Source organism: Triturus cristatus, chromosome 7 (assembly GCF_964204655.1).
Source record: "Triturus cristatus chromosome 7, aTriCri1.1, whole genome shotgun sequence".
In the NCBI taxonomy this organism is placed as follows: Eukaryota; Metazoa; Chordata; class Amphibia; order Caudata; family Salamandridae; genus Triturus; species Triturus cristatus.
Genome location: NC_140590.1, coordinates 1845711319 through 1845999676, shown reverse-complemented (window position 1 = coordinate 1845999676; position 288358 = coordinate 1845711319). Strand labels below are relative to the sequence as shown.

General features: G+C 48.3%; 2 protein-coding genes across 7 annotated transcripts; both read right to left on the bottom strand.

Annotated features, from left to right (window-relative positions):
* Positions 1-55307: 55307 nt before the first annotated feature.
* On the bottom strand, positions 55308-129618 carry LOC146813413 (early activation antigen CD69-like). Of its 5 annotated transcripts, none has more exons than XR_014966972.1 (7): positions 129247-129618; positions 102415-102519; positions 92630-92680; positions 88039-88187; positions 86441-86544; positions 56544-56770; positions 55308-55684 (listed from the first exon to the last, which is right to left on the bottom strand). XR_014966972.1 is itself a non-coding variant. In XM_085620188.1 (6 exons), exons 1-6 carry the CDS (start codon positions 129590-129592, stop codon positions 55567-55569), a joined length of 873 nt encoding a protein of 290 aa, XP_085476314.1. In that variant the 5' UTR covers positions 129593-129618; the 3' UTR covers positions 55308-55566. The 5 variants fall into 5 exon arrangements, 3 of the variants coding, with proteins under 3 accessions (XP_085476314.1, XP_085476315.1, XP_085476316.1); XR_014966973.1 differs by having other exon boundaries at positions 56544-56694; XM_085620188.1 differs by lacking the exon at positions 56544-56770.
* Positions 129619-141367: 11749 nt separating this feature from the next.
* Positions 141368-216281, bottom strand: LOC146813412 (C-type lectin domain family 2 member B-like). Of its 2 annotated transcripts, none has more exons than XM_085620187.1 (6): positions 216199-216281; positions 182796-182912; positions 172491-172541; positions 167842-167990; positions 166551-166654; positions 141368-150250 (listed from the first exon to the last, which is right to left on the bottom strand). In XM_085620187.1, the coding sequence occupies exons 1-6, from the start codon at positions 216242-216244 to the stop codon at positions 150133-150135; spliced, it is 585 nt and encodes a 194-aa protein (XP_085476313.1). In that variant the 5' UTR covers positions 216245-216281; the 3' UTR covers positions 141368-150132. The 2 variants fall into 2 exon arrangements, with proteins under 2 accessions (XP_085476313.1, XP_085476312.1); XM_085620186.1 differs by lacking the exon at positions 216199-216281 and adding an exon at positions 188743-189150.
* Positions 216282-288358: the final 72077 nt, after the last annotated feature.

Below are 288358 nucleotides of genomic sequence, written 5' to 3'. Positions count from 1 at the left end.
GGGGCTCCATAATATTAAAACTTACTTTCTGGACACCCCTAGGCATTTTTATTCACACACCCTACACGCACGCAATCACTTACCTCTCGGATCCACCTTTATTGTTGTTTTGCCCACATACCCGCATTCACCTTACGGCTTTTCTCTTTAAAAGACCTCCGATAAAGAGACCCTTCGGGGGACCGTCGGGCATTGCAGCGCCGGCCCGACGAGGAGCAACAACAAGCCCAATGATGAAGCAAGACATCCTTCGGGGTGTGTGAGGGCTAACTAGAGGCTGCATAGAGTCCTCCCCTTCGGGATTGGATCCTTGAGACTGGGGAAATTTCTCTCTGCCTCTTTTCATCTCCCTTCTACCCCCCTCCCTCCCTCTACACTCTCTCTTCTCTTTCTACTTGTGTTGAGCAGGTGATCGCTATTTTTGTTTCACCGCCAACAGGGAACAATGTCCTCATTGATTTAACTGTCAGGACACAGTTTCACATATGGGATCTACTGGTCCGAAGAGTAGGCCGAAGGCGGCAGTTGAGTACATGAACGAGAAAGGACTACAGCTGGCCTGTGTCATGGAGGCCGTGATGGTCTGAGGAGGCTGCCAAATCGCGGGGCTAGGGCTTGGAACTTGCGCCGGCACGTGGTGGACCCTCCTTGACACACGCCGGTGTCGACAGGTGATCAGTGTGGCCTGGCTGCGCAGGGACGGGCCAGACGGTTTCGGGGTCCAGCGGCCTGGGGTACAAAAGGCGCACAGCATCACGGGCAACTCCGCTCACGAAGACGGCGTCGAGATGTGGGTCTTTCCGGAAGAGGACCACGCTCAGGCTTACTTGCTTTTTATCCACACCCCTATGCTGACGTGACGCACGCTGGGCCATCCCACTCCGGTGACGCTTAGGGGGGTGCGTAACAGGAACAATTTCCGCGAGGTCCCCCACTGGCTGGGGTGGCATGGTTGTCTGGTTTCCACTGCACTCCAGACACCAGAGGTGTAGGTCGCTATGGATATGGCCGTGTTCTGCATACTGTGGTCTGTGCAGCACATCTCTGCCACTCTTGGCACGGTGTACCTTCCCAATCATGGTCCTGCTGCATCATTCAGACATGCCTGGTTGCCACCTCTCCCCACATTCGGGTATTATGTGGCTGAGGTGCCATGCCGTTATGGCTCATGTACAGGGCTTGCCCAGGTGACCATTGTAAGTTGTTCTGTGGTGTCTGGTGGGTGGGCATGTTGTTGTGCTTCTGTGACGTGTGCATTGCCAGAATTGTGATTTGCATTTTTGTGGAGTTGAGGTGTGTGGGGTGTTAATTCTGAATTTGCCAAGGGTCTGTGCATTTCCCTTGTTGCCACCCTTGGTATGCTGGTTGGTGATGGACTGTCGGAGGATGAAGGTATCATGCACACTGGCTGTGTATTTGAAGGCGACATTGTTGGAGGTTCCACGGTGTTCTGTTGTTGCCTACACATTGATGTGAGACGTGTGCCTCCTCTTGCAGTGATTGTGTTGTGTGTCACCAGGGGGCACAGGTTTGACATGTGTGCTGTGGATTGCCCCCAACACGTGCGTGCATCCTGTAAGGGAGTATGGTCCTTGCTTGATCTCAAGCGGATCCTGCGCATTGTGTTGTACTTATGGGGCTGGGGTACCAGGCTGATGTTCAGGACAGATGTGGGGGACTTGGATGTGGCTGCCTGTGTGACTCCTCCGACTCAGGCGGTTGTTGTTTGGGGGTACCCGGGGCCAACAGGTGCAGCCAAGCTAGCCGCTTTGTGTGGGGTGGGATGTTGATGGTCCACTGTGTTAGTGCCGTCAGTCTGTTGGGCGATGATGGTCAGGATGCGTAGGATGGTAATCCCTTTCAGCCTGTAGTGGACAGTGACATTGTCTGATGTTGGGTCTGTGCAGTGGGTACGTTTCCTGGGGGTCCGCTGTTTCTGTCTGCGCTGCGTCTGTGGTGGTCGGGGAGAGAGGGGGGGTTTGTGGGTGGGTTGGTGGCAGTGGTTGTTGTGGCCGTCTTGGGTGTCCGGGCCACATGATGAGTGGCTCTTTGACATCTGTTGCACTTCCGATGTGGCCCTGGTCTGGTCTCCCTTTTGTGGTGCTGGCTGCCGCCAGACTTAACACCAGGTCAGAGCAGGTGTAGATTTCCTGGTGCTAACGCGCCTTATCGCCTGTTTTGTGTTTTTATCGCCGATCTGTCTGGTCGTTGAAAATGGTGAGGAGTGGTGTGGTCGCGGCTTTTGGCACGGGAACGCCCACTCTGCATCTGATTAGTGAAAGTTGCGGGGCTCCTCTTTGGCGTCGGTTTTTTGCAGCTGCTATTGCGAGTAAACTGGTGCTGTGGGCTGTTAGCACCAGCTTGTGAATGGGGAGGTACATTTATCACGACTATGGCTGCGATAAAGTGCCATTAATTCGGCGATAGCTCCTTGTGAGTATGCTCCTAGGTGTTTCGAGGAGGTAACGACAAATTTAGGGTCCGGTGCCATTGCACAGTACTACAAGATTCAAATCATGATCCAGTTGTATGCATGGTAACTCCACTAGTGACTGCATGATAAATGCACTAGTGACTTTCGTTTAGTAGGAAAATGTAGGAATAATCTGGATTTACTGGGGTCCCTAGAACTTTTGGCCCCAGTGCCACTGCACCTGCTGCAACATTCAAATCAAGTCCCTTGTAACTGCAATTGTGACTGCCTGCTTAGTAGTCAAATATAACAATATTATGTGTTTAGAGGAGTTCTGACAACCTTTGGGTCCGGTGCTGCTGCACCATTCAAATCATGACCCCGTTGTCTGCAAGGTAACTGCACTTGTGGTTGCCTGTTTAGTAGTAAAATATAGTATAGCTCTTGTATATTAACTTTATATTAGACGCACAATGTTTATTGCAACATTTAGAATTTGGTCACAATGACAAAATAGATTAAGTTGGAAAAAAAACAATCCGACAATGCCTACAAAATGCAAAGAAAAGTACTAAGGCATATATAGGAAACGCCACAAATGTTCTAAGGCTAAAGCATCTGATTTTCACGAATAAGTAATAAAAAACAGGCTTTCCAGCCAAGAGAAGTTAACAAAAAAAGAAGTTCCACACAAAAACAAATGAAGACAGTAATTCGGCCATGGGCACTGATCGGAGCCCCCTTTAAAGATATAAGAAATACAAGAGATTTTACAAGCACAGTGCAAGTGCTGTGCAGGCAAAACCTAAACAAGCATTAGCAATGCAATCGGTCTCGCATTTGTGAGAGTTTAAGTTATTGGCATTGTAAATGACAATTGGGCCAGATGTACGACCCGTTAAAATTGTGCCTTGCAAATTGCAAATCTTTGCGAGTCGCAAATTGAGAGGCGTAATTTCCCATGTACATCAGTGTGTTTAACACTGTTTGCGATTCCCAATAGGGGCGCAAATTGCGAGGCTCATTAATATTAATGAGCCTCTTGCAATTTTCAGACCACCATGTCTGGGACTGCTTATAAATAAAGCAGTTTTTTTTATGCAGCCCATTTTCCTTAAAGGAAAACGGGATGCATTAAAAAAATAAAATAATAATAATAACTTTTTCCCTGGGACCACTGCCTTTTTTTTGGGACCCCTTCCAAATTGCGACTACATTACCACCCTCTTGCGAGTGTTTTGCGACCGCATGGGTTAGAGAGTCGCTATTTGGAAGGGAACACCCTTTCCAAATAGCGAGTCTCTAAACACTTTTTTGCGATTCGCTATTCATTTGTGACTCGCAAACTTGTTATGGTACATAGCCATACCAATTTTAGCATGCGTAAACGGGTTGCTAACCCGTTTGCGCATGCTAAAATTGGTCGTACATCTGACCCAATGCCTTTTATCTATTTTTAAAAGCAAAACATAGATACATAGTTTGTAGGGGGGTGTGGCTTGACGCCGATGTGAGGGGAAGCGGACTCCGGAGCTTCGTCCGTGGTTTCCCCGACTAACAATGATTCTGACCTGCTGAGGTGGCCCCTTACGTCACAACACGACACAGATGACTTGGTGCCCCAGAGGGATCGCTATTGAGGATCACTGGCGCCGCTAAAGAGGTGAAACGGCAGCTGAGTCCCCAATCGGACTCCGAGCACAGCGCACCTAAAATGGCGGCTGGGCACGGAGACTGGGACTCCCGTCGGCTGGGGCATCGAGAGACTTGTGCCCTGCCCGCAAGCGAGTCCACGGCACCTTGGGGCACGGAGTGCAGCGGACTGTGGCGACCACTCAGAAGAGGCGAGCTGAAATAGCGCGATCCCTCGAGCCTCCCGGAGCTGGCCGGTGCACACGAGATGGCGGCTACATTCAATGGTAAGGAGCTCTGGCAGTGATGGTAGCGGAGGGCAGCCTGAAGCGGGGAGGCGCATCTGACGGCTGTGAACACTGGGACGTATGTCCCGCATCCGGACCCCGCAATTGAGCGCGTTGCCAGCGGCTGTCGGGCAGTGGCGCTGAGGACTAGAGCTGTTGGAGGCTCGGGCGGGGGGGAAACGCCCTGCAAAAAGGAAATACGGCAAAACAGACGGCGCTCTTAAGGGAAAAAGAGGGAGGCGGGGCACCGCCAGGCCCTTCATACATTATATTACCGTCCCAAGCTGGTGGATGTGGACCTCGGAACAGAGACCTTCAGCTGCTGCAACAGGCGCATCGCACTAGAATCCATGACGTGGTGAGGGGCGGGGATGACTGTATTGATCCCACCATGCAGAGGCGACTGTGAGGAGGCACTGAGATTGGGAACCGGACGCCACCTGAGGGCTGGGACACTGCTGCCCTATACAGTGCGCTAGATAGTGAGTTCGCAGACGGCGTGGAGCTAAGTCGTCAGCACCGGCGTCCTTTCTGCGGATCCCTTTAACTGGGTTCAAACGATGGCGCAAACGAGGGAATCTCCCTTTCATGATGGACTGGCTGAACCTGCATAATAGAAGGGGAGACATCACAAAAGGGATCGGGGGGGGGGGTTTGGGGGGGGGGGGCTGCATCATCTACTTGCTGCTAGGGGATGAACACCGTGGGGTGAGAAGACAACGGACCCCTACTGCGGCACTTAGGGCCCCTATACCTACTGGGGGGCCTGAAGGAATGCGAATCCCGCAGCCATCTTGAGGGGCAGGTACTCCCATCGTCCACATTTACCTTCTCGGAGGGCCCACGGGTCGCCCCTGAACTTCTTGCCGCGACGCAGAGCGCACTGGCGTAATTATTCGGAAGCACCCCAGGGCTCACGTACCAGTTACTCATGATGGGGAAGAGTGTCCAGGAAGAAAGGGTTCACAGCCCTGCGCGTAGAGGGAGCGGAACACCATACGGATGACGACGAAGAAGTGCCAGAGAGGCAGACAGACAATACTCCTGGGGATCTGACCCTAGCGGACATTATGCAGGCCATCACCTCAAGAGAGGCCCTAGAGACAAAGATAGATGCAATAGGGGCAGACCTTACCCTGTTAAAAGATGATCATCGTAAACTTAAAGAGAAAGTGATACTCAACAAGAAAACTATGAAGGACATCCGGAAGCGGTTTCTACACTACAGTGCGCCCTGGAAACTGTTGAAACCAGGATCAAGGTGCTGGAGCTAAGGGCGTAGGACAGTGAAGGGCGCTCTCGCAGGAATAACCTGCACATAGTAGGGATTCCGTAATGAGAAGAGGGGGCAGATGCTGTGCAGTTCCTAGAGGCTTGGCTTAAGGCGGAGGTGACCCCGAAGGGTCTCTCTCCCTTTTATGCAATTGAACGTGCTCACAGAGTCCCGGCGCGGCCACCCAAACCTGGAGCTCCTCCCCATCCGCTAACAGCGAGACTGCTTCACCTTTGGGATCGCGACCATATACTGCGACAAGCGCGAGAGAAACAATACTTGCAGATTGGAAATAGCAAAGTGAAGATCTTCCCGGATTTCACTAGGGAGGTGCAACGCCAGCGGGCCTCCTACATTTCCGTTAAGGAGAAACTACGCCAGTTGCGGCTCCCTTATGCTATGCTGTTCCCGGCACGCCTCCGGGTGGTTGATAACTCGGAAACGCATTTCTTCACTACCCCGCAGGCGGCTTGGGAGTGGCTGGAGGTCAGACGGAACTCTGGAACTCGTACATAGTCACTGGGCTCGGCCCAGCGGGAGCCAGTCACTCCTCTGCCACTTTCGAGAGCTCTCTCGCCGCAAGGACGGAGACTGGAGCGGGACAGAGCGGTGGACGAAATTAGCCATGGGGCCACTAACTTAAATAGGGATCTCAGCGACCATGGCAAGGACAGATCCGAGGGCTCTCGGACGAGCAGCGTCCATGGAGAGTCGAAAGCTGAACTCCCAGACGTTAAGCCACAAACTGCGGATGGCATAATATGAAGCGTGCACATCAGGTTGTATGAATGAGGGAGATTCCTGTTGTTTGGAGACGACTATTGTTGGGGCCAGCGTCTTCATATGGCAACCTGGGAGCACTGGTATAGAAGTGGGAGCCACCACCTGATCTAAGGGAGTTGGGGGGGGGGGGGGGGGCCTGGGGGAGATCTGGGTTCAACGGGATTAGTTAACGCCCGACACCTTTTGTGAATTATTTTTCACGCGCAGAAGTTTGGATGGGAACCTGCTTGGTTGTACTTGTCCTGGGGAGGGGGATTTGGGGTGTTCTGATTGTAGCAGGGGTTTGGTTTGGGTCCAGGCATGTTGCTATGGGGGGGACTACTACCAGTTCGAACATGGCATGAGCAATGGGACCCACCGTAGGTATCAAATGTATATCCTGGGATGTTAGTGGGATGCACACCATGATCCGACGACAAACTACACACATTCCTGGTTAGGAGAGGGGTACAGATTGCCCTATTGCAGGAAACCCATTTATCACAGGCAGAAGGTGCTGCATTACAGCGACGATGGAGGGGGCAGGTGTTTTATATTACGTACTCGGCCTTTGCCAGGGGCACTTTGATCTGGGTGCGAGCGGGAGTCCCTTTTCAATATATTAGGCAAATAATAGACCCAGAGGGCAGATTCGTGGTGGTCTCGGGGAAGTTGGACGGGTGGGATATAGTGATAGGGAGTATCTGTGCCCCTTACATACATCAACCTGTCTTTTTCGTACATCTTTCACATACGCTAGTATCGGTGCTGACTGGATCGGTGCTACTGGGGGGGGGGGCGGCTTTAACAGTGTTTCTGACGTCAATTTGGACCGTTCCCACCCGCGCTTCCTGACGCTCCCACACACAGAATTGCTGAGGCTAGACACGACTGGCAGCGCCACTGGGGGGTTGATGGACACCTGGAGAGTCCAACACCCGGGAGAGAGAGATTATTCATACTTTCCTGCCCTACACAAATTACACATTTGCTTAAAGTTGATTTTGTGCTCCCCAGATGTTCATGGGGGGGGATCAGTCTGAGTGAATACTTAACTAGGGCAATTTATGATCATAATCCCCTACTAGTGTCCCTGGATTGGGTGCGGATTAGTCCTGCAATCCATAGCTGGGGTTTAAGGCCGGAAGCAATGGATGATCAGGTGTTTCGGGCGACGATAAACACCGCTATAGAGGATTATTTCCTTGTTAACACCAACACAGCGACAAGCCCACTCATCGAATGGGATGCCTTTAAGACCGTGATTAGGGGCTGTTGCATCGGAGAAGTAGTGGGGGTGCGTAGGGTTCTTCTCCGTGACATACAGGGCGTGAAACAACGACTTAGAGACTTAGAAAAGGATAGACCTGGGAGAGAGGATAGGCAGACTGACCTCCTCGCTGCCAGGGAAACATTGGCGACACAAGAAGAAAACTTGTGTGGTTTCGATTATAGAGCCTATATTGCGAGGGCGCACGCTGAGCGAGATAAGTCGGGAGCGTTGCTGGCCTGGCTGGCCAACCCAGCACACCGAGGGACACCGATAAGCGAGATATTAACCTCCAATTCTTGGAGTCTTACACTGATTTATATCAGAGCAGGCTCGATCCAGTGTGGCTAGAAGACGAGGGGTTTCTCGAAGGACTAGAACTTCCTAAGATTGAGGGTGAGGCTGCAGAGATCCTAGGTAGAGAAGTTGAAATTGGGGAAGTTCGGAGCACCATCGAGCATATGGCTAGGAATAAGACACCAGGGACTGATGGGTTCCCGATCGAGTTTTATTCGGCATATGTGGACATACTGGCTTCCCAGCTAGTGGCCCTGCACAATACAGCGAAACGCGACGGCCAGTAATCATTCCGCTTTTAAAGCCTGGCAAATCAGCTTCGGACCGCACTGCGTATCGGTCCCTTGCCATGCTTAACTTGGACTGTAAGATATTGAGGTCGCATATTGGCGAGTCAACTACTAGGCCACATGTCGACTCTCGTACATGTAAAATAGGCGGGCTTTATCCCGAGGAATACAGCAATGAATGTGCGTAGACTTCTCCGAATTTTGGACGCGAACACATACAATAAAGAGGCGGCGTGCATTTTATCAGTCGACATGAGAAGGCTTTTGATAGCCTCGAATGGCCATATCTTTTTAGAGTCCTGAGAGCATTCGGGTTGGGGGACAGCTTCGTGGATTGGACGGCTCTCCTATATAAGGACTCCACCGCTAGAGTTCGGATGGGGGGATTGAACTCGGAGGCCTGCATGGTGGGCAGGGGAACGAGACAGGGTTGTCTGCTATCAACCCTCCTGTTTGTGTTGGCGGTGGAGCCTTTGGCTGTGCATGCCAGATCGGGCCAGCACTACCGGGGACTGGAAGCGATGGGGCAGTCCCAATATATAGCATAATATGCAGACGATCTCTTGATGTTCCTCGCTAACCCTGGAGACGCTTTAAGAGGGGCCAAAGACCTGCTGAGCGGGTTGAGAAGGGAAGCGGGACTAAAGGTTAATTGGACCAAGACGTACCTTTTTCCTACTATTGCGGAGAGGGTTTGCCCACAAGAAGCGGACGGCGTGCTATGGGAAAACAGATGCCTGATGTATCTGAGAGTTAAAATATATCACGATCCGGGTGACTTACTGGAGGGAGAGTGATACGCATCGCCAAAAGTAATTTCGAGTTCTGGGGGTCCCTCCCGCTGTCGGTGGCAGATAGGGTGGCACTAATAAAAATGGTCACACTGCCAAGGGTGCTCTATTATTTTGGATCGCTGCCGCTCTGGATCCCACACAGACTCTTTACCCAATTTAACACCATGGTCACGGGGTTCTTGTGGGGCACAGGAAGGTGAAGAGTAGCGCTTGCCACCATGATGAGGCCCAGGGCAGAGGCGGGATGGGCAGTGCCAGATTTTGTAGCCTATTATCATGCAGCTCAATTGCAGTAGTTCACGAAATGGATGGTGGGACGCCTCTGGAATACAGAGCACCCTGGCAAACCAGACTCGAGTTTACAGCTCATCTCCAGTGTGCTACTGCGCCTTCCCTGAGGGAGCAGTTTCAGAGGGAACGCGAACACTACTTTTTGTAACACTGACAGAGAAACGCATGAGCGAGACAGAAAAACAACCCAACCACGTCTTTGTCGGAATTAAGCCACAACATGCATGTGCGCCTCCAAAACAAATAGAACAAACATGCCTCTGACGCCTGCACGGAAAGAAATCCCTCGGGCAAAAAGCATTCATCGCAAGCTAAACACCATCGGGACATGCGAACATGTCCTGCTAGTTATGCACAAACAGAAGTCCTCACCGAGAAGAAAATATTTAAAGAATATATACTTCAAAGTCTATTACAAACAACAACAATCAATAATAAAAGATCAACTCCACCATATAAATAAAATAACAGAAAAAAGTAGGCGATTGCTTGTCATATTCAGGCATAGATTTAAAACAAGCTACACGAAGGGCATGGATGGGGGAAGGGAGGAGGAACAAAGGAGGAAGCATCGGGAGATTTCTCTAATTAACACAGCGCCCGTTATGCGGCGTCCATGCAGGGGGTGGCAAAAGTTATAGCTGACGCCTAGAAAAGTGAAAGCGAGCATAGAGCGCTGCAAATTCCATTTTTTTTTTAAAAAAGGCCGCCATCGCTCAAGCTGGCTTTCCACCAGTGATCTTTAGACTAATTATGCAAAGAGTTCTCTCTAACTGCTAATGCAAGCAATACTGTAAGGACACACGTAAAAGGTCCAGTCCTGATGGGAGGTTACAAAATAATACAGGGAGGTACTAAGGAGGAACAAATAAGCCGATTAACTAATCAAAAGCCAATATTTATGAAGGACAGTCACAGCAGTCAATTGAAAAGATGGGCGTAGAGTGGGCGGAGCTTCAAGTCCATACCTTAATACAGCATGCCTTGCAGAGCAGCGCATGCGCTGCCCAGACTCGACCTAAAAATGAATCAAACCTTTGCAAAGCGATCTCTGTTATATCTCTGTTTTGTTGACTTCAAGGGCCACATTAGATCGAGTAACGGTTAAAACTTTTTTGTTGGGGCATTCCTCCAGCTTTGCTGAAAGGGATCCTCATACTATACACCAACACTTGGGTGCTTATAAAAATTGGTCATGGGTCTACACTCTCGACAAATATATCGACAAATATACTGAGTCTGGCTTGAAGCAGGGTTGGGCACACTCGTGTTTAACTTATATACTGCTGATCTACCAGCTGAATTGGATAAGGTGCATGTCCATCCCCCAAGGTTGGGAGGAGACCCGCTTTCTTGTCTATTATATGCCGATGACGTTTTATTACTCAGCAAGACTCGGGGGCTCATTATGATGGCGAGCGGACATCAGTCGTGCGGCGGTCCCACCAGTGCAATTAGGATGCGCCCACGATACTGGCGGGCGCATCCTGGCCTTTTAACATTGCGGACTGGCTGCAGCACCGTCCATAATGTCAAAAGAGCAGCATTTCCCTGCACCACGTGGCAGGCACCAACAGTAACAAACAGGCCCAGCAGACCATAAAGCAGGCTCATAAATAGCAACCAAAAAAACCAAACAACACTGACTTGTCAGACAAGCCCGATGGCCCTACAGACCAGCCCAACCTTGATGCCCTGTGACTCCAAGCCACTGTAATCAAATGCTGCCAGTGCCAGCAGCACAAAAGCTGGTGCTAGTACTGATAAAGTCCTTCAATCGCACATCTCTGCCACTGCCCCGGACTCTTACATTGCCGAACCTTGTAGTATTCTAATAGGAGACGAACAATACTATACCAATTCGTGGAAGTGCAAACGAGGATGTAGTGAAAGTATGGCTATGGTGTACACTGCAGGTGCCATTGTGAAGGGAACACAGAAACAACATTCTTCTTCAGGCACACAATTCGTTCTCTGGTGATAGGTCTATCACCAGAGAAAGAATTGTGTACCTGAAGAAGAATGTTGTTTCTGTCCCCCCGTTCACAATTGCACTTGCAGTGTACCCCCCTTATAAGAATACTATAAGGAGCTGCAAGATAGACCTTTGTAGTTGGACACCCACTGCAGTGCCCTTTCCAGCGCAAGCGTTTACTTACTCTTTTACTATTCTTCTGTGGTAAGCGGTGTCTTCCTACCATGCTCCACAATAAAGTTAGCGCCTCAACAAAATTGCCCCAATGCGAACTGGGCTTTCTTTTTGTTATTTTAATGACGAGTGCTCCTGTAGGCCAACATGGTAAGATGGTGCTGTGTAGGACAGCGGTTATGAGGGTATATGAAGAAGATAACAGCGTGCCAACTGCTCCGGCTCACACTTTCCTGTTAACAGACTGCTGATTTAGAGCGTGTTTTTATTGGAGGGGAGTAGAGAAAACGTTTCCGCTTCAGCAAGCTTACAAATGTACTTCCTTCTTTTTAGTTACCACCCCACTGACTTCAGCTGCCCATACACTCACGTCCTTACCGGCAGCATCCCCTGCTCTACTCCCCAGTAGATTGTTCCCTTCCACACAACCCAGTTGCTCAGCAAATATTGCAACTTCCTTGTAACAACTTCCAGTCACGTATCCCACAATGCCCGTTCCTGTAGTTTTTACGTCTAAACCATTGTGCACATCTTGTCTCGTGTTACAGCCAGAGCTACTGTAGTGAACACAGCTGGTAGTTGCTGGTGTGAACCACCGGCAAGTATTTTTCTGCATCAGATATTGACAGGAATAAAGAGAGTGAAACAAGCATTTGCAATGCAATAGGACTCATTTACGTAAGAACTATTGCATTGCAAACAGGAGGGGGGAGGCACGGACAACGGGGGTGCGGGCAGGGGGGAAGAAGACGCGGACAACGGGAGTGGGTGAGAAGGCACGGACAACAAATGCAGGCAGGGGATCGGGCGAGAAAGCACGGACAACGGGAGTGCAGGGGAGGGGGTGAGAAGGCACAGACAACAGGAGGGGGGGGGGGGGGGGAGTAGAGAAGGCCGTAGGAGAACCTCATTAAATAAAATAGTGCTCACAGTCTAAATAACACGTACCGTGCAACACTTGAAGTAAAGGGCCAGTAGCCATGGGAGGGTACAAATGACGACATGGCCGTAATAAGGAGGGACTGTTGTATTTCATATCGTTACCCTAATATAGGTCCAGGGACCATCGAACACTTTCTCTATATCAGCGCCCGTTATTTCATATGAACGAGCCTTATAAGGACAGAATGCCTTATACGGACATAAAGCCTTATAAGGACTGCAGCCTTTTATGGACTAAACCTTTCAACTAGTTCCATGCCGAGGGTGTGTTTTCCCCAATCGATATTGCTAAGACGTCATCCTTAGCGCATATGAATAATTGATGAGTACACTGTCCAGGGGGTACACTTCACCTCTCCCATCGACGCACAATGTTTAATCCCCAACATTATCCTCATACTGAACAATGGGGAACATACACACAGACTGTATAAATACAACACCTCTTGCTATCAAAAGGCAGGAGGGACATGAGACTTCACGGCTGACAAGCGATGCTGCAGCTCCGGCATGCCATTGCTCCAGCTGACAGTGGTCTAACGATCCCTTGCGGGGTGACCAGCTCATGTCCAGGACGAAGTCCCACACTGTTGCTATTCAGGTATGGGGGTTCAACTAAAGCCTAGTGGGATTCTTGGGGCTTAAGCTATATAGCACCTACTCACATGCTAGGTACAATTAGGTACATCTACACAGGCATCTTAGGAGTACGCACTTCAGTTTATAAATGCATTTCTTATTAATGTATATGTTCATGACTATTGAAAAATGGTAGAACAAAACTATTCCTTTTTATTCACTGTACTGCTGGTTCTTTATCTCTGCTACTGTGTTACAGTTGTAACAGCAGACATATTCTACATGTGAAGAACTACAGTACAATAAATTCTTATTGTAATCACGTTAGACTGTTTTTTCTCAGTATTGCTCAGAGAGCAAAAAACAAGCATGCACGAGTGACTGGGTGAAAAGTAATATATTGTTTCCATGGGTCTGAGGTTGTGTTCTGAGGTTGCCAAAAACTAATCTCTCTGATAACAGAGGATTCTAGTAGGCACTGCGAGCTAGCTAATTCGAACCATAGGCTGATATATGAGAGGTATTCTGACCCCAGACCCACAGTATAGGTTATCCGTAATCGTCGTAGGTCCTGCATGACAGGGTATTTTTAGGACTACACTACATGGTGCCCAACGTGGTATAAAAGGCGCACTCACTCAAACAGTAGAATCTGAATAGCCTAGTCGTGCTTGTGCTTATTCTCAGAGATCCTACTTACAACACCCAGACACGTCTGGAGTAAGTGGGGAAAAACTCCGCCACAGCTGAGTAGGTGAGATATCCTATGATTGGTTATTCAAGCTTGAAAGGAAAATTTCCCAAAATTGTGCATAAACACTTTTTATAAAATCCTTAGACAGTCAGATTGTGTTCTGGACACGATGGCTGACGAAGAAGATGTTTTAAACCAAGGACCTAATCAGCCTGGTGAGGTAGATGTGGATGTAATAGAAATTGCACAAAAAGTTAGACAAACTCTGACAGTTAAATTACTCAAACATGGGCTACCACCCAGAGGAGGTGTAGTAATATTTGTGATAGAGGCACACGAAGATTTAAAAAACAGAGGTATTCTACTCTTGGGTTATATTCCCAGCAAAAGATGCTGTAACAAAACGTTTTCATTATTACTTACATGATGACATTCAAGAGGTCTACACTCCTTTTGAGGAGACAGAGATTCTACTTACTTTCCAGGAACATATTTTCTGGTTTAATGGTGCCCTATCCCACATAAGAACAAGAGCCAGGCTTGGTCCTTTAGGGATTCTAGGAGCAACATGGCCGATATTAGCGACCTATGCACCACATCCAGACATTGAAACGATGCCACAGGATGAACTACTTGTTCAACACAAAGAGTTGATAAAACTCTACAGAAACATGACACACTTTGTCTTGAGGACACTTGCAGTCCAACCTACAGTAATTAAACAGGCAGCAGCTCCTACACAGAGCTCAAGGACTAGAATTACTCCACAAACCTTACAATCGGTAATGGGCAAAGTGCCCACAAAACGTGAACAAATTCCTTACTGGGTAGCTCAGAAAATAACCCAGTTAGAAACAGTATTTCCAAATACAACACCATTTGAAATACACAGAATGTTAACAATCTGTTTGCCCATGGGGATAACACCACAATTAGAGGATTGCACCTCTTGGGGTACAGTCTTTGCTGCCATATATATACCAGGACACATGGTATTCCTTCACTAGCAGTAGTGCTAGATGTATTAAGACAGATACAAAACGACTATGGAGCAGAACCTGCCCTGAACTTAGGGATGAAGTTATTAAATAACTACGACCAGGTATCAGCCATAATACCAGCTAACATAAAAGGGGAAGCAGCATCAGTGGCAATCCGCCAACGCCTAAGGGAGTTCTCTCGATTAGAACAGGAGGCTGAACTACCCAAAATAACACTGCATATGCAGAATTAGGCAGGGATAGTTTGGGGGAAAAGCTTTAAAACCTCAACTACAGGGCAGTCCTGAAAAGGACACTTTTAAACAGACACCTACTTCTTCTAAAAAGAAGTGGGATAGCAAAAAAGAAAACTCTAAAGAGAAAAGATCTCAGTCCAGAGGTAGGTCTCCTCAAGAGGAGATCTCTGAAAAGAGGTACAACCTTAGGAACAGGGATAACATTAGAAAACCTGACAGGTATCAGGATACTGATACACGTTCCTCTCGTTCCTTTCAGGGCTCGAAGAAAGGCTCCGAAAGGGAAGGACGGTGAGAACAGAGAGGAGCGCACACAGTCCAGAGACAAGCAGCGCGCTCAAGACTTTATTTCTAAAAAAAGAAGATCAGCAAAATTCAAAATCTCAATTTAAGAAAAAAAGTTGCTGGTCTGAAAATCAGACCTGCCCAGAATTCTGAGGACACTACTTCTGAACGGGGAATGGGCTCTGACAATGCTAGACAGTGTGGCAGAAGTAACAATAGCTCGCATGTACCTGAAGGAATTTCTGGTGACAGCGGAGTTGAATGATTACATCACGGTGGATACACAGACACCAGGGTGAGAGAGTCCCACATAAGTTATATGAAGTAACACTCCGGCTGGAGGGGCACAAACCCAGGAAAGTAAAATCTCTTTTTTGGAGAAACTGGTCGTCTGGTTATGACATCCTGTTAGCAGAACAAAATTGGCCGCCTGCATTTGTTATTGAGTGCCCCAGGGGAGAAAGCATAATTTTTCCTGCATTTTCCGTCAACGTTCCCGTTCACTTAAAACATGCCTATGCACAGGAGAGGGCAGTAGCCCAAGCTCCAGCACTGTACAAAAATCACGCAGGGTGGGATGAGGACTCAACCTACCACGTGATCCCATTAAAAACTTCACCTATTGATCAGAAGCAATACCCAATAAAGCAAGAAGCTAAAAAACAGGTCAGGGAGATCTTAGATCAACTTGAATACCAAGGGGTCATTGAGAAATGTACCTCTCCAATGAACAATCCTTTATTTCCCGTCTCTAAACCTGACAACACATATCGTCTAGTTTTAGATTACAGACATTTAAACTCATGCAAAAAGACATTTGCTTTCCAAAATGTACATAATGCCACATTAATGAATAACATTGTGCGCAAAAAATACAAATCCACTGTTGATATCTCAAATGGATTTTTCTGTTAAAATATAGTGCCTGAAAGCAGGTATCTGACCGCCTTCAGTGCCTTAGGGTCCCAGGGACAATACTGTCGACTCGCCCAAGGTTATAAAAACAGCCCAGGTGTATTTTCAGCAAGAGTAACAGAGTTACATCAAAAATTTGATGAAGAAGCGTTGTCATATGTCGATAACATTTACCTAACTGACGACGATTTGAGTCACTTGACAAGGGTAAGCACCATTACTATGGGATTTGCCGCAGAAGGCTACAAGTTCAACTTTAAAAAGTCAAAAATAGCCCACCTCAATGTCCTTTTTTGGGATATGAGCTGTCTAGTGAAGGTAAAAGTGTGCGCTGCTCCAGCAGAACATACATTTTAGATTACGCACAAAGGGTAAAACCTTTCTATGATTTAATTAAACCTGACTTTTCAACAAAAGATTGGACACAAGAACATACTAATACTCTTCGTTTACTCCAGGAAGACATGATTACTTCAAAACACTTAGACACGCGTAAACGTACGCCACTTAGTGATCCGAATAATTGCGGGTCAATGGGGGTACACATATTTGACCTTTAATGAGGGAGAAACAGTACCAATCGCATACAAATCACATCTGTACACAAATGCAGAAATGCATTTCACTTCAACAGAAAAAATACTGACAGCAGTTCAAACTGCCGTAGCAAGAGAAAGAGCATTGGCTCAGGGGGAAACACATTATTGTCATAACTCCAGTACCGGCTTTAGAAGCCGTTACAAAGGCCAGTGTCCCAAATGCGAAAGCATTACATCCGAGATGGATATAGTGGGCAAATTCTCCAACAGCAACAGACGTAGAGTACAGATTTGATCCAAGTTTAAAAACGCAGGCATTCCTGCAATATGAACAAGAATATGCTCTACCAAATGAAACTTGCCTCTTGATCAATATGAATATATTATTTACACTGATGGATCCGCGTAACCCGCCATAGGGAGTAACAACAATATTTTTCGGCTTTTGCAATCATAAAAGGTTGCATGCATGATGGTAAATTCCATCCTAGTAGTACAAAAACGCAATCTCTAGGAGATGGCAGGGCTCAGTTCGCAGAATTAAAAGCACTAATACTTGCACTCAAAAATACGAATCACGAATTCCCCACACTGATCGTGTGATTCCTTTTACTGTGTAGTCATATAATGAGTACCTACAACATTGGGAACAAAACGGGTACAAAGATGCAAAAGGTGGCGCAATAAAGCACAAAATGCTATGGGAACATGTAGGGGAATTGAAATCCGAACTGCCGAGGACTCACGTGATCCATACACTGAGTCATCAACGTGATGGCGTGCACGTTACAGGGAATTCATTGGCTAATGAAGCCGCAAAAGGGGCTGTTCGCACAGCTTCCGTATCTGCGCTGACTTGTTCGAAAACAAGAAGAGACAGAGATATAATGGTAGCTGTCATTTCATCCCGAAAAGGCAGCACAGCAGTACCTAAAAAAATTCCACTCAAATACTCCTATAAATTAGATGCACAAAACATTCCATATGCTCAGATTCCTGGAGTGGGGGATAGAGTTATACCAAATATGGATTGTAGCCAAGGGTTAATACTACCCGCACACAAGAGTTTGGGCTCTGCGCGCACACAGGCGTTGCTGCAACTATTTCTTTACTGAAACAGCGCTATTGGGGGCCAGGGTTATCCAAGTAGACTAAAGATTGTCTTGAAATGCGACATCTGCCAGCAGATGAAAGGATCCACGGTCGCACGCCCGGCACAGACACCAGTACTAAATTCAGACAAACCTCTAGCATGTGTATACTTGGACCACTGTGGCCCCTTACAAACAGACAGGGCTTACGGGTATATAATGGTTGCAGTGGATTCATGCTCAAGATTCCTATGGGTTTGGACTCAGCGTTCGGCTGACGCTCGAACTGTTATAAAAGATTTGCGAGTCTTTATCGGTACATACGCAGTTAGCACATTACACTCTGACCGCGGCCCTGCGTTTAGCTCTTGGGCTTACAAAGAGGCCATGGAAGAACAAGTTACTTACCTTCGGTAACGATGTATCTGTAAGAAACATTAGTTAGTTAGATTCCTCACCTTAGAATATCCCCAGGCGTCAGACTGGATCCGGAAGATTTTTGTAGCAATACCCCTTGCGCGTCGCTAGGCGTCGTTTGCGGCTCCGCGTCCGTCGTTGGCGTCGTGCGCCGGAATGACGTCGGAGTACTTAGACGCCACCCTCGCGTGCTGACGTCAGTTCTTGTACATAGCTTTCCGCGCCAGGAACGCAGAGCCATGCAAGAGACCGACACTGGTGCCAAAAAAGTCTAGGGGCCTGAAAAGGATAACCTTAACCCTAGATGTCGGTTCGCAGAACGGGGAGGATGGGTGGGTCGGTGAGGAATCTAACTAATGTTTCTTACCGATACATCGTTACCGAAGGTAAGTAACTTGTTCATCTGAAAGAAACACGTTAGTTAGATTCCTCACCTTAGAATAGATACCCAAGCAATACCAACCCCGGTGGTGGGTCTGCGAACCAAGATCACACCAGAAAGTCCTGGAGGACGGAACGGCCAAAGAAGCCATCCCTCCGGACTTGGCTGTCTAGGCAATAATGCCTGGCAAACGTGTGTAGCGAAGCCCACGTTGCCGCCTGACAAATGTCCTGCAACGGGACTCCCCGTCCCAAAGCAGTAGTAGCCGCGGTGGCCCGAGTAGAATGGGCGCGCAGCCCAACAGGAGGGTCCTTTTTTGCCAAGGAATAACAGATTTTTATACACAAAACGACCCACCGTGAGATGGTCCGTTTGTGCACAGCTTTCCCCTTCTCAGCACCCACGTATCCAATGAAAAGTTGGTCGTCCACCCGGAACTGTTTGGTGCGGTCCAAATAAAAGGAGAGCGCACGTTTGGGGTCCAGACGGTGGAGCCTCTCTTCCTCTTTGGAAGGATGCGGAAAGAAGGTGGGCAAGGTGACTGATTGCCCAAGATGAAAGGGGGTCACCACTTTCGGTAGAAAGGAAGGACGAGGTCGAAGGACAACCTTGTCCGGATGAACAGATAGAAAAGGAGGCTTGGATGATAAAGCCTGGAGCTCACTCACCCGTCTAGCCGAGGTGATGGCTACCAGGAAAGCAGTCTTAAGAGTTAGAAGACGAAGAGGATAATTATGAAGAGGCTCAAAAGGAGCACACATTAGAAATGTGAGAACAAGATTCAAGTCCCACTGGGGCATTACGAAAGGAACAGGAGGGAACGTGTGAGTAATGCCTTTCAGAAAGCGAGAAACTACAGGGGACTTGAAAAGAGAAGGCTGATCAGGAAGCCGTAAGAAGGCAGAAATGGCAGCAAGATAACCTTTCAAGGTGCCCAAGGCAGAGCCCTGCTGGGCCAAAGAAAGAAGAAAGAGGAGAACCTCCGAAAGAGGGGCGGAAAGGGGATCCACAGCCTTTGCTGTGCACCATGCCACAAATTTGTTCCACCGGCAGGCATATACAGTCTTTGTGGAGGGACGCCTGGCTGCCAGAATGATATCACAGACTTCAGGAGGCAAGTCAAATGGCATCAACTGCCGCCGCTCAATCTCCACGCATGGAGGTGGAGGCTGGACAGGTTCGGGTGGAGGACCGTCCCCTGCTGCTGCGACAGAAGATCCTCCCGAAGGGGCAGACGTATCGGAGGATCGGTCAACATACTGAGTAGCTTGGGATACCAGTACCTTCGTGCCCAATCCGGAGCCCCCAAGATGACTTGGGCCCGGTCGTGCCTGATCTTCTTTAGCACTCTGGGCAGAAGTGGTATAGGCGGAAAGGCGTACAACAGACCGCAACTCCACTCGCGACGAAAAGCGCAGCCGAGCGAGTGCCGCCTTGGAAATTCCAACGCGCAGAACTGCTGACATTGCACGTTCTCTTCGGTGGCGAATAGATCTAACCAAGGCTCTCCCCACTGCTGAAAGAGACCTTGCGCCACGTCCGAGTGCAGACGCCATTCGTGATCCATCATGCACCGGCGGCTGAGTTAGTCTGCTCTGGCGCTCAGAGAGCCCGCCAGATGTTGAACCACTAGGGTGATGCCCTGGTGTTCCAGCCAAGTCCAGAGGCGCAGAGCCTCCTGACAAAGGGTCCACGACCCCACCCAGCCCCGTTTGTTGCAATACCACATGGCGGTGGTGTTGTCCGTGAACACCTGCACGACACTTCCCCTGACAGAGGGAAGGAAGGCTTTCAGTGCAAGTCGGATCGCTCGCAGCTCCAACAAGTTCATGTGGAGGCGAGACTCCGCCGGAGACCAGAGGCCTCTGATCTCCGCCTCCCCCATATGGCCACCCCATCCCAGGAGGGACGCATCCGTCACTACGACATGCTCCGGTAGGGGTAGGGAGAGGCTCTTGCCCGTGACCCAATCGCGGTCCGTGAGCCACCACTGCAACTGCTGTGCAGTGCCCTCCGAGATCAAGACATGGTCGGACAGGTTGCCGTGATGCTGGGCCCACTGAAACTTCAGGTCCCACTGCAGAGCCCGCATGCGCCGCCTGGCGTGATGCACTAGTAGGATGCAGGAGGCCATCAGCCCCAGAAGCCGCAACACTAGCCTGACCGAAACCCAGGATAGAGGCCGAAAGATGGGAATCAGGGCCTGTATATCCCGGACCCGCTGTTCCGGTGGATAAACCCGGAACTGCGCCGAATCGAGAACCGCTCCGAGGAAGAGGAGCTTCTGAGAGGGGCTCAGGTGTGACTTCGGCACGTTGATGGAAAACCCCAACAAATGGAGGAGATCCGCCGTAGTCTGGAGGTGGGAGACGACTGCCTGGGACGAGCCCGCCTTCAACAACCAGTCGTCGAGATAGGGGAAGACTGGAACCCCAGATCGGCGCAGATGAGCTGCAACCACCGCCATCACTTTCGTGAACACCCGAGGGGAACTGGTAAGGCTGAAGGGGAGCACGGTGAACTGAAAGTGCTCCTGACCCACCGTGAGCCGCAGGTAACGCCGGTGGGCCGGCAGGACGGGGATGTGGAAATATGCGTCCTGCAAGTCCAACGCTACCATCCAGTCTCCAGGGTCTAGGGCAGCTAGAACCTGAGCCAAAGTCAACATTTTGAACCTTTCTTTCCGGAGGAAGGCGTTGACGTTCCGGAGGTCCAAGATAGGGCGTAGGCCCCCTTTGCCCTTCTTGGAAACCAGAAAGTAGTGGGAATAGCAACCACGAACTACTTCTGGGCTCGGAACGCGCTCGACGGCCTCTTTGGCCAAGAGGGCCGAAACTTCCTCTTGCAGAAGATTCAAATGATCCTCCGAGGTACGGTGGTGCTGCGGTGGCATGGCTGGAGGGGTCGTCTCGAAGGGGAGGGAGTAGCCCCTTCGGACGATTTGCAGCACCCACCTGTCCGACGTGATGGTGCGCCAGTGGAGCAGGTGATGGCGAACTCTGCCTCCCACTGGCGACGAATGGGCCTGAAAGTTCAGACTAGGAAGGCTTTGAGGCGGATGCTGCCGGGGTGGATGTGGACTGACCGCGTTGTCCTCCAGTTCCGCCACGGCGGAAACCACGTCCGCGACCGCGTGCAGGTTGGTTCTGCGGACGTGAGGAGGCGCCCCTTCCTTGGCCACGAAAGGAGCGAAAAGCGGAAGTTTGTGGCCGCGGGGCCAAGAGGCCCAAGGACTTGGCCGTAGCCCGGGAGTCCTTAAAGCGAGCCAGCGCACTGTCCGCTTTCTCGCCAAAAAGGCGAGTGCCATCAAAGGGCATGTCCATGAGAGTGCTCTGGACATCCCCTGAAAAGGACGTGGACCGCAGCCAGGCGTGACGTCTAAGCGCCACCGTGGTAGAAATCGCCCTACCCAGCGAGTCCGTAGAGTCAAGCCCACATCGTATGGCATGGCGCGCTGCATCCCTCCCATCGGCCAGAGCCTGGGAAAGGCGTGTCCGGGCCTCCTCCGGACACAGGGGCAGCACGTCCTCCACCGTATCCCACAGAGTGGGAATAACGGTCCAAGAGACAGGCGGTGTTTAAAGACCGCAGGCCCAAGCTGAGCGAGGAGAACAGCTGCTTACCAAACTGTTCAAGTCTCTTGGAGTCCCAGTCCGGAGGAGCGGACGGGAAGGAGGATTGGGAGGTAGAGGCCTGGATGACCAGACTCTCGGGGGTGGGGTGTTGGGACAGAAAGCTGGGGTCGCCCGGAGCAGGGCGGTGGCGCCTGGCGACGTTCCTGTCCACAGGAGAGACTGTGGCGGGCTTGGACCAAGTGCCCTTAAGAACGTCAATGAGGGCCTCATTGAACTGCAGCAGAGGCTCAGTGGAGCTTGCTGCAGTCTGAAGCACCTCGGTGAGGACGTTAGTCCTCACAGCCACGGCAGGCAGCTAGAGCCCAAGGGCTTCCGCCGCCTTGCGCAGCACCACGGAAAAAGCTGCACCTTCCTCCGAAGCCACAGTTGGAAGAGAGATGAACCCAGTGTCCGGTGAGGTATCCAGACCACTGGCCTCCTCCAGCTCATCTGCCCAGTCCTGTGAAAGTTGACCCTGGAGTGTCAGAGGATCCTCAGACCCCTCCCAGTCGCCCCCGTCATCCGATTGCTGGTAAACAGGAGGAACGACCGGAGCCGGACGATAGACAATGTGTGTCCCGAGCGGCGCCGGATGCGGTGTCGATGGACGCCGCACCGGCGCCGGGTCCGGACCGGGGCTGAACCGGGGAACGACGCCGATCGGAGTCGGCGTCAGAGGTGGAACCGGTGTCGGTGCCGGCGGAGGAGGCGTAACGAGGTCGACCGGCGTCGACGGGGGTCCAGGCCTGACCCCTCGGGGTCCTGCGGCGTCGGGGCCGGAGCCTCCGACAGCGCCGGAGCCGCCGGCGTGCAATGACGCCCAGTCGAACCCGCGGGGCCCGAAGGCGCGCGGGCGTCGTCGGCGGGGCCAGGCTCCTCATGGCCGAGAGGAAGGCACTGACCTCCGCCAGCGTCGCGTCAGTCCCAGGGACCGGTGGGTATGGGGACTTGCGCGGCACCTGCGGCTCCAACGGAGCCGCGGGGGTGGAACCACCCGGACTCTCGGCCGAGTCGCGCGACCGGCGAGGGGGGGGGGAGTCCGAAGAGCGATGTCGTCTCTTGGACTTCTTTGATCGCTTGGACTTACCCGAGGAGCCAGACGATCGATGGTGACGACTGCGGCTCCGCGACCGATCCTTGGACCTCCTCCTAGACCGGGATCGAGAGGTGTGCGGAGCAGAGTGGCGGAGCTTGAGAAGCTTACGGGACTGCTCCCGCCTAGCTTTCGAGGTCAGGGCCCTACAATCCGAACACGACTCCACGTCGTGGTCGAGGCCCAAACAATATAGGCACCGGCGGTGATGGTCGGTCACCGACATTAGTCGGTGACAGTCGTCGCAGGCCTTGAAGCCAGGCATCCTACCGGCACCAGGTCGAAGACAAATGACAAAAAGTGTCAAAAAGATTTAGTAAAAAAAAATGACTAAAAGGGGTAGCTCTCCCGGATCGGCGCTTACTGGCGCGGAAAAAAGAAGAACTGACGTCAGCGCGCGAGGGCGGCGTCTAAGTACTCCGACGTCATTCCGGCGCACGACGCCAACGACGGACGCGGAGCCGCAGACGACGCCTAGCGACGCGCAAGGGGTATTGCTACAAAAATCTTCCGGATCCAGTCTGACGCCTGGGGATATTCTAAGGTGAGGAATCTAACTAACGTGTTTCTTTCAGATGGAATGGGCGTAGCATTGCGGTTCTCATCTCCGTATCATCCTGAGGGACATTCTGTTCTGGAGAGAAAAGACCGGGACTTAAAGCAATCTTTAACAGCTAGGGTATTAGGCAAGGGCGGTAGTTGGGTCACACACTTGTATGGGGTTCAGCGGGCATTAAATAACCAGCCAAGAAGCTCTCTTGGGGGAGTCACTCCATATGAGGACCTCTTTGAGACAAGAATGTGGGTACCAGATCTGGATTGCGAAGGCGCAGTGGCGGAAGAAAAACTATTTGATATCCATGATCGTTTGGCTGTTTTACAGGATTTGAATGAATCAAGGACAAAACAAAGCAGTGTTCATTTAAAGCAGACTGCCACTGAAGAAGTCAAGGTAGTCACGGCAAGGCCTGTCTGGATCCCTAAAGTCAGGGATCTTGTCAGAGAGAAAATTGCAGATAAAAAGGAATTTGGACCTTCCTACAGAAAACCTGTACCAGTCCTTGCAGTACACGGAACAAGAACTGTGTTACTCCGGCCTCTTGCTGGAAAAAAGATTTATCTCAATTGACTTCATCAAACCACACTATGTGGCCGATACTAAACCGTAGGCCTAGTGGACTCCGATGTAGCAGACACCCTCCTCTAGGTACAATCCAAGAAGTTCAAACAGAAAGACTCATCCGTTTGAACAGCCACCTGTAAGGAATGAAGGACTATGCAACAATGCTATGGAACTTGTTCCACTTGAACAAAATATTCAAATTCAAAATGAAAATCGAGGTAATTTACAGATTGCAATTAGACCCAATACAGATGTCTACATGAACTTGCCTCAACAAGAGGAAAATAATATTTCTACCAATCCCGATGCAATTCAAACAATTGATCAAATTGCTTCTGGCTATTTCATTAACTTTGATACTTTTTCTGATGATACAAGTGAGCTGGAAACGATGCCAACCAAAACACCGTTCAAGCAACAAGCAAAGAACGTTCTTCTCTTTCTTCAAAAAACATACCTGGTCTCACCATGTTTGAACTGTGGGCAATTTCTGGGATAATGTTTTTTCTTTTCTGGTTACGCTTAGTATTGACTTTTAGTATGCTTATCAATGGACACTATCTTCAACAAGGTTCCACAGCCCAAAAGGTCAACATTCAACTGAAGCCACATCCATCATCACATCAAGAACAAAGAGACTTGCCATCAGTGAACATCACAGCAGTTCCTATACCCGATGGTATAGTATGGGGCAAGGTTGATTTCAACATATTCGGACCGACCAAACTTTTAAAAATGAATCATGTATTTAAAATATCATTGAGTGATTTCATTACCTCCAGTACATTTTCTGATGATTGGGACACTGAAACAGTTAATGTTATCAGATTATGACAAATTGTACTGTTATCAACAATTTGGTCATCATTTCCTGCACAAATCCATTTCACCTAGGAATGTATTTGAGTACAATCAGTGGGAACATTGCCCAACACCACCAAAAAGTAGTTCACAAGCGTTTGCACAAAAAATTGCATACTTTTCAGGGTTTAACACAACAGATCCAGCCTCATTTTTCCATAAGGTTGTACCAAGATCAGCACTGAAAATTATGTTGACAAACACCAAACAGTTTTACTCCGCTTCCTTTTTGGCCCAACTGTCTGATCAGGGTTTCGACCTATGGCAAAACTAAATTGACACAAAATCAGTCTGAGGTTCAAGAGACTGGCAGGTCCAGGGTACAGAGGCACTATTGAGAGCATGCCTCATTCCACAGCAGATGATCTTTTTAAATGAGACTGTGCAACAGACAACCTGTCTTGGAATAGCCAAGATAAAGGAACTGAACACTCCAAAGTTTCCAACACCAAACCATGGGTGGCAGAATTATTCTCTAGAAGAGGGGGGCAACACTTGATGACAAAGAAGTACAAAAGAACAGATCCCAATTGGAAGGAGTGGGCGGTTTGGGCCTTAGACACCAACACTTGTCATACACGGTCCCTGCACCTCACTGAGGGACTTAACATGCATAGGCCTGACCCACGTTATGTACAGAGAGAACATCCAGGGGTAGTGACATCGTATAGTGTTGGGAAGTTGTGCCTACAATGGCTAGAGATCTTAACACTTGCGGAAGCGAAACAACACTTATCTTTACTCTCACAAGACATGGATCTTAGGGACTTTTTACTAGGACCTGGGAAACAACGTCAAAAGCGTTTCATATATGCAGGCATGTATGCTGCCGAGTATATTACAACAAGGCCAATCACAGTTACGTTCGATCATGTTATTGAGCTGGATGCTGCAATCTTTGCGTGCAGGCCTGGTGCCTTGGCGTTTCATAAACAGTACGTCTCTGTTTTCAGAATACAATCTTACTGATGCACAGATAGAAATGGCACAAAGGGGAGCTAAATATACAATGTTGCAAATTGAAAAACTGGACAAATTACTGTTCACAGTAGCTGAATTACCATCAACAGAATGGCTAATACATGGCAAAATCACTCTCCCAGTCACAACCTTTCAGTTTCACTATTGCCTTGACCAACGACAGGCAGGCAGATATGAACAACTGAGTAAAGAATACATCAAGAAATCCTGGGATTTACCATATAAATTTCAGTGCCGGAGTGGGGATCAAGAAGTATTTCTTAGTGGTTCCAACTGCGAGAACGCTTTAAGCGGTTCCCGCATATGCCAAGATATTGTTTTACATGGAGCCTGTAATGGTTCAGTTTGGAATCTGTCTTGCCACATGAAAGGAACACCAGCTGCCGTCATTTTACCAGTGTTTGAGTTACTTTCGAATGGGAGTTACTTGTTGCTGAACGATCAAGGTTGCTGTGGCATGCTTCCAGGCATTGCCTATCTGGTAACCATGAACACCAGGGTTACTTGCTGTATGGAAGTATTGTTTCCTCCGACAAATAGTCAGGGAGGCGCTAGTATAGCCTTCACTGAATGTTTCGTTGATACAGTTTGATGCTTTGAGCTGAATGAAAGCCATGCTTTTACAGCAAACAGTGCCCCTGACCTCCGCACGGGAAACCTTTGAACTTCCAAGTTGCAAGGACCTCGACGGGGATACAGGCGCTAATTCGAATGAATTGCCCCCTACATTTCGTAGAAATGGTGGGTCGTATCAACATGTCTGATACGAGTGGCATTATTCACATATTTAAGACCATAGGGTCTGGATTCCTTAGCACATTCCAGACTGTCCTCGGAGTTATTCCCAACTTTTGGAAGCATTTTTGGGGGCCTACCTCGGATATTGCTCGCTGTAGCTGGAATCCTGATTATCGTCTACCTGCTGCGCAATGGACGGACCATCCGCCAGCGAGATTGCGAAAGTTCTACTGGAAAGACATTACCGTGAGCGCATGATACAGCATTTCAGTGCACCTCGCCTACGAAAACCAAGTTCTTCTTGGTTCTTATCCTTCAGACCAGTCTTTGAGGACTGCATCGTACCTGCCTTCTGATGCCTGTTCTGCGGAAGCGAATGCGAGTTAGACATCTGTCTGACACCTCTGACGGAGACGCCAGCGGACTTGGAATCCAGGCTGGAGCCCTTGTGGTCCCATGCACGGCTCTGTCCCCAGCGTATTCCCATCTTGACGTATGCATTCCTTGAGGAGCCGCAGGTGCCTCTCACGACTGAATTAAATTTCAGCTCCAGCATTGACACCGAGGTTCTGAATCCGGTATCGGAAGCGTACACACCAGCTACTGGCAACGAGGAGTTACATCTATGCACACTTGATGTGTTCTAATCTGAATCTGGCTCCGTGTGCTGGGAACTATTTTTCCACTTATGAACAATAACTTTTGCAAATTGACACTTCCTATCTCGAAGCATGGCCTTATAAGTAAGCTTACTGTAGTTCAGCTTGTATGACCAAACTCGTTTAGAACTGTGATTTGCGGAACTTTACGACTATATCAACCATTACCAAAGAAAATTTTTCCTCGTTTTTTAAACTGTTTTTTAAGAAAATGTTAAAGATTTTTTAGAAGCTTTTTTAAATGACTACTTGATAATTTTATACACTATCGTTTTTAGGACTGTGGTTCAAGACTGTGTATTATTATTGTTAATATAAGGAGGAGTGGGTGTTATATTTCATATTGTTACCCTAATATAGGTCCAGGGAACATCGTACACTTTCCCTATATCGGCGCCCGTTATTTCATATGAACGAGACTTATAAGGACTGAACTCCAAATAAGGACAGAATGCCTTATACGGACATAATGCCTTATAAGGACTGCAGCCTTTAATGGACTAAACCTTTCACCTAGTTCCATGCCGAGGGTGGGTTTTCCCAATCGATATTGCTAAGACGTCATCCTTAGCACATATGAATAATTGAGGAGTACACTGTCCAGGGGGTACACTTCACCTCTCCCATCGACGCACAAGGTTTAATTTCCAACATCATCCTCATACTGAACAATGGGGAACATGTGCACATAGACTATAAATACAGCACCTCTTGCTATCAAAAGGCAGGAGAGACCCGAGACTTCACGACCGACACACTGACCAGAGACGCTGCAGCTGCGGCATGCCATCGCTCCAGCTGACAGTGGTCTAACGATCCCTTGCAGGGTGTCCAGCTCAAGTCCAGGCCGAAGTCCCACTTTCGTTATTCAGGTATGGGGGTTTGACTAAAAACCTAGTGGGATTCTTGGCTCTTAGGCTTAGGCTATATAGCACCTACTCACATGCTAGGTACAATTAGGTACATCTACACAGGCATCTTAGGAGTACACACTTCAGTTTATAAATGCATTTCTTATTCATGTATATGTTCATGACTATTGAAAAATGGTAGAACAAAACTATTCCTTTTTTTTCACTGTACTGCTGGTTCTTTATCTCTGCTACTGTGTTACAGTTGTAACAACAGACATTCTACATGTGAAGAACTACAGTACAATAAATTCTTATTGTAATCATGTTAGACTGTTTCTTCTCCGTATCGCTCAGAGAGCAAAAAACAAGCATGCACGAGTGACTGGGTGAAAAGTGATATATTGTTTCCACGAGTCTGAGGTTATTGTGTTCTGAGGTTGCCAAATCTAATCTCTGCGATAACAGGGGATTCTAGTAGGCACTGCGAGCTAGCTAATGTGAACCATAGGCTGATGTATGCGGCGGGGGTGTACAGAGGTATTCTGCCACCAGACCCACAGTATATGTTATCCGTAATCGTCGTAGGTCATGCATGACAGGGTATTATTAGGACTACACTACAGGACTAACAAGCCTGAATCCGAAGGCAGCATTTACGAAAGACAAAGACACAACACAATGCAAAATATAGGCGGGGCTTCCCTCGCGTAGTGAACTACCACAGATCATCCCCAGAGCAGCGTTTGCGCGCTGGTTCAGGGTTCAACCTAAAAAGAGTCACGTTTAAATAACAGCAGTTTGCTGCATTTCATTGCCACCTAGTGGTCACTGGAAAATACTACAGCAGAAATGTGGACGCATCAGCATCATCTGGACAAACATCGAAGGCTGCTCATAAACATGCGTTGGCAATGCCAATCCATCTTGCTTGTACATAAAGGTAAGTGTTACAGTGGGCAAAGTGGGCGGGATCGGCAGGGCACGGCGTGCCCCTACTTCTTTAATTTCATAGAGTCCGTTCCCCTACTTTCTTATTTTAAACATGCCTCCCGGATGGAAGAAATCCCCAAGGCCGATGGTTAAGGGTCGGCTTTTGGGGATGGGCAGAAAAGGACTCTGTCTTTTCTTTCGTGCCCAAAAAAGACAAGGACATTGTCCAGTTCCCCTGCAGCTGACCCCCCCCCCTTTTTGTTCCCCCTCTTCCCTCTCTGTCTCGCTCCTCCTCATGTAGTGGAAACAGATACTTCAAGAAACAGGTATTCCCTTCTCTTTCCTCCTTTTGTTTATTTGCTCCCCTGTGAAATGGATCAAAAAAAGAAAACACTTGCTGGAAACGTCGTCTTTTTCCGACATTTTTCAATTTCTAAGTTCAGCCTCGGGGTGGAGAGAAATAAAACATTCAAAATGTGAAAACTAACTAACTGAATAAAGCAAGACAGAGCGGTTGCAAGTTGGTCAGATTTATTTATTCACACCTAAACACATTAGCGCTACTTAACAGTGTTTGCCAGTGAAGCGCTATTTTTGTTTTCTCGTCGCTCTTTGAACAACATGGTTTTCCCTGGGTGGGAAAGGGCACTATTTCTGGAGGTACTGAAATACCTGCTTGATGGGCGAATTGGAAAACAACAGCTGTGTGTTCATGAATGGGGTCTTTTTAAACCTTAGTGCTTACGTTTTGTAAGGATATAAGTAGTGGGCACTGAAGCGGGTCCCTTCTGGGCCGTGTAGTCATGGACTTAACTTTTCAGGCAAAAGCACTCACTAATTTCTGAATAATGTGTATAAAAAGAAAAAGGTAACCATGTTGTTCCTGCTTACATTTCACATGCTTTACTTAATCTTGCATTCCCTATGAGTGTTTGCTTTTTCTAGGATGTTAATTTATTTTTAGGTAGCATATTGCTCTTGTCTAGTGCGTAATTTGAATTGAGTCACATCCAGGTGTTTATAGCGGGTCAGTGCAGTGCAAGTTTCTCTCAGTGGAGCAGTATGGTGTTCAGTGGGGGAAAGGATGTGGCACTATGGTAAGAGCTGCTGAATTTGGAACTGGGGAACCAGGTTCAGCCTTCATGACCAGTCCACCAGACCACTCCCCCTGAGGGAGCACATTGCCATGCTAAACCTTAGAAGCCCCGCAAGATCTTAAAAGCCCTGGTGTCGTAGCACCAGCAGGTGGACCCTAGCAGTGGCAAGTGTAGGTTAACCTTGAAGGCCTGTCCGCCACAATTCATTCAGAAGTTCACCTCCAGTCTTGCAGGCAGGCCTATGAAGCAGCACACCATAGAGTGACAGTGACTGTCACTGAGGTCACAGGACCCTTGAGCTGGGTGGCTCGAGGGCAGTGCGACTGAACCAGGTGCTGACTAGCCGTGGTCCGTGCAGGTAACAGCAGTGGGGCAGAGAGGTCGGATAAGGGAGTATTGCGAGGGAAGATGCAGAGGGAAAATTAAATAAATAATTAATTTCCCCTCTGCATCGTCCCTCAAAATCCCTCCTTACCCGGCCCCACCGCTGTTACCTGCATGGACCGCGGTTGGCGCTGACTTTAGGTGGGGGCGTCGTATTTGCAAGTATAAAATAGTTTTAAAAGCCCTTGCTGCCTCTTTCCTGGCCTCCCAACAATTTTCGGCAAGAAAAAAAAAGGTCATACTAACTCCAGTGATTAATGTTCTTAGTAGAGAGATGGTGTTTTGTCTAGTGGACGTTTTGACTCATGGAAAGGAAGCGCAGAGTGTTAATGTGCCTGCTGCTAAGAACATGTACCATGCAGATCACAAAGTGCACATAATATAAATAGGTCAGTGGGTTACTGCTTTTGTCCGAGAGACCCTATTGTTACTTGCAGTTAATAAGTTAAAATCCTAACATAGAACCGTGAGCTATTAACTGTCGTCTAAGAGCTGCATGCATACTGCAAGGTATAAATTAGAGCGTTATGTTTTATTCCCCAGTCTTCGATTATCCTAATGTTGCAGAAAATGGGTTCATTTGGGTAGAAATCATTTCGGATTATTAAAGAGAACCACCAACATGGTATTACGTTTGAATTCTGAGTTTGTGTTTCTCCAGACCAATCACTATTAAGCTATGCTGCCTACTAGTATGGTTGTCATGAGACTCCTACATCTTGTAGTCCTTTGCCTTATGTAACATTTCCTATACAGTGATTTACACACGTATGATTGTGTCTGTGTAATATGTGTGATGTAAAATGCTCTGACACCCTACACTGGTATTCGTGGTGCTGTAAATTTTCTGATACTTTATTATTTTGTCATTTTTACACAAGCTAACAGTCTCTGCAAAGCTTTTTCCTCATTATACCAGAGGAACATACAAATGCAGCAGTGAGAAAGGTGACCAGTCAACCTTTGCAAATGGCCCTGCATTTCACAGCAGCACAAGTCACATTTTTTAGGAACTTTTGATCCGTTTGAGCAACAAACAATTTACTAGTTAAAATCGTCAGATTATGCAGCAGATGGAGTCGTTTCTTTTCTGTAACTCCAGTTCTGTAGTAGGGGTATCTCTGTTATAGTCATAACCTAGTGAATAGTCCCGCCCATGTGCGTGGACCCCGGAGCAATAAAAATAATCTCTTAAGTTGTCAAGCCATGCAGACCTGCATCTACACTTAAGAGAGGATTCAAAGACAGATAATGCAGCCTATATCCACAGGCTACACTGTCCAGTACTTCAACTAGAAAATTCCACCAACATCCACCAACAGCACTGCCTGCCCAGCATTTTCCACAGAGAAAAACCTGCCTCTACCAGCAAAAGCCTCTGAAATGATAGAGAGGGAGGAATGGACAGACAAGCCCCATAGGCTGCCATTATGTGGCTCAGAACAGGATACTGTGCCTTTAAGAAAACTTTCCAGAACTTTTCCAGTATCCCAGAATGCACAGCAGATCCCTTTTACTTTCAGTTCTTTTTGAAGGCGTAACACGCCAGACCTGTAGCATTCCTTACATGAATATTCATCTCTCCACCGGGGAGGAGGGCGGGCGCTTATGACTATAACAGAGATACCCCTACTACAGAACTGGAGTTACAGAAAAGAAACTACTCCTTCTGTAGTAGGGGATCTCTGTGTATAGTCATAATCTAGTGAATAGAATGGCAAGCCCATCCCCACACCAAAACGGCGGTGGAGAAGAATACAAAATAATACCACTACTGTGAGAACAAATTTCGCAGCGAAGCCTGCCCAACCTGAGCATCTGCCCTGGCATCCGAGTCCAGACAGTAATGCTTAGCAAAGGTATGGACCGACCTCCAAGTGGCCGCCTTGCAGATTTCTGCAATCGGAACATTACGCAGCAAAGCAGACGCGGCAGCTTTGCCCCTGGTGGAATGAGCCGTAGGTTTACCCCCTAAGGTCTTGTTAGCCTTTTGGTAACACAATTGTATACAGGACACAATCCACCGAGAGATGGACTGTTTGGAGGTAGCAAGAGCGGTCCTGACTGATCTATAATTGATAAACAATTGGTCTGACCTACGAATATCTTTGGTCTTATCCAGATAAAACTTCAACACCCTCCTAACGTCCAGGGAATGTAGAGACCTTTCCTCTGGAGAAGAGGGATTCTGAAAAAACGTAGGCAAAGTTATGGTCTGGTTGACATGAAAATCAGATATAACCTTAGGAAGAAATTTAGGGCGAGTACGCATAAAAACCTTAGCAGCATGAAATACAGTATAAGGTTCTTGGCAACACAACGCCTGAAGTTCACTCACCCTGCGGGCCGATGTAATGGCCACTAGGAACGCTGCCTTCCAGGACAGGTGCTGCAACGAAGCCTTGTGAATAGGTTTAAAAGGCTCCTTCATCAATCTGGACAGCACCACATTCAATTCCCAGGAAGGCGAGGGAAGTCTGACAGGAGGAAACACTTTCTTCAAGCCTTCCAAAAAATCCTTGATCACAGGGATCTGAAAGAAGGAAGTCTGTGAAGGGCATTTCCTGTAAGCAGTCAAAGCAGCGAGATGGACCTTAATGGAATGGAAATTAAGGCCAGACTGCGCCAAATGCAAAAGGTACGAAAGGATGACATCTTCCTTACATGTCGTCGGGTCAAAGTTCTTGGACTTGCACCAGATGCAGAATCTCTTCCACTTGTAAGCATATGACGTCCTAGTGGAAGGTCGCTTAGCCTCCTTCAGTATATCCATACAATCTTCTGGTAGATTCAAATGGCCATATTGCACTATCTCAGGAGCCATGCCGCCAAACTCAAAGACAAGAGGTTGGGGTGCACCATCTGCCCCCCGAACTTCGTGAGAAGGTCCGGCCTGCACGGCAGCCGTATGTGAGGAAGGAGAGACCGGTAAAGCAGGTCCGTGAACCACCACTGTCTGGGCCATTCCGGGGCAATCAGGATCATCCGCGCCCCGGACTGGGACAGCTTGATGAGCACCGCCGGAATCAGGGGAATGGGTGGAAAAGCGTACTGAAAGCTGTTCGACCAGTCGATCCATAGCGCATTCCCCAGCGTCCCCCGCGGGTAGTACCTGGATGCGAAGTCTCGGCATTTGCTGTTTTCGGCGGTAGCAAACAGATCTACGTCTGGAGTCCCCCACCTTGCGAAGACTTCTCCTAGTACTTCGTCGTTTATGACCCATTCGTGGTTTTCCTGAATCAGTCTGCTCAGTGCGTCCGCCTGAACATTCTGCACCCCTGGCAGATGCGTGGCCGTAATTGTCAGTCCTCGGGCCAGAAGCCAGTGCCAGATCGACTGCGCCTCCTGCGACAGAGTGCGTGATGTCGACCCCCCCCTGCTTGTTGAGGTAATACATCCTGGTTGTATTGTCCGTCTGTATCAGCAGCGAGTTGGTCTGGAAGGACGGATGGAAGGCCTTCAATGCCAAGTAAACGGCTCTGAGTGCCAGGAAATTGATGTGGTACGTCGACACTTTCCTTGTATCTGTAAGTCTCCGGAGTGCGCTCCCAAGCCTTGGAGAGACGCATCCATCACGATACTCTTCGGGGGAATGTCCTTGTGGAAGGGAACCCCCCTGAGGAGATTTTCCGCCGAACACCACCACTTCAGAGACTGAAGAGCACGCAGAGACAGCCGTATCTTGTTGTCCCAAGAACCCGTCCTCTGATCCCACTGATCCTCCAAGCACTCCTGCAGTGGTCTCATGTGCAGCCGTGCGTGAGGCGTGAGGAAGATTCAGGAGGCCATCGATCCCAGCAGCGAAGACACCTTCCTCGCGGTCGTCGATGGAGCGGTCATAAGAGCCTGAGCCTTCCGAAGGAGTGATAACTGTCTCTCCTCCGAAGGAGACACGCTTGCTGACAGCGTATTGATGGAGGCCCCCAAGTACTGTATGCACTGGACCGGAGTCGGGACAGACTTGGACATGTTGACGTGCAACCCCAGCTTGTTCAAGAGAACGCACGTCCTCTGGAAGTGCGCTTGTGCTTCCGAGAAGGATGAGGCCTTGATCAACCAATCGTCCAGGTATGGGTAGACAAACACCTTGTTCCTCTGCAGGTGTGCAGCTACCACTGCCATGCACTTCGAGAAGGACCTGGGCGCAGACTTTAGCCCGAATGGCAGTACTGTGTATTGCTAATGATTGGCGCCGACTTGGAATCGCAGGAACTTCCTGTGCTTCTGTGCAATGGGCACATGGAAGTACGCATCCTGTAGGTCTATGGCACATAGCCAGTCTCCCCGTTGCAGCTGAGGGCAAATCTGATGCAACGATAGTATGCGAAATATCTCTCTGCGAATCCATTTGTTCGCTTGCCGCAAATCCAGAATGGGCCTGAACTCGTTCTTGTCCTTCTTGCGAACCAGGAAGAACCGAGAGTACAGACCTCTTCCCCTTTGAGACAGAGGTACGTCTTCCACCGCCTTTTTCCTCAACAGGATGTCTGCCTCCGCCGGGAGCTCTCGCAGTTGATACTGTGAGCTTACCGGCGGAATCGCTAGAGGAGGTCTGATGAACCGAAGACTATATCCATTGCAAACAATATTCAGCACCCACTTGTCCGGAGTAATTTTTCTCCACTCTGCCAGAAAAAATGTAACGCTTCCCCCCGCTGGAGTGGGTAACGGTTGCAGGGGAAGTAATCACTCAGGGCCGAGACCCAGCCAGGCCCTTGGTCGCTGTAGCGGACTGCTGGCCTCCTCTACCCTTCTGGCGCTTCTGGAAGGGTTTCCGGAACTGCTGCTGCTGTCCCGAGGCCTGCCCACGCCCTCTGCCAGCAGACCCGAACCGTCTCTGGAACGGGCGCTTTTTCTTCTCAGGCTTCTCTAACCCGACAGCCGTCAGGGTCTCTGCCTCCGTCTTCATGCGGGCCATTTCGTCGTCTGCATGCTTGCCAAACAGGGTTTCCCCCGAGAAAGGCAGGTTGGCCACTCTTTGTTGTGCCTCCGGCTTGAGTGAGGTAAGGCGAAGCCAAGCGTGACGCCGTTGGTTGATGCCATGACAATATCCATGTGCCGCTAGCAGAGACACATCACCCGCCGCGCTGATAATCTGATTTGACACCAGCATCCCCTCACGCAAAGTCTCTAGACAGTCCTCCTTCTTGTCGCGAGGCAGTAGCTCAGCGTACTGCTGGAGAGACTCCCATAGGGCACGGTCGTAGCGCCCCAACAGAGCCCCGGCACTTGCCGCCTTCATGGTGGTAGAAGCCGTCCCACAGACCTTTCTGCCCGCCGAGTCTAGCCAATGTCTATCCTTATCAGGCGGTACTGTAGAGGAAGGAGTGGTAGCATGCTGCTTCCTTGCCGCCGTCACAATGACAGAGTCCGGTTTCGGGTCCATCCTCAGAAAGGTCGGGTCCGATTCCGGCGCCCGATACTTCTTCAGAAGCCTTGAGGGGGCTGGTTTCGTCACCGCCGGAGTGAGGTACAACTCCGTAGCGGGCTCTACCAATCCCGGCACTAGTGGCAGCAGGGGACGAGACAGGTGCTTCTTGTGCAGCGTCTCGAAGATCACAGACGTCGTAGGTGTTGGCACCGTCACCGTGATCCCTAGCTTGGCCGCACCCCTCAGTAGCACCTCCTGGAAGGAGACTATATCGTCGACAGGCGATACCCTCGTCCCTGGCGAGTCCGACAGCGTCGGAGAGTAGTCCCTGGCAGACGATTGTGTGCGGGATCTGGATCTGCGCCTCCTGCGGCGTCGCCCAGATGTCGATGACTATCGTCCACGGCTCTGTGATCTTCCTCTCCGTCCGGAGCTGGAGCGCGATCTTTTTGGCTTCGGCCGTTCAGCCGGCCTCGCAGGTGGCGGAACCTGGTGCCACGGCCTCGAAGTCTCCTTCGGCGGTGTCGGATACCTAGGCAACGACACCGACCGTGGCGGGGCCACAGGAGGGCCCGACGGTGTGTGAGGCGGAATGGTATGAGGAGGAGGAGGTGGAGGCGTAGGGATCGGTGGTGGGGGCTCCCTTGGCAAAGGAGGAAAGGGTGGCGACCTAGGCTTAGTAGGTGTATACACCACTGAGTACACCGAGCCCGGTGACTCCGTTCTCTTCCTTTGCGACCCCGCGGGACTCCTGGCGTCAGGACTCCCCTTGCGCTGCCTCGGTGTCGATGAGCGCCTCCTCGACGGCGACCGCCTCCTCGACGGCGAACGCCTGTGACGGGTCCTCGACGTCGGGGATCCCCTCGACGGTGACCGTCTCTTTGCCGACGGCGAAAGGCGCCCTAGCCTCGACGGCGAGCGCCTACGCCGGGCCTGTTCTCGACGTCGATGACTCGGAGAAGTCGACGGCGTCAACGAAGATGATGATGATGTCGTCGACGGCGGTCTGCTCAGCTCCCTCGACGTCGAGCGTCGACGCCGTTTCTCCCCAGAGCGCTGGGGAGACGGTGAACAGACTGCAGTCATTCCCCTCGACGCCGTAGTCGACGTCGTCGGAGAATGGGGACGTTTGCTGGGCTTCCTGCCCCTGGGGAGCCCCCCAGGGGCCTCAGCATGGGCAGAATCAGCCCGTCCTGACCCACCTTGTGCCCTCAGCCTTCTGTCCTCCAGGCCTTGGAGCCTGATCTTCCTCCTTTCTCTCAGGGTCCTGGCTGAGAAAGATTGGCAAATGTCACACTCCTCTGGAACATGGGACTGGGGAAGGCAGACTATGCACACCCTGTGTGGGTCCAACTTAGCCTTCTTTCTCTCGCACTCTGGGCACTTGTCAAACAAGCCAGGCATGTTGACAACCCAGAGCACACACCAGAAGGAAGGCACTTGAAAAGTGAAAGAAAATCACCAAATAAACCCTTGAAAAGGGAGAGCTCAATGCTCCAGGGTCCTGCAAGCAGGAGCCGGAAAAAAGAACTGAAAGTAAAAGGGACCTGCTGTGCATTCTGGGATATTGGAAAAGTTCTGGAAAGTTTTCTTAAAGGCACAGGATCCTGTTCTGAGCCACATAATGGCAGCCTATGGGGCGTGTCTGTCCATTCCTCCCTCTCTATCATTCCAGAGGCTTTTGCTGGTAGAGGCAGGTTTTTCTCTGTGGAAAAAGCTGGGCAGGCAGTGCTGTTTGTGGATGTTGGTGGAATTTTCGAGTTGAAGTACTGGACAGTGTAGCCTGTGGATATAGGCTGCATTATCGGTCTTTGAATCCTCTCTTAAGTGTAGATGCAGGTCTGCATGGCTTGACAACTTAAGAGATTGAATTCAATTCAATTCAATTTCAGCTTTACTTCGACTTATTTTGTCATAAAAGCAACATACATAGATATTAAAAAAAGCATATATAATACACAGTCCAAATTCCAGGCAATAAAGATGGAGATCAATCACATTAAATTCTATCACAGCTATGCTAAAAACATATAAGTTAATTAAAAGCCAGATAATGTTTAAAAAAATATTATAATACATTTTGAAAGGGGAAAGGAATAAAATTCATATTGTCTGACCAAGCAAGAAGGTTATCTAACCAGCCTTTAAATATTATAGCTTACATCCTTTCTGATTCCTTATGAGATATACATTGAATAGGAATCTACTTAAGCTGAAAACTATTAGTTGTGAAGTATTTGCTTTGAGTGTACGTTCTGCCTCTTTGAAAAACCTAAACCCCATTTTTATACACAAGGGTTTAATCCATCGAACTCTTGGCTTTTTATAAACTGGGCAGAAAAACAGTACGTGGGCATCATTTTCTTTTGCTTTTTGTGAACAAAGGGTACACAATCCACTATCATCTTCATTGCCCCTCCAACTACTAGTATTTGCAGCAATCTGTAAGACCCCATACCTAAATTGTAAATAGTGTTTTAGCTAGTGGTGGTCTTATCTCGTCCATGAATTGTTCGAATACAGGAGTATCCTTAACGGACAAGAATTTCTGTGTCAGTATACCTAGTGTGGAGCTAGTGGATACTTCATTCTTTACGTATACCCAAAAAGCAGATTTCAAAAGTTTTTTTGAGATTGGTAACATGTTCTGGGGGTTTTCCCAAAAATGGGAAAACCCAAGCTTTTTAAACCACTGGGAAATATGTTTTAACCAGGGAATACTTTTATATTCATCAATCCTAATTATTTCTAACAGTCCATTCTTATAGTCGCTCAGCTCAGGGGTTGTCCATAATCTAATCCAATAGAGTAGTGGCCTTAATGTGGCTTGATGATCAGTTCTTTTAAGGTTGATGTCCATAAACACTGGAGTTATCGGTGTTCTTACTGGTATTTTAAGTAGCCTGCGTATGAAGATATTCTCTTCCTTCCTAAAAGTGTTGTTGCAGGAGTAACCCCAGACCTCAGCGCCGTAAAGTGCTGCCGATTGGGCCTTTGCTTTGAATAATTCTAGTGCCGGCGTAATTGATTTAGATTGGCTACTGCCGTGCACCTTTAGGATAGGCATTAGATTTTGTTTTAAAATTAAGTTACTTTTTTCCAGTTGCCCTTTGCAATTGGGCATACTATCCAGCATAATACCCAGGTAATTAAAACTCTCCACATATTCCAATTTCTGGTTATTTAAGGCCAGATTCTTTCTAAAGGATTTCTGAGGGTTTATGGACATATATTTTTTTTTTGGATGAGTTAATTTCTAGCCCCTTTTCCACACAGTAATTGTTAAAAGTGTTTACTAGGTTTTGTAAGCCATGCGGGGTTTGCGAGATGAGAATTGTGTCATCAGCAAAGAGCAATGCGGTGACCGCCTCATCTGCTAGTTTCGGGGAGTCATGTTTACAGTCTTTTAGATAAATAGGTATATTATTGACATATAAAGAGAAGAGTGTGGGCGCCAGCACACACCCTTGGCGGACGCCCCGATCCACAGGGATATCCTTCGAAATTTCTCCTCCCTTGCCCCATCTAACTCTAGCATAATTTCCTGTGTGGAGTCTAATTATTTCCTTGAGTAGCTCACTGGGGACTGCCATATCATTAAGGGTGGACCATAGTAATTTACGGGGTACAAGGTCAAATGCAGCCCTTAGATCGATGAATGCTACGTACAAGCTTCCCTTTCATATATTAATATATTTCCAGCAAATACACATGAATCTAAATACTTGATCCACTGTGCTGGTTTTTAACCTGAATCCTGCTTGGTATTTAGTTAAAATCTGTTCCCCTTTTATCCACATTAAAAGTCTATTTAAAATATGTCTGGCGAAAGTTTTTTGTAAAAGGTCAATTAAACTTATCGGGCGGTAGTTTGCTGGATCATAACGATCCCCTTTCTTAAAAATAGTATTGATTTCAGCCCCTTTCCATGATTCGGGAATTGGTGTCCCAGCCACTATAGAATTACATAAGAAGTTAATGTAGGGTCCCCAGATTCCTACATCATGCTTTAGCAAGTCACCGGGAATTTTGTCGGGGCCTGGTGCTTTGCCCGTTTTAATAGCCTGTAGAGGCTCAACAGTTTCTTCTAAACTAAAATGTAGACGGGTGTTAGACCTGGCACCTTGGCGTGAGTTTCCCTTCCACTTTTTGATGGTGTGCCTCGATTGTTTTGCTGGTGTTGTCCGCTCAGGGCACTGCGCCACGGCTAATCCGTGCCGCAGTGCAAGTGCTCCCTAAGTAAAGTGTACCTGTAATTGATGTTCCTGATTGGTTTATTGGATTCACTGTCAGTCCCCAGTAAAGTGCACCAGGGGTGCCAGGGCTTGTGAATGCCAATGCTGCTGGTGGGCTTGCAGCGCTGGTTGCGCCACCCACGGAAGCGGCCTTGTAAAGTATGTCTAGGGTCTGCCACCGCAGACCCTGTGCGCGGTCCGGGACCGTCGCGCTGACTGCGCAAGTGCCCCCACTTGCCAGTCCCTAAACCTTCCCTTACCTACATATTAGCCACCCCTCTGGTAGGCCCGAGGGCAGGGTGCATTGTAGACATAAGGTAGGACATGCCCTGATGTGTGTGGCATGTCTTAGTAGTGAATTACAGCCCTTGTCGTTTTTCACTATTGAAGGCTACCTGCTCTCCATAGGCCAGAATGGGCTGCTGGGATCCCGCCAACGCTGTGACCCCAGTAGACTCAGAGAGCATGGTAGAAGTGTCAAGTTTGGTATGCCTGAACTCAGAATAATAAAATACTTCTTGTAGTCAAGTTTATTTTAATATCCTGGGTTTGTAAATACTACTTTTAGAAAGTTAGTATTTACTGACCTGACCATCTCAGTCCGCCTCTGCTGTGTGTGTGTGTTCTGCCCAGCAACAGTAAGGAGCAGGGTTGGGGAATCCCCAGAGACAGGTTGGCTGCCAGGTGGTGGGTAGAGAGATTACACCTGGATGGGTGGGAGGAGTACACCTTGACTCTTGAATAGACCTGTGCTCTGCCACCACAAAGCCGGCGCCACCCCCTGTGGGGCGGCTGATGTCTCTGCCCTGCTGCTGAAAGGAAAGAGCAGAGTCACCATAACAAAGTGCTCCAGAACTGGACTGAGCCAGGCCTAGGCCCCCTGGCGCTAAAGAACAAAAGAATCATGGTATAAAAGTAGGAGCCTGGCTCCTAAGAAATCAGAATCCTGTTTACCACAAAGGACCTCTGCCCGACTAGAAGGAGAAGAAGACGCCGGAGGAGCTGGCCTGCTGCTTGCCTTGCTGAGAGAGGAGAGGAAGAGACTTACTGAAAAGACTTTGCTACTTTGTGCTTGAACATTCTCCAAGGGCTTGATCTGAGCTTGCCCCCTGAACTGAACCCCAGGAACAGTGGGTTCTTTGTGCTTCTTGCTCGTCCTCCAATTCGAGCCGTGTGTGCATCCCGCTGGAAAAGAGACTGCGCCCCTCATCGCCCCTCCTAGGGCCGTGACACTCAGAAGCTCGCCGGCCTCCAACCCGTGAGAGCCCCGCTCCGTCCCGAGCCGCTCTCTGTCCCCGGGCCAGGCCGCCTGCATCCCTGTCACCGCCTGCTACTGGAGCGCGCTGACCGCGCTATCACCCCTCCTGCCGGAAGCCGTCCGACGACTGTGATCTACGCCGGGTCACCCAGCTGCACTGACTGTGCCCTGTGGCCCCGCTTCGCTATCCTCGGACATCTCAGGCCGCGCCGCCCCCGCTGTGGAGACCCTCCTGCACCGCCGTGCTAAAGGGTCGCGGGCCGCGCCTGCCTACTTGCCCACACCTGCTGATTGAGGACCCAAGAACACTTCCCAAGCTGAGAGTCGCACCGACCTGTGCCGACTCTCCACATCACGAAAGAAGTTCCAGTATCGGGCTCGGGGCCCGCAACGCCTTATTTCCCCGTTCGCAGGAGCCGATCCCTGTGAGTACTGGAACTACAAGTAAAGAGACTACAAAGTATCCATTTGAAACAACGAACCAAGAACATTTGCCTGCTGTATAACCTGGTGGCCTAGCGAAAACGTTATTGGTCTTGTGATAAGTCTGTTGAGATATATATACCTTATTTTTACATAAAGAATCGTATTTTTATATATATCCAAGTCTGGTGTCCGTTTCTGGGGGGATTGATGTATTTACTGTATGTACGATTGTGAGTGCTTAACCAACAACGCCTGAGGAATCGCCTTGGCTGCTCACGCCACGCACCTAGAGGGTGAGCAAGGGTCATTCGCGAGGGGTTATCCTGCGCCCTGACGTGGAGGAGAGGGTTCCTGCTTGACCCAAGGGCAACCTTGCGCCAACCAGAGATCCCCGACTCTAACATTGTTGGCAGCGGGTGGGATTTCGGATTTGCACTTATAATTTGCATACAGTGAATTATTAATCACCAGATAGTGAGAGCAGACCAAATAACACAGCCACAGGTTTTAATTGTTGAACTTTGTTGAGACATCTGCCATTACTGCAACCATGCCTGGCTCGCTCTCTGCTGGAAGAGCGCTTTCCGTGATTTCTGGAATCGATGAGGTGGATTGGGAGAGACTGGAAGGCTACACGATGGAGCAATTGAAAGGCTACAGTGTACAATTCAGAGTCCCCCATGCTGGATGCAAGAGGAAGACCCAGTACACCAAGGCGTTGAGAGCCTGGAAGGAGTCACGAGACCTACGGAATGCGGGGGACATCGTTCCACCCGACAACCTTGAGGAGCCCAGCAGAGTCCGGTCGCCAGAGGAGCTGGCAGACAGGGCAGCAGACAGGGCGCATGCAATGGAGATGGCAAAGTTGGCAGGACAAATGGAAATGGAAAAACAGAAGTTGGCCCTGGAGGCACAACAACGCCAAATGGATCATGATATCAGATTGAAGGAGTTGGAGCTGAAGGCGAAAAGTTTGGACACCGCTCCTTCTGGTGGCAGCACTCCACCAGCGCAGGTAGAGTCCAAGGTGTACATCCCCAAAGATGTAGTAAAGGAGTATTTCAGAAAGGATGACATAGGGCAGTGGTTTAGGGCCTACGAGGTGGCCATGTCCTCACACCGGGTCCCTGAGAAAGACTGGGGAGCGGGGTTGTGGGGAAGGTTCCTTGCTGAAGGGCGTGACACCCTGTTAGATTTACCCTTAGATCTCCAAACCTCATACCCCCATATGAAGGAAGCTTTAATGACCAGGTATGGGTTAACTCCGGAGCTATATCGACAGAGGTTCAGGGAGACCAAGAAGATCCCTGAGAGTACGTATGTGGAATATGTGACCTTTTTCTACAGAGCGCTGGATGGTTGGGTGAAGGGTAGCAAAGTGAATGATTATCAAGGGCTGCTTGACTTAATTGCATGGGAGCACTTGTCCAGTCAATGTTTTCCTGAGCTACGCCAGCACCTGATTGATAGCAAGTTGTCCAACCCGAGGAAGCTTGCTGAGGAGGCGGACCGCTGGCTCAGCACCAGGGTCCACAAGGGTCAAGTGGGAGACTCCGCCAAAGGTGGGCAGGGTCCCCAGCAGAAGAGTGGGGGGGACAAGGGTAAACAGAAGGGGTTCCAAAAAGGCCCCCAAAGTAATTCCCAAGGGAACCAGCAGAAGGGTTCTCAGCCTCCCCCAACCCCGCAGCAGAACGGGGCCCCGACAGGTAGACCTGTTCCAAAGGGGCCCTTCAATTGTTATAAGTGTGGTGATCCGGGTCACATTGCCTCTGATCCTAAGTGTCGCCTGTTTGGTAAGACCGCACCCACTGGTGCTCCACCCCGGCAAGTAGCTAGTGTTAACTTTGGGGAGGAAGTAGCAGTCCAGGAGGGTGGGGGTCCCGGGCAGATGACCCTAGTCTCGCTAGGAGACAGTGAGATGGTCCCTGTAACCTACCTGCCCTCTAACACTAAGAAATATGGGCAGGTGGTGACCATCAATGGAAAGAAGGTGGAGGCTCTTAGAGATACAGGAGCCAGCGTGACCTCGGTGAGGCAACACCTGGTGTCTCCAGAGCAAATTGTACCCAATGCCTACTGTAGGGTTGTCAATGCTGACAACGTAGAGAGTCGTTGTCCAATGGCTCAAGTTCCCTTTGAGTGGGGGGAGGTCTCTGGTACTCTACAAGTCGCTGTGAGAACTGACATGCCTGTAGATTGTCTGCTAGGGAACGACCTGGAGAGTTCCCCTTGGGAAAAGGTGGAGAAGACCACGCATCTGAGGATGGTGGGTCTACCCGACTGGGCGTGCGTGACCACCCGGTCCATGGCAGCCAGTAGGGGTGTTGAGAGGGTCCTGGAGCCTGAGGGAGAGGTCCAGGAACCGGCCTTAGGGAGAAGGCGCAGGAGGCGCGGGAAACCGGCCCCCGAAGTTCCCACGGCCCAGGAGGAAGTAGACCCTGAGGGGGATGCTCTGGAGCCTACCGGGGAACAGATTGCCGAACTGGGAGATCTGCCTGAGCTGACCCATTGGCAGCAAGAAGGAGGTCCCTCCAGGGAGGAATTCTGCAGGGAGCAGAAAGAATGCCCTTCTCTCGTGGGTATGCGGCAACAGGCTGCAGACCAGGCCAATGGTGTTCAGGCCAAAACACACTACGTGTACTGGGAGAGTGACCTCCTGTATTCCGAGCCTAAGGCTGCTGAACCTGGGTCAGCCCGTGTGCTGGTGGTACCCCAGAAGTTCAGAACCTTCCTACTGGGGCTGGCTCATGATGTGCCGTTAGCAGGACATTTGGGGATGGACAAGACCTATGACAGGCTTGTCACCCACTTTTACTGGCCCCAAATGCATAAGAATTCCGATTCCTACTGCAGAACCTGTCAGACTTGCCAGGCAAGTGGTAAGAGCGGAGGGAAGCACAAGGCTCCTCTGCAACCTTTCCCTGTGGTCGGTACGCCATTCCAACGAGTGGGTATTGATATTGTGGGGCCTCTGGATCCCAAGACAGCCCTGGGCAACAGGTTCATCCTGGTCTTGGTGGACCATGCCACCCGGTACCCTGAAGCCATCCCTCTGAGGACAGTGACGGCCCCCGTGGTGGGACGGGCACTGATGGGAATTTTCTCCCGAGTGGGATTCCCTCTAGAGGTGGTGAGCGACAGGGGGACCAATTTCATATCCACGTATATGAAATCCCTGTGGAAGGAGTGTGGGGTAACGTACAAGTTCACCACTCCTTACCATCCCCAAGGAAATGGGTTGGTTGAGAGATTCAACCGAACCCTCAAAGGCATGATCATGGGCCTGGACGGTCCAATGAGGCGTAAGTGGGACGTCCTCTTGCCATGCCTGCTCTTCGCTTACCGAGAGGTGCCACAGAAGTCTCTAGGATTCAGCCCCTTTGAGCTTCTGTATGGTCACCCGGTAAGAGGACCTCTGAGTTTGGTAAAGGAAGGCTGGGAGCAATCTCCCAGGAAACCTCCCCAGAATGTATATAGTTACATGCTGGCCTTCCGAAACCAAACTCGGCGTTTCAGGCAACTTGCTGAGGCAAATCTGGAAGCCAGCCAGGAGGAGATGAAGCGGTGGTACGACCGGAATGCCACTCTGGTAGAGCTTCAACCTGGACAAAAGGTGTGGGTCTTGGCCCCAGTGGAGCCGTGTGCACTTCAGGATAAGTGGACAGGTCCATTTGAGGTTGTGGAGCGCAAAAGTCCTATCACCTACTTGGTGGACATGCAGACTCCCAGGAACCCTTTGAGGGTCCTACATGTTAACCGCCTTAAGCCCCACTTAGAGAGGACCGAAGTGGGCATGCTGCTAGCCACTGATGATGGAATGGAAGAGGAGACCGAGCCTCTTCCTGACCTCTTAGTGGCCTCTGAGAAAGATGGGTCAGTGGATGGAGTTAACCTCTCACCCACCCTGACGCCCGAACAACAGGAAGACTGCCGCCACTTGCTGGGACAATTTTCCGACCGATTCTCCCTGGTTCCTGGTGTCACAGATTGGTGCGTCCATGATGTGGACACAGGAGACAGCTTACCTGTGAAGCACAAGGCTTACAGGGTAACTGACAGGGTCAGAGCTTGCATTAAGGAGGAGGTCTCCAAAATGCTTGCGCTAGGGGTGATTGAGTCCTCCAGCAGTCCTTGGTCCAGCCCCGTGGTCTTGGTCCCCAAAGCTGCTGCGCCGGGAGCCACACCTGAACTCCGGTTCTGTGTGGACTACAGAGGACTCAATTCAGTCACGAAGACTGACGCGCACCCCATCCCCAGAGCTGATGAGCTCATTGATCGGCTGGGGGCTGCCCGGTTCCTCAGTACGTTTGATTTAACGTCTGGGTACTGGCAGATCGCCTTGACCGATGGGGCCAAAGAGAGGTCAGCATTCTCTACACCAGATGGGCACTTCCAGTTCCGAGTCATGCCATTTGGAATGAAGAATGCCCCTGCCACCTTTCAGAGGTTGGTCAACCAGGTACTGGTTGGGCTGGATGCGTTCAGTGCCGCCTACCTGGATGACATCGCAGTGTTCAGTGCCACCTGGCCTGAACACCTGCGCCACCTCTGGGAAGTGTTGATGGCGCTGCGCCGAGCAGGCCTCACGATCAAGGCAAGCAAGTGCCAGATCGGGCAGGGTTCCGTGGTGTACTTGGGACACCAAGTGGGGAGTGGCAAGGTGGCACCCTTGCAACCCAAAATTGAGACCATCCTGGCTTGGGAACCCCCCAAGACGCAGACCGCAGTGAGGGCCTTCTTGGGGCTCACTGGGTACTACAGGAGGTTTGTCAAGGGCTATGGAACGATCGTTGCCCACTTGACAGAGCTGACTTCGAAGAAGCAGCCCGGGAACGTGATTTGGACTGACACCTGTCAGAAAGCTTTCGACACCCTGAAGACTGCCATGTGCACGGCGCCCGTGCTCTTGGCCCCTGACTTCTCCAAGGAATTCCTAGTCCAGACAGACGCTTCAGAGCATGGTGTAGGGGCTGTTCTTTCACAGATGACTGAGGAGGGCTGGGACCAACCCGTAGCCTTCATCAGTAGGAGGTTACTTCCACGGGAAAGTAGGTGGAGTGCAATTGAGCGAGAAGCGTTTGCTGTGGTCTGGGCGCTGAAGAAGCTAAGACCCTACTTGTTTGGGTCTCACTTCCGGGTTCAGACGGACCACAGGCCCCTCAGATGGTTGATGCAAATGAGGGGTGAAAACCCGAAGCTGTTGAGGTGGTCCATCTCCCTACAGGGGATGGACTTTACGGTGGAACACCGGCCTGGTACAGATCACGCCAACGCTGACGGTCTGTCCAGGTATTTCCGCCTTAGTGACGAGGAACCCCCTGGGCAAGGGTAGTTCTCCCCACATTTCAGCTGGAGGGGACACGTGTTAGACCTGGCACCTTGGCGTGAGTTTCCCTTCCACTTTTTGATGGTGTGCCTCGATTGTTTTGCTGGTGTTGTCCGCTCAGGGCACTGCGCCACGGCTAATCCGTGCCGCAGTGCAAGTGCTCCCTAAGTAAAGTGTACCTGTAATTGATGTTCCTGATTGGTTTATTGGATTCACTGTCAGTCCCCAGTAAAGTGCACCAGGGGTGCCAGGGCTTGTGAATGCCAATGCTGCTGGTGGGCTTGCAGCGCTGGTTGCGCCACCCACGGAAGCGGCCTTGTAAAGTATGTCTAGGGTCTGCCACCGCAGACCCTGTGCGCGGTCCGGGACCGTCGCGCTGACTGCGCAAGTGCCCCCACTTGCCAGTCCCTAAACCTTCCCTTACCTACATATTAGCCACCCCTCTGGTAGGCCCGAGGGCAGGGTGCATTGTAGACATAAGGTAGGACATGCCCTGATGTGTGTGGCATGTCTTAGTAGTGAATTACAGCCCTTGTCGTTTTTCACTATTGAAGGCTACCTGCTCTCCATAGGCCAGAATGGGCTGCTGGGATCCCGCCAACGCTGTGACCCCAGTAGACTCAGAGAGCATGGTAGAAGTGTCAAGTTTGGTATGCCTGAACTCAGAATAATAAAATACTTCTTGTAGTCAAGTTTATTTTAATATCCTGGGTTTGTAAATACTACTTTTAGAAAGTTAGTATTTACTGACCTGACCATCTCAGTCCGCCTCTGCTGTGTGTGTGTGTTCTGCCCAGCAACAGTAAGGAGCAGGGTTGGGGAATCCCCAGAGACAGGTTGGCTGCCAGGTGGTGGGTAGAGAGATTACACCTGGATGGGTGGGAGGAGTACACCTTGACTCTTGAATAGACCTGTGCTCTGCCACCACAAAGCCGGCGCCACCCCCTGTGGGGCGGCTGATGTCTCTGCCCTGCTGCTGAAAGGAAAGAGCAGAGTCACCATAACAAAGTGCTCCAGAACTGGACTGAGCCAGGCCTAGGCCCCCTGGCGCTAAAGAACAAAAGAATCATGGTATAAAAGTAGGAGCCTGGCTCCTAAGAAATCAGAATCCTGTTTACCACAAAGGACCTCTGCCCGACTAGAAGGAGAAGAAGACGCCGGAGGAGCTGGCCTGCTGCTTGCCTTGCTGAGAGAGGAGAGGAAGAGACTTACTGAAAAGACTTTGCTACTTTGTGCTTGAACATTCTCCAAGGGCTTGATCTGAGCTTGCCCCCTGAACTGAACCCCAGGAACAGTGGGTTCTTTGTGCTTCTTGCTCGTCCTCCAATTCGAGCCGTGTGTGCATCCCGCTGGAAAAGAGACTGCGCCCCTCATCGCCCCTCCTAGGGCCGTGACACTCAGAAGCTCGCCGGCCTCCAACCCGTGAGAGCCCCGCTCCGTCCCGAGCCGCTCTCTGTCCCCGGGCCAGGCCGCCTGCATCCCTGTCACCGCCTGCTACTGGAGCGCGCTGACCGCGCTATCACCCCTCCTGCCGGAAGCCGTCCGACGACTGTGATCTACGCCGGGTCACCCAGCTGCACTGACTGTGCCCTGTGGCCCCGCTTCGCTATCCTCGGACATCTCAGGCCGCGCCGCCCCCGCTGTGGAGACCCTCCTGCACCGCCGTGCTAAAGGGTCGCGGGCCGCGCCTGCCTACTTGCCCACACCTGCTGATTGAGGACCCAAGAACACTTCCCAAGCTGAGAGTCGCACCGACCTGTGCCGACTCTCCACATCACGAAAGAAGTTCCAGTATCGGGCTCGGGGCCCGCAACGCCTTATTTCCCCGTTCGCAGGAGCCGATCCCTGTGAGTACTGGAACTACAAGTAAAGAGACTACAAAGTATCCATTTGAAACAACGAACCAAGAACATTTGCCTGCTGTATAACCTGGTGGCCTAGCGAAAACGTTATTGGTCTTGTGATAAGTCTGTTGAGATATATATACCTTATTTTTACATAAAGAATCGTATTTTTATATATATCCAAGTCTGGTGTCCGTTTCTGGGGGGATTGATGTATTTACTGTATGTACGATTGTGAGTGCTTAACCAACAACGCCTGAGGAATCGCCTTGGCTGCTCACGCCACGCACCTAGAGGGTGAGCAAGGGTCATTCGCGAGGGGTTATCCTGCGCCCTGACGTGGAGGAGAGGGTTCCTGCTTGACCCAAGGGCAACCTTGCGCCAACCAGAGATCCCCGACTCTAACAACGGGTATTATTATCAAGTAATCTATTAATCTCTTGGTCCTCCGTGGCCATCTCCTCATTGGTGTTACAATATAATTTAGAGAAGTGATTGCACCAGGTTTTTTCATCAAGGTATATGTCCCTGGATGATCTGCCTTTTTTGTTTCCCTTGGAGATTAGATTCCAGAATGTGGCCTGGTCTTTCTGGTGGGCTGCATTTAAAAGGTCATCCCAGAGAGCATCGTCCCAGGCTTTTTTTGCTTGGGCCAATGTCTTTTTATATGTTAATCTACTATCTTTGATTCCCTGGAAGTCCTTTAATTTTGCAGCCTGAATCAGGTCAGTTTTAGCATTACGACAATCTTTGTTGTACCATTGGTTTGTTGTCGCTGACTGGTTACCTTTCTGGCTCGAATCCTTTTTATAGATTTTACTTAAGTGGGGAGTCAGTGCGTCTACTAGTTTGTAATGTAAATCTAGGACATCCTGAGTACCTAGAGCAGGCATTTGGCTTCCCTCCAATATATCGGCAAAGGAATTGTATATGTTTGTCATCGTTTCATCCTTGGCCAGAATATAGGGCCACTTAATAGCACGCCTATTATTTGAGACCTGATGTTCTCCTACAGGGCTATTTAGCATGGCTATCATGTTTGTTTTAGGTGCGAAAGGTTCTGAATGTAACCATAGTTGGAGGGGGAAGTGGTCACTCTCTGTTCTATGGTCTATTTTAAAATCTATTATTAGATACCATAGACTCATGGAGACCATTAGAAAATCTATGTGAGACCTGTAATTTCCCCTACCAAAAGTTGGAGCCGCTGGTCTATCAGACTGAAAGCGGCCATTACACGCCCTTAAATCGTGATTTACTGAAGTTTGTAAAATCTGCATTGCTGCTCTAGAATTTACCATATTATTGGACTCTAAGGGAAGGACATTATTAGCTATGTCCTGTTCTTCAAATAAAGTATCCAAGCCCAATATTGGCTCATATTGGCAGTTAAAATCTCCTCCAACAATTACCTGCTTACTTGGACTTAAAGTATTTAAAAAAGAATCAAGGAGGACTATCACCTGTGAATCTTTACTATGGGGATGCGGTCTATTATATACATTTAATAAGTATATAATTTCTTTTCCCATAGTTACCATTTTTAATCCCATTATATCAGGGGAATCAATCGACAGTGATGTGATATCTACCTCCATAGTAACCCTTACCCAGATCACCAGACCCCCAGATGCTCTTCCTCTCACTGACGACACTGCGCCACGACTGAAAGTTCTGTAACCCAGTCTATCAGGTATATCTATAGCCCAGGTCTCCTGCAGGAGAATGATGTCAAAATTCTCAATGTAAGAACACCAAACCTCGTCCTGCATGTTCCTAGATACCCCTGCTATATTCCATGTTATTAATCTAACAGATGGGAATTCAGCTGCGCCATCCGCAATAATGTGTGGGACAGTATTTTCATGCGAAGGTGGGTTTGCGGTAGTTAGCCCCCCAATCTTAATATGCTTGGTACCACATTGTCTATTCTCACCCAAGCTAGCAGTAGTTAACCTTGAATTTATATAGGTCTCCGTAGTTGTCCTAGGATAGGGTGTCTGAGTATCATGTGCAATTACTGGGGACTCCAACCTTATTTGAACGGTTTCAACATTAGGTTCCACTGTGGTCGGAGTCCTGTCTCCACCTTGAGTTGCTAACTTAGTCTCCACATCTGTCACATAGGCTGGGGTTAGTCAGTCATTCAGATCCAAGGTGCTTAGTGCCAAGTACCTATTGTTTGTATTGGTCTGAAAAGGTGGACCTTGGATATTGTTTTGGGATATACTTAAAGTATTAATCTGTTTATCCCTAGCTAAATGCTGATAAAAGTAGCCTAAAGGATGTACACCCACACTATTCTCTCTCAATGCCAATGATGCTGCTCTAAGTAGTACAGTCGCCACGTGTTGAGGGTGTTTAAAATTAACAATTATGCAATCACCTTTGCAAGTTTTCCTGGCACTCCCGATCCAGGGGACCCGTCTAGTTGATAGTATCTGATCTGAATAATTGACGGGGAACCCACAATTGTGGTTTAGCCAGGAGACTGTTTTCCGTTTAAGGGAATCATGCGATTCATTTTGTACATTAGACTGCATATTGTCTAGGGGTGGCACATTTGTAAGTACTATAACATATGGTTTCACACTGTGGGGGTAAATTAGTAGAGCGAGTTTTCTTGGCTTGAACCGTTGTCCAACCTGTAGAAAGTGGTTCTGCATTTGGGGCATTAGTTTTATCCAACGTCTGGTTGTTTGGTATGGGATTACGTGGAAGGGTATTCTCCTTAATCGGGGCTTGTACATTTCTTCCCTCTTGCTCCATTATCCCACCTTGTGATTTGTTCTGAGTATCAATTAATGTAGAAAGAGAGCCACCTAGTCTAAGCACTTCTGCTGATAGTATATCTATTTTCTCAACTAGTGGTTTAACCACATCCACTAGTTTGTCCTCAAAGGCCTTAATAATACAGGACATAGTATTTGTCGTCGAAAATATATCAGTGCCACAGTTTTTGGTCATAGTTCCCTTTTGGCAGAAGGAATTTTTGGGAGTAGCTTCACAATTCGATTTGTGCTGTGCCCCACCTCGCTTTGGTATCGTTTTTCTACATTCCCTTACAGCCCTTTTTTTTGGGGAGCATGCTAAATGATGATCAGTTCTAGGTTCGTCCGACAGATTCAAAGGTGTAGCGTTAGAGTCTGCAGACGTAAGTAGAGGACATTCTGAGACTACAGGAGACTCAGGTAGCGCCATAAACTCTGTTAGCAAACATTCAGCGGCTAAGACATTAGGTGCCACAGTATTTATATTAGTATTAACAACATTACTCAGAGAACCTAAGTCAGTAGTAGTAATATTTTCGCGGCCCAATGATTTCCTTCTCTCTTTATTAATTTGACTTGCTACTTTCACAAGGTAGTTATCCATAGTGGAATTGTTTTTTACCATGGATTAACAATATGGGGCACAGTTTGGTTCAAAAGCCCGATTACTAACTATCTGTGATCACCCTAATTGCCCTGATCTTAGGGATATGTTACTTAAAATATTTCGAGCACCACATTTGCAACACAATAAAATATAAATTATAAGCTGGGATACACACAAGAAAGGGAATAACGGCTATCCTCTTATTTTGGTTATAAGTTATGTATCTTGAATCAAAATGGTAACTGGGAGCTCTATCTAATTCTATTTGCTGTTAGTGAATCAAAGCGGATCAGGAGCTTCTGGCAGCAAGGGATAGTAAGAACACGGAGCAAGCCAGCAACCAATTAGTCACAGTTTAGTATTTGTCCAATATTGGGGGGGGGAAGGCCCTTCTAACGAACTCGTAAGCCAGCCTTCTAGTTAGTGCAAGTCACAATCTTACATGCATAGGTAACTGAAGTGCAGCAGGTGATATGCTACGGGATATATCCGAACTTGCAATGTTCGCTTGCCTTAGAGAGGTGGCCCTGCCCTGCCTCCTCCTGCCCCGGACGGCCACAGACGGCCCGCCCTCTGCCCGGGCTCAGCCCGGCGTCGCCCGCGCGCGTCCCGCGATGCGGAGGGAGCCTCTGTATTCATAGCGCCTCCGGGCGCGGAACAAGCCGGAAGGAAGTCCTGGCCGGTGCTAGGTATGCCGGGAGCTGTAGTTCCCCCCCACTGCGGCCAGCGTTCACGAGTGGCGGCGAGGGGAACCAACAGCGTGTGCGTCCCGTCCCTGGTGGTCCAGCGGTGTCAGCAAAGAAGGTAAGTCCCCCACTCCACCGAGGGAGCCTCTGTATTTATAGCGCCTCCGGGCGCGGAACAAGCCGGAAGGAAGTCCTGGCCGGTGCTAGGTATGCCGGGAGCTGTAGTTCCCCCCCACTGCGGCCAGCGTTCACGAGTGGCGGCGAGGGGAACCAACAGCGTGTGTGTCCCGTCCCTGGTGGTCCAGCGGTGTCAGCAAAGAAGGTAAGTCCCCCACTCCACCTAGGGAGCCTCTGTATTTATAGCGCCTCCGGGCGCGGAACAAGCCGGAAGGAAGTCCTGGCCGGTGCTAGGTATGCCGGGAGCTGTAGTTCCCCCCCCACTGCGGCCAGCGTTCACGAGTGGCGGCGAGGGGAACCAACAGCGTGTGCGTCCCGTCCCTGGTGGTCCAGCGGTGTCAGCAAAGAAGGTAAGTCCCCCACTCCACCGAGGGAGCCTCTGTATTTATAGCGCCTCCGGGCGCGGAACAAGCCGGAAGGAAGTCCTGGCCGGTGCTAGGTATGCCGGGAGCTGTAGTTCCCCCCCACTGCGGCCAGCGTTCACGAGTGGCGGCGAGGGGAACCAACAGCGTGTGCGTCCCGTCCCTGGTGGTCCAGCGGTGTCAGCAAAGAAGGTAAGTCCCCCACTCCACCGAGGGAGCCTCTGTATTTATAGCGCCTCCGGGCGCAGAACAAGCCGGAAGGAAGTCCTGGCCGGTGCTAGGTATGCCGGGAGCTGTAGTTCCCCCCCCACTGCGGCCAGCGTTCACGAGTGGCGGCGAGGGGAACCAACAGCGTGTGCGTCCCGTCCCTGGTGGTCCAGCGGTGTCAGCAAAGAAGGTAAGTGTAGATGCAGGTCTGCATGGCTTGACAATTTAAGAGATTATTTTTATTGCTCCGGGGTCCACGCACATGGGGGGACTATTCACTAGATTATGACTATACACAGAGATCCCCTACTACAGAAGATGTATTATGTGGCAAATATGGCAGAGCCATAATTATGTGGGAAACATTTGCAAACTAGGATATTTTGCCATTCATGTTTGAACTGTTCTTGTGCAAAAAGGGAGGAGAAGTGCTGATGACAGAAACTCCATGGATGGGAGACAAATGGTTTGTGATTCCACTTTTAAGGATATTTGGGACATTCTGTGATTGGAAACGTATCACGCTTTGTAAATGTATTTTAATGTCAATAACTCATATTAAACCTTAAATAAACATGTGTATCCATTGGTTAAATTAAATATCATAATAAGCTGTAACCGGTTAGTGAAATGGGAAACAAATACTAAAAATTGGATATTTTGCTCTTTCTGTCACACCTCTGACTCCACCCAAAGACCCAATCCACGGGTTATTCCCACCCTCTGATTCTCCGCCCACAGTTCCCCTACTTTTTTCCCCCTACTTCAACCACGGAGTGTGACCGACTAGCATTGCCAATACTTGTTAGAAACTTTGATTAAAGGTAATTCAATACTAAGTGCTTTGCTCCACTACATCATTCAAATGGTGTGAGACATAAGAGAACAGTGTCCTCATTCCTGTCTTGTTGGAGAACCTGAAAACCTGTTTTTTCTAGCAACATCTTCTCTATGTATGACCTCCCTGGGGTGGGGGACAGTTTCAAACACCCTATACCTGTCGATGTGTATTCTCTTCCTCTGTGTGCCCCACCTGCAGCACTTCTCCCCGCCTGCACCCCTTCATGCACTCACTGGCTCCTCCCATGTCTGGACCCTGCTCCATTTGTTTGCAGCTAGGTTTGCACTCTATAAATACCCCTACACAGGAGGCTGGGAAGTATGTTCGGCCTATACATGGTGTATATTTATTTTGGTAAAGGCAGAAAACAAATATAAAATAATCAAACTCAAATAAGATAAATATGAAGTACAAAAATATTTATAAAATATAACTCTTAGATGACATCACTGGCATAGGCCCACTTCAGGAGTAGCTAAAGGATGCAATCTCTGTTCCTTGGAAGCGATTTCCTTTTCTGCTGGGAAAATGCATACAAAGGTGGCTGAACTGATGGGTGTACATGTGCTGCTGGGCTGTAGTTTAGTGTCCCTCTTTTGTGCAGATCCAGTGCCTTGAAGTCGCGCAGTCCAGCGCGCCAAGCCTTGCAACATTTAAGTAGGCGCAGTCCAGGCCGGGGCCGCTGTTCTTTAACTGGATACTGAGGAAAGAACAGAAACACATCAGGGTTTGTTCTGAACCTTTGGTCACTCATTGAAGAAAGACGGATTTTAGATATTTCTGCTTGTTTCATTGTGTAAAATGTTCAGCGTGTTCGGGATACACAGGACAGCAGGACTAGAGCGAGAGAGAGCGAGAGCGAGAGCGAGAGAACACGCATACGCATGCATGTGTAAATGGATGAATGAATATGATTATAAGTAACTGCAGAGAATTCTGGGGCCAGGATGCTGGAGCTTGCTACAACTCTCTAGGTGGGTCCACCCCACCACCACTGCTGCTCACCCCCTCAGCCATCCATGTGCCCAGTCATTCACTCCTTCATCCTTCCATGCACTCAGACACTCGTCCCTGTTTAGGTCTCGCCTTGGCAGCGCATGCTAAAGTAATCTGCATATTGGCTTAAACTTTATGTAATCTGTTTTCCTGCTTGCTATTGGCTTACTTGTGGTATTTCTGTTGTTATCTCCCTTTCTGTTCGCCATTTGCTAACTTCAGTGTAGTCCAGATTCAGCGGCGCCTAACTACAGTTTTAGTCCGCTCTGCTTGCACTTCTTTTAATTGCCTGCAGTGTGCCATCTGTTTTTAACACTGTAGCCTATGTCTCACCCCCTCCCACTCCCCCTTAATGCTTCTGGCGCCCGGCCTCAGGCATGTCAAATCTGCCTGGAGACACCGCTGGTTTATGGTCGATTTCTCTTTGTACTGCATGTGCGGCTAGATAAGGAAGTGTTTTGAACACAGTGGTGCCTCAAGGAATTGAACAGAGTGATAAAACGCACAGCTATTAACAGAGAGTGAAAGGAAGGGAATAGAACGGACTTAATAGCATTGCTTACGATCATTTTCAATACTCGCTTGTTTTTTGTTGTTGATTTGGTCCCACGCCATAGACAGCAGACATTGGAGGCAGAAGGGGGAGAGTGGGCAGCTTACACCAGCTGGCTCTGGCTCGCTGTTCTCCGCACCTTAACTTTCAGCCGGATCGATCTGGTGAAACATCAGAGCTAAGTCGGTAGGCGACATCAACCGGTACACACACGTTGAGCAGCGCAAACGTTGACCACTGAAATTGATTTAACGAAACTCACAGTAATAATGATTCTGTCATTAAAAGGAGCTATCTAGCTTTTCCATTTTTCCAAATGTGTTTGTCAGGAAAAATAAACATCATAGTGTCAGCTACGCGACTTGAAAATGGGGCATGTTTAATGTCTTAAATCTGTGCCTATTTTATTCGAAGGACTTCGGTTCCGACAAAAAAACATATTTTCCCTAAAGTCTCGCCCTGCCCACCCCTCTCTATTTAAATGAAGATGCTCCTATTTTCCTCATCTGGAATCAAGTCAGTTCCATGACAACACGATGACGGCTTAAGAGGGAAGGAGAGAAAATGTTTTACCTTGATAAATACCAATGATGTAGGAAAGCTAAAAACAAAGATATCAAACAACATTATTAGAGCATGCCGGCCGCGGCTGTGTGACCGCATTATACACAAGCATCTGTCATTGTAGCATTGGCTTTTCTCCTCAGTAATAAACTACATAGTTTTGCTCATTGTATCATCTCTGCCATCGCGCTTTTTAAAAACGGATTTGTTGCTACTGAAAAAGTCCTGCATTATTGGATGCAGAAGGGCATAACGCTTAGCGGCATGTAGCACCTTAATACTAGATATAACACGCAGGTGCTATAAAATGTCCACGGACAGAGGACTTGGGTGAAAAGCGTGACTGGCACATGAACGGCGGTTATTAAAAGGTGCTCGTGCAGCAGATGGGGAGATGCGATCTGTTTGGAGCCGGACTAAGGAGAGGAAGGCTTTTGACAGGCACGCTCTACTACTTAACTTACAGCCGGATCGATCTGGTGAAACATCAGAGCTAAGTCGGTAGGCGACATCAAGCCGTACACACATGTTGAGCAGCGCAAACGTTGACCACTGAAATCGATTTAACGAAACTCACAGTAATAATGATTCTATAATTAAAACAAGCATTTACAATGCAATGGTCTCGGCATTGGTAAAGTTAGAGCTATTGGCATTGCTCATGACATTATTTTTGTTTATGTTTTTTGTTTTTAAAACATTTAAAGAAACGGCATTGTCATGAGAAATGGCAATAGCTCTAACTTTAACAATGCCGAGACCGTTGCATTGTAAATGCTTGTTGCCTTCTGCTACTGAAACCATGTTATGTTGCCCAAAGGACTCTGTGCACTTTACCCCTGCTAACCAGGGTTAAGATTTTTGAATGCCTATTCTCACCAGTTACCAAAGAGGCACTTTCATTTAAAAGCCACACCTACTAGCATGGATGATGCTTATTTTTCATTAACATCCTAAAATGTGAGTCCACGCAACCAACTGCATATGTTTCTAATCAATGCAAAGTGTGGAATAGGGACAGGGTTAGTGAATGGGTATGGAGGGCAGGGCTCTTTAGCCACGCGGCACCCTGCCTCCATGCATTCAAAGTTTCGGTACTGCGATGTATCTGATCTCATCTGTGATGTCATAATGTTACTCGAAATGTCATCGATTATGTTATTTGATAGGACATAAATCCTAACATATGGGAGATCCCAGCAGTACATGGTAGAGGCAGGAGTTACCATTGTCAGCTTAATATTATCAGTTTGAAAGCATTCTGGTGCTTGTAGTTGTAAATTGTGTTTATTTAGCGCTTGCTCCTATAATTCCATTTTAAATTCAAACCTACATGTCCCCGAATTTAAATGATAAACAAGACTCAGCCTCTGCACCACAGTTTTGCTTGGACAAACTGTCACTAAGAGTCACACGTGAGTATCAGGCGTCACATGCAGGCAGACTGCACACTGAGACCTGTCACACACATGCCAACAGCAGACTTGGCCGCTCTGCTGGTGACGTTCAGGGGGCCCCCACCCTCGGTACTGCCCTCACTCTCAGCGGCACGGCCTCCCCCAGCCCCCTGCCCCGTACCTGAAGTCCTTGTCGCTGGAGCCCATCTTCTCCAGGAGCCCACAGAGCTGATAGGACGTGCCGCTCATGTTGAGGCCGGAACGGGGAACCGAGGCGCGGGCCTGGGGGCTGGGACGTAGCGGCCGCTTCAATCGGAGCCTCGCACCGCCGGGTTACATGTAGGGCAGGCGCCCGTCACCAGCGACCCTGTCCTGCAGGAAGATGCGCATGCGCGCCACAGACACTGGCGCCACCACGCGGCGGCCCCGACCGCGCGCACCCAGGAGGCCTGCCAAGCGCCGTTAATTAACATTTTTAGATGATTCGTTAGTGAGAGTTTATGTCCTTGTATAGGGCAAGCTAGCTGCAGCTGTCACTAGCGCACATCTGGTTCTCTCATACATGATGTGCGTTACAATACGATACTTCTTCGTTGGCATGACTAATAAGGTAGTGTTCCGCTATGTTATTTAGTTAATACATAGCGAGGCATTCACCTGAGAAAAACGACGTTATACGTGTGTGCGCGGGAGCAACGCCGGGGCACCACCGCCTTTCTCCGAGGCACAGCAGAAAATGCCTCGGAGAAAGGGAGTGTCCTTTTCGGATTGGGGGGCGTGTTTTGCTGTTGTCTCCTCCCTGAGACTTCTCGCAAAAAACACGCCCCCCGATCCGAAAAGGACGGGGCAGAATCAGAGTGACGGGACCTCTTCTCCAATGGCTGGCCAGCATTTACTAGGCCAGCCAATGGAGAACAGGGAAGAAGAGGGGCGGGTTCAAGCCCCTCTTCACCCAAGTCATTATGTCTCGCGAGCGAGACTGCGCAAGCGCAGCCATCGCTAGCCGAGACCTAAAGAGCTATCTGCGCTTCCTAATGGCAGTGTGTATTCGCCTATTGAAACAGAAGTAGGCCAGAATAATACAACGCAGCGGGGTGCTGGCTTCATTAGGGTCAGGCATTAGAGTCTGCCGTGAGCTTACATACAAACCAACATTTGTAGTGCTTGCAAACAAACTAAACTCAGAACAAGTTTGTATATATTTGCGCTCTTTAGTATATATATTACATCCATTCTCTTCCAGACGTGCCTTTTATGCCCATCCATATGTACCCCCAATGGCCATATATGCTTTGTATATTCTTTTACATTCCCCTCTCACTCTGCGCCTTTTACTACCCACACAATAAACCTGTGCCTAGCCATCTGCAGTTCCTTATTGCTTCTTGTCTGGGAGTTAATGTACGTAAAAACCTAAGACAATCAGCACCCGCGTTTATTTTAATTGTAAAGGCAACTTCCCACACAATGCACGTGTACCCAGCCAGCTGCAGTTCCTGGTTTGTGGCTTAGCTACAAATACATATCTAATATTGGCTTGGTAACAGCCGCTTTCCCAGTGCTTAATTTGTGACAAAAGAGTTGCCGGGGCTACGATTATGCGGCAGCTTTTTATAAAATGTTTTTGGTGTTTGCCTGCTTAACAAAGAGCACAGTATGTGTCTTACAACTTATATATCTATATTCTTATACATGTACTTTTTACGCCGATCCATTTATCAATGCCCATATGTACTTTCTATATTCTTTTACATTTTCCGCTCAATAAACACCTTTTACTTATATACACACACATATGTCTATATAGGAGCACATATATAAAATACCTACATCTTCAGTATACAAAAAATTAAGCTATTGCAATTTTGTAAATCGCAATACGTTTTATTTATGTTTTAAAAACAGGAAAAAAAATACAATGCATAGTTACTTGCAATACCAATAGCTCAAACTTGCATAATTGCGAAACCTATTGCATTGAAAATGCTTGTTCCTTCAATGCACTCACTCACCCCTTCATACATGGATGTACGCAGACACCTTTTCATCCACCTGTGGACTCCGACACTCACCCTTTTATCCATTCATCCACTGACACATTTTCTCATTAACGCATTCCTGTGTTCGCTCATCCACGCAAGCACGCACACATACCTGTGAACCAATGAAAAAGCAGTCCCGGAGCTTAAAAGAAGCTAGATGAGTTAGCTATGACAATGCTTGTTTAATAAAGTGGTGCCAGATCCAGGCGGATGTCGCGATTGAAATGTTGAAATCAGCAGTTTTGTAAACAGGCCACACTTTATACAAAACGGCAGAGAAAGTTGGAAAATGCGATCTGATATATATATATTTTTTGTTGTTGTTGACGAGTCTGACAAAGGGTCGTGAAAACATAATTAACAGATATTTTCGCCTCACAATTCCCAACTTTTTGGAAATTAGGATATCTTGTGGTCATCTTCTGGGTGTACACCGACACAAATCGAGGCTGGGCACCCGGCTGGCAATGCTGTTCCAGGTACGGAATCCCTAGAGGACTAGCTGGTGGTCGGGGTGGGGGGCATAGTTCTAAATAAACTAGTGCCAAGAGCTAGAGGAGCCATCAGCCACACAAAAGGTCCATATCCCAGCAAAGCATGAAGAAGGGATTTTAGACCAGTGGTTCCCTGTTGACACTGTAGTGTCCAGCTGGATACGTTCTAGTGTTCCACCGAGGAAGTAACCCACACTATACACCCACCCACCACAGGCGTCACCAGTCAGGTGACCCTGTCAATAAAAGGGGCCGGGCGCACGTGCTCGGGCCCAGTTACTGCACCAGACTACCTTGTGTCAGTGTCCGTTATTCCCCAGTATGTGGGCCTGAGACCCAACACCACAATGGCGACGAGTGGGTCTTATCCCACGCGTGAGAAGGCGGCTGAGTCACAGCCCCCTGTGGGGGAAAAGGGTAGCTTGCACACCTGCACTAGGAGCACAGCCGGCTGCTGAGCGTCTGCAGCACCGGTCCTGTCGTACGCCGGGACACGCGCCCTCCTGTCCGCGCCGCATCTGACTGCATGCTGACCTAGTAGCAGCCCATCGCACTGAACTTCCTAGCACCAGGCTGGGGGTAACCGCATGTGCTGCGACCAGCACTTGGGGTGAGACTCTACCCCGCACCATCATCGCTGCGTGAGGTGAGCAAGCTGCGCCAACTCTAAAGCAAATGGAGTATCCGCAGTGCCCCGCACCCGGCAGGAGCTCCGCCAGCCTGCACGAGTTGTGACAGGGGGAGAGAAGCAGGGTTAAGTGCCGCCACACTGTCGAGTGACCCCCTCCCCCCCCCCGCTGATGCCTGCGGAGGTGACAAGACTGCAGCCAGCCGCCAGCCACGGGACGCCTGCGTCCATAAGCCTGCCACCGGCCTATGCAGCATTCACAAGTTGCTCCGCGCTGCTGTCTGATGATTCGGATGCCCCAGCCCATGTGAGCGGGCTGCAACCCAAGGCAGGCAGCCTCGGCGAGGCTGCCGGGCTCCTGGCCCTGTCGCACAGCGGAGCCAAGCCGGCTATGCTCCAGACTGCCCTTCATGCAGACTCACCGACCAGCCGGTAGGCGCGATGGGAGGACCAGACATGCCAGCCTGTTGACGGTGAGGCGCCTATCCGATCCTCCAGAGTCCAGCCCGCTGCTGCCAAACCTTGAGGTCGCACCGGCAGCTTCGTACAGAGCGTGCATGATCTGGTAAGCCTGCAGCCTCAGGCAGTGTGTCATGGCTGAGGCACCACCCAGCGGCTGCACTGTTCAACGCAAGCGCAAGTACCCTGATTGCGGGACTAATCCTCCATGAGTCTGCCCAGCCCAGCGAGGAGGAAATAAAGCCGCAACTCTTTTGCAACACAAGCATCCAGCACAGGGGCCTGCGTGGCCGGGATTACAAATGAAGCTGCCGCAGTGGAAAACAAATGGCATTGATGGCGTATGCAGTGCCACCTAGTGGCCATTGCAGTTACTGTGCATGATGCGCGCCAAAATAGAAGTCGACCTGGCAGACGGTCGCAACGAAGCACTGCTGGAGGGAGATCCCCCTACATCTCCCCTGCCTCAGCGAAGCCCCGCAGTGGGCCGAAGGAAACACAGTGTCCTCCCTTGCACTGTCTCAAGACGGAGTCGGCAGGGACCCAAGACAGGCAAGAGAGGAGTTGCACACTCCATGTGGCAGGCTGCCACAGCAACAGGTGATCCGACAGCACAGCGACACGTGACCGGACGTCACTGCACACAGCAACAGAGGAGCCTGTCACGCAGAGTGACCAGTCCGGACGAGCGCACCGGAAGAAAGGAAGTAGCAGCCGCCAAGATGGCACAGCCTCGAGGCGCAAGCACGACTCCCTTGAGTGAAGAGAAGAGTGACCCCGTGAAATCCCTGAGGAGGGGATGGTGCCAACGGAAGTCCCCAAGAAGCACATGCCAGTCCTACAGACAGGACAGACCTGCTACAGATCCGCAAAAGGAAAGGAAAGACTGTCCCAGGAGAGAGGCGACTAGTGAGATGTTCGTGTGAAGCAAACATGAGACAGGTGGCAGGATGCCACATCCAAGGAAAAACCTGGTCAGAAGAAGAGCGTGGCACAACGCCACTCCGCAAAGGAGGAAAGAACAGTGGCATGACGCCGCAGGGCAGACAACCACCACAGGTGCGCAAGATGGAACAGAGAAGAGCGACAGGGCCAAGGACTCGCACCAGCACGGAGGATGGTGTTCATCCCCACAAGCCAGCCACCGGGGTGCAGAGACGTCACTGGAGACAGCTCCGCGGGAGGACCTACCGTAAGCCGCTAGCAGCGCAATCTGCGTCCTGGCCCCACGCTTCGCAGTTCAACCATCCTCTCACCGGCTGCTTGGTATCGATAGCACCACACCTCGCAGTACACCTGCCTGCAGACAACGGAGCGGTGCCACGAAGTCCATCAAGTCCTTCTCACTCCCTAGGGTCACCCCGACAGAAGATGACCGCCTGCCTGCCCACTGAAGAAAACTAACATCCTTTTACCATCTTCCAGGTGCATCATTATCAAGGAGCATTGCACCACCGAGTGAATCCACACACGCCCCGAACAACCGGAGTGCAAGGAGGCGAATCACCCAGGAACAGTCTGTGCACCCCAGTCAACCTACAGCCTGCCGAAGTCGAGCACACCCGGCCATTGGAAGATCCGCCCTTGGGAACTACACAAGACTTGGCCGTGGCCCTGTTTGGAGTTCCGCAGCGACCACTACACGCGGCCTACGCAAAGGCCCGTACAGCCCACGCAGTCACGTGGCAGTTCAGGGGACAAGGGCCTCATCGGAATTCCTGCGCGAAGGGAGTCCGAGTAGGAGAGATGTGTCGGCCGCGGCTCCACGTCAGGCGCAGGAAACCCGAAAGTCACGGCTGAAGACTGGTCACCCACAAGATCGCCAGAGGAAGGCGCATAATCCGACTCCAGACGGCGAGGATGCCCAGATGAAGACACCACCATCAGAGGCTACATGAGCGACTTGGCTGTGAGTCCGTTGGCAGTGCCTCAGCGACGCCTTTGCGCAGCTCACACGAAGCCCCGCACGGTCCACATGGTCCCATGGCAGCCAACAGGAAAGCCCTCCAAGATGCTCCAGTGAGAGAGGAGTCCGGGCGAGAGAGGCAAGTCGGACGTCGCTCAGCAGTCAGGGGTAAAGAAGGCCATCGAGCACGCCACCTCCAAAGGAAGGCCTCACTCACAGAGATCGTCTCCAACAGCTGCAAGTTCTGTCATCCACCGAGGCCTGAGAGACCCTCCAGAGTGGATTCCACCTCCGCTCCAGATGCACCAGCACTGAAACTCTATACATAGACTTCAACACCGTGAGACCAGGCCGGTCTAAAGAACATTGCCAAGGCAGATGAAGGCATCCAGACCGTGCGGTCCGAAGCTCCAGCGCTGCCTGGCTGACGGCCTGAAGAGACTCATTGGTGCTATTGTTGTTTAAGGTTGAACTGTTGTTTTTTTTTGTTTTAAAGTTTGGGAGGGATGTAGTATCCAGCTGGATACGTTCTAGTGTTCCACCGAGGATGTAACCCACACTATTCACCCACCCACCACAGGCGTCACCAGTCAGGTGACCCTGTCAATAGAAGCAGCCGGGCGCACGTGCCCGGGGCCCAGTTACTGCACCAGACTACCTTGTGTCAGTGTCCTTATTTCCCAGATGCCATGCCTCACGGATGTGGGATGCAGCGGTGCCCCGGCAGGGGTGCACACATGGGCGCTAGGACATCCCAGGGACACATACGGCCCCTCCCACGAGGTTGGGATTGGAGCTGTGCTTCCGTAGAGCTGCAGGTTGTTCAAACATGCCCATTTCAAAGTGCAATGCTCTGGAAAAACAGGTCCCATCGATTCAAGGCTGAAAAGGAATGATTACAAGCAAAATAAAATGCCACAATAATGCCGCCAAATTTTTCATTTCTGTGCCGTAAAATTCCTATGTTTGTGCCGCAAAACGTGAAAATCCATGCCGCAGTATCCTGGGGGCTCGGGTTGTCTAACGATGCACGCCATCTACTCGCATACATTTGTATGTGGGAGCACTATTTAAAGGTCGGAAATATTTGTCAGATGGTCCCAAGTGCTAAAAATAGGAGACTGATTAAACTACTTTGACACCAATCACTCAAGAGGGCCAGGTCCCACCCCGTGTAGTTTTTAAAATCAGATATTGAAACCGGTCCCTATACTCATGTTCTTAATTTTCATGGCCAATTCACGGATTGATTTCATGAACAATGAAAGTAAAATACGATTCGGTAATAATCCATGTCAGTGATGTAGCTCCTGTATACATTTCGCATGTTTTACTCAATCTTATTCCCAGGATGTTGTGTTTCTGTATTTGTTTTTTTCCATACAGTTTATTAATCCTGTACCGCGCATGCTTTGAACTGAGTCACCTCCAGGTGTTTATAACGGGAGTTGAGATAAAGGCACAGCGACTTTCCCACAGTGCCTTCAGTGGGTCGGGAAAGTGTGCAGAATACTTGCTCATCCAATCCTTGGCCTCTCTGTGGAGAGCACAGAGAAAAATGAATGATTTCCAGTTGTAATTGTGATTCCGTGCAAATTTGTGTGAAGGAGATACACAGTTGTCACAATATTGACAAGGGAAAAAAAATGCCGTGCTCACGGGTGGGTGGTGTGTTTGGGACGGGTGAAATAAAAGAGATGCGAGGAGGTATATTCAGGGGAGAGTGAAAAGAGGGTGCTGCAGAGGAAAGAGATGAGGTGTGAGATATGCAGCTAGACGAGACGTGGAGAGAAAAGGACGTACATGGCGTGAATATACGGGAGTGATTGAGAGACTCCGAAGACCACGACCCCTGCCACAGGCCTCAGTTATGTTTTGCAGTCTTGCAATTCCAGAACTGTAACATTTTAAATATTATGTATTCACAACAAAAACATTGTTGGTACTCATTCATTTTAAACATCTAACAACCATTGACAAAGACATTCATCCTGGCTGGTTTTAGGTGTATGTCAGTTGTTGTGGAATAAATCTGGATGCAATAACAGAAAATTTAGAAAGAAACTAAGATACCGGTCGGGTGGCACACTATAGGAAGTCACAGAAATGCAGTTTACATGTTTGAGCCACACCCTTAATACCAGAGGCCAAACCCCTTTTACAGACCCCCACCCCCTCCACACACACACACACACACACACACACACACACACACACACACACCCTTTTCATGGTAATAGCCCCGTTTGTCACAATTTACTTACTGCCAAGAAGTGCCCGCTCAGCCTCGTTTAAAATATACCAGGGCTGCAGAGAAACGCTGCAACTGCCCCAGTAAAAGCACAGCAGACTTGCAAAGAGGTGGCTACCTGTCCTATTAAAGGTACGGCAGATCTGCAGAGGAGTAGTGCCAGGGCTGTCCCAATGAACATGCACCACCTCTGCGGCAAAATGATAGTGCAGCCAATCATAAGAGTGGCAGCCTTCCTGAAAAGTGCAAGTAATGTCCCACTTTAAGTGTTCTTCGCTCCACTGTGAAGTGCTGGTACTGTTCATTCTTCATGTAACAGCTCTGCTGAGAAGTGCTGGTTGCATGCATGAATAATAGCAGACCAGGTTAGAAGTGCTGCACCTGTGCAGTTCAAAGATATCCGTTTTAATGAGAAGTGCAGGTACAATGTATGATCAATATAGCAAACCTGGGCAAAAGTGCTAGTACTGTACATTAGAAGGATAGCAGCCCTGCTGAGAAGTGCTGGTAGTATGCGTGATTAATACAGCATACTTGGTCTGAAGTGCTGCTACTGTGCATTATAAGGATCTTAGCCCTGCTGAGAAGTGCTGGTAGTATGCGTGATTAGTATACCATACTTGGTCTGAAGTGCTGCTACTGTGCATTATAAGGATCTTAGCCCTGCTGAGAAGTGCTGGTAGTATGCGTGATTAGTATACCATACTTGGTCTGAAGTGCTGCTACTGTGCATTAGAAGGATAGTAGCCCTGCTGAGACGTGCTGGTAGTATGCGTGATTAATACAGCATACTTGGTCTGAAGTGCTGCTACTGTGCATTATAAGGATCTTAGCCCTGCTGAGAAGTGCTGGTAGTATGCGTGATTAGTATACCATACTTGGTCTGAAGTGCTGCTACTGTGCATTAGAAGGATAGTAGCCCTGCTGAGACGTGCTGGTAGTATGCGTGATTAATACAGCATACTTGGACTGAAGTGCGGCTACTGTGCATTATAAGGATCTTAGCCCTGCTGAGAAGTGCTGGTAGTATGCGTGATTAGTATACCATACTTGGACTGAAGTGCGGCTACTGTGCATTATAAGGATCTTAGCCCTGCTGAGAAGTGCTGGTAGTATGCGTGATTAGTATACCATACTTGGACTGAAGTGCTGCTACTGTGCAGTACAAAGATATCCATTCTGCTGAGAAGAGCTGGCATGTAAGATCAATATAGCAAACCTGGTCTAAGTGCGGGTCCTATGCATTATACGGATAGTAGCCCTGCTGAGAAGTGCTGGTAGTATGTTTGATTAATACAGCATACTTGGTCAGAAGTGCTGCTACTGTGCAATGCAAGAATATTTGTTCGGTTGAGAAGTGCTGGTATAATGCATGATTAATATAGCAAATCTGGCCGGAAGTGTCCTTGCATTATAAGGACAGCATCCCTGCTGAGAAGTGCTGGTAGGATGCGTGATTAAAGTAGCAAAGTTAGTCTGAAGTGCTGGTACTGTGCAGTACAAAGATATCCGTTCTTCTGAGAAGAGCTGGTATATAACTTTCGAGAACCAAATACGGAGTCCACTCCTGAGAAGGAGTGATCTCGCACACTCAATATGAAATACTTTAGACTGGCCCTCAGAAAGCGTTCACAACACTTGCCCCAGTCCGCGCCCTTCCAAACACGTGGGCAAACATACAGTGTTGTAACAAAATGATGGGGGCCCCCATCAGAATATGACGAGGGCCCCAATCAGAATATGACGAGGGGCCACGGAGTCTCCCATATCTCACAGGTATACATTGGCCTTGGGCTGAATGGGGGCCCTCAAGGGTTGGAGGACCCTTGAGATTTGGGGGCTCCTGCGCCGCTGGAGCCTGCGTTATGTCCCTGCAAACATGAAAAGTTGATCTGACATACTTTCCTCAGCAATAATCAATATGTGGCACCAATGAAATACTGAGCAAACACAAGGAGATGATGGACGGAGCGCTGAAACTTTTCAGACACTCACCCCCAGTCAAAGATCTGGGTTGAATCCATCATCATTCTTTAGCTCACTTCACCACCTCAGTTCAGACCCAGCTATATGCAAATCAGTCTTCACCCTGCGCCCAATGGGAACCGTCCAGCCCGAACTGCCAGGCCATGTCCTTCCTGGACTGGAAACAAGCATTCTAGGACCGGTTTCAGCTCACATCACCCAGGATAGCTTGACTCCAGTGGCATGGAGTGACTGGGGGCGGGAGTCTGAAAAGTATCAGCGCTCCGGACATTCACCATCTCCTCGTGTTTGCTTTGGTCGCCCAAAGTTGGCAGGGTATGCTCAGACATGTGTCCCTTGCTCACTTTATGACTGGATTCAAGCTAGCCTGGCTGATGATGGCTGTTAGCCCAAAACCGGTCCCAGGATGCTTGTTTCCGGTCCAGGGATGACCTGGCTTGGCAGTTCGGGCGTTGATTTCGCTTTCCTAGGGACAGATGTATCCGAAACACTTCACCCACAACCAATCCTGTCCTCAACTTCCACAATTAATTTGTTCATTGCATGAAGAGTGCGGTTCTCTGCTGTGGGGCGCCTTGCCGAGAGTTAGCGGCTGGGACGGAGACTACGTCAGCTAGGCCTGATAACTTATCCGGCGCCTTATGTTTACCCATGTTTTTTTAAGGTGGCTCAGATAGTAAACATTTATTTGGTACGGGCCAAATATAGCAGACAAGCAGGTAATCTAACGAGTAGGAGGGGGGGGGGGGGGGGGGTTCTGGCACAGCTCGAGCTACAGGAGTTCCCTCAGCGCTTTAAAGCATGAATTGATGCAGGCCAGCAGCTATAGAAGCGTAGGGCCTCCCCTTTAGCCCTGCTGCAGTGTGGGACTCGTGGTCCCCAGCATTGTTGCCAGCATCAGTTTGTTTGGCATTCTGGGACTTGTAGTCCTGTTCATCCCATTAAAAATTCAGCACTGCTACGCCCTAAATGCAAACGAAAAACCCGAACTGGAAGTTATAATCACACATGGAATTGGGAGTTTTTTGTGTTTTTTTTTACTTATTTATACAGCGCGAATTCAACCCGAAGGTATTGGAGCTATTTACATGAGCACCAGTTACGATACACAAGGACACCTTCCTTTTTTTTTTTGGTAGGCACAGGAAGATTAAGAGCCTCATTTAGGAGGCCCTACTGGCACTTTTGCGCCACTGGTACGTCACTTTGACGTTACGGTGGCACAATGTGCAACAGTATATTTTTAACGCCACTTTACATGGCTTTTCATGGCCTTATAAATACGCGCCCCTTTCACGCAGAAAACTGCATGAAAGGGGTGTTCGACGGTGTTGCTGTGGGTGTTCCCATGCAACACTTATGGAACCTGACACATTTCCAGATTTACGAGAAATCATAAACCTGGGAATACGTCAGAACCCAACGCCACCTCAGGGGTGGCATTAGTGAGACACAACAAGGAGAAATCTTTTTATTTCTCCTCGTGGTTTCCTTTTGTCTATGTGTGCTGCATTCTGCAGCACTCATCGAGAAAGGAAATCCCCCTTGTGATTGATTTTGTGCGGGAAGGTGTTCCTTCCTGCACAGAATCGATCAGCCCCGCAACGCAGGCAACCTTGCACCATGGTGCAAGGCTGCCTGTTTTGGGGCATGGCAGCCCATGGTGTGCCGGTGCTGGAGAAAAGGAGAGGAATGCACTATATCACATTGATACGGCGCATTCTTGCCCTTGTTTTGGCATAGGGCAGCACAGCAAGATTCCTTGCGGCGCTGTCCTATGTCAAAACCTCATAAATGAGGCCCTTAGTGATTTGTGCAGAATCACAGGATGCTGAGCCGAGGCTCCAGCCTGGTTCCCTAGCTCCAAAGTCAGCAGCTCTAGCCGTACGGCCACATCCTCTCCTTGAGTTCAGTTGGCATCAATGCCCACAATTGAAGCCCACCCACTGCAGCCCTGTTCTTTCCACCTATGCCCATCTTCTCTACTCTCAGATCTGTGGGGCCATACCTTATCTCTGAATGGGGGCCACATTGCAGGGCTAATAGGGCTCGGAGGGGAGAGGCAGAGTCTGCATTGGGATGGGCCAAGCTGTTAGGAAAGGGGAGGATGATAAACACCCTTCATGATGGCGGACACTCCCAACCCGAAGGCCTGTCCTAAGAGGTGGTACGGAATGTGAATGCAACTTCCGACAAAGCAACAGCTGGTGGGGGCTGACTGTGTATTGTTTATAGGTTTTCATTATTCAAGACATAAGCTCTGGTAGACATCTAAAGTGGTCGTTGCATCAGACCTTACAAGCATTGGCAAAGGCAATAGTTATAGCATTGACTGCAAGCCTTTTAGTTTTGTAAGTACTTGTCTTAGTTTGTCATAAAAAAACATAAAATATTGGTTAAAAGCAACCAAAAAAGGGCAGAATGCAGTCACTCACAGTGAAGTTGACTAAATGCTGAAAATGAGCAGACCTACTCATTCATGCTGTTGTGGATGAAAGAAAAATGTGAATGACAGCAGACCAGAGGATGAAGAGGGCTGACTGAAAGCTGATTTAAGTAATTATATATTATCTACTGGCGGTCGCCAGTAGATAGTTATAGTTAGGACCTATTTTCCATAGGAAATCCGCAACATTCTATTGGGAATATCTTTGGCGCCGGTTGACGAATCTTTGCGAAATTCTCCAAACTTTTGGCCAGCTCCGCTCCTACCCTGAAAGTTTCGTGGCGATTCGTCAAGCGAGGGCTGAGAAAAAAGGGGGGTCCCAAAACGCGTTTTCCCCATGCAATTTCCCATAGGATCTGTTGTCGCAGCTACAGCCCGAACCGCTGAACGGAATGACACCAAATTTGGCAAAGAGGTAGTCCTCAGTTCGGACTCGTGCCTTTTGCATATTTGGTGTGAATCTGTTCAGTAGTTCCTGAGAAAATTAGGGTAAAAAAAGTTAGTGATATCTATGGCCGGGGAGGATCCGCAGACTCTACCCGCACCGTAAGCGCACCCTCCTCGAAACGACGCGCACCCTCCCGATCGCGCGCTGAATGCTAATTGGCTGTCGAGCGTCTCTCTACATTCTAAACCAGGAACTGTTGGCGGCCATTTTCTGCCTCGGCAGAAGCAAGGCTGAAGAAGCAAGGGGAATAAGTGTGTAAAACAGCGAAATGCGCGCACGGTGCGCGCATCCTAACGCGTTGGATGCACGGATTCTCTCGCGGTGGGTTCACGGATCCACGGAATTTGTTTTTTGAAAAAAGACAAGAAATCATTGGTTGTATGACTACTTTCTACACTGAGAGGTAGGGTGTATATTTCTGTTTTTTAAAGGTATAATTCTTATTGGTTGACAAAAACAGATTGTAAGGAACATTATATATGAAAAGCTGATATGTTGAAAAGTCAAGCACACTTCCTGTCTTGTTTAGCAACATTGTGTGCTCAGTGCAGTGTTCCATGACCTATTTCTATGGTAATAGGCAGAAGGCAGATTGGGGGAAGGGTTGAAATGTATTTCAGTTGGAAAGGGTTGAAATGTTTAACCAATAGAAACGTGTGTTTGCTTTTGAGTTTATGTGTGAAGGATTGTGATTTGATGTTTACATGTATATGTGTGGAAAATGAAAGGGAAACTTTTCCATTCTTTGTTTTTGCTGAGAGGTGCACAGTGCAGAGATTCTGTAAAAGAAAATATGGTGAGTGACTGATATACTTCTTAATCTACAAAAGAACTTGAAAGATTAGTTATTTAATTGTGAGGGGATGTATGTAGACTATTTTGATTTTAATCAGAGGAATGCATTTCTCCTGCTAAAGTGTAGGGAGTACTTTTTTTCTCTACAATCTTATTGACAGTGTGTGTGCATGTAGAAACCATTCTGTGATAAGCATTTGTGTTTTTCATGTGTTTGCAGACAGATAACTGTGCTGATTTTATATTTTGGTAGAATTAGAAAGCAGTCATTGTTTATGAATTTGTGAAATGAGTTATGTTTCTATATTAAAATGTAGTACTCCTTGTAGAAGAAATGTGTTTTGGTATAGTGCAAGGGATAGTGTTGTTTGTCTGGAATCACACAGTGAGTCTGTGTGCATTTGGGAGTCACTGTGAGAGAAGCATTTGGTAACATTGTGTATTTGCTGACAGATAACTGTTTTAAAACCGGTCATGTTGTCAAGTTTTAGTAGCATTAGAAGCCAGTCTTTGCTTATGCTTGGATTAAATGAGTCAGGCATTCACACAAAAGTGCAGTCCTGAAATATGAAGATTGTGTGCAGTTGCCTTACCATTTGCACTGTAGTGAATGAGTTTTGGTAAACTCCTAGGGATAGTGGTGCTTGTCTAGAATCACACTGAGTCTGTGTGCATTTGGGAAACACTGTGAGAGAAGTGTTTGGTAACGTGTATTTGCTGACGGATAACTGTTTTAAAACATGTCATGTTGTCAAGTTTTAGTAGCATTAGAAGATAGTTATGGCTTATGCTTTCATTAAATGAGTCAGGCATGGACACTAAAGTGCTGTCGTGAAATATGTAGATTGTGTGCAGTTCCCTTACCACTTGCACTGTAGTGAATACGTTTTGGTAAACTCCTAGGGATAGTGGTGCTTGTCTAGAATCACACTGTGAGTTAGTGTGTATCTGGGATCACTGTGAGAGAAGCATTTGGTAACATCATGTATTTGCTGACAGATAACTGTTTTAAAACCGGTCATGTTGTGAAGTTTTAGTAGCATTAGAATCCAGTCTTTGCTTATGCGTTGATTAAACGAGTCAGGCTTTGACACTGATGTGCTGTACTTAAATATGTAGATTGTGTGCAGTATCATTAACTCTTCCAGACTACTGAATGAGTTTTGGTAAACTCCTAGGATAGTGTTGCTTGTCTAAAAATCACACTGAGTCTGTGTGCATTTGGGTAAGGATTGTGAGAGAAGCATTTGGTAACATCGTGTATTTGCTGACAGATAACGGATTTGAAACCGGTCATGTTGTCAAGTTTTAGTCGCATTAGAAGCCAGTCTTTGCTTATGGTTTGATTAAATGAGTCAGGCTTTGACACAAAAGTGCAGTCCTGAAATATGAAGATTGTGTGCAGTTCCCTTACCACTTCCACAGTAGTGAATGATTTTTTGGTAAACTCTTAGGTAAAGTGGTTGTTGTCTAGAATCACACTGAGTCTGTGTGCATTTGGGAAGCACTGTGAGAGAAGCATTTGGTAACATTGTGTATTTTTTAGCAGATAACTCTTTTAAAATCTGTCATGTTGTCAAGTTTTAGTGGCATTAGAAGCTAGTCTTTGCTTATGCATTGATAAAATGAGTCAGGGTTTGACACTAAGGTGCAGTACCATGTACTATTCTCTTCACTGTGGCAGAACTGAAAATGTAAAAGTGTTACCTAAGCACTGTCCTAGAAGTAGTGTGATTATTTAGTCAGTTTCTAAGTACCAAATAGATTGCTTCAAATGTCTATGCAGTATGCATGTAGTGTTCTAACATACTATAGACTTGTCTTTTACACCTTCAATTCCCTAGTCAGTATCCATACACTTCCAGGAAACATCCTGTCACTTCATTTGCAGTCCTCTAGAGACCCATTCAACAGCATGTACTAATCCATTCACTGTGCCAAAACCCAAACACTTATAAATTCACCAAGACACTCTCTTTCCAGTACTCTAATGATTCAGTCACTGCGTAAGTATTCATGCACTGAGCCAGGTCTTAGCACATGGAGTTCTTCAAACCCCTATCCACTATGCATGCAGTTCTCTAACCACCTACACACTTGTCTTTCACACCTTCAATTCCCTAGTCAGTATCCATACACTTCCAGGAAACACACTGTCACTCCCTTTGCAGTCTTCTAGTGACCTATTCAGCATCATGTACTAATCCATTCACTGTGCCAAAACCCAAACATTCATAAATTCACCAAGACACTCTCTTTGCAGTACTCTAATCATTCAGTCAGTGCTTAAGTATTCATGCACCGAGTCAGGCCTTAGCACATGGACTGCTTCAAACCCCTATCCACTATGTATGCAGTCTTCTAACCACCTAGACACTTGTCTTTCACACTTTCAATTTCCTAGTCAGTATGCATACAGTCCAGCAAACATCTTGTCACTGCCTTTGCACTCCTCTAGTGACCCATTTAGTACCAAGTACTAATCCATTCCCTGTGCGAAAAGCCTAGCACTTATAAATTCACCTAGGCACTCTCCTTGCTGTACTCTAATCATTCAGTCAGTACCCAAGTACTCATGCAGTGAGCCAGGCCTTAGCACATGGACTGCTTTAAATGCCTATGCAGTATGGATGCAGTCCTCTAATCACCTACACAGTTGTGTTTCACACCTTCAATTTCCTAGTTAGTATTCATACTCTTCTAGCAAACACCCTGTCACTCACCCAGTGTGTCTCCTTATAGTACTGTAATCATTTAGTCAGTTAGCATGTAGAGTTTTAGTGAGGTAGGCTTTAGGGCATGAACTGCTTCAAAGTAGCATGCATTATGCATTTAGTGTTTTAACCATTGTCATACTTGTGGTTCAGGGACATAGTTTCTTAGTCAGTATTTATATAAAATGTGTTTGTACAGTAATGGAATAGTAAAATTTTGAAAGTTATTAATATACATTTATTTGTGATTCTTTTTTACAGATACAGAACAGGAGTGTTTCTCATCTGTTTGCACTCTTCTCGTGCAAGATTGTTCGGATGAAGGGTCCTTGGGTGTTTCATCATACTTGCCGTGCCGTACGAGTATATTTTGTTAGGATCCCGTCTTGACAGAACTCTTTTGCAAATCTTGTACGTGATCAAGGTGGCATTGGTCTTTGTTTGCCCCTTGGGGAAAAAAAAACATCCTCACCACTGATGAAAAACGTTGTGGGCGTGGTGCCTTCTGCAAAAAAAATTCCTCACATTCGGTAAATATTTTAAAGCGGCAACATTTACAGTTTTTGTAAGTTAAACTTATAAAATTTTGTTAGCTGTATGCATTTTATATATCTGTGATTTGTTTCTTGTGGTATTTTGTTGAGAATAGCATGTTGTTGTTTTTTTAACAATCTTTCTAATTTTCCAGGTCTGTCGTCGACATCCATGGTCCCCACAGGAGTGTTCTGCCTTGTTGTTTTGTATTATTGTTGTCACAGTTTGTTTATTAGTTTATCGTTTATATATTTGTTATTATAAAAAATAAAGTTTGAATAAAAAATAAATAACGTTTTTGGTTGTTCTCTTAACTGCTGTGTGACTCTTTCTTGTTCTTATTGCTGTTATTTGATGGAGTCCACCATGGTGTTAAATTTTGGGGCACTTATCGCTGGAATACTGGTGATATCTGCAGTTTGCACCTATTTCTGAATAGTGTGTTAGATTTATCTCAACTTTACTTCCGTTAAAGTGCTGATAATGAAATGGAGACTAGCCGTTCCTGTGCAAAAAGACACGAGGTGCACCTTTCCGATTTATTCTAAATACTAAAATCTTGTATTGAATTGCACCGAGGTATTGGCTGCACTTACAGTGTACACACAAAATCTATTAAGAAATCTCATTGTATTTATATTGATTGGTAATAGTGCATCAGGTGCTGGATCTTGACGAGATACACTGCTGAGTTCGTATATTGTTCAGCACACGAAAAAAATCACATCACAACTTTCACACTAATTGCAATGCAAAACAAATTCTGGTAAGACTCGTTAGCACCAGGGATTTTACACCTGCTTTCTGCTGGTGTTAAGCAGGACAACTACCTGCACCATGAAAGGGAACACAGCCAAGAGCCACACCAGAACACCCACAGGTGCCATAGAGTCAATGAGCATGATACAGGGATACCCATGAGGGCCAAAAGACTCATCTCAACAACTCCAGGACCGACAATGCCCCCCAAACCCACATCTTAGCAAGTGTGTCCCTGTGGTCATTGTCTTAGCATGATAGGCACAAGCCCTGCAACATCACAGTGTGCTGTCACCTCAGCGTTGGCAGTGAGCTTGAATGTGTAGCTACACACGCATCCTCCTGCATGCACAACTGGCGTGTGGTGGTCTGGGATTCACAGGTCAGTGCAGGGGTGTGCCTATCCGGCAAGGGGAACAGGGTATCATGGACATGTCCGTGTACAGGAAGTGCGGTAAGTGTGTGTCTGTGTTCTGGTGTGGCCTGCTACAAGAGCCGCAGCAGTTGATGTTGTAAAGTGGCATGCACCACCTCCAAACGGCACTGTGATGTTGTAGTTGGAATGTAGCAGGACATGCGCAAATAGGCATTACAATGGTGTGCCGTACGAGTGCACGAGATACAACAGCGCACCGTACAAAAGTGTGTGGTCTCGTGGGAGGGAGGAGCAGCCGTTTGGCGACATAACACACAGTGAACTCGACCATGTGCCACATGCTGGGCATCTCATCTATGATGACCACGGTCGCAGACATCTCACAACACCAATGACTGGCCTTTGTACACATCCTGTATGAATGCAGCGTGGTTTTCACTTCTATGCTCGTTCAGTGGTATGATGTAAACACAACCTCATCATGCAGACCACTTTGCGTTGAAAGGGTGTTCTATAAGTGTTGTTGTGCATGATTGCACTTAATACTCATAGAACAAGACACATGTCTAGATCTATCAGAAATCATAAATCTCGATATGTGTGTGAATGGTGCACCATTCTAAAATTGGTGTAGGAAAGCACAACAAGGAGAATTGTTTTCATTTCTACACATTTATATATCTTCAATGCATGCTGAAATGTTCAGCATACATTGAAGGTGAAAAATAAAGAGTACATGATACAGATATCCTTGCACTATGGTGCAAGGGGTGCCTGTGTCACCACATGGCTGCAGTTTAAGCAGCCGTGCAGAGAGAAGCATAGATGTGCAACATATTTATGTACATATGTTGCACCCCTGTGCTTCGGAAGTACTACAGCACACTGCAGCTAAAGAGGTTACTGTGTGATGCTGCAGCACTTCCTCATAGTTCTGCACTTATACATTCACCATACGCTACTAATGCATTCATTCAGTCAATTACGTACTAAACATACATTCATCTAAAGTTTCACACAGTAACAAAGAAATTTAGCTATTTCTTTAAACCAGGAAAGTTAGTTCTTACAAGAACTTTTTTTTTTCTTCTTTCTTTTATAATTTTTTTGTGGTTTTCTGAACAATTTTGTGATTTTTTTGGTTTTTCTGAAAAAAAACCAACAAGAAACAAAACAGGAGAAACCAAACAATGAACTTCAGGGAACAGTAAAAAAAAAAAAAAACTAGCAAATATGACTTTCCTGCCGGCGGCAGATCAGATCGATCGACTGCTCACCATAGCACAAAGTCTTATTGCAGTTAGTGCAGAGCACTTTTAAAGATTTAAATTGAGGACGGATGTCCAAGGTTTGGGCCGATGGATGCACTCCTGATGTGCTCGGCTGCGATGAGGTGGATGGCGCAGGAGCAGGAGTGTTTCTCATCCGTCGGCACTCTTCTTGTGCAAGATTGTTCGGATGAAGGGTCCTCATGTGCTTCATCATACTTGCCGTGACGTAAGAGTATTTCTTGTTAGGATCCCCTCTCGATAAGACTCTTTTGCAAATCTTACATGTGACCAAGGTGGCATTGGTCTTATTCTGTCCTTCGGGAAAAGCAAAAAATTTCCACACCACTGAAGAAAAACGTTTTTTGGGTGGTGCCTCCGGCAAAACTTCATCCTCAGAGGTTTGAGGTGATGCAGGTGATGCCTGCAGCCCTGAAGCCATTTTTGGTTGCAAAAAGTGAGAACTAAGTGTATACTTAGTCTAAAAAAATCTTCTTCTCTCCAAAGAGATGGTTCTCCAAAGAAGCTCAAAGAAGAATGATTGAAATGGGTGGGGTCTTTCAGTAGTTAGAACAGGAAGTGTAATGAACCAATCAAATCTCTTTTTTTGCAGGTCACATGGGATCCGCGCACCCTGCGCATACGCAGCACGCACCCAGCGCGCATCCGATTAGATGTATTAGATGTACAAATGTATTAGTTTTAAGACTAATTTACAGTTTCGTCTTAAATTAATATGCACATAAAATACATATATATATGTTTTTTTAAATGTTAAATATTTCGCGGGATTCGCGCACCTACCGCGTCATGGACGCATATGACGCATCGCGTAAACGTCGCGTTACGTACATCGAACGTATCGCGTATAGGCTGGGAGTTACGTACCGGTCGCATAGCGATAGCGCACTAAACACGTACCCAACGCATACCATGCGCGGATGCTATCGCGTATGGATCGTGAACGGTGCGCGGATCCAAAAACATTGAAAAAAAAATATCTTAAAATAAAGTTTTGCACATTTAGTTAAAAAAATATTTTGAAAAATATTAAAAAATATGTTTGAAAAACCCATTAAGTTCAAATAATATTTTTTAATTTTTAAAAGGATTAATTGAAAAAATATGTTTAAAAAATGGTGATAAAAAAGTACTTAAAAAAAAAAAAATTAATGAAATTGACACTGAATTTGAAAAATATAGAAAACCAATCAAAATCATTAAACATGATATCTTTAGAGACAAGTTATAGATAGGAATTAGCATTTAAAAAACCTTTGAAATTCACTGAAAAAACCACAGGTTTCATGCACGTTATAGTTAGGAATTGGCATTTAAAAAACCTTTGAAATTCACTGAAAAAAACAAAGGTTTCAGGGGCGTTCTAGTTAGGAATTGGCATTTAAAAAACCTTTGAAATTCACTGAAAAAACCATAAGTTTCATGCATGTTATAGTTAGGAATTGGCATTTATAAAACCTTTGAAATTCACTGAAAAAAACATAGGTTTCAGGGGCGTTATAGTTAGCTGGACATTTCCCTCGTACAAAACCCTAGAAATTCCCCCGTTATAGTTAGTTCAGCAAACTATAACTCGCGCCCCCGCAATGCACTGCTGATGACATCACATATTACATCACTCATGACATGGTCAGTGACATCACTGATGACATCTCAAATGACATCACTGATCACGTCATCTATGTGATAAATTAGTACACCTTCTCACACCCTAATATAACTTTTGATACACCAACTCAAAATTTCAGACGGCCATTTTGAAAACCATAGATACTCCAATACCAATAAATACATACCAACTCATTGACTCTTAGATCTACATGCACCTCCACTCACTCACCTGTACAGTCACTCATACTTACAGTCACTCCGTACAAGACTATCATATGCATTTATACACATATATAGACACTCACACACTACCAATCATCCATTGAGGTACTGACACGCCTAGTCAGTTGTGAAAATAATTAAACACAGTCCAATTGACTCACCTACACAGTTAAACACACTCAAGTTCACTTACTCATAAAAATACACAAAAATGTTGACACTCTTATTCAATTTCTAGTACAAGCACACACTCATCCATACAGCCAGTCCCGCAATCACACACTCTCACATATAAATAGTTATATAGTTTTATACACATATACACTGTTTCACATATGTAGTTACTGTCACATGTACAACTGAGATATACATTCAATCACTAACACACCCTTACATACACTCACCCAACCATACAGTCCATCACAGTTGCACTCTTAAAACCATGCACCCATAGAATCACCCACTCACATCTATGCAGAGTCACACACACCCCACCCACACAAACACCCATACAGATACTCAGACAACCAATCAATAACCTATATAGACACTCATATAGCTATTCACAAAACCATGCAGCCACTTATACACAAACACACATATATAATGACATTAAAAGGTCTTGACTAATCAGACATAAAAATGTCTGCCATATTTAATGAATCTACTGGGCTATATTTACTAAAAGTTCACGTAATGTAGGGCAGCAAGATAAGCTCCTTTGCTTCACTGCATGAACAGGAGAGCGCTGAACTGCACCACATCTCCTGAGATATGGCGCTCTTCAGCTCTTTACCCAAGTTGCAATTTCCATGCATGATGTAGAATGCATCAAACACAGAATAAGGAAGTAATGAGGAGAAATAAACAAATGTCTCCTTGTTACACTTTTCTGTGGTAGACGCTCCATTTTGGTGCACTCTCCGGTTCACTACTTTTAATAAATCTGGGATTACGCCAAATTGCATGGGTGGATGCATGGGAACGCTCACGATCCACCCATGGGACGCCTACCACAACGAAATGTAATGCAACGCAGCGGAAGCCACTGTGTTGCATTACATTTCTTTCCGAAGTCATGCAGTGCAAGTAGTCCTTTGCACGGTTTTCTAATTCCTAGCTAAACACTTGTGTTGCCTTGAGATTTGCATCACTAAAGGACAACACAAGTCCTTATTGAATCTGTGCCTTAATCTCTGAGCCTGGAGTCATAGATCTGTTTCTGGGGCGGTTCCAATATAAGCGGCCTTAAACCGTGGCACAGTCCTGCATGAGCAGTGGAGACATACAGGGGAAGGGGTCAGCTGTGTGTTTACACTGATGGATGTGGGCGGGAGATGTCGTAGCACAGACATGCAATACTGTGATGATGAGGCATGCTAGTAAAGTCTTTATGTGCTGTGTGTGCTGAACAAGCTAGCTTGGTCTAGGTGGCGATAAGTCCTGACACGCAGTGCAGCCACCATACATCAGCAGCTGACCAGTGCTTGAGGCTACTGGGTATTCATTCCATTGTCAGTTTGCCACTGACTGCTCACAGTTCCTTCCCTGTTGTCTCTCACCAGTAATGTGCTTCCTACCCAGCATGCTCCTTTGAACAAAAAAGAGATGTAAGGGTCTAGCATGGACGAGAGCTGCCCATCAACTGATGCCGGCTTTACTTTCTACCTAGGATTGGGGCTCTTCAGTCGGGTGTGGGTTGGTGCAGTGGCACAGTGAGCGTGGGACTCATGCCTGGGCCTATCCATTCCACTTAGGGCATTACATGGAACATAAAAACGTATTCCACACCTAACCTTCACTCCTCTGTCGCGAGCAAAGTTTAAAATCCAGTATTAGCCTCTAAGCTATGTCAGGAGCAATGACGCCATACTAGAGTCAGCAAGAGCCTCCGGTGCGACTGTGGGGGAACCGCGTTTACCAAAGAAAAGAGCTGGGGAACCACCCCGGGACCCCCAATCTACTTTTGGATTTTCAAAAAATTTGGGCCAGATTTGCAAACCTTCCGCGCTGGATTTGCATCACTTGCGCAAAATGTTTTTTTGTTGGATTTACTTATCAGCGCAAATCGGGTTTTGCTCTGGAAAGTTAATAAAAGTACAATCAAACTACCCTGTCCAAACTCATACATGAGGTGGAATATATCCCCTTTATCTGAGATAATCATTCCCCATATTTGACCCAACTATTAATGTAAACATCAGACACAGATCATATATATATGTATAAAAGAAGCAGAGAACTCTGGGTAGTTCTCAAGTTTAGGTGGAAAGCAGCTCCTGCATAGAGCACTCTCAACACCAGCGACACTCTAGATCTGCTCACCTCAAATGTCTGCTTTTCTATCAAAGTCTTTAAGCATAGGATTAGCACAGAGCCACCCACACCGAGATAGAAAGGGACAAAGTCTTTTGCCATTTCTACAGCAAATTCTATAAGCATAGGACTAGCACAGTGCTGTTCTTGCCGAGCTGTAAAACGACAAAAGCCAATTACCACTCCAGGCACAGTATTACAGATTTGAATGAGTAAAATACCAACCAAGCCAACCTGAAATGAGTAAAAGCAACCCCTGACACAGTGTTTCACTCTCATTAGAGCTCTTCAGAGAAGTATAGCTTTGTCCAGACACAAGGGAGCACCCAGTATATATATATATATATATATATATATATATATATATATATATATATATATATATATATATATATATATATATATATATATATATATATAATTCGACTTGCTTGTGTATTTAGTGTTAATCAAAAAATACATAAATTATTATATATAGTTCACAGTTTTTCAACGCAACAAACAATGGTCAAAGAAAAGAAAAAATAATAAATATAAGTTTCACAACCCCCCCCCCCCCCACCCAACAGTCAAAAAGATCCTTATTAAAATATCTCTACAGACGCTCCACTCATACCTCTATCATCCAACACACCAAAATGAATATACAAAAGGATTACAGCAACAAGAAACAACAGGCAGCTCATTGAATTTAAGCATCTAATAGTTCAAATGCCGGAGTACGCATATTCCATAATCTGAAAAGCAAGTTCTTCACATATATGTACAAAGCAGAGGTCACATCACATTCAATGCAATACATAGTGCAAAGCTACTAAATAGCGGTCAACAGATCTTGCTTTCCCCCATTATATATCTTAAGAAGATTTTTTTTTTAAAGATAATCTAATCATAATCTCCTAGTGGTCCTGCTGTAGTCAGCTCTGACGTGCGTTTCAGTAACACCTTCTTCAGGGCGCTAAAATCTTATATTCTCCACTTCAACAGGGCTGGCAATGGGGGGGGGGGGGGGGGGGGAGTATGGGGAAAATAGCACACAATCGTGTATCTCTTTCCGAGAGGGTTAAACATCAAAATGCCTGCACAATTGCAAGTAAGCTAAATGGGAATCCAGGGAGGCACCTGCTCAAACAAAGGCCACTCAATCCTCAAAATATAATCACACTAGGTCCAGTTTATAGATCCTTCTCGGCACTCGCTAGGGTTCGAAATCCAACCAGAATGTACTCCTAGTTGTGAAACTCTGCTAGGCATCAAGGAATAAATCCTCTCAAACGATGCGTCAAGCGAGTCAACATTCTGCGCCCAGCTCTATCCGAAGCACAGTCAATGAAGCTCGATTACTCTGGAAAGTTCCCTAAAAGTAACCAAGACAGCGCAAAGCATTGCATTGAGTGACTCTGTGACAGAGGGGTGGTACATGGGCATTCCCGTGCTGCCACCCATGCTTTTTGATGCAAAACCCTTTCTTCTAACAGTAGTAGTAGTTGCACGAAAAGATTTACGCCAATTCAAAACCGGCGTTAAAAAGAGAAATACTTTCATTTCGCCTTTCTTTCCCAACATTACAATGTAAGAAACGTTCTAAGGTTAGTCCTAGCATTGTATTTTGTAATGGAAATGAACCCTTCCAGTACAACACCTATGCTAGACTCACATGCACACCCTTGCACTACGGTGCAAAGGTGTGTGCGTGACGCACAGCTGCCCGATGCCGGCGCTAGAGAGAGGGGAGGAGAGTGGCGTATCTGAGTATATATTACGCTTTCCGCTGTTCTCCCTGTAACGCTGCGAGGTGCCACAACTTGAGGTGAGGCCGCGATACCCGGCATGTTTGTAAATATGGCCCTTCATCTCCAAAGCCCACTGAGGGTTCTGACTGATCGCCTGGGTCACAGGAATTATGCGATTGTGTGGCCGCATTAATTTCTGCATAATTGTAGATTTGCCACATTTGCCATATAATCCATCATCTGCCTCAATCTGCAGATTTTAACAACAAAAAATTGTTTTTGGCTCAAATGATTCAAAAGTTACTAAAACGGTGTTGCTGTGCAGTGAAAGGCCCTTTGCAAAGCTGGACTGGTGTCCTTTCTGTTACTTATTGCCATATTTGGATGTTAAACTGGTACTAATGAGGTTCAACCATGCCCAGAGAGTGTTACCAAGTTTAAAAATGATGAAATAAGGAAGCAATACTATTACAAAATGTGCCGCATTCTGCCGCATAATTTGCCCTTTCTGGCCGCTGCCCCCCCCCCCCCCCGTCTCTTCCTATTATTCACTCTCTTTCTGTCTTGCTCCTCACTTACTGAAAACCGTAACTTGAAGAAACAGTTCACAACCTCTTTCCTTCTTTCATTTAGTTGCTTCCCTGTGAAATGGATCCAAAAAAGAAACACTCTTGCGGGAAATGCCCTTTTTCTGACATTTTTCTATTCCAAAGTGCAGCGGGATGGAGAGAAATAGAAGGTTTTAAATATGAAGAATAAATACATAACTAAATAAAGCAAGACAGAGTGGTTGCAAAGCGGCCAGATTGGTTTTATTCACATCCAAACACATCAGCCTCACTTTACAGAGTTTGCCAGCGAAGCGCTACTTTTGTTTTCTCGTCTTTCTTTGAACAGCATTGTTGTCCCCAGGTGGGGAAGTGCACCGTTCCTGGAGGTACTGCAATACCTGGTTGATGGGTGGATTGGAAAACACAATGCGTACCATGGCTCTGTTTATGGATGTGGTCTTTTTAAACCATACTGCTTACGTTTATTAAGGATATAAGCAATGGACATTGAAACGGTTCCCTTCAGGGCCCTGTAGTCACGTCCTTAACTTTTCAGGTAAAACCACTCGCTCATTTCTGAATAGTGAGTGAGAGATCGTTAAGGTAACCATGTTGTTTCTGCTTACATTTCACATGCTTTACTTAATCTTGCATTCCCTATGAGTGTTTGCTTTAACTTTTTTTTTTTAGGCAGCACATTACTCTTATCAAGTGCATAATTTGTTTTGAGCCACATCCAAGTGTTTATAGTAGGCATAATAAGGTTGTAGCTGAAGGCAGTGCGAGTTTCTCTCAGTGGGGCAGTATGGTGTTCAGTGGGGGAGAGGATGTGGCACTATGGCCAGAGCGGTCGAATTTGGAACTGGGGAACTGGGTTCAGCCTTCATGACCAGTCCACCAGACCCCTCTACTGAGGGAGCACATTCCCATGCTAGACCGTACTAGGCCCCACTGGACCTTAGAAGGCTTGATGTCTTAGCACAAGCAGGTGTACCCTAGTGGTGTCAATTGTGGGTTAACCTTGAAGGCCTGTCCACCACAATCCATACTGAAGTTCATCTCCAGTCTTGCGGGCAGGCCTACGAAGCAGCACACCCTAGAGCAAAAGTGATCCAGTCACTGTGACTGTCACTGAGGTCACATGAACCTTGAGCAGGTTAGGGCGGTGCGAACGGTGTGACCGCACTGGGTACCTATTTCGGGTGGGTGCGTAGTGTTTGCAAGTATATTATGGTTTTTAAAAAACGTGCTGCCTCTTTCCTGGCCTCCAGCAATTTTCAGAAACAATAAAAATGTCATGATAACTTCGGGGATTAATATTCTTCCTAGAGAGAAATCAGAGTTTTGTCTAGTGGAAGGGTGGACTCCTGGAAAGGTAGCACAGAGGGTTAATGCGCCTGCTGCAAAGAACATGTACCATGCAGATCACAAAGTGCACTGCTTTAATGGGGGGACCATGATGAATGGTCATTTAATGTCAGCTGTAGATGATGGATCCCTGAACAGTGTCATGTATGTGCATGTTTGCATTGTGCTGAGGGGATTGCCAGGTAATTGTTCACGCAGCTCTCTGATGGATGTCACATGCGGTTTTTCTGAGTCCCCAGATAGATCATGCAGTCTGGTGTGTTCTCTTTTGTACTGCCAGTCACTACCAGTCACCGGTGTATTCAACTGTGTAGGCTTGGACCGTGTCATGTATGTGCATGTAACTTGCATGATCGAGGCAATTATTAGCGGCGATACTACATGTCTCTCGGTCCTCTTTCAAGTGCTTGCCGTCCTTTTTCCCCTGCAATCCCCCCCCCAGGGGCGGCAATCTGAGGGATAGCCCCGGGCGTCACAAGCTCTAGCTACGCCTCTGCCCTTTCTTGTGCAATTTGGACCTCTGCAGCCACATAATTCCAGTGGCCCTGCCTATGTCCTAGTTGGACTGTATTCAGGTTCTACATCCACATAATGAGCGTCTATGTAAATTGCTGCACTTTCCAGAAAGGGTGGAGTGCTGAGACCGGCAGGTGGTTAAGGACAAGTCGGGCTAGTTGAGCGCAGGCCATTGGCCAAGGAGGTATAGTGACCGGGAGAGGACTACAAAGGCTACTTTTGACAGCTTAACAGGAAACATGAAGATTCCATATCCTGAGCAACAAGAGTTGGTAATGAACTCTAATTCCTCACGATATTGAACCTTAATGTTTTGTACATGTGTAGACTGCGGTCCACATAGTTGGCAACGCTGGGTGGTCATTACCCAATATCCTTGGAGCATTTTCATCTGAAGATACAATGTTTGCTGTATGACTTTCATGACTTTAGTGCACACCATACCCATCCACCCGCATTTTTGCTTTCTAGCTTTACAGGAAAGATCAATAAGGCATCTTACATGTCGGGCCTTAAAGGAGAGCCGTCCGGCCATCTCCATTCCCCGTCCTTATTCCGGAGTCCAACCCAGTAATCTTTGGAGTCTTTGAAGCGGGTGATGATGGCCTGCAACCAAAGATCAGACTGGTTAATGACGGTGGTTACTCAACACAAAGGCAGCAGAACCGAGTATTGATACAGCCACTGGCCTTGACAGGAGGGAGATACAGGTCTTAAAATCACAAGAAAATCTCCCTGTTCAATACAGATATAGAGGGGCGATACTTTCTAGGACCATGAGGTCACCATGTAAATACTCCTTCCAGGGCATCCTTAGATGGTCTCAACAGTGTTTAGAGTCTGAAGACGCCGCCTCCAGAGGGGTGAGACGCCGCCTCCAGAGGGGTGAGACGCCGCCTCCAGAGGGGTGAGACGCCGCCTCCAGAGGGGTGAGACGCCGCCTCCAGCCACCTGTACTGCCTCCTGCACAACCAAGAAATGTTTTATCACATACGGGCCCATGTGTTTTTCATCTGCTGCAGCTTTAACAATCTTTGTAGGACCATGAAGTCACCATGTAAATACTCCTTCCAGGGCATCCTCAGATGGTCTCAACAGTGTTTAGAGTCTGGAGACGCCGCCTCCAGAGGGGTGAGAAGCCGCCTCCAGAGGGGTGAGACGCCGCCTCCAGAGGGGCGAGATGCCGCCTCCAGAGGGGCGAGACGCCGCCTCCAGAGGGGCGAGACGCCGCCTCCAGAGGGGCGAGATGCCGCCTCCAGAGGGGCGAGATGCCGCCTCCAGAGGGGCGAGACGCCGCCTCCAGAGGGGTGAGACGCCGCCTCCAGCCACCTGTACTGCCTCCTGCACAACCAAGAAATGTTTTATCACATACGGGCCCATGTGTTTTTCATCTGCTGCAGCTTTAACAATCTTTGTAACATTTTGAGAGTTCAAGGGTCAATTATTTTCATTTTTATCATCTTGGATGTTTTCTCTTTTTTTTGCAAGTATTCTTTTGACAGTACCATGTTTTCTGATACAGGGAGTCAAAAACCAGCACTACAGTTTCATAGTACGGAGAGGCAAAAAGGCTTAAAAGCACTAATTCTTTTCTACCAGGAAATGTCCAGAGACACCCACATGAGTGATGATGTGTCAATGTTTACTCAGGCCTTGTGGGATGATAAAAGGCACCACATACATTCGTCAATATCACTCGTTTTTGGGTAAGTAATGTTCAATGGTTTATTTTTGTGGGCTGATTCAAAGGACATTTGCAGGAGTAAGTTCAATTTAGAGGGAAAATTCACTTTTCCAATTTACATAAAGAGACTTGACACAATTACAGAGATGCACTCATGCCCAATATCATCCCGGAATATTGAATGTGTAAATGCACGCCCAGAGGAGGTTGTGGGTACTAAAACATGTCATCAAAACCCAGTCCTGTCTTGAAAACAACCAGATATTAACTCTGTCAAGGACAGAAGTAAATCCATTTCCAGGGTGGGAATGGGAAGAGAAGAAGCCTATATAAGTGCAGTGCTGCCGGGGACGGGGTTTCCCCAAGGGAACATACATATCTTACTGCCACAACGCTGACATCCATCATCGTCCTACCTTGTCCTGTAGAGTTGCTATCGTAGACATGTTTGCATTTTGCGAAGTGCAGAACGCGTGACTTGCATCCCAGGACTTGGTCTCGTTGGAAAACAGGTAGCACCTTCCTTCGTACCACATCCACTGACGCGGGCAGGGGGGGTCCAGGCCTCAGAGGGGACAGAAAGTAGATGATTAGGACATGAAAGATGGTGCTTTCTTCTCAGTCATGAAACTGTGGAAACCTTGATGTAGGAAACCCTCTTCTGTGGACCATTTCCTTACAGAGAGATGGGACTGAGGAGCCTGGGGCTCAGTGGAAAAGTGCATTGTGGGTAGGCCTGTGGACAGGGAGCTGCAGCTCTTCAGAGGAGCTATAATGAGGGGTAATAGTAAAGTTCTCTTCTTTTAAAACTATAAGCAGTAGGAAGGAAGCCGTCTTTACCAAGGTCCACCCGGATCATTTTTTCCCCTCCTAAATTGATACTTTTCATTACCTGTTTGTTTGCAAAAATTACAAATAGTATGATATTTTCACATGACCCCTCAAAGGAGGAAGGGCTCAAAATAATCAATAAACACATTTTATTGTTATTTGTTTAAATGTCTATTCTGAAAGATGTTTCTTGTAGTTCAGGAAGAAGGGGGCAATCTCTACACAACCATAGTAAATTTAGATTTGGTTTGCGTAGGTATCGAGTATCCGTAGACAGTATATTTGTATGAAGTGGGCGTTTGGTAGCACAACATAAGTAGCGGTGGGCGGTTAACTTCGCTCCTTACCAACTCCGCGTTCCATTGGGAACACAGAGTTCAGGCAAAAACTGCTCCTGCACCCACATCCCTGTGGTAAAACAACTTTACCGTTACATGCTAAAAAGCATATAGGCAATTCACAAAAGTGAACTTTGAAACATTTCAGGCAGTGAGAGGTGATGATTTTGCAGTCCCCCCTAACCTGGGAGGGGGAGTGGGGACCAAGCAGAGGCCTTGAACACAAAGAACACATCATGCTGAACGACTCGGTGGTGGTCCCATCCTCCTAGGACCACCCCAAGCAAAGTTATGGGAAAAAATACAATCCCAACCCAAGGCCCCGTAAAGCATTATGGGGCGAGATTCTAGAGTGCAGTGAATATTATAGTATCGGCTCGCTGAGCCGGCAGAGCTGCTGAAGGAATGGTTTCCTCCAAGTCTGGTGGGTCTGATGGAGGTGCCCATCCCACCGGGCACCTCAACAGTGATTCTTGGTGGAGGGCAGCTCGGGGAGCCCACCCCGGCTGTCGTCGCCAGCTCCCTGCCCCAGCAGCACCCATGCGTGCTGTCTCAGTCAGGAGCTGGTAACAGCGGGCAGACGGCAGCCCTCTGAGGTCGCCTCCTGATCCCTTCAGACACCAGCACGGAGGAAACACACAAAGCGGAATAGGGTCCCGAGGACGCAAGGAGGAGGGCAGCCCATCGCCAGAGAAGGCCCCAAGCTGCCCTCCACCAAGGATCACTGTTGAGGTGCCCGGTGGAATGGGCACCTCCATCAGACCCACCAGATTTGGAGGAAACCATTCCTCAAGCAGCAGAGGCTCTCCCCGGCTCAGTGGGAGAGCCGATACTATAATATTCACTGCATTCTAGAATCTCGTACCATAATGCTTTACGGGGCCTTTGGTTGAGATTGTATTTTTGCCCATAACTGTGCTTGGGGTGGTCCTAGGAGGATGGGACCACCACCTTATCGTTCAGCATGATGTGCTCTTTGTGTTCAAGGCATCTGCTTGGTCCTCTCCCTAGGTTAGGTGGAACACCAAAATCACCTCTCTCACTGCTTGTATATTTCACTTTTGTGAGATAACCATCTGCTCTTTAGCATGTAATGGTAGAGTTGTTTGTTATTTTACCAAAGGTGTGTGAGGCTTCTGTTTTATTAATTAGGGTGGAGCAGACTTTTTACGCGGAATTCCACGTAGTATTACTCCGCCAACTCCGCCCACCCTTAAACATAAGCTGGTAGCCAGACAGCATTGCACAGCGCTAGGGGAAACAAAAATATTGATTTCTGTACATCAGTCAGGCATGTACACATTTAAATTGCACAATGGCATTATAGGTTCACAATTTTACTGTTACTTTTGTGACATATTTACAATGTATGTGTAGTTAGTTAAGCGATTTGCCCAGAATCACAAGGCTTTCAGTGAAGTGCTGGAGCCAGGACTGGAATTGCAAGCCACGAGGTTCCAAAGTCAACAGCTCAGCCACTAGACGACACGTCTGCCTTGGTAATGTACATCAGTTATTTAGGGATTTGCTTGCATTTGAGAGAATCTACGTAATTATTCAATTAATTTTAAAGTTTCTTTCAGAGAATAGATCATGTAAAGGCACCAGAGCTGTACACAACTAGATTTCAAATAGTAAATCTACCCATAAATATGTGCACTTTCCCCAGTTAAAATCAGGCTGGAGTTCAAATAGTTAATTCAACAACCCGCCAAATATAAGCACTTTCTCTAACATTTGAAGAACTGGTATTAGAATAGTAAATTCTTCCTCATCCAAGAATAGGCAATGTTTGTGGGACTGGAGTTAGAATGTAATATAATCAATGTTTGTGTGGTTGGGTCAGTGTAAGGAATATATATTTTTTAAGTATACTATTTTTTTAATTGTTAATAGTATGTATATGATATGAATACATTTTTGTGTTCCATGTTTGGAAAAGTCAAGATATGTTAAATTAATATACTTACTTTTTTTAAAGATGTTCTTTTCTAAGGAGTTATTTTTCAATATTTACTGGTTTATGTTTGTTAAGGTTTTTAAAATGTTTCTTTGTCCGTTTCATTTAGTCATGCATTTAATGGTAAAGATTTAGGGCCTCATTTTGAAGCCGGTGGGACGAGCGTCCTACCGGCATCGTGTCACAAACAGGACCGCCTGACAAAGAGTAGGCGGCCCCACTTCCCAAATGACAACACGACCGCGTTCACGGCGGTAAGAAAGCGTATATTTCCTATTGCGGCTTGGCTGCAGGCTGCAGCACAAGCCGCAATAGGAGAAATACACTTTTTAAACATTCATGTTTAGGGAGGCACCATAGGCGCCCCCCAGGGTTCATAGCTGAGGGCCGCAGGGGACAGGGGCCCCAAAAGATCCTTTCCTCCAGCCTTTTCATGGCAGAAGAACCAACATAAAAAAGCTGACGGAAACGTGCGTCGTAATCCCCAAGGCAGAGCCTGAGCAGGCACCGCCTCCATTTGGGGGATTACGATCCATCCTCAGCCCCGGCGGGCTGCTTGAGCCTGTAGGAGGTGGAGCGGATTCCCCCCTGCAGGCATCGGTTCGACCACCTCTATCATAATACGGCGGCCGGACTGATGCCTCAGATGTCAGGCGGACCTCCACCGATGAGCTGTCCGATGGCCTTCCGCCCAACATTGTAATAATGCCTATAGTTTTCACCTTTTGGAAAACGAATTTTAAATTCTTCGTACAATCAAATGTAAATTTATATTGAAGAAGGTATTGTAATTAAAAGTATATAATATAAATATTTTTTTTTATGTAAGGATGTTTCTATGATATTATTTAAAGTATAAGACGCGACAAATTATAGAGACTGTTTAGATTGAAAATGCATTTTTAGAATGTTATTAAAGATATTTTTTATTTATTATTAATTACATAAGTACATTTAATCAATTAGAATCTTTTTCTGCACTATTTTTCCAATATTGTTGTTAAACTGTCAATTATTGCAAACAATATTTTTTAATTTTGTACATTTATATTTTTAACAGTTTTGTTATTTTAATTTTAAACATGTTGAATCAATATTTTTATTACCGATGTCTAGAGAATCTTATTTTTGTTTGCTACTTAGGAGTTACCCCAGTGCATCTAATGAATGTACTCACCTTCTGAGCCAGGCAGTGTGTATCCGGCTGCCACATCCATTAGCATATACCTCACCAAATATCTCATGGTTCCTGCCTACACTCGGGTGACCCAGTGCTCACCAGTCAGCTTTCCCAATTACCAAATCAGGGGGCCAGGAGCTGAATTAAAATTACCCCCTCTTGTATGACTACTGACATTTAAACAGATCTAATAACATTTGCTGTCCCTGATCACTTCACCAATAGACGTGAAACAATGGTGCCCATCACAAATTTAAATATGTTTAGAATGCAAGTAACTAACTAGATTTTGCCAATTGCCTACACCTGAGTAATTTTCCACCCCCCTATCCTATCCCATCTCATCCCTTCAGGGCCCATTAAACTGAATACCCCCTTTTGACACCTTTCTCCATACTTCGGTTTTAATACATCTTCTGCGTTTTAATGTATCTCGCAGGGCAGTCTGCATTTTATTTCTATGAACAAGTGTTACCAATGATGCATTAACTGTTGGCTTGGAGAATCTTCTTTTCCCGTCTTAAGTAATCCTACGCTTTTGCTGCTAGTCTCGATACCCAAGTCTCTGAAGAGGTTTTGGTGTCTTCGGAGACGAGTGGGACTCCTCTCGGTATAGCTAGCCCTGCCCTTAATGAAGTCCCAGCCGGCCATCTCTTTCTAATAATGGACCCTCGGATTTGCATTAATGTAATACTTACTAGTAATAGATTCCAAGATGCGATCCCTCCTTTCTTGTCCATTCTGCTGTACTGTAGTAGCAAAGAAGGCATGTGTTGACTTAAAGTCCTCTGAATTATTTCTAATGCAATGCACCACAATATACTGCTTAGTTTATCATTTCACCCCACATGAAGGCAGGTCCAATGAAGATAGCCGAGGCGACAAACCTCCAGATTGCCCTCAACAGAGACCCTTCTCAATTTACTATCAACATGTTGTCACATTAACCCATGTTAGGGAAATTTCTAGGCCAGGGCTCCCTTTGTCCCTCTCTAATTGCAGATCAGAAATGTTAATGGCAACCAGGTGCTCATTTGATTGTGCCCATAGTGTGGGTACTCCTGCTTGGAGCCCAGATCTGTCCCATGCTGCTGCTCAATGGAAGATTTTAATGTAGTCCACCACTGCAGATCCCAAACAGCTACATACTATGGCTGTATTTGGACAGCTCACAATGACAATCAGACATGGGAACATATTAACAATGTCCATCCCAGCAGATCAATCCACCATTTGTTCCTCCAATCTGTAGCTTCTTTGTCTTTGCCAATGGTTTTTAGCCGCACTGTACAGCATCCCCAATGTACAGGTAGGTGCGCGCACCACTTAAGATTAGGATTGGTAAATAAAAAGAATAAGTAGTGCTAAATCGTTTTCTTTTTCAGAAGTGGGAACTGGGGTGGGCTGAAGCAACACTGAAGGCTGGGATGCAACATGGAAAGCCAGTCTGGGGGCAAGCAACATGGAGGGCGGGATGGGGAGGAGAAGCAACGTAGAGATGTCAGGAACGAAGCACAAGGGTGAGAAAGCAACGGGGGTAGAATATCAGGGTGAGTGCTGAATGGCGACTGGCAGGTAGAAGCACAAAGGTGACAGACAGCAACACGGATTGCAGGAGGAGAGAAGTATGTTGGAATGGGTAAATACGATGTCAATAAATACCATGGTATGAGCAGGCCCGACATCGGCAATACCAATAAATGTGATGTCAACGTATGCCATAACCTGTGCCCACATAATGTCAATACCTATAAATGCGATGTCATCTTATGCCATAACCCGTGCCTGCATACCCATGTCAATACTCATAAAAGCAATGTCAATGTATGCCATAAACTGTGCCCGCATAACAAGGTCAATACCAATAAATTCGATGTCAACGTATGCCATAATCTATGCCCGCACAACACCGTCGATACCGGCAGTAACGATGTCAATGTATGCCATAATCCATGCACGAACGACACTGTTGTTATCAGTAAAAACAGTGTCGATGTACGCCATGATCTTGGCACGCATAACTATGCTAATATCAGTAAAGACAATGTCAATGTACGCTATGACAATTATACGCACAATGTTGAGAATGTCGATAAAAATGACACCAGTGAACTCGTATCACTGCTGTCGCATTTACCCAAGGTGGCCTCCCCATGAACCCAGAGTCAGAGATACATGGTCAGGCAGGTCCAGTGACCCACACACGTCTATCAAATGACAGGTCACAGATATGGTCTCTCTTAGCCCAAAGACAAAACCCTGATCGATCCCACAGATAGATAGTTGCACCACAAAGAGGTCCGAGGAAATTGGCCCCAGTTAAACAGGATTGGCCAAAGGCTCAGGTTCCCCAAAAACACCACAATGCGAGATATCTAGATAGAAACTCTCAGTGAATCACGTCACGACATGCACACCATAGATAGTGATCACGCGATCCTCATACCGGACCTCTGGACACACACACTGGCTCACACTAGCTCTCCCTGAGATCGAGAGCCATCTGCGTCCTAACAGATGACCAAACTTGTTAATTTATGACTGAGAAGTTTTTTAAGAACGCAGGAATTACTTTATTGTACCTCACGAGGAGGAGCCTTCCCTGGCCGCTGTGTTTAATTAAACTAACATGTTCTTGGTTTGCCAAATGCCTCTTGTCTTTTCATTTCTTTATGGTAAATTCATACCAGAGCAAGAAGCACACAAGGGAGACAGATAAACACATGCACTACCATGGATTGATTAACCCAAAACAAAAAACGTAGTGTTTGACAAGCAAGCAGTGGAAGCATAAAAGTCAGCCAATCAAAAGACGGTAAAGAGGCTATGCTCGATGGGAGGGACAAACACAAGCTGGCGCACTAAAAAAATAAAAAAACAAGAAAAAAAAAAAAAAAAAAAAAAGCAGGCAAATGGCAGTGACAGACATTACTTGAGACAGTGATTGCTGGTACGGTCCACCGGCACTCATTTTTGGAGATCAACACTTATTTTTGCTCTTCAAACTTTTCCCGAGAGCAAGAGAGGGAAAACATACCAAGGGGAAAGATTGAGGAAGAGAAGCTTCGGACTCAGCTAGGGATCCGTTTTCCACCTGTATGAGAACCATCTTCAACTGGTTGAAAACAAATAACTTGCAATGTAATCCAGAGAAGACGGAAATCTTTCTCTTTGGGCCGATTCGGTCTCCTGGTTGGTTGGGTTGTTTGCTCCACCCCTCCACCACTCACGGACCCTGCAAGAAATGTGTGTTTTATTTAACAATCATCTCTCTTTCAAAGGCCAAATTTACTCAGTTGTAAGGGTGTGCTACTGGTTAATGAAGGCCTGAAATGTTTAGTTTTAATTCCCTGGAAAGCCCAGAAAATAGTTGTTCAAGCATCCATTTTTTCTAGATTGGATTACGCCAATGCATTACACCTCGGCCTCCCAACCTTTCTGGCTCAATGCCTGCAGAACACAGCAATGCGCTTCTTATTGAATTTTGGAAGAATAGTGTTTTCTGGGAGACCATAGTTCCACACTTTGGACAAACTGGTCATGCTCTGGGGTGTTGTCTTGCACCTCATTGGACAGGAGTGCCTTCCTGTGTGACCCTCAGAGAACACTGAATAAGTTTCCGAGTGGGGCAGTGCCGCTCAGCTCTGCTGCTTGAAAATGAGAGATGGATTGCCAAGTTGGAAACTTGATTTGCACCATTAGGCCCTGCACCCTGCATTCTGACTGATTGCGCCTGCTGCATTATCTAGAAATAAGCCCTGTGGATGTACCTTGTTGCAAGAGGAATATAGAGCGGGCTCCATGAAAGCTACAGGTTAACAGAGCTCACCTGCCTCAACTCTACCAAGAACCCCCCCCCTGGAGTGTATCCAGTGGACTTTAAAGGGTGTTGCCCACGTGCATTGTGGGAATTGTGGTCCCAACCTTTCAAGGACCATCTTTGAGATTCCAGACCCTTGGATTGTGTTTTGGACACTTTGGACCCTCAAAAGGAACTTCAGGAAGAAGTTCCAGAAGTTTGGGAAAGTTTGGTGAACTTTTGTGAAAAAGCTACAGAGGGTGACCGGACTCTCACAGAAAGGCAATCTGAGGAACCCTCACCGAATTCAGCCTGCTGGAGGAGGCTGCACAGCACCTGGTGATAGATCCTCTGGAAAAGTTTCTAAGTGTGAAGGTAAAATTTTGACCGGGGCCTTCAGCTTAGTGTATCCGACCATGGCTCCATTGCGATCAGCCTCAAACTTTGACTGTCCTGGTCAGAGGCGAACAAATGTCCAGAAGTGGCACTATAGGTTTCTAAGCACTACAAAGTGTTTACTCCTTATAAATTCAGCTCTCTGGTTTCCTACAGTGGATTTTTTTTCGTTTTGGTGTAATTTTAGATAAAAATATTTCCTATTTTTATAAATTGGTGTTGGATTTTCATTGTGTTTTGTGTCTTAATTATTTACTGAATTGGTGTTTTTAAATGCTTTACATACCAGTCTCTGAAGTTGAGCCTGCCTGCTCGCAGCCAAGCTACCAAGGGTTGAGCGTGGGAATCATTTTCCGAGACCTATTCTGAGCCCTGGACTGTTAGTGGCCTTATTACTAGTGGCAGATGCATATTTGCCACCACCAATGACCCACTTTCCAACAGAATCCTACCGTGCTCTCTCGGCGGGATTCTTCATTCTGGGAAGGCCCAATTTAATGCTGTCTCAGGCAATAAGAGATCCAGGCTTGGGGGTTCCTCCTTTTCTGTGCGTGTGGCTTTCATCTGGAATCAGCCACCCGTTTAGATGAGACTGTTTTCCGTAAACACCTGAAAACACACCGTTTTAGCCTCTTGAGCCTACTTTTCCCTGTAAGCATGATAGTGCCGGGACAGTCTCCAAGAAGCTGTGCGCGATACAAGACCCTTCATTCATTCAAGAGCAAGACGGAAAACATGTCACAAAGGGGAAAAGCAGAAACCCGCAATAGGGAGGTAACGGGGCAGGGAGTGTCTGACAGTGGATTAAAGAAGCCTTGGTATTCGGTGTTCCGACGTCTAACTGCACCTACCGCGGGCTTCTGGGCAGGGCTTTGGACAGCGGTACTCATTATTTTACAAATTAAGCACTGGACAGGAAGGCCACCGTATCCTACATACTTGTCAGGCTCCAAGCCGCTGTTTGTTTTTGGTGAGCCCACAAGGTCTCGCAATAGAGCACGTGAACTGTCTAGTGAACTCAACATAAAAGGACATCTACTGTGGTGAACCAAAATTGTGGTTTTTAAAGCATGACACTCAAACCAGATGTTGCTGATGTGCTTTCCCCAATCTTAAAGAACGTCCATTCTGCCTATTTGATTTCTTTTATCGTCCGACCCCCTTCCTGCAGTACATTATATGTAACAATTGGGCAGTTATCTAATATTTGCAGAGATCTGATACTGCAAGGCTGCCTCCTCTTACTGGCTCTTGCCAGGTTTGCAAAGAAATGTCAAACATTCTAGTAGGGCACCAGCAGCACCAGCACAAAAATGTAGAATATTTAGTTATTTTAATGATGCCGATTTTAAATGACAATTGTTAACTCGTAGCATTTGACACATGCATACAGAGTCCAGAAATCATTGCTCTACAAACGCAGAGTAGTGTATAGGTTTCCATATGTACTGGAGTACAGTGTGAGAATACACTTCTACTAGCTGTCAGCGAGAGACGCCTCAGCAGACGTCTACTCCCTCTCAGAGACACCTTGTTAGAACTTCTGGTCACTGTTCAATGAGGTTTGTGGTTAACAAGTGGTGCAAGTAGATTACGCAATAGGGACAGACCCCGATAACGCTTCACGTTGGGCCTCATTTGCTTCTAATTTCGACCATGTGTGGTCCCATATACATTTGAGAGCTCCGTTGTGGACACCGGGCCTGATTTACAATCTTTGTATATAAAGTAGGGCTCCAGTAGGACCATTTACTTTCTACAGAGTATACGTGGCGATCTCTGTCTCTACCTCTCCTGTCTTTTCTGTATGAAGATCTCCATTCCAGTAGCCAGATCTCCACCCCTAGTAAATGTGGGAGGGGCCCGGTTGAGTGGTGGAAAAATGGACTACTGACTACAAACTGGGTGGGGTGAAGGCAGACTTAAGGAGGGGTTTTGGGAGAGACATGCAAATACAAAACACACACCCACAAAAGACAAACTACACATTTAAATTGGCAGCCACCGTAATAGTGTAAAGACAGCTTAAAGAGACTCCAGCCTCCCCTTGCAGAAAGTGAAGCATCAATGTACAAAATGTGAGGGGCTGGGAGGGGTTACAGTCCATCCCACACTCTCTCCAGCTGAATATGAAATCGTGAAATGCGACATTCCGGAGGGACCAGAGAGGAACTGATTCGTTTGATTCTCCTAATTTATGTAGGATGATCAATAGCGTCATCGGCCCCTCCAAAGATTTCTTCCTTGCTTTCCTGTGGGACCAGTCAAACCATGGCTCATACTATATACATTTGGAGAATCAGACTAATTAGATAATCTCTGGTCTCTCCGCTACGTTACGTTTCACGATTTCGTAAGTCGAGCATTAGTCATTGCCAACCATTGGGACTGTAACACACAGCTATAAAAAACCCAGGGGAACAGGGAATTAAACTAGCATCTCGTAGGAATTAAATTATATATTTCGTTTTAAATATTAGAAGCATAATTATTGGTTGTTTTAAAGAAAACCAAATATTTAATTTTAAAAATAAACGTAGCGTATTTTTTAAAATATGAAAAATATTTTGAAATACATAACTTTTAATTTTGTTAACTACAAATCAAAGAAAAATAAATTAAGGGTGGGTAATTTTATTTTTGCATTGTTTAAAAATTAATATTTCTAAATTAAATTAATCTACTTAAATTATTTAAAAATTTAGTACAATTTTTACTTGCAGTCTTGATGTGATAACTTCGTATTTTATTAGTTCCAGGTTATTATTAACTGGTTGTAATCATTTTTTTTGTATAATATTAATAATATAGGTTTAATTATTTAAAGAAAATTAATCAACCTTTATTAAATCTCCTACATTTTCCAATGGGAAGATCTCCGCCCCAGTAGAGATCTCCACCAACATGTGGAAAGTTACTAATAGTTACAGTACACTGATAAATTAATTTGTAGGAGGATCCACCCCCTCATTGGAGTGCATGTAGACAAGTAAGTGGCCCTGCACTTTCTGGACCTGCGGAAGATCAGAAGACAGGACCTGTGCCTGTGACCTAGGAGGTAAATGAAGGGTATACCCAAAATCACTGGGACCTGGGTGTAGGATAATATAGTAAGAAATGGTCCCAGCACACCATGAACAATACAAAACGAACGTTAAGTAAACAAAAATTAAAGCAAAAAGAGAAAGTTCAAGTGTTCTTTAATCACACTGAACATCCAGACAAAATGGGGTCTTCTTCAGGATGTGGGTGGAGGGTGAAAAAGTGGAAGGGCACCGTTACTGCGTGTTATCGTGCTCTCAGCTGAACCCTTGGGTTCAGCTGAGAGCACGATAACACGCATTGAGGATTGATTCTCTCACGGTGATCGAGTAGATGCGACACCCCTCGATATGCCGCAGTCCATGTTGATTCATCCATGGCTGTACATAGACAGTAATCCAATTGATAAGGGATTGATTTCACCTTGGCTAAGTGGCCATCACTCTCACCCTTGTACCGCTGGGCGACTTATGACCCCTTTTCTTTGACGACATTCTGCGTCTCAGAATCCTGCCAACCCAGGCAGTAACGGTGCCCTTCCACTTTTTCACCCTCCACCCACGTCCTGAAGAAGACCCCATTTTGTCAGGTCCAGATGAAAACCTACACGAACCAGGGGGTCGAAACGTCGACATAATCTACCTACCAGTAACATCAACAGTGCATGCTGCGCTGCGATTCTCAGCCTACATGGCAACTTATAGGCATAGTGTTTTATATGTCGTGATTAGTCCCATGTATAATATTTGGCATTAAGAGAAACATGCCGGTCAATTTGATTGCCAATTAAATTACATTCTGTCCTCTTCACATGTTCTTCTGATTCCAGACTAATTCACAGAATCTCCCTTTCCCACTTCTTCTCTGTTTGGGCACATTTGATCTGTTCCGTGAAGTGTTGTTTGCTGAAATGTTTTAGCTGTACACATGAAACTGGATGTTCAGTGTGATTAAAGAACACTTGAACTTTCTCTTTTTGCTTTAATTTTTGTTTACTGAACGTTCGTTTTGTATTGTTCATGGTGTGCTGGGACCATTTCTTACTATGTGACCTAGGAGGAGCTCAGAAGCACTGGACCTGTGCCTGTGACCTAAGAGGAGCTCAGAAGCACTGGACCTGCTGTCTGTGACCCGAGAGGAGCTCAGAAGCACTGGAGCTGCTGTCAGTGACCTGAGAGGAGCTCAGAAGCACTGGAGCTGCTGTCAGTGACCTGAGAGGAGCTCAGAAGCACTGGACCTGCTGTCTGTGACCCGAGAGGAGCTCAGAAGCACTGGACCTGCTGTCTGTGACCCGAGAGGAGCTCAGAAGCACTGGACCTGCTGTCTGTGACCCGAGAGGAGCTCAGAAGCACTGGACCTGCTGTCTGTGACCCGAGAGGAGCTCAGAAGCACTGGACCTGCTGTCTGTGACCCGAGAGGAGCTCAGAAGCACTGGACCTGCTGCCTGTGACCCGAGAGGAGCTCAGATGCACTGGACCTGCTGCCTGTGACCCGAGAGGAGCTCAGATGCACTGGACCTGCTGCCTGTGACCCGAGAGGAGCTCAGAAGCACTGGACCTGCTGTCTGTGACCCGAGAGGAGCTCAGAAGCACTGGACCTGCTGCCTGTGACCCAAGAGGAGCTCAGATGCACTGGACCTGCTGCCTGTGACCCGAGAGGAGCTCAGATGCACTGGACCTGCTGCCTGTGACCTGAGAGGAGCTCAGAAGCACTGGACCTGCTGTCAGTGACCCGAGAGGAGCTCAGAAGCACTGGAGCTGCTGTCTGTGACCTAAGAGGAGCTCAGAAGCACTGGACCTGCTGTCTGTGACCCGAGAGGAGCTCAGATGCACTGGACCTGCTGCCTGTGACCCGAGTGGAGCTCAGATGCACTGGACCTGCTGCCTGTGACCCGAGTGGAGCTCAGAAGCACTGGACCTGCTGTCTGTGACCCGAGAGGAGCACTGAGGTAATAGACTAGCATCCTCTTGTACCCAGGATGAAGAAGTGGACTCCAAGGGTCAGTTGGCTGACCTCCTGTCTTGCTACAGGGAGCTGCAAGAGGACTTATCCTGGAAGGTCCCCGCTGACCTGTGCCTGCTGTTGGCCTCTGGCTGACACCCTGTGAGCCTCTAAGCGCCTCCCCTGTGGCCCTGAGGCACATTAGAAGTGCACTCCTGTGGTGGATTTAAACTTAAAAGACTAAATCAGAAGGTAAAATCTTTGATGAGGACAAACTTGTTTGATTTATCTGATGCGCACGTCATCACGGTCAGTCTCAAATTGTGCATAGGTCCCATGCTACTGCGTCCACTGGCTAACATGTGCGGTTTGAGGTTTTCTACATAAAACATTTTTTTAAATTCATAGCTCCGGCTCCCCTCATTGGATTTTTGTCATGTTTTGTGTCATTTCATTTATTAAATCTTATTCTATTTTTCTAAATCAGTTTGGGATTTTTTTGTTTTGCACTTGACTTTATTACGGTTGTGATATTGCACAAATATTTTACATGTTGCGCTAAATTAAGCCTGTATGGACAGCACCGTAGCTATCAAGGGGTGGAGCTCAGGTTAATTTAGCGACTCTGAGGGTTCACTCTGACTAGGGTTGTTATTATGCATTGTGGCGGGTAGTCACCCACCTCAAATAATATTCTAGTTTTTTACATGGGTGATAAGGAACATAGAATGCATCAGTCACAGGGTTTATAAAACTAGTGACCAAACCTCGGAGGGTTTCACACATTTTAATGGCAGCCAATGAGTGGATTCTATTGGAGGTTGCTACATCACTGTATTAGATTCCAAGTGCATAATCACTAATCACTTTGCATGCACTTTGGGAACTCCAGCCCAGTGCTTAAATTGTGGAAAAATAAGTGCTGAGGCCCTCGTCAGGAGGCCACTGTTGCTTGCACCAGTCCATTGCTCCTGTGAGCTCTGCCATCAATTCAGACTATTCCAGTACCCCCCCCCCCCCCCGAGCAGTAAGAATGGTTTAGAAGGCAGGTAATAGCCATTTTAAGGTATATTCAATTAATAACCAACTGCTGTGCTCGTCTCCGTATTAGACAAACTGCGCCACCATGTGGCAGACATTCATAAGCCCCGGTACCGAGCACCGGAAACTACAGGCTGAAATTAAGCACTGCTCCAGCCCCCTCTGAGACAAATATCCGGACATGGAATGGTTATGGCAAACATTCCCATATGCAGTATTTGGTAATAATGCCTGTGCCTTGAGAAAACTGGTGAAATACTTTACCCAACATTCCTACGAGGGCAGATACCACCAGAAGGACCGCCAATGGTGCAATGAGCAGAGCCCAGCGAGGGATGGATACGGTACCGAGCATGTAACAGCAGCATCCTGAGAAGGGAAAGAGGGACACAGAACAGATCAATGCCTCACAGCGCACAGTAAATGTCGCACATATGGGGAGATTTCGCCCCTTATTACGAGTTTGCCAGTCTTCCTGTAGGACCGTCACTGCGGCAATCCCAGGAAGATGGCCAAGCATGGGGTGAACCTACCCGCCGGATTCAGAGTTGAATCCAGTGCGGGCGGTGGGTATATTAAGCTCATAAGAGTGTAAACAGCATACTGCCGCTGTGACAGCGCCTACAGCACGTTCGTGCACGGTGTGGCATGCACCATGTCATTCATGCCACACAGTGCGTATATTCTAACAAGGACAACCCCTTATATGCCGACGGGGACCAGGGTCAATATACTTTGTATACAAAACAGTGTCCACCATTGGACTCTTTCCACAAACAACCGGGCTACCCTCTTACATGAATTCGGGGAAGCACATCAGCCAATGTTTTATTTCAAAACCCAGGTGGTGCCTACACACTCTGGTAATCTATTCTACAGACATACGTACAAACAAAGATTCACAAATATGTATAAAGCGACTGACAAGGTTTCTGTAGTAATAATTTCTATTATTTGAAAACCATTAAATATGAATATAATGTTCAAATGAATAATGGAAGTGCAGGCGACGCAATGCTCAAGTGTGACAAAAATACATCAAAATATACACATAAGAATCAAGATATAAAAGTTCACTGGTTATGTATTTACACAGCGACAACATACGTATACCCCATTAAAACATGTGAGGCAATCAATGCTCAAGGCAACCAAGTGAAAGCATATGTCGACGTTTCGACCCCTATAGAATCAAAGGGTCTCCTCAGGACAAAAGGTTGTCTGGCTTATTTCCTGAGGAATAATCAAGAAAGGGGGAAACAGAAACCAAAAACGAGTCATCAGTCTAGAATCACTGAATATCCCAAGTCTATCTATATCATCAAAACTTGCCAGGAGATATCCACCCTCTGGTAAGGCTGTAGCTCAATACGGGGATGCGTATAGCTCTCTAGCTCGTTCTTTCCAGAAGCAGTTGTATGCAAGTGGTAGAGCCAGTATCACCACCAGTCTGCAGGGCATGCCTCACGCGGTCTGTACTTAGTACTAGAAAATAGAATATATATACATACACGGTCTGTAAATCCAAAATCATCTGTAGTGACACCTTATCACTAATATCCCATCCACCTCGAAGGGCTAGTGAACAGGTGTCAGCAACCTAAATCCGTGTAATTTAAAAAAGTTCTATCCTTATGCATGCTGGAACCACGGGTGTAGTAGAGTGGACTGTACTAAGAGTGCCCAATAAACATCTATGTGAATCTTCACGCCTCATTCAAAAACGTATACGTATAAAGTAGGGCTAAACTATAGGTCAACTGTAGTGGATATCCATCGTTACTATGAAAGATATCTACCATCACTGTGCGAGTTTGGGTGACACTAATTCACGGACCGAAATCATGCAACCTCACCGCTGGAAGCGGGTACTGCTGCAACACCGGGGACGCGCATTGCGAGCTACCCAGTGTGGCATGTAAGGGCAAATAATTGCGTGTCGGGGTGAACAACATGTGGTATAAACAGAAGGTCCAACCATATCAAACGATCTTCCCCCTACTCCTGGGGCTCTTACCAGCCGCTGTAGATTTGACTTTCTCCACCTTCCCTCCTGGGCCTTTTCCCTTCCTAGGATGTTCGGGTGCTTTATTGTGGCCCTTAATCGTATTACTAGTATCTGTCACAGGGGGATAGGGGTCGACGTTGCTAGCCCTAGTAGAGGAGTAGTAAGGCCCCCCCTGGTGCAGAGGGTAGATCTGCAAACTTCTCCAATAGATAAAAGAGGGTCTATTCTGAGTGTTGCTGCCCTTCTCCATAAGTTCTCTCTTGGAACGTTAACGGGCTTAGGTGCAACCGTAGGCGGAGACTGGGGATGAAATATATGGAGGGAAGTAGATCACATATAGGACTGATTCTGAAAGCACACTTGGACACCCCGGAAGGACAAGCCGTATTTGCAGAATACCCTTGGATAGAGTGCTTCCTAGTGTCAGAACAGGTCACGTATAGTAGGGGGGTTGCCATTTTAATCAAACGAGGAGCGGGTTGTCCTATCAAATCCTCTAAGCTTGACAAATTTGGGAGGTGGATTATTGCCACTTTAGATTGTGGAGGGGGGAGCTAGTATGTGCTGTTTTCTTTGGGCCGAATATCGAGGATTCCTCCCACTTATCTAACCTTGAGTGGAATTTGATGGAAGTTACAGCTCCTATTATAGTTGGGGGGGGGGGATTTAAATGTCTTACTGGACCCCATACATGACAGGTCTAATAGGAGCTGTCACAACAATAACCCTCGGGTGCGCATACAACAGAGGGGTGCTACAAAGCCTGCCATAGGCCCAAAATAAAGCAGAGCGTTTCAGTTTAAAAGCTTTGGAAGACAAAGTAAGCTCGTTGGAAGCCGATCTTCTAGCTCGCTCGCGGTCTACCGACGTACAAGCAAGGATACAGAGACTCCTTGAAGATGCGAGGCAAGAATATAGAGTTAAAATAGATCAAAAGTGTAGAGCGCAGTGGCACGCCAGGTGTATGCAAAATTTAAGAATATGGGAAAAAGGCTGGTGCATTGTCGGCCTGGAAAGCGAGGGCTGATAGATCTAGGAACCTTATTAAACAACCAGTTGTGAATTATAGAGATGTCTCTAGCAAAATGGAGGACATGCAGGCCTGCTTAGTGTCTTTCTTATCCACACTATATAAGGAAGAAATCTCTGCCAGCTCAGAGCTTCTTAAAGCCTGGTTGAGTAATCTGCAATTGCCCAGTTTAACATGGATCAGTTGTGAGATACTTGATGCTCCTATAACTAAGGAGGAGATTCGTTCAAGTATCACTAAAAGTAGGAATAGTAAGCTGCAGGCACGGACGCTCTTCCTAATGAAGTGTATAATCTTTTGATAGAAGAGTTGGTTCTGATTTTGGAGACCCTGTTCAACTCAATATTTGGACAGGGTGGGCATGTCCCTAGATCCTGGAAAAAAGCTACAATTGTTCTCATTTTGAAACCCTCTAAAGAACCCTCTAGGACTCACTCCTATCGGCCGACCTCCCTGCTAAACGCGGACTATAAGATCTTTAGGAGCATTTTAGCAGGAAGGCTGGATAGGTTTGCATCCCAGTTAATCCACTCAGATCAGAAGGGGCTTCATCCCGAAGAGACATATACAAGAGCACACTTAACAGCTAATCGGCACAACAGACCTTGCTATTGAACACTCAGCCCCCGTGGCAGTAGTTGCCTTGGATGCTGCTAAGGGTTCAATCGAGTGTTGGGTGTTTCTCTGGAAGGCTATGAGAGTGACAGGATTCGCCCCTATTCTAAATACCCTTAAGGCGACGTATGAAAGGGCGTCGGCTAGGATTTTTTTTAATGGCACACTAACACCTAGCTTTAGTATGTTAGGAGGGACACGGAAAGGTTGTCCTCTCTCTCCTTTATTATTTGATATGTATATACTGAGCCTTTGGCTCAACAGTTAAGGTTGGGCGCCTTATAGTAGTAAAGTTGCACTTTATGCGGACGATCTTTTAATATATACAGCTAATCCTTTTATATCCAGCCTGAGGGTGGAACATTTATTAGTAGAATTTGGCTCGCTCTGTGGCTATTCAGTAAACGCCTCTAAAACGGAGGTAATTTTCTGGAATATTTTGGACTGGGATGGGAAGTAAGCCCTAATTTTAGATATCTGGGAATTACAATTGTGCACGAGATAGATAAAATCCCGCAGCTTAATCTGCAAATGGTGGCTAGAGAACTAGACCGCATATTAGCCTGATGGAAAAACCTTCCGTTGACTATCTTTGGACGCGTTAATCTAATAAAAATAGTTATCCTTTCCAAACGGACTTACCTTTTCAACGATATTCCCCTTGGGTTTCCTAAACTAGGAATTGACAGAATTCAGGGGAAGGTTGTGAGCTTTATATGGGCCCATAAGTGTTCCAGGTTGTCCAGAAAAAAACTTCGACGTAGGCTCAATAAAGGTGGATTGGCCCTGCCCGATTTTTACTGGTATTGCGCAGCTTTCCAATTTAAAAACATCTGGATGCTGCAGGTAAAAGGGGATGACTCTACTTGGGGAAAACTCTTGGGAGAGATAGTGAAACAGTGGAGTATGGAGGGATTCCTGTATAGGTTTGGGGCCCCTAGGTTCTTCAAAAAAGTTCAACTAACAGTATGAAGATCTGCTTTGGTTCTATGGTACGAGGTTAGGAGGAGGTGGGGCATTGGTTCCTACTCAGACTTGGCTCCAGTCTGGGATTCCCCGGTATGCTTAAAAGACTGTTTAAGTCTACCATTAAGGAGGGCGGGTGTTACAACACGATGGACCTGATCACATCGGAGGGAGTGTATCCATGGGACGCCTTAAAAGCCAAGACGAGAAATTATCTCTCTAGATTTAAGTTTATTCAATTGTCCTCCTGGTTTGCGGCCTCAAAAAAGGAAATCGGAGGCGAATGGGAGCTGGAGCTCTCTCTCCAAGACATAAGACCCACGAGTAAGGAGGTTGCAGGGTGGTATGTGAGGCTTCTGGTAGCTGAAGAAAAGAAGCTAGCACCTCCTTACTCAGTCGGCAGTGGAACATTCCATAAGGGAGACATCAAAATGGTCTGGGAAAACTCCCTGAGGCACCTGTATTCAACTGTCAAACCAGCCAACTTGAAGAGGAAACTTTTTTTTTACCATCTATCGTTTGTACTGGACCCCATTTAAAATCTCAAACTTTGCTCCCTAACCTCCCACCAAGTGTGTAAGGTGCTGTTGTTTAGGAGCCAAGGATGTCCATATCCTTGGGTGCCCCAGGTAGAGCGATTACAGGAGAGGAATGTAACTTGCTTTACAAGGTATCTTTGGTCGGGTGATTGACGTGAACGCAATGCTTGTTCTTCTCGGAGATGAGAAAATCAGCAAAATGCTGGAGGCGGTCACACAGAGGGTTGCTCTTTTATTTGATTCTAATTGCTGAAGAGAAATATGTATGAAATGGAGGGACCCCATACCCCTGAAAGTAGAAGCCTGGGTTAAGGCCGCCGTTAAAGTTTGGCGGCTCGATCAGGGCATGGAGAAGAGTCTTACCCCAGATATATGGACTGATTTTTCAATTTGGTGCAGTTCTTTGGAAATCGATTATTCGTTCCAATGATTACACCAAGGCACCGACAAAGGTGAAGGTCCGGTTTGGTAATAAGACCTGGGCGAATGCAGTGACCGCAGGGCGGATAGTCTGACGGTGCAGTTTATAGAGTTTTGCAGACGCCCTCATGTGATATGAGAATTTGTTTGTTTTTTTTAAACAGAAATTACAGCACATTTTCTCAAATAAGAAAACCTGATTACCATTACATTAAGCATTAACATAAAATTGACATAATACAGCGGATTTTTCTCAGATGAAGCTGATCCGAGGGCTGCAGGTGAGTGTACAAGTTATTTTAAATCTTGAAAACAGTATTTTTGAAAGCAAAAATACAATTTCAAAACGTTATTTTATATATTCCATGCTTCCTCTAGAGCTAATAATTGACATACATATAAGGCATTAAAAACTTTTGTGGCACATCAGGGTGGAGATCTATGTCCCAGATTTGGACCTATTAGGAGGCCAGTGTACCCGTTAGTCCCCATTTGTTCTCTCAGGAGTATGTGTTTAGTTTTAGGGAGTACAACAGGGCAGTGCACTGCTCCTTGTGGGGCGCACGTGCAGTGTATAAATCTGACGTCACATTGATACATCTGGTATTCAGGCTTGAGGTTTCTAGGGCACAGAAAACTGAGCCCCCTCTGGCCTTCAGTGTCTAGTGCAATACAGATGTTGCTATCAAAACTATCACTCATGGTAAAACTTCTAAGCGCCAGAAAAACATTTAGCGTCTTGGTCCCAGATGTTGATAGGACATTCTGGCTTTCTCTGATGTGCCTTCTTCCAAGGGTCCTGTGGAGCCTACTTGTAAAGTAGGATTGATTAGTTCTGGATGGAACTGCTAGTCTTGTGTGCTATGTCGCATTGCACCTGAACCTACTCCCATTTCTCGGAGCGAGCCTGGAGTGCTTGCCTGAAGGCCTGTACGCATGGAGGCCTGTAGGCCCGTGTGCACAGGGAGGCCTGTACACCTGTTTGCTTGGAGACCTGTGTGCATGGAGGCTTATAGCTCTCTTTGCATAGAGACCTGTAGACCTGTGTGCACAAAGGCCAGTAGGCTTGGTGCATGGAAACCAGTAGACCTGTGTGCACGGAGACCTGTGTGCAGGGAGGCCTACAGACCTGTGTGCAGGGAGGCCTGCAGACCTGTGTGCAGGGAGGCCTGCAGACCTGTGTGCACGCTGGCCTGTATACCTGTGTGCATGGAGGTCTCTATACCTGTGTGCATGGAGGCTTATAGATCTCTGTTCATGGAGGACTGTACACCTGTGTGCACGAAAGCCGGTAGGCTTGTATGTATGGAGGCCTGTACGTCTGTGTGCATGGAGGCTTATAGATATCTGTGCATGCACGCCTGTAGACCTGTGTGCACGGAGGCCAGTAGGCATGTGTGCACAAAGGCCTGTCTGCATGGAGGCCTTTGTGGAGGTAGGCCTGTGTTCAGGAAGCCCTGAAGGCCTGTGTGCATGAATGTCTGTGTCCAGTTTGGCCTGCAGGCCTTTGTGCATGAAGGCCTGAGTGCAGGGAGGCCTGCAGCAGGCATGGAGGCCTGTATGCCTGGAGACGTGTGGGTATTGAGTCTTGTAGATCTCTGTGCATGGAGGCCTGTAGACCTGTGTGCAAGAAGGATGGTAGGCCTGTGTGCACGGAGGCCTGTAGACCGGGGTACACGAAGGCCTGTTCCTCTGTGTGTAGGGAGGCCTGCACGCCTGTGTGTAGGGAGGCCTGCATGCATGGAGGCTTATAGATCTCTGTGCTTGGAGGCCTGTAGATCTGTGTTTGCGGAGGCCAGTAGGCCTGTGTGCAGGAAGGCCCGAGTGTAGGGAGGCCTGTATACCTATGTGCATGGAGGCCTATAGACCTGTGTGCATGGAGGGCTATAAATCTCTGTGCATGGAGGCATGTAGACCTGTGTTCGCAGAGGCCGGTATGCCTGTGTACATGGAGGCCTGTGTGTAGAGAGGCCTGTAGGCCTGTGTGCAGGAAGGCCGGTAGTCCTGTGTGTAGGGGAGGCCTGAAGGCTTGTGTGCATGGAGGCTTATAGATATCTGTGCATGTACGCCTGTAGACCTGTGTGCACGGAGGACAGTAGGCATGTGTGCAGAGGCCTGTCGGCCTCTGTGCAGGTAGGCCGGTGTTCAGGAAGCCCTGTGTGCATGGAGGTCTGTGTCCAATTTGGCCTGCAGGCCTTTGTGCACGAAGGCCTGAGTGCAGGGAGACCTGTGTGCATGAAGGCTTTTTTAACTGGGTGCACAGAGGATGGTAGGCCTGTGTGCATGGAAACCTGTAGACCTGTGTGCAGGAAGGCCTGCAGCAGGAGTGGAGGCCTGTATGCCTGGAGACCTGTGGGCATTGAGTCTTGTAGATCTCTGTGCATGGAGGCCTGTAGACCTGTGTGCAAGGAGGGTGGTAGGCCTGAGTGCATGGAGGCCTGTAGACCTGTGTGCACGAAGGCCTGTTCCTCTGTGTGTAGGGAGGCCTGTGCGCCTGTGTGTAGGGAAGCCTGCATGCATGGAGGCTTATAGATCTCTGTGCTTGGAGGCCTGTAGATCTGGGTTTGCGGAGGCCGGTAGGCCTGTGTACAGGAAGGCCTGGGTGTAGGGAGGCCTGTATACCTGTGTGCATGGAGGCTTATAGATCTCTGTGCATGGAGGCCTGTAGACCTGTGTGCACGGAGGCCAGTCGACCTGTGTACATGGAGTCCTGAAGGTCTGTGTGCACGAAGGCCAGTGTGCGGGGAGACCTGTGTGCATGAAGGCTTATAGATCTGTGCTTGGAGGCCTGTAGACCTGTGTGCAAGGAGGATGGTAGGCATGTGTGCACGGCGGCCTATAGGCCTGTGTGTAGGGAGGCCTGCGTGCATGGAGGCTTGCAGATCTCTGTGCTTGAAGGCCTGTAGATCTGTGTTCGCGGAGGCCGGTAGGCCTGTGTGCATGGAGGCGTGTTTGCAGGGAGGCCAGTGTGCATGAAGGCCTGTGCGTAGGGAGGCCTGTATACATGTGTGCATGGAGGCTTATAGATCTCGGTGCATGGAGGCCTGTAGACCTGCGTGCACGGAGGCCGATAGGCCTGTGTGCATGGAGGCCTGAAGGCCTGTGCGTAGGGAGGCCTGTAGGTCTCCGTGCATGGAGTTCTGAAAGCCTGTGTCCAGGGAGGCCTGTGTGTAGGGAGGCCTGTATACCTGTGTGCATTGAGGCTTATTGATCTTTGTGCAAGGAGGCCTGTAGACCTGTGTGCATGGAGGCCTGTAGATCTGTGTGCACCAAGGCTGGTAGGTCTGTGTGCACGGAGACCTGTACGCCTGTGTGTAGGGAGGCCTGCATGCATGGAGGCTTATAGATCTCTGTGGTTGGAGGCCTGTAGATATGTGTGTACGAAGGCCTGTAGGCCTTTGTGGAGGGGGGCCTGTAGACCTGTGTGCATGGAGGCCTGTAGACCTGCTTGCACGAAGTCCGGTAGGCCTGTGTGCATGGAGGCCTGTGTGCCGGGACACCTGTGTGCAGGGAGGCCTCTATACGTGTGTATTTTCTGAGTTATTTCTCAGAATATATAAATACATTTGAACATTTTATTTTGCCAAATTTGAACATGTGATATATTAACAGGTTTTTCACAACACTTTTCCATCTGTGGCTCTTCCTGAAGGTGTGGGTTCATGCCAAGTTGCGCATAGAAGAGCGTGGACTATGGTGTCTGCATTAAGTCACAAGTGATCAGTAACGATTTGAGAATATTTTTTTTTAAAAACTTCTGTACATATTCCATGAATTTTATATGTATATTGTGAGATGTTACATATTTACACTTATGTTAATGTTGTACATGGTTTGTTATTGTTCTAAATTTGTATTGTTAATATTCATTGTGTACCGGGATTGTATTTATATCTTTAGATGTGTTGTGGTTTTCTTTATATTTTTGTCCATGATGTCTAGAATATTTAATTATTTGATAGTCGGTAAAGGATCGAGTTTATAATCTATTTTTATATCAACTAAAATAATAAGTTCATATTTTTTAAATAATATTACAAATGTCATGTTCACATAGGACCTTTATTATTTAATTACAAGAAAACGTATGTGGTTGCCAAGTGGTTCTTTATTAGGCTGTTGATTTGTTCCCTGCCCTTGGAAACCAGACTTATTACCAGGGGGTCCTTATTTCTTCACATTGGATTTATCGATACCATTCTACTAAGTCCTTGAATTATATTTTCTGTGTTTCCTGGCGGGAGTTAATTAATTAATAACCTCTTGCCGTGTTAACCTGTGGCTGGGGATCTGCAATGGGGAAATTGAACTGGGCAATTTCTCCAACACCAGGGCATATAAAACATCTTTTATAAGGACCCTCCCTATATCTACAGGACCCCCTCACCTCTGGAACACCTGGGAGACTTTAGGGCTTCTGAATTTGTACTAATATTGTAGATCCTCACTCCACAGTGCTCCTAGCACAAAAGTCGATTCTGGGAAGCACTTTACCACAAAGAGAAGGGAAATGTGCAATTTTACTATAGCCCAAGGCATATAAAACCTCTTTTATAAGGGTCCTCCTTATAAGTACCTAGCCCCCCCTCCCCCCCCCCCCCCCCCCACGGAAACCTAGGCGAGACCCTGGGGCACCCAATATGCCAAAATGTTGTAGTTTGTTAATGTCTAAGTGGCCCAAACACCAAAGTCTAGTTTGGGCACAATTTACATTTTAAAAGTAGTCCTGCAGCACAGGTCTGCTTTTTTAAACTGAACTCCGGGCACACATAGAAGTACAACAAGCATTGGCATAGCCAATAGGTCTCGCTTTTGGGACCTTATAAGTACTTAGTTATGCAGCACACTATCCTTGGTGCAACATCAACTGTTACATGGGTAAACACTTATAAGGTCCCAAAAGCGAGACCTATTGGCTATGCCAATGCTTGTTTTTCTTTTGTTTATAAGAAATGTAATGTTAACAAGAGGTAATGTTATGCCCAGTCAATCCTTGAATTGCATCAAGTCTATGATATCTCAAAATGCCAATAAAGAGAAATAAAAACATTAAAACAAGGACGCTGGCAAGCCACTGGGATTGGGAGCCCCGTCCTTTCTCATGTGCGAATGATGCTTTGAGCCTTCCTGCAATTTGTATGTTTGGCTGCAGATTGACGGGTCTCATGTGGTTGTAAGGATAGATCATGCTCTGAGCTGTCTCTAGTCATAGGCTGGGTGGGTGGCTCCTCAGTAGGAACATCAGCAGAGTAGATTTGCTTAACAACCATGACCCTGGACTGACTGATGAATGACCGGGTGGCCAGGTATAACTCGGTTACGTGTCGGATCCAAGCAGCTTCTGGGATGCCATACTCCCTTGATTCCTTGCAGCTTTTTAATTTGTTCACGTGCTCCCAGAAGCGCATATGGGTCTTTCTGCAGCTGGTATATTGTTTTTCATTCCTGTTGGTTCTTGCCACCTTATGTTCCCAGACTGTTTCCTTAAGGGTTAATCTATTATATTTGACCTCCGAGACTAAATTTAGTGGATTTTTGTTTGTGGGCCCACAGAGCTCTGCAAAGGCCCTTGTTTCAACAATAATAGCTTAATCGTGTTGCGTTGTGACTCTCCGTCCCCCACCGAGTTGTGATTCATTGGACTTGATTTCTTCTCCCTTCAAGAGAGTTCTCAGGCCTGGATCACCCACTAATAATCTTGACAAAAATAAATGTAACTTTTGAACAAAGAAAGGTGACTGAGAACATATGTGCGAAGTACAGTTGGGGATATTAGACAAACATAAAAGAGTTGGAAGTGCTTCACTCCGCAGTAAATTGGGCCAAGGTTAATTTCGAACTCCCTTAGTGTGGCGGGAAGAGCACACCAATGAATGACAGGAAATGACACCGTCATCAGCAAGCAGAGGAAACTGCAGCATGTCACACTTCCTGCTCCATGTGCCCAACTGAGAAACATTAAAGAATGTTCTAGAGGAAACTGGTGATGTAAGAAATTGAAAAAATATATATATAATGCAGGAAGTCCTAGATAGCAAGCTAGCGTAAACTCACGTTTTAACACATACAGTAACATAAGGTAGTATTGAGTTGTTGAGCCCTTGGTTACTTCCGTTAAGATTGTCTAGCCCGGCTTCCTACGCCATTGAAAATAGCCTGAGGTGTGGTGTGCACGTGCACAGGGAGAGCGAGAGGAAAGCCAGATGGCGCCTCTGCGCTGTGAAAGCGATCGCGATGCACTTAATGACCCGTGAAAGACAGATGGCGGCTGCTCGCGTGAACGCAAGCGCTAGGCCAGCCAAAGCGTGGGGTAGCACTTTGAAAACCCACCTACTAAATGTCTCGCAGAGCAACGCATGAGCTGGCTCAGGCGAGACCTAAAAAGGGCTGCTGACCTCTAAACTGATATGCCTCATTATTTACCAGGGACTTAAAGGTAGTTTTGATCCCCCTGCCCCATATGTACTAGCGCCTTAGAGGGCAGGTCATCATAGGGATACCCTAAACCATGGTGTACCCTAGTGTATGTAGGTTTTTTCACTGTATTCAAAGTGTGTTTTCAACATAGCACTGGCCATGGGCCGGTTTATGCAGAGCCCAGGGACAGTCCAAGTCAGTTTTCACCAGTACCAGTCAGCAAGAAAAAACAAGCATTTACAATGCAGTAGGTCTCGCTCTAACATTATTCTTTGCTATTGGCATTGTAAATTACATTGTTTTGTTTGTCTTTTGTAAAACATAAATAAAATGCATTGTAATTTAATATGGCAATTGCTAAAAAAAAAAAGTTGTGCCTGCAGTAGGAGACACTATTTAAAGAAAATAGTGCTTATAGACTAAAAAAGACTTACTGTGTAACAACAGAAGTAAAAGGGCCAGTCCTCATGGGAGGTTACGAATTAGGACAAGGTGGTACTAACGAGGGACTAACAAGCCTATTAACGAATCAGAAGCCAGCATTTACGAAGGACAAGACATGTTTTTTTTAGAAGCCAGTTTATAAAACATACTACCTGCTAGAACAGGAATAATTTACAACTACCTTTAATTTTGTAGAGCATTAAAAACATAGCTCTTCCCACACACAACCTTTGTTTTTGTAATGTCCTAAATAGGTGTTGGGTATCTGAATGCGAGACCGTCTGTTCTCGCACTATTCATCTACTCATACTTATGCAGAGTGCGACTGCTGCACTATGGTTAGAGCACGGGTCACGCTCTGGGCATCTTACCCAACATGTCTCATATAGATCTAACGACAACAGGCACCCTGCTCAGCCATAGAGTTGGAAAGGATGCGGACAGCTAATGTAAATAATAATATTATATGCCCATTAAGAGTTATGACCTGTTCCATAATTGCTGCAATACAGTGCAATGGAATAGTAAGCCTTGGAATAGGTGATCTTGGAAGGACACCATTAAACAAGCATTGGCAAACCCAATAGGTCGCGACTTTGGCACCTATTGGATTTGCCAGTGCCTTTGTCAATGCTCTAAGGTGTCAGTTTTTTCTAAAAGTGATTGTGTCAGGATAGAAACAAGGTCAGAGAAATTGTAAAGATACTTCAGAGTACAGACAAACATAATATGAGACCAAGAAAGCTATCGAGTCAGAAGCACTCAAATCAAATGAATGACAAAAAAAGTCGGTGGTAAACAATGGCGGGCTATAAAATCCTGTAAATTCTAAGTAAGCCCACAATAAGTATTTTCCAGTCAGACACTTTTGCTGTCTTTTAGGCTCGACCTGAAAACAGTGCTTCAGGCTCAGGCGTATTGCTTTTGCTAGTGCCGGTTCATCTGCTAGAATGCTGTGGACGTCTTGATCTCGTTTGCCGTAGCACTGCATTTGCCTTGACCTACTGTACGTGCCTTTTTATTCCCGCTCCTATTCTGAATGCGTGCCCCTCGCACGGGCTCGTGGCAATAACGGTCACTTGAGAATGCCTGTGCTCTCTGGGAATTTCAAGCTCAGTAAATGGAATCCGATTCATTGCACGCTCCATAGTGTATCCCCGTCGCCCCTCCTTTGATATTTATTATGAAAGAGGAGGGGCGGGCACTGATTTGTTTTTTTGTCTTCGAGTCGGCTGACATTAAAGACTGCCTTGACTTTCTGTTCTCCGTGGCTTGCCCTGAAGATTGATGGTTCTGCAAGTGTGCTGTATCGGGAACTCCCGCTGATAGCAAAACAGCTGAAGGGATGAAACGCTCTTCGAATCAGACATTAGACGTGCTTCACTTGAGGCCTGGCCAGAGACTCCATTCAGCCTCGCCTTCCCTTCCTTAAACATACCTCGACATCAAAGGGCTCAGATACTTTGAAATTCCAGAAACATTGCACAATCTGCTGCTGGTGGAATACCAGGAAGTCTGTGTTGTAAAGACATGGCTCCAGTTGGCGAGCAATGTCCACACAGGTGTGTCCATTCCCACAGAGAATTGATTACCAAATCAGACACTGCTGTCGTGTGAACTTTACTTCGCATGTCTTAAAGGATGGGGACAAGCAAACACGGGGACAGACTCGCACATTGTGGATGCACACTCCTACAGGCTGCAGGTTTTCTTTTTGTGAAACATCCTTGGAATACAAAATATAACAAGCGCTCGCCATTGCGGGAAGGCAGACGCTTGTTTATATTTGCATCGCGCTTTCACTTTAAGTGAAGGCGCGATGCAAAAATACAGGGCTGATGTGGAGATAAGAAATTGCTTCACGACAGCCGTGAAGCAGACGAGCCGGTCCGGATGGGCCGGACGAAAGGGAGAAAGGGCAGTGTTCAAAAAGCATAATTTTCAATGGGAAGCCAGCGTTTAGCATAAACGCTGACGCGACCCAATGAAAATGATGGGTGGGGCTTCAAGTCCCCTTCTGAAATCTTCTTGATCACAAGAGGTCTCGCAGAGCGTGCAGCACGCTGCGCTGCAACACTACGCGAGACCTAATAATGGGGGTGTCCAGAGCACAGGATGAATTTGTAACAGTCCAGGATACCTGTGTGCATGGAGGCCTGTAGATCAGTGTACATGGAGTCCTGTATACCTGTGTCAATGGAAAACGGTGTGAATGGAGGCCTGTAGGATTGTGTGCCAGGAAGCCTATATATCTCTGTGCATGGAAGACTGTAGACCTATGTGGATGGTGTGCTGTATGTATGGAGGCCTATAGGCCTGAGGGCATGAAGGCCAGTAGGCCTGTGTACAGGGAGGTCTGTGTGTATGGAAGCCTGTATACCTTTGTGCATGGTGGCCATTAGGCCTGTGCACATGGAAGCCTATGCCAATGGAGGCCTGTGGACCTGTGTGCATGGAAGCCTATAGGCCTGTGTGCATGGGGGTCCATGGATCAGTGTATATGGAGGCCTGTGTACAGGGAGGTAGATAGGCTCATGTGCACGAAGGCCTGTAGACCAGTGTGCACAGGGAGGCCTGTAGACCAGTGTGCATGGGGGCCTGTATACCTGTGTGCATAAAGGACTGTAGGTCTGTGGGCAGGGCATTGGTGCACATCTATGTACTACCTGCATTGCACAAAAGCTACATTTTCTGTCTTTCCGAATGCTCGTATTTGTTTTTCAATAGTTCAAGGAGCGCCACCCCAACTATAAAAAGCAGACGAGCGCTTTATTAACAATATGGGGTGTGGCCTCCGGTTCATTTCGACTATGTGGGGCAGTGAGAAGAGATCACTGCACAGCTGTTTATGAAGTGTTAAAATTGCATGGACGTTGCCTGCCCCACCCCGGGTCAAGCATCTATTTAATGAGGGTAGGCAATATCAGAGGCAGCACAGAGGCGATACCTACCTCTGCCAGTATCTGTGCGCAGAAACAACCAGCCTTCACACAGCTCAACCCAATGCACTTGAACCCCCCCGCCACCCCTCAAACAACCAACCAAAATTCGCTGTGAGCCGAAATGTACAATGCCAGAAACAGTGAGACGAAGCGACTTGTCAAGAATCACACGGTTACAAGGCAGGATTTGAATCATGAGCTGACAATTTTATGTTTGAGAACATTTCTTTTTTAGGTCGAGCATGAGCCAGCGGCAAGAGCTGCTCTGCGAAGAGCTGTGGTAGTTCAGAACAGAGAGAAGCTTTGCCCACTCCCCCACTCTTATTTTTCATTGGCTTGTTTGTTTGTCCTTTGTAAATGCTGTCTTCTGATTCATTATGAGGCTGGTTCGTCCCTCCTTAGTACAGCTGTCGTCATTTGTATCCTCCCATGACTACTGGCCCCCTTACTTGGTTGTTACACGGGGCGTGTACTATTTCCTTTGTTTCGTTTCTCCATTAGGTGGACGACGTGCTTCACTTACATTTAGCGGCCACGCCCGCATTCACTTTTGAAACAGCCTGGATTCCCGTTGTTGTGCCTTCTTATCCCCCTCCATCCTCCCTCCCATTGTCCGTGCATTCTTTTTCCCTCCCAGTGTCCATGCCTTCTCCTCCCCCACCCTCAATCCTGTTGTCCGTGCCTCCCCCCGCCCTACCGATGCCCGTGCCTTCTCCCCGCTCTCCCTCCCATTGTCCATTGATGCCAAGTTGCCAACTATTTGCAATGCAATAGGTCTTGCGTAAATTAAAGACCTATTGCATTGCAAGTACTTGTTTATATTTCGCACAATGCATTTTTAAAGGCTTCTGAAACGGGCTTCCAGCTGCTAGCGGAATTAGTTGCAGGCCGTCTCGGAATAATGCACAGAGCAGAAAGTGAAATGTACGCGGCTCCTTAAAAAATAAAAATGGGTATCCCGCTGCCGAGACGTGTTTGCAGAGCATAAATGCCGACGCCGAATGGCAAAGCTGCGGAACTTTTAATGCTGTGTTTTATCCAACTTAAATTGGGAATCCTACGGGCCTCTGACAAGCCCGTGGCCGCAACCGGATTTATAAGGCTGTTGCCACATACCTAATGGTCCACAACTTTTAATTTCCATTCTACGGGGTCGGAGGGACATTCTTTCCGTAAACGCCTTGTGTGCACCTGCCCTTTACTATTCTCATCACTCTGGAACTATTCAGCCTTCCACTATTTTGTTTGGTTTGTTGTTCTCTGCTTATTTAAGTTGGGTACGCTTAAGGTTTCAACGAACTGACTCAAATGCCCAAAGAAATTCCCCTGCATTAACTTGGCTAGGAATAGGGAAACATGCCAAAGACCTAGCAGTTAAATGTATGATAAAAGAAAGGTACGGGAATTAGAAGCCTGAAACAAAAAGAAGCAGGGACAACCAGTCTGCACTGGTGCTCAGGAATGAGATTTGCACAATGCAATGCGGCTCTGTGGCACACTGTGGAAGCACCCCAGGAAAGCAGTGTGAAGGACTTCACAGGAACACTTGGTGATGGGCTTCAGGGGCATATTGAGTGTTGTGCAAGAGGTGAAAACTGGGCAGGCTGCGGTGCATCAGAAAGGCATTATGTGATGCAGAGTTCCAGGTCACAGGGCTTTTCATAATAAGGGGACACATGGCAATTACACTGTGTGCTTATGAAGATATATAAAGGGGGACACCATAAGGCAGTCAGCGCCTCAATTTATCAAACCGTATTTTTTGCTTGTTAGGATGTTTTACGTTTACACTTCTATTAGTATAATCAAAGCTGCAAGTCCCACAGAGTTTTATTGGTTAAATAGAGTGCCCGATGGCACCTCACATGACGTTTTTCCTTTGCTGAAGAAATACGTTCCCAGTTTATGATGGCACCTCACATGACGTTTTTCCTTTGCTGAAGATATACGTTCCCAGTTTATGACAATTTGAAATGTTTTTATGCTAATTTAAATTCTGCCTGCTTTTTCAGTCTCCTTATTTCTCATGGGTGTGCTTCATAAATCTACTTGTCCTGTAACAAAATCTACTCGCTCCTTTGGTTCCATGTAGTGCAGCGACAAATTATGGGAGCAATCTCAAGTCAAGTCAAGTCAAGTTATTCTTTATTCGGTTATTAATACCAAAATAACCATAAAAGTACAAAAACAAAATCACAATTACATAAAATTACATAGGGCCACACATAATAAAAACCGAGTAAGTTCAGATCTCAATTGTTTTCCGTAATTTAAAAACATTTTTCAGGAATGAGGAAATAAATACGACAGTTAAAATATTATCCAACTTCTGTACAGCTAAAAAAGCAGGGCGACAGCGATCAATTTCCATCATTTTTAGCAAAGGTACAACAAACATTTGTCTTGGTCTAGTATAAAATTTACAAAAGAAAAGTATATGCATGTCAGATTGTACTGATAAATCATCGCAGGGACATTTACTCATAATTTTTGACCAATTATTCATATTTGGAAAGCTGAGTGCTCTAAATAATAAATTAAATCTAAAACGTGTCAATAAAAACCTTTCGTAATCACTCATTTGTAGCTTTAGATATGGCTGTAAACTATAGCAGATTATAATTTGCTCGTGAGCTACTACCGTAGTTTTCTTAGATTCTGATTTTAGTCTGGTTTCTTGCAAATAGGTCATACATTTATCTTTTAAACACTTCCTCGAAATATTACAAAGAGAGAGAGGATCAGTAAAATAATCCCCTAAACCCAATAGCGTGAGAAAATTATTGATATAGTGCAACCATCTAATCTTCCCACACTTCTCTAGACCCATTGCATTTCTCATAATCATTCTATTTAAACCAGATTCATCTACGGTCCATATTCTATGCCATAAAAGAACTGGTGCAGTTTTTATTATATCTTCTAAGTATGTTTCCCCTAGTTCATTATGGCAAGAGTATGTTGACACACTCTGTGGGACAGCCAGGAGATATTTCATAAAATTGTTTTCAACAACTTGTAGTGTGCTGACATTAGCATATCCCCATAAGCCTGCTCCATAAGTGGCAATTGCTACACAAGTTGCTTTGTAAACAGTCAACATTTCTTTAATTGGTTTCTTCCCTATTTTCCGGCTAAAGTTCTTTAAGGCCATGATAGATTTACAGTACAAAAATTTCCTTGTCTTAATAGTATTATTCCATAGCCCAGAGCTATCGATTAAGACTCCTAGATAAGGAAATGTTAAAGTATCCTCAACTGGGGTGGTTCCAATATAAATTGCTTTTTTCTTCCTCTGCGCACCCGCCCCGCAGTACATGGTGAATGTCTTAGAACAATTTATAGTTAAGTCTAGCTGGTTCATAAAATCAGAGAAGGAAGTGACTACCCTTTGCATGGCCTGCGGTGTTCTAGCCATTAATACCGCATCATCTGCATATAACAGAATTGGGATTGATCTATTTTCTACCATTGGTACATCCCTGCACTCTGTTATCAGAGTCTTTTCCACGTTGTTGATATAAAGTGTAAAGAGAAACGGCGCCAGGACACAGCCCTGTCTTACACCCCTTCTGATTGCAAATGATCTAGTACATTCACCATTTTTCCCAAATCTTACTCGGGCCGATGCTCCTGCATAAAGGTCTCTCAGGAAGTCAATAATCTGCTTATCCACACCCATTTTGTCCATTACTAACCAAAGTTTACAGTGTGTTACTGAGTCGAATGCTGAGGTTAGATCTACAAAAGTTAAAAACATTCGTCCCTCTTTCACTTTGGTATATTTTTCAATTAAAATATGCAAATTCAAACACTGTTCAATTGTACCAAGACCTTTCCTAAAACCGTACTGCAAGTCACTTAAAATATTTGCTTCATTAGCCCATGTATGTAACCTATTTAAGATTACCCTTCCTAGAATTTTAATAGTAGAATCCAGGAGTGATATTGGGCGGTAACACTTGCAGTTTTCACGATCGCCCTTTTTAAAAATTGGCACTATCAGGGATTCACACCACGATGGCAGGAGGCCTTCTTTCAGAGTGGCATTAAACATGCGTGTGAGGATTGGTGCCCAGAGTTCCTTGTTGTTTTTAAATAAATCAACAGGGACTCCATCAGGACCTGGTGCTTTCCCTGCCAAACTTGCATCAATGCATTTCTGCACCTCTGTTATTGTTATTTTAGGTTCGAGTTGAATACTCCTCTGTACATGATCTCTCAAGTAACTATCATCATTGGTACTAACAATATGATCCTGTACAATGGAGTACAAATTAGTAAAGTGCTCGGCCCACTCATTCTCAGTGATTGCTACATCTAGTGGGTCCGTGTCACTAAAGTTTGAAAAAGGGGCATTAACGACTCGCCAGAATGAGGCGGAATCTTTATTTAACGAGGCGTCACATAAAGCATCCCATGCTTCTACTTTTAGTGCGTTTTTCCTGTTTTTAAGGGTCTGCTTATAGACACTCCTACACTTCCTGATTAGGTCAACATCCTTCTCAGTAGCATGTATAGCATATTTTAAACTTTTATACGCCTTCGTACATTCAGTATCAAACCACCTCTTCTTCCTTGTGTTCGTACCTTTGGAATCAACCCACAATAACTTTCTTATTTGAGCAGTGATTGATGTAAAATTACTAATAAAATCTATATCTTTGGCATTTACATCTGTACATACATAAAATTCTGGCAACATACTTCTAATTAATTTCTCCTGAAATTCTAGGGGGCAAATTTTTGTCCACTTCAGAGCATAACCATTTTTTCGGACCATAGCGATATCGCCTATTATCACTTTAGATTTGGTCCTACCACGATAGTTCTTACATCCCATGGTTATTTTAAAACTTAATGGAAAATGATCACTAAGTGGGCAATCCAAAATTCCGTATTTCCAGATCGTGTCCCTATGTCTAGAAGTCATTAGGGCATAATCAATAGTTGTATTTGCCCCTCTGCCATTAAACGTTGGTAAAAAGGGGATTTCCGGGCTGATCAACTTATTTACAAAGTCCAGATCATTTTCAAATATTATTTCATTTAAACAATCCCCTCGTACAGTGTGCTCAAAATGACTAGAACCTTTATCTCTATCCAGTTGTATCCCACACAACCCATTCTCGCCACTCCTGCATATTTGGCAATTAAAGTCTCCTACCCAAATAATGCAGTAATCCTCTGACCTCCCCCTAGCTGCCAATGTGATGTTACTACCTAATAGTCTAAAAACATCCTTTGGGTCTTCACCTTGGATGTTATCATAAAAATTAATCAAAATTATGGAAAACCCCTTGTTGACTGTGATCCTTATAATGTGATAATATACATTATTAAAAACTAACTCAGTTTTAACTCCTACTAGGAGGTTCGAAACATACGTACACAAACCTCCTTTAGCCCTGCCGTAAACTGACCTTACCGCTGGGGAAAAAAATGTCTTAAAACCATTAATATGTATGGGTTCAGTTGTCCAAGTTTCCTGGAGGCTAATTACATCAGACTCACCTACCATTTTTGCCCAATTTTCATTACCCATTTTAGACCTTAGTCCTGCAATATTCCAACTCATAAGGGACCAAACTTCCCCGCTAGGTTGATCATCATCTAGATTGTTACTACTATCAAGAGGCATTTCCTCACCACGGGATGCCTCAATTTGTGAGCTATCAGTGATAGGGACCACCTTAACTACCTCTGTTTCGGTGGGGGTATTCCGAAGCCCTTGGTCCCTTGTCTGATACCTTTTGGGGATATTCAAATCAGTGGGTCTATTATCTCCCTTGAGTCAGTCAATATCTTCTAACCCCTGCAGGCTCTGAAATCTATTTGCTAAAGGGATTGTAAAATTTGGACTAACGTTGCCTCTATGTCTGTACCCATAATTCCGAGAATACCAGATATTTTCTCTCCTTAAATCCAATAACGGGTAAAAATAGGTTAAATCTAGAGTGTGAATTCTGCCAATATTATAGTTTGGTTCCCATTGACAAATGTGACTCACAGCTCTTCTATCCCTCAAGTTTATGATAATACAATCTCCTTGGATATCTTTATGCCTTTGTCCAATCCAGTGTACCCTCCTAACATTTAAAATTTCTACACGAGTTTGTCCAGGCAATGGCCTATTGTGATTCAGCCAGTAAATTACCTTATTCTTGAGTTCCTGATAATTTTCTATCTTTCCGTCACTCAATTCTGGTACCCCGGTTAACACTACTGTATAAGGTAATGACTGTGGAGGGAGGTCAATATGTATTTTCTTAACCTTATCATTCTGTTCTTCAATGTTTTGGTTCATCATTCTCTCCTTTTCTCCATATCCCTTACCTTTCTCTTTTTCAATTCTTTTTTCACCAGTATCTATTTTATTCGACATGTTTTCCCCCCTAGATATAATAAGGGGTGCATCATCCTTCTTACTCCTTTCAGATAGAGTCTCTGCTACTGATGTATGCGGTACAATAATAGCAACATCATCTGCGCTAGGAGTGCTTACTGCAACTTGAGATTTAATCAGTGCGCCATGCTTTTCCAAAGATTCTACAATAACTACCCCTTGCTTTTCTAAGCCCTCAATTTTATCAAAGAGGGACTTTAATCTTCCTACCACTGGTAATATCAGAGACTTCATTACCTGCTCAATTTTCAACATAAAATCTACCAAATCACTCAGTGTAATGGCTTCTTGTAAAGAGGAGTTTTCTTCAATACTACTTGGTGGCTTTCTTTTAGCTCCATTCTCTTGGCGAGAGGGTAAAAAGGATTTCCTATTTTTCCCTTTTAATTTCCCTTTTTTACGCACAGTCTGTGCCACTTTAGTCTTCGGTCTACTATCCTGTACCTCCTGCAAGGAGGTTACACCATTTTTCAAGCCCATAGAGTTTGTATCTTCATTCTCACAGATAATTATCTCCTCCCTATGATTGGAGACATTATTCGTATTAGATTGTCCCTCACTTGATTCTAATCTAGGGGTTAGAGACAACCTATTGTCTCGATTCATAAACTCATCAGGAGGTGAACTTTGTGAAGATACAACACAAATCGGGTCCTTGACCGGAAAGTCCGCATAAGAGGCCATTAATATAGATTCTTGTGACAATTGCATACTCAGCATGGCGTTAGAGTGGTCCTCTGTATCCTGTTGATGTTGCGCTAACAGACAGAGACTAGGAGGTAGTGATAGCCGCCTCTCAGTGCTCTCAATAGCATTGGCGACGACTCCAATTGTTTTTTGCAACATCCTGTCTATTGCTGTTAGACTTGGGAGAGGAGTCTTAGTAGGGACTTTAGATTTAACAGATGAACGAGTAGCCATCCGTGTAGTTTTCCCCATTATTCACTCTGAATATACAGTTCAACACGTAGATTTATGCAAGCAGCAAAATACCTGTGGTAAGGATCAAGGGGGGTGGCCCGGCCCGGCCTCCTTCGGCCCCGGACGGCCACAGACGGTCCCGCCCTTGTCCCGGGCTTCTCCCGGCGCCGACCCGCGCGCGATCCCGCGACGCGGCCTTCGGCTGGTCTTATGTGCGCCTCCTGGCGCTGGCGCTACGTTCAATGCGCGCGCCGCCGCTAGTGCTGCCGGGATATGGAGTCCCGGGGCGGCGACGCTGACTCTGGCACGGTGTGACTCTTGGCGGTGGCGGCGACAGCAATGGCGTGTTCCGGCGTTTGCAGGCTGCCCAGGTAAGTTTTCTGCTCCCCCCCGCTCAGCCGCCTTCGGCTGGTCTTATATGCGCCTCCTGGCGCTGGCGCTACGTTCAATGCGCGCGCCGCCGCTAGTGCTGCCGGGATATGGAGTCCCGGGGCGGCGACGCTGACTCTGGCACGGTGTGACTCTTGGCGGTGGCGGCGACAGCAATGGCGTGTTCCGGCGTTTGCAGGCTGCCCAGGTAAGTTTTCTGCTCCCCCCCGCTCAGCCGCCTTCGGCTGGTCTTATATGCGCCTCCTGGCGCTGGCGCTACGTTCAATGCGCGCGCCGCCGCTAGTGCTGCCGGGATATGGAGTCCCGGGGCGGCGACGCTGACTCTGGCACGGTGTGACTCTTGGCGGTGGCGGCGACAGCAATGGCGTGTTCCGGCGTTTGCAGGCTGCCCAGGTAAGTTTTCTGCTCCCCCCCGCTCAGCCGCCTTCGGCTGGTCTTATGTGCGCCTCCTGGCGCTGGCGCTACGTTCAATGCGCGCGCCGCCGCTAGTGCTGCCGGGATATGGAGTCCCGGGGCGGCGACGCTGACTCTGGCACGGTGTGACTCTTGGCGGTGGCGGCGACAGCAATGGCGTGTTCCGGCGTTTGCAGGCTGCCCAGGTAAGTTTTCTGCTCCCCCCCCAATCTCATTATATAAGAGTTCTGATATAACCCTCTCTGATTGTGCCAGGGTTTATACCATAGGAGTGTTTGAATGCTTGCAAGCCCCTTATGATGCCACATTTCCGCAGATCTACATACTTCGGCTGAAGGTAGTGGTAAGCAATAGTTCCAGGGCTAGAATGCCCTTTTGAGTCTCTGCAACCCTACTAACTTGCATGTTTTAAAGGTTTTCAACAACCTTCTCTAATATGATCCCATACTGAGAAATGTTCGAAATTTAGTCCTGACAATAGCAGACGTAAACCTTGTTCCAGAGTTGAGGAAAAAGTGGTTGGAGGGAAATGAACTTGCAAACACTCTGATTTTCGCATGAGCAAATCTACACATGCAGATTTGCTCATGCTAAAATGCAGTTCAGAAAATTTTCTAGGAGTACTATATATTGTCCTACTTCTGTAAATTCTTGAGAATTCACAAAAGCCGTATAGCTGCATTTAATGCAAGGACATATACCATGTGTGCACTTTTGAGACTTTCTTTATTAATTGGGCCCCTAATTTGGTCTGGAGATGACCATGACCTTTTGTGTTTATTAAAATTCTGTCTGTCTCTCTCTGTATCGGCTGGCTTAACTGCAAGTGACAACATTCTGCTCTTTTACAAGGAGCATATTGGCACACAAAGTAGTTTTGTTCAGTGCCAGTAACTACTGTGGCCATGTGTGCTTTTTGAGACCCAAAAAACTATTTTTGTTTTCGACAATGATTGTTATAATGGTGAGGGCCTGGCAGTTCCCACACTAATAAGGTTTTACAAAAAACATGCCAAAACAAGTCACACATTGACATAACTAAAAAGCTGACCACCAATTTCAGACCTACTGGCTTTGCCAAAGCTTGTTTATTTGTTTCCCATAATCTTAGTGAAACTGGTCACACTGATTTTCCATTATGAATATTTTTGGGAAATACTAGAATGCATTAACGCGTTACTAAATTCAGCAAAGAAATGGTACCCGAAATGTTACATTAGATTAGCAAAATATTTTTTTCCTGCTTTCATTTTTTTTATGAACATTTTATTTTGAAAGCAAAGAATCAATTTTGCTTTCAAGCCTCTGCAAATATTTGCATCAAATTAGAAAGCATTCTGGGAGCATTACACAAACTGGCAACCAAAGGGTTTGTGCTGCAGGGGGTTGGGCCTGCTTGTCCCAAGGACAAAATACACATGGAAACTTGTTGCCCTTGACACCAAACAATATGTCCTGGGCGTCGGGCTGCAGGAATTCCACATCCCTGTTTCTGAACCATACAGTGTCTTCTCCTAAGTAGCATTTTCCAGTATTTTGCAAGGTCCAGGAATATCTGGTCCCCTATAATAAATCTTTGCCATGGTATCTGTGTAAAACAACACTTGTAAATTAACCTGGTTGCCAAAATAACAAGCATTGGCATAGCCAATAGGTCTTGCCTTTGGGACCTTATAAGTAAAGACCTATTGGCTATGCCAATGCTTGTTAATTTAGGGCAGCATCCCTAATCCAGACAGTCCAGCCTTTGAAACCTGACGAGGGTGCGGGGATTCTGAAGAACTGCTAGCCCATTTCATATGGTGGCGATTTCGTAGTCACTTTTTCACTCTCAGCAAGTGGAAAGGCACCCACTCCCACCCAGTGCTGGATGTAGACAGGCAGCACGGCAGGCAGAGGGTCAGGCAGGCACTGCAGAGAAAGCCTGATGCAGTAGCAACTGTGCTGAATACGCGGAGGATAAAGCCCCATCGCTGACGCTAACAAGGGAACGCTGAAAAAGAAATCTGGGGCACACAACCCCATCATAACTCAGCCTTAGCCCCTATTGTTGATCGTAATCCACCGCACCCTGCAACCACCAGTCCTCCCTCAAGAAGCGCAGGACCCCCTGTCGAACCGGCAGCAGCTAGCGGTGAGCCACTCAACATGGGCTGCACGGACCCCCAGGAACTCTGATCACATCTGAACCCACAGAAAGCCGCGGCTCCCACTCAGACACTGAGGAACACACCGGGAAGGGCTACAAGGACATTCCAGCCGGCAATATGGAAACCCGGATGACGGAGCTTAAGGTAGGGTTCAATGCGATGGATGCATGCTTTGACACTCGCTGGGCACATCGACAAGATGGGGAAACGGGTTGAGAGGCAGGGGCACGTCTCGGGAGGGAGAAAAAAAGGTTTTGAAGACACATCTACTACGATGCAGAAATGGCTGGAGAAGGTAGAACGTGTATTGAAGCAGATTGCCATAAAGAACGAGGACCTTGAAGCAAGGTTCCGCCGCAACAACATACGCATTTCTGGCATGACGGAAACTACAAACATTGGGCGTCCAGAGATCTACATTGAGCAGCTCCTAGTTGACCTACTTAACTTCACCAACTTCTCGGCCACCTTTTCAGAGGAGCAGGTACCATGGTCCAGCAGGCAAAATCTAAATTCAGTGACGGCAAAAACATGCTCTGCAGAAAAGGCATCAAATACGCCATGCTCAATCTGGCACGCCTGAGTGTGGAATACAAAGGGCGCCCTAAAATCCTAGACACACCAGCAGACGCCATAGCCTTCTGCAAAACGGTGTGTGCTGAATCCCCTACACACCATTAGTAATTGCCTGGATGCTCAGAATCTGGACATGCGCAACACTGGCCCCCTCAGCACAAGACGGCGCGATACGAGACTGCAAGCAGTTTACGAACTCCTTCACCCCAAACTATACAGTGCAGCGCACTCTGGCAGGAAGGTACTACAGACTTCAATCAGGACACGCATGACTGCCCTGAATTATGTCGTTGGTCCTACACAGCACCACTTATCCTCTTGTACGCGTGCTGCCCTGACCGAGTTGCCGGCACGCCTCCATGGCGGATGCCAAATATTCTTGTTTGGGAATATTTTTGTTCGCTGTCTTTTGCTTCTCCAGAATGTATGCGAATCAATGGATGTCGCTAAATCTAGTGGGGGGGGGGGGGGTTTAATTGGATCAGAAAACTGGTCACCATTTGTCCGGTCCTGCTGCACATGCTCCCGATCACATATTACCAAATATCAATTACAACAGGTCCCACAACAAGCTAAGTTTCAAACCACCCAAGACATGGCTAGGAAAACAGAATTATTCTCAAGATCTTGGAACATCTGTGGCATTAACAATCCGCAGAAAGAAAAGGGGCTCGCTTATCTAAACAGACAATGTTAAAATCGCCTTACTCCAGGAGACACTTGAAAATCCGAAGCGATTGAAAAGGTCTTGTGCGCAGGCGAGACCTAAAGAGCCGGTCGCCAGACTGTTCTATCTTCGTGACAGCACAGATTGCATGGGGGGCCCTTAAGCATTGAATCCATGGGGTGGGGGCTCACCTTTCACACCGCCCTCGTGCTTCTCACGGGGGTGGGCTCCGGCCCCCTCTTGCTCCTCACGGGGGTGGGCTCCGGCCCCCTCTTTCTGGGTCTGTTCTGGGGTGATAGGCAGCTCTGCTTCGGGGCTCACGGCCGCCTCCACGTCCTGACCACGGGCCCGGCTCCTGGGGCTGCGGAAGGGCCCCCTCTGCGCCCCCGTAACCCCAGAGGATGGAGCCTGTGCCGCCTGGAGCAGAGCCCGGGAGGGTTGATCCTCCCCCGGGCTGGGGGCAGAAGGGTGCCCGGAGCTCCGGGCGCCGGCACTCCCCGGCGCCCCCTCTGCGTACACTTGTACCCACGCCGGCATCTTCTGCAGCGCCTTGAAGTTCGAAACACGCGCCTCATAGAACTTTGAGTGGCAGCACCTACACTGGCAACCATTGGTCGAGGAGCTCCTAGAGAGGAGGGGCCGGGGCTGTAGCACCAATCACCAGCCAGGCCCCGCCCAGCTGCCAGGGATCCAGCAGCGGAAACCTGAGCTGGGGCCGAAAGTGAAAGTGGCTTTTCCAACGGTGGCTTCGGGCTCAAGGAAGCAGTTTAAAAAGTCCCATAGAGGGGAGCAGGTTTGCACCCCAATCAGAGCAGACGTTTATTTATTCGTTTTATTTATCTAAGGCATTTTTATAAAGCGCGGACTTTACCCAGAGGTGTCAGAGCGCTTTATAATAGAATCAAGTACGTTACACGAGGAACATTTACACACTTACATGTTACAGATACAAACGAATTGACCTGGGGTGCAGCTGACGGCAACAAGAAGCCTGGAAAAAGCTATCATTTCTGCTTGAAGGTTCCGTTGTAAACAGCTGTACGTGGTGGTGGGAGTGTGTATGTTGCAGTGGTGATCTGTGGGGCAATGCAGCATACATGCCAACATTTTGGAAGAGGAAACTGGAGATTTACAAAAACTTAAGCGGGGGATTGCATTTCTGTCATCGTCTTTTGTTGAGTCCGGAATCGGCTCTAATGTCGACTTGCAGGATCTGGTTTATAAATGCAGACAGATTTCGTTTTCCCCTTGCCTGTCAGGAGCACAGATGAAGCGCCATGAAGGCAGAGAGAGTGTGACAAAGGAGCAGGGTCCTGGCAGTGCACACGCCGAGTCACACAAGACAAGCCCCTGTCACCAAAAGGCTGCAGAGGACTCGGGTGTTTGCATGCAGGAATCGGGAGGCGGGAGACCAGCCTTGCAAGCGGTACTCTCCCGCAGGAAACGGGAGACTAGCCTTGCAAGCGGCAGTCCTCTGCCTGAGTCGGGAGGGTTGGCATCAGGGCACAAGTCCTAAAAAAAACAGATGTCACAGTGCGTGACATCATGCCGCATGACATCGCTTGTGGCATCACAACCCGTGACCTCACAGGAAGGGACATCAGACCTTAAGACCTCACATATGTGTAGCATGTCTATCATAAGTACGTTAGAGTGCATTACAATTAATGCTCCCGGTTTTCCGTTTTAACTGATTTCTGCATTTAAATACAGATGGAAAAATATTTTGCCTTGGTCTCCACTTATAGCTAGAAACAGAAAAATGTGCTGTTGTCTGCGGGGAGACGACATGCCTGTCCGAGTGCAGACAGGGAGAGGGCTTATCTGAGCCCATAACAAAGTTTGATGTTAATGGGCCATCAGGCCTTCTTTTGTGTAAGTATCCTGGCTGGAAGCTATGAAGGGGGCGGCGCCACACCCCTAAAAGCAGTTGAGGGAAAATAAATGCACACGGCTTATCACTTCACAGGTACTTAAGAGAGGCGTGCCTTTGACTTTGTTCAGTCTCGAACCAAGAGATATAGCTGCACGGTAGGAAAGTTAGATGTGTTGGTCTGTTCCAATATTTACACAAATAACAAATTTAAATACCAATATTTTGTTTTATTTCTTTTATAGCGCTAAAGCGCTACTCATCCCAGTCCAGGGTGTCAGAGCGCTTTACATCACACATTATACATTGACAATAAATCATATGTGTTTAAATAAATATGTAGGATGTGTTACATAAGACAGTGAGTGTTACAAGGTCCTTCACAGCACACTGTGCTGTAATAGTAGGATTACAATTTGCTGACTGCAAGTAACACAAGCATTGAAAATGCAATAGGCCTCGCCTTTTATTAAGTTACAGCCATTTGCCTTGCTAATGGCATTATATAGCAAAGCAAATGGCTTTAACTTAATAAAAGGCGAGGCCTATTGCATTTTCAATGCTTGTTCTCAGCTTGGCCTGAGCATTACCTGATCCTGATTGTCTACCATTTTAGCCCCGCCCCTATTGATTAACATTAGCCACACCCCTTCATTTGCCAGGTTAGCCCCCCCCTGGAAAAATTTCTGCGACGCCCATGGGCTGTGGCAGAGTCTCTGTGCTCGGCGGCTTCTTCTGTATGGATGGGAGGGGTAACTCCTGTCCCGCGCGTCTCTTGGTATCAAAGCATCTTGTGTTCATGTGCCCTCTGTCTGTGAGTATGGGGGTACCTCGGAGGGCATTCCCTGTGCCCTCTGTCTGTGAGTATGGGGGTACCTCGGAGGGCATTCCCTGTGCCCTCTGCCTGTGAGTATGGGGGTACATCGGAGAGCATTCCCTGTGCCCTCTGCCTGTGAGTATGGGGGTACTTCGGAGGGCATTCCGTGTGCCGTCTGTCTGTGAGTATGGTGGTAGCTCGGAGGGCACTCCATGTGCCCTCTGCCTGTGAGTATAGGGGTACCTCAGAGGGCATTCCCTATGTCCTCTGCCTGTGAGTATGGGGGTACTTCGGAGGGCATTCCATATGCCCTCTGTCTGTGAGTATGGGGGTACATCAGAGGGCATTCCCTGTGCCCTCTGCCTGTGAGTATGGTGGTACCTCGGAGGGCACTCCATGTGTCCTCTGCCTGTGAGTATAGGGGTACCTCGGAGGGGCAATTTCCTGTGTCCTCTGCCTGTGAGTATGAGTGTATCTGTGTGTGGGGCATTTCCTGTGCCCTCTGCCTGTAGGCATTGATGTACCCCGGACGAGCATTTCCTGTAACTGTGGATGTATCTATGGGAGGGGTATTTCCTGTACCCTCTGCCTGTAAGCATGGAGGTACCTCGGAAGGGTATTTCCTGTGCCCTCTGTCTGTGACTATGGGGGTATCTCAGAAGGGCATTTCCTGCGCCCTTTGTCTCAAGCTCCAATGCCTGACTCAAGAGCGGACGCACCGTGTTCTCTTGGTACTCACAGCTGCTTGGATCCTTTAATACGCCGAACACGGAGAAGCTCTCCACGTCTCTGTCTGTAATTCTCTCCCAGCCTCTCCATTTTCCTATTAGCCTCTGATGAATCCGCGGCGGCGCAGGGCTTTGGTAACCTTTCACGGTCTTCTTATTAGAGGCTTCAAACGACACCAGATGCAGACACCCAACTTGTGATTGGAGTCACTTAAGTTTGGAATCTGCATAATTCCGAGGAAGTAGGTGAGAACGTGACCTTTCCCGGCGAAGGCGACATCTTCATCAATCAAGGTTACCTTGTACGTGGCGAATCTATCTCTGCGCGCAGAAAGCGCCGGGGATCACACGGCGCCGCGGGGAGTGAGCCGGGAACTCTTGAGGACAGAGGAAGTGCGCAGCAATTCGGTGACCGAAACCGGGGGTGGAGGGAGCTGCGGCGGCATGAGCAGCGCTGCGGGGACTCAGGGTGTACAACAAACAGCGCTGCAAAGACCCAGGCGCGAGGCATCAATAGCGCCGCGAGGACTCAGGCAGCAGGCATGAACAGCGCTGCAAAGACCCAGGCGCGAGGCATCAATAGCGCCGCGAGGACTCCGGCAGCAGGCATGAACAGCGCTGCAAAGACCCAGGCTGGGGAATAAACAGCGCTGCGAGGGCTTAGAATGTGGAATAATCAGCCCTGCGAGGGCCCAGGCGCGAGGCATGAATGGCGCTGCGAAGACCCGGCAGGAGGCACGAGCAGCGCTGCGAGTACATGGGGGGGGGGGGGGGGGGGCATAGAGGTGATGACTTAACATATTTACAAACATTAAAACCTCTAGCTTCAGTTTGCAGAGACTCCATTAAAACCATGCTTCCTTTGCTGATGCGTTTCTGGCATTAACATAACAAGCAACGCCAACAACGCCTCCCGCTTTTTTTTCTCTTTTAGAGCCGTCCCAGTTGGACTGGCTGGCCTGACTGGTTTCTTATCTTTATGGGGCCATGTGTTTGGCCCCATACAGATAAAGAAACCTTTTACGCCAGCAGTAAGTCGGGGCAGCCAGTCCAACTGGGACGGCTCTAAAAGAGAAAAGTGTACTCACTAGACGCTCTTTTCCAATGGCAGGCCACCGTTTAGCATAAACGGTGACGCCAGCCAATGGAAAAGAGGGGCGGGGCTTAAAGCCCACTAGAGAAATCTCCTAAAAACATTAAATCTCGCCAGCGAGACCTAAAAAGGATCTCTGTTGAAAGCAGTAACCCACTCACCCATCTACATAAATGTATCTAAACCTATAACAACCAAGCGTGCATTGTCCATTTGAATAAACGTGGAAAAATACTAGCTGCAGCGACAAAATAAAATGTGGATAAATATAGATAAAATGACCCAAAAATAAATATGGATAAATACAGACGGAAAAGTAAAAAAAAAGAACATATAACCGGGAGCCCTGATAATATATAACAAATGATTTTTTGCATCCAGGCTGGACCAAAACATTGACACACCCTGACACAAAGTCTGGGCCTCAACTTATACATTTATGTTTTTTAAAGCCTGCCAGAAAGAAATTGGCAACCGGAGAAATGTGGCAATAAACCGGTTATGCTTAATGGGTTGCAAAGTCTTCGTTTTAAATATCTTATGGGGTTAAGGCACCTGCTGCAGAAACCTTTGTGTGCCGGCTAAATCTCAGGGAATAATAAAGGTGAATTAACTCTGGAGAATAAGGTATTTGCTAGAGAGATCCGTGTTTTGTCTAGTCCCAGTTTTGAATCAAATTAGCAGAGAGGGTAAATACGTCTCCTGCAAAGCAGATTATGTAACACACAGATGACTGATTTTTATTTTACGTACCTAGGTGAGTTGGTTACTGCTTTTAACACAGAGATTCCTTTGTTACGCGCAGTTGATGAATTGTAATCTTTTAATACAACACAGTGAGCTATGAAGGCAGCTCCAACACCTTGTAACTCTCACGGTCTTATGTAATACATCTTCAACATAGATTTACACATTTACACACATATGATTTATTGTTAATGTAAAACATGTATGAGTGATGTAAAGCGCTCTGACACCCTGCATTGGGATGAGTAGTGCTAAAGCGCTATAAAAGAAATAAAACAATATAGTGGTATTTAAAATGTTGACGCAGGTGGGTAGTAGTGGTAACAGTTTTCGCACCTCATACGACTTCGTATACTTTACTGCGGAGAACAAGGGCGGCACAGACATACGTCATTCAACGTAGCTTACCATGGCCCCCCCTCTAGCTTCACCGGACGTTTCACTTCAATACGTCTCATTGAACAATCGCTTCTCTCTTATTTGTAGGAACGGGTTGTGCAGTGGGATCAAGATGGACTCCATTTGACTGTCTGTAGTTCACAAGATATATTGTGATTTACTCCGGTTTTATTATACAATCGAATTCCAATACTTGGGATTGTAACGCAACTCTTTACCGTCCACAAGGATTTCTTGACTAGACAGACTACTTCAGCGTGTCGTGGACCACTGATTGGATTCTGAGATATATGTACATCTTTTCATCTTTTCTAGCCTGGAAGAAGTCACAAAGTGCTGAACCACGTGTCGGCTGTCAGTTTTTCTGAAGAATGCAAGCCTGATATATCATATGTCACAAATTACATGTTGTAGTGAATTAAATTCTTACATATGTTTTGCAATAAGTTTAAAAATGTGCTTGTTATATAAGTCCGTACTGTTTGGATATTTCACTTCCTGTTTAATATATGCCTGAGAGCGCTTTGGTTCCATTCTTAACTCGTATTTAAATTGCGACTTGTGTAAATACTGGGACAGACCAACACATCTGACGTTTTTACTGTGCATGCATATCTATTATATACAGGGACTGAACAAAGTCAAACGTATGCCTCTCTTAAGTACCTGTGAAGTGATAACAAACTGTGTGCCTTTCTTTCTCCTCCATTGCATTAGGTGTGAGGCTCCCAAAAGCCGGCCCGTACACTCCAACAAAAGGTGGCCTGACAGCCCCATAACTTTTATTTTTGATATTGTCAAGAATTCCTGTCATACAAGGGAAACACGCCCTTATGTAAACAGGAGAGCTGTTACATAACTCAAGGGAAACACGCCCTTATGTAAACAGGAGAGCTGTTACATAACTCAAGGGAAACACGCCCTTATGTAAACAGGAGAGCTGTTACATAACTCAAGGGAAACACGCCCTTATGTAAACAGGAGAGCTGTTACATAACTCAAGGAAAACACGCCCTATAAAGGGAGGAACCGGGAGGTACAAGGCTGTCGGATATTGTGTTTACACCGACGTACCTGCTTCGTGAAGAGCAGTGTTCCGGAGTGGTGCTCCAGTAAGGCAAGAACGGAGGTAGGTCGAGTCGTTACTCCCTGGGCCGTGTCTTGCCCCATCGTCACCTGTGAAGGACCCGGAAGCTCTACCGGTCAACCATTGAGCTTCGCTTTTTGACTCGGCTGAGTCCAAGCGCAGTGGCGCTTTTGCTGGTTGGAGACGTAACTCCCAGCCCGACCAGAGACACAGGGACTGCCAGCTGTAACGCACACCAGGAGGTGTTTGCCGCGTTACAGACTCGGAAGTCCACAGGATCGATCGAGCGGCTGCTCTCGGTTCAGTCTTCTTGCTTGTGATTGGGGTATCGGTGACGCATCACCAGGAGGTGACTCCGCGTCCCGGTGCAGTCTGAGGAAGAGGTTGAGCGGCTGCTCCCTTCAGGTAGAGACCCCGGCTGGGTGTTTCCCTGACTCCTCGATTCTCCCCAACACTCTTCGTGCCCCTCACAGCCTACCGATTGGCATTGTCGGCCATTTCATTTCTGCCCTCTGTTGGCATACGCCGGGATCGGCGTATATGCAGAGGACGGTTAGGACCATCCGTGCTGTGGGCTGGTAACGTACTTAGCCTGGAGGATTCCAGTGACTATAACTTTTGTTTGTTCTTTGTATTTTATTTGCCTTCATTAAAAGAACTAACCCTTCACAAGTGGTTGCGTCCTCATTGTCGTGTCTGTTAAACGATCCTGAGACGTTCAGGGCGTTACAGATATGGACGAGCTGGAATCTGGTCAGCCCTCTCCCCGCCTTCACGTTGCTGCTCAGAACAAAAGCATACAACGTGCAGGTGCTGCTGAAATTGCTCCAAAGTCTGAAAATGACACCGGGACGAGTTCAGCGTATTTCTGTGGAGCCCAACTTCCTGGCACGGTAGATGGCACCCACCCTGTCAAAATAAGGGATTGGCGATGTCTACCCGCATGTAACCTCGACTTGTGCCCTGGTTGAAACAGTTCTTTCCTGATAAAAATTTAGAAAAAAAGGGGGGTCAAATGCTACATTTTAGAGCAAAATATTACAAACATAAAATGTAAAATGTAATTGTTTTAGACATGATTTAAACACATTAACAGTTTCAAAACCCTGTGTCGAGGTGACTGTGCTAAAGTATACAAAAACGTGATGGATGAGTGCTTGAATTAATTTCAACCCCTGGTAATCACTAGGGTCGCATCCCAGTCCATTGTTATATTGCTCACCATTCACCTCAGGTTGGACCCGGCCATATGGAAACCAGTCTTGACCCTGCCCCAATGGGAACAGTCAACCCCGAACTGCCAGGTCACGTTCTCACCGAACCGGAACACAAGCAACCAAGGAGCAGTTTCGCCCTAGTCAGGGCTCATCAGCCGGGTGCAGCTCGGCTCCAGGGACACAGTGTGCATTGGACCCACGTTTTGTTACAGGTGACTGGGAGCAGTGTTGCAGGAGTCGTGGCAATGACTGACAAGGCATTAGTAACAACTATGGGCCTCGGCCTCAAACAAACCCCAATATATTTATCTATCTCCTCAGCCGCACCCAGGCTAGGAGTGTGATGTCACATACTTCCCCACGTTAGTTAGCGGGAGCACACGTTCCTGGACCGGGATTGGGTCTTGGCTGTATGGTACATATATTGTCCCAGCGTCAATGACTGGGAGCCGGGTTGGAATGTTGATAGTATCAATGGCTTCATGGAGATGTTTCGCATGATCTACTCGGCTCACCCAGGCCATGTCCGGTGGCGGGTTGCTGCTCCCATAGAGTGACATTTAGGATAGGTTCACCTCAGTACTGGTAAGCTTACCTGTAAGTGTTCACGTCCATGTCCCAGACATGTTATATCATCAACTGCTTCATATAGTTCATCTTTGGCTTCACATTTTTGAACCAGGAGATGTTCCTGGTAACTCTCTTTTCCCGGTGCATCACGGGGTCCTCTTGAAAGGCGCGCCTGATTCCATCTAGGATATCAATCCTGAATGACAGCATGGACTCCTGCTTTGTGTTGGGGGGTTCTGGCCCTCCACACTCCACTGGCGCGATTGTTCTTTAACTGGTGTCTGCATTGTGCCTGAACTGCATCTAACATGGCAGCTGCCACATGGGCTCAGTTGGTAGACTGTCACAGACAGGACACTGGAACATTAATGCCATGTGGGAAAGGGTTGTGCTGAGAGGAGTATGTCGGTATGCCCTCAAGAAGTGATGCATACACCGCTCTAAGTCATCCCCTTGATCCACGCCAATCCGGTGTACCTTGTTCAATGTTCACATGAAGCGTTCCACTTTGCCCTTCGTTTGCAGCCACTGTGGTGTGATTGTTCGGTGCCGAGCACCCAGAAATTCAAGATATTCTTTGAACTCCAGGCCCTGGAGTGGAGGCCTGTTGTCTATCTTTACCTCCACTGATTGACCAAAGGTGGCAAATATTTTCGACAGCAGAGCCTCACTTTGGGAAATTTCATAGATGACGTTAGCTATATGATCAGGAGCTACGAGTAGCTGTTGATGAGTACCAAAGTCATTCTCCCATCCGGGAAGCTCCCGAACTCCTTGGTCGGGTTGGTCCACATATTCTGACAAATGTAACTGGTGAATTTCAGTGGTTTTGTTAGTTTAAAAACGATTTAACGTACATTTTCACCTAACTATAACGTCTCTTTAAACTTTTTTTTAGTGCATATAGATATATATATATACACAGCAGTAGTGGGGAATAAAATAAAAATAAACAGATTTACCTGCTGCTCCGCTCCTGCTGACCATGCCGGCAGCCTTGTTGCTCCTCTCGCCCGGACCGGAAGTGGGCAGGCCTCAAAGCACAGGCTCCCCACCGTATCCAGACGCTGCTCTCATGCTATACCTAGCATGAGAGCAGTACTAGGGCTGTCCTTGTTTGCAGCTCAGACAGGGCCTGGGAGCCTGTCGCATGTCTCCGACCCGGCTGTGCATCACGGCTGGGTTGGAGAAACATAAGTGCGGATGTCTGTTTGCCTGGCCTAAGTCTGTTTGTCTGTCTCTCTCTCTCCTCCCTCCGCACTGTTTGTCTCTACAGCCTCAATGCCTCATACACTTCAGTACGCATAATCACCAGGACGTGGAGTGATGCACCAAACACCCAATGGCTTAACAGGGTCGAACCGTACAAGCAAATTGCTGGATGTTAGAACTGGGGGTCTCTAGTTGGCAGAGGTATCTACCTTTAACCAAATAGGGACCCTTGCTTCTAAGTCAGGGAAAGGGGATTACACTCCTGGATAACCCCTGCTCACCCTCTTGGTAGCTTGGCACGAACAGACAAGCTTATCTCAGAGGCAGTGTGTTAAGCATTTGTGAACACATACAGTAAAACAGTAAAAGCACTACAGAAGTATTCTTTATATAGACTTAACACAAGACCACAAACGACAAAAATCCACAATACTGTAATCAAAAATAATATTGCAAGCTGGTAGAAGTAGTTCAAAAATAGGCTATTCACTTAAAAGCAGTCTTTAGCAACAGATAACCCCAACGGGAGTTATCACGATGTCGAGGTAAACGAAATTCCAAAATGCTGCGCCGACCGCGAGGTGCGCAGTGTCGGGCCTGGAATCAAAACAGACCCACACAGAACAGTACCTTGGAAAAGCGAAAACAAAGACAGTTCACGGCGTTGGGGAGATGCGGCGTCGTTGGAGCTGTGCGGCATCGTTTCCTTGCTTCGAGGGAGGCAATGCGTAGGGTCCTCGATGCTTGCGCAAAGCAGGGGATGAGTCTGTTCCTTACCGGAGAGGAGATGACATCACAATGGCGCCAAAACCACGGTTCCATACGATGTCACGATGTCGATGAATTCTTGACAACCCACGTCAAGAATCGGCTCCGCGATGTCGTCGGCTTCGGAGTCGATGTGGCACACCAGCAGGCGTCGGGCCTACGTTGCAAGTCAGAACAGCGCTCACGACTTATGGCAGGTTACGATGTCGCTCGCTGGCGTCGACATGGCACGACGGCCGGCGTTGGGTCTACGTTGCAAGTCAGAGCAGCGCTCACGGCTTCGCCAGCGTTGCAAATTCCCTCTGTAGCAGCTAGAACAGCAAGTTCCAGACGCAGGCAAACAGAAGGGGTGAAGTCTTGTATCCCTGAGGCTTCAGACAGGAGGCAAGCTCAAATTCAAGCCCTACGAGAAATATTCTGCAAGATGATGAAAGTTCCTTAAAAGTGCCTTCTCCTTTGCTTGGCAATGAAGAAACCACTACAGGCCAACCCAGCAAACAGCACGCTGGCAGAAGGGCAGTCCAAACTCCTGCAGCTTCCTTGGTTCTTCTCCTTGGCAAAGGTTTGTCTTGATTTCCCAGAAGTGATCTACAGTCTTGGGGTCTGGGCCCCCATGTTTATACTACTATTCTCTTTGTCCTCTGAAGGCAGAGGGTCCTGTACCGAGTCCAAACCAGTTCTGGGTGCATTCTGCCAGTGCTCACCTTCTTCCTTTGTCAGTGTGGGCCAGGGTCATCAGACGCAACCCTGGAGGTGGGGCCAGTATTGTGGAAGGCAGGCACAGCCCTATTCAGGCCCAGGTGCTACTCTTCCCAACACTCCTCATGCAGATAGGCCTATTCAGCCTAGTGCTGCCTCACCCTGTCTCCTGGATCCCCCCAGCCCCTGTCACTTACAAAATCAGACATACAATACACAAGCTAGCAGAGGCAGGCTGGATGGTTAGGCCAAAAAATACCTACTTTCTAAAAGTGGTATTTTCAAACAAAGAATGTTAAAACCAACTTCACTAAAAGATGTATTTTATCATTCTGAGTTCAGGCATACTAAACTCGAATTTCTACCTTGTTCCCGTAGTAAGTTAGGATTATAAGATGTTATAATCAAACTGCCCATTCTGGCCTATGGGAACAGGTAACCTTGCAATATTGAAAACGAAATAGACTATAATTCACATACATCAGGGCATGTCCTACCTTTTACATACAATGCACCCTGCCCTAGGGCCTACCTTAGGGGTGTCTGATATGTAGAAAAGGGAAGGTTTAGGGACTGGCAAGTGGATGCACTTGCCAAGTTGCCATGGCAGTCCCAGACTGCATACAGGCTCTGCAATGGCAGGCCTGAGTTACACTTTACAGGTTGCTTCTGTGGGTGGTACAATCAGTGCTGCAAGCCCACCAGCAGCATTTGATTTACAGGCCCTGGGCACACATGGTGCACTTTACTAAGGTCTGACAAGTAAATCAAATAATCCAATCATGGAGACACTAATCAATACATGAATTTACAATAGGGAGCACTTGCACTGTGGCACTTAATAGCAGTGGCCCAGTGCCCAAAGTATCCAAACCAGCAAAACATATCAAAAACAGAGGAGGCAACCAGTGAAAAAATAGAAGGGAGACTCACGCCAATGGTACCAGGTGGAGAGGCCTGACCCAAAGCACAGTCTCTATATATTGCAAACAATAGGTTTGCAGGCAGCAGAAGTGCCAAGCGGGAGAGACAAAAAGCATACTTGAAGTTGTTGAGATTTATTAAAAGAGGATACCAAAAAATAGAAAAAATCATTCAGTCATCCATAAGCAAGGCTTTATTTCATGTTTTACAATTTAATTTCTACTGCTTTCAACCAAAAGAAGTCTCTCCTTCTGTTTTCTGATTACTCTGTCTCTTCTGCTGTTTTGTTTTCTCCTATTCCCTTACTCTCACATCCTCCCTCCTCAATTCTCTCACTCTTTCTCCCCCACATCTCTCGTCCACATTTTCTTGCTTGCATTCTTTCTGTATTCCCCGTTTTTCACTTTCATTTGCACTCATCTTTCTCCATTCTCTGTTCGTCCTTTTCTTTTCCTGTCTTCCCCATTCCCTGTTTTTCTACACCCAACCCATCTATTTTCTCAGGTATTTTATCTCATATACATTCATTATTTCTTTCTCTCTGTTTTGTCTTTTAACTTTCTCTGTCCTTTATCTTTTCTTCCTCTTTCCCTCTTTGTCTGTCTTCTTCTTTTGCTTACTAACGCTCTCTCTTTTTCACTTCCCCATTTTCTCTCTTCCGCACTTTCTGTCACTGCCCTCTATCGGTCTAGGCGCCCTCTCCTCTCCTTCTCATACTTTTTCTTTTTCCTGTCCGTGGGCTGTCTACCTATCCCCCTCCCTTTCCCTCCAGTCCCTCCTCTAGTACGTTCTATCTATGTTGCCCTCTTTTCCCTTTCTTCCCCGTTCTCTCTCTCCACCTGTCACTCTATAAATTCAGCTGAGCAGGAGAGGCTTGCACATGGACACGTGGCACTGCCAGAGACTATTCTGCAACACATACACAATAGTGAAAGGTGCACTGTGTACAATAAGCATCAAATGGCGACGTGACATTTGGAAGCCACTCTTGTCCAAGCCCGGGGGCGTGGCCACAGTTTGCACCACATTTACCACTGATTTCTGGCTGCAGGGAGCAGTTTATATGCATCACACCCGCTCTTTCCTGTTCCGACCCCAACTCTGCACACGCAGACAGGGGGCATAGTTTGGTCAGTAAGATTGGGGGGGGGGGGGGGGGGGGGGTTGAGCGTCAGATTTCCCAACAATTTTGCCGGCACATAGGGGTCTATTTACCAAATTCTCGCGGAGTGCAGCAACCACAAAGGCTGCATTGCGCAAGAAGAGAGCAGGAGAGCTCCATATTCACAGAGATATGGCTCTATCCTCCCCTCTCCCTAGAGCCAGCGTGTGTGTGACTAGCATAGGTTTTGTACTGAAAGGATTCCCTTCCAGCACAAACTACAATGCTTAGACCAACTTTTAAACTTTCCCCACTTTGTATGTGTGGGGTACAGTGCAGCACACATGGAAAGTCGGAAAAGAAAGGAGAAATAAAAGCATTTCTCCCTTATAGCACCTATTTGAATTGGGCATTATGTTTTGATGCAAAGCTCGGTCTCCTTTTTTTTAGTAAATAGGGTTTAGTGCAAAAAACCGTGGGTGGTTGCATGCACCACCTATGCAGGCCCCTTGGCGCTAAGTTATGCACAGTAGCGCTGTGCACTTTTATGCATTACTTTCAAGTGAATTTCCAGGGCAAAACAAGTTTTGCATTAGAAAGTAAATTGGAAAAAAGATGTTTCCATCAATCTCCGTTCACGGGGCAAAATATTAGGAAATATACTCCATAATGTTTACATACATTATTCAACAAGGAGGGTGCACAAGAGGGGTTCAAGAGGTAGTGGAAAAAGAGAGTAATGTGAGGAAACGCTTTATGTTGTGACCTAACCAACATGTGGTTTCTTTCTATTTCCAGAGAGAGAAAGTGTGTGTGTGCCTTGTTAGTCTGTGTAAGTAAATTTTGCTGGTGAAATCCGACAGACTCCTCCCCATACCCGACTGAAAGCACCTGTCCCCAACTATTTATCACAAAATTCATTTATTAGTGGGGTATAACACCCCAAAGACGCCCCTGCATGCAGACATTGGGCTATGATTTTCTGGTGAAATGACTGGATCAAAGACTGCAGGGAGTTCTTCCATTCCTTCCAGGATGATGTACATTTCTTATTGTGTTTTCTGAAGGCTGCTTTTTATGTCATTAACTGTGATCAGGAAGGCCTTTGGGGCACACACAGATTATTTTCTGATAGCGCCTTCATGTTTTGTGTAACCAGACGCCATTTTACACAAACACAGATTTACTATTGGCCTTGCGTCGATTAGAAATTTATTTTGTGGGTGAAAGGGTCTGGATTTGTGAAGGAAGTGCTCACTTTAGGGACTGACCCTACATCTGGCCAAGGACTGCATAGACCAACAAGCACTGGCAACGCCAATAGGTTTCGCCTAACTAACATCCTTCAGCTTTGTTATTGTTTTATGTTCATTTTTTATCGAAGCCCATGCTGCGATTTAACCTGATTATTATATTTTGTTGATGGTAATTTTAATGTTTGTAAATAAATCTTGGTAACTGTTATTAGTTATTGAGGATGTGACGAATGTTGAATTGACAACCAAGGAAACTAAGCTCCTATTCTGCCTGGGAATGTTCAGCTTCCTCTCCTGGTCTGGTGTAGCCAGGATTTCTCCAGGGTTATCACCCTCCCCTAAAATCCCGAAAGAAAGACAGTGATCAGCAAAGGCTGTCCTTGGAGCCTCCACCCTCTTCTCTCTCTACTGGTGTCTAGCTCATTTCCAATTAGAACATACCAAGTACACATTCCTGGCTCAATGGTGCCTGTTTTAATCATATCTTAAGGCAGTGGCATGAAGCTGAAACCACGGAATGTGCAAGACCGATGTTTAAAACTTTCCTTTTGTCAGGTTATAGTCTGCACAACACCGCCTCTAGGGTGGTGCGACCGGTGCCACTGCACCAGGTGCTGACTCTTTAAGGGGGCGCTGCGTTTGGAAGTATTTTATGGTTTTAAAAGCACCTGCTGCTGCATTGCTGCCCTCCACAATTTACATACTAAAATAAAAATGTCAAGATAACAGGGTGATTAATGTTCTTCCTGGAGAGAGAAGGAGTTTTGTCAGGTGGACGTTTTAACTCATTTTATGGTAGCACAGAAGGTTAACGTGCCTGCTGCAAAGACTAAGCTCTCTTAAACTATACTGTCTACCAGTATGGATGACATCTGACGCACCTTGTAGTCTTCTGGCTTATGTAACATTTGCTATACACTCATTTACACACATATGATTGATTGTCTCTGTGTTATGTGTGTGTCAGATGTAAAGTGCTTCGATGCCCTACACGGGCATAGGTGGCACTTTATAACTAAATACATCTGAGAGAGAGTGATATGGAGACTTGAGGGGTACTGTTAAAGGGTGGTAGTGAGGGAGTCTGTGGGGGGGCACCCGTGGGGGCACCAACAAACAACGTCGCACTGGTCGCCACCAGCGCTAAAGCCGGCCCTGAATACCGGGCAGGGGTTGGGGCAGGTAAGAGCACAGAAACCTGTTCTACTAGGAAAGGAAGAACTAACTCTGCCCACCTGACCGCCTTAATGTCAGGTAACGAGCCCTGAAGAAGGTGACAAGGACGTTATGGACGAGACGTGCCAGCAGAGAAACCACCGTCTTGTGTAACACACACAGTGTTCAGACACCAGCAGAACACACACCATACACACTGTATACACGACGAATGGCAATAACTTTGGTTACGTAAGTAGGGTCCGGACTTAATAGGGGATGGAAATTAGACAAATAGCAACGACTATAAGCCTTACAAGCCCAATGGCCACAGACGTCCAGGCACAGGGAAGCCACACGTCGACTATCCTCCCCGTTAGCCAAACGCTTTCTGAGAGACAAAATGCTGCCCGACCCCTGGACGCCTGATTATCTGGAGCAAACGTGTCACAAGTGTGTGCTGGACTTCATTTGTGCAAAGAGAAAAAAAGCTTAGTAGAAAAAATGTTACGAAATGGAAGATGTGTCCCGCTTCTCAGTGGACAGACAGTGCCAGGTTCTACTGTCCCCTGCACCACGACCCTCTCGGCGATGGATGGTGCAGACCATTAAAGAGCTCCCTGACGGATAACACGGGAGTGGAGAGAATGTGGCGTGGCAGCCAGAGCTGCTGACTCACCAGCTGAGGATCCCAGTCGAGTCTCAGTGGCACTGTGCAACATCCTGTAATTCTGTGCAAGTCACTTAATCTCTCGGGTGAATTATGTACATATGCTGAAAGAGTAAAAGGCAAAACTTTATGAAAATATAGTTCCAACCAACAAAGCGGATGTTTACAGTATTCCAGAGACGGAAAACTGATAAGAGAAGCAGGGGAGAAACAAGCATTGGTAAGTGCAGGACAATGTGCTACAACCAATAGAAATGGAGGAAAGGTAAGTGGCACGCACAGGAACCAATGAGAAGCCAGGAAAGAGAGGGGGCGGGATGTAAGTCCCTTTTAAGTTTATATTAATAACAATAGATTTCAGCAGACGAAACCTAAAAACAAGCACCGAATCTTCAGACAAGTAGGGAGCAAACCATGGTGTGCAATACAACAACTCTTGCACCGACAGAACTACAGGCAGTTATCATTACAAGGGTTTGATTGTTTAGGTGAGAGGCCACCTCTGAAGTGTTCCTCAACAAATACTTAGAGGCTTATTTATGGGATTTTGGTGTAGGGCTGCGCAGCGCAGCAAGGCACCTTGCTGCGCTGTCCTTCATCAAAGTTAAAGGGCAGGAAAGCACCGTATTTGAGCAATACGGTGCATTTCTGTCCCTTCTGCCTGCACTGGTGCCATTTCAGCATCATAGCGCCAGCGTATGAACCCTTGGAGCATGGTGCAAGGGTGCCTGCATTGCATGCAGGATTGTTTTTTGTGCAGGAAGGGGCACCTTCCTGCACAGAAACAATCCTAAGAGGCATTTTCCTCTTTCTATGTGTGCTGCAGAATGCAGCACACATGGAAAGAGGAAAAAACGAGGAGGAATAAAGATATTTTGTCCTCGTTATGCCTCATCCCGGGAGGCGTGAGGATTAGGCGCTTTCCCAGCTTTACAGGATTTTGTTAATCTAGGGCAGCATCCAAATTCATGGTTGTTGCAAGGGAAAACCCACCGCAACGCCCATGGAATGACTCCCGAGCACAGAAAAAGGCAGCTCAGCGATTTACGCTGCGTCGCCTTACTCAAGATTTATGAGGCCACTCAAAGTCACACAGGGTGGCTCTGCGTGGTTCCATAAATCGAAATGAGAGCCCCGCCTCACGCATGGACCACTTTACGTGGTGTGAAAGTGATGCAGGGCTCTCTGAAATAAGCCCCTCATTGACTCGAATGTAGCTGTGGATCAGCTCTGGAGTGTCCGGCAGGGCAAGAGTGAGTTGGGCAGGTACCAGGGGGACGTGAGGCGAAGCCCACAGTGCATGTCAGTGCGGCAACCCGGATGTCGCCAACGCACAACCCAGAGTAGTGGATCCACAGATCTCGACATTGGGGGGAGACAGAAGAGACAGACTTTCACTAAGGAGAGAGTTTATAACATCTGTGGGAAGAGATATTAGATGAGGGAGAGGGATGGATCGGGGCAGGATGTGCACGTCCGGAGAAAGTGAACCGGATTCTGTCCAGGCCCACAGGAAGTTATCCATTACACCCATGACCTGCATACCCGGGATGGATGTCCAGGGAAGAGAGGTAAGGAATGTCTGGGTATGGTGAGGACAGGCTGTGGCACCCAATCAGAGCTCTGATTGGGAATTGGTGGGTGGGAAGGGCAGATGGATACCACTCTTGCCCAGTTTGATCCTTCTGAAGGAGGGCAAGGGTGAGCAAGGGCAGAGCTGGGCAAAGCACAACACACCCAATAACCCTAGGAGACCAACCAAGGTGACCACTCACTTCTCTAGCCCTAACAGCAGCCCCAAGAACAAGACGTGTGTATCTAGAGCAGATCAAGATTACATCAAACAAGGATATTTACAGGAAAAAAGGCAGTGGACCAAAACATAAGTTGAGCAGTCAGCAGTTTCAGAGCAAGCAGCAGTTTTCTATAAACGTAGGCTGGGCAAATGCTGTTACGCCTCCCTAACTCTCGCTTCCCCCCCCCCGCATTCACTGAAGTCACACTGGAGGTCGTTCCTTCTCCTACTCCACCATCAATGACCGACCCCTCCACCCCTCGCTGGTGGAATTCAGAAGGGGACTCAAGACCTGGCTTTTGGACTGAGACCAGCAGGACCAGAGTGCCCGGATACCCGCTGGGCTGATGAGTCGCCCTCTATAAATACTGATTACTTGACTGTGTCTCGGCCCTCCAGATATTTCAACGTAATATCTGACCTGTGACTGACTAACTGAAGCCTAGTGGATTTTAGAGGTGTACCTGGCGTGACTGATGCTGCCCCAGCCCTAGTGGTTTTTCAGCGGTGTCTGACCCAAGTCCTGTCATATGTGTGTTTGGCATGTTACTAATCCTTCTCTCACCTATTGCCACGCCAGAGGTGTGCTATACAGGCGCTGGACCTGCTGCTTAATACAGAGGTGTGTCTGCGGGGTCAGTGACTCAGCCCCAGCCCTGCCAGTGATGCAGGGGATGTGATAAGTAACTCTAGCCGGAGGCACCGACCTCCTGTGAATTCGCCCAGCTTTCTTGAGGCTCTTCCCCCATACATCATTGTTCGCCTTCAAAGTTGCTTTCTGGTTTTGAGGTGCCTCTGATAATGGACAATGCACGCACCACAGCCCCAAATAGTTAAATCCCAACTGGATCTCTTTCCCAGCTCTGGACGGACATACATTGCATTTCTTTAAAACTGATGTATTTTAATTGATATTTACAGTATTTTTGTTAAGTCGTCTGGCCACAGAGAAGCTCAGTAAATTCCCCAAACAACAGCAAATGTGACAATCCGTGTCCTAAGTCGTATCCACAGTGGAACATGTTTTGCCAAATTAGCAAGAAACATGGGAAACAGGGAACCCATTCCTATGTGGACTCGTCTCAGACGCCCCAAGATGGCGGCCTGCCTTTGTTTAATTGTGCAGTGGCGCATCTTCATGCATCATGATTGACAGCTAAACTCAACCAATGGGCATTGAATGTGCTGAATAACAAAGCAACAAATGGCTGAGGCGGGCTCAGCTCAGTGGTCTTCGGGTGTAGAGCTGACAAGAGCTCTGGGAGACAGCCGAAGCAGCCTCGACCAGAACTACTAATGGTAGTAAGAAAGATCCATATTGCGTTCGGCGCTCACAGCTGCAACCTTATAACAAGCATTTGCAATGCAATAGGTCTTGCATTTACGAGAGTTTGAGCTATTGGCATTGTAAATGACAATGCCTTTTACTTACGTGTTTTTTTTTAAAACAGATAAATAAAGGCCATTGCAATGTACAATACCAATAACTTAAACTCTTGCATATGCGAGACCTATTGCATTGCAAATGTGTTAGGAGAGAGCGTGTCCTACCTTTTTCTGTCAGCAAGAGCAGGCAGTACAACGCTCTTTCAGAAATTAGTGCTCGGAGGCTGTAAATAAAGCAAGCGAGCAACTACACACGTAAAAGGGGATGTCCGCATGGAAGGTTACAAAATGGGAAAAGGTGGTACTAAGGAGGGACTACTAAGACTATTGACCAATGAAAAGCCACAGTTTACAATCCACAATGACACAAGCCAATGAAAACAAGCATTGGCATAGCCAATAGGTCTCGCCTTTGGGACCTTATAAGTGTTTAGCCATGCAACAGTTGCATAACTAAATACTTATAAGGTCCCAAAAGCGAGACCTATTGGCTATGCAAAGTGGCGATGGCGATCACGATCAAACATCAACGCGGCCGTGCGGCCGTGAAAGTGAAAGTAATCGGGGTAAAGCGTGGCCCGCGGGCCTGCGCACGGTCCCTCTAGGCTGGCCTAGTAGCACTTTTTGGAGCCCTCTCATGCGCTGGGTCAGGCGAGACCTAAAAAACTGGGTGGCAAGTGGGTAGATCTTCACGTCCGAACCTCAATACAGCATGCCTTGCTGCTTAGGCTAGACCTAAAAAGCTGACCTAAGCGCGGTGGCGTGTTTGCTTTCACAGCCAGTCCCCCGCTTTGTTCCCAACACACAATCTCGCAAGCGGCCAGTCTAGATATCTTGTTTCACTTTATAACTCGATGAATAGATGCTTTGTTACACTGTTGGCATTGTCCCTTCATGTCCTGTACATTGAAAGCTGCTATAAACATGCATTGGCAATGCAAATCTGTCTTGCTTGTAGGTAAAGGTAAGCGAGACCTATTGGCATTACTTTGATTTGCGTCATTCAATACTAAGTGCTTTGCTGCCCTACATCCTTCAAAGGGTGGGAGACATAAGAGAGCGGCGTCCTCGCGCCTTTCTTGTTAGAGAACCTGAAAACCTGTGTCTTCTAGCAACGTCTCCCTGTGTGCCTCCCTGGGGTGGTGGACAGTTTCTGAAGACCCAACACCTGTCGATGTGTCTTGTCTTCCTCTGTGTGCCCCACCTGCAGCTACTTCTAACCCCGTCGGCACCCCTTCCTGCACTCACTGGCTCCTCCAGGTCTGGAACCTGCTCCATGTCTTTGCAGCTGGGTTTGCACTCTGTAAATGCCCCTCCACAGGAGGCTGGGAAGGGTTTTCAGCCTATACAGTATGTAAATTCAAATTTTGGGGAAAAGGCTGAATACAAATATAAAATAATCAAACACAAATGCGATAAATACTAAATAAAAAAATATAACTCTTAGATGACGTCACTGGCATAGACCCTCTTCGGGAGCAGCTAAAGGATCCACAGTCTCTGTTCCTCAGAAGGGGCTCCCATCTGTGCTGTGAAAGCGTATACAAAGGAGGCTGAACTGATGGGTGTACATGTGTTGTTAGTGTCCATCCTTGGTGCAGATCCAGTGCCTTGAAGTCGCGCAGTCCAGCGCTCCGAGCCGTCCAGCGTTCAAGTAGGCGCAGTCCAGGCCGGGGCCGCTGTTCTTTAACTGGATACTGAGGAAAGAACAGAAACACATCAGTGTTTGTGCTGAACCATCAGTCACTCACCGAAGACCAGTGGATTCTAGAGATTTCTGCTCCTTTCAGTGTGGAAATGTTCTGCGTGTTCGAGAAACACAGGACAGCAGGACTAGAGCAGGAAATACAGTGAGAGGGAGTGAGTGTGTGAGCACGCATGCATGAATGAATGAATGAATGAATAAGATTATAAGTAACTACAGGGAATTCTGGGGCCAGGATGCTGGAGGTTCCAACAGCTCTCTAGGTGGCTGCCCCCCCCCCCCACCACCACTGCTGCTCACCCCCTCAGCCATCCATGTGCCCAGTCATTCACCCCTTCATCCTTCCATGCACTCAGACACTCGTCCCTTCATCCTTCAATTCACTCACTCACCCCTTCATACATGGATGTACGCAGACACCCTTTCATCCACCCGCGCATAGTTCTAAATAAACCAGTGCCAGAAGCTAGAGGAGCCATAGGGCCCTATCCCAGCACAGCATGAAGAAGGGATTTGAGACCAGTGGTTCCTGTTGACACCAACTAAAATGGCAGCTCAGAATACAATCCCAATGACCAGGCCAAGCTCCCGACAAATAGGGCTTCAGGTCCTCTGGATTCAGTATCCTCGTGTTTGACCAGATGTCATGCCTCACGGATGTGGGACGCAGCGGTGTCCCGGCAGCGGTGCACACATGGGCGCTCGAACATCCCAGGGACACATACGGCCCCTCCCACGAGGCTAGGATTGGAGCGGTGCCCCCGCAGAGCTGCAGAAACTTTAAAACATGCCCATTCCAAAGTGGAATACTCCATTTAAGGCTGAAAAGGAATGCTTATGAGTAAAATAATGCGGCCACATTTTCATTTCTGTGCGGTAAAACTTCTATTTTTGTGCGGCAAAATGTGAAAATCCATGCCGCAGTATCCTGGGGGCTCCGGCTGTCTAACGATGCACGTCATCTACTCGCATACATTTTTATGTGGGAGCACTATTTAAAGGGTTGGAATATGTGTCTGATGATCCCAAGTGCTAAAAATAGGAGCCTGATAAAACTACTTTGTCACCAATGATCTAAGAGTGGCAGGTCCCACCCCGTGCAGCATTTTAAATCAGACATTGAAACCGGGCCCTACATTCATGTCCTTAACTTTCATGGGCAATTCACGGACTGATTTCTGAACAATGAATGTAAAACACGTTATGGTAATCCATGTCAATGATCTAGCTCCTGTTTACATGCCACATGTTTGACTCAATCTTATTCCCAGGATGTTGTGTTTCTGTATTTTTTCCATACAGCTTATTATTCCTGTAGAGCACACTTTGAAGTGAGTCACCTCCAGGTGTTTATAACGGGAGTTGAGGATAAAGGCACTGCGACTTTCCCACAGTGCCTTCAGTGGGTCGGGAAAGTGTGCAGAATACTTGCTCATCCAATCCTTGGCCTCTCTGTGGAAAGCACAGAGAAATATGGAAGATTTCCAGTTGCAATTGGGATTCTGTGCAAATGTGTTGAAGGAGATACACAGTTGTCAAAATATTGACAAGGGTAAAAGAAAATGCCGTGCTCACGGGTGAGCGGGTGCGCGTATGTTTGGGACGGGTGAAATGAAGGAGATGCGAGGAAGTGCATTCTGGGGAGAGTGAAAAGAGGGTGCTGCAGAGGAAAGAGAGGAGGTGTGAGATACGCAGATGGGCGAGACTGGAGAGAAAAGGACGTACATGGCGTGAATATAGGGGAGTGATTGAGAGACTCCGAAGACCACCCCCTCTTCCACAGGCTTCAGTAATGTTTCAGTCTCACAATTACAGAACTGAAACATTCTAAATATTAATTTACAACAAAAATCACTGTTCTTACTCATTCAACTTAAACATCTAACAACCATTGACAACGCCATTAATCCTAGCACCGAGCCATTAATCCTAACTGGTTTTAGGTGTATGTCAGTTGTTGTGGAACATATCTAGATGCAATAACAGAAAATTTAGAAAGGAGCTAAGATAATGGTCGGGTGGCACACTATAGGGATCACAGAAATGCAGTTTACTTGTTTAAGCCGCGCCCTTTAAACCAGATGCCATGCCCCTCTGAGAGACTTCCCCACATTTTCTCATGCGATTAAAGCCCTGTTGTCACTATTTACTTACTACCAAGAAGTTCCAGCTCAGTCTTTTCCGACTTTGCAAGTGTGCAGCACTGTACAGCACACATACAAAGGAAGAAATGTTTTAAAGTTAGTCTAAGCATTGTATATTGTACTGGAAGGAAACCCTCCCAGTACAAAACCTATGCTTGACTCGCACGCACAGCCGTGCACTACGGTGCAAAGGTGTGTGCGTGGCGCAGAGCTGCCTGATTGTGTGCCGGCGCCAGAGAGATGGGAGGAGAGTGCCGTAGATATTACACGTTCCGCTGGTCTCCCTGTAACGCAGCGAGGTGCAGCAACTTGAGGTGCTGTGGTGCGATGCCTGGCATCTTTGTAAATACGGCCCTTTATATCCAAAGCTCACCGAGGGTTCTGACCTATGGCCAGGGCCACTGGAATTGGGATAGTGCTGCTGCGTTAATTTCTGCATAATTATAGATTTGCCGCATTTGCCATATAATCCATCATCTGCCTCATAATCTGCAGATTTTAGCAACAAAAAATTGTTTTAGCTCAAAAGGTTCAAAAGTTACTGAAACTGTGTAGCTGTGCAGTGAAAAGGCACTTTGCAACGCTGGACTGGCCTCCCTTCTGTTACTTTTTGCTATATTTGGATGTTAAACTAGTACTAACGAGGTTCAACCAACGCTCAGAGAGTGTTACCAAGTTTAACAAGCATTGGCATAGCCAATAGGTCTCGCTTTTGGGACCTAATAAGTATTTAGTTATGCAGCTCAATATCCTTGGTGCAACAACATCAACTGTTGCATGGTTAAACACTTATATGGACTCAAAGGCGAGACATATTGGCTATGCCAATGCTTGTAATATATGTGTTTTCAAAACCAACACATATATAAAAGGCATTGCCAGTTCTAATGCCAATAGCTCAAATTTTCGCAAGTGCGACACCTCTTACATAGTGACCACGCCTCTTTCTTTAGACACTGCTCACCGTAGTCAGGTTACAGTGAGCCGCGTCTAAAGAAAAGGGCGTGGCCAACATTAAAGTGAAAGTAAGTCATGGGACACTTACTAAAAAAACCCCCAAAAAACAGACATTTGTTCAAAAACCAATTGGTTTTTTGGTGGTAAAAGCGCCCCATGCCGTGCTTTCACTTTAATGGTAGGCACGCCCCTTTCTTTAAACGCGGCTCCCTGTAATCTGAATACTGCAGCAGCGTCTAAAGAAAGGGGCATGGACACTATATAAGTGAAAGCATGGTATGGATGCATTCACTGAAGAAAAAAAAATGTTTCGTAGTGCGGCTGCTAAAGTGAAAGCAGACTGCGCTGCCAAATTAAATAAATAAGGGCAGCCGCTATAGTTAAAGCGGACAGAAATTAGTAATTAAAATAAAAAGCAGCAGTGCGCCACTTGTAGGAAATCACATAGTGGGTAGAACAGGGGCGAATCATTGAAGAAACTAGTGCTCACAGCCGAGACAAAGTAGACCGTGTAACAACACAAATAAAAAGTCCAATCCTCATGGGAGGTTAAGAATGCAGGCAAGGCGGTAGTTATGAGCGACTAGTAAGCCTATTCATGAATGAAAAGCAAGGATTTAGAAAGGACAGTAACATGAGCCAATCGAAAAGATGGGCGGAGCGTCAAGTCCATACCTGAATACAGCAGGCCTCGCAGCGCACCGCCTGCGCTTCCCAGGGTCAACCTAAAAAGGAGAAGTTCATTTGGAGCAGGGTAAGCGTTTCAAGTAATTCAGGGTATGATTGCCACTCACCAGTGTTCCAGCCTTTGCAGTGTTGACAAGTGTGCTGTTATAGTGGAGGCCAGTTCTGATGGCCTGGGCGCGGTACTTACTCAGTCACGGAGCGAACTGCAGCTTTCAATTCACGCACCCTGAACAAATCTGAAACTCACCACAGGACAACTGAACAGATGTCAGCGCCAGAAAAATTCAAAAGTTGCCTTTGGGGAAATAGTTTTGAATTGGTCACTGACCACAAACCTTCGATTTATCTGATGAGTGGAAATGGAACGGATTCAGCCAGACTAGTAAGGCTGCTTTCTAAGTTACAAGAGTATAATTTTAATGTGCGGTATATTTTGGGCGGGAGGCATTACAGAGCGGAATGACCGATTATGAATGTGTGTGATTGTGAGTGAAGTCAAGAACAGGAGTGTGCTGTGTGTCATGGATGCTTCACAACACACTATGGGATGTATCTCTGAGAATCAATGGATGTTACCTTTGACATGGACATGGTCCTTCAGAGGTAAGAAGACATTTTTGGAGGCTGGCCACCTGTGAGAAATCTGCAGAAAAGTGTGGCGCCTTATGAACAAGTTTCTGCAAAAACGTCTGTAGAAAATGATCTGGTAACTAGGTAAAACTGGTTTATACCACCTGAAAGTTTGAGAGACAAGTTGATTTGTGTGGCACATGAAGGGCATCCTGGAATGTCTGCAATTAAAAAGTGACTTAGAAAATATTATTGGTGGCCGGGCATGGATGCTTGTGTGGAGCAGTTTGTACGTAAGTGTCCGGGATGCTTGCTATCTGACAAGCAGCGGAAACTCAACATACATAAGGCTAGTACCAATCCTCTACCTTCGCAACCTTGGTTCAAAGTGGCCATAGTTTTTTATAGGACCGTTTCATATGTGTCCACGGCACATGACATTTTTTAATCGTACCAACAGGTTATTATTCTAAATGGAGATCTTCTGAATGTGTTTCTATGCCTACTACTGAGGCGGTTACTGAAGTCTTAGAGAAAGTGTTCATTAATGAGGGAATTCCATAAATACTCGTTTCTGACAACGGCACTCATTTTGTGTCCAAAACAATTCTATAGTTTCTGGGAAAAGATGACATTAAGCAAGAAGGAACACCACTTTACTTTCCGGCGGCCAATGGAGTAGTAGAGAGATGCAATAAATTCTTCCAAAGAAGGAATTGAAACCGCGTCACTTCCAATCTACGTGTACGCAGGTATCTGCGTAAGAAGGTTTGGGGCCATCTCAGCACACCCCATTCCACCAGGGCTTTCCACCTTTCTTTTTACTGAGAGGAGGAGGTGCAGTCTTGCTCCCAGTTGGGCTGCTTTCTCTGGTCAACATTTGGCTGAGATGGGTTTGAAATCTCACTCTGGCGTGGATGAATGTGTCAGTGAGATTTTTACACATAAATACAAAACGACTGAGCGTAAATTTGAGCAGAGTCCCTGAAAACAATTTGACACAGGAGAATAGGAGTTGGTAAAAAAACGGTCAAGGGAGAATCAAATCTCATATATCCTACTCCAATTGTAAGCGTCACACATTCTGCTGTTTTTCTTAAAAATTGTGGATGCTGGAACCAAGGAGCTGTTGCAAGTATTAAACCATCCCAGGAGGAGCCAACAGAGAAAAAGACGCTTGTTTATGATTGCGCGAGGAGTACTTGTATTGCATGGGGTGTAGATAGAGAGGTAAAAGACTTTACTTCTGGCAGTGTCACCACAAATCCCATATATCAGCCAGATAGTCACATTCCTGAAAGTGTCACTGTGAATGATATGAATCCATCTCAAACTCACAGAGTCGAGGTACCAGGAAGAGAGGGAGGAGGCTGAAGAGTCAGAGATCTTAACACTAATGTTTCTAATTCTTCTTCTTCTGATCCCACGTGCAGTGGAACTAGAAGGAAAACTGTTGCCTGTAAAATACAATTATTATTTGTATTAATGGATACCATGTATTCTCATTTTTTAGTGTATTGCTTTTGTTTTTACAGCTTGGTTTGCACATTTCTTATCTTATGGTGAATCAATCAATCAATCAATCATAGCATTTGTAAAGCGCACTACATACCCGTGAGGGTCTCAAGGCGCTAGGGGGGTGCTGCTACTGTTCGAATGTGTATGTAATTCTTACTCTCTTGTCTTTTTAAGAGAGGGAGATGTACTGGGGCTTTGTGTTATTCATATGCACGTGTTCCTTACGTGCACGTGTCTTCATACAGGTTTACTTTTGGCTGTGGATTCTGGTGCCCTGGCTGCTGCTGTTGTATATCTGACATTCCAACCGGATGAAGGGCTTGGGCAGCAGCGTTTCGAGAGGCTCCTGCCTGCTCTTCGTGGTTATTGGTCACCTCTCGACCACACAAAGAAACCTCTTGAGTTAGTTGTTCCACTTCTGTTGCGGGAGATTACACTTTTTACTACACCACACACACCGGCCACTTTCGTTTTCTCTCTGCTTTACTGGACGGCACGATGCTTTCTGTGGGCATGCTGCAGTATGAGATCACACAAGTTTAAAAGGGCTTGTTTAATGTAAACGAAGGGGAAAAAATACAGCAAATGACCCTACACCACCGTTTTTGGACCGAAAAGTAAATATTTCGACTAAAGGGGCTCGGAGATCATTTCATTCACGGTCTGCGCTTTATAAAGTCTCTGGACCCAAAAGAGAATGTGAAGGAGACGCTGAAACCAGTAAAGACGTGCACATGGATTCAAGGCACACGCTGTGCAGTTGGAGCGCCCTGTCCAGGACCAACTTTGGCTGCAGGAACCCAGGGATCGGCCCACAGACACTAAACACACAGCTCTGCCTGCCAGAACCCAGGGATTGGCACACAGACACTAAACACACAGCTCTGCCTGCCAGAACCCAGGGATTGGCCCACAGACACTAAACACACAGCTCTGCCTGCCAGAACCCAGGGATCGACCCACAGACACTAAACACACAGCTCTGCCTGCCAGAACCCAGGGATCGACCCACAGACACTAAACACACAGCTTTGGCTGCCAGAACCCAGGGATCGGCCCACAGACGCTAAACACACAGCTCTGCCTGCCAGAACCCAGGGATCGACCCACAGACACTAAACACACAGCTTTGGCTGCCAGAAACCAGGGATCGACCCACAGACACTAAACACACAGCTCTGCCTGCCAGAACCCAGGGATCGACCCACAGACACTAAACACACAGCTCTGCCTGCCAGCACCCAGGGATCGGCCCACAGACACTAAACACACAGCTCTGCCTGCCAGAGCCCAGGGATCGGCCCACAGACACTGAACACACAGCTCTGCCTGCCAGAACCCAGGGATCGACCCACAGACACTGAACACACAGCTCTGCCTGCCAGAGCCCAGGGATCGGCCCACAGACACTGAACACACAGCTCTGCCTGCCAGAGCCCAGGGATCGGCCCACAGACACTGAACACACAGCTCTGCCTGCCAGAACCCAGGGATTGGCCCACAGACACTGAACACACAGCTCTGCCTGCCAGAGCCCAGGGATTGGCCCACAGACACTAAACACACAGCTCTGCCTGCCAGAGCCCAGGGATCGGCCCACAGACACTAAACACACAGCTCTGCCTGCCAGAACCCAGGGATCGGCCCACAGACACTAAACACACAGCTCTGCCTGCCAGAACCCAGGGATCAGCCCACAGACACTAAACACACAGCTCTGCCTGCCAGAACCCAGGGATCGGCCCACAGACACTGAACACACAGCTCTGCCTGCCAGATTGGCCCACAGACACTGAACACACAGCTCTGCCTGCCAGAGCCCAGGGATCGGCCCACAGACACTGAACACACAGCTCTGCCTGCCAGAGCCCAGGGATCGGCCCACAGACACTGAACACACAGCTCTGCTTGCCAGAGCCCAGGGATCGGCCCACAGACACTAAACACACAGCTCTGCCTGCCAGAGCCCAGGGATCGGCCCACAGACACTAAACACACAGCTCTGCCTGCCAGAACCCAGGGATCGGCCCACAGACACTAAACACACAGCTCTGCCTGCCAGAACCCAGGGATCGGCCCACAGACACTAAACACACAGCTCTGCCTGCCAGAACCCAGGGATCGGCCCACAGACACTAAACACACAGCTCTGCCTGCCAGAACCCAGGGATCGGCCCACAGACACTAAACACACAGCTCTGCCTGCCAGAACCCAGGGATCGGCCCACAGACACTAAACACACAGCTCTGCCTGCCAGAACCCAGGGATCGGCCCACAGACACTAAACACACAGCTCTGCCTGCCAGAACCCAGGGATCGGCCCACAGACACTAAACACACAGCTCTGCCTGCCAGAACCCAGGGATCGGCCCACAGACACTAAACACACAGCTTTGGCTGCCAGAAACCAGGGATCGACCCACAGACACTAAACACACAGCTTTGGCTGCCAGAACCCAGGGATCGACCCACAGACACTAAACACACAGCTCTGCCTGCCAGAACCCAGGGATCGACCCACAGACACTAAACACACAGCTCTGCCTGCCAGAACCCAGGGATCGGCCCACAGACACTAAACACACAGCTTTGGCTGCCAGAACCCAGGGATCGACCCATAGACACTAAACACACAGCTTTGGCTGCCAGAACCCAGGGATCGACCCACAGACACTAAACACACAGCTTTGGCTGCCAGAACCCAGCGATCGGCCCACAGACACTAAACACACAGCTTTGGCTGACAGAACCCAGGGATCGACCCACAGACACTAAACACACAGCTCTGCCTGCCAGAGCCCAGGGATTGGCCCACAGACACTAAACACACAGCTCTGCCTGCCAGAACCCAGGGATTGGCCCACAGACACTAAACACACAGCTTTGGCTGCCAGAACCCAGGGATTGGCCCACAGACACTAAACACACAGCTTTGGCTGCCAAAACCCAGGGATTGGCCCACAGACACTAAACACACAGCTTTGGCTGCCAGAACCCAGGGATCGGCCCACAGACACTAAACACACAGCTTTGGCTGCCAGAACCCAGGGATCGGCCCACTGACACTAAACACACAGCTTTGGCTGCCAGAACCCAGGGATCGACCCACAGACACTAAACACACAGCTCTGCCTGCCAGAACCCAGGGATCGACCCACAGACACTAAACACACAGCTCTGCCTGCCAGCACCCAGGGATCGGCCCACAGACACTAAACACACAGCTCTGCCTGCCAGAGCCCAGGGATCGGCCCACAGACACTGAACACACAGCTCTGCCTGCCAGAACCCAGGGATCGGCCCACAGACACTGAACACACAGCTCTGCCTGCCAGAGCCCAGGGATCGGCCCACAGACACTGAACACACAGCTCTGCCTGCCAGAGCCCAGGGATCGGCCCACAGACACTGAACACACAGCTCTGCCTGCCAGAACCCAGGGATTGGCCCACAGACACTGAACACACAGCTCTGCCTGCCAGAGCCCAGGGATTGGCCCACAGACACTAAACACACAGCTCTGCCTGCCAGAGCCCAGGGATCGGCCCACAGACACTAAACACACAGCTCTGCCTGCCAGAACCCAGGGATCGGCCCACAGACACTAAACACACAGCTCTGCCTGCCAGAACCCAGGGATCGGCCCACAGACACTAAACACACAGCTCTGCCTGCCAGAACCCAGGGATCGGCCCACAGACACTGAACACACAGCTCTGCCTGCCAGATTGGCCCACAGACACTGAACACACAGCTCTGCCTGCCAGAGCCCAGGGATCGGCCCACAGACACTGAACACACAGCTCTGCCTGCCAGAGCCCAGGGATCGGCCCACAGACACTGAACACACAGCTCTGCTTGCCAGAGCCCAGGGATCGGCCCACAGACACTAAACACACAGCTCTGCCTGCCAGAGCCCAGGGATCGGCCCACAGACACTAAACACACAGCTCTGCCTGCCAGAACCCAGGGATCGGCCCACAGACACTAAACACACAGCTCTGCCTGCCAGAACCCAGGGATCGGCCCACAGACACTAAACACACAGCTCTGCCTGCCAGAACCCAGGGATCGGCCCACAGACACTAAACACACAGCTCTGCCTGCCAGAACCCAGGGATCGGCCCACAGACACTAAACACACAGCTCTGCCTGCCAGAACCCAGGGATCGGCCCACAGACACTAAACACACAGCTCTGCCTGCCAGAACCCAGGGATCGGCCCACAGACACTAAACACACAGCTCTGCCTGCCAGAACCCAGGGATCGGCCCACAGACACTAAACACACAGCTCTGCCTGCCAGAACCCAGGGATCGGCCCACAGACACTAAACACACAGCTTTGGCTGCCAGAAACCAGGGATCGACCCACAGACACTAAACACACAGCTTTGGCTGCCAGAACCCAGGGATCGACCCACAGACACTAAACACACAGCTCTGCCTGCCAGAACCCAGGGATCGACCCACAGACACTAAACACACAGCTCTGCCTGCCAGAACCCAGGGATCGGCCCACAGACACTAAACACACAGCTTTGGCTGCCAGAACCCAGGGATCGACCCATAGACACTAAACACACAGCTTTGGCTGCCAGAACCCAGGGATCGACCCACAGACACTAAACACACAGCTTTGGCTGCCAGAACCCAGCGATCGGCCCACAGACACTAAACACACAGCTTTGGCTGACAGAACCCAGGGATCGACCCACAGACACTAAACACACAGCTCTGCCTGCCAGAGCCCAGGGATTGGCCCACAGACACTAAACACACAGCTCTGCCTGCCAGAACCCAGGGATTGGCCCACAGACACTAAACACACAGCTTTGGCTGCCAGAACCCAGGGATTGGCCCACAGACACTAAACACACAGCTTTGGCTGCCAAAACCCAGGGATTGGCCCACAGACACTAAACACACAGCTTTGGCTGCCAGAACCCAGGGATCGGCCCACAGACACTAAACACACAGCTTTGGCTGCCAGAACCCAGGGATCGGCCCACTGACACTAAACACACAGCTTTGGCTGCCAGAACCCAGGGATCGACCCACAGACACTAAACACACAGCTCTGCCTGCCAGCGCCCAGGGATCGACCCACAGACACTAAACACACAGCTCTGCCTGCCAGCGCCCAGGGATTGGCCCACAGACACTAAACACACAGCTTTGGCTGCCAGAACCCAGGGATCGACCCACAGACACTAAACACACAGCTCTGCCTGCCAGAACCCAGGGATTGGCCCACAGACACTAAACACACAGCTTTGGCTGCCAGAACCCAGGGATCGACCCACAGACACTAAACACACAGCTCTGCCTGCCAGAACCCAGGGATCGACCCACAGACACTAAACACACAGCTCTGCCTGCCAGAACCCAGGGATCAACCCACAGACACTAAACACACAGCTCTGCCTGCCAGAACCCAGGGATCGGCCCACAGACACTAAACACACAGCTCTGCCTGCCAGAACCCAGGGATTGGCCCACAGACACTAAACACACAGCTCTGCCTGCCAGAACACAGGGATTGGCCCACAGACACTAAACACACAGCTCTGCCTGCCAGAACCCAGGGATCGGCCCACAGACACTAAACACACAGCTTTGGCTGCCAGAAACCAGGGATCGACCCACAGACACTAAACACACAGCTTTGGCTGCCAGAACCCAGGGATCGACCCACAGACACTAAACACACAGCTCTGCCTGCCAGAACCCAGGGATCGACCCACAGACACTAAACACACAGCTCTGCCTGCCAGAACCCAGGGATCGGCCCACAGACACTAAACACACAGCTTTGGCTGCCAGAACCCAGGGATCGACCCACAGACACTAAACACACAGCTTTGGCTGCCAGAACCCAGGGATCGACCCATAGACACTAAACACACAGCTTTGGCTGCCAGAACCCAGGGATCGGCCCACAGACACTAAACACACAGCTTTGGCTGCCAGAACCCAGCGATCGGCCCACAGACACTAAACACACAGCTTTGGCTGACAGAACCCAGGGATCGACCCACAGACACTAAACACACAGCTCTGCCTGCCAGAGCCCAGGGATTGGCCCACAGACACTAAACACACAGCTCTGCCTGCCAGAACCCAGGGATTGGCCCACAGACACTAAACACACAGCTTTGGCTGCCAGAACCCAGGGATTGGCCCACAGACACTAAACACACAGCGTTGGCTGCCAGAACCCAGGGATTGGCCCACAGACACTAAACACACAGCTCTGCCTGCCAGAACCCAGGGATTGGCCCACAGACGCTAAACACACAGCTTTGGCTGTCAGAACCCAGCGATTGGCCCACAGACACTAAACACACAGCTCTGCCTGCCAGAACCCAGGGATCGACCCACAGACACTAAACACACAGCTTTGGCTGCCAGAACCCAGGGATCGACCCACAGACACTAAACACACAGCTCTGCCTGCCAGAACCCAGGGATTGGCCCACAGACACTAAACACACAGCTCTGCCTGCCAGAACCCAGGGATTGGCCCACTGACACTAAACACACAGCTTTGGCTGCCAGAACCCAGGGATCGACCCACAGACACTAAACACACAGCTCTGCCTGCCAGAACCCAGGGATCGACCCACAGACACTAAACACACAGCTCTGCCTGCCAGCGCCCAGGGATTGGCCCACAGACACTAAACACACAGCTCTGCCTGCCAGAACCCAGGGATCGACCCACAGACACTAAACACACAGCGTTGGCTGCCAGAACCCAGGGATTGGCCCACAGACGCTAAACACACAGCTTTGGCTGTCAGAACCCAGCGATTGGCCCACAGACACTAAACACACAGCTCTGCCTGCCAGAACCCAGGGATCGACCCACAGACACTAAACACACAGCTTTGGCTGCCAGAACCCAGGGATCGACCCACAGACACTAAACACACAGCTCTGCCTGCCAGAACCCAGGGATTGGCCCACAGACACTAAACACACAGCTCTGCCTGCCAGAACCCAGGGATTGGCCCACAGACACTAAACACACAGCTTTGGCTGCCAGAACCCAGGGATCGACCCACAGACACTAAACACACAGCTCTGCCTGCCAGAACCCAGGGATCGACCCACAGACACTAAACACACAGCTCTGCCTGCCAGAACCCAGGGATCGACCCACAGACACTAAACACACAGCTCTGCCTGCCAGAACCCAGGGATTGGCCCACAGACACTAAACACACAGCTTTGGCTGCCAGAACCCAGGGATTGTCCCACAGACACTAAACACACAGCTTTGGCTGCCAGAACCCAGGGATTGGCCCACAGACACTAAACACACAGCTTTGGCTGCCAGAACCCAGGGTTCGGCCCACAGACACTAAACACACAGCTTTGGCTGCCAGAACCCAGGGATCGACCCACAGACACTAAACACACAGCTCTGCCTGCCAGAACCCAGGGATCGACCCACAGACACTAAACACACAGCTCTGCCTGCCAGCGCCCAGGGATTGGCCCACAGACACTAAACACACAGCTCTGCCTGCCAGAACCCAGGGATTGGCCCACAGACACTAAACACACAGCTTTGGCTGCCAGAACCCAGGGATTGGCCCACAGACACTAAACACACAGCTTTGGCTGCCAGAACCCAGGGATTGGCCCACAGACGCTAAACACACAGCTTTGGCTGTCAGAACCCAGCGATTGGCCCACAGACACTAAACACACAGCTCTGCCTGCCAGAACCCAGGGATCGACCCACAGACACTAAACACACAGCTTTGGCTGCCAGAACCCAGGGATCGACCCACAGACACTAAACACACAGCTCTGCCTGCCAGAACCCAGGGATTGGCCCACAGACACTAAACACACAGCTTTGGCTGCCAGAACCCAGGGATTGGCCCACAGACACTAAACACACAGCTCTGCCTGCCAGAACCCAGGGATCGACCCACAGACACTAAACACACAGCTTTGGCTGCCAGAACCCAGGGATCGGCCCACAGACCCTAAACACACAGCTCTGCCTGCCAGAACCCAGGGATCGGCCCACAGACACTAAACACACAGCTCTGCCTGACAGAACCCAGGGACCGGCCCACAGACACTAAACACACAGCTCTGCCTGACAGAACCCAGGGATCGGCCCACAGACACTAAACACACAGCTCTGCCTGACAGAACCCAGGGATCGGCCCACAGACACTAAACACACAGCTCTGCCTGCCAGAACCCAGGGATCGGCCCACAGACACTAAACACACAGCTCTGCCTGCCAGAGCCCAGGGATTGGCCCACAGACACTAAACACACAGCTCTGCCTGCCAGAACCCAGGGATCGACCCACAGACACTAAACACACAGCTTTGGCTGCCAGAACCCAGGGATCGACCCACAGACACTAAACACACAGCTCTGCCTGCCAGAACCCAGGGATCGACCCACAGACACTAAACACACAGCTCTGCCTGCCAGAACCCAGGGATTGGCCCACAGACACTAAACACACAGCTTTGGCTGCCAGAACCCAGGGATTGGCCTACAGACACTGAACACACAGCTCTGCCTGCCAGAACCCAGGGATTGGCCCACAGACACTAAACACACAGCTTTGGCTGCCAGAACCCAGGGATCGACCCACAGACACTAAACACACAGCTTTGGCTGTCAGAACCCAGCGATTGGCCCACAGACACTAAACACACAGCTCTGCCTGCCAGAACCCAGGGATCGACCCACAGACACTAAACACACAGCTTTGGCTGCCAGAACCCAGGGATCGACCCACAGACACTAAACACACAGCTTTGGCTGCCAGAACCCAGGGATCGACCCACAGACACTAAACACACAGCTCTGCCTGCCAGAACCCAGGGATCGACCCACAGACACTAAACACACAGCTCTGCCTGCCAGAACCCAGGGATTGGCCCACAGACACTAAACACACAGCTTTGGCTGCCAGAACCCAGGGATTGGCCCACAGACACTAAACACACAGCTTTGGCTGCCAGAACCCAGGGATTGGCCCACAGACACTAAACACACAGAAGGGAGGGGAGTAGGTACACTGGCGTTGATTGAATGATTCCATCGGTTGGTAATCCCCTCCCCCTTACCTCCAATCACCCAGCGCCAGGATGCTCCTTACGGAGTGACAGCCCGCGCTATATAAGAACCACCTTACATTACATTACATCTCATGATGGTGAAGAATCCACTGTTGGGTTGTAATACAGCATATACAATAAACAGGGTCGAATGGCCTCGCACAGACATAAACATACGTTCGAGTACAAGCAGTTCTGTATATGCAAATGACCAGTGAGTAAGGATTGTTGTGCGCACACAAGTGTATGTATGGCCTACACTCTGGAAGATAAGGTGTGCCTGGAGACAGCAGTCGGGAGCAGTTGTAGAGGGGGAAGTGAACTGGTCTGGGGTTGTGACGTGTGCATCAAACAGGGTGACCTTATCCTGCCAGGCGTCAGGCACGCTGATGGCATGGGAGACACAGATGGCGGTAAAAAGGGCTACTATGATGATGGCGGTGGGGGGCATACGAGATACGATGATGCTTGCTTAGTAAAAGATGCTGTGAATGACACTTCATTGTTGGTAAAACACTGTACCGATGATAACAGCGGCACATGAATCTCGGGTAAGAGTAGTATGCAGATACCAGCATGTCGTACAATGATGCTGGCCTAGTAAATACACTGCTGCTTGCCAGAGGTGCACTAGAAATGGCACGGATGGCAATGCTACGCTGATATTATGATTCAAGTACATGGGCGCACTGATGTTGGTACGAGGCATGCTAATGTTAGTAAGGGTGGCACAGTGATGCTGGTCGCGGGAAACACTGATGCCGTCGGATAATGTACTGGTAACTCCATGCTTGTAGGGAAGGTTGAAAAACTGCTGTAGGGAGGGGTATGCAGAACCTGGATGGGTGACAGCGATTGGGAATGCCCTGAAAAACAAGCGTGATGCGCGTGCACTGCAAGGAATGTGAGGTATGCAGCTGGCACCCGGCCACGCTGCTGCTCGCTCCAGAGCTCCCTAGGCCAGGGGAGAGAGATGACAGGACATGCACCCGCCTTAGGCCAATTGCGTGCGGTCTTTCTTAGAAAGATGCACGCAAAGGCCAATAGCGTGTGAGCAAAAAAAAAAAAAAAACATACGCACTGCCTATGTCCTAGTTGGACTGTATTCAGGTCCTACGTCCACATAATGAGTGTCTATCTAAATTCTTGCACATTCCAGAAAGGGTGGACTGCTGAGCTTGGCAAACGGTAATGGACAAGTCGGGCTAGTTGAGTGCAGGTCATGGGCCATAGAGTTAGATTGGCCTGGAGAGGATTACAAAGGCTAATTTTGATAGTTTTACAGGAAAGACCAATAAAGGCAGCTTACATGTCGGGCCTTAAAGGAGAGTCGTCCGGCCATCTCCATTTCCCGTCCTTATTCCGGAGTCCAACCCAGTAATCCTTGGAGTCTTTGAAACGGGTAAGGATGGCCTGCAACCAAAGATTAATGACGGTGGTTACTCAACACAAAGGCAGCAGAACAGAGTATTGATGCAGCCACTGGTCTGGACAGGCGGGAGATACAGGTCTTAAAATCACAAGAAAATCTCCCCGTTCAATACAGATATAGAGGGGCGATTCTTTCAATGACCATGAACTTGCCATGTAAGCTCTCCTTCCAGGGCCTCCTCAGAAGGTCTCAACAGTGTTCGGAGTCTGAAGATTCCACCTCCAGGGGGGTGAAACTCCGCCTTCAGGGAGGCAGCGGGGGTGAGACTCCGCCTTCTAGGAGGTGGCAGGGTGAGACTCCGCCTCCAGTACTGCCTTCCGTAACACCAAGAAATGTTTTATCATATAAGGGCCTTTGTGTTTTTTCATCTGCTGCAGCTTTAACAATCTTTGTAACATTTTGAGAGTTCAAGGGTCAATTATTTTCATTTTTATCACCTTGGATGTTTTCCCTTTCAAAATAGTTATCATTGCATGCTTCAAGAAGTGCTAGCATTATTTTGATAGTCCAAGGTTTTCTAATATAGGGAGACAACAACCAGCACTACAAATTCACAGTAAAGAGAGGCAAAAAGGCTAAGAGAGCTTTAAAAACACAAATTCTTTCTACCAGGAAAAGTGCAGAGACACCCAGATGAGTGATGATGTGTCAACGCTTACTCAGGCCTTGTGGTATGATAAAAGGCCGTGTCTGACACCACATACATTCGCCAATATCACTCGTTTTTGGGTAAATGCTATTTAATTGTTAATTTTTGTGGGCTGATTCACAAGGACATTTGCATGTGTAAGTTCAATTTAGAGGGTAAACTCACTTTTCCAATCCACATAAAGAGAATTGACACCATTACAGAGATGTACTCATGCACAATATTATCCCTGCATTATGCATGTGTAAATCCACTCCCAGAGGAGGTTGTGGGTACTCAAAACGTTCTCCACAACCCAGTCCTGTGCTGAAACAATTGGATATTTACTCTGTCAAGGGCAGGTGTAAATCCATTTCCTGGGTTGGAATTTAAAGAGAAGAAGCCCACATAAGTGCATTGCTGTAGGTGATGGGGTTTATATTGAGTAGGAAAATACTAATAATAAAATCATCATGATATTCCCACTGGTTTACACATACATATCTTACAGCCACAAACTGACATCCATCTTCGTCCTACCTTGTCCTGTAGAGTTGCTATCGTAGACATGTTTGCATTTTGGGAAGCACAGAACGCGTGACTTGCATCCCAGGACTTGGTCTCGTTGGAAAACAGGTAGCACCTTCCTTCGTACCACATCCACTGACGCGGGCAGGGGGGGTCCAGGCCTCAGAGGGGACAGAAAGCAGATGATCAGGACATGAAAGATGGTGCTTTCTTCTCAGTCATGAAACTGTGGAAACATTGATGTAGGAAGCTTTCTGTGGACCATTTCCTTACAGAGAGATGGAACTGCATTGTGGGTAGGCCTGTGGGCAGGCAGCTGCAGCTCCTCAGAGGAGCTATGATGAAGGGGTAATAGTAAAGGTCTCTTCTTTTAAAACTGGGAGCAGTAGGAAGGAAGCGGTCTCGTCCAACTGGATCATTTTTCCCTCCTAAATTGATACTTTTCATTACCGGTTTGTTTGCACAAATTACAAATAGTATGATATTTTCACATGACCCCTCAAAGGAGGAAGAGCTCACAATAATCAAACAAACACATTTTAATGTTATTTGTTTAAATGTCTGTTCTGAAAGATGTTTCTTGTAGTTGAGGAAGGAGGGGGCAATCTCTACACAGCCATAGCAAATTTAGATTTGGTTTGCGAAAGTATCGATAAAACATACAGTTACTTCATAAATGCAATTAAGAGCAACAATTTCCGTAGACAGTATATTTGAAAGCCTTGTGTGTATGAAGTGGTCGTTTGGTACCACAACACAAGCAGCTGTGGGCTGTGAACTCTGCTCAGCTAACAGAGCTTGCAGAGTTTTACCATCTCCACGTTCCGTTGGGAGCACGGAGTTCAGGCTCAAACTCTGACTCCGCCGTGTAGCGGAGTTATCTCCTGTACCCACCTCCCTTTAGTAAAACAACTTTACCTTTACATGCTAAAAATCATATGGGCAAATCCCAAAAGTGAACTTTGAAACCTTTCAGGCAGTGAGAGGTGATGATTTTGGGGTCCCCCTTAACCTAGGACCACCCCAAGCAAACTTATGGGCAAAAATACAATGCCAACCAAAGGCCCCGCAAAGCATTATGGGGCGAGATTCTAGAGTGCAGTGAATATTATAGTATCGGCTCGCTGAGCCGGCAGAGCTGCTGCTGCTTAAGGAATGGTTTCCTCCAAGTCTGGTGGGTCTGATGGAGGTGCCCATCCCACTGGGCACCTCAGTGATTCTTGGTGGTGGACAGCTCGGTGAGCCCACCCCGGCTGTTCTCGCCAGCTCCCTGCCCCAGCAGTACCCATGCGTGCTGTCTCAGTCAGGTGCCAGCAACAGCGGGCAGACGGCAGCCCTCTGAGGTCGGCTCCTGGTCCCCTCAGACACCAGCACGGAGGAAACACACGAAGCGGAATAGGGTCCCGAGGACGCAAGGAGGCCAGGTGCAAGGAGGAGGGCAGCCCATCGCCAGACCAGGCCCTGAGCTGCCCTCCACCAAGGATCACTGTTGAGGTGAAGTCTGGTGGGTCTGATGGGCACCTCCATCAGACCCACCAGACTTAGAGGAAACCATTCCTCAAGCAGCAGCGGCCCTCGGGTGAGCGGGAGAGCCGATACTATAATATTCACTGCATTCTAGAATCTCGTTCCATAATGCTTTACGGGGCCTTGGGTTGGGATTGTATTTTTGCCCATAACTTTGCTTGGGGTGGTCCTAGGAGGATGGGACCATCACCTTATCGTTCAGCATGATGTGGTCTTTGTGTTCAAGGCATCTGTTTGGTCCTCTCTCTAGGTTAGGGGGGACCCAAAAATCATCATCTCTCTCACTGCTTGCTATATTTTCAATTTCACTTTTGTGAGATAACTATCTGCTCTTTAGCATGTAATGGTAGAGTTGTTTGTTGCTTTACCAAAGGTGTGTGAGGTTTCCGTTTTATTAATTAGGGTGGAGCGGAGCAACAGAGTGGAATTTTTACGGATTTTATTTTCAATTCTGGGGAATTCTGCGTAGTGTTACTCCGCCAACTCCACCCACCCTTAAACATAAGTTGGGAGCCAGGCAGCATTGCACAGCACTGTGGGTGCTATGGGAAACTAAAATAATGATTTCTGTACATCAGTTAGGAATGTACACATTTAAGTTGCACAATGGCATTCTAGGTCACATGTTTACTGTTACCTTCGTGACATATTTACAATTCCTGTGTAGTTAGTTAAGCGATTTGCCCAGAATCACAAGGCTTTCAGTCAAGTGCTCGAGCCAGGCCTGGAATTGCAGGCCACGAGGTTCCAAAGTCAGCAGCTCAGCCACTAGACCACACGTCTGCCTTGGGAATGTAAAACAGTTACTTAGGGATTTGCTTGCATTAGTTAGAATCTACATATTTATTCAATTAATTTTAAAGTTTCTTTCAGAGACAATATGTAAAGGCACCAGAGCTGTACACAACTAGATTTCAAATAATAAATCTACCCCTAAATATGTGCACTTTTCCCAGTTAAAAATTAGGCTGGAGTTAAAATAGTTAATTCAACAACCCGCTAAATATAAGCACTTTCTCCAATATTTGAGGAACTGGTATCAGAATAGTAAATTCTTCCTCACCCAAGAATAGGCACCCCCCCCAATGTTTGTGGGACTGGAGTTAGAATGTAATATCAATGTTTGTGTGGTTGGGTCAGAGTAAGATATATGATTTTAAAGTATATCATTTTTAAAATGTTAATAGGATTTATACGATATGAATACATTTTTGTGTTCCATGTTTATATATGTTTGTAAAATTCAAGATACTTTTAACTAATATACTTACTTTTTTAAAAGATGTGATTTTCTAAGGAGTTATTTTTAAATATTTAATAGTTTAAGGTTTTTAAAATGTTTCTTTGTCCGTTTCATTTAGTCATGCATTTAATGGTAAAGATTTAGGGCCTCATTTCGAAGCCGGTTGGACTAGCGTCCTTCCGGCATCGTGTCAGAAACAGGACCGCCTGACATGGAGTAGGCGGTCCCACTTCCCAAAATACAATGAGACCGCATTCACGGCGGTCGGAAAGTGTATATTTCCTATCGTGGCTTGGCTGCAGGCTGCAGCACAAGCCGCAAAAAGAAAAAGTAACTTTTTAAACATTCATGTTTAGGATGTTTAGTGGGGCAACATAGGTGCCCCCCAGGCTTCATATCTGAGGCCCACAGGGGACAGCGGCCCAGCTAGGTGCCCCAAAAGACCCTTCCTGCCAGCCTTTTCATGCTGGAAGAACCAACATGAAAAGGCTGCCGGAAACATGCATCATAATCCCCATGGCAGCGCCTGAGCAGGCACCGCCTCCATTTTGAGGATTTCGATCCACCCTCCGCCCCAGCGGGCTTTTTGAGCCTGTCGGAGGCAGAGCCGATTCCCCCGCAGGTATCGGTCGGACCACCTCTATCATAATACGGCGGTCGGACTGATGCCTCAGATGTCGGGTGGACGTCCACCGATGAGCCGTCAGATGGCCTTCCGCCTGACATTGTAACAAGGCCTAGAATTTTCATCTTTTGGAAACTGAATTTTAAATTAGAACAATTTAAATTGAAAGAAGGTATTGTAATTAAAATGATAGAATATCATTTTTTTTTAATGCAAGTATGTTTCGAGGATAATATTTAGGGTATAAAACACATATGATAAATTATGGAGACTGATTACTTAGATTGAAAATGCATTTTTAGAATTTTACTAAAGATATTTTTTAGTTAGTATTATTCACATAAATACATTTAATTTTGTATCAACTAGAATCTTTTTCTGCACTATTTTTCCAATATCGTTGTTAAACTGCACAATATTGCAGCCAATATTTTTGAATTTTGTACATTTATATTTCCAACAGTTTTGCTATTTTAATTTTAAACATGTTGAATCAATATTTTTGTAACCAATATCTAGAGAATCATATTTTTGTTTTCACCTTATGAGTTACCCCAGTGCATCTAATGGCTGTATTCACCTTCTGAGCCAGGTAGTGGGTATCCCGACTGCCACATCCATTACCATACACCTCACCCAAAGATCTCATGGTTCCTGCCTCCACTCGGGTGACCCAGTGTTCACCAGTCAGCTTTCCCACTTACCAAGTCAGGGGACCTAGAGCTGAATTAAAACCCCCTCTTGTATGACTATTGACATTTAAGCAGATCTAATAACATTTGCTGTCCCTGATCACTTCACCAATAGATGTTAAACAATGGTGGCCATCACAAATTTCAATATTTTTAGAATGCAAGTAACTAGATTTTGCCAATTGCCTACATCTCAGTCCTTTTCTATCCTCCTATCCTATCCCATCCCCTCTTGGCCCATTAAACTGAATCCCCCTTTTTGAACCTCTCTCCATACTTAGATTTTAATACATCTTCTGCATTTTAATGCATCTCTCTGAACAGTCTGTCTTTTATTTCTATGAACATGTGCTACCAATGATGCATTAACTGTTGGCTTGGAGAATCTTCTTTTCCCGTCTTGAGTAATCCTACACTTTTGCTGCTAGTCTTGATTCCAAAGTCTCTGAAGAAGGTTTTGGTGTCTTCGGAGACGAGTGGGACTCCTCTCGGTAGAGCTAGCCCTACCCTTAATGAAGTCCCAGCCGGCCATCTCTTTCGAATAATGGACCCTCCGATTTGCATTAATACTTACTAGTAATAGATTCCATGACGCGATCCCTCCCCTCTTGTCCATTCTGCGTTCCTGTGGTAGCAAAGAAGGCATGAGTTAACTTAAGGTACTCTGAATTATTTCTAATGCAATGCATCACAATATACTGCTTAGTTTATCATTTCACCCCACATGAAGGCAGGTCCAATGAAGATAGCCGAGGCGACAAACCTCCAGATTGCCCTCAACACAGACCCTTCTCAATATACTATCAACATGTTGTCACATTAACCCAGGTTAGGGAAATTTCTAGGCCAGGGCTCCCTTTGTCCCTCCCTAATTTCTGATCAGAAAGGTTAATGGCAACCAGGTGCTCATTTGATTGTGCCCATAGTGTGGGTACTCCTGCTTGGAGCCCAGATCTGTCCCTTTCTGCTGCTCAATGGAAGATTGTAATGTAGTCCACCACTGCAGATCCCAAAAAGCTACATACTATGGCCGTATTTGGACAGCTCACAATGACAATCAGACATGGGAACATGTTAACAAAGTCCATTCCAGCAGATCAATCCACCGTTTGTTCCTCCAATCTGTAGCTTCTTTGTCTTTGCCAATGGTTTTTAGCCGCACTGTACAGCATCCCCAATGTACAGGTAGGTGCGCGCACCACGTAAGATTTGGACTGGTAAATTAAAAAAAAAAAAAGAAATTGTGCTAAAGCGTTTTCTTTTTTTCAGACGTGGGGGACAGCACAGAGGAGTGTGGTGGGCTGAAGCAACACTGAAGGCTGGGGTGAAGGAAAGCAATACGGAGAGCCAGTCTGGGGACAAGCAACATGGATGGCGGGATGGGGAGCAGAAGCAACGTGGAGATGTCAGGGAAGAAGCACAAGGGTGAGAAAGGAACAGGGGTAGAACATCAGGGCAAGTGCTGCATGGAGACTGGCAAGGAGAAGGTGACAGACAGCAACACAGATTGCAGGAGGAGAGAAGTATATTGGAATGGGTAAATACGAGGTCAATGAACACCATGATATGTGCAGGTCCGACAACTGCAATACCAATAAATGCGATTTCAAGGTATGCCATAGCCCGCACCTGCATAACAATGTCAATACCCATACATACAATGTTAATGTGTGCCATAAGCTGTGCCCACATAACAATGTCAGTACCAATAAATGCGATGTCAACGTATATGCCATTACCTGTGCCTGCCTACCGATGCCAATTCCCATAAATGCAATGTCAGTATATGCCATAATCTATGCTATCCCAGGGCGGAGCTCGTGAAGCCTCACTACGAGGAAATTCCGCAGAATCACAAAAAAACTCTGTGGAATTCTGCGGAGTTCAGCTGGCAGGCGGAGTATGTTGCTTGGCCACCCAGCACGTGCCTCTGGGTCCGCATTCGCCATCCACTATGTCTGTGCCCTGAGACTCCGGTGAACTCATGTGCCTTGTGCACTGCAGGTGCTCGCATGCAGCATGTGTGGGTGTGACTGCGAAGTTGAACCCTGCCATGACTCTCCCGCAGTCCAAGCAGCCACACATCCCGACTCCTCCTCCCCAGGCGCGAGCCACCATCGCCCACACAGGCCCTGGGACCAAAGCCCCCATGGAAATGGATTGCAGACCAGTTCTGCTGCCAGAAGTAGGCACCAGTGCCAAAGAGGAGCTTGGGCAGCACTCCAACGAAGGCCCCAGAGTGTGTGGGATGAGGGTTTTTCCCAAAGAAGGGAGCGGTCACGGTCCACCACCTGTCCACGCAAGGAAGGGAAGGGGACTCAAAATGTATTTTGGGCTGTAGAGGGAGGGGGTCACCCACTGGCCCAGCCACCTAAGACACACAATCCAAACATCTCTTTCTCCCACGCTGTCCTAAGAATACTCCGGCAATCCCCAACCTGCTCCCACTCCCTCTCTCCCCTGTCTCAGAGTGCCTCGACTCACCAACCCACAGCACACTCCTTCCCCATCTCACGCACTCCCCTGGCCCCCTCCACCCCCCACACATCCCTCCCCTCACGTCGGACTCCGGAGTAGCACCATGCTCCCCACTGCAGATGCTCCCCACTGCAGGGCGCTGTGCAGAAGTCTCCTCTGCAGTGCCTAGGGACAGGCCCCTCATTGAAGAATGGAGGGTGCACCATCAGCACGCCACGTGGTGCAGTGCGCCTCCTTCCAGTGCAGAGCCATGCTCCGGGCCTGTGCCCCCACTCCAGGCTCATGCACTGTCACCCTCCAGACCATCCTCCCCTCTCCTCCATCGCTCCAGCTCCCCCTCCCACCACAAAATTAGTAAAGTATGGTACCTCCAAGTTCAAACTCCAAAAAGGCAGTCGACAACGCTACTCAGCGGTCGAGCTCCATGGTGGCGCACAGCGCAGGCACACCCATCCCTGGGAGTGGCTGCTCCTGCTCCGACGCTCGTACAATCATGAGTCACGACACGTACTCCCAGCAGATCAGAACACGTCTCTTACAGTTTTCCTCAGGTCTGGTCACGGTGCTGTTGTTGCTGTGCTGCTTAAGCTCTTTCTGAGAGCTACCCTCACCCCCCACTCCCAGTTCACACTGCTCTCAGTTCTCACCGACTTCTCTGCAGCTTCCGTGCAGCTACAGCTGATGTAAGCAGCGGGTTCTACAGAATCTACACAGCCCAACAAAGTTTATATTGGGGTGGCGCACCGCTAAACTCCGCTCCGCCGGCGGTATGTGGAGTTATGCAGAACTTAGCGTTCCAAGTGGAGCACGAAGTAGACAAAACTCCGAGAACTCCGCCGGCGGAGCGGAGTTTGCCGCCCACCCATAATCTATGCCCGCACAACAGCGTTGACACCAGCAGTAACAATGTCAAAGTATGCCATAATCCATGCACGAACGACAATGTTGTTATCAGTAAAAACAATGTCAATGTACGCCATGATCTAGGCACACATAACTATGCTGATATCAGGAAAGACAATGTCAATGTACGCTATGACAACTATACACACAATGTTGAGAATGTGTATAAAAATGACATCAGTGACTGCCATATTATTTTTAGGAGTTCCAGTGAACTCGTATCATTGCTGTCGGATTTACCCAGGTGGCCTCCCCATGAACCCAGAATCAGAGATACATGGTCAGGCAAGTCCAGTGACCCACACAAATGACAGGTCACAGATGTGGTATCTCTTAGCCCAAAGACAAAACATTGATTGATCCCACAGATAGAAGGTTGCACCACAAAGAGGTCCGAGGAAATTGGCCCCAATAAAACAGGTTTGGCCAAAGGCTCAAGTTTCCCATAAATACCACAAAGCGAGATACCATATCTAGACAGAAGCACTCAGTCAATCAGGACACGACATGCGCACCCGAGATCAAGAGCCATCTGCGTCATTAACAAATGACCAAACTTGTTAATTTATGACTGAGATGTTTTTTCAAGAATGCATAAATTACTTTATTGTACCTCACGAGAGGTATATAATGTCAGCCAAGACTTTGTACACTGAGAGACTTTCCCCAGACGCATTCTGTCGAGACTCTTCCGGCCGCTGTGTTTAATTAAACCAACTGTTCCTGTTTTGCCAAATGTTTCGTCTTTTGATTTCTTTATGGTAAATTCATACCCGAGCAAGAAGCACAAAAGGGAGACAGCTGAAAAACACATGCACTACCATAGATTGATTAACCCAAAACCCAAAACAAAAACGTAGTGTTTGAAAAAAAGCAGTGGAAGCATAAAAGTCACCCAATCAAAAGATACGGTAAAGAGGCTATGCTCGATGGGAGGGACAAACACAAACTTGACAATCTGGCACACTAAACAAAAAGCAGACAAATTGCAGTGACAGAGATTACTGGATTGTGAGACAGTGGTTGCTGGTACGGTCCACCGGCACTCATTTTTGTGGACCAGCAATTATTTTTTCTCTTTACACTTTTCCCGAGAACAAGAGAGGGAAAACATACAAAGGGGAAAGATTGAGGAAAAGAAGCTTGGACCTCAGCTACGGAATCTTTTTCCGCCTGTATGAGAACCGTCTTCATCTAGTTGAAAACAAATAGCTTGCAATGTAATCCAGAAAAGTGTGAAATCCTTCTCTATGGGCCGATTCGGTCTCCTGTTTGGTTGGGTTGTTGGCCTATGGCTGGCTCCACCCCTCCACCACGCATACGCACTGCAAGAAATGTGGGCGTTACTACAGAGCACAGCAACATGCCTCCAATTCAATACTTCCAGGCGCACTTCTACATCTTTCCTAAAAAAGCTTGACTGGTTGCCAGTCAATAGGAGAATTAAAGCTGTACTGCTTGCTCACCGTGCTCTGCACGGTGTTGGTCTCCTCTATATGACTAAAAGAATCTGTTGCAAAGTCATCCTTGTACCCTGGGCACCCCCCATTTTTTGCTATCCTAAAACATACAGAAAATATGTTAGAAGACTTTGTCTGCAAGTCAAAATTTAGCCTACCAGTGATCTGTCCTGATTGGTCAGACTTAAGTGGATTAGCCAGGCTGCTTTGATAAGGTATAAGTAGTCCCTGGGGTTAAAGAGCTATTCTGGGAGGACAGTTTTCTGCTCCATAGTAATGCCAGTCAGGGCGAGGGGTCAAACAATCTTCAATAAAAGAGGGAGACAGGCAGAGAAACCAGTTTCATTTACAACCCTACTCTTTGAACCCAACCAGATGGCAGGCTTAAGGAAGGAATGTGCAGATCCAGGGGGTGGGAGGATATGGAGATGAGCCATCCTGGAGGGAGGTTTAGCCAGCTCGTGCCTCTGTGCTGGGACTTCAGCCATATTGAATTTTGGAAAAATAGTGTTTTTTGGGAGACCATAGTTCCACACTTTGGATGAAATGGTCAAGCTCTGGGGTGTTGTCCTGCACCTCATTGGACAGGAGTGCCTTCCTGTGTGACCCTAGAGAACACTGAATAAGTTTCCGAGTAGGGCAGTGCCTCTCAGTTCTGCTGCTTGAAAATGACAGAAGAAGGATTGCCAAGCTGGAAACTTGATTTTTACCATCAGGCCCTGCATTCTAACTTATTGCACCTGCTGCATTATCTGGAAATACAGCCCTGTGGATGTACCTTGTTGCAAGAGGATAAAGAGGGACCTCACTGCAATCTATAGGTTAACAGAGCTCACATGCCTCAACTCCACCAAGAATCCCCTGCCTGCTGTGTATCCAGTGGACCTTAGTCTGGCTGTGCCCTGCTAATCAGGACCACAGCCTAGCTGCTTCCTCTCTAAAATGGTTTCCATGTACATTAGGTACATATCTAATTGGATTCTGGAGTGCCTTATAAGCCCCTAGTATATGGTATACTATTGACCTAGGGCATAGGTACCTCAGAGGCCTACCAAGGGCTGCAGCATGTATTATGCCACCCCTGGGAAGCACTCCAAAATGGCACCACAGGTCTGCTACTGCAGCCTGGGTAAGGGTGTACTTGCACCCCTTAATGTGGTATAGGCTCCCTATATCACTACCCTATGCAGACACATATAAACCTATAAGCCACTCCTATGGCAGGCCTTGACAATCCTGAAGGTAGAGTGCCTGGTTTTATGTGAGAGGGTGCCCAAGCATGAGCTGAGCCCCTCTCTAGCTTTCGGAAATACTCCCTTATGGCTGTTCTGTGATACAGCCATACCATATACTCTTAAGTGCATTATAACCTCGCGGTGAATGCTAACTTTGGGATGGCTGCATCAACACATGTCGTGTTTGGTGTCAAACACGTTGGAATACTACCCCCCCCCCCGCCAGTTCTGGCGGCGGGGGGTAGCATTCCACCCTTCTAGAGGAAGACACATGTTCACACTGGCTAAAACCGGTAGGACTTTCCTGAGCCCCGGCATCACAAAATGGATGCCTCTGCCACAGACACGGGTCTGGCGCCACAGACACGGGTCTGGCCTCCTGCTGCTGATCGAAACTCCGGCAGGGGAGGCCTGGACAAAAGGCTTCCTGTCGAGGGGAGGTGTCCCCACCTCCCCAGACAGGCTGATGTGTATTGGGGCTGGGCGAGAGCACTCTCTGGTGCTTTGAAGTCCTGCACTAGGGGCACACTTGGTGTCCCTGTGCATACTCCAGTTCAAACGGGTTGCAGGGCCTACCTGCCCCTGCTCTGGCGCAAAACTGGACAAAGGAAATGGGTGTCCCACCCCTCTTTCCTGGCCCACCCATAGGTGGGGCCTTAGAGTTAGTCCATCCCCTAAACTTACTATAAGTATAGGAATCCAGTCCCTAGGACTTTAGATTACCCTGGACAAAACTCTGCAACGTACATCCTGGACCTTTGACGTTCTATCCTGACTAGAAGACTGAAGAGATCTCCCTTGGGGTCAAGGAGTGACTCCCCTGCTTGGCAGGCACCAAAGAAGCAACTGACCGGTCTGCATTGCTGAAGCTCCTGCCGGATGCCGAAGTCTTTGCATCACCAGAGGTGGATTTCCAGACTTTGCCGAGGCTACCCTGCGTCCACAGCAAAGCGGAGGCCCGTGGCTATCGTGGGTGACGTGGAACCGTGCCCCCTGAACACCATGAGCTTTTGCAGCAACACTATCTTCCTGGTCCTCCTCGAAGTTGTGCTTTGGGCTCCGAGTAGCCCCAGCCTTGAGCACCTCCTGCACCAAATATTGTTGGCCTCCACTCCACGAGTGACCCGTGGGCCAGCTTCAAGTGCGACCACTCAAGGCTCCTTCGCGATCACTAGCCCGTTGGCTAGCAGGTCCCCACGAAGGCAACTCCTTTTCTGCTTGGGCTTTCCTGGTTGCTCCAGACGTGCCCCGACTTACCTTCGCTGGGTGAGTCCCTCAGACCTTGCTGGTCTGCACCGCAGTCCTTTCTCTGAATTCCTGTGACTTGCTGTTGCCAAGGCTTGTTGGGTCCATTCTGGTTGCCGACACCGCAGCACTCGACAGACTTTGTGGGACAGCTCGAATCCGGCTCGTGGACTTCGTCGATGCCTCCTGGACCTCGTGGCTGAAGAGTCAAGACACACATCAACTCACGTGAAGCACCCGACATCTGTGGGCATTGGTCCATCCTGCCCTCGGTCACTGGCAAGCGACCCAGACTCTGACCCCTCTGCTTTCAGGTTACTTCCTTCCTAAATCCGGGCTTGGATCTCTTCGGACACTTCTCCTCACAGCAGCAGCAGTTCTTTGCCAGCTTCCACTGGAATAGACGACGCGACCCGACACCAAAAGACACCTATGCACCCGGCTTCCCTGGGTGTGGTAACTCTAGTACTCCGGTGCTCTCGTGGGTGCTAGTCGTAGAACTTCTTAAGTCCAAAATAGTTTGGTCGAGACTCGATTAGAAGTGTCCCTAATCTTTAAATTTCCATCCGCGACATTGCCCATAGAAGATAACGGGTACCCGCGGTTGTGTTTACACACTGCATACCGTCCCCGTGGGTCCCCTGTGTCACTACCTTGGGTGGTTTCTTGGGGTCCCAGCGATTCTACAGGCAGTAGGCCTTGTGCCTTTTCCAGTCGTGGTTCTTATACCACTTTTTTGGTATATGGTTTGGTACGCCCTTAGGGCCCAAACGTGTATTTGTGCTTTTACTGATGCTTGCTCACTTGTAAACTAAGTACTTCGTGAACTCCAGTCTCATAAAGAGACTAGAGGGGTGTGATATATCTTAAATACATATATTTTGAATATATACCTGTTGTGGTTGTCCTTTCATTTGATCATTCAAGAGATTATAGACTGGTAAAACAAGCTGCTTTACATTCCTTCAAGACTTAGGCTGAAGGCTGCTCTCCATAGCTACCACTAGGATAGCTTTCAATAAAGGTTGTCTTTAACCTATCATCAATAAGGGGTTGTTTGGACTGATACAAGGTGCCCACTAGAACTAGTGGACGGCATATACCAGGCCACCTTCTCACATGGGGGTTTATCCTTTTCTGTGTGTGTGGCTTTCATCTGGAATCAGCCACCCGTTTATCTCAGAAATACTTCAGATGAGACTGTTTTCCGTAAACATCTGAAAACATACCTTTTCAGCCTCTTGAGCCTACTTTTCCCTGTAAGCATGATAGTGCCGGGGCAGTCTCCAAGAAGCTGTGCGCGATATAAGACCCTTCATTCATTCAAGAGCAAGACGGAAAACATGTCACAAAGGGGAAGAGCAGAAACCCGCAATAGGGAGATAACGGGGCAGGGAGTGTCTGACAGTGGATTAAAGAAGCCTTGGTATTCGGTGTTCCGACGTGTAACTGCACCTACCGCGGGCTTCTGAGCAGAGCTTTGGACAACGGTACTCATTATTTTACAAATTAAGCACTGGACAGGAAGGCCACCGTATCATACATACTTGTCAGGCTCCAAGCCGCTGTATGTTTTTGGTGAGCCCACAAGGTCTCGCAATAGAGCACGTGAACTGTGTAGTAGACTCAGTCCAAAGGGTGAACCCTTTCCTCACTGTGAGAAATTGTGCTTTTTAGAGCAGGACACTCCAGCCAGATGTAAGAATATTCATTTTACTAATACTGATTTTAAGTGTCAGCCAATCAGCAAATTGGTTAATGGCGTTTGTTAACCCGTCGCCTTTGGCCAATGCATAGAGTCCAGGAACCATTGCTCTAAAAACGCAGATAAGTTCATAGGTTTGTATGTGTGCTGGAGCACAGTGTGATAATACATTTCCGCTAACTCTCAGCGAGAGACGCCTCAGCAGATGTCTACTCCCTCTCAGAGACACCTTGTTAGAACTTCTGGTCATTGTTAGGGAGGTTTGTGATTAACAATTGGTGTAAGTGGGTTACGCAACAGGGACAGACCTGATAACGCTTCGCGTTGGGCTTCAGTTGCCTCTAATTTCGACCATGTGTGGTTCCATATACATATAAGAGCTCTGTTGTGGACACCGGGCCTGATTTACAATCTTTGTATATAAAGTAGGGCTCCAGTAGGATCATTTCTTGCAACAAAATTAAACTCACAAACGTATGAGGCGAGAACTTCACCTCTCCCTTTCCCGTCTATTCCAGTGGCGGGATCTCCAAACATGTAGTAAATGTGGGAGGGACCAGTTTGAGTTGTGGAAAAATGGAGAATAATTACTACAAAATGGGTGGGGTAGAGGTAGAATTAAAGAGGGGTTTTGGGAGAGACATGCAAATACAAAATAAACACCCACAAAAGAGTAAGACAACTGCAAATCACAAACTACATGTAAATTTGCTGCCACCGTAATAGTGTACAGACAGCTTAAACAGGCTCCCGCCCACCCCTGGAGTAAGGCAAGCATCAATATACAAAAGTTAGGGGCGGGGAGGGCTTAACACTCCATCCCACACCCTCCCCAGCTGAATATGAAACCGTGAAATGTGAAGTTTCCTTTTCTCTTTGTAACATTTTCTAGTCGCTGATTTACACACATTCATTGTATCTGTAGGTGTGTGTGATGTAAAGTGCTCCGATCCCCTACACTGGTATGAGAGGAGCTATAAAACAAATGAAATACATCTGAGAGAGCGGCTATGGAGAGACGAGAGGCACTGTTGGGGGGTGATAGTGAGGGAATCATTGAAGAACCCCAATAAAGACGGCCATATCCTGGTGCAATGTAAGGTCATCGTTTAAAAACAAACACAATTGAATGCATAATGTGAACTGTTGTAGAGTACGCCATGTTTGCCAATATTTTCTTGGGAGGGGGAAAGAACGCCCCCTCGGGCTCACTTTCTGTGCTAGCTATGCACCATAGGGGAGCAGGTCTGCACCACAGGGGAGCAGGTCTGCACCATAGGGGAGCAGGTCTGCACCACAGGGGAGCAGGTCTGCACCATAGGGGAGCAGGTCTGCACCACAGGGGAGCTGGTCTGCACCATAGGGGAGCTGGTCTGACAAAGTTTGCCAGGGCTGCTTTGGGTTCCCAGTCCGGCCCTGGTCAGGAGGCCACTGCTGCTTGCGCCAGCCCATTGCCCCCGTCAGTGCCGCCTATGACAGAACCAACACCACTGCTAACCATGAAACCCTACAAATGTGACAATTCAGACTATTCCAGGCCCCCCAAAGCTGTGGGAATGGATGATTGGGAGGCTGGTAATAGCCATTTTAAGGTATTTTTAATAAATTAACTGTTGTTGTGCTCGTTTCTATACTAGACAAACAGCGCCACCATGCGGCACTGTCATAAGCGCCGGTGCTGACAATTTAGTGCTGGTGCTTAGCACCAGAAACTACTGTCTCAAATTAAGCACTGCTCCAGCCCATCAACTGTGAGACAAATATCCGGACATGGAATGGATATGGCAAACATTCCCACATGCAGTATTTGGTAATATTACCTGTGCCTTGAAAGAACTGGTGAAATACTTTACCCGACATTCCTGTGACAGCAGATCCCACCAGAAGGACCACCAGAAGGACCGCCAATGGTGCGGCGAGCAGAGTCCAGCGAGGGATGGATACGGTACCGAGCATGTAACAGCAGCATCCTGAGATGGAAAAGAGGGACACAGAACAGATCAAAGCCTCGCAGTGGGCAGCATAGGATGTGCATAGGGGGAGACTGAGTAATTTATAGCCAAGCAGCCAACACTGCACTGCGGGGAGAGGGCAGGACAGCGCCACACCTGCTAAGATAAGGTGCTGCGCTCTCTTACCTGGCGCTCCTTAAGGCTGCTGAGCGCCACGCACACACCAGTGCACCAGAACGCAAAGGTGAATGCATATCTGGCATCAGGCCCGGTTCTAGCGGGTGGGCCAGGCCCACCCAAACATGAGCCTGGCCCACCCACCCAAACAGGAGGCTTGGCCCTCGCAGTGAGGCCTTGAAGGCAGGCGCGCAAAGCACACGTCGTGTGTGTGCGCCCGGGCCGAGACAGGTTCCCGGGCGTGCAGACACACACACACGGACAGTTTTAGAGATTATCGCAGCCGCACCGGAGTCCACAGGTCTTTAAAAGACCATGTACATGTTAATGGGGCTTTGTTTATTTTTTTCACCCCTTCATCTCCACATGGCGAAAGGCGACAAATCCTTTCTTTGGCACTGGTAACCTTTGCCTACCGTTCTGCTGGGTGGATATTTCTTTTTCTATGCAGCGCAGGAGAAAATAAGTTTGTTTATTCTGATTCACCTTTCCTGACCCCTGCAGCTGCTTATCACATCAGGCTGCGACACAAAGTTTGACTCATGGAGTAGGTAAGAGAATGTGTTACTAGTTGTTTTTCTTTTATAAATCTGCACAGGCCCAGGAGACGCATACCTCGTGTGTGCTTCATTTAAACAGTTTTTAACCTTATCGTGGCTGATGCAGGACAACAATAAGACAATACAAGATGCCCAGATAACGCTGGTGATCAATGATCCTGCTGGAGAGCAATCCTTTGACTGTTAGTAGTTTTTAAATGCAGATGAACTGTATTTTATGTGGAAGCTCAGTGGGTTACTGCCTTTGTCACAGAGATCCTTGTGTTACTTGCAGTTCAGAAGGTACAATCCTAACATAGGACAGTGACCAATGAAGCGTCATCAAAGAGCTGCATACAAACATGAATGGTATAGTTAGAACTTCGCTTTCTTTGTTTTGTGATATAGTTAGAACTTCCCCAGTCTTTCATTATTCTAATGTTGCTAAAATGAGTATGTTTGGGCAGATATACATTTGTATCAGTAAAGCTGACCCCCATGGAATACTCTTTAAATCCTAAGGTTGTGTTTCCCCAGACCAAACCCTCTTAAAATATACTGCCCACCAGTATGGATGACGTGATCCCCTACACCTTGTAATCCTCATTGGCTTATGTGACATTCCCTGTAGACTGATTTACATACTTGTATGATTCATTGTCTCCTGTATAATGTGTGAGTGGTGTAAAGTACTGACACACTCTACACTGATATGAGTAGCGCTGTACAACAAATGAAATGCATATGAGAGAGGGGCTACGTAAAGACGAGGGGCACTGTTGGAGGGTGGCAGTGAGGGAATCCGAGGAGGAGGTCAATAGGGGGAGGAGCTATGGAGCGATGAGGGGCACTGCTGGAGGGTGGCAGTGAGGGAATCCAAGTAAGAGGTCATGGGGTGGAGGGGGGAGCTAGGGAGAGATGAGGGGCACTGCTGGAGGGTGGCAGTGAGGGAGTCTGAGGAGGAGGTCATGAGGGGGATGGGCTACAGAGAGATGAGGGGCACTTGTAGCATGTGGCAGTGAGGGAATCTGAGGAGGAGGTCAATAGGGGCCATGGAGGGAGGAGGGGCACTGGTGAAAGGTGGCAGTGAGGGAATTCAAGGAGGAGGTCAATAGGGGGGGTCCATGGAGGGATGAGGGGCACTGTAGGAAGGTGTTAGTAAAGGTTATTTACGGAGAAAGAGGTTATTGGTGCGGCGCCAAAAAGAACTTTCGCATCAGCGCTGAAGCCGGCCCTGTCATGGCCTTTCTGTTTTTGTTTACTTAATTAGCAGTCGGGTCATAAGGGCTACTGTGGAACATACTTTAAAGTGTGTGCTAATTATATTTACTGCTATATTCAATGTTTTAAGTTTGAAGGTGATTTTACTAATGTTTTTGCCGAGAAAAATGAAAGTGGAGCCCGATGGTGCCTGATATGGGGCTGGGGCCCAAGGTCAGCTGTGAGATAAGGTGCACTGGAGAGGAGTAGTGGATAATCAAGCCTGTAAGGGAGTGCGTTGCAGAGTCCGGAGTCAGGTGGAGGTAGTAATGAAGAGGGATTCTGCCTGAAGGCTCGCACAGAGGGCGCCCGAGAAGTGTCACTTGCCTGATACTCCCACCTCAGAAACCTCCTCTTCCCATCAAAGGAACATTACATGGAAAAAACACTTTTTGAGAGTGATAATATTTAGAAAGAGATTTGGAAAAGAGTGCGTTTTACTGGCCCTTGTAAGACTAAAGGCCCCGGAAGCAGGCATGCCTAGACATATATGCGACAAATCGAGCCCGCAGTGGCCCACCCAAACGCACCCTTGGCCCACCCAAATAAAAATTCCTGGCATAGGTTTTGTACTGGAAGGGTACACTTACTGTACAAAATACTTAGACTAATGTTAAAACTTTCCCCACATTGTATGTGTGCCGTACAGTGCAGCACACAAGCAATGTCTGAAAAGTTAGGAGAAATAAAGAAAACTTTTCTTGTAGTTAGCGCCGCTTCGAGGTGGTGTCATGTTCTGAGACAAGGCCTGCTCCGACTATCTTAGAAGATTGGACTTTGCATAAAAACCTATGGGCGTTTGCCGTGACTCGCCCATTTCATAGCCATGTAATGCCAACTTGACGCAAAGCAGAACAAAGCGCTATTTGTGCTGAGAAAAAGGCATCTTTTCCTGCGTGATCTACCGGACCCTTGAATCCTCTGATCAGCAGCCGCAGTGAGACCCTCGGCCCATGACCAAGTGTTGTACTGGAGCGTGAGCAGAAGAAAGCCACTGAAACCCTTGTCAGCTGTGCATGAGCCTGTAACACACTACCTGAGCCCAAGTTTATGCCTTCCTCCCTACAACCCTTAAGTAACAAAGAGAACAGTAGCTTCAAATCTGCCCTTGGGGTCCACTGATGGAGCGGACAAACGGTGGTAGTGGGTAAAGATAAGTGAATTGGGTGACCGCAAGCAATCACTTAAGAAATATACTTATGACACTTAGAAGTGTTCTCCCTCACCCGAACAGCATGATTGGGTCTACCCAGCATGCATCGGTGCAGTTTGGTCTCAAAGCTGCAGCACAGACTAGCGGGGGCGGGTCTCCACCTCTCATATTAGGGATTCACCTTGGTGGCTGGTCCTCTCATCCCTGGGGCGCTGCGCGCTAATAGAGGCAATGAAGTCTGTAATGGGCGAAAAATGCGAATTCATGGGGCACTGCAAGTGAGGGTTGCCTGAGAAAATCCCACAAATGGATACTTCAAGAAGGATGGGGTTCACCTGTTAGAGGTTGGCATGGACGGGTGATACACGGTCATCAAGGAGGGAAATCCTCCGATAACAAAATGGTGGCACCAAATGGCAGGTGTGAGGCGGTCTTGAATTACCAGAATAAAGTGAAGACTTGATGAAAAGAGGACAAGGCTCAGACGACCATGTCTTTACTTCTTGGAGGCCAGTGCACCCGGTAGTCACCGTTTTGTTCTCTCAGGTGTTTGGTTGTAGGGAGTACAGCAGTGCAGTGCCCTGCTCCTGGGGGCTCCTGTGTGTACACCTGACCCAGTGAACCGGATGGATACAATGTCTCCTTCCAGTGACTGACGTCACATCGATACACCTGGTATTCTGCTCCGAGGTTACTAGGGCACAGGGAACAGCACCACCACCACCCTCCCGAGGCTTCACTGTAGTGCCATACCGATGTTGCTGTTAAGGTATCACTCCTGGTTAAAACTTCTAAGCGCTAGAAAAATATTTACCGTTTTGATCCCAGACGTCGCTAGGACAGTCTGGCTTTCTGTGGGGTGCCTTATTTTATGAGCCCTCTCGGGTCTACTTGTAAATCAGGATTGATTGGTTCTGGCTGTGACTGTACATTGAATGTATCGTGTGAGATGTCACGTTGCATCCGGGTTTCCAAACCAACTCCCACCTCTGGAAGTGAGCCTGGAGTCCTCGCCTCAAGCTACTGACGGCGAGTACAAATGGTAGCACTCCCTTATCCAACAGGACAATAGTACTCACATCTGTGGGATACCAGCAGTAAAACACCCAGGAACCAAAGATGCGGGCCAGACGCTGCTGACTGCCACAGGGCCCACAGAAAAGGCCCCACAACGTGTCTGGCCTGTGTGCTTCCATGCCTTGGCATCTGGTGGACTTAGTACAGTTTCGCCTGTATGTTTGGATGCCTATAGGTCTGTGTACATTGGGCCTGTAGGTCTGTATGTATGGATGCCTATAGGTCTGTGTACATTGGGCCTGTAGGTCTGTATGTATGGATGCCTGTAGGTCTGTGTACATTGGGCCTGCAGGTCTGTATGTATGGATGCCTGTAGGTCTGTGTACATTGGGCCTGCAGGTCTGTATGTATGGATGCCTGTGTACATTGGGCCTGTAGGTCTGTATGTATGGATGCCTATAGGTCTGTGTACATTGGGCCTGTAGGTCTGTATGTATGGATGCCTATAGGTCTGTGTACATTGGGCCTGCAGGTCTGTATGTATGGATGCCTGTGTACATTGGGCCTGTAGGTCTGTATGTATGGATGCCTGTAGGTCTGTGTGCATGGGGTCTGTAAGTCTGTGTGCATCGATACCTGTAGGTCTGTGTGCATGAAGGATTCGTGGTCTGTGGACATTGGGGCGCCTTTCTATGCAGCCTGCATTGCACAAAAGACAATGCTTGTAGCTTTGCAAATGCTTGCTTTATTTTTAGATATTTCATATAGCACTTCCACCGCCGCATCTCTAAGGAGAAAGAGTGCTTTATTGTTAACAATATGGAGTGCGGGGTGAGGTTCAGCCCCATTACAGAAACCAGAATACTGTGATGGGACAGCACAGAACAGCTCACTGCACGGCTGTTTAGAAAGTGTTTACAGTGCTTCGAAAGTGACTCCCCCGTCCCGAGTGAAGCGACTATTTAATGGGGGTCCGTATCCGACCACTGTCAGCAGAGACCATACCTAACGCCACTAGGAGAAAGCGGCCAGGCTTCTCTGCCCTTCATCCTGTGTGTGCAGAGGCATCCAGTCTACAGGCTCAAGCCCTGATGCGCCTGTATGCCCCCCGCCCTCACTCCAACAGCAAACCAAAAGCCATCGTGTTTTCGTGTGCAGAAATGTACAATGTGAGAAACAGTGAGACGAAGCGACGTGTCAAGAATCACACGGTTCTGAGGCAAGATCTCAACCCGGAGCGAACACATGCGAGTTTGAGAACATTCATTTACCTTAGTGGGTATTGAACGGGGTTATTGAGCTGTTCCGTTTCCTTTGCCACATGCCTGCCAGCCTCAAGGGCACGGGCACCTTGTGCCAACACCCACCTGCTGCCAGACCTGGGGCGCAGAGGGGGCATCGGGGCCTTAAAACAAGGCAAACTGCCGCCGCACTGGGTGCTGTTCAGGAGTCTCTGATGTGAAGCAAGGAGGTGCAGGCCGTGCGGTATATGAACACCTCCGGCAGAGGCGCCAGACAAACCAGGTCAAGACACCCTCTTTCCTGAGGTTTGAAAAAAGCAGGTGAAGGCACCTCTGCCCAATGAGATGCTGCGTGACGTCACAGCTGTTTTACTCTTTCCTCGGCGCCACTGTTATATACTCGTGAAGGCACAGACTGCATGGGGGGCCCTTAAGCTTGAATCCATGGGGTGGGGGCTCACCTTTCACGCCGCCCTCGTGCTCCTTCCGGGGGTAGGCTCCGGTTTCCCCTTTCTGGGTCTGTTTTGGGGTGATCGGTAGCCGTCGGCACCCCAGCTCTGCTTCGGGGCTCACGGTCACCTTCACGTCCTCACCACTGCTGGCCCCACAGGAGGGGCCCCTGGGGCTGCGGAAGAGCCTCCGATGCGGCCCCGCACCCCCAGAGGACGGAGCCTGGAGCAGAGCCCGGGAGGGTTCATCCTCCCCAGGGCCGGGGGTAGAGGGGTGCCCAGAGCTCCCGGGGCCGGTCCTGGCACTCCCTGGTGCCCCCTCTGCGCGCCCGTGTGCCGCCGCCGCCGACATCTTCCACAGCGCCTTGTTAGAATTTAAACTGCCCGGGCTTGGCGAGGCAAAGTTCACAAACACCCGCCCTGTGCACACTTCAAACCGGAGGCAGGGCGGCCACCACCAATCCCATCCGCGGTTTCGTTTTCTCTTATTCCCTCCCTCTCACATCCTCCCTCCTTAATTCTCTCTTTCTCTCTCTTCCACATTCACTTGCTCTCATTCTTGCTCCGTTCCCCTTTTTTTCTCTTTCATTTGCACTCTCCATCCTTCTGCATTCTCGTTTCGTCTTTTTCCCCTTCCTGTCTTTCTTCCCTTCTCTCCTTCCATTTACTTTTTTTCTACACCCAACCCATCGGAGGAGAGCAAGAGAGACCGAGTCAGAGAACAACACAGAGCAGTGAGAGAAAGTGCAATAGAGAGTGAGAGAATGGGGAAGTGATAAAGACACAGAGTTAGTAAGCAGAAGAGGGAGAGAGACAGAAGGAAAGAGAAGAACAGATAGGACAGCGAGAGTTAAAGGAGAAAAAAGAGAGAAAGAAAAAAAATGTATATGAGATAAGATTACTTAGCAAACAGCGAAAGTAGATAAATACAGCTGAGCAGGAGGGACTGGCACAGGGGCACGCGGCACTGCTTGCGACTATTGTCCAACACAAGCACAATAGTGAAAGGTGCACCGTGTGCACGCAGCATCACAGGGCGACGTGACATTTGGAAGGCACACTTGTCCAAGCCCTGGGGGCGAGAACGCTGCTTGCACCACATTTACCTTTGTTTTCTGCATGGTACAAGTCCTAGAAAAATAGAAGTTGGGGGGGGGGGGACTCTCCAAATTAGGCGGTGTCACAGGAAGTGACATCCCGGCAGGAAGTGACCCGGCAGGAAGTGACATCACATGAGCTACTTGCAAACCCCTCAGGGAGGTTTTCACCAATAAGGGTATTGACTTCTCATTTAGAAGAATTCTGTGGTGTTTTTGTTGTATTCCAGGAGCTGGACAAGTCATAAAAAAAAAAGAAGTGGGGGGGACTTTCCAAGTTAGGTGGTGTCACAAGAACTGACACCACGGCAGTAAGTGACATCACCTGAGCGGCAGGTCCATAATTTGCACGTGTTGCAAGATTTAACAATTGAAGCTGCTCAGTACTTAAGCCTGTGACTTAAGGTCCCTGTATGGAGGAATTAACACCCCAAATGTGGATGAAGTTTGGCTACAGCTACATTAGTCAAGCCGTTAAGTGCTGTAAGCGAGGCATTATAAAAAATGGCACCATGAACAAAAGCAGAGTTTGTGCGTTGGTTAAAAAACAAAGAAAACCACATGCTAGAAACTACAATAGTGATTATCAAAACTATAAACTTTATTACGCTACCTAGAACACCACATTTAAATATACTGACAAGTTTAATACACTGTGACCATGATAAAAAAAATGCAAGGTGAACTCTGTACAGTTTCACCCTGATACTCTGTACATCTGTTATTGCAGACATTATGGGACATGTTATTTTGCCACAGGATGTTTGACCATGGAAAATTTGTGAGACCGCTTATATGATTGAAAACCATCAATTAAAAAAACGCCCATGCTTCCGCATATCTTTTCTTGTGCTGGGCTGTAGGATCTACCTTTCTAGACTGCGCATGGCGATGAGCAATCAGCCACCTGTTGACATATGGCGGTGGATTCCAAAGAGGCGGAGGAGGGCCCATGAGGTTTTTAAACATTAATGAGGAAAGGCGTCCGATATCAAGGCAGTTTGGTATGGGTGACATTATCAAGTTCATTGTGCTGAAACCCCTTTCGCAGTCACTTGAAGTCACAGGACTTCAATCAATCAATCAATCAGTGACACTTATAGAGCGCGCTACATACCCGTAGGGTCTCAAGGCGCTGGGGAGGGGTGGTGCCGCTACTGCTCGAACAGCCAGGTCTTCAGCTTCTTCCTGAAGGAGAGGTGGTCTTGGGTCAGGCGCAGGTCGGACGGGAGGGAGTTCCAGGTCTTGGCGGCCAGGTAGGAGAAGGATCTTCCTCCTGTAGTCGCTCTTCGGATGCGGGGGACAGCGGCGAGGGCGTGGTTAGCTGATCGGAGGTGGCGTTTGGGAGCGTAGAAGTTGACTCGGCTGTTGAGGTAGCTCGGGCCTTGGTCGTGTAGGGCTTTGTGTGCGTGGGTGAGGAGGCGGAATGTGATTCTCTTGTTGACGGGGAGCCAGTGAAGGCCTCTCAGATGTCCGGAGATGTGGCTGGATCGTGGGATGTCGAGGATGAGTCTGGCTGAGGCGTTTTGGATCCGCTGGAGTCTCTTCTGGAGCTTGGCGGTGGTCCCGGCGTAGAGGGCGTTGCCGTAGTCCAGTCGGCTGGTGACGAGGGCCTGGGTGACGGTCTTCCTGGTCTCTGTGGGGATCCACCAGAAGATCTTCCGTAGCATGCGTAGGATGTTGAAGCACGCCGAGGAGACGCTGTTGACTTGTCTGGTCATGGAGAGGGAGGAGTCCAGGATGAAGCCCAGGTTTCGTGCATGGTCAGTTGGTTTGGGTGCGGTGCCCAGGGCGGGGGGCCACCAGGAGTCGTCCCAGGCGGAGGGTGAAGGGCCCAGGATGAGGACTTCCGTCTTGTCCGAGTTCAGTTTCAGGCGGCTGGTCGTCATCCACTCGGCTACCTCTTTCATCCCTTCGTGCAGGTTGGCTCTGGCGGCGGCGGGGTCGTTGGTCAGGGAGAGGATCAGCTGTGTGTCGTCGGCGTAGGAGATGATGCTGAGGTGGTGTTTGCGTACGATGGCCGCGAGGGGGCTCATGTAGACGTTGAAGAGGGTGGGGCTCAGGGATGATCCTTGGGGGACGCCGCAGATGACTTCGGAGGCCTCTGACTTGTACGGTGGTAGGCGGACTCGCTGTGTTCTTCCGTTGAGGAAGGAGATGATCCATTCCAGCGCCTTGTCCTGGATTCCGATGTTGCTGAGGCGCCGTATTAGGGTGCGGTGGCAGACCGTGTCGAATGCCGCGGAGAGGTCTAGGAGGATGAGGGCCGCTGTTTCTCCGTTGTCCATCAGGGCTCGGATGTCATCTGTGGCGGCGATGAGGGCGGTCTCGGTGCTGTGTTTGGCTCGGAAGCCGGACTGTGAGGGGTCGAGGGATCCGTTCGTCTCGAGGAAGGCGGCCATCTGCTTGTTGACGGTCTTCTCGATGACTTTGGCTGGAAACGGGAGAAGCGAGATGGGGCGGTAGTTCTTGAGGTCGGTGGGGTCCGCTGTTGGTTTCTTGAGTAGAGCGCTGAGTTCGGCGTGTTTCCAGCTTTCAGGGAAGATGGCGGTGTCGAAGGATGTGTTGATGATGTCTCTCAGGTGGGGTGCGATGACAGCGTCGGCCTTGTTGAAGACGTGGTGAGGGCAGGGGTCGGTTGGTGATCCGGAGTGGATGGAGTTCATCGTGCGGATGGTGTCTTCTGTGCTGATCGGGGTCCAGGCGTGGAGGGTGGTGGTGGGGGGGGGTGGCTGGTCGGCCGTGGTGTGCGTTGGTTGGTTGTTGAAACTGCTGTGTATGTCCGTGATCTTGTTGTGGAAGTATGAGGCGAGGGAGTTGCAGAGGTCTTGTGATGGGGTGATGTCGTTGTTTCCTGCGTTGGGGTTGGAGAGCTCTTTCACGATGTTGAAGAGTTCCTTGCTGTTGTGCGCGTTGTTGTCCAGCCGGTCCTTGAATGCTGTTCTTTTGGCGGCGCGGATCAGCTGGTGGTGTTTCCGGGTGGCCAGTTTGTAGGAGGTCCTGTTGTCCGGTGTCGGGTCCCTTTTCCAGACTTTCTCGAGGGCTCGGCAGTTCTTCTTGGAGCTCTTGAGTTCGTCGGTGAACCATGGGGCCTTCTTGCTGCCGGGTCTGTTGGGCGGGGTCCTCAGCGGGGCGAGCTCGTCCGCGCAGTTGCTGATCCACTTCGTGATGTTATCGGCGGCCTGGCTGGGGTTCGCTGAGCTGGCCGGAGGGTGTTGGCTCAGGGAGGTTGCGAGCTGGTCTGCTGTGATCTTGTTCCAGCTTCTGCGGGCGGTGTGTTGCTGGTGTTGGTGGGTCGTCGTTCTCTTGAAGGTGAAGTGGACGCAGCTGTGGTCCGTCCAATGAAGCTCTGTGGCGTGGCTGAAGTCGATGTCTGTGCTGGATGAGAAGACGGCGTCGAGTGTGTGTCCGGCGAGGTGGGTGGGGGTGGACACCAGTTGCTTGAGTCCCAGGTTGGCGAGGTTGTCGAGCAGGGCGCTGGTGTTGTGGTCGTTGTTGTTCTCCAGATGGAAGTTGAGGTCTCCCAGGAGGATGTAGTCAGCGGAGGGGAGGGCATGCGGGCTGACGAAGTCGGCGATGTCCTCGCTGAATTGCGTGCGTGGTCCAGGGGGTCGGTAGATCAGGGTGCCTCTGAGGGTGGTCTTCGGGTCGGTGTGGATCTGGAAATGCAGGTGTTCGGCGGTGGTCAGGGTGTTGTCGGTGCTGGTCGTGAGACGGATGGTGTTCCTGTGGATGATGGCGATGCCTCCTCCCATCTGGTTGGCGTTTCGGTCCCTCCGGACGATCTTGTAGCCCTCTGGGATAGCGATGGCGATGTCGGGAGCTTGTGTTTATAGCTCTCAAAACAGGTTGCAGTTGCTCTGGAATCTCATTGCCTCCATTATCAACAGTCTCTGAAGCCTTCAGATACGCCTTTATAATCAAGAGAGAATCTCCTGCACAGGTTTTGTAGTTTCTCCTCACCTTCATACCATGGGCTCTCAATGTCGGTTGGTCACTTCTGTGGGTTAATAACCTCTATCTCTGATGTAAGCGTTAAAAATGCATCTGTCCGAGATGATGCGGCCGACCTATTGCTTGCAGACTGTGCATACAACCTGGAGCGCAAGTTATCTGCCAGATTTCGATAATACTGGGGAAGGTTTATTTTTACCTGCCCACGCGAGTCCTACCAGCTGATTGGCACGCCTCTAAATAAGCCACTCTCAATAGCTTGTTCAGCCTCCTTCCTGTGTGTCCCTGGGAACTCCTTAAGCTTTTCAATTGCCCTTTTTTCAACGATTGTTGAGCTGGTAAGCTCGTGGCAGAGTTACTTCATCCTTTTTAAGTGCTTCTAGCAGTGTTCCAATTTCATGAACCGCATCTGCAACCCCAGCTAGATTCAGCAAGAAATCGGAAGTTGTCAGGATTTTATTCAGCCTGCTGAAAGTAGACCGGTGTATGGCAGCACAAGAAGTACTTAAGCTGGGCTGAACAAAATGCTGGTGAAGCGCTGGGTATGACTCCCACGCTGCTCGTATTGCCCTTTTGCTAGAAGCAATCCACCGGATTGAAAATACTCGCCCAATTTTCAGAATTGCAATTTCTAACTCTTTGGCACATGCAGAGTTCCCGCTGATTTTTGGGAGACTGGTGGTACACGGCATAAAGCTTTTCAAAAACTGATGCAAGGTGCTTAAGGCCTGGCACCGTATCAACCGTGTCCGCTACACTGAGCTCAAGCCGGTGGCACAGACAGTGCCATTTTACAAGGCAGGGGATTTACAAAAAAGCCTCCAAAACACCAGAGTTTCTTCCAAGCATTACACTGGCACCGTCACTGCACACCCCTATCCAATTGTCTGTAAGGAACTTGTTGCAAAACCCATGGTTTTTAAGACATTTCAACAGTGAGGACTCAATGCACTCTGTATCTCCCCAGGGCAACTAAAGCAAGTCAAGGAAAAGGCGAGGGGCTCTTTTCCATTGATTGCAGCACGGACATAAATAATTAAAACGGTCCTGGAAGAATGGGTTGTTGACTCATCAATATAAACGGAGATTTTTGGAGCTTGTTCAATGATGCAGATGCAAAGCTTTCTCCACTTTTCTTAGCAATGTAATTGGTTATCTGTGCTGCAGTGAATTCGCTGTGTAGAATCGAGCCTATATCTGACTCATTAGCATCCTGCAAGGCTACTAGACATGGAAAGTCTGAAAAGGGGCGATTATTTTTCGCACAACAGTAAAGCGTGTGAAACACCTTAACTGTTGAAGCATGGTAAGGTCTCTGCTGCTCTAGCATCGTTGACCTGAGTACCTCCTTCTTGGATGCAGCCCGGATATCACATGCATTAGAATGTGCTCCAGAAATGTTATGCTTGTGGATTTTTTTCCGCAGTGAGCCTAACTGGCTAGCTTTTGTTGGGCCAGATGCAGCAATGCTCCCAGTGACCCATTCTCTAGACATACCCACACCCAGTGATGCCCCAAGTAGCTTAACCTCACTGCAGATGTTGCGGCCAATGCGGCCATTTTCACTGCTTAGCCATGGATACTTTTCTTTAAATTGAGCCCACTGATTGTGGTCCCAACACTCTGGCAAGCTGGTATCCCTTTCAAAACTGGCGCCCGCATCCCAGATCTTTGTTGAAGAGTCTTCCAGTGGAGAAGGTTGAACCGATCCTTGGCTTGACATCATACTCTACGAATCTTGTGCAGGTACATCTTTCAAGCAGGCACTGGGCTGTACTAGGCTACTTTCAGAATCAAACCGTGATCTCTTGTTCACATTTGCAAAGAAATCCATGATGCTGGATTTCCGTTTGCTTATTTCTGTAGAAAGCAGAAAGCATTGGGTCAGCTATACTTTGTGCACTTGTCACTCATATTCACTGATGGTTGGTGAGGAGAAACATTTGCAAAATTGCCTGGCAAAAATATTTTTGGGATTACTTTTGACACTTAGAATTTTTTTTGTGGCCCAATGAGCCACCCATCCCGGTTTGTGGTGGTATTACAATAAAAAACAAGCATTGGCATAGCCAATAGGTCTCGCCTTTGGGACCTTATAAGTGTTTAGCCATGCAACAGTTGCATAACTAAATACTTATAAGGTCCCAAAAGCGAGACCTATTGGCTATGCAAAGCGGCCGTGAAAGTGAAAGTAATTGCTGTAAAGCGCGGGGCGCGCGCCCGCGCATATGCACTGTAGCTTTAGGCTGGCCTGGTAGCACTTTTTGGAGCCCTCTCAATAAGTCTCGCCAGACCAGCGCATGCGCTGGTTCAGGCGAGACCTAAAGAGAAAGTCACAAAATGCCCTATTGAAAAAAGAAAACTTCCCTCAATTAGCAATTGATGATCTTCAATTTTACCGGAGTGATATTGCTCAATCAATCACTGCATTTGTAAAGCGTGCTACATACCCGAGAGGGTCTCAAGGCGCTGGGGGGGGGGGGGGGAAGGGGTGCTGCTGGTCGAAGAGCCAGGTCTTGAGGAGTCTTCTGAAGGCCAGCAGGTCCTGGGTCTGTCGTAGGATGGTGGGGAGAGTGTTCCAGGTCTTGGCGGCGAGGTAGGAGAAGGATCTGCCTCCGGCGGTGGTTTTTCAGATGCGGGGGACTGTGGCGAGGGGGAGGTTGGCTGAGCGGAGGCTTCGGGTGGGGGTGTGGAAGCTGAGTCGGTTGTTGAGGTAGGTGGGTCCGGTGTTGTGCAGTGCTTTGTGTGTGTGGATCAGGAGCTTGAAGGTGATCCTTTTGTTGACGGGGAGCCAGAGCAGGCCTCTAAGGTGGAGTGTGATGTGGCTGCGGCGGGGGACGTCCAGGATGAGTCGGGCCGAGGCGTTCTGGATGCGTTGGAGTCGTCTCAGGAGCTTGTTTGTAGTTTCTGAGTAGAGGGCGTTCCCGTAGTCGAGTCTGTTGGTGATGAGGGCCTGGGTAACGGTTTTTCTCGTTATTTTCACGTGGGTCGCACTCCGCTGGTCTTTAGCAAGTAGCCCCATAGGATCTGGATGATAGAGTAGCAGCGGCGAGTACACCTATGCTACAAAGTGTAATAATAAATGCCATCCCTGGACACGTGTTTCGAGGTAGTTGCCTCTCGTCAGCAGGGAGCAGGACTGTGTGGGGGGTGCCGTAGACTGCCAAAAAATATGAGGTTTAAGTACCTTTCGTGGCGGCGCGCGGGTGCAGACTCCAGGCTCGTCAGCCAATCGCTCAGGGAGCTTCAAACATTATTTTCACGTGGGTCGCACTCCGCTGGTCTTTAGCAAGTAGCCCCATAGGATCTGGATGATAGAGTAGCAGCGGCGAGTACACCTATGCTACAAAGTGTAATAATAAATGCCATCCCTGGACACGTGTTTCGAGGTAGTTGCCTCTCGTCAGCAGGGAGCAGGACTGTGTGGGGGGTGCCGTAGACTGCCAAAAAATATGAGGTTTAAGTACCTTTCGTGGCGGCGCGCGGGTGCAGACTCCAGGCTCGTCAGCCAATCGCTCAGGGAGCTTCAAACATTATTTTCACGTGGGTCGCACTCCGCTGGTCTTTAGCAAGTAGCCCCATAGGATCTGGATGATAGAGTAGCAGCAGCGAGTACACCTATGCTACAAAGTGTAATAATAAATGCCATCCCTGGACACGTGTTTCGAGGTAGTTGCCTCTCGTCAGCAGGGAGCAGGACTGTGTGGGGGGTGCCGTAGACTGCCAAAAAATATGAGGTTTAAGTACCTTTCGTGGCGGCGCGCGGGTGCAGACTCCAGGCTCGTCAGCCAATCGCTCAGGGAGCTTCAAACATTATTTTCACGTGGGTCGCACTCCGCTGGTCTTTAGCAAGTAGCCCCATAGGATCTGGATGATAGAGTAGCAGCGGCGAGTACACCTATGCTACAAAGTGTAATAATAAATGCCATCCCTGGACACGTGTTTCGAGGTAGTTGCCTCTCGTCAGCAGGGAGAAGGACTGTGTGGGGGGTGCCGTAGACTGCCAAAAAATATGAGGTTTAAGTACCTTTCGTGGCGGCGCGCGGTTGCAGACTCCAGGCTCGTCAGCCAATCGCTCAGGGAGCTTCAAACATTATTTTCACGTGGGTCGCACTCCGCTGGTCTTTAGCAAGTAGCCCCATAGGATCTGGATGATAGAGTAGCAGCGGCGAGTACACCTATGCTACAAAGTGTAATAATAAATGCCATCCCTGGACACGTGTTTCGAGGTAGTTGCCTCTCGTCAGCAGGGAGCAGGACTGTGTGGGGGGTGCCGTAGACTGCCAAAAAATATGAGGTTTAAGTACCTTTCGTGGCGGCGCGCGGGTGCAGACTCCAGGCTCGTCAGCCAATCGCTCAGGGAGCTTCAAACATTATTTTCACGTGGGTCGCACTCCGCTGGTCTTTAGCAAGTAGCCCCATAGGATCTGGATGATAGAGTAGCAGCGGCGAGTACACCTATGCTACAAAGTGTAATAATAAATGCCATCCCTGGACACGTGTTTCGAGGTAGTTGCCTCTCGTCAGCAGGGAGCAGGACTGTGTGGGGGGTGCCGTAGACTGCCAAAAAATATGAGGTTTAAGTACCTTTCGTGGCGGCGCGCGGGTGCAGACTCCAGGCTCGTCAGCCAATCGCTCAGGGAGCTTCAAACATTATTTTCACGTGGGTCGCACTCCGCTGGTCTTTAGCAAGTAGCCCCATAGGATCTGGATGATAGAGTAGCAGCGGCGAGTACACCTATGCTACAAAGTGTAATAATAAATGCCATCCCTGGACACGTGTTTCGAGGTAGTTGCCTCTCGTCAGCAGGGAGCAGGACTGTGTGGGGGGTGCCGTAGACTGCCAAAAAATATGAGGTTTAAGTACCTTTCGTGGGGGCGCGCGGGTGCAGACTCCAGGCTCGTCAGCCAATCGCTCAGGGAGCTTCAAACATTATTTTCACGTGGGTCGCACTCCGCTGGTCTTTAGCAAGTAGCCCCATAGGATCTGGATGATAGAGTAGCAGCGGCGAGTACACCTATGCTACAAAGTGTAATAATAAATGCCATCCCTGGACACGTGTTTCGAGGTAGTTGCCTCTCGTCAGCAGGGAGCAGGACTGTGTGGGGGGTGCCGTAGACTGCCAAAAAATATGAGGTTTAAGTACCTTTCGTGGCGGCGCGCGGGTGCAGACTCCAGGCTCGTCAGCCAATCGCTCAGGGAGCTTCAAACATTATTTTCACGTGGGTCGCACTCCGCTGGTCTTTAGCAAGTAGCCCCATAGGATCTGGATGATAGAGTAGCAGCAGCGAGTACACCTATGCTACAAAGTGTAATAATAAATGCCATCCCTGGACACGTGTTTCGAGGTAGTTGCCTCTCGTCAGCAGGGAGCAGGACTGTGTGGGGGGTGCCGTAGACTGCCAAAAAATATGAGGTTTAAGTACCTTTCGTGGTGGCGCGCGGGTGCAGACTCCAGGCTCGTCAGCCAATCGCTCAGGGAGCTTCAAACATTATTTTCACGTGGGTCGCACTCCGCTGGTCTTTAGCAAGTAGCCCCATAGGATCTGGATGATAGAGTAGCAGCGGCGAGTACACCTATGCTACAAAGTGTAATAATAAATGCCATCCCTGGACACGTGTTTCGAGGTAGTTGCCTCTCGTCAGCAGGGAGCAGGACTGTGTGGGGGGTGCCGTAGACTGCCAAAAAATATGAGGTTTAAGTACCTTTCGTGGCGGCGCGCGGGTGCAGACTCCAGGCTCATCAGCCAATCTCTCAGGGAGCTTCAAACATTATTTTCATGTGGGTCGCACTCCGCTGGTCTTTAGCAAGTAGCCCCATAGGATCTGGATGATAGAGTAGCAGCGGCGAGTACACCTATGCTACAAAGTGTAATAATAAATGCCATCCCTGGACACGTGTTTTGAGGTAGTTGCCTCTCGTCAGCAGGGAGCAGGACTGTGTGGGGGGTGCCGTAGACTACCAAAAAATATGAGGTTTAAGTACCTTTCGTGGCGGCGCGCGGGTGCAGACTCCAGGCTCGTCAGCCAATCGCTCAGGGAGCTTCAAACATTATTTTCACGTGGGTCGCACTCCGCTGGTCTTTAGCAAGTAGCCCCATAGGATCTGGATGATAGAGTAGCAGCGGCGAGTACACCTATGCTACAAAGTGTAATAATAAATGCCATCCCTGGACACGTGTTTCGAGGTAGTTGCCTCTCGTCAGCAGGGAGCAGGACTGTGTGGGGGGTGCCGTAGACTGCCAAAAAATATGAGGTTTAAGTACCTTTCGTGGCGGCGCGCGGGTGCAGACTCCAGGCTCGTCAGCCAATCGCTCAGGGAGCTTCAAACATTATTTTCACGTGGGTCGCACTCCGCTGGTCTTTAGCAAGTAGCCCCATAGGATCTGGATGATAGAGTAGCAGCGGCGAGTACACCTATGCTACAAAGTGTAATAATAAATGCCATCCCTGGACACGTGTTTCGAGGTAGTTGCCTCTCGTCAGCAGGGAGCAGGACTGTGTGGGGGGTGCCGTAGACTGCCAAAAAATATGAGGTTTAAGTACCTTTCGTGGCGGCGCGCGGGTGCAGACTCCAGGCTCGTCAGCCAATCGCTCAGGGAGCTTCAAACATTATTTTCACGTGGGTCGCACTCCGCTGGTCTTTAGCAAGTAGCCCCATAGGATCTGGATGATAGAGTAGCAGCAGCGAGTACACCTATGCTACAAAGTGTAATAATAAATGCCATCCCTGGACACGTGTTTCGAGGTAGTTGCCTCTCGTCAGCAGGGAGCAGGACTGTGTGGGGGGTGCCGTAGACTGCCAAAAAATATGAGGTTTAAGTACCTTTCGTGGTGGCGCGCGGGTGCAGACTCCAGGCTCGTCAGCCAATCGCTCAGGGAGCTTCAAACATTATTTTCACGTGGGTCGCACTCCGCTGGTCTTTAGCAAGTAGCCCCATAGGATCTGGATGATAGAGTAGCAGCGGCGAGTACACCTATGCTACAAAGTGTAATAATAAATGCCATCCCTGGACACGTGTTTCGAGGTAGTTGCCTCTCGTCAGCAGGGAGCAGGACTGTGTGGGGGGTGCCGTAGACTGCCAAAAAATATGAGGTTTAAGTACCTTTCGTGGCGGCGCGCGGGTGCAGACTCCAGGCTCGTCAGCCAATCGCTCAGGGAGCTTCAAACATTATTTTCATGTAGGTCTCACTCCGCTGGTCTTTAGCAAGTAGCCCCATAGGATCTGGATGATAGAGTAGCAGCGGCGAGTACACCTATGCTACAAAGTGTAATAATAAATGCCATCCCTGGACACGTGTTTTGAGGTAGTTGCCTCTCGTCAGCAGGGAGCAGGACTGTGTGGGGGGTGCCGTAGACTACCAAAAAATATGAGGTTTAAGTACCTTTCGTGGCGGCGCGCGGGTGCAGACTCCAGGCTCGTCAGCCAATCGCTCAGGGAGCTTCAAACATTATTTTCACGTGGGTCGCACTCCGCTGGTCTTTAGCAAGTAGCCCCATAGGATCTGGATGATAGAGTAGCAGCGGCGAGTACACCTATGCTACAAAGTGTAATAATAAATGCCATCCCTGGACACGTGTTTCGAGGTAGTTGCCTCTCGTCAGCAGGGAGCAGGACTGTGTGGGGGGTGCCGTAGACTGCCAAAAAATATGAGGTTTAAGTACCTTTCGTGGCGGCGCGCGGGTGCAGACTCCAGGCTCGTCAGCCAATCGCTCAGGGAGCTTCAAACATTATTTTCACGTGGGTCGCACTCCGCTGGTCTTTAGCAAGTAGCCCCATAGGATCTGGATGATAGAGTAGCAGCGGCGAGTACACCTATGCTACAAAGTGTAATAATAAATGCCATCCCTGGACACGTGTTTCGAGGTAGTTGCCTCTCGTCAGCAGGGAGCAGGACTGTGTGGGGGGTGCCGTAGACTGCCAAAAAATATGAGGTTTAAGTACCTTTCGTGGCGGCGCGCGGGTGCAGACTCCAGGCTCGTCAGCCAATCGCTCAGGGAGCTTCAAACATTATTTTCACGTGGGTCGCACTCCGCTGGTCTTTAGCAAGTAGCCCCATAGGATCTGGATGATAGAGTAGCAGCGGCGAGTACACCTATGCTACAAAGTGTAATAATAAATGCCATCCCTGGACACGTGTTTCGAGGTAGTTGCCTCTCGTCAGCAGGGAGCAGGACTGTGTGGGGGGTGCCGTAGACTGCCAAAAAATATGAGGTTTAAGTACCTTTCGTGGGGGCGCGCGGGTGCAGACTCCAGGCTCGTCAGCCAATCGCTCAGGGAGCTTCAAACATTATTTTCACGTGGGTCGCACTCCGCTGGTCTTTAGCAAGTAGCCCCATAGGATCTGGATGATAGAGTAGCAGCGGCGAGTACACCTATGCTACAAAGTGTAATAATAAATGCCATCCCTGGACACGTGTTTCGAGGTAGTTGCCTCTCGTCAGCAGGGAGCAGGACTGTGTGGGGGGTGCCGTAGACTGCCAAAAAATATGAGGTTTAAGTACCTTTCGTGGCGGCGCGCGGGTGCAGACTCCAGGCTCGTCAGCCAATCGCTCAGGGAGCTTCAAACATTATTTTCACGTGGGTCGCACTCCGCTGGTCTTTAGCAAGTAGCCCCATAGGATCTGGATGATAGAGTAGCAGCAGCGAGTACACCTATGCTACAAAGTGTAATAATAAATGCCATCCCTGGACACGTGTTTCGAGGTAGTTGCCTCTCGTCAGCAGGGAGCAGGACTGTGTGGGGGGTGCCGTAGACTGCCAAAAAATATGAGGTTTAAGTACCTTTCGTGGTGGCGCGCGGGTGCAGACTCCAGGCTCGTCAGCCAATCGCTCAGGGAGCTTCAAACATTATTTTCACGTGGGTCGCACTCCGCTGGTCTTTAGCAAGTAGCCCCATAGGATCTGGATGATAGAGTAGCAGCGGCGAGTACACCTATGCTACAAAGTGTAATAATAAATGCCATCCCTGGACACGTGTTTCGAGGTAGTTGCCTCTCGTCAGCAGGGAGCAGGACTGTGTGGGGGGTGCCGTAGACTGCCAAAAAATATGAGGTTTAAGTACCTTTCGTGGCGGCGCGCGGGTGCAGACTCCAGGCTCATCAGCCAATCTCTCAGGGAGCTTCAAACATTATTTTCATGTGGGTCGCACTCCGCTGGTCTTTAGCAAGTAGCCCCATAGGATCTGGATGATAGAGTAGCAGCGGCGAGTACACCTATGCTACAAAGTGTAATAATAAATGCCATCCCTGGACACGTGTTTTGAGGTAGTTGCCTCTCGTCAGCAGGGAGCAGGACTGTGTGGGGGGTGCCGTAGACTACCAAAAAATATGAGGTTTAAGTACCTTTCGTGGCGGCGCGCGGGTGCAGACTCCAGGCTCGTCAGCCAATCGCTCAGGGAGCTTCAAACATTATTTTCACGTGGGTCGCACTCCGCTGGTCTTTAGCAAGTAGCCCCATAGGATCTGGATGATAGAGTAGCAGCGGCGAGTACACCTATGCTACAAAGTGTAATAATAAATGCCATCCCTGGACACGTGTTTCGAGGTAGTTGCCTCTCGTCAGCAGGGAGCAGGACTGTGTGGGGGGTGCCGTAGACTGCCAAAAAATATGAGGTTTAAGTACCTTTCGTGGCGGCGCGCGGGTGCAGACTCCAGGCTCGTCAGCCAATCGCTCAGGGAGCTTCAAACATTATTTTCACGTGGGTCGCACTCCGCTGGTCTTTAGCAAGTAGCCCCATAGGATCTGGATGATAGAGTAGCAGCGGCGAGTACACCTATGCTACAAAGTGTAATAATAAATGCCATCCCTGGACACGTGTTTCGAGGTAGTTGCCTCTCGTCAGCAGGGAGCAGGACTGTGTGGGGGGTGCCGTAGACTGCCAAAAAATATGAGGTTTAAGTACCTTTCGTGGCGGCGCGCGGGTGCAGACTCCAGGCTCGTCAGCCAATCGCTCAGGGAGCTTCAAACATTATTTTCACGTGGGTCGCACTCCGCTGGTCTTTAGCAAGTAGCCCCATAGGATCTGGATGATAGAGTAGCAGCGGCGAGTACACCTATGCTACAAAGTGTAATAATAAATGCCATCCCTGGACACGTGTTTCGAGGTAGTTGCCTCTCGTCAGCAGGGAGCAGGACTGTGTGGGGGGTGCCGTAGACTGCCAAAAAATATGAGGTTTAAGTACCTTTCGTGGCGGCGCGCGGGTGCAGACTCCAGGCTCGTCAGCCAATCGCTCAGGGAGCTTCAAACATTATTTTCACGTGGGTCGCACTCCGCTGGTCTTTAGCAAGTAGCCCCATAGGATCTGGATGATAGAGTAGCAGCGGCGAGTACACCTATGCTACACCCCTAACTATTTTCTCTACTGAGGAGGGAAGTTATCCCGAAACCCGAGCCATGTCTCGGGCGATATTTTAAAACCCGGGACATGTATCGGGTCTAGAGATCAAACAAGTACTTACTTGCACCCACTGGGGTGAACCACTCGGGAACTTCATGTACCAGCTTCCCTTGGGGCGACCCGGAGGAGGGGCTAGCGGTGTGCGCTCCATTGCGATTGTTTATAAAAATGGCTCCCTCGAGCTTTGAGCTGACGAGCTCCTGGACGACGCACCTGCGTGCCTGTGCGGGCACTGAGGCCTTTGACGGTTGCTTGGCGGCCCTCTCTTCCACCCCTAACTATTTTCTCTACTGAGGAGGGAAGTTATCCCGAAACCCGAGCCATGTCTCGGGCGATATTTTAAAACCCGGGACATGTATCGGGTCTAGAGATCAAACAAGTACTTACTTGCACCCACTGGGGTGAACCACTCGGGAACTTCATGTACCAGCTTCCCTTGGGGCGACCCGGAGGAGGGGCTAGCGGTGTGCGCTCCATTGCGATTGTTTATAAAAATGGCTCCCTCGAGCTTTGAGCTGACGAGCTCCTGGACGACGCACCTGCGTGCCTGTGCGGGCACTGAGGCCTTTGACGGTTGCTTGGCGGCCCTCTCTTCCACCCCTAACTATTTTCTCTACTGAGGAGGGAAGTTATCCCGAAACCCGAGCCATGTCTCGGGCGATATTTTAAAACCCGGGACATGTATCGGGTCTAGAGATCAAACAAGTACTTACTTGCACCCACTGGGGTGAACCACTCGGGAACTTCATGTACCAGCTTCCCTTGGGGCGACCCGGAGGAGGGGCTAGCGGTGTGCGCTCCATTGCGATTGTTTATAAAAATGGCTCCCTCGAGCTTTGAGCTGACGAGCTCCTGGACGACGCACCTGCGTGCCTGTGCGGGCACTGAGGCCTTTGACGGTTGCTTGGCGGCCCTCTCTTCCACCCCTAACTATTTTCTCTACTGAGGAGGGAAGTTATCCCGAAACCCGAGCCATGTCTCGGGCGATATTTTAAAACCCGGGACATGTATCGGGTCTAGAGATCAAACAAGTACTTACTTGCACCCACTGGGGTGAACCACTCGGGAACTTCATGTACCAGCTTCCCTTGGGTCAACCCGGAGGAGGGGCTAGCGGTGTGCGCTCCATTGCGATTGTTTATAAAAATGGCTCCCTCGAGCTTTGAGCTGACGAGCTCCTGGACGACACACCTGCGTGCCTGTGCGGGCACTGAGGCCTTTGACGGTTGCTTGGCGGCCCTCTCTTCCACCCCTAACTATTTTCTCTACTGAGGAGGGAAGTTATCCCAAAACCCGAGCCATGTCTCGGGCGATATTTTAAAACCCGGGACATGTATCGGGTCTAGAGATCAAACAAGTACTTACTTGCACCCACTGGGGTGAACCACTCGGGAACTTCATGTGCCAGCTTCCCTTGGGGCGACCCGGAGGAGGGGCTAGCGGTGTGCGCTCCATTGCGATTGTTTATAAAAATGGCTCCCTCGAGCTTTGAGCTGACGAGCTCCTGGACGACGCACCTGCGTGCCTGTGCGGGCACTGAGGCCTTTGACGGTTGCTTGGCGGCCCTCTCTTCCACCCCTAACTATTTTCTCTACTGAGGAGGGAAGTTATCCCGAAACCCGAGCCATGTCTCGGGCGATATTTTAAAACCCGGGACATGTATCGGGTCTAGAGATCAAACAAGTACTTACTTGCACCCACTGGGGTGAACCACTCGGGAACTTCATGTACCAGCTTCCCTTGGGGCGACCCGGAGGAGGGGCTAGCGGTGTGCGCTCCATTGCGATTGTTTATAAAAATGGCTCCCTCGAGCTTTGAGCTGACGAGCTCCTGGACGACGCACCTGCGTGCCTGTGCGGGCACTGAGGCCTTTGACGGTTGCTTGGCGGCCCTCTCTTCCACCCCTAACTATTTTCTCTACTGAGGAGGGAAGTTATCCCGAAACCCGAGCCATGTCTCGGGCGATATTTTAAAACCCGGGACATGTATCGGGTCTAGAGATCAAACAAGTACTTACTTGCACCCACTGGGGTGAACCACTCGGGAACTTCATGTACCAGCTTCCCTTGGGGCGACCCGGAGGAGGGGCTAGCGGTGTGCGCTCCATTGCGATTGTTTATAAAAACGTTTTTTCTCGTGTTGAGGGAGATCCATTTGAAGATCCTACGGAGCATACGGAGGGTGTTGAAGCAGTACGCGGAGACGGCGTTGACTTGCCTGGTCATGGAGAGAGTGGAGTCGAGGATGACCCCCAGGTTGCGTGCGTGGTCCGTGGGTTCCGGGTCTGTGCCTAGTGACGTGGGCCACCAAGAGTCGTCCCAGGCTGATGGGGTGGGTCCGAGAATGAGGACCTCCATCTTGTCTGAGTTCAGCTTCAGTCTGCTGTCCTTCATCCAGTCGGCTACGGCCTTCATTCCTCTGTGGAGGTTAGCTTTGGCGGTGTGGGGATCTTCGGTGAGGGATATGATCGGCTGGGTGTCGTCGGCGTAGGAGATGATGTTGAGGTTGTGTTGTCGTACGACATGGGCGAGGGGGGCCATGTAGATATTGAACAGCGTCGGGAGGATCCCTGTGGGACGCCGCAGATGATCTTAGTGGTTTTTGAGCGGAAGGGTGGGAGGCGGACGCTCTGGGTTATGCCGGAGAGGAAGGGTATGGTCCAGGACAGGGCCTTCTCTTGGAAACCGGCGTCATGGAGGCGTGCTGATAGGGTGTGGTGGCATACCGTGTCAAAGGCTGCTGATAGGTCCAGGAGGATGAGGGCAGCTGTTTCTCCTTTGTCCATCAGGGTCCGGATGTCATCAGTGGCAGCGATGAGGGCGGTCTCGGTGCTGTGGTTGCTGCGAAAACCAGATTGGGAAGGGTCCAGGATGTTGTTAACTTCGAGGTAGCAGGTCAGCTGTTTGTTGACAATCTTCTCGTCACTTTTGCCGGGAAAGGGAGCAGGGAGATGGGCCGGAAGTTCTTGAGGTCCTTGGGGTCCGCCTTGGGCATCTTCAGAAGGGCGTTGATCTTGGTGTGCTTCCAGCTTTCTGGGAAGGTTGCTGTCTCGAAGGAACAGTTGATTGTTTTCCGGCTGGCTTTGTTGAAGACGTGGTGAGGGCAGGGGTCCGATGGGGATCCGGAGTGGATGGAGTTTATGGTTTTGATGGTGTCTTCGTCGCTGGTGCTGGACCAGACGGTCAGGCGACTGGTGCGAGTGGTAGTCGCAGGGGTGGTGCACTCGGTGGTGGGTGCGGGGGGGGGGGTCGGAGTTGAAGCTGTCGTGGATGTCGGTGATCTTGCGGTGGAAGAAGGTGGCCAGGGAGTCGCACAGGTCTTGAGATGGCGGGATGTCGTTGGTGTTGGAGCTGGGGTTGGAGAGTTCTTTCACGATGCTGAAGAGCTCTTTGGTGTTGTGTGCATTGTTGTCTAGGCGGTCCTTGAAGGCGGTCTTCTTGGCGGTCCTGATGAGTTGGTGGTGTCTGCGGGTGGCGCTCTTGAGGGCTGTGTGGTTGTCTGGTGTTCGGTCGTGGAGCCATTTCTTCTCCAGCTTCCGACAGGTGTGCTTGGAGATCCGGAGGTCCTCGGTGAACCAGGCGTCTTTCTTGTTGGTGTGGTTGGTTGTAGAGGTCTTGAGAGGGGCGAGGGTGTTGGCGCAGTCGTTGATCCACTGTGTGAGGTTGGTCGCGGCGGTGTCTAGGTCAGTGGGGTCGGTGGGTGGTCTCAGGGCGAGGGCGGTAGTCAGTTGGTCCTCGGTGACCTTGCCCCAGCAGCGGCGTGGTAGCTGTTGGGTGCGGTGGTGTGTGGTAGGTTTTCTGAAGGTGAAGTGGAGGCATCTGTGGTCGGTCCAGTGTGGTTCGGTGGTGTGGTTGAAGGAGACGTGGGGGCTTGCGGAGAAGATGGGGTCGAGCGTGTGTCCAGCGGCATGGGTAGGTGTCGTTACGAGCTGTTTGAGTCCGAGGTTGGCGAGGTTGTCGATCAGGGCGATGGAGTTGGCGCCGTTGTTGTTCTCGAGGAGGAAGTTCAGGTCCCCGAAGAGGATGTAGTCCATGGAAGCGAGGGCGTGGGTGCTGATGAGGTCGGCGATGGTGTCACTGAACTGTGGGCGGGGTCCGGGAGGTCTGCAGATGAGAGTTCCTCTGAGGGTGGTGTTGGGGTCGGTGTGGATCTGGAAGTGCATGTGCTCGGCGGTGGTGAGGGTGTCATTGGTGTTCATTGAGATTTTGATGGAGTCTTTGTGGATGATGGCGATTCCTCCTCCCACTCCATTGATGCGGTCTCTGTGGGAGATCTTGTAGCCCTGTGGGATGGCTATGGCGATGTCTGGTGCTGAGGTGGCGTTCAGCCAGGTCTCCGTCAGGAAGGCGACGACGGGGGCGGTGGGGTCTAGGAGGTCCCAGAGTTCGATGGCGTGCTTGCGAGCGGAGCGGGTGTTGAGGAGGATGCAGCGGAGGTGGTTGGGTTCTCTGGCTGGTGGTGTGGAGGGTTGGATGCTGGTGAATCTGCAGTTCCGGCAGGTGAAAGGCCCCTGGGTGCGTTTCGGGGTGGCCCGATAGCAGGGTTGGTCTCGTCTGGTGTTGAGTGCGTGGAGGGTGCTTGCGTCGTAGTGCAGTCTGGGGTTGCGGGGGGTGCGGGGTCCAGGGGTTCTGGCGCTGGGTGCGGTCCAGGTGCAGACGGGCTTGCCTTAGGCGTGCCTTCGGCGTGCCAGTGGCGCGTCCGCTGTGCCGCCGCTTCGCGGCCTCCATATGAGGGCGGACGGAGGGAGGAGCAGCTGGGAGGTGGGAGCAGGGCGGCCAATGAGATAGAAGGGGGCAGGGCCGCAGGGGCTCAGCGGCGGGGGAAAACCCGGGGAAAAAACGGCGGGAAAAGACGGCGGGAGAGGGACAACAGAGCACAGGGGTACAGAAAGCAAAACACAGGGGCACAGAATGAAAAAAAAAAAGTGGCACAGAAAGCCAAGCGCAGGGGTACAGAATAAAAAAGGGAGCGAGTAGTCAGGCGGCAAAAGCGGCAACGGAGGTTCAACCCACAGGGGGCTGCGTGGCGGATGGGGGGAGCGACCTGCCTGGTGACAGGGTCAGAGGTCGCTCCCCCCATTTCGTTTCCCGTGTAATATATGAACATTTAATTATAAAGATTTTGGTCATAAAAGAACCAAACATTTTCTGGCAAGGAGAACCAGTGCTCGTTACCTCTCTTGGCTATCACTGTTGCAGCCTCCGTGCTAGGCGTAGAAGGTAAAGTTTCCGGTCTGGCAGCAGCTGGCTGTACGACTTCCTGATGATCCGTGTTGTGTCCTGAGTGAGCATGGGACCCAACGCGGCCCTGCTGTGCTGCAGGATGGACCATTGCAGGTGTGAGCAGGACAAATGCAAGGCAGAGAGATCTGTTGACTAGGATGGCTCCCAAGATAACGTCAGCTGTAGCGCAGATAAAATACTCCACATTAGGCAACTGTAAGCATTTTCATAGTTGAAGGAACGGTGGCATCCTGGTGCCATGCTCCTTCATTCCCTAGAAACGATTCCGAGACATTCCATAGATTTCCATCAATCTTGAGCACCCAAATTTTAATATTTGAAGAGGTTAAAACGCTTTTGGATGTTGGCGGCACAGCAGGTTGCCTTTAATGACTGCATTGAGACCTTTTAAAAGTGATCATTTTTAACCCTAAATTTAGAAACATCCATGCTTCCTTGCCCAAATGACAATTCCATAAGGCAACTAAGAGGAAAGTCAATTGGAAAGGTCATGCATGATGTGCGGAAGAGAATTGGTCAAGAGCAAAGCAAAAGATGCAGTCCTCAAGCTATGTTACGCGCTTGTAAAGTGCAGCTGCACAAAATGGGTTAAAATGATTCCCATGCAAGGTAGGTATGGTGTATCTCAGTTAGGATGGTCTTCCATGTCACGAAATGATGGCATAATAGTGCATAACTCGAATTAATACAAATAGATGCCAAGTTTTCAGGATGCTTATGTGTAAGGGTCTCCGTTTTCAGTTTTTACGGATTTTTTACAGATAAATACAGACAGAAAAGAATGTGTTTTCAGTCTGCATTTATTTTTAAAGTGGTTAAATACACCCTTACAGGACCTACAAGACACTCGGTCCAACTCTGGCATATTGTGAGCCGCAAACTGGGATGGGCTGACAAACTCACATTGGCTACCCCGCTCTGGGTTTCGGAAACGCTGGGTACACTGGGTTGCACTAAAGGGTTTCGTAACTGGGACCTGATAGGGATCTCCCGTATAAAAGACCTATGTGAGCCCAATGGTATGGTGACATTTGCCTCACTACAGCAAACATATGACTTAGCAGAAACGGAATACTATCGTTACGTACAGATCAGGCACTCACTCCAGACTAACATTCCACCTGGAACACCTCTTCCGGAGTCCTACCCCCTAGAGGGCAGACTGCTGGACGGTCATCTGCCGGAAAGGGCTATCTTCCTCACATATAAAAAACGTATACACCACACCCCTGACCCCTTGCTCGCACTTAGGAGAAAGTGGGAGACTGACGGTCTTGAGATCGATGACAAAGAATGTAGAGAGTCACTTTCCTCCCCCAAAGAAGTGGCATTATCAGCAAAACTGAGACTGATACAACTGAAAATATTACACTGAGTTTACATTTCTGGTACCCGACTAGTATTGATGGGTAGGAGTGAGGAAGGGCTCTGTAGGAGACAGTGTGGAGAGGTGGGGATGTTCCTTCACATAATATGGGAGTGCCCCCTGATACAAACCTACTGGAAACGGTTTCACAACTGTATGCGCAATGTCTGGGGGGTAGAATTGCGACCTGAAGTTAAAAGGTGCCTCTTAAACATCTGGGAGCCCACAGATTTGACAGCAAAAGGCAGAATATGGGCGACACTTGGACAGGCTATAGCAAAACGTAACCTAGCACGCCTGTGGGGAGTGGTAACACCTCCAACGTTTAGTGCATGGAAGAAGGACATGGACTTGTGCATGCTGCAAGAGAAGACAGTCTATGAGGCCCGGGGTTGCCCCCGGAAATGGGTGGCAATTTGGTCAAAGTGGAATGAGTACCGCGGCAATCTGTGTGAGCCTCCCTGTCTCCCTTCCCTTGACGAACCTTTAACGCCTTAATGATTTAAGTATTGTTAACATCTTATGTGCTATGCCAACGGAAGTGGTGATATTTGTATAAGAACTTATAGATGCAACACTGTAAAAGGTATGAATTCCTGTGTGTAATGACCATCAAGCTTACTTTTGCCAATAAACAGAGTTATAAAAAAAAAAAAAAAGTGGATAAATACAGAAAATTGTCCAATTTTTAAGTGACTCTCCGTGCTGTCTTTCATGAATTATAGTAGGCCAGCAGCTGGACAGCATGGAAATTAAAAACAAGCATTGGCATAGCCAATAGGTCTCGACTTTTGGACCTTGCAAGTGTTTAGCCATGCAACAGTTGTTGTTGCACCAAAGAAATTGTGCTGCATAAATAAATACTTATAAGGTCCCAAAAGCGAGACCTATTGGCTATGCCAATGCTTGTTCTTTGTGAAGAAATAGATGCTTGTTTCTATTTCTTTACTTTTGCTATAATCGCGGCACCAGCGCTTTATTTTTAACATTAAAAGTAAAGCGCCGGTGCCCGATTATACCAAAGGTAAAGAAATAGAAACAAGCGTCTATTTCTTTACTTTCGCTATAATCCCGGCACCGGCGCTTTATTTTTAACATTAAAAGTAAAGCGCCGGTGCCGCGATTATACCAAAGGTAAAGGTATAGAAACAAGCATCTATTTCTTTACTTTCGCTATAATCGCGGCACCCACGCTTTACTTATAACACTAAAAGTAAAGCGCCGGTGCGCGATTATAGCAAAAGCGCCTTCATGAAGTACAGTACCAGTGATGGAGACATATGGCGGCTGCGCGCGTTCACGCGCACATGCACGCAGGCTTTAGGCCAGCGGCTGCAGCACTTCGAAAATCCCCTTACAAAAATTCGAGCAACAGCGCATGCGCTGTTCTAGGCTCGACCTAAACAGGAAGACATTTCTTTAAATAATGGCATATGTCAACATACATTTATGGTACAATGCTAGTATTTACAGTGGATGTATTGTTATGTAATATGTGCAGCTTAAATAGCTAAAACTCGACAGACTGCAAAGTATAAGTGCGCGTCTATCAGTTAAATAAATATGGAAATGTACAGTTTGAGAACCTCATTTATACGCAAAGCACAAAATAAATACAGATAAAATGGCCAAAAGATAAATATGGATAAATAGAGACAGAAATGTAAAAAAAATACCATAAAACCGGGAGCCCTACTTATGTGTGACATTTCCATGGTTTCAGTGTGTATGTGTGACACTTGGAGTGGCACTTGGAGTGACACTTTCCACTCAGTGAAAACCAAGCTACAAAGTGCAAAGTAATCGATATCAGCCATTGCACCCTATTCAGCAATGAGAAGCTCCACAATATTTTGAAACTGCTGCAAAATACCTGAAATAAAAAGTTGCGCTTCATACACATTCAAATGGAATCTATAGTTGTCATAAATTGGAGAGCAAATACTGATTAGCCTGCACGTGCTTCAAGCAAAGAAAATGTAACTTTCTAAAAGTCAGCAAATTAAAAGCGATGGTAAAGTACCTATGCTTCAAGGGAGGGTTGAACAAGATTGGCAAGTCGAGACACAAGTACTGACCACGCATCTTACTCTTCAGATTTGTGTTGCTTTCTCCATAATGTGCTTTCTTCACCTTCTGAACACCCCTGCACTCTGTGTTGCTCTCTCTCCTGTGTGCTTTCCCTTGCTAATCTCTGTCTTGCTCATTTCTCCCCTGACCTCTTACTGTATTTCTCTCCCTCTCATGCGCTTCTTTCCCCTTCAAACCTCCCTTGCCCCATGATCTCTGTTCCTCCCTATCCGTTCTGTGCTTCTCCCCCGGGAAGATGCTCGTCTGCTCTGTGTTGCTCTCTTCCTCGTGTACTTCCCCCTGCAAACTCCCTCCATGCTTTATGTTACTCTCTCCCCCCTCTGTGTGCTTCTCTGCCCTGAAAACAACCCCTGCCCAGCACTCCTGGTCACCCTCTTCCTTTTGCGGTCCCTCAAAACATGGAAAACACCTCCCCTACTCCATGTTGGTCTCTCCCCCATGTGCCTCCCTCCTCTAACCACCTAACCCCCCGAAACCGCATTGGTAAAACATGTGTGTATATATAGAAAATAAAGGGGAAAGCATGTCTAAGGTTGTAAACCTCTCCTGAGTTGTACCTTACAGCAAAATATAATGCCATTAATTTTAGGATAAATAATAGATGTATGTGAACATATATATGTGTAGGTGTACTCCTACGTATGCTACGTGTGTTATTCTCCGCACAACACGTGGGTAATAATGAAGTGATTGGAAACTCCATGTGTGGGTGAATAATGAATGTAGTTGTAAGATGGACTATTCAGATGATCGACGTTTTTGCGGATGCTTATTACTCTGAGAAGTTTCGTTATGACATCATGTTTTTATAAGAGTGGTGCTCAGGTTTGCATATCTGGACAGCGTCATACTCCAACTTGAGTTGCCACTCTCCATCTAGTGTGTGTGATGAGGCCGCCAGACTAGCCACTCAGGTGAAATATGAGGCCATTAGCCAATCATGTAGCTGCAGACCCTGACCGCTGCTCTATGCCCCACCCTGGCATAAGGATAGGGCTGTAGTTAAGGGATAACGTCTACATGTAAGCCTCATGTCATGGCGACATTGTGCATGTTAATATACCACAATAACCTAACAAACTTGATCAAGACATCTAAAGAGCCTCTTGAAGATGCCTAAGGTGTGTTCAGTGATGGCTTACATACCTGTGTGTACCCTCCAGTGCCTCTTTTGGGGCCGTGTGGTTGGATGTCGGAAGGAGGGTGAGGAAACAAAGAGAGAGGGCTTACGGGACAATATCGGCAGCAGCGACACGTGATATTTGTTATGTTGTGGTTATCTTAAGAATGTAGCAAACATTCTATACATACAAGATTGTAATGGTATGTCTATGTGTGTATATTGTAAATGTGGTGAAGCTATCTGTGACTATATTTGTGATTCCTTAGGTGTACATACAATCCCAGAGTGAGTTATAGCCACATATCCCCGAAAAATCCAGAAAACAACTGACATGCAGGAGCAGAGAACTGGAAAATGTAGCTGTCATGTGTGCATCCAGAAAAGGCAGCTTACACATCAATGAAACAACCCAGACAGCGTGCATGTTGATGGAGTGCCAGTGAGGTCTGTTGCAGAAAGTTGTCCCGTGGAAGGGTGGCAGAAGTGCCAGGTAGGTGCAATCTATGGCATCTAATACCCTAAGGAAGTGGGTTATGGCATAGAATGTGGCGTAATTAAAAACTGGTGTACTAGTCCTGTCGTTCCTCTGGTTTCCTGCTCCAGCTCCTGCTCCCTTATCTGGTTGCCTCTGGCATGCCCACTGTATCTCCACTGACCACCTGGAAAGGTCTGGCAACCAGGAAATGGGGTGCAGCCAATATCTCCACATGAGAAGGGACAGCCTGCCTGCAAGGGGGATCTCGGTAAAGTGAGCTCCTGTTTCCAGTCTGCAACCATTTCAAGGTAAGAAGTGGTCTCTACAAATGGCTGCCTCCCTGGTCATCTGTAAGATGTTGATCACCTGTAAATCCACTCTGTTATCATAAAGTAAAAGCCACAAAGCTCTTCACTGACATGGTGTAAAAATAGTTGTGATTGCTATCTTGCCTTCGTATGCATGCAGTGTGTGCATGATTGGTTGCTGTTGTGATGAGTTTCACCTGTTAGGAGTGTTGGAGTCCTGACTGTTGACTCCCTTGCACTGTCAGGTGTTTGTTGTATGTGAATTAAGTCTTGTTGTAATGTTTTTCCTCTACTAATTTGTAGTATCCTCAGTTCATGGTATGATGTTCCCTTTCATTCTGTACCTAGCTGCTCAGCCAGTGTGAGTGTTCTGGGTAGAATGTTAGTGTGAGGGGAATGCTTGGGTGCCTGGGTGAGTGTGGTCAGTTGAGAGATGGGCTGAGCAGCTAGGAGGCTGCTCCTGGTGGGTCTTGTTCTAGTTTCCTGTAATTTATACTTATGGACTTAATAAACTTAATCAAACTCAACTCGGCTACGTCTACTATGTCACCTGAACACGTGGGGCCAGCCCACTACATTTGTGGTGACGATCTGGAGCTCATCTCACGCTAAAAGTAGTTGGGTGCGAAATAAGGATGTGGAGTAGAGCAGGACTATGTGTAGGGAAGAACCTACTACATCTACTAAAATAAGAAACAAGTATCAAGAAATTCGAGGAAAAGAAAAGAAACCAGTCAAGCAAGAAACCAGTTAAGAACGCCTCGCAGCCCACCAGTGTCCACTACACCGGACAGCCCTGCTGAGGCGTGTTGTGTCTGTTTCTATACGTCTACAACATCTTGTTAAAGATCCTACGCTTCTACAAATGCCTACATTTCCTCTAAAAATGTCTAGAGTGCCACAACAAACGTCTTCAGGTTCAACTCTTTCCTTTGAGTGGGATTTTGATGTGTGAACAGTACTCAGCGCTCATTTGTGCCAGCGCTGCATCTGCGTGATCTCTACATGAGCCAGCTTCATGTTTTGGGAATTGGCAACAGCGATCTGCGTTATGAGGAAACCGACACCCCTGGTGAGCACTGGGGTCTGTGTGAGCGTGGAGGAGTCCCAGGATTCACATATACTGTGTTCCTTGAGTGCCTGACTGTTTTTTCTGGTAGTTCATTATTCATCATTTTATTTGTGTTCAAGACTTGCTTTTCTGTGGATTTGGATGTACAACATCTTTTAACTGTTTGTGGTTGGTTTTAATGTTTATTTTCAAGTCTCCCTGCCTGCTGCCGAAGAGGAGAACGACATTGTAAGCATAGTAAAGTTTTAACTTTATTGAAATTTATGGTTATTTCTCCTCTTCGAGGCCTGTAAAATATGGCAGTTTAAAATTTAAAATAGTGCACGCACACCTTACCTGTCCGTGGTGTTGCGCGGAGCACTGCAGGAGCCTCTTGTGACATCTTGATTTATGCTGGTCATCTATGCTGCCTATGTACGCTCTGCAACTGGAGCGTGCCGTGAGCCACTCGGCGTTTGTCTCCTGAGCGTACCGCCATTTTGGTGTTGGCACATCCAGCCGGACCAAGAAGTTTCAATGCCAACCACTTTTTGTTTTGTCAACCATGCTCCGTTTTTCTTCAACAAAACTCTTTTTGTCAATTAAGCTTCTTCGTTTGAATCTTGTGGTGACATTTGGAGCTTCTCCTCGCTCAACATGGTTTTTGCCACCATTCAAGTTTCCGCCTCTACTTTCAAGGCGAGTTGGTCATTTTGCCCTCTATATGGAATATGCTGTGCTGCTTTTCAGTAAACGCATCTATTGTCACGATGTTCTTCTTTTGGACACCGCAATTTGTCTCCAATTCTTGTGGTGAGATTCCCGTTTCATGCAAGCCTTAGTGTCTTCCGGTCTTTAATCGAATTTCAGTAGGGAATATTCTTGCAGCAAAGTACATTTTGGTGAGAAGTCTTCTGGAGCCGTTGAACGCCTGTTCCTCATCATCGCGGTGACAGGCACACCATCGGCATTGTTCAATATCTAATTTGCTGTCCATCTCTACATGGTCTAACGCATTAATGCATTCTTTTCACAGGCAATAGTCACTCATGTATTTACAGTGATTAGTTTTTGCTTTGTGCCAACATTGTGTTTTGCTTTTCACATGTTGATATATTTTTTTATTGGCATTCTGAAATTGTATCTCTGTCTATGAGATAGTAGTGGGTCTTAGTCCCATTTTCCCTTGTTACAGATATTGTATCCCTGCTTAAGGGATGGGAGTGGGTTTTAGTCCCATGTCCCCTTGTGTCGCGGTTACGCGAACACCGGCCAGGAACTACATTGCCCAGAACACCCTGGGGCTGGCGAACAGAACTCACGTCAGCCAGGGTCGCATATCTCGCAGCAATAAAAGACCGCCTCCCCCTAGAGGAGGCGCTTGACAATCTCGCCCCAGTTCCGGTAGTGTTTCCGAGACCTTCGTCGCAACGAGCGCCGTGTGTGCGCTAACCCTTGGACTTCGCGGATACCACGAAACCGGAGAAACCACCCCTCGCGCCGACACCCGCAGGAGCCGTGTGGGAGAACTACGGCGTCCCGCTAGATTCACCGGATCAACAGGAACCGGAGTAAGTATTCCCTAAAGCCTCTAATTTCGGAGACGGCTCCCGCGGTGACGGAACCGCGGAGAAGCAATCAGACCTGGCAGAGCTCTATGGTTCCGAGAGAACAGAGCACGACTGCCGTGATAGCGCAACAGCGTGTGCCAGCAAAAGGAGAAGGGAATTCTCCCCTCATGACCAGGGTGCCCTGCTGTGACGTAACAGTGGAGAGCACACATTCTTTTTGATTTACGCAAGGACGTTGGGAGGGAAGGTAGACAAGACGCAGGATTGTAGGGGGTCAGCGAGCCCTCCCTTGTCTCCCTTCAGACAGTCACTCCATATCTACTTTCACCGCGCAGAACACAGAGTCAGAACCTACCCTTTCCACAGAAGACTCTGTACGTTTTAAGCTGAACCACAACCGACTACCCATTACTCCCAGAGGACGATTACCGGATACCAGTTGTAGGACCACCCTCCTTGAAAACTGTGAGTTCTAGATAGTGGGACAGGGGGTGGGGATATTCATGGTAACGGTAGTGGCTTACGTGTCCTCTGTTTTCTTGTCCATAGTCTCCGACGCAAGAACCCTCATAGAACTTCTACCCGACCCACCTACTGGACAGTAGGTTGCCCTGCAAATCCTCCGGTGGTCATCTTTGTTTCCCTCCCCCTTCTCCCAACCGCTTTCTCTCCCTACTCTGGTGGCCTTTCTGGGGGGAGCGTTAGCGAAGGGGAGAAGAGGGGGGATTCTCATCGCAAGCATCGTTCCTGCTGGCTGGCTCAGGTTAGTGGGTAGTGTATCCTGCTGACACGCTGACGCTTCCGCGACACCTTGTTTCAGATATGGTATCCCTGCTTTAGGGATGGGAGTGGGTTTTAGTCCCATGTCCCCTTGTTTCAGATATTGTATCCCTGCTTTAGGGATGGGAGTGGGTTTTAGTCCCATGTCCCCTTGTTTTAGATATGGTATCCCTGCTTAAGGGATGGGAGTGGGTTTTAGTCCCATGTCCCCTTGTTTCAGATATGGTATCCCTGCTTTAGGGATGGGAGTGGGTTTTAGTCCCATGTCCCCTTGTTTCAGATATTGTATCCCTGCTTTAGGGATGGGAGTGGGTTTTAGTCCCATGTCCCCTTGTTTCAGATATGGTATGCGCTTTAGGGATGGGAGTGGGTTTTAGTCCCATGTCCCCTTGTTTCAGATATTGTATCCCTGCTTTAGGGATGGGAGTGGGTTTTAGTCCCATGTCCCCTTGTTTCAGATATGGTATCCCTGCTTTAGGGATGGGAGTGGGTTTTAGTCCCATGTCCCCTTGTTTTAGATATGGTATCCCTGCTTTAGGGATGGGAGTGGGTTTTAGTCCCATGTCCCCTTGTTTCAAATATGGTATCCCTGTTTAAGGGATGGGAGTGGGTATTAGTCCCATGTTCCCTTGTTCACGGTTTGGGTCACAGGTTTTTTTTTTGTCCCTTGTCGAATTTGGGATGGGTGCCAGCCCCATTTCAAGGTCACTCATCTACATTTCTTTGCTGTTTACCCTTTGGTATTTGAGTGTGTGTGGGTGTCAGTCCCAACACTTCATCGTACGTCATGTTGTGTGTTGTCACTCTGTGCTTCACCTAGACATTTTGTGTGCGTTTGCCATACTTTGCTGCACCTGGTTGTTCTAATGCTGCACAAGTCCTTGGGTTTTAGTCCCATGCGATGTAATCTATACATTTGAGTGTCAGTCCCATCCAGCGTTTCCTGTTTCACTTGGGTGTTAGTCCCATGCTGCATTACATTATACGCTGCTTCTGTCATGGGTCTGTGTCCCTCACATGAGGGGTGGCGTTCAGTTCTTTTGCCACAGTCTCCTCACGTGAGGAGTACTTCCTTGGGTGCCGTTCCACCCATTGTATTCTAGTCTGGGGTTACGTTTTCCCCTTATTTCTGTCACGTGTGTCTTGCTCACTTGTTGTATGTGAGCTCTTCTTTCACTACTTACATTTTCTTTGTTCAATATTAAAGGAGGAGGATGGTGTTAGCGTATTTTTTATCTTATCATCCTTCTTTCCTCCTTTGTGTGTCTGTTTTCCCTCTTGTGGTGTGTTCTGTTATGCATCCCGGGGTCTATGGATGGTTTTCATCTTTTGTACATTTCTGTGTATAGTTGTTTTCATTTTAGTTTAGGTCTTATTAATTTTTAGTGTGAAAGGAAGAGTATGTGTAGTATCCTCAGTTCATGTTATTATGTTCCCTTTCATTCTGTACCCAGCTGCTCAGCCAGTGTGAGTGTTCTGGGTATAATGTTAGTGGAATGCTTGGGTGCCTGGGTGAGTGTGGTCAGTTGAGAGATGGGCTGAGCAGCTAGGAGGCTGCTCCTGGTGGGGCTTGTTCTAGTTTCCTGTAACTTCTACTTATGGACTTAATAAACTCAACTCGGCTACGTCTACTATGTCACCTGAACACGTGGGGCCAGCCCACTACATTTATTCCAGATATGTTTATTGTTGAGTGCCTGTGTTTCATTTTTGTAAAAATAATTTGAAAAAAACAGTATTTGAAAAAATATGTTTTTCTTCTTTTTTTCAACGTATTGTGGTGTTATTCATTGCATCCAGCATCCCCCGATTTCTATGAGAGTGCATTACAGTATCAGTGACAAGCCATGTGTGGAGTGTGACTTACTCTGAGGCCTGGCTGGAGTAGTTTCTAGTAAGCACAAAGATTGGGGTAGTGAGAGAATATTAGAGAGTCAAATTCTGTACCACATCCTGTCATCACTGTAATGTTGTGGAGACTGTGGAACATTCCACGTCTCCTATTGTGCTGAGGGGTAGTCTTCCTAAGCCACCGCCCCGTGAGCGTGCCTTAATGGTTTGGCCTGGCGCACGCTGGTACAACGTCTGTTTGGCAATAAATAGCCCAGGGCTCTGGGCGTGGCTCAGTTCGGAGATGGCCACTAATGTAAACTGGCCTCCGTGTCTCATCATTGCCAGCTGCCCCCAGGCCTAGGCCACGATGCGACACTGGTGACGAGGTGCTGTTAGCTTCCTGCTGTCCTACCTCTCACCCACCGTGCCGCAAGCCGCTGACCCTGGAAGAGCTCTCCCACCGCGCCTCCTACACCCACGGCCCGGCGTGCCCCTGCAGCGTGGCCGACCCAGCCTGCGCATCTTCGCGGCCCCACTGGTGGTGGCTCCACCTGCCTGCTGACCCCGCTGCCCGATTCCTACAGTGAGCCTGGCCGCGTGCACGCGTGCGGCCCTGAGATCCGGCCCGCGTGTCGTTGCGGCGCTCTACGCCACAGGAGGAGTCTTGACACTGCCTGCTGCCACAACTTCTGGTAAGCCGCACTGCGCAGCCCTGCTGCTCCCTGGCCACCCAGCTGCACATTACCACTCCTGGGACACACGTGGCACGCCCTGCAGACTGCTCCAGCGAGGCCCTCAGCTACCTCTGTCCAGGGGTCTTCTGCCCCCCGGGTACCTCCTCTTGCCTCTACCTGCTCCCAGGGATGGCGCTTGAGCCCTGCCACGCTCTGCAGAGACCTGGCCACCTGCTCCTACAGGACACACACTCCCTGTTCTTGCTTCACTGCCCAGGCCCCAGACCCTTGACCTTGGCTGCCCGTGCTGGCATATTCTCACAGCCACCTGCCGCACGACGGAGACTCTGCCGCGCCCTGCCTTCGGTGGTGCCTACAGCCTCCTGCACCTGTTAGGCATGCACTCTTCGCCCTTTCACCGCTACCGTCTCTCTGGCCGGCAGGACGACCATCCCGCCTTTAGAACCCTTCACTGTCATCTGGCCGCCGCCCTCTCAAGTTGCGCGGTGGAAGGCGTGGGTAGACCAGTTGGAGACATTCTTCGACGCCGCTGACATCCCTGCCCCATGGCGAAGACCCATGCTCCTCCACCTTGGGGGTGCAGAAATCCACAAAATAGCGAAGTCTCTCCGTGAAGCTGGGCCCCCCAGGAAGTATGCCACACTGCGTGACGCCATCACAGCCCATTTTGAGCCCTACGCCAACCCGGATTATGAGCGCTTCCTCCTTCGCCAAGCAAAACAGCTCCCAGACGAATCCGTCTACGTATTCTACGCCCGCCTCAAAGAACTAGCTAGCATGTGCACCCTTCCTGATGAGGATGACGAGATCAGGGCGCAATTCATTCAAGGCTGCACCTCCTCTAAGCTACGTGAACGCGTCCTTCAGGAACACAACATGCCGATGAGGGATATCCTGACTATGGGACGCTCCAAGGAACTATCCAAGGCCAGGGCAGCCCACATGGAGCTCAAAGCAACAGCGGCTTTCAAAGAAGAACCAGTCTGCGCCGTCCGTACTGAGACCCGTGAACCCCGACAAAGACCCAGGAGGTCCTCAACCCAAAGCTCCAGACAGAGCCCAAAGACTCGCCTCTGTGGATAGTGTGGCGGCCCACTCCCACATGACGGCGCCTGCCGAGCCCAAGGAAAACACTGCAGTGCGTGCGGAAAGCTCAACCATTTTTCCAAGGTCTGCCGCTCGAAGCCACAGCGACAGCCACAAGGTCCACCTTGCTAGGTGCGTGCACTTGAACCGCTCCCAGATGACTCATCAAGCGGCGACATGGACGAAGACAAGGCCGCCACTGTGCATGTGGTACACATGCTACACGCCCTCTCTGCCTCCCCACAGGCAGCACCCATGTGCACTATCAATGTGCAAGACCACACAGTAGCAGCGCTCATCGACACAGGTGCAACCATCAACCTCATGGCTGCCAGTGTCTACAGGCTTTTACCCAACCTGCCAGCCCTCCGCAACACCAACATCCAAGTGTACGCATTCGGTACTCTCACCCCGCTCAGAATATGCGGCGTCTTCCAAGCCGATCTATCTCACGACCAAATTCACCAACGGTCCAAATCTACGTCTCCCAAGAAGGGTCTGGATTCTTACTCAGCTGCTGTACCGCACAAGATCTTCGCCTCATCCACTTTGCCTTTAACGTGCTGGCTCACGACTTGAAACGCCTGCTGACCGAGTTCACACCCCTCTTCGAAGGGATTGGATGCCTCAAAGGCCTGGCTGTCCAGCTGCATATAGACAAGTCCTTAGCCCCGATTGCCCTCAGGCACAGGAGGATCGCCTTCCATCTCCGCCCAAAGGTCGAGGCAGAACTTCGTCTGTTGGAAGCGGCTGGAATCATTGAGCGAGTGTGGGGCCCCACCCCATGGGTGTCCCCCATCGTGGTCGCGAAGAAGCTGAAGCAGCCTGACGCGGTCCGCATCTGTGTGGACATGTGGATCCCGAACCTCGCCATCAAGCGGTAGCACCACCTGACACCCACGGTAGATGACATCATTGGCGAACTCACGGGGTCCAAGTGGTTCTCAAAGATGGACCTCCGCTCAGGGTACCATCAAATCCCTCTGCACCCGGACTCTTGCCCAATCACTACCTTCTCCAACCATGCCGGTCTCTGGCACTACACACGCCTCAACTTCGGAATCTCAAGCGTGGCGGAAGTGTTCCAAAACATCATCAAGACCGTCCTGCAAGGGCTGGAGGGGGTGCTCAACGTGAGCGATGATATCTTAGTGCACGCTCCCTCCCTGGAAGAACATATCCTACGTCTGAACACGGTGTTCACTCGCCTTCGAGACTGTTGGTTGACCCTGCACGGAGAGAAATGCGAATTCCTGCGACGAAACATCAGTTTTTTTGGATATCGATTCTCGGACAAAGGCATAGGGCCAGATCCAGACAAAGTGAAAGATGTCCAAGAGTCACTGGCCCCCACATCGGTGTCAGGAGTCCGCAGCTTCTTGGGTATGGTCACGTACTGTGGACGATTCATCAGAAACCTCTCAGATCTGACTGGCCCTCTGCGAGATCTCACCAGAACCACCGCCCACTGGACATGGAGTCCGGAGCATGAAAAGGCCTTCCAGCAAACAAAGGCAGCACTGTCTGCGGACACCACGCTAGTCTACTTTGATCCGCGGCACGACTCCCAGCTTGTAGTCGACGCCAGCCCCCAGGCCTAGGTGATGTCCTAGCACAACAACAAGACTGTGGCGAATGGGCACCTGTCACCTACGCCAGCCGGACCCTTACACCTACCGAGCAGCGGTAGTCTCAAACCGAGAAAGAAGCCATCGCGATCCTATGGGGGTGCCGCCACTTTCACATATATTTGTACGGCCATCCATTCACAGTCATCACGGATCACAAACCGTTGATCCCGCTGTTCCAAGGCTCCTCGTCTTGCCCTCCTACGCGAACAGAGAAATGGATCCTGCAGCTGCAAGAGTTCCAGCCCACCGTGGAATATAGACCTGGCATCCGGAATCTAGCTGACTTTCTGTTGCGGCATGCCCGGCCAGCCACCCCTCCAGAAGTGGCTGAAGCAGCAGCCACAGAAGATTACGTGAGGATGTTGGTGGAACGGTCCCGGTCTCTCCCTATATCCTTGCAAGAGTATAGTAGCCACCTTGGATGATGACTGCCTCCAAATCGCCATCCAGGCGGTTTCCTCAGGCGACTGGAGGCTTTTACAGAGCCCTTCATCTCGACGGACCATAGCAGCCCAAGCAACCTTGAAGTCCCTGCACCAGGTCCGTCATGAAATGTCATTATCAGCCGACGGCTGTCTACTACGAGGCCCGCGCCTTGTCCTGCCGTAGAGCCTCACCAGACAGGCAGCCCTTCTGGCAAATGGTGCCCACCAGGGAATTGTCAAATTGAAGAACAGACTTTGCAGCAAAGTCTGGTTCCCCGGCCTGGACCAACAAATAGTTAGTGGTGCAGCACTGCCCAATATGCCTTGCAACGAGTCTACCAAGCAATCCGGCGTCAGAGATCACTGAAGCAGCTCCGAGCGCCCCATGGGAGAGAGTGAGTGCTGACTTTGGCAGTCTGCCAGGAGGAAAGTACATGCGGGTGGTAGTAGACGACTTCTCAAGGTATCCAGAAGTCGAGTTCATTACATCTACGTCCGCAGCGGAGGTGATCCCTACGCTGGAAAAGCTGATTGCAACCCACGGGCTCTTCAGCGAACTCCGCACAGACAATGGACCACCATTCACCAGCGTGGAAATAGCCGAATATCTTGCCTCCTACAAAGTAAAGCACCGTAAAATCAGACCGAGATGGCCCCAAGCCAATGGGGAAGTAGAGCGACTAATGAGGACATTGAACAAAACGATTCAAATCGCCCTAGCTGATGGGCTCAACCTTGAACGGGCAGTGTACCAATTCCTCAGGGAGTACCGGCTTACCCCCCACTGCAATACTGGCATATCCCCCAGTCGACTGTGTTTCGGCCGGATTGTAACAGACACCATTCCACACCATCCGACATGGGCTGAGACACCCAACTCCCCGAACCAGTCAGACTACCGATGAGACAAGAGCAACAAAGCAGCGTCCCGGAAGAGACACGCCAGAGAAAGCCCCATTGCTGTGGGTTACCAGGTGCCCATTCAAGATCGTCACCCCGGAGGAAAGTTCCGTCTGCCTTTCGAGCTTCAACCTTGGACTGTCACGGCAGTAAAATGCACCATGGTGACTGCCCAAAGAGGACCCGAGAAAGTAACTCGCAATGTGTCCTTCTTCAAAAGAGTTCCATCTGAAGAGGAGAACGACTTCTCAGTGTCCGACAGACGCAACGAAGCCTCCTGTGATGGGTTCTCGACTTCTGACAGCGAATCATCCTAACCTGATCAACCTGCCGCCATGGATCCATCTTCCAGTCCTGTGGCCGTGCCGACTCAAGACCAGGATCTTGAATGTGATTAGAGCCCAGCCCCCTGCAACAACCCGGTTGAACAGTCCCCTACACCGCAGCCGCATAGCAGCCAGAACAGGTATCACCTCTGGCCCTGTCCGAAGCCATCCCGAAAGTACAAAGACTATGTATCCAGTGGCTAGACGGCAACTGTGGGGCGGGTCGCAGCCTGAGTGAACAGCTGAAAAAGACAACCAAGTAAGACTGTTCCATTTGTACCTCATCCCAGAAGTTGTGTGTATGGGATTGCACATTCCCTTTTGTTATGTTCTGCATATCTGCTTAGTGTTTAGTTTCTGCTAACATGTCCCTCCTGGTAAAAGAGGAATGTAATGTTGTGGAGACAGTGGAAAATTCCACGTATCCTATTGTGCTGAGGGGTAGTCTTCCTAAGCCACCGCCCCGTGAGCGTGCCTTAATGGTTTGGCCTGGCGCACGCTGGTACAACGTCTGTTTGGCAATAAATAGCCCAGGGCTCTGGGCGTGGCTCGGTTCGGAGCTGGCCATTAATGTAAAATGGCCTCCGTGTCTCATCATTGCCAGCTGCCCCCAGGCCTAGGCCACGATACGACAATCACTATACCTCCACATTAAACCGACTGATACACTCTGTCTCACTCCAAAGCTCACTGACCGTGTACTCAGGGTGGAAGCATTTATGTGTTGAATAGATTAGATTTGAAACATTGGTAAATTCATAACCCCCAAATTAGGGTCGATTATTCTAAGAAAACTCTTTTTAAAATGTATTTTTGGGGAAAGATTTTACTAAACAAAGGATTCAACCCTCACCCACATTAAGTGGCATGCATCACCCTTGGGGTTCCCCCTTCACCAGCACTAAGGCTGGTGCAGGACTGGTTTATGCTAAACTTTTGGAGCCTTATTTCAAAGAATGGAGTGAAACTGACCTTCTGAAAATGACAGATTATATGGGTCTCGAGCGCTGACAGTTAAAGCTGCCTTCACACAGAAATGCAAGTTGCCAAGTTTAATAGTCCGTTCTATCAAAACAATTCTGTGCAAGGTTACACCCTGATAATGTAGGTAATTGCTTTTCCCTACTGTGGGAGTTTTGTGGCATGGATGTGGCCAGCTCTGGTGTAATGCTTGCGATGGCATAATGTTGTTGATTCTTGGCATTTGCAAAATACTATTAGTTCTGCTGCCTGAGGCATCGCCCCCTGTGATATGTGCAAACTGTCTGCATGCAATCATGCACCCACTCAATAATGTATTCATAAACTCACCATTGCATCCATGTACTCAATTATTCTACCCTTCATCCATGAATGAACTCACCTTATATTTATCCATGCACCTATTTACTCATTCATCCATCTCTGCATACACTCAGCCAGCCAAGTATTCACTGATTATCACATCCACCTGCTCTTCCATCCACCCAAACACGCCAGTCAATGAAGAATCCCTGTCACTTGTAAAAGAGCTAGACCAATTGGCTTTGCCAATGCTTGCTATCCATACATATGCCTATGCCACGTTACTGTTCCTTTCTCATCATAGTCACTACTTTTAATACACGAGACATTTTCACTGCATTGCTCAAATTGTCAGCTGCCATTCTTCAGCAAGATAACTGAAAAAGCAGCCACTGTCCCACAGACAGAGCAAATACCAACACCTCCTGCATGGCTTCCAGGCTGGCTTTGGAACTCACTGCAGCACGTTGGTCTTCACGCCTTTCTCATCGCTAACAACCAGTGCCTCGTCCTCCTGGCCTCTCTTGAGCCCCCCCCCCTTCCGCAGTCTTCCATACCAGGGACCATGAAGCGTTAACCAACACTTTGAAACATGCAGGGACTCTCAGACACCATACTCCATTGGTTCTCATTGCATCTCTCTGACTGAAATCAGCTTCTCCAGAACTTTACTGGTTCCCATGTCTGAGGAGTATCTCAGGGATCCACCTTCTCTCCTATCACCTTCAATCTCCACGCTCAGCCATTACGGTGTCCCTGACAGTCATAGAACCAGAGTCTATCAATTTATCTGTAAGTCTCCAAAGTCAAACTCACCCACTGACTCAAGGACCACCTCTAAATCATCCCCACTAGGGCCATCATTAGTGCTCATCTCAAGTTCAACTTCAAAACCAAATGTATCCTCACTGGCCAAAATTGCAGACACCCGCAGGTTCGGGAATGACTTTCCCACATGGAGGTGAACACAGTCAACCTGAGGATTTACACACCTGGGGAATGACTCGGACTCACCATTGACAGATACTGTCTTAGAAAACTCACATTGCTCAAAAATTCTGGGCACACTGGCATCCGCTTTCCCTGCCCAGCAACACCCCATCTTCTAGAGGTGAATATCTGTCAAGTCCACATCTTCTCTCGTGTGGATGCAGGCAACACTCTAACCTCTATGTCATAATTCCTCAATGTGACCACTGAAGTACATTCTAACTGTAGTGCCTTGACTCATTAAGGCACTATCAAAATATAGTGTTACGGGCCTGCAACAGCACCCCTTCCCCCTAAGCCTTGCAATAACTTTAAACCCAGCAGCATACATTAGCATAACTAGCAAAGGTGGTCATTGCAAGAGATGTGATGGTATCACAAGACTGAAAATAAATAAATATACAGGGATGTAAAGACTAGAAGAAAAATGAAAAAAAGTGCTTGGCACAGTAGGTAAGTGAAATACTTTAATATGGCCTATAGAGGGCAAGGAGAACGCGCCCTTACTCCAAACCCCGCAAAAGTTATAAAGCCACAACAACCACAGCTTTCTAGATATAGAGTAAGTTCTCCACCCAGGCAAGACCTGATTGAAAAAATAAGATACACAGCAATAGACCCTCTCAGTGTACGCACCACAGAGCTAGGTCAACATCCCAGCGTTGTGAGGAGACCTTAGGTGGCCCACTGCAAGGCAAGAATGAGATTTAATAAATGAAATGACACATAACACGACAAAAATCGAAAAAGGGGAGCCTGAGCTGTAGATTTTTAAAGTTTCATATAGAAATCATCAAATCGCATATGTTATCCAGTGTTCGCAGTAGCCTGGGACCTATGCGCAATTTGAGGCTGCACGTGATGGAGTGCGGGTCAGATAAACCAACCAAGCTGGTCCTGATCAAAGATTTTATATTCTGATTTAATCTTTTAAGTTTAAATCCACCACAGCAGTGCACTTCTATTGTGCCCCAGGAGGACCACAGGGGAGGTGCTTAGAGACCCACAGGGTGTCAGCTAGAGGCCAACAGCAGAGTCCAGTCAAGGTCCATTTGCCACTGGTCAGCTGGGTCCTTCCAGGAAGAGTCCTCTTGCAGCTCCCTGTAGCCACAAGGCGGTCAGCCTATTGACCCTTGGCGTCCACTTCTTTGTCCTGGGTTCAAGTGGGAGCAGGTCCAGTGCTTCGGAGCTCCTCTCATATCAAAGACAGCAGGTCCAGTCCTCTTCTGATCTTCTGCAGGTCCAGGAAGTGCTTATTTGTCTACACACACTCCAATGAGGGGTGGATCCTCCTACGAATGAGTTTACAGGTGTACCGCTGCTATTAGTAACTTTCCACATGTTGGTGGAGCTCTCTGCTGGGGCGAAGATCTTGCTATGGGAAAATATAGGAGATTTATGCAAGTTTTATTGTTTTTTTAAATAATGAAAACTATATTCATTTATATTATAATAGGAAAATAATTACAACCAGTTAACACTAACCTGGGACTAATAAAATAGGAAGTTATCACATTAACACCTCAAGTCAAAAATTGTACTATATTTTAAAATAATATAAGTAGATTAATTTAATTTAGCAATATTAATTTTTAATGCAAAAATAAAATTGCTCTCAATTTAGTTCACTTTAATTTGTTGTAAACATATTTAAGTTAAGTATTTAAACATATTTTTCATAGTTTTAAAAATAAGTGAACACGCTTATTTTTAAAGGGCAATAGTTCATTTTTTAAACAACTAATAATTAGGCTTATAATATTTAAATGTAAATATATATATGTAGGTTTTAAACTAATTTACCATTAATTCCTATGAGATGCTAGTTTAATTCCCTATTTCTATTGTATTTTTTGGGTGTGTGTGGCAGTCCCAGTGGTTGGCCATGAGTAATGGTTGATTTACGAAATCGTGAAATGTGACGTACCATGGAGCCCAGAGATTTTGGAAGGTTTGATCTATGATTTGACTGGCCCCACAGGAAAGCAAGTAAGAAATCATTGGTGGGGAGGGGGGCGGTGGGATGACACTATTGATCATCTTACATAAATTAGGAGGATCAAACAAATAAGTTCATCTCAGATCTCTCCGGAACACCACATTTCACAACATCATCAAGAAACGATCGGTTCAAAGTGAGGATCATGGTTGGAGTTGTCTGCGGTGTCGTTAAGAATTTCAGGTTCTAATGGTGATGCCTGGTGAACACCTCCCAGCCCCTCACATTTTGTATATTGATGCTTGCCTTACTGCAAGGGTGGGCTGGAGCCTATTTAAGCTGGTTTTACACTATTTCTGTGGCAGTAAATTTAAATGTGTAGTTTGTGATTTGCTGTTGTCTTACACTTTTGTGGGTGTTTATTTTGTATTTGCATGTCCCTCCCAAACACCTCCTTAATTCTACCTCCACTCCACCCATTTTGTTGTAATTATTCTCAATGTTTCCACCACTCAACCCGGCCCCTCCCACATGTACTACATGTGTGGAGATCTCTGCTACCGGAATTAGGCAGGAGAGGTAGAAGGGGAGATCCCCATCCATAGGATTGTGAGTTTCATTTTGTTGCAACTAAATGGTACAACTGTAGTCTATATTATATAAATAGCTTATAAATCATGTCCAGAGTGTCCACAACGGAGCTCTCAAATGTATATGGGACCACACATGGTCGAAATCAGAGGCAACAGAGGCCCAACGCGAAGCGTTATCAGGTCTGTCCCTATTACACTGTACCCGCTTACACCACTTGTTAACCGCAAACCTCACTAACAATGGCCAGAAGTTTTAACAAGGTGTCTCTGAGAGGGAGTAGACGTCTGCTGAGGCGTCTCTCGCTGAGAGTTAGTGGAAGTGTATTATCACACTACTCCAGCACACATACAAACCTATGAACCTATCTGCGTTTGTAAAACCATGATTCCTGGACTCCATGCATAGGACAAATGCGACGGGTTAACAAATGCCATTAACCAATTTAATGATTAGCTGACAATTAAAATCAGTTTTATTAAAATGAATATTCTTACATCAAATTGTGCTATACACTCTTCCTAAGGTACAACGCTCCCATCCAGATTCACCCATTTCTTTAAGATGGAAAGTTTCCCATAATTTCTTTGCAATCCTGGCAACAGCCAGTAAGAGGAGGCAGCCTTGCAGTATCACATCTCTGCAAATATTCGATAACTGCCCAATTGTTGCATATAATGTACTGGGGAGAGGGGGAGAAAGGGGTCAACGATAAACAAAATCAAATGGCAAAATGGACACTTTTCAAAATTGGGAAAAGCACATCAACATCTGGCTTGAGTGCCATTCTCTGAAGAGCACAATTTCTCACAGTGAATAAAAGGTTCACCACAATAGATGTCCTTTTAGATTGAGTCTATGTTGAGAGAGAATGAACGATGCAGGAGACAGTCGTGTATGTAAGTTTTTGAGTTTTATTCTGAAATAAGCAGGAGCCCTCTGGCCACAGGTCCGCTCTCCATGAAATCCCGACCGTATCTGGAAACACGGTTGCGGATACCATGGACAAGGAAAGCGGCCATGAGCTCAATGTGAATCTCACAAAGCAAAAGTAATCAGTAAGCGTGATCACGCTTGTGGTGTACATTTACCAACACTTGCGCGATCACGCCTGCGATCACACAATGTACAATGTGAGAGACTACATATTACAGTCTACTACACCTGTTCACGTGCTCTATTACAAGACATTCTGGGCTTATCAATAACATACAGGGGCTTGGACCCTGACAAGTATGTAGGATACGGTGGCTTTCCTGTCCAGTGCTTAATTTGTAAAATAATGAGTTTTTGTTGGCCCTAGGTCTCTGGGCGCCTTACCACTGCTAAACAGTGCTGAGGTGCCGGTGCTCTCTCCTAATAACATGGCTGCCACAGGCCCCTGCTACTGCGGAGGGGCCATTGCATACACGCACTAGTGGTTAGGAGCAGGCTGGGACATCTTGATACAGTATCTTTACCATCCCGCCTTTTTGTCCCATAGACCAACATGTGGAAGCTCCTGGAACCTTCCAGCCCTGGGAGGGATTATGCTTTGCCACCTTTACAGGAGGGTCACCTGACCTGGGGGTATAAGAGGAAAGGAGGGAAACCTGACTAGTTAGTTGGGGCACCACTGGACCTGGGGGAACCTCTGCCGGAGCGTAGGCGGTTGGGCCTTGGGGAGAAACCTACACTACTGGGACTGACTGAGTCTAGGCCCTGCTGTACCCAAGTTAGATGAGGGACTCTGCCTGCCTGCTGATCTTGCCTGGTGAGGGGGCAACCCAGGGGACCATCTCAAGTGTGCTGCAGAGACCCACCCTGCCTCTGATGCCGGCCAACGCAACCCCCTTCTCTCCCTTCTAAGCCTACCAGGGAGACCTGCCATCTTCTTCTCCCCCTCCAAGATAAGTGCTGCCCTGAAACGTGGACTGCCATTGTGCACCCTGCAGGACCAACAGGTAAAGCGCTGGGTCCACCTAGCGATATGCTGCCAGGACTGTGCCCCTAAGAAAGAAGTTGCCTGCTGTTACGCGCTGAGTCACCCCACAGCGCTCTCTCCCTGCTCCAGGACTGAATTGCAGCTGTGCCTCCCCCCCCTGCCTGCACGTGGTGCCGTGTAAACGTGGTGCCTTTCAAGCGCTATGCCTTTCAAGCGCTATGCCCTTTAAGCGCTATGCCTTGTAAGCGCTGTGTCCTTGTGAATGCTGTACCCCTTTGAGCGCCGAGCCTGCTAGGCGCTGTGAGCCCACAAGACACCACTGCTGCCCAGGTACCTATGGTCCAGCACCGGGCCCCTGGAGGCGCTAGCTGCCTTCACCGCCGCGGGCCCCTATTCCGCAGGAGGAGCGCGCTGTGCCCGTCATCACCGCCGCGGCCCCAGCACCGCGATCACTGAAGCGCTGTCCGCCTGGATTCACTGTCGCAGCCCGGCACTGCTCGAGGACCCCGCCGCGACCCCCGAAGCTTGGGAGGGCCGCCGCGATCGAGGGGAAGGCCGCGCTGGGCCTCACCACGTGACGCGAGTGCCAGGGAAGGCTGTGCCGGGCCTCACCACGTGACGGGGGGTGCCGGCCCCATCACCGACCGCACCCCCGCTCAAATCGCACACCCATTGGCGGAAGCAGTCGAGCCCCCCTGAAGGCCGCGACCGGATTGGCTCCCGGGCTCGGGAGCAAGGAAGGAGCCCGGAGGCCACCACCACAGCGAGGGGAAGCCTGGACTTCCCCCACCACGCCGGAGCCGGACTGCACGGGTCTCCCAAGGCCAAGGTCCACAGATAACCCCTCCCCTCCAGGAGATTGCTGCCGGGCCTCGGGCCCCCACTCTAGCCATTTCAGCCTGCTGCTGGGGGGGCCGGGGGAGCCCGAGACTGTCGGGGGAGCGTGAATGGAAGTTCGTGACTTGCCTCAGTACCGTAGATGCATTGGGTGTTGCCCTAGAAGCTGTCCGCACCAGTTACCGCCTGCATCAGCTGGGGGGGGCCCTGAGATTATCCCCTCGGGGTACTGGCATGAATTAATTGCGTATTGAGATGCACTGTTGACTCGCAGGAGGGAACTAGTTTTTGTATTAAAATGTACCGTTGACTTGCGGGAATGAATTCAATGTTGTACTGAAATGCCTTACTTTGTTCTCAGGGAGGAATCAACCGTTGCATGGAATTGTAATGCTCTAACTGCAGGAAGGAATTAATTGTTGACCTGCGAACACTGGTTTAGTCCCTTAAATGAATTGACTGCTACTGTGAAATACCTGCACTACCCCTGAATACCTTGATTGTTGCATTGCGAAGTATTGATCCCTTGACTTGAATGAATTTATGGTTGACTTGCATCTGCCCGCCTTATTTCTGAACTGAATTGATCCTCCCCACCTTGAAGTCGATAAAGAATCTTGTTTTCATCAAACCACTTGGTGTTGTGTCTTTCATTATGTGCGCAAGGCTGAGTCCGTGAGAGTGAGTGCTGCACAACTGCTTTACACATTGCCTTCGGGTGTCTTCCTACCTCGCGCCAAGCTACCACGTCGGAATTGGTGACCCCAGTTCTAACACTGTTATATCTGGTTTATGGTATGATGCATCTTTCCTGATTCTCTGCCCTTGCTGCTCAGCCAGTGTGGATGTGCCTTGTGGAATGTTGCTGTGCATGGTGATGTAATGGAATGTGAGGATGTCTGTGATGTGGAGTGTCAGTTGGAGTATGGGCTGAGCAGCATGGAGGCTGCTCCTGGCGGGGCTAACCACAGAAGTTACTAGAAGACCATCTTATCATCTAAGAACAATACATACTTCATCTATAACCTAACCTCGGCTACTGGATTTCCTTCCATACATCATAACATATTTTGGCAAAGAAACTATGTGTGCAAGGTGTTTAATTAAGTTAACCTACAGAAAGAAACTGAAAAGACTATAAGGGAATCTTCAAGAGAACTGTTCTGAATTTCAGAACAAGTACCAGGGTAGTGGAGCCTGCAGAAATATCGTTTGCCCTGGAGATTGCCCCACCAGTGTTAAATTTCATCTAACAGCGTTCTCTCCAGCGTTTTTGTACAGGCGTCCACATGTTCAGCCGGATGGCAGCTACCCTAGCAGTTCATGCTCTACTTTTGGTTCCAGCTCGATAAGCGGAGTTACTGGCAGCCTCCGCTTATTTGTGGAGGAGACCCGCATGTAGCGTTACGCTGCTGGGCTCATGGGCGGATATACTTGGCGTGCAGTTCCCGCAGCGGCGAACACAGAACCACGCACACACTTAGGCTCTGTCGGAGACCTCGCCCCCGAGCGGGCTGGCTCCCTTTATTGGTTTCCGCAGGCCACGCCTGGCCTGCGGATGACGTGTGATCATCTTGCGTGGAAACACTAGACCTGTCAGTTATTACATCCCTATCCAACTTCCTATAAAACACAAAAATTTTTTTTTCCCTTGCATTATGCATGATAACATTATTACCCCCACATTGGCCCAGTCATATAGATGGTGTTACTTGCGTGCCCCTCGTCCGCCGCTTCTGGATACTTCTCAGCAGGCAAAGTCTCTCGGTCTCTGGCTGGGCCCTGGGTTGGGCCTCAGGTGGTATCTTCTGGGAGAACTCCGCAGGCATGGACTAGCGAGGGACCCGCCGGCTGGGGTAGGACTTGCCGGGGGACTCGTGGGGCTTGTGCTTCCCCCCGACGTGGCGGGGGGTGGGGTGGCTGTTTGTCCTTCCGTGGCTGTTACCGGGGTGTCCTGGGGTATTTCTTTGAACCACAAGATGTTGCGGGACACTTCTTCGCCTCCTCGTTGAGCGGAGACCATGGTCCCTTGATTGGCGGTGACTGTCCAGCTCCCGGGTTCGTAGTTGGTCCTGAACGTCCCTCCTGGGCGGCGATCCCGTATGAGAACTGTGGCCCCTGGCTGGATTGTTCTTTCCGCGGCGCGCCGCCGGTGACTCGCGTGGTTGTTGCGGCGGGTCCGTCGGGCTTGTGTGTCTTCTACTCTCAGCGGGGGCGGCGCCCAGCCGGGACACGTGGGGAGCAAATCTCATCGTGGGCCTTGGAGCATCAGTGCCCACGGGCTCCTCTGGGTGGTGCAGTGTGGAGAACTTCTATATTCCCGAAGGAATTCGTGGAGGCGCTTTTCTGGGTCTACCTGTTCAACCTCCGCGATCCGGAACACCTTGTTCAGGGTGCGCATAAAACGCTCTACGTCTCGGTTGGCCTGCGGCCATTGGGGGGTTATTTGTCGTTGGTGTATCCCTCTTTATGCGAGGAACGTGGCGAACTCGGCTCCTTGAAATGGCGGTCCGTTATCACTGCAGATCTCTTCTGGGAACCCGAACATAGCAAATGTCTTTTCCAGGATGGGTGCCACGTGGGTGAAGGCCGTGGACGCCACCAGCTCCACTATGGGGTATTTTGAGAACCCATCTACCAGGACCAGGGTGTGTCTTCCCCCAGGGAAGCTCCCGAAATCTATGCTGACTCGTGACCATGGGGTTGTGCATGCGTCTTCCGTTATCACTGGTACTGGCCGTTCCGGGCCTCCCGTCAGCTGGCACAGCGGGCACCGTCTCACGTACTCCTCGACCATCTTCTCCAGTTCCGGGAACCAGACCTTCTCTCTCATCCGGGACTTCATTTTCGTGATCCCTTGATGTCCCCCATGAGCTAGCTGCGTGGCCTTTTGTCGTAGCGCTTGTGGTATTACCAGCCGAGACCCTCGTAGCAGGATTCCGTCCGAAGTGGCGCTGAGCTCGTGTCTGATCTGCCACATCTTCGACGTCTGTTCCCGCTCTCCTGGGCCCCAGGAGTTGGCTGGTTTCAGGAAGTGTGCCCATGACCCATCCTGGACTGCCTTCAGCATTCGGGAGTACACCCAGTCAGTCCGGGCCGCTTCTTTTATGTCCTCCAGGGTCATGTTCAGCGGGCAGGCTGCTTCTGACACTAGCTGCACGTACTGGTCGGTGCCGTCTTCGTCATCCGACGTGGTTGTCTTGTCCGGATGTCGATAGAGAAAATCGTCTGGGTTCTTAGCGCCGGGTCGGTATACCACTTCCATCTCGTAGGGTTGCAACTGAACCGCCCACCTCTCGATACGCGGTGGGGGATTTGGCGATGTCCCTTTAAAGAGTGGCACGAGTGGCTGGTGATCGGTCACCATTGTGAACGGCTGTCCTTTGAGGTATAAGTGGAAATGGTGACTGGCCCACTTGATGGCCAGGGCCTCCCGCTCTATCTGGGCATACCGTGTTTCGGTGGGCGTGAGGGACTTGCTGGCGAAGGACAGGGCGGCCCACCGGCCTGGTTCACGTTCTTGCATCAGCACGGCACCAAGTCCGACGGGGCTGGCATCAACTAACACTTCTGTCCGCTTTGCGGGGTCGAAGTACGCCAGCGTGGCTTCTCCCAGGAGGGCGTCCTTGATGCCTTGGAACGCCTCTTCTTCCTTCGGTCCCCACTGCCACTGGGCGTCCGACTTGGTGAGGGCTCTGAGGGGCTCCGCCCGCGTGGCCAGACCAGGGATGAACCTTCCGCAGTACGTCGCCATTCCCAGGAAGCTGCGCACCTCCGTGGGTGAGGTGGGCGCAGGTGCATCTTTGATGGATTGAGACTTCCGCGGGTCTACCTGGATGCCCTCCTGATTGAATATATACCCGAAGAATTCCAGGGAGGGTTGGAAGAACTGGCACTTCTCTCTGTGGAGTGTGGCCCCGTGCTCCTGCAGGCGCGCCAGGGTACTGCGGAGGTGTCGGTAATGGTCGGCCACTGTTGCTGAATGAATGAGGATGTCGTCACTTACGTTCAACACTCATGGGAGCCCTGACAGCATCTCTCATATTGTGTTCTGGAATACCTCCGCCGCCGAGGATATCCCGAAATTGAGTCTTTCGTACCTTCGGAGCCCCAGGTGGGTGCTGAAGGTCGTGATGTAGCGGCTCGCCTTAGCCAGTGGGAGCTGGTGGTATCCTGCGTTAAGGTCAATTTTCGAGAACCATTTAGATCCATTTACGTCGGCTATAATATCATCCATTGTCGGCGTGATATGCCGTTCCCTCCTTATGGCTTTGTTGGGAAGCCTCATGTCAATACACAGCCATATTGCTCGCGGCTGCTTTGGTTTCTCCGCTATAACCATCGGGGACACCCACGGCGTCGGGCCCAAGACCTTCTCGATGACGCCAAGTTTTTCCAAGTTCTCTATTATTTCTCCACTAGCAGCCGCAAATGAAACAGAACTCTCCTGTGCCTCAACGCGACCGGGACAACCGTCTTGCCGATGTGCAGCTTCACGGGGTCGCACTTGATGCGTCCAAGGCCTCGAAACAGCCCCGGAAATTGGTTAAGCAGCTCCTCCACCTGGTGGGTTTGCACCCTCCTTGCAAATGATATCATACCGAGGTCTTCGGCCGTGTGACTGCTTATGAGAGTGTCAGCTTCCCTGTCGATGATATGGATTGTCGTCATCACCTCGTGGTCATCGGCTTGGACCGGGACTGTGATTTTCCCCTTTAGGGGCAGGAGGGTGTCGGCTCCATATGCATATATCTTCGTCTTAGACGGCTGCACCGGTGGGCAGGGTTTCAGGCGTTTGTACTGCTGGAGGCCCATTACGTTCACCGTGGCTCCCGTGTCGATCACGGCCTGCACCTCTGTCCCGGCCACGTGCACTACGCACGTCGGTTGGGGCCTGCGGCGTAGCTTGAGTTCCCTCGCAAACGAGATTAGGTATGCCTCTTCCTCACCATCACTTGACGATTCTTCGCTCACGTCCTGATACCTCCTCCCTCTCGTCTGCTCCAGCGGTGGCCTTCTTTCCGTCACTGATAGCTGTCGCACCGCCTTTGTCAGTGGTATTCGGCTTCGGGCCTCCCAGCCTCTGGTGCGTCTCCGACACACTGACGCAAAATGGTTGGGGATCCCGCAGTTAGTGCACGTTTTCCCCTGCGCGGGGCAGTCCTTTGCTGCGTGTGGTTCGTACCCACAGTATCCACACTTGTGCTTCGATCCATCTTGGTGTGGTGCCTTCGGCGGGTCTCCTCGTGGCCGGGCACGGAGGGCGTCCGCCCGCTCCGTCTTGATGGTCTCTGTTTTTGCTGGGACCTTGACCAGGGCTTGCTCCATCTCGTTGGCCCGGGCTGCCGACAAGTCGTGCGACCTTGCCAGAACTAACATGTCCTCCAGCGCGATCTTTGGCTGGCGCAGGATCAGGCCTCTTAGTGTCTTGTCTCTGCACCCTTGTATGAGCTGGGCGCGTATCTCCTTTGGCTGGTCATCCTCCGTGCAGGTACTTGCCAACTCGCACAGCCGCGCGTAGAAGACGTCCATCGACTCCCCCTGCCGTTGCCGGGCCTGGCGCAACTTGAAGCGCTCGAAATCTGGGTTGAGCTGCGGGTCGAAATGGGCATCGAGAGCGGCCACTGCTGCGTCGTAATCTGCGGCCGTACCTGTGTTGGGCAGATGCTTGAACAACTTGAATATTTCATCCCCTGCATAGTCTAGCAGCAACTACCTTTTTATTGCGTTGTCGGGCTCTCTTGTGACGATGAAATAGTTGTTGAGGCGTTCAATCCATATCTTCCAACGAGGCGCCGCAGTCGACGGGTCCTCCAGCTCGCTGAAAGGGGGTAGCACCCCCGACACTGCATGTTGAAAAGGGGCGGGGGCTGGCATGGCTGCTTGTGCGGGGGCTGGCATGGCTGCTTGTCCGGGTGCTGCTCCAGGGCCTTGCGCGGCCGCCTGGGCACCGTTACTCATTGTGCCTGCTTGTGCAGCTGGGGTGGAGCCGTGAATCAGGGTGTGTCACTCCCTTACGTCTTTTGTGTCTTCGCAGGAATGTCCCTCCTTTTCCCCCTCGGGGCCCTGAGCGCGGGAGCCTGCTCCTTTGTGGGGTGTATTGCCCCCGGGGCGCCTCCCTACGCAATGCACACGGCTCCTGTCTCGCTTGTGGGCAACACAGTCACTCCTCGTGGTACCAGAGGGAAGAAGGACGAAAGTCCCCTCCTTGGAGTTGCCAATGCTTGATTGTCTGCCCTCTTGGAGTTGCCAATGCTTGATGGGGCTCAGAGGGACTTGGAGTTGCCAATGCTTGATGGGGCTCAGAGGGAGTTCGTTACTTGAGGTAGCAGCTGCTCAGCATCAGGCACCGTTCCTTCGGGCGTGCCCAGACCACGGAGTCGACGGAAACAGCACCTGGCTGCCGGCCGGTAGGCCTTCCCACGTGGTTGCAGGCCTCAGTATTCCCTCCGCGCACGTGCACGTGGGAGGCCTCGCGTTGCCGAGGAAACACAGGGGAGAGGCGCCGCCGGGTGATGCAGCGGGAGCACGCGGTGGATTTCCGCCCCCCACCCTCGTTGCCAGTGTAGCGTTACGCTGCTGGGCTCATGGGCGGATATAATGGCGCGCAGTTCTCGCAGCGCCGAACACAGAACCCCGCACACACTTAGGCTCTGTCGGAGACCTCGCCCCCGAGCGGGCCGACTCCCTTTATTGGTTTCCGCAGGCCACGCCTGGCCTGCGGATGACGTGTGATCATCTTGCGTGGAAACACTAGACCTGCCAGTTATTACACCGCAGAGGCATCAACTTCATTATTAAGACAAAAGGGTCTGAGCATCAACCCATGTTTAGAAAACTTTACTTCCACTGAGGATTATTGAGGATTTTGCATTATTTTGGGCCGAGCGGTTTGATCGTTGCTGGTATGCAAACTTGAATCGGCCGAGTGCGGAAGACGGCTCGCGCACCCTTCCCTTGACGTGAAGCTGCTTCGGTGAGCTGTGTCGGCGAAGTTCTCTTCATTGGTGCCAGCAGCGCTGCGCAGCACTTACTTTTCCTACATGCTGCCATCTTCGTTTTCTCCTTTTCCTTCACGGCATGTTCCTCTCCTGTGTGGGCTGCTGTGTGTTCTGTTGAGTGCCGTCATCACCTTTTCTCTGACGTTTTACGTAAGTTGGAGCATGGGTGGAAGCCACACTCACCAAGCAGGATGGAGCTTCTATTTATTTATTTATGCGTTTTTATATAGCGCGGGCTTTACCCGAAGGTGTCAGAACGCTTCACAATAGGAGCAGTAATGATACATGAAGAGAAAATTACAAGTGGGCATGTTACAAAAGCAAACGTTACGTTACATGAGGAAAGAGTGACAATTGTGCATGTAACAAAAGCAAACAAGATACAATAAGAGGTAGCAAACGATACTTTACAAGAGGAAAGAGTGACAAGTGTGCATGTGACATAAGCATACAAGATACAAGTAGAGGTATAATCCTGCAATAAGTTGCAGTCACTCCAAACACAAGAACACACTGGGAAGGCACTTCTGTAGGCATGGAGTAAAGAATTTCCTACAGTGAAAGAACTTCCTTGAGGGGATAGAGAGGGCTTGAATAAGATTTGGAAGTGACTTTGAAGGAGGAGAAATTTGAGGTCGGTTTTGAAGGACCGGGAAGAGCTGAGGCGGAAGTGAGTTCCAGATTCTCACCGCGTTGCCTGAAAAGGATTGGGCCATCGATCTTTCCCTTTTGAAAGTGGGAGGTTCAAGCAATACATTTTCCGCATTACGTGATGGTCTAGAGCCTCCAGAGAGTTTCAGTTTATTCGCCAGGTAGTAAGGAGTGGAGGAGTGCAAGGCTTTGTGGGTGATACAGGCAGTCTTGTAGATAGATCTTGCCTCGATGAGAAGCCAACAGAGGGAAGATAAAATGGGTGTGATGTGGTCGCTTCTTTTGGCCCCATATATGAAAAGAGCTGCTGAATGGAGAACAGATTTAAGGGGGGACAGGTGGGATTTGGGGAGGCCAGTAAGAAGAAAATTGCAGTAGTCCAATCTAGAGAGAACCAGTGATTGGACCAAGGTTTTTAGGTCGTGCTCTAGGAAGAAGCGTTGAATTCTCCAAAGAAGGCGCAGTTGGTATCGAGCAGACTTTACAATGGAATTGATGTGGGAGAGTAGATTGAGTCTTTTTGCCGAGTATGACACCAAGGGATTTTGCGCTGTCGACAATGATGGGTTTATTGTTAAGTAGATTCATCTGATGCATCCATGATTGAACCGGAGGAGGAGAGGAGGAGGAATTCAGTTTTGGAGGGATTCAGAATGAGTTGATGAGTTAACATCCAGTTTTGAATGGAGTCGAGAGTAGAGTTTAGGATGGAGATATCATGTGTGGAGGACACCTTAAGGTAGATTTGAGTGTCGTCCGCATAAAGATGATAGAGGATCCCGGATTTACTAAGCTTTCCCAATGGTTCCAAATAGAGGTTGAACAAAGTGGGTGCTAGTATAGAGCCTTGAGGAACACCTTGACCGACCGCCAAAGGAGATGAAAGACTGTACGCTATTCTGATCATTTGGGATTTATCAGAGGAAGGAGGCAAACCATATAAGCACTGTGCCTTCCATGCCCATTCTCTGTTGAAGAGTGTTAAGGAGAGTGTTGTGATTGTCAAAGGCTGCAGAAAGGTCAAGGAGAATTAGAAGACAAGACTCCCCTGAATCGAGTATCCACAGCGCGTCATCAATCACTAGCAGCAGGGCTGTTTCGGTGCTGCAGTTTTGAATGAAGCTGGACTGGAAATTGTCAAGAAGATCATTGTCCTTGATATGACGGGAGAGTTGTTTCTCTACACATCTTTCTGTGATTTTTGCAAGAAAAGGTAGGTTAGTGATGGGGCGGAAGTTGTTGAGGTCGTTCGCATCAGCGATTGGTTTTTTAGGCAGAGGGGTGACCTGCCCAGTTTTGAAGGAAACAGGGAGAGGTTAACCAGAGTGGGCCAATAGGAAATAGAATGGGTGTAGAAGTCGATGGCAATGGCACTAGGGATGGGGTCAAGAGAATGGTTGGAGGGGTTCTAGACATGTGCACGGGGCATTCGCTGCTTTCTGTTTTGGCCTACGTTTACATGTGCAGCTGTCTGAGGTTAGTTAAATGCCAGCCGTCTGATGTCGTGGAGGCTATGGACCGTGAATTTGATCTTTCTTCTTTTGACATGTTTGGTTGAACCGCCATCTGGTATTAGGATTGGGTTAACATCGTAGTTTTGATCATCCCCGCCCCAGCCTGTCATCACTTATTTGGGGCATTTCTCTGTGACATGCACACCTGGGTAAAGCACTATGTACAATGAAGGAGTTATTTTGGGTTTTCCACGCTATTGAATGGCAATTGTTTTCGGTGCCATGCATTAGTTTACTCTTTATCTTGCTGCAGTGTTCCTTTCACCATTCTCCATGGATCTTATCCGCTTAAGGCGTGTTGCTTGTTTTAAAGTATGGTGTAGTTATGTGTGAAATGCTTCATTTCTTTCATTTACAGTCGGCAATTTTATAGTTGTTGCTGGTTACTACCACTGGGCATTGTATACACTGTGTTGTAAAGATTTTCATTATTCTGTTTCAGTCATGATGTTCTACCTACAGTGTTTGTGTCATTTTCTTGTACGCATGTTTCACGTGCGTGGGAATTATTATTGACATTTTCTGGTATGTTTTGGGATTGCCTGAGGCAGTGTGATCTTCCACCTGCGTGCAAATTCTTGTGCGTGGACTCGTCACCTACATTTTTCCATCATGTTAGTTTAGTTTTCAGTATTTGGTTTGCAAGTTTTCCTGTGCGTGGGAATTTGTCTGTGATTCTGCTGTGTGTCTGAATGTTTCAGTGACAGTGTGCTTTTTCACCTGTGCACAAGGTCGTTGTGCGTGAATCCTGCACTTGTTATTGTCACGTTGGTGTTTTATACTTTACAACTTGGTTGTGTGGTATATCCTTACATTTTCTTCTTAGTGTGCCTTTGGGTGGAGTATTCTTCTTCGTCTGTTGCTGTAATGGATTGCTTATGACAGGGTGCTTTTCCACCTGTGCGCAAGGTTCTTGTGCGTGGAAAATGCACTTATTTATTGTCATGTTGGTATTTATTATGATTTAGTGGGGTGTAGTTCACCCATTCATTGCTTTTACTGATTGTTGATACTCTAAGAGGGTGTAGTTTACCCAGTCATTGTTTTTACTGCTTGTCGATTCACTAGTGGGGTGTAGTTCACCAATTCTTTGCCGGTCACTAGATGCCCATTCATCAGGGATGATGTGTTGGGTGTAAGCCACCCATTGTTTTCTTTTCAGGTTTAGTGGTTTTTGTTTGTGTGTGAGAGTAAAACAGTTCTGTGTAGTGTATTATATTTGAGAGAACTTTGTTTTGTAATTTATGTTGTGTCTCTTACCTTTTAATTGTTGTTTTCCATGTTATCTCTCATTTCCATACTAGTCTGGCTAGCTGGTGTGTTGTGGTGGTAGCATGGAGCGGGTTGGTTCCTCTGTATGCGTTTGCTTGGGGTGTGTGTTAGATCTGGTATGCATGTGGCGGGGACATATGTATTTCTACATATCGTGCCTTCCTTATTTGGATGTTATTGTAGGACTGTTTTTATTTTCAAGATTTATCTTATTATGTGCACGGTTGTCATTTTGCATTCTTGTTGTTTTTTCATTTGCTCTGCAAGAGGGGGAGATGTGTGTCACGTTTGGTGTATGTCATGGGATATTTCCATCTTGCATATTGCCATTTCTTTCTAGGCATGTTCTCTTATGTATTTCTATTTCCATCTTGCATATTACAGCACTTTCTATGCATAGTCCTTTTGAAGTGCCTTGTGTTTTTTTATGAAATACTGTTTCTAATTTGCAACATTTTCACAGGCAAGTTTCTTCTATGTAACTGCAATGTTTCCTGCCTGTATTCACTATATTTTCAATTCAATTACAAAATCTTTATTTGGATATTGACATATTCATAAAAGCACAAAACGCATAATAGTAAATAGAAGGGAGTACAAAAATCCATTACCATTAAAAACAATAAGTAAAATTGTGCATAACATCCAAATAAAATAACCATAAATCATGTAATATATTGCAAGCCAATTAAAACTATACCAAGACTATTACAATCAAATTCACATAAAACATACCCACAATATATTGCAATTTGAATTAATAAAACAATCTTCATGGGGTGCAGATTGTACTTCGAGCACGGACTGCGATTTTTAAAAAAAAGTACCTACACGGGCAGTTAACTCGTCTTCCAACATACATATTTTCAGATAAGCTTCATCTAAGTGTATGGGTAAAATACTTTTAAAAAATGGAATCAAAAACTGCTTTGTATATTTATTATAAAACTTACAGAAAAATAGAAAGTGGAGTGTAGTTTGACCACTCCTGTCATCACATGGGCATGGTGAACAATCTAAATTAGTGGTGTACCCCAGAGAGAAACACAATAAAAATGTAACTGTACCAGCCCTTAAGTGAAACAGTAGTCCTCTCTCCCAGCGTCCAATAGATTTTAAAAGATAGCTGGGTAGAGTATTTAGTTAATCCGCAATAGGCATATATCTTATTACAGACTGTTTCAAGACCTCCCTTTCATATCTTGTAGTTTTGTATTGGTTATAGAGGGCCCCCGATGTCTTTTTTTATTCGTACCATCAATTTCATTAGGATTCTTAAAAAATGATGTATGGTTAATACTACACAGACTATTCCTCACTGCCGCAAGCCACGATATTTCTTTTCCCTTGTCACACATTTGAGACAGTCCAAAAAAGGTCAGGGCGGGCCTTTATATAATCTTCAATATAATGAAATTTTAATTCCGCATGGCAGATATACTGTGAAGTGGAGATCGGGGCTCCTGAGATTTTTCGACAAAATCTGTTTTCTTTGAGCTGAATATATTGCTCTATGTGTATCTCCATATCTCTGCACTATATGTCGCCATTGGCTTGCACTGTATCTTGTAAATTATCGTGCGTGCTAACATTATCCCTGTCCTTTTAGGTTGCGGAAGACCAAAGATGGAATTGATAATTTTGGTGAACTTGTTCCTGCTATGAGTCACATAATCTACCCAGGAGCCATTGGTCGAAAAAACTAGCCCCAGATAGGGAAAAGTGCTGGTGTCATATAGTTTTTGATTATCTATACTGTGATAGATTTCAGGTTTCTGAGCAACGTTCTCCTCGTTCTTCACAGGAAACATCGTCTTCACAGTCCGGTGGCGGAGTCCGTGGGAAAGGACGGGGTGCCCAACAAGGACGTGAGCAACCCCGTCAGACTGACGGTAAAGGCAAGCAGGACGAGTTTGCACGTCAAAGACCCCCGTTTCAAAAGAAGAAAGTTGCTGCGTTAACAGCGAGGTATGCCACAGATGGTGAGAACGCAGCTTCGGAACCTGACATGGGCACTAACGCTGCTCGACGTTACAGTAGTGCGACAAGCACTGCGTCCATATCTGGAGGCGACAGCAACTGACACGTTCATTACTGTTGAAACTGCTGACACTAGAGTGGCTCCCCCTGATAGGCTATACAACATAGTCCTCTTAATTGAAGGTGACATACAACGTACAATTCAAGGGATTTTTTGGGATAATCTGACCTCTTCGTATGACATTCTCTTAGCGGAGGCAGACTGGCCCCCGGGTTTCATTTTAGATGCTCCTAGAGGGGAGGAGGTAATCCTCCCGTCCTTTGCGCACACAGTGCCAAAGGAACATGCTAAAAAGTTCGCTGAGGAGTGGGCTCTGGTGCTTGCACCGGCTTTGTATCGTACTCAGGTCGGCTGGGATAAATTGTCCCCCAGTCACGAGATTCCATTGCGGTCTATGCCCCAGCCACAACCCCAATATCCCATGCGTCGAGAAGCTAGACCTCACGTCGCGGCAATCCTTGAACAATTGGAATATCAGGGAGTTATTGAAACGTGTGTGTCACCAATGAATAACCCTTTATTCACTGTGATGAAGCCTGATGGGTCGTACCACCTGGTTTTGGATTACCGGCACTTAAATTCTCATTGTCGGACATGCGCGGTACAGAATACTCACAGTTCGGCTCTCGTCGATAGTCTTGTGCGAAAAAAGGTTTAAAACCACACTTGACATTTCCAATGGCTTTTACAGCCATAACCTGTCCTCTATTAGCAGTCGGTGGACAGCGTTTACTTCAGGCGGCAAACAAAAACAGTTTACGAGATTAGCATTGACCCTGATGCGTACTCGTACGTCGACGATATCTATCTCACAGACGATGAGTTGTGGCCGCATCTGTGTCGCGTTGATCGCATTATCGTTATGTTTGCAGACTTCGGTTACAAATTTAACTTTGCGAAGTCTCACATAGCAGAGTATACAGTGTTGTTTTTGGGCTACGAGCTCAACAATGAAGGTCGAGGATTGGCTCCTCACTTTCTGGAGAAGTGCGCATGCCTGCGTGCTCCGACAACACTGAAAAAATTACAGTCTTTACTGGGCTTTCTGAATTTCGGTCGTACGTATATTCCTGATTATGCCCAGCGTATCAAGCCCCTTTACGCCTTGGTACAACCTACTTTTTCTAAATTGAGCTAGCTCCCAGAGCATTCAGCTATTTTGCAATCTTTGCAAGCTGATCTTCTTGCTTCAAAATACTTATTGACACGTGATAACCGCACTAACCTGGTGATAAGAATTGTCCCAGGTGCAGTGGGTTTCACGTACTTAACGTTCAACGAGGGCGATACCGTCCCCATTGCATACAAATCACATTTGTACACTTCGGCTGAACTGCGTTTTTCCACTGTCAAAAAAGTTCTCACGGCTGTGCAGATGGCAATTCTCAAAGAACGATCGCTGTCGCAAGGAAAACGCATGTTAGTTGTCACACCATATCCTGCCCTTGAGGCTGTGACAAAGGCAAGTGTACCTAATTCTAAAGCTTTGCATCCACTGTGGATACAATGGGCCACGTACTTGATGTCGCCCGATGTAACATATATCTTTGATGCCTCATTACAGACTCAGGAGTACATGCAGTATGAATTCGTTCATCCGGGTCCTCTGTCTTTGCGCCCGCTCGAAGATTACCATTGTGTCATTTACACTGACGGTTCGGCGCAACCGGCGATTGAATCGAAGCATGCTTATTCAGCGGCCTGCGCAATTGTGGTGGGTACATTTGTAAATGGTGAATTCCAATCTGATGTCGTACATACGCAGTCATTGGGTGATTGTACCGCACAATTGGCGGAGCTTCGTGCTCTGGTGGTTGCACTGGAGTTTGCTGACCCTCGAGTGACTACTCTTATAGTAAGTGACTCGTTTTATTGTGTTCAATCCTACAACGACAATCTACATTTTTGGTCTCAAAATGAATATCGTGATTCCAAAGGTAGCACAATTAAGCATAAAATGCTTTGGGTTCGAGTGGCAGAACTCAAAGACCGTCTGCCGCTCGTGAATGTAATTCACACTCTTGGTCACCAACGAGTTAGTGTCCATGCTGTCGGCAACAGCTTGGCTGACGAGGCAGCAAAAACAGCAGTGGTGTTATACTTAGTAGCAGCAGTTACAAGACCCAAAAGTAAGATTGATGATGACATCTTGGCAGCTATTGCTGCTACAGAGAAGGGAACAAATTACCCGAGAGGTTTCCCTTCTCGTTGCCATTATCACTTAAGTCCTGATAATGTCCAATTAGTGAGGATTAACGACGTTGGTGACAGATTGGATCCCAACACGGACTGCAGACCATCTTTGATATTAGCAGCTCACGAGGGTGTGGCCACAGCCCACGCTGGCGTTGCAGCTACTGTATCTCTGTTACAACAACGTTACTGGTAGTGCGGTTTATATAAACAAGCTGCGCGTATGTTCTAAATTGTGACATTTGCCAGCAGATTAAACCTTCAACTGCTGCGCGCCCACCACAAACTCAGTTGTGTATATCTAATAAACCACTTGGGTGCGTTTATTTAGATCACTGTGGTCCTTTTTCCTCTGATACTGCGTACAAGTTAATCTTAGTTGCAGTGGATTCGTGCACACGTTTTCTGTGGGTATGGCCACAAAGGAGTGCTGATGCCCGTACTGTCATCAAGGATTTGCGTGTCTTTGTGGGAAGTTTTGCGTGTGGTACCTTTCATTCTGATCAGGGCCCTGCGTTCGCCTCTAAGGCGTACAAAGAAGCCATGAGAAATTTGGGGGTCCAAGTCAAATTTTCGTCTCCCTACCGGCCTGAGGGCAATAGTGTGGTGGAGCGAATGAACCGTGACTTAAAGCAATCTTTGACAGCTAGGGTTTTAGGCACTGGCCGGAACTGGCTAGCCCTCTTGTATAACGTTCAACGTGCACTTAATAATCTCCCTAGAAGGTCTCTGGGTGGGCGGACCCCATACGTGATGCTCTTTGGAGTAAGAATGTTTGTCCCAGACCTTGATGGTCTAGACATGGTGGTGACTGCCGCACCCTTTGACGTAGATGATCACTGTGCTGTATTGCAGACTCTACAAGAAGCCAGAGACGGTCTCGCGAAGGAACACATGCCCTCCACATCTGATTCTGCGCTTCAGATTCCGGTAGCTGGCTGGCTACCTCGAGTTGGTGACCTGGTCCGTGAGAAGGTGGAGAACAAGAAGGAGTTCGGCACCTCTTATCGTGCACCGGTTCCAGTGCTTGGTGTGCAGGGCGCAAGAACAGTCATTTTACCTCCACTTCCTGGTCGCAAGGATAACAGGTACATCTCTATTGACAATGTCAAGCTGCAGCGAATGGCCGATTCTTCTTAGCATGACTCCAGCGGTTTCTTGCCCTGCGATGCTGAGAAACTCTGTTTTGGCTCCAGCTTCTACCAACTTGTCTGATGTTGCCATCGAGATGCATACAGTTACTGATCCTTTGTTGCTACCACCGGCTGGTGATCTGAATGAAGATACTGAGAAAGCTTATCCTGCAGATGTACAATTGCCTGTTTTACAATCTACCGCAGTTAACCAGTCACGTTTCTCCTTTGACACTAACTCAATGACTTCCAATGCCCCATTGAAAGTTTCTATTTTTGCTGTCTGGTTTAAAAGACATTTTTTAATTCCCCCTTGGACTTACATTTGGCTGGTGCTCATATGTATTTTTTTGTTCATGTCCATTGGATTTGTGGTGGTCTTTTTTCAACTTGTGAATGGACACTACCTAAAAGAAAGATCTACAATTAGACTAATTGATGGAACTTTGGCCCCCCACTCTTCATCACATATCATGAAGAGGGACCAGACTTTTGTGAATATTACTGCCTGGCCCGTGTTAGATGGGATTGCATGGGATGCTGTTAAATTTCAGATTCATGGTCCGACTGAGGTTATCAATGTACCGAATGTATTTCGTGTTTCTATGGGTGATGTAGTTAAACAAAACATCCGTTCTGATGATTGGGACGTTCAGGCCATAGAAGCACTGTTTTCTGATTTGAAATATAGTGCATTTATATAGCGCTCCGCACCCCCCCGAAAGGGTCTCTCAGGCGCTGTGCACATACCGCTGTGGAACCCTTCCTGGCCTTTCCCTGTGAAGTGGCCACTCCTGGGCACCCCCAAGGTGAAAGCCAGGCATCCTAGTGCTTTTGGGGCCGTTGTGGAGATTAAGCAAGCTATTGTCCAGAGTTGCATAGTGGGACCCATGATTAGAATAGGCGCCGAGGCGAGAATTATCGGGTCCGGGGAAATTGAGCCCAAGACCCGCAGAGGCGGGAATTGAACCCTGGTCCGGGCCAGACCTCTGCATCAGGGTCTGCCGCTCTAACCATTGAGCCACACTTCTGTAAATTTTACCCAATGGGAACATTGCCCAACACCAATTCTAGGTAGTTCAACCACGTTGATAGACAAATTCACATATTTTACTGATTTCAGTGTTTCCAATCCTGCCTCCTTTTATTTTAAAGTGGCAGCTGAGGCTGCATCAAAGGTTAGGCTGACGCACACAAAATTATTATATTCTAAATCCTTTATGGATGATTTGGCAATCAGAGGCTATGATCTGTGGAAGGCTGCTATTGATCTTAAATCGGTTTGGGGCTCCAAACCGTGGCAGGTACAAGGAACAGAAGCTTTGCATCGTGCCTGCCTTATACCAAATCACATGTTTTTAAATTCAACAATCTTCCAAACCACCTGTCCTTTCTTCCTAGCATTCAGGCTCTCTTAGCCACCTTGGTGGTTAACAATTCATCGGTACTAGTGCTAGGGGACCTAAACTTTTGGCCCAATGAACCTGCTGAGAGCCCTCAATCCAAAGAATTTACAGACTTTATGATTTCCTTGAACTTCTCACTGCTCACTCATGGTTCCACACATATCCACGGTCACATGTTGGATCAAATCTGGGCGTTAAACATTCCATCCACACCCCCCATAATTTCCCCGTGTTCTTGGTCCGACCATTCTATCATTTCCTTTTCCCTTGCACTGACCGCGTTGGTCAAACCTCCACTTCCTAAAAACATTTGGGTCAGGAAATGGGGAAAAACGGACATGCCCTCCTTTTGTTCAACCTTGGCCAAAACCGCCCCTGACCTTATAGGCCTCACTGCTACCTCGCAACTGGCCGCCATTGACAATTGACTGACTCTGGCGGGCGACGAATTCGCCCCCATGAGGCGACTCACTGTTAAGCGGGCCCACGCAGCCAATCGATGGTTCACTTTAGAGCTAAAAGAACAGAAACTAGCAGCTAGAAGAGCCGAGCGAGCCTGGAGGAAAAACTATAGCCCAGAGCTAAAGACTATATATTTGTCTGTTTTAAAAACTTATAAAGCGGGCATTCTGGCGGCTAAAACTGAAATCTTTACCGCGGTCCATGAACTAGCATTATCCAGTAGAACCACGGCTACCATTCCCCCATCTCAGTCCCTCTGTAACTCGCTCAATTAGTTTTTTATTGATAAAGTAGTCAAAATTAAACTTAACATTCCCCCACCCTCCCTTGCATTCGTTAATCCTTCCCCTCCGCCCACTGTCCCCAAACTCAATCTCATTCCACCATTAACTGAGGACACCTTCTTCTCATTACTTCATCGAGTCAAATCCGGTTCTCCCTTAGATTTTGCCCCCGCCCATATCCTTAGGGAAATCTATTTAACCTCCCCCACTCCCCCTTTGACCCTCCTCAATGACTCGTTAAAGAAAGGAAATGTTCCTGGCATACACAAATCAGCGGTTGTAATACCTATTATTAAAAAATCTGACGCTGATCCTTCCTCCCCCTCCAACTACCGTCCCATATCCCTACTGCCTTACCTAGCAAAAATTCTGGAAACTCACGTCACAACCACCTTAAGCACTCATGTTGAAATCAATCACTGTCTTTCCTCCCGTCAAGCCGGCTTTCGCCCATTGCACTCCACCGAGAAAGTGGTGATCTCGGTTATGGACGTGCTACGTGAAGGCATTGACACCAACCTTCCGCAAGCCTTGATTTTATTAGATCTGTCCGCCGCCTTTGACACGGTGGATCATTCCATTCTTCTCAATCGTGTCAGGGCGGCGGGCATAGAAGGTCTTGCCTTCTCGTGGATTGAGTCTTTCCTCACAGGGAGGGCCCAAGCCGTCCATCTGGCCAATTTCACCGCAGACTTTCGTAAGGTGGAGTGCGGAGTCCCTCAAGGCTCATCACTTTCCCCACCTCTATTTAATTTATACATCTATCCCCTCATCTTCTCTTTACAGCAGATGGAGGTCACGGTGTTTAATTACGCCGATGATCTCCAGCTAATCTTTAATCTCTCTAATTCCCCCTCATCTGCCCCCAATGTTCAGACTGTAATGACATTCATTCAGGACTGGATGAACTGCAACCACCTCAAACTCAATCCGGACAAGACTGAGCTAGTCCTGACCGGAGGTGGTTGCAGTCCATGGACCTCCTCCCACTGGCCCTTGTCACTCGGTGCTCCCCCTCTTCCTGTCTCTAAGGTCAAAACCCTTGGGATTTTTCTTAACACACAACTCTCTATCCACTCACATGTGGGTTCAGTGGTCTCTGCTTGTTTCTTTTCTCTAAGACTAATTAGGAAAGTATCCCGCTTTTTCTCCCTTCCTGCTTTAAAAATTATTGTGCTGGCCATGGTACTGTCGAGAGTTGATTATGGTAACATCATTTACAATGGAGCTCCAGCATATGCGTTCCATCGCTTGCAGCTCATTCAGAATCAAGCGGCTCGTTTGATTCATGGCTTACCCAAATACCATCGTGCCACTCCCCTGCTTAAAGCTCTGCACTGGCTCCCGGTGAGGGAGCGTGCCCTTTTTAAACTCGGTTGCCTCACTTTTCAGGCTAGATCGGGTACAGCCCCCGAGTTTATTTGCGCCGCCATAAAACCGTACGTCCCAGGTCGCGAGCTCCGCTCTGCCCACATGGCTCTTCTGACCACTCCTCGTTTCAAGAAAAAGAAATCTGGCGGAGCGAAATTTGCTGTTCTCGCCCCGCTTTTCTGGAATTCTCTCCCTCCTGCTCTCCGAACTTCTCCTTCATATATACAGTTTCGGAAAGATCTTAAAACCCTGTTATTTGAGCAAGCTTACACTGTCTAGCCCTACTGCCGACCGCTACTGCATCACTTAAAGCGCCATGAAACCGCATGGTATACGTGCGCTCAATAAATGTTTTTAAATTCAAATTCAAATTCAAATAAATTCAAATTGGCTACTTCGAAAAAACGAAATTTTCCCTCTATTCCGGATCTGGGTGCTTATCCGAATTGGGATAACCAAACAGATCTGTCCCTTGATGTGTTGCAGTCACCTATATCTAATACATCCTTCAATATTTCCAAATTTGATCCGGAAGGATGGTTAATATGGCAGACAAGCTCAGATTCCTGTCAACATCGTTTTCTGGGTTAAAGACCTGGATATACGCAAGTTCGCGTGGATCCTCGTTTTGAATCTTCTCATTCAGTTACTACCTACTCTGTAGGGAAGCTATGCCAATCTTGGCTGCAACATTCCACCTTGGCATCTGTTTAACTTCATTTATCTAAATTACATGACAAAATAGATTTGAATGATTTTGTTAAGGGTCCTGTGGGTGGCAGGTCCAAAAGATGGGTGTATGCTGTTTATAACGAAATTTGGAAATTATCACAAATTGAAGCTGCTTCCAGATTGAGGGTTATTGATCAAGCCAATATGGAAAAAGTACTAGCTGTTATAGATAATAGCATTAACACCCTTTCTTCCAGAATTTACACTTTAGACAATATTGTTTCTTCTGTTGTTGATATTGTACAGGACGATATGTCTGTTTTGTATCATGGTCAAAATCAATTGCGTTCTGTAATGCAGTTTGCATGGACATTGCAAACGTTAAAGGCTGGGAAAGTCCCATGGGACTACATGAATACTTCATCATTGTTTCTTCCCTTTAATTTAACTGCGAAACAGCAATTCATGTCCATGAAAGATGCAACATATTCATTACTGCATATTGAAAAGTTAGAACCTTTGCCTTTCTCTGTGGCCGAATTGAATTCAGCTGTGTGGCTTATCCACGGGTTAATCAAATTGCCGTTCCCTTTGTTTAAATTCAGTTCATGCATGAAACATTATGCCCTAGGCAGATATGAACAGCTAGGTACTGCCTTCCTGCATGATGTTTGGTCACTCCCCTTTACATACAGATGTACGAGAGACGGTAAAGAGGTCTACTTGAAAGGTGAGGAATGCACCTCCACACCTGATCATTCTGTAGTATGTAGGCACATTCAATTGCATGGTGCATGCAATGTGCACGCTCCTAATTTAGCTTGTGTCCTCAAAGGGATTCCAGTGACAAGGGCCAGTGGGAGGAGGTCCAATGGCCTTCCATTCCAACCTTGAAAGCAGAGTTCAACAAGATGAGCAGAATAAGGGCTCTATTGTCTCAAAAAGAAGTCGCACTGACTTCTTCCCGAGAAACATTTGTTCTTCACGTAGCAAACACGCGCACCGAGGTGCAGGCGCTTTTGAATACTGATCTCCCACTTCATTTTGGCACTCTGATTCAACTATCTTTAATGCCTTGTCAACAGGTGGCTTGGCACATTTTTTCAAAATTGTGGGCTCCGGCCTCGTGACCTCCTTCCAAACTATTTTTGGTGTGATCCCGGCATTTTTTCATTCTATTTTTTCCAGCGTCTTTGGCGGTCTCCCGTTGATTCTGGCCCTCGTAGCAGGAGTGCTGTTGTTGGTCTGCTTACTGCGTAATGGCTGCACAACTTGTGTCACACGACAGCCTGCCTCGGCTGCTACATCTCCGTGACCGGATGCTTGAATACTATGGCACATTGCCACTGGCAACCTTAAGCATAGCCTATGGATTGTCCTTGCGGTTTTCCTACTTTACATGCGTACAACCTGTCTTTCATTGCCTAGACTGTCCCTTCCAATGGGCTCTGGATTTGTGCTTATCGAACTCGGTGTCTCCCGACCCGGATTATGATCGACTAATGAGTCCCTTAGTGGCTCATGAGTTGGACTGTTCTGGTGTCGGGATTATGGCCTGTGGAGCGGCACATGGAGTCCTGGGGAATTGGGACATCGGTACGGCTGCATATGACTTTCTGGCAAGAAGTTATCTTGAAGAACACGTTGGTTGTCCTCTGATGGTACTAGAGGCTCCGATTGTCGAGGAACATGTCTGTTCTTTTCCCTTATTGAACTGGATGGCAGATACTTTTACAGACCATTCCAACGATTTTCTCTTGGAAGCTGTTGCTACTTACTGTGCATACACGTTGATGGATTAACTGGGAGGTCATCCGACTTTACGTTGCACGGATTTTTTTTTCCGATTTTTTTTAAATTTATATATTTTTCTTTTTCATCATTGGGGCTCTCTGAGCCTTGTCATTAATCTTTCCATTCGAATTTTTTTCCTTTTTCTTGGTTTTTTTCTCTTCGAACTTTCACTGCCTTTTATATGGATTTCCAACTAGTGCACTTGGTTGCGCTCTATCGAACTTGAGCTCTGCGTTCCCTGATTGTCTCCCAATTGGCTAGTGGTCCGATCAAGAGGGGTGTAGTGAGGGCTGCCCTTTACATACATACATTGCTAAGTTAGCATAACCGCGTTAGATGTTAGAAAGCCATCTTGCCACTTTTGCTGCTTTTGCACACGACTCTGCAGTTACATGTTATTATTTGAAAACTGCTTGCTTGTCTGTTGTTCACATCCCTAGCCGTGAGCTGCGACCTTGGTCTGAACATTGTGTAAAGAAACAGTCTGGGTCACCAGACAATGCATGTTTTCGAGTTCAGGTTGATCGGCCCACTATTTAGCCATAACACGCACGCAGCTGCAAATACCTGAAAGTCAAGTGCTTTTAATATTGCAGGCTGCATGAATAACACACATTCTGAAGACTAGCTTTCCCAGGAGAAGAACATACCTGATCCTGTGATGTGATTCCACTAAGCTGATCTTTACGGTATGGGGTTCCCCATTTAAGCCTAGAGACCTTCTACTAGTCTAATAATACTAGTTTGCTAGCGAAAGGAAGGTGGCTGTGTTCCACTGTCGTTTATACTATGATCGCTCCTTTCATTTTCTATGGTATTGTAACAATGCTGATGGTTTTGATTTTAATCATTTGTCTGCTTATGTTAGCCAAAGTACTGCATATTAGGACACAAGGTTTATAAAATAAACTCCTTAAACTTTACCGTGTCTTTGTTTACTCTTGTTGTGGACTGATATGAGAATAAATACGAACAGGTATTTCTGATTCCCACCATTCCTGAGAGTACACTAAGACTCTTGTTCTGGGTTGTCTATACATTGGGACCTCCGTGATAATACGGATAACGAATGGGACACTGATGCTGGTCGGATAAGGGGTTCTGGGTTCTGAGGTGAGTTTCTGGAAAACCACAATTCACTGAGGTCCTGGTTTCCTGCCATAGTTCTGTGTATGAGCAGAATCCCCGCAACATGTCCAAGAGCTGAACAATATTTTTTTAAGAGGAAAAAGTCAACTGGGGGTATATATACAGTACACTGTGCACATGTGGAAGAGTTGATGGTTGAGAAACTGCAAAACGTTTAGACAAGTATTGGCAAATCCATTTGTGTTGTAGTTGCTTGTGCAGTGCTGCCATGGATGCATTCTGCATATCAGGTAAAGAATGTGATTTCTGCATCTTGGCAGTTGCTGCGACGAGCTGGGGAGAGTAGGACCTTTCCTTTCCGCGGGTGGTGCTATTGCCTAATAAATACACTTAAATGCACCCACTTCGTGTGCCTCTCACTTTACAAATCGGTTTCGCCGACGCAAGCTCTATTGGCTTTTTCAATGTTTTTTTTTTTTTTTTTTACGTGTTGCACACAGCAGCATGAGTTGCTGGGTGTTAGACGGACCAGGAGGGTCGGCCGAGGACAACGGGAGAGGTCTCCGGAGAGAGCCGTCTCCAGCGATCGTACAGATAAATAACTTCCCCCCCACAGACAGACACCACACAAGGAGAAGATTCAGCGTTCTTTATAGGTAATTTCTTACGTTACGATGAAATGGTACAAGGAGGTCTGGACTCAGGGGTCCCCTCTATTCAAGTCTCTCAAGGTGGGGAAAAGGGGTAGCGGGACAGTCTGGTTACCAGTCTGGTAGTTGAGGTGGTATGGTGGTTAGCTCACAATCCTCGAGCTCGGTGTTCTAGCTGGGACGGGCCGCGGCAGCGCCAGCAGGTCCCGGTGAAGATGGTCGATACACGGTCCGCGGCAGCGCCAGCAGGTCCCGGTGAAGATGGTCGGTACACGGTCCGCGGCAGCGCCAGCAGGTCCCGGTGAAGATGGTCGTTACAACGGGCCGCGGCAGCGCCAGCAGGTCCCGACGAGTGTGGTAAATAATTTAATTACCGGGACTTAATTTGATGCGGAAAATTAATAATAATAGCTCAGTAAAATAAGAGGCAGAATCCGTGGTATTAGAGGTTCGGAACGGGCTTTATTCCAAAATCAATTCGAATTGATGGACTCCATATTCCATCACCACGAAGGTTCAGGAAGTGAAGGACAATACTTTATTGACAGGTAATCATTTTTATACAATAGGCATTACAATGAAACAGATGCAGGAGGCGTAACAGTTGATAACAAAGATAAAAACATACATGCGTAACTAAAATGGGTGTAACTGGGCGTAACTAAAGAACGTCATTAGGTATGATGTCACAACAGGGTGGTTCCATGAAAGAATTTCGCAATGTCAGCAGAAATACTCGGCAGAGATGCGCACGCAGCAGCATGACGTGTGATTGACGTGCAACTAGGGGGTGAAGGGGACTTGACATTTAGCTCTACATGTGGAGACAGAAGTCTGGGGGGTCAAGTCAACCTAATCCCAAATCATATCTAACATCCTATGTTTAAAGAACTATGTTATCCAAAAGGAAAGGTCTCTCGGATAAAATCTATTCTATACTGACTGTGAGTGCGTGTACAAGCGTCTAAGTGTCTACACTAGATGCGAGGGCAGAAATCTTCCATAGTAACAGGACTATGAATTACTTGCATAAAGACAGAGGAGCCGGGCCCTTTGCTCGGTAGCTGGAAGAATGTTTACTTAAACTACTAGACAGGAATGCATTGGATGGGGAGCGGAGCAGATAATCTCGAAGGTGAAATACAGTTTTTGGCAAGCAGACAGGTCGAGTCAGGCACCGTTAGCCGCGCAGGGAGTAGGACAAAGTTCATGGATACAGATGCGAGCTCAGACTGGAGCTTTCAGAGGCAGAAGGCAGGAAAAGGCTTAATGGCAGAATCAGGGCCTACTCGCCTGGACTGTAAAATGGGATAAATGAACCATATAAAGCCGGTGGCCTTTCATACTTAGGAATAGAATATCCGGCCCATTCATGGCGGATCTGAAAGAGGACATGTGGATGGTGGACGCACATGTGTTTGCGTCTTCATAACTGGAACTGGAGGAAACATACATGTACTTGTGATTTATACATGAAACCGTTGGGGTCCAAGATAGGGGACATAACTGATCATAAAAATCCATATTTCCACATTCCCTCCTTGTCCCCTACTTGCCCTTAAGAGATATCAATCTTCATCAATCCGTTGATCTGTTCATATAGCATCATTTGTTCTTCTTTCTTCTTCCGGGATGAATGAAATCTTGGTGGTGGAATACACGATGTGGCACACAGACCACAAATCGCTGGTCCACATTGTAGGCATAAGCAGCAACTGAATAGTATGAGAAAGCCAATACCTAGGAAGGATAGGACCCTCCATCCAAAGGTTGACAATACACTCCAAAACCAACCGGACCAAGTCCAGGTGCCTGGATTCTGGTGTATCTGGCTTACAATCTTATGAAGGCGAGTTATGGCTTTATATACAGATGGCGAATTTTCTGGTATGAAAATGCAACAACTTGATCCGATGACCCTACAAGCTCCGCCCCTATCGGCCAGGATGACGTCAAGGACAAGACGATTTTGAAGCACAACAATCCGCATAGCAGACTGCTCTTCTGTTAAATTGCCTAAGGCGGAAATAGTTTCATTCACTACTGCTTCAAGGGTTCTGGTTAATCTACGTATCAGCTTACTATTGGTAACTGTACCTATATAGGGAAAGAGACCTTTATTGAAATCTGTGTATTTTTCCCATGCTGTTTCAGTGTAATCGACGATTGGGAGATCTCTCCGTTCTCTATTGTGTACTAAATGAGTATTTCTATGATAATCAGGAGGCGCTAGGAAAACAGGTGGCAAAAGGAATCCGATGTAACAGGTACCATCCCAATCTAGAGGCAGACGTATATATGCAGTCTGACCACATACGAAGTAGGAATGGCGAGAAGCTCTAAATGTAGATTTGCCTTGATCACTGAATTCTATTACAGTGGTGCATCTACTATGGCCCATATGTATGGAACCATTCTTTTTTACACATAATTCACCTTTAACTGGAAATACTGACATAGCGGGCAAAATTGGTGCAGCTTCAGATTCAACATTCAGGATCATGAGATTAAGCGTGAAATTCCCTAATCCATATACCTCATTTTCTAGATCAGTTCCTGTTCTTTTGGGAAGTCCCTCCTTGTTAGGGTAGCAGACTTTGAGTAAAACTAGGTTCAGGTTTCCCCATACCCAATTGTCTTGATAAATTACTGAGTTTGAATCGAGGGAATTAATTAAACTAAACCATGCTCCACAGGAGCCATTGTGTGTGAACGGATATGGAAAGAGAGGCAGAATTCCCTTATAGTTCTGATAGGGAGGGAGTCGGCCACATATCCAACAATTCGTAGCATTACTAGCCTGATGGGAATGATGTAACATACTAATAAAAGTGTTATTGCGCAGCGCAAATCTATAGGACAACTCATGCGGGGGTAATTCACTAAAAGAGTGTTCAGCAGTAACATTGTAAACATGTTTAGAAATAGGATAATATATGTGCAACAATATACTTGCAGCGATTATTAAAAGACTTAAGAAAAACAAAATTAATAACGTCACTGTGCAATGACTACGCAGTGATTTACAGTACGCATGTTGTTTCAACTGCATCCTTCGGTTTCTTTCTCTATTCAGGTCTAAGGGATAAATGTCAGAGACAAATTCGACCGATTCACCTTGGAGAGGACTTAAACAATCAAATTGTCTGACTTGTTAGACCGTAGTTTTAGTTTATATAGTTCCTTGTCACTCAATTCAACCAAAGGAAGCTTTGAGTCAATCGGTGAAGACACGCGAGGTGTGTCGTTTACATCGGACGGTAGTCCATGAAATTTCTTGATATGACTTGAATGTATCCAGCCTTTGCGACCTTCGATCTTCACGGCTGTCCTTGAGGTCAGCAGTACGAGTTGAGGCGATTTCCACCTAGGATCCAGCTGAGACTTCCGGTCAAAGTTCCTCACTAACACCAGGTCCCCGGGAATTACGTCATGGGGTTTCACCTCGGTGTTGTCGGGAAAGGCTGCAGCTACCTGTGAACGACAAGATTGTAGTGCAGACATCAAGGAAGCCAAGTAATCTGTCAGCATATTACAGTCAACATCAGTTATTTTGCGTGGTATAGGCGTCCCCCACATATTTGGTGGTCTACCGAAGATCACCTCATAAGGGGATAGCCCTGTTCGCGAGTGCGCTACCATTCTCATGTAAAAGAGTGCAACTGGTAAGGCTACTACCCAGTCGACACCTTTCTCTCTACATATTTTGGACAATCTAATTTTCTGAGTTTGATTATGTCGTTCCACGAGACCTGCTGCCTCGGGGTGTCGGACACAGTGAAATCTCCACTGATAGCCTAACAAAAGTGAAACGTGTTTCATTAGTTTGGATGAGAACGGCTGGCCGTTATCTGAGTAGACAACACGTGGTAAACCGTACCGTGGGAAGAATTCTCGAACCAACTGTTTGGCAGTAGTCGGGGCAGTGTAATCTGAAACCGGGTATGCCTCTGTCCAACGGGAAAGAGCACAGACAACTACGAGAACATATTTGAATCCTCGACATCGTTCCATCTGGATATAATCCATCTGGAGGACTTCAAAAGGGTGATCAGGAGGCTGAAATCCACCTTGTTCTACGGGAATGCTTTTACCTGGGTTAAACTGACAACAGATCATACAGGTACGAACTTTTTGTTTAGCTGCTGCTCGTAAATGTTTGTTGAACCAAATGTGTTGAATGCTGTCTAGCATAGCTTTTTCTCCTAGGTGCGCTGGACTATGTACAGTATTAATGATAACTTGGACCATTGAATCAGGAAGGAACCATACAGATTTTTCCTTCGTCATCCATCCTTGATCCGTTTGGATCCCTCCTAATTCAGTCCATTTCTTTATTTCCTCTGGTGTAGCATGTGTCTGTATGTCAATTACGTCAAGAGCGGGATCCTTAACCATCATGCAATGTGTTGGTGTCGGGACTATTGTCTTTGTCATGTCAGATGTGTGAGTTTGAGCAGTCTGTTTAGCTGTTCTGTCAGCTAGATCATTGCCTTGGGAAATGATATCAGTAACTTTCGTATGAGCTTTACATTTCATAATTGATATTGCAGTGGGTAGATGTATTGCATCTAATAAGGCATGAATGAGGGGTCCGTGCTGAATGTGGGCACCGTGAGAAGTTAAATAACCTCTCTCTCGCCACAGCACGCCGAAGTCATGTACAACTCCGAATGCATAACGTGAATCAGTGTATATGTTGACTTTTTTATTTGTGGCTTGAATACAGGCTTGTGTCAGAGCGATGAGCTCTGCGGCTTGAGCTGACAAGGTATTTATGCAATTTGTTTCAATGACTTCAGTGTCTGTTGTGACTGCGTAAGCGGCCACTAGCTCTCCTGTATTTGTTCTCATACATGAACCATCTACATACAACGTCAGGTCTGGGTCTGACAATGGGACGTCTGTCAAGTCTTGTCTAGGTTTCGTCGTGATAGTAATAACTTCAATACAATCATGTGCTAGTGGGTCTGTTCCGTTTACTGGTAACAGTGTGGCAGGATTCAATGTACTACAACGTCTGATTTCTATGTGTGGCTGAAACAATGTTAATTCATAACCGGTGAGTCTTGCTATAGTCAAGTGTTGTGTTTGTGTGCGGTTCAAGAGAACCTCTACTGCATGTGGTACTTGTACTGTCAATGGATGTCCTAACACTATGGCATCGCTTTGTCTGATTGCTAAAGCTGTCGCTGCCACTGATTTCAGGCACGCAGGGAGAGCCTGAGCTACGGGATCTAATGTACTAGAAAAATAAGCACATGGTTTGTGTGATCCTGCTTGTTCCTGTGTGAGTACTGACAAGGCAGTACCTTCGCGTTCTGTAACAAAGAGTGTAAACTGTTTATTGTAACATGGTGTTGCTAAAACAGGTGCTTGACATAAAGCTTTCTTTAGGCTTTCAAAAGCTTGTGTATGTTCCTGAGTCCAAGGGAGAACAGTCGATGTGGCTGCCTCCTGTGTTGTCAACTGAATGAGTGGTTTTGCTAGAAATGCATACTGAGGGATCCACTGCCTACAGTATGAAGTGAGGCCTATAAAAGCCCGTACCTCCTTTTGTGTCTTGGGTATTGGCATGTTAGCAATTAACTGGATGCGATCGGGTGTAAGCTGCCTTCCCTCCTTGGACAGCGAGTGCCCAAGGTAAACAACTCGCTGGACACAGAATTGCAGCTTAGAAGGGGACACCTTATGCCCCTTTTCGGCCAAAAATTGTAGAACCGTCAGTGAGGCTTTTTCACATTCAGGTTCGCTTCTAGCGGTGATCAGCAGATCATCGACATATTGAAGCAGGGCAGTGTTGACTGGCATGTGGATACTGTCAAGTTCTCGTTTCAGTGCTTGGCTATAGATGCTGGGGCTTTCTGTGAATCCTTGAGGTGCGCGTGTGAATTTAAAGCTTCGTCCATTTAAACTAAATCCGAACAAGTATTGGCTTTCCGGATCTATTGGGACGCTGAAAAAGGCATTCTTGAGATCAATTACAGTAAAGAATGTTGCTTCGGAATCAATGGCTGTCAATAATGAAGAAATGTCTGGGACTACGGGGTATTGTGGTACAATACATTTATTTAATTCGCGCAGATCAATAACCAATCGATATACTGGCGGGGCTGTTGGATCAGTTCGTTTAAGAATCGGAATTATCGGGGAATTACATACATTGGAGTCGGTTTCCACAACCACTCCTTGGGTAATAAGCTCGTCAATGATTTGCAGTAAAGCCACTACAGCATCTGGGGGTAACTTGTATTGTCGCATTCGTGGTAGTACCACTCCTGCCTTTAGTGTGACTCGATATGGTGTAATGTTCATGCAACCAACATCTGTAGGGCCTTGTGCCCATAAACGTGTGGGTAAAGTCTGCAGTCGGTGATCCATGTCTCGGGACACGTAGTGCCCTTTGAAATCACGTAAAAACAATCTTACTCCTTCCGGAGAACAACATATTATAGCTCCTAGAGCTTTCAATGTTTTTATACCTAACAAGTTTTCTGGACATGATTTAGTAAGCAATAAATCTGTAGTTCGTGTCAAGGGACCAATCGTAAGGGGAAGAGGCTGTGATACTTCGTTAATGATAGGTTTTCCTGAAAAGCCAAGGGAAATATTCTGTGAGCCTGAGAGGGGTGCCCCTGGAACTTCAGTACGTTTTATGGTTGTTCGGCTTGCCCCTGTATCAAGTAAAAATTTTCTATCTTGGCCTAATAGTTCACTGTGTACATAAGGTCCTTCTTGATCTACAGGGACCTCGATAAGGGGTAAGCCAACTTCCCTCTCTAGGCTGTTTCATGAATATCGTTGATAATCAGGATAGTCATACTGTGCGGTCTGGTACATCTGTTGTGTCGTTGTTTGTGTGGCAGCAATAGGCTGCGGTGGTGGAGCTGGCATAGACTGTTGCGGAGCTGGCATGGGCTGTGCATGCTGCGGAGCTCCTTGTTGGTTCTGATCCTGTCTAGGTGGCCGTGGTCTTTCTTTTGTATTACCTATGGCGATATTATGTTTTAAAACTGGACAATCGTGTACATAATGACCTGGCTGTTTACAATAGTTGCATGTCCCTTTTACAGGACCTGCTGAAACACTGGACTGTGTCATACCCTTTTTATGACCGTCAGCTGGAACTGTCTGGGAAACTAGCATTTTCATTTTCGTGTCTTTCATGCGTCTTTGTTCATGTTCTTGTTCCTCTCTAATTCTATTGTGATGGTACTGTAGCATTTGTAACATTTGTGACGGAGTGTTACCTTGCCATGTACTCTCGAATTTCAATACTCTATTCTTAACTTGGGGCAAGGAATTTTCAACTAATTTTGTCACAAACAGATGTGGATACGATTCGCTACTTGCTTTTATTCCACTATTTATACCAAAACATTTTTCGAATCGGGCATAGAAATCACTAGTGTCCTCATCGTGCTTTTGTTTACAGGCTGAGATTGCACCCCAGTCTTCCTTTTTCGTAGTTAATAAACGTGGCAGTACCTGTACTAGTAAACCTGGTAGTGTTTTGGTCTTTTCCCCAAGCCCTGAACCTGGACCCCGAGCTTTTTCTTCGTTTTCTAATGCTGTCCAATCTATCTTTTGGTCTCCCACCACCCAATCCTTTTCCTTGAGTTTTTCGTAAATGCCCGCAGGCATTAATACCTTCAATATTGTCATAATGTCGGGATAGGTATACTCTCCCATGAGCAACATGTCTTTAATTTCACGGTGGAAACCCGCTGGGTCTTTGTCATGACTGGGTACCACTTTCTTCATTTCTAATAGTTCTATTTTAGATATGGGTGTGTATACAAACACACGTTTAAACTGATTGTCCTCACCTTTTATCGGGTGGACTTCGCGTAAGGGATTCTGTCTATCCATATAATACGTCGTTCTTTCCTTGATGGGCAGTGAGACATGTTCGGGGCATACAAAAAGAATGTACTGCTTTCTGGATTCTAGTATTTCTCTAATTAACTCAGTACCTGAACCTCTCCATTTATTCGTGAGTAATTCAGTCAACATATCAGGTAATGGACCAGGATCGGAGTGTTGGCTTTTATATAATATAAGGAGTTGTTGAATCATATAGATACCAGCTAAACGCTGTTCATCTGGGGCGAGGTTCAAAAACGTGTGTGCTAGTGTATCATCACTATATTTTCCGGGGCTGTCAACCCAGTGAACGTCTGACCTGGCTAATTCTTGTTCGTCCATAGAATCGAGTATATGATAACCCCTTCGTTCTCGGAGTAATTTGTCAGCGGCTTGGAACGAATGTTCGGGGGACCTTATATTTATTATAGGGGTTTGGAAATTTCTGCTATTATCTGGACGTATCGGACGTATCGGATCAGTAAAGCATCTAGTATTATTGCAAGATCTTCCTCTACCTACATAGGCCATGGTTTCTAACTGTCCTGTGGGCAGTTCTAATTCTTCCTCCTCCTCGGTTTGTTCAGGCTGGTCTACTGCTAATCTTTCTTCGTGTATTCGTTCTATTTCTTTGCGGATCTTTCGGCACATAGCTACTATACTTAATCGTTTATCATGTCTCCCCTCTGATATATTCCGACTCCATGTGGTAAGAATTTGCATTTCTTCCAGATTTACCCCTGGTCGGTCTTGATTTCTGATCACACAATTTATGAGGAAACGTAACAGTTCCCCCTGTATCTCCACTTTCTGGTACTCCATGGCTCTATTAATACTTTCAGAATCTCGTCCTGACTGGACAAAGTGATATATATTTTCTAAATGTGTAGTCATTCCTGGTAGTCTCCCTAAATATATCGCAGCTCGTCGGATACGTAATGATGCCAGCAGCATTTCGTCCTCTTTGCCGGGCACAGGGTCGTATCTACAATCTATTAGAAGTTCCTTAAGCATGTCGGGAGTTACTAGTTTGGGCGTACGTTGGTGGGCTAATTCTTGAAAGGAAAGTTTATTTACTCTGGGTGGCGTGGAAAAAATGTTTGATGCACCTCCTGTAGCACCACCTGGGGTGCTGGATGTGAAAGGATTCGTTGAACGTGATATAGCAACCATAGGTGTGGATACAGCTGTAGAAACAGATGTGCTTGCCGGAACTTGCGTCGGAGTTTGTTGTTGCGGAGGTACAGACGGAGGAGGGTCTTGGCGTTGAACCCCCTCGGCAGGCGGTCTATGTGGCGCAGCATTAGCATACTCGGGAGCTGCGTCGTCTAAATAAGAGGAAAGAAAAACATCTTCTGCGGTTCTGGGATGCCCTTTGGGATGTGCTTTTATCGGAAACAATGGGGGTGGCAAGTCTTTTGGTATCTCCGGAATAGCCTTCGGTAATCCTTCGGCCAGAAGAGGATACATACCATTCATAAGGGCATTTCTTTGTCTGTCTATTTGTTCTGATTTTACTCGAGTACCTTCTTCAATTAATAGACTTTCTCGGACTTTATTTGAATTCTCCTTACTTTTCTCTTCCTGTCTGAGTGCTTTTTCTGTACGTCTATATGATTCCTTACGCCATAATTCAATGGCATCTTTCTGTGACTGTCTAGCTTTCTTTTTCCATAATTCTTCCTCTACTTTCATGATGCAATCTGCATCCCAGGTCCCAGCTGCGGGCCACCTCTGACTTTCTGGTAATTCCTTGGTGTAGTCTACCCATAAATCAAGAAATAATATGGCGTCTAGGCCATGTTTATGATACATGAAGTACCCTGGAGTGTCCCTAGGAGGAATGGGAACAGCTTCTTCGAGTACCCCTTTTCTAGTTTTGATCTGTCTTAATTTCGAAAAGAGCGGCATATTGAGAACTGATCTGATACACGTTTAATACAACAAAACACAATAATGAACAGTCATTCACACCACAATATGCAGAACGTATTTTAAAACATTTTAACATTTAACATTTAATGAACAACAATGATGGCCATTTAGGGAACTAGTCACTAAGCATAATACTCGGCACTGACTAGGTAATTCTGAATTATATACTAGACATACTTGATATACTGCTAAATAGTACAGATACACTGCTGAAACAGTGCAGACCGGATTTGTGTACCCAAACCCGTCTTGACCGGCACAACCTATGTGCACGTCAGAACGCCTCCCCGACAATGGTACTCACCGGGTAGCTCGGAACGGAAGGCCTCGGAACTGAACTGAACTGGACTTGAACCGGACTGGACTCGACTCGAAAACTTCGGAACTTCGGAAACTGGTGGGCCTCTGTATACCTCGGATCTTGCTCTCTCAGCTAGGCTCTGGTCGGGATACTTCGCACTTCTCACCGCCTCGTCTGGGTGTTGATCGCAGCCTCAGTTACCCCCGCTCGGCAGGAGGGAGATACAGGAAATCCTGTGGGTACGCGTTGTTGTCCGTCCAGCTGTGACAGTAGACCGGGCCTGCAACGCACCTCCGGCGCGTGAGATGAGAAAGTGTCCCTGTTCGGGCGCCATATATGTGGTAAATAATTTAATTACCGGGACTTAATTTGATGCGGAAAATTAATAATAATAGCTCAGTAAAATAAGAGGCAGAATCCGTGGTATTAGAGGTTCGGAACGGGCTTTATTCCAAAATCAATTCGAATTGATGGACTCCATATTCCATCACCACGAAGGTTCAGGAAGTGAAGGACAATACTTTATTGACAGGTAATCATTTTTATACAATAGGCATTACAATGAAACAGATGCAGGAGGCGTAACAGTTGATAACAAAGATAAAAACATACATGCGTAACTAAAATGGGTGTAACTGGGCGTAACTAAAGAACGTCATTAGGTATGATGTCACAACAGGGTGGTTCCATGAAAGAATTTCGCAATGTCAGCAGAAATACTCGGCAGAGATGCGCGCGCAGCAGCATGACGTGTGATTGACGTGCAACTAGGGGGTGAAGGGGACTTGACATTTAGCTCTACATGTGGAGACAGAAGTCTGGGGGGTCAAGTCAACCTAATCCCAAATCATATCTAACATCCTATGTTTAAAGAACTATGTTATCCAAAAGGAAAGGTCTCTCGGATAAAATCTATTCTATACTGACTGTGAGTGCGTGTACAAGCGTCTAAGTGTCTACACTAGATGCGAGGGCAGAAATCTTCCATAGTAACAGGACTATGAATTACTTGCATAAAGACAGAGGAGCCGGGCCCTTTGCTCGGTAGCTGGAAGAATGTTTACTTAAACTACTAGACAGGAATGCATTGGATGGGGAGCGGAGCAGATAATCTCGAAGGTGAAATACAGTTTTTGGCAAGCAGACAGGTCGAGTCAGGCACCGTTAGCCGCGCAGGGAGTAGGACAAAGTTCATGGATACAGATGCGAGCTCAGACTGGAGCTTTCAGAGGCAGAAGGCAGGAAAAGGCTTAATGGCAGAATCAGGGCCTACTCGCCTGGACTGTAAAATGGGATAAATGAACCATATAAAGCCGGTGGCCTTTCATACTTAGGAATAGAATATCCGGCCCATTCATGGCGGATCTGAAAGAGGACATGTGGACGGTGGACGCACATGTGTTTGCGTCTTCATAACTGGAACTGGAGGAAACATACATGTACTTGTGATTTATACATGAAACCGTTGGGGTCCAAGATAGGGGACATAACTGATCATAAAAATCCATATTTCCACACGAGGATGGATGTTGCAGAAGGCCGCGGCAGCGCCAGCAGGCAGGGCGATAGTTCACAAGGTAGGGCTACGGCAGCGCCAGTAGTCCGTCAAGGCTGAGTTCTCTCGGTGTCTCTCGACTCCAGGATACAACTGTCGTCCTGCTCCGGAGCTGCCCTAGTTATAGGTCTGGCGCCCTTTGATGTCCGGACCCTCGCACTTGGAGGTCGGAGGGCCCGGGATGAAGGTGTCCAGACACCCAGCAGGGGGTGGAGCCAGTGCCTGGGGGAGCTGGAGGCGATCGGCACCTGGCGGGGGAGAGCCCTTGACGCTTCGTTCTCCCATTGACCTGCCAAGTGGTCCGCTCACCTCCTGGGTGGATGGTGGTGCCGGGATGTCGGGGCCGGCCAGGCCCAGGGTTAGGGTCGGATGGAGGCCACGCGGCCTCGTGGTGCAGGGCCCAAGATGGCGGCTTGAGCCGGCCGGGGGAGCCGGTGGTGGCTCGGTCCCGTGATACATGGAGGTCTGGGGGCAGGAGTTCCGTCGGGGGACGGGGTGCGGGTGATTCTTGTGGGTCACGCCTGGCGGGCCGGGGCTTGGGCCCTGTCGTGCGGGGAGGGAGCAAGCCCTTCGGGTGGCCTGTCCAACATGCGTCCCCCCCAGCTGAAGGCGGGAAGAGTCACCCATCTTCCTGGGGACTCTCCTCGTCGAGGCGGAAAAAGCGTGACAGGCCATCGGCGTTGGCGTGGTCCTGGCCCGGTCGATGTTCCACGGTGAAGTCCATTCCCTGCAGGGAGATGGACCAGCGCAATAGTTTGGGGTTCTCCCCCCGCATCTGCATTAGCCACTGCAGGGGTCGATGGTCAGTTTGTACCCGGAAGTGGGTACCGAAGAGGTAGGGCCGGAGCTTTTTGAGGGCCCACACCACTGCGAAGGCCTCCCTCTCGATTGTGCTCCAGCGCTGTTCTCGGGCCAGGAGACGTCTGCTGATGAAGGCCACCGGCTGGTCATGACCCTCGGGGTTCAGCTGGGAAAGAACCGCTCCGATGCCGTGGTCGGAGGCGTCTGTCTGTACAATGAATTCCCGACTGTAATCGGGGGCCTGGAGCACAGGGGCAGTGCACAGGGCGGCCTTCAGCTTTTCGAAGGCCGCTTGACAGTCGGGGGTCCAGTTAATCCGCTTCGGCTGGTTTTTGGACGTGAGACCCGTGAGGGGCCCCACAATGCTGCCGTAGTCCCTCACGAACCGCCGGTAGTAGCCGGTGAGCCCCAAGAAGGCTCGGACCTCGGTCTGGGTGACGGGGGGCTGCCAGGACTGGATGGCAGTAATTTTAAGTTGCAGCGGGGCCACCAGCCCGCTTCCCACCTGGTGCCCGAGGTAGGTCACGGACCCTTGACCAATTTGGCATTTGCCGGCCTTAATCGTGAGGCCGGCCCGCTGGAGGGCCTGCAGGACCTCTTGGAGGTGGAGGAGGTGGTCGGACCAGTGGCGGCTGTACACAGCGATATCGTCCAGGTAGGCGGCGCTGAACTCTTCGAGCCCCGCCAAGACCTGGTTCACTAGACGTTAAAAAGTAGCGGGGGCATTCTTCATGCCGAAGGGCATGACCTTGAAGTGGTAGTGGCCATCGGGGGTAGAGAAGGCGGACCGTTCCTGAGCCCGGGGTGTGAGACCGATCTGCCAGTAGCCCGCTGTTAGGTCGAAGATGCTGAGGTAGCGGGCGGCCCCCAGCCGGTCGATCAATTCATCCGCTCGGGGGATAGGATGAGCGTCGGTCCGGGTGACAGCGTTCAAGCCCCGGTAGTCGACGCAGAATCTCAGTTCAGGTGTGGTGCCGGGGGCAGCGGCTTTGGGGACCAGTACAACCGGGCTGGCCCAGGGGCTGTCCGAGGGCTCGATGACCCCGATCGTGAGCATTTTGGCCACTTCCTCTTGGATGCAGGCCCGTACCCGATCTGGCACGCGGTAGGCCCGGTGTCTGATAGGGGGACTGTCCCCAGTGTCCACGTCGTGCAAGCACCAAGAGGTGATCCCGGGGGTGAGGGAGAACAGTGTAGTGAACCGCAGCAGGAGGTCCCGGCAGCCCTGGCGCTGCTCTGGGGTGAGGGCATCGGAGAGCCGGACCCCGTTCACGGAGCCGTCGTTCTCCTGAGTCTTCAGGAGATCCGGGAGGGGTTCGGAGTCTTCTTCCGTCCCACTGTCCGTAGCCATCAGGAGGCTGAGTTCTGAGCGCACAAAGTGTGGTTTGAGTCTGTTGGTGTGGAGGACCCGGAGGGGGTTCCGGGGGGTCCCCATGTCGATGAGGTAAGTGACGGGGCTTTTGCGCTCGACCACTTTGAAGGGCCCCGTCCACTTATCTTGTAAGGCACATGGTTCGGTGGGGGACATCACCCACACTTGTTGACCAGGTTCGAACTCGACGGAGGAGGCATTGTGATCGTACCATTTTTTCATGTCCTCCTGACTAGCCTCGAGGTTCGCCTTGGCCATCTCCCGGAAGCGCCGGGTCTGATTGCGTAGGGCCAGGAGGTACTTGAAGACGTCTGGAGGGGTCTTTAGGGGGGCCATCTCCCAACCTTCTTTGACCAGGCTGAGGGGCCCTCGCACAGGGTGCCCGTACAGGAGTTCAAAAGGGCTAAAGCCGAGGGACTTCTGGGGAACTTCTCGATAGGCGAAGAGGAGGCACGGGAGTAGTACATCCCACTGGCGACGGAGGGGCTCTTCCAATCCCCCAATCATCCCCTTGAGGGTGCGGTTGAATCGCTCCACTAGTCCGTTCCCTTGGGGGTGATAGGGGGTCGTGAATCGGTAGGTGACCCCGCACTGTTGCCAGAGGGACTTCATATATTTTGAGATAAAGTTCGTGCCTCTGTCGCTGACGACTTCTCGGGGGAAGCCCACCCGGGAGAAGATCCCCATTAGGGCCCGGCCAACCACCGGAGCTGTTACAGTTCGTAGGGGCACCGCCTCGGGGTAGCGGGTGGCGTGGTCCACCAGTACCAGGATGAACCTATGTCCTTGTGCCGTGCGGGGGTCCAGGGGCCCCACAATGTCTATTCCTACCCTCTCGAACGGGGTGGTGACCACTGGGAAGGGTTGCAGAGGGGCTTTCAGCTTACGGCCGCTCTTCCCACTGGCCTGGCACGTGGGGCAGGACCGGCAGTGGTTAAGGACGTCGTTCCGCATCTTCGGCCAGAAAAAGTGAGTCACTAGGCGACTGTAGGTTTTGTCCTGGCCCAGGTGTCCAGCCAGGGGGACATCGTGGGCCAGAGTTAGTAGGAAGTCTCTGAAGCGGAGAGGTACCACCAGCACTCGACTGGCCCCTAGCTCTGCGATTCTTTGTTCGCTGTATAGCAGGTCGTTATCCCAATAGACCCAATGAGTTCCGGTGGAGTCCCCTGCGCTCTGGGCGCTGGCTTGCCGGCGGAGTCCCTCGAGGGAGGGGCAGGTCTTTTGCTCCTGGCGGAACTGTTCTTGGGTGGGCCCCCCTTCTTGACGCCACTGAGCCAGGCCGGGAAGGTCCGGGGGTTGCGCGACCCCTTCGGCCGTTGGTTCTGGGGGGTTGGCCTCGTCGTTGTCCTCTACTGGGGCGACCGGGGGCGGAGGTGCTGGCCATTCGGGTTCTTCGGATCGGGGGACGGCACGGGCGGCCATGGACCGGGTGGTTACGCAGGCCCAGTCCGGGAGGCCCAGCATCCCCAGGTGCTCTCTTCTTTCGACGGTGGCCCACGGGGAACTCTCAAGGTCATTCCCCAGGAGGCAGTCTAAGGGGCATCATCCCGGACCGTCACCTTCAACAGGCCGGAGACCCCTCCCCATTCGAAGGGGACGCAGGCCATCTGACACAGACTTTCGGAATTGTCGGCGGAGCGAACGGGGCAGAGAATGTTCGGAATGATCTGCTCGGGCTTCACCAGGTGACAGCGGACGGCCGTCACACTGGCGCCTGTGTCACGTAAGGCCTCGGCCCGACGTCCATTAATGGTCACCCACTGGCCATATTTCCGGGTGTTGGCGGGTAGGGGAGCCCGCGGGACCATGTCTTTTCCCCCTAGGCACGCTAGGACCATGGCGGCCGGTTCCCACTCCTGTTGGGCCGGCTCATATTCTTCCTGTTCCTCGGATAGTCGTTCTCCCCCCAGGGCGGCGGCAGCTACCTGGCGGGGCTTTGGTGTTTGGTTCTGCGGGCAGCTCGGGTCATTGGCGTAGTGGCCGACTCGCTGGCATCGGTGGCACGTGACGTTGGCTCGGAACCCCGGGCGCATCGGGGGGTTGCCCCGGCCAGCCGGGGGCGTGGTGCTGGCCACGGGTGTTGCCGGGATGGTGTCTCTCCCTCGCCCCTGGCCTCCTCCTCCTCCCCGGGGACGGTGCTGGCCTGGGTTGTTTCGGTTTTGCTCGTGTGGTCCTCTCCGGCCCACTCGGGTGCTTTCCCATCGGTCAGCTTCGGTGGCGAGTTGCCGGGGGTCAGTCAACTTACTGTCGAGGAGGTGCTGCCTGAGCTCGACGAAACAGTTGTTCGACAGGTGCTCCCACACCATAAGGTTAAAGAGTTGCTCGTAGGTCGTTACATGGCTCTCCTTGATCCAACCCTCGAAGGCTCGGCTGAAATAGTTGACGTACTCCACCCAAGTTGTACCCGGGATCCGGGTGCAGTCTCTGAACCTCTGGCGGTACATCTCGGGCGTGAGGTCGTAGCGGGTGAGGAGGGCAGCCTTCATGTGGTCGTAGGACGACATCTGGTGATCTGGGAGCTGCAATAGGGCATCGCGGCCTTCGTTGACGAACCTCCCCCATAGTCCGGCTCCCCAATCACTCCGGTCGATCCGGTGGGAGGTCATGGCTATCTCATAGGCTTTGAACCACTGTTGTATGTCGTCTTCTCGGACATATTCTCGGACAACATCCTTGGGGATGTGGACTTTTTTCTCGGTTGCTCCCGGGGTGTGCGGTCGCTCAGGCACCCCCGGTTCTTTATTCTGTTTCCGAAGTTCTATTTCCGCCAGTTTGCACTCGTGTTCGAGTGTTATTCTTTTTTCCTCGAGCTCTCTCTGTCTCTGTTTTTCTTCTCGTTCTTCTCGGAGCCGCAGATGTTCTAGATTTAGTTTCTGCTCGGCTAACTTTAGTTCACCGTCCATCTTGAGTCGTGCCATTTCCAACTCATGTAATCTGGTTCTTTCTCTTTCTTGGATCTCCTCCTGCGAGAGGCCCGTTCCCCGCTCCTCGGGAGCCGTGGCGTTCCCCTCTGGTGCGACACTGTTTTGGTCGGGTGATCCGGTGACCCCAGTTTCTGCCCACGACTCAAGGGCGCGCTTCAAATCGTCTTTGGTACTCAGGCCGGTGGTAGCAATGCCTAGTTCCATGCAGAATTGTTTAAGTTCGCGGTGGCTATATTCTTCCAACTTATCCATTTGGAACTTGTCAGTGGAACCGCTATCTTTGGCTGACATCGTGGTTTTGTTGTGGGGTGAGCTACTCTCTGTACGATTACGCGTTGATTCGGATCGCGCCGCTGGCCACCAATGTTAGACGGACCGGGAGGGTCGACCGAGGACAACGGGAGAGGTCTCCGGGGAGAGCCGTCTCCAGCGATCGTACAGATAAATAACTTCCCCCCCACAGACAGACACCACACAAGGAGAAGATTCAGCGTTCTTTATAGGTAATTTCTTACGGTACGATGAAATGGTACAAGGAGGTCTGGACTCAGGGGTCCCCTCTATTCAAGTCTCTCAAGGTGGGGAAAAGGGGTAGCGGGACAGTCTGGTTACCAGTCTGGTAGTTGAGGTGGTATGGTGGTTAGCTCACAATCCTCGAGCTCGGTGTTCTAGCTGGGACGGGCCGCGGCAGCGCCAGCAGGTCCCGGTGAAGATGGTCGATACACGGTCCGCGGCAGCGCCAGCAGGTCCCGGTGAAGATGGTCGGTACACGGTCCGCGGCAGCGCCAGCAGGTCCCGGTGAAGATTGTCGTTACAACGGGCCGCGGCAGCGCCAGCAGGTCCCGACGAGTGTGGTAAATAATTTAATTACCGGGACTTAATTTGATGCGGAAAATTAATAATAATAGCTCAGTAAAATAAGAGGCAGAATCCGTGGTATTAGAGGTTCGGAACGGGCTTTATTCCAAAATCAATTCGAATTGATGGACTCCATATTCCATCACCACGAAGGTTCAGGAAGTGAAGGACAATACTTTATTGACAGGTAATCATTTTTATACAATAGGCATTACAATGAAACAGATGCAGGAGGCGTAACAGTTGATAACAAAGATAAAAACATACATGCGTAACTAAAATGGGTGTAACTGGGCGTAACTAAAGAACGTCATTAGGTATGATGTCACAACAGGGTGGTTCCATGAAAGAATTTCGCAATGTCAGCAGAAATACTCGGCAGAGATGCGCGCGCAGCAGCATGACGTGTGATTGACGTGCAACTAGGGGGTGAAGGGGACTTGACATTTAGCTCTACATGTGGAGACAGAAGTCTGGGGGGTCAAGTCAACCTAATCCCAAATCATATCTAACATCCTATGTTTAAAGAACTATGTTATCCAAAAGGAAAGGTCTCTCGGATAAAATCTATTCTATACTGACTGTGAGTGCGTGTACAAGCGTCTAAGTGTCTACACTAGATGCGAGGGCAGAAATCTTCCATAGTAACAGGACTATGAATTACTTGCATAAAGACAGAGGAGCCGGGCCCTTTGCTCGGTAGCTGGAAGAATGTTTACTTAAACTACTAGACAGGAATGCATTGGATGGGGAGCGGAGCAGATAATCTCGAAGGTGAAATACAGTTTTTGGCAAGCAGACAGGTCGAGTCAGGCACCGTTAGCCGCGCAGGGAGTAGGACAAAGTTCATGGATACAGATGCGAGCTCAGACTGGAGCTTTCAGAGGCAGAAGGCAGGAAAAGGCTTAATGGCAGAATCAGGGCCTACTCGCCTGGACTGTAAAATGGGATAAATGAACCATATAAAGCCGGTGGCCTTTCATACTTAGGAATAGAATATCCGGCCCATTCATGGCGGATCTGAAAGAGGACATGTGGATGGTGGACGCACATGTGTTTGCGTCTTCATAACTGGAACTGGAGGAAACATACATGTACTTGTGATTTATACATGAAACCGTTGGGGTCCAAGATAGGGGACATAACTGATCATAAAAATCCATATTTCCACATTCCCTCCTTGTCCCCTACTTGCCCTTAAGAGATATCAATCTTCATCAATCCGTTGATCTGTTCATATAGCATCATTTGTTCTTCTTTCTTCTTCCGGGATGAATGAAATCTTGGTGGTGGAATACACGATGTGGCACACAGACCACAAATCGCTGGTCCACATTGTAGGCATAAGCAGCAACTGAATAGTATGAGAAAGCCAATACCTAGGAAGGATAGGACCCTCCATCCAAAGGTTGACAATACACTCCAAAACCAACCGGACCAAGTCCAGGTGCCTGGATTCTGGTGTATCTGGCTTACAATCTTATGAAGGCGAGTTATGGCTTTATATACAGATGGCGAATTTTCTGGTATGAAAATGCAACAACTTGATCCGATGACCCTACAAGCTCCGCCCCTATCGGCCAGGATGACGTCAAGGACAAGACGATTTTGAAGCACAACAATCCGCATAGCAGACTGCTCTTCTGTTAAATTGCCTAAGGCGGAAATAGTTTCATTCACTACTGCTTCAAGGGTTCTGGTTAATCTACGTATCAGCTTACTATTGGTAACTGTACCTATATAGGGAAAGAGACCTTTATTGAAATCTGTGTATTTTTCCCATGCTGTTTCAGTGTAGTCGACTATTGGGAGATCTCTCCGTTCTCTATTGTGTACTAAATGAGTATTTCTATGATAATCAGGAGGAGCTAGGAAAACAGGTGGCAAAAGGAATCCGATGTAACAGGTACCATCCCAATCCAAGTGGTCCGTTCACCTCCTGGGCGGATGGTGGTGCCGGGATGTCGGGGCCAGCCAGGCCCAGGGTTAGGGTCGGATGGAGGCCACGCGGCCTCGTGGTGCAGGGCCCAAGATGGCGGCTTGAGCCGGCCGGGGGAGCCGGTGGTTTCTCGGTCCCGTGATACATGGAGGTCCGGGGGCAGGAGTTCCGTCGGGGGACGGGGTGCGGGTGATTCTTGTGGGTCACGCCTGGCGGGCCGGGGCTTGGGCCCTGTCGTGCGGGGAGGGAGCAAGCCCTTCGGGTGGCCTGTCCAACACTGGGCAACATGGCTTAAAGGAAAAAAAAGGCACTATGTCAATGCTGTCCACGTCATATTGTTTTTTAGGTCTCGCCTAGCTATTGCGTGTACGCAATCGCTATGCGAGACTCTAGTAAAGGGGCATTTCAAAGTGCTCCCAAAAGTGGATTGCATGGCGAGCACGCGCACAATCACGTGCATCGTGCCGCCATGCAATCCGTTTGGGGAAGCGCTTCAGCCCACTGGCGCCCTCGGCATCATACTTCAAAGGGTCCGCTCCCCCACCTGGAATGCGCTCCCCCGCCAAGCGCGCGCGCCACGCTCCGTCGGGCTTGTCTTGTTTCAGTGACAAGGATGTGGCGTCTATAGAGCAACCTTCGTAACCTCTCAGCACTCGTTTAAGTGGAATCACTCGGGCCATATTCCTGATGCTCTTTTCAGAAGCAATTACTTCCATGCCATTTCTATAGACATTCATAGCGCGCCGGAGAGATCTTGATTATCCGCCCCCGTCACTTTCTGCCCGCTCCCTCCCCCCCTGTGCGCCCGGAAGACCAGGCTTTCCGAAATGGAGTATTAAACAAATAGGTTGTCAGTGGCGCCTCGGTGCTTTGAGGGGAGCGCTACGCCGCCAGTGTCATGCAAAGCTCGACACCACGTGCCTCTTCCACATAGCGCCTCTTTACTGTCAATCAAGGCCTGGCTCAACTAATTACCAAAAATTGGGTGAGTAACGAAAGAAGCCACTAAAACTGCACATGTGCGATTTTGTACACGAGTAAACAACAGTGCGAACTCAATTTTATTTTGTTCCAGATTTATATGGCGCGTACTCGACCCGAAGGTATTGATTGGAGCGCTTTACATGAGCACCAGTTACGTTACACACAACGCATTCAGTTTTTTTGGGGGATAGGTCCAGGATCACAGGATGTGGAGTCGACCCCGAGGCGTGCTTTCCCAGGTCCAAAGTCAGCATCTCCAGCCGTGAGAGAGACCACATCCTCTCTCCGAATCTCAATCCTTATATACAAACTTACAAGTTTGTTAACACACCCCCTACAAAATAATACACATAATAAACATCAAATTAAGCAATACTGGTTATATAGACACTAGAACATCACTATATTCCATTTGAAAGGCCACAAAGCTCACAATACGAGCCCTGCACAGGGCCACTGGAAAGATGGGCGCACGTTTCCTGCCCGAAAATGGCGCTTAAAAAGCACTTGCCGATTAATCCATCATCTGCTGCATTGTTTGCAGATTTCAACACAACATTGTTTCTAACTCAAATACAACTAAAGTTACAAATATATATATTTTTCTATAAAGAATCGCCATTTGCAAAGGTTAACTGGTCACCTTATAGCAGCTTATTGCTGTATCAAGGTGTTAAACATGTACTAATGAGGTGAAATGTTTGCCGAGGCAGTGTTAATGTGTTAAAATGAAAGACTAGACAATATTACTGCTACAGAATGTGCCACATAATTTGCCATTGGGTGTAAAATGTAGTCAACCCTGCGGCGTTATTGTTCTCTGTTGCAGTGGTTGTTACATGCAAACATGGGGGAACCAAGGGGAAAGCAGAAACATTGAGCCAGCCCATCAAACACAGGAACCCTCGTCATAGTATGGTATGGTATGAATAGGTCTCGCAAAGATCATGGCAGGTCATATGACTCATATACACGAACAATAAGAAAGGTTTAAATTCCATATGTACCACACATGTAAATTCACTCAATTTTCGAGAAGCACTTAATGAAAGAACATACTAAACATAACAAGCATTGGCATAGCCAATAGGTCTCGCCTTTGGGACCTTGTAAGTGATTAACCATGCAACAGTTAATGTTGTTGCACCAAGGATATTGTGCTGCATAACTAAATACTTATAAGGTCCCAAAAGCGAGACCTATTGGCTATGCCAATGCTTGTTTAATACTTTAAGATGCCTAATTGTACACGCTGACACAGTACCCCCGATGCTTACAGAAGTGCATGAGGGTGGGTGGGAGTGGTGGGGTGTACAATGGGAGAAGAAACGGATGGGGGCGGGTATGGTGTAAGGGAGAAGAAACGTTTAAGGGGTGAACAATGGGAAGCAGGCAACAAAGGGAAAAGTGGAGGTGGGGAGAGAGCGTGAAGCGGGGGGGAAACTGACAGGGGCATTTAGGTAATCTGTACAATACATAACATAACCTACCCTCTACAATCACGTTTGTAAAAAATCAAACAAAAAAAGTTGCTCGCTAATAAAAGCTGTGATTGAAAACGATAACCTGCACAACTAAATGCGTAACATTGTGTGCATAGCACCCAGACACAGTAACCAGTGCCATCTCTGCTAGGCCTCGAACACAACTGCATAAAAATGCAGCTGGCTATTCATCGGACGCCGGTGCGATGAGAGGACACGATAAGACACACTACCAAAGCCAAGACCTGATGTCTTGCTAAGTGTGCTAGGGCGCGGGATGGCACATACAAAGAATAGTTCCCACTTTGCAAATTAGCAGATCACATACTGTGCTTCAATATGGCGCATTGGAGACCTCGACAACAATGGGCTTAGACATTATCCAGCCCATAACTATCTTGTGGCAATCATTGAATTGCTTCCAGCTGCTTAAAGACTTCAAAGGCATTAATCTAAACGTTTCGTGCCGGGCTGCATTTGATCTTAAAATGTTACATTGTGCGATACTGTCAGCATTTCACGTCACTTAAACAACAAGGAGTATGGCTCTTAGATTGGAAGCAGCCAGATGCGTGACCAGAGACGCGCGGCTGCGAGACGCGCTCTGTGGTGGGGGAGGGGGAGGAGCGCTAAAGCCTGAAGCAAGCAAAACGGACAGGCGCAGCGAGGCGCGCGCGCTTGTGCGCGTAACCGCACACTGTATGCCACCCGGTAGGACTTTTGAAAGCCCACTCACTAAATGTCTCGCCAGAGCAGCGCATGCGCTGGCTCAGGCGAGACCTAAAAACTGGTACAATAGTGCTTATAGACCAGGTACTTGGGAGTGGGGTGTTGGATAAATTGTTAAAAACATTTAATAAAAGCGGCACCCAAAACTCAGATTTAAACTTAATTAGGTCTATGGGCAGCCCGTCAGGACTTGGAGCTTTATTTCCCAAACATACATTGATAGCTTCTTCGACTTCCTGTAGTGATATTAAAATTCCAGGAGAGTCCTGACGCTCTGAGACCACCTCATTCTGTGTCGGCGCAGAATAAATAGTGCAAAAATGAGCTACCCATACCTCGCTAGTTATGTTACAACTTATAGAAGAGAGTGGTTGGGCGAAAGATCTCATATTGGTGACCACAGCCCAAACAGCATTCCCGTTATTTAAAAGGGCAGCCTCTGCAAGCGCATCCCAGCGCTCAGTCACAAGTTCTTCTTTCCTTAATGAGACAGCGACCTTATACTTTTTTTTTAAGGATTTGACCATAGAAGGATTTCTGGGGGTTTCTGATAAGGCCTCATAAAGCTGTCTGTTGATTAGTGAGCATTCGCCGTTAAACCATCTTGGTCCGCGGTCCACGCCTGAGATTGGTTTAGATAATCTAGATTTAATGCCCTCACATAACTTTGAAAGGCAACAATGACCTCCAAGTTAGAATCACATAATGACCAGCATGAATCAATGAGACTCGGATAACCCCTAATTATTTTAGAAAAAAGATCTGTGTAATTAATTTCTCGCCAAACCAATCTTAAACTGTTTGTGGAGGAGAGCAGGTTCCTGGCACCACATTCTTTTTTGTATGTCGGTTTTGGTGCAATTCTTAATTCTATCTGAAAACAAGTGAGGCCACTTCTGCTCAGGCCCTCTGTCCCGCTAGGTATGCATACATTAATGGGCTGGCCCTGCGAGAAAGAAAGTGACACCTCTGCCTGTTGCTAAACGGGAGGTAAGGCCACTCAGGTACCCACTGGGCCACTGGCTGTATCCGAACAACAGCGACACCGCCCAAATCGGCCCCCCAGACTGTTCCAAAAAGCAGCCCACAGTTGGAACTCGGCACCCATCCTCGGGCATTGCCTGAGTGCCCGCATTACCAATCCAACGCTGGTGACCTGACGTCCCGGATTTACCCGGACAGTCCCGTTTTTAGGTCTCGCCTTGGCAGCACATGCAACGCATGCGCTGTCTCAGTGAGACATAGTAATTTGTATGTTGGCTTAAACTCCCTGTAATTTGTTTATATGCTTGCAATTGGTTTACCTGTGGCATTGCTGTTGTTATCTTGCTTTCTGTTGGCTGTTCCTATGGTAACTTCCATGTAGTCCAGAGGCAACGGCGCCTAACTACAGTTTTAGTCCACTCTGCTTGCACTTGTTATTTTCAGCCTGTGCTCCCACATGCTTTCATGGAGTGCTGCCGAGCACTTGAGTCATTACACCCCCTCCCACTCCCCCTTGTTTTTTCTGGTGTGTGGCCTCAGGCAGCACGAGAACTCCTGCTGTTCAAATCTGCCCAGAGACACTGCTGGTTACTTTTGCTCCAGTTATATTTCCTTGTGCACATTACCCGCACCTTTTCCGACAAAATGTATTCTGTTTTTACCTGATCTCTAATTACTTACTCCCCCTGCGTTGAGGTTTGTCTTCTACCCCATATAGCGCTATGACACTCTTTTTCCTCTGCCAAGTCGACACTTCACAAAAGTTCAAATTTAACAAATAACTCAGCAGGGTCAGACCCCCAATCGTCTTGTCTGTTGAATGAACATTACTTAGAGAGATTAAGCTGCCATTGCTGCCCACAATGAGGGGGTTCTTCAGCTCCAGAGTCACCAGCATGGACCCTCTCGGGGTGCCTATCTTGCCCAGCTTCATTGCAATGTCGTCCAGATTTCTAGCCGAGGGAATCTTCGCCTGCAGAAGAAAGCACAGCCCGTTAGTTTCTGTCTGCCGGGTCGAGAGGTCACACCGCGTGATATCTCGCACTCTGCCTTCAAAGGCTTAGTGCCCTGGCATCTTTAAATTCGGCTCTTATTGTTTGCATGCCTGTGTCAGGCCAAGGGCTATCGGTGAACCATGGGGCTGCAGGGCGCTTGATTCTTTAGCGCTAAGTCTAAACGTGGGCATGTGGGCGACACATGGGCTCGGCACTGGTGTGTTAATGCTTCGTTCTATTTCATGCACCTCAACATTTGGTGGGCCGATTAGGGTACAGACTTTAATATAATCAGGGACATGATCTGTGATGAAATACTGTTTCCGAATTGAAGAAATAGACTACAAGGTGGGAAACGTAAAAAAAGAAAATGGCTATTAAAGGAGGAGTTTCAGGGCATGTCATGTGTACTTGAATACGAAGAGCATTTACAAGTAAGTGGATGTGGAATAGATGTTACACTGTCAGCATTATGAGCTCCCGCTCCCCCACCTCGCATCACTCCCTTTATCCATCTAAAAGGTATGCTTAGAGCTAGGTTCACAGTAGTGTGCCATGCACAAGTGGATCGGATTCCACATGACCTCTGGAATGTCTCTGGCTGCCCACCTTGCTCTGTTTCCTGTCCAGGTAGAACTAGTGTTGGCTGTTGGCCATCGCCAGATGGTTTTTGATGAGGGAGTTGCTGGCATACCAGGTCTGCACCACAAGCCCACTCTGTCCGAAGGTTCTGCTGGACCCCGAGATCCTGGAGGGGAAGCAGATGTCGTAGTTACCAAAGACTCACTCCCAACCTCCACTCGAGCTGCACAAGCAAATGTGTCTGGCGACCGGCGCCACACTCAGAGCATCAGCGGTGTGCTCTACAAAACTGTGGTCTGCACAATACCTCCTGCTCCCACAAACCACACACTAACGCCAAAGGTATGAACTGGTGTCAGCAGTGGCCTGCTGTGACGGTCATCGGCTGTAGCGGGCATGGGCCTGGCCGCACACCCCCCCGCAAGTCCTCAGGCAGCTGTGGGAGACGAGGTAGGCAGTCCGAGAACCGAAGGGACTACAACTCCCAGGAGGCAACGGGGCAGGACTTACGTAAACTCAGCTCACGGGGGGGAACGGCCTACCCTATATAAGCACCGCCTCAGTGATGAGACGGTGCTTGACAATCCTTCATGGAAGCCGACGGCGAGGGAACACTTCCAGTCCCCCTCGCGTATTCTACACTTGAATTTCCCATCAAGCTGGAAACTCGCGGACGCTTGCCTTCCCGCTTGGAGTTTCCGTCCCTGTAATCAACCCGCCGGGCGCCGTAGCGCCGTAGCGCGCCATTCAAGACCCCGAGGAACCCGAGACCACAAAGTGGAGCTCCGAGGGCGGACGCTTTCCTTCCCGCCTCGGAGTAAGTATTATGCTTTAAGGGCGGACGCTTTCCTACCTGCCGGGCGCCGTGGTGCGCCATTCCTGTCTCCGCGGATCCCGAGACTACAAAGAGGAGCTCCGAGGGCGGACGCTTTCCTTCCCGCCTTGGAGTGAGTATGGTGCCTTGAGGGCGGACGCTTTCCTACCCGCCTCAAGGTCGAAGATACGAGACCCCGCCGTGACAGGTAACAAGTATCTTGTCTCCCTGAATTCATACACTTGTTCTCGCAGGGAATCTTTTCCGAACCGCTGTCTGTGAAGTTAACAGCCAGGCGGATTACTTCCAGAACTATTATTGTTTATGACTTGTATCCTAAGGGGGTGAAAACAGTACCAAGGAAGGGACATCTGCTCCTACCTAAACCTGCGAGTATCTGAAGGGTTAAGCGTAGGGGGGGTCGCATAGTATAATACCGCTAACACTGATAGTTGAACCGACCTCTGTCATTTGTCATTTGTGCAGGACGTCGTTAGGAGGCGCCTATACTGCCGCGTTCCCCTGCCCGAGAGCAAGACCCTCCGAACTACCACCTTAGTGCTTTCACTTCCCTGTTCTCGTGGGTGCTCTTTCCCAGAGTTGTGTCCTCTACGCTGTGGGGAAGTGTGTCCTGGAGAATAGGGGGGCCTTTCTGCTTGATGTCGTCCCCGCTGGCTGCTGTGCAAGGTTAGTGGCTTGTTCTCTCTCTCTTGCGCCACTGACACTCCGACAGATTGTCAAGCCCAAGTTAGACGACTAGCCTGGACGATGGACACCAATGTGATTTTATCTTCCCTACTGGATAGCCTCACAGCTCTCCAGCAGGAGGTTCAGACCTCCCGATTTGAAAATCAGGACCTAAAAAGGGAAATGGGTACCCTGCGTAGAGAGGTGGCGGGATTGTCCCGAAAGGGTACAGGTGCGGGCTCATATATCAGAGAAGCCACTTTACCACCTCCTGGACACACGGCATCTCCCCCCGTTACAGCCAACCCCCCAGTGGGTGGGTTCTTTTCCGTCCCTCCTGTCCCTGCCATGGCTTCTGATCCTGCCCCTATGGTTCATGTCATTCAAAACACAGGTATCCCTCTGGCACCACCCGAGCGTTTCTACGGAGACCCGAAGAAATTCGAGACATTTCTAAACCAATGCAGACTCCATTTCTTATGCAAGCCTGTAGTCTTCCAGACCGATGCGGCGAAAACCGCCTTTATGATGTCTTATATGGGGGGAAACGCGGCCAGTTGGACCATACCTCTGATGGAGAGAAATGACCCCATGCTGCATGCCTTTCCTGACTTTTGTACCGCCATGAGGAAATTGTTTGACCGAAAGTCGCATATGCTAACTCTGGACCGAGAACTACTAACCATTCGTCAAGGATCTCAAGACCTGCTGACATACATAACCACCTTTAACAGGTTAGTGGTAGAAACCGACTGGCCCCAGGAGAAAAGAACGTCATTGTTTTACCAAGGGTTGAGAGGGGAGTTGAAAGACGTCCTCTCTCAAGTGGTGCAATTGCCGCAAACCTGTGAGGAAATGATAGATCTTACAGTGCAATTAGACCATCGCCTGTTGGACAGAAAGGGAGACAAGGGCAGAGGAGAAGCTCGGGGATGGTACCCCAAACCAAAACAAACCATAGACGAACATCCCAAGACAATGGATGGAACAGAGCCCATGCAACTCAGGGGTATGCGAGGTCCCCTCACCACTGAAGAAAAGGAAAAACGTCGTAAACTGAAGCTATGCCTATATTGCGGGAAAGGAGGGCATTTCATTAGGGAATGCAGAGCCAGAGCCCAACTCCCGGAACGTGGGGTCACAACACGGACACAAGCAGTGGTGGGAACCCAAGAAGCGGCGGAAAACTGAGTAGCCCGAACCAGAAAGAGATCGATGGGTCGGGCGGTCAACATACACAGGTCTCTAATGTCATCGCCAACACGCTACAACCGGCGGTGGCTCATTTATGTATAAGAGTGGAGTTGTGGGTGACTCAAAACAAACCCCTGGACGCAGCAGCACTGTTGGATTCGGGTGCTATCGGGAATTATATGGACCTGGGGTATGCATCCACCATCGGTGTTCCGTATGAAAATAAGACAAAACCTGAGTATGTGAACGCTGTGGATGGATCAGCTTTAACCTCAGGACCCGTCACCTCACATACACTTCCGTTATTAATGAGAGTCAACACAGAGCACTATGAATATATTCAATTCGATCTCATCGATGCACCACAATTCAGACTCATCCTTGGCATGCCGTGGCTTACGCTCCACGATCCTGTTATTAGCTGGGCGACACGTACAGTGACTTTGACCTCCAATTACTGTCAACAGACGTGCTATCAACAGACAGCACCTTCAATAAAGCCCATGGACACGCAAGCCAGTCTCTTGGCGGTTGCATGTGCACAAGAAAACCGCAGCAGTAACAGCATCTTACCTGAGGAGTACGAAGAGTATAGACCTCTATTTGATAAACAAAAAGCTACGCGACTTCCTCCGCATCGTGAGTACGATTGTTGTATCGAATTAACACCTGGAGCCAACATCCCCTGCAGTAGGGTTTACGCTTTAACGGAAACCGAGACCTTGTACCTAAAGAATTATATTGAAGAAAACCTGGCTTCCGGATTTATCACTCCCTCCTCGTCACCGGCGTCGTCCCCTCTTTTCTTCATACCGAAGAAAGATTGTGACGAGCTCAGACCATGCATTGACTATAGAGCGATCAACAGCATCACCGTAAAGAATAGGTATCCCCTACCATTGATACCCGTTCTTCTGGACCAACTTAAAGGAGCCCGTTACTTCACGAAATTAGACCTCAGAGGAGCATATCATCTGGTACGGGTCAAAAGCGGGGATGAGTGGAAGACCGCATTCCGGCCTAAATTCAGACTTTTTGAGTACAGAGTGATGCCCTTTGGGCTATGCAACGCCCCGGCGGCATTCCAATACTTCATGGATGAGGTACTAAGGGGGTTGCTTGACACTACCTGCGTAGTGTATATAGACGACATCCTCATCTATTCTTCCTGTCCCCGAGAGCATGTCGAGCACGTTAAAGAGGTCCTAAGTAGACTCCAACAACATAATCTATATGCAAAACTGGAGAAGTGTCTCTTCAACGTCCAGGAGGTAGCATTTTTGGGATACGTAATCACCGCTCAGGGATTTCAGATGGAAACTGGAAAGATCGAGGCCATCACTCATTGGAAAACCCCGCAACATGTGAAATCCATCCAGAGTTTTTTAGGTTTCGCAAACTATTATAGGAGGTTTATCAAGGACTTTTCAAAGATAATACATCCCATCTCCTCTCTATTGAGAAAAGGCGTTCCGTTTGTATGGGGAGAAGAAGCCGAAAGTGCCTTCCAGTTGTTAAAATCCAAATTTACACGAGCTCCCATCCTTCAACACCCGGACACACACCTCCCTTTTATAGTGGAGACAGATGCCTCACAGTACGCCTTGGGAGGAGTACTGTCACAAAGACATCCAACAACAGGACAAATACACCCCGTGGCATACTTCTCCAAGAAACTTACACCCAGTGAAATAAATTACTCAGTAACTGATAAAGAACTGCTGGCCATAAAAAGGGCATGCGAAGAATGGAGACACTATCTTATGGGAGCCCAACATACCGTTGAAATTTACACGGATCATCGCAATCTCCTATTTCTAAAGACTGCTAAGGCCCTTACACCTCGCCAATTACGATGGACCCTTTTCTTCGCAGAATACGACTTTGTAATAAAGTACCGCCCGGGACCCCAGAATGGGAAAGCTGATGCACTCTCCCGCAGTCTGACCACAGAAGAGGAACCGCCGACAGACAGTCCGTTTATTCTTGAAGAAACGGTGTTTCATGACAAATCCATAGCTCTCCTAACCTCACGAGACTTCGTGGCAGAAGTCAAGACAGCCACAGAAGGGATGGACGTGCAAACCTGGCTAGATGAGGGCCCTGACCATAGAACTTTGGAGAGTGGGTTGTTATACCATTACCAAGCATTGTACGTGCCCCTCCCTGACCTGCAAGTACAAGTCCTGAGATGGGCCCACGATTCTTTCTTAGGAGGGCACTTGGGGGTTCACAAAACGACGGCCTGCGTCGAACGTTCGTTCTGGTGGCCATCAGTGAAAGAAGACGTCCGGAACTACGTGACAAGTTGTAGTGTATGTGCACAAGGGAAAGCTAAACACTCCAAACCCACAGGACTACTTCGGCCAATACCTATCCCTCCTAGACCTTGGCATACAGTGTCCATGGATTTTATAGTAGAGATGCCCCCCTATCAGGAATACACAACAATCCTGGTAATAGTGGATCACTTAACGAAAATGGGTCACTTTATACCAGTGATAGGGCTTCCCTCGTCCTCAGAACTAGCCCAGCTAGTCTTACAACACGTAGTGAGAGCCCACGGAATACCCAGTGTTTTTATTACGGACCGGGGAACACAGTTCACCTCCCACTTCTGGAAGGCCTTATGCAAGGCAATGGGGATCGACGCTCGCCTATCATCCAGCTACCACCCACAAACGGATGGAAAAACCGAAAGGCTGAACCAGACGTTGGAGCAGTACCTACGATGCTTTGCTATCCAGAACACCACGGATTGGGTCACGTTGTTGTGGATGGCAGAGTTCGTCTATAATAATGCGGACCATGCTACCTTGGGATGCTCCCCCTTCTTTTGTCTAAACGGACACCATCCTAACATGCTCCCTTTTGAGTGGCCAGTAGTAACTAAACTTCCAAGCATACAGGAGCATCATGCTCATCTTAGGGCGGTCCTATTGGATGCAAAACAACACTTGCTGACAGCCCAGGCAGCACAAAAAAGGTACGCTGATGAGAAAAGAACCAAAGAACCCGATTATCAGGTTGGAGACAAAGTATGGTTAGCCACAAAACATTTACACCTCAAAGGGGCGGGAAAGTTGAAACCCAGGTACATCGGTCCTTACCGTATCGAGAGGATTATCAACCCCGTCACCATGAAACTGACCTTACCCCCGGCATGGCGCATACACCCTGTATTCCACGTATCCCTGCTCCAACCATGTCCAGCGTACATGAGATTACCTGATCGGCCCCTTCCCATAGATGTAGAAGGTCAGGAGGAATATGAGGTCCAGCAACTGTTAGATTCTAGACTGGTCAGGGGAAGGGTTCAGTACTTAGTTGAGTGGAAAGGGTATGGAGTGGAAGATAGAACCTGGGAACCATTGCAACATCTCCACTGCCCAGAACTATTAGACCTCTTTCATAAGAACAATCCGGGGAAGCCAGGCCAACCGCCGAGACGACGGTCCTTACGGGGGGGCTCTGTGACGGTCATCGGCTGTAGCGGGCATGGGCCTGGCCGCACACACCCCCGCAAGTCCTCAGGCAGCTGTGGGAGACGAGGTAGGCAGTCCGAGAACCGAAGGGACTACAACTCCCAGGAGGCAACGGGGCAGGACTTACGTAAACTCAGCTCACGGGGGGAACGGCCTACCCTATATAAGCACCGCCTCAGTGATGAGACGGTGCTTGACAATCCTTCATGGAAGCCGACGGCGAGGGAACACTTTCAGTCCCCCTCGCGTATTCTACACCTGAATTTCCCGTCAAGCTGGAAACTCGCGGACGCTTGCCTTCCCGCTTGGAGTTTCCGTCCCTGTAATCAACCCGCCGGGCGCCGTAGCGCGCCATTCCAGACCCCGAGGAACCCGAGACCACAAAGTGGAGCTCCGAGGGCGGACGCTTTCCTTCCCGCCTCGGAGTAAGTATTATGCTTTAAGGGCGGACGCTTTCCTACCCGCCGGGCGCCGTGGTGCGCCATTCCTGTCTCCGCGGATCCCGAGACTACAAAGAGGAGCTCCGAGGGCGGACGCTTTCCTTCCCGCCTTGGAGTGAGTATGGTGCCTTGAGGGCCGACGCTTTCCTACCCGCCTCAAGGTCGAAGATACGAGACCCCGCCGTGACAGGTAACAAGTATCTTGTCTCCCTGAATTCATACACTTGTTCTCACAGGGAATCT

Coding starts and splice junctions, on each gene's coding strand:
- LOC146813413 (XM_085620188.1), bottom strand. CDS start 129,592: ATGCCGGCGTGGGTACAAGTGTACGCAGAGGGGGCGCCGGGGAGTGCC. Junction 92,681..102,414: donor TGCCCTCGTAGGAATGTTGG/GTAAAGTATTTC, acceptor TTGCTACTACAG/TACAGCAGAATGGACAAGAA. Junction 88,188..92,629: donor CATCTTGGAATCTATTACTA/GTAAGTATTACA, acceptor GTCCCCTCTGAG/GCCTGGACCCCCCCTGCCCG.
- LOC146813412 (XM_085620186.1), bottom strand. CDS start 189,082: ATGTCGGCGGCGGCGGCACACGGGCGCGCAGAGGGGGCACCAGGGAGT. Junction 182,913..188,742: donor GCACGAGGGCGGCGTGAAAG/GTGAGCCCCCAC, acceptor TTTCCATCTCAG/GATGCTGCTGTTACATGCTC. Junction 166,655..167,841: donor TAGCAACTCTACAGGACAAG/GTAGGACGAAGA, acceptor CTTTGGTTGCAG/GCCATCCTTACCCGTTTCAA.